The following is a 288,358-nucleotide window of genomic DNA, read 5'->3' on the forward strand; positions in this document are numbered from 1 at the left end:
TATATTACATTAAAAACATGGGGATACAGGTGGTGTGCCACAATTTGTTCTGAAATATTCCTCCACCTATACTGCAATGTAATAAAAATCTAAAAAGGAAAACCATCAGGACAGAGAATTATCAAACTGACCTTAACACCAGGCACTGGAAGGGATGTCTAGTGTCCTTCTTACATTTCCAATTCTTTGAATGCTGGTCAAGGTACAGTCTACCTTCTGGAAATGAGGCCTGAAGACCGTTAATAGAAAACTGCACGGGTAACACTGCAGGAGTAAAAAAAAATAATAATAACTGTAAAATTATGACAGGCAAGAATCTCAGGACCACCTATGACAAACACCCAATCTCCCAAAACCAAGTAAAAACAAAGACATCTTGTTACTACAGGCCCCATTAAATCTTGGGAGTTCCCATCTATCGTACAGCCAGCAAAAATGACCCAGGAGAAGCTCAGCTGCCGTGACCCTCGTGCCGCTTGAAGAGGTCGGAGTTGAAGTAAACGACTGTAACGGTGATGTCGTCCCTGTACATTCTGGCCAGGTCTTCGGGCAGGCTCAGAATGGTTGCTAGCCGCTCCTGGTCCATTTCCCCGTACTCATTGGTGCCGATGGCATGGCGGATGAGGCGTGTGGCACCGTTGAGATCGAGCGAGGGGACGGCCTTGGCCCTACGTTTCAGCAGCAGGCTCTGCATCTGCCCCAGGTTTATCTGCCGGTCACCGACTGCCACCCGCTCCTGGAACTGGACCCCCGTTAAGTGCTCAGCCACCAGCTTCACCGCTTCATCGCTACTCATCATGTCCCACAGGCCGTCGGAGGCCAAGATGAGAAATTTGTCTTTGGGCCTCAATCGGTGGTACAGGACCTCTGGTGTCACTTCTAAGTACGGAGGTGTGAGATAATTAGGCGGTGTGTAATGGTAGATATTGAGGGATTCCAGATCATAGCCATTTTCCAAGATGCTCTCCTGAAGATCTTTACTCCATTTGAAGCGGACGTCCCCAAAAGCCCTAAAAGGCATCAGGAGACCTAGTAGCCTGTCATCCATCACCACAGAGTTCTCTTCTGACTTGGGGTGCTGCGATCTCACCCGTGCTAGCTCAGCTTCGTTGAGGGCGTTGTGATCGTAGGAAAGCGGGAGGGAAGACCAGCTTCCATCTTCCTCTTGGACCCCCAGGACGGCCCGACTGTCCCCTGCATTGGCCACATGTATGCCTTCAGTGTCCACGTGAGCCACACAGGCGGTGGAGCCAGCAAACGCCACCTGGATGGCGGTGTTCTTCATCAGGTCATTGTCCAGTGGCACCTGCGCTTCCAGGGAAATATCCGAGTCCAGCCTCTTGAAGGCATACTCCAAGGCATCTTTTGTGCCAAGGCCCTCACCATGATCATTACTTAGAAGCTCCTGCCAGAAGACCCTGAGGTGGTCTACGTAGAGAGAAGCAGAATCCCTGTAATTATGATCATTGGGGTGCTTGTACCACTGTAGAATGGGCAGTACTGGCTTCAGGTTCTCCATAGCGCTCTCAATCTCCTGGAGGTCCTTCTCCGACATGAGAGCCACAGCAATGTAGTACAGGAGCCGCTCGCTTACTGCTTGCGCGCAGGAGTAACCGCCGTGGCCGTCAAAGACCCCAAACATCATTCCCTTGGTCTGCAGGCAGGTGGCGGCACTACGGCGGTCTTCAATGGGAGAGTTGGCAGGAAGCTGGTTACTTTCAAATCTGAGCACTGAGCTGACACCCTTCCCATCAAATTCGGGGATTCGGGCAGACTGTTCGTTGGCTCGGAGGACATTGTTAATCTGCACTGGAGAGAGCTGGAACTGAAGCACCTCCTGGGTGGACGAGTTCCGGACAGCATGGCGCGAGTTGAAGATGCCATGTTTGGCGTCTTTCTGCGAGAAGCAGTTCAGCAGGCTTCTTCTTCTCCATCTGCCTGCAGTGTGGTCTGGGCAGCAACATGTGGAACACAGTCTGCGCTGACCACGGAGGTAGACGGCACGACTCTTCACACACTGCAGGATCCAGCAGGACACACTATTTGACATCTCTGTCCCTGTGACGGGGTGCAGCAGGCCAAGAATTTTTCTTAATGTATCCTTTCTCACAGCTACGTTTATACCTATACCCCAACCAACCTAAGAAGAAGAAGAAAAAAAATCTCTAAAATAATTTACACAAATCTCTTTGTCACAAATGTCTAACCCAGACACATTAACAGATGTATACAAGATTTCTGTTTCGTTTGCATGCAGTATTTGAGCCATGTCTATCAGATTAAAAGGACAGCAGCTGGATACTCTCTAGGTTGTCTGGTATTAAAGCTTCTGTTTGCTACCAAGGGCTCTAATGCTTTTGCTTGACCCTGGATTGTGTACCCGTAATACTTTCTGATGTATGATTTTTCCTCCACATATTAACAACTTGATTTAAAATGTGTTTGTTGGAAATGCCACCTATAGTCAATGTTTTAAATTGCACTTTCAAGTAATTCATTTGGATGTAGTACTTTAACGCAGCCAGACAGTTTTAAAAACTAGAATCCCTACACAAAAAAAGAAAAACAATACTGTGATAGCATGCAGGCCTTTCAACAGAGATCTCAAAACACATTCAAGAACATTGGAGTCCTACATAACAAGCAAAACAGTGCAAAACAGCAGTAGCAATGGTTAAATGTACAAACAAGATTATATAATTAATCGTAACCTTTATGTAACGATTACAGTTGTTGGGTTGCTTAGTTTACGGAAGCAATTTATTTCGACTAAGCGCGGTTCTTTCATTTACTAACGGCAAAGTAGAAAAAGAAAACATTATTCAGCTGTTGCACTGAAGGCTTCTTATAATAACGAAAAAAAATGGTTGCATCTAAACACACGAAAAAAAACAAACATAAGAAACAACTTGGCACACTGCGCTCCAAATACCAAACTACAATTTAATATTGCTGTCTTAAATAAGATGCATTTTGCAAATGTAATATTTGTATGAAAAGCCAGCGAAACACAGCGTATTTAATTACCCTTACCTGTCACAGACCGCCGAAAAGCAACTCCATCCCCAGCCTATTCTCCCACTTCCTCTCTACTGCACGCCACTATATTGAAAAGGACCACCCCTTGGCCTTTTCCTGTGATTGGGCGACACCATACTCGTCTTTCTGAGATTGTCATCTGTGATTGGTGTGCTCCGATTGTCAGACGGAGCCTTTCTAATTCATTGCTTGGACCCATCCTGTCCGAAATCACCCCACACGTGACTTTTGCAAGACGCCACTGGTTGCCACCGACCGGTGCAACTGGTTCTCGGTTTTTGCTGGGTGCTGTGGAGGACAAATACCATTTTGTGTTGTTTGCATTGTTTGAGCTCTTTGTCCGTAGGAAAGCAAGATTAAATACTCTTGCAGCGAGCGAAAAACCCTCGAGTAGCCCTGTAAAAGTGGCAATACTACTGTATATCCCAGGCTCGAAGACATTAGGAGTCTCATATTTAAGTTAGTCATTACGTTTAAAAATATTTTTTCTCTCTAGAACATACTACTTGAAGAATATTGAATACTGAACCTCGCTTAGGGCTATTGAGTTGTAGTCTGTCCAAACATAATTATTGGTTGCAGCTTTACAGCTCGTGAAATGTATTTAAAGATGCGAGGTGAAGTCTTTGAAAGCAATGTGTTCTACATATATACCGTTCCCATATCATAACACACTGTTTATTTGTAAATGCCATGTAAATAAGTCTCCAAAACGACGAGTGTGCAGTATACGTGTAAATCTGTCAGAAATCGGAAATAACCAATAATTACAATAATTGTCTCTTACAGCGTCTTCCACAACTTTAATATTCTTTGTGGAATACTGTGTGAACAGATTCTCGCTTTTCCTTTCCTTTCCCTTACTCTACACATACATTTACTTTTCTTAAATAGTGCATGATATTAAATAAGCCCCCACTTTCTGAGCTGTAGGATTTGTTACTGAACCGAACCCAGTACAGAAGGTATTCCCCTTGCTTCAACATAGAGATTTTTTCAGCTTTTGAGAAGTAGTATTAAGTATAAAGTAGTATTTTCAGTATTAAGTAGTTCATATTAATCCACTCAGCCACATACCAGATATTAACAGTGTGAATTTGTTTGTGAATATATATATATACACAGAAATCCTCTGTATTAAAAACCCACAATTATCTCCTTTACAGCTTCCATCTCTTTCCAACCCAAGCATAGTCAAAGCTCTCATCAATTTTCACAGTTCCTCCAATGAGCTACGAGACAGGCGTTAAAGACAAAGCCCTTGAAGTGTCTGTTTGCATTGACGGGGAGTTTTCCTCCCACGGCCCCCACGGGAGCCCAACTCATCCCTCGGAATATCCGTCCCATGAGGACCTCCTGCACCCGCATGTCTTTCCACTCCATCCTTTGTATTCCAAGGACAACTCACTGCCTCTGTGTTACAAGATGAACCTTCACCCACCAGACCCACCAGCCATTTCAGACCTGCCAGGTGGACAAACATGAATCTATACAGCCTTCTTGTCCGCCTTGCTCGTTACTAACCACAGAACTCTCTTTTTACTATGACGGAAGCTGCTGTCTCACCAACCAACACATACAGTATCACAGAGGCAGCTGTATCACAACAGCACACATATACAAGGCACCTCTAACAATGTCAAGATCACCCAGAGAGCATCATGTTTGTCCAGAGGTATCATTTATTGCGCCCTGGATGTCCAAACTTTTCTTTGTTCTTTATTTTTCTGCTGATTACATCTTCTCTCGAAGGTATTGGATGTCTCCGTGAATCATTGCTGAAATATCTTGAGCGGACTTTAGCCATGAATTATATCAGTCTGATTCAGCCCTTAAAACTGTGATCCACCTAGAATTTCAGCACCAATGATGTTAGCGAAGAGAGTGCCATTAAATGATTGAGTTTACAGAATATTGTTATTTCTGACTGCCTGCAGAAAAACAATATAGCTGCCAACTACATCATCATTATCCATGAACTACTGAAGCATCACCTTTTTTTCGAAAACACGCTTAACATTAATTAAATTATGTGCTAGGACCGTGTGTATTTTTAAGGCAGCTGAGTGGACTGAGTACATTCACTGTTGTTGTGCAACTCTTGTTATGGTGATAATGGGGTCATGTGAACAGTTGTAAATCTTTCAAAGAGAGAGAGAGAGTACACAAAGTCCCATGGGCTACTGTCTGAGGGACATCTTTACAGGTAGATTTTTGTTAGCAGGGAAACCAATGAGCCTTGGATTAATGGCTGAATGGAACTTTCCAGTTAGGAATATTCACAACACAATACATGCATGGTAAGCAATTTGAGATTGATGCCTGTTGTTTCCAGGAAACAAGGCAGATAAACAATATTTCAAATTTCCTAATTTTGTACATAGTTCATTCCTGATACAGCTTCCTTCTCTGGAACTTCTGTGGTTCCAAAGTTGTTTTATTTATTGTAGTAATTAAAAAAAAGATAGTACTTGGATTACTTACATTTCAAAAGCTCCACTTATTGATAATTCCAGCACCTTCAAATACAGAACAGGCCCATGTTATTGGTGCGTAACAAAAATGTTGTGTAACGATTAATGTTATTTTAATGTTGTGTTTTTCACCACATAAGAATCGTTATAGCCATGAGTCACATGAAATGTTTTGCATAAATCCTAAATACAGCATTTCTAAATACAGCGTACATCCTAAATACAGCATTTCTAAATACAGCATACATCCTAAATACAGCATTTAAATATTGAGCACACTTGGTACTAGAAGGAAACGGTGTCACTGCAAATAAATGAAAGGAAGAACATTCCCATGCTCTTCATTTGAAGCTATATCTTTACAAGGGGAGAACATACAGTACAAACACTTCATAGGTAGCACCCCACTCCAGAATCAAACCCAGGACTCCAGCCCCACGGCAGTAATGCTAACCATTGCACCACCATGCCACCCATAACATTTATCTAGGAAGTTAATTAATAAATATGTTCACTTCTTGTGAAGTGCAATCTAATTTTATTATTTACAAATTTGATCTAAAAGAACATGCATCTGATGTAACGTTCAAACTGGTTGTTTAAAAGATGGGATGCTTTGTGCAATAGATGCTGCAAAAAGTAAATTATTTGTACATATTATCCCACAACATACATATTGAAGCAGTCAGTTGTGGTTTAAAGCAAGTGAGATACTAGAGAAATACATTTTCATACAACCAACTTTCACATAGTGAAATGTCATATCTGTTTTCTCGCCAAAGGCAAAACTGTATGTAACAACAATTTCTTGGACAGACTTCACTATATAGTAGGGGTTTCTAAAATTTCATGTGTATGGTTTTGTGTGAGATAAGTAATTTTTTTAACATAAGTGCATTGTTATGTAATAACTATGAAAACACTGTTTAAATATGCTTAGTAATTGCAATGACTTCCTCTTGCTTCCAAAATGTAATACTGAATATCCAAAGCATTATTTCAACTTGAATTACTGCTGCCAAGGTGCACAAACGGAGAACCCACTTTTCAAAAGTGATTTTGGATTCATCAGAAATCTGTCCTCTTGCATATTTGTAATTTGATTGTACTAGACACGGTAGTTTTCAGAAGTTTTATTTTTCTGTCAAAACTTTAATGGAGGTTGAATGACAGAAAGAAACACTCTACTGATATAGTTCAGGTGGGTAGCTGAGTCAGCATGCGTAGGCTGCAAAGGAACAAGTAATAGATTTATTCCATGCTGAAAACACCTGAAGAAGGCTCCACAGCCAATACATTGTGTTTTCTTTCTTCTTTTTTCAGCATGGAATAAACCTATTACTTGTTACTCTACTGATATTGTTTGTCTCTAGGTCTACTCCTCTGTTTTTGGATAATTCTGTATAATTGGATAATGGATAATTTCTGTAACCAGAAATTTAAAAGTTGTACCATGTATAAAATAAAATTACACATAATTATACTGTTATGGTAATGACTAAGGAAGTATACTGTAGCTCTGGGTTAAAGAGGGAGACTCACTGCATTTTAAATTTCATTTGTTCTTAAAGGATCACATAATTCTAATTTCTGTTTTTTTCCTTTATACTTTCATTCTCATATTTAGAACTACACTTTTCTTTTAAAAATCATGTTGTGCTGTTAATAAAATTATTATTTCTCATTTAAACAACTTTGTACACATTATGTAATACCCAGACCTATGCCTTAGGTTCTTTCTTTAAGAGATCAAAAGACACCCAGCACTACAATCAATAGACCTGTCAGGTAATCAATAGAATGAGAGCAGATAAGACTTCAGTTGATTGTTGATACCTTTCCACTACCTAGTGTATACATCAACCTTTGCTGTCGCTCCCTAAAACCCCTACATGTGAAATGATTATTCTTTTTTACTCTCCATAGTTTCAAAACAACATTATAAGGCTAATATTTTGAATTAATGAACAACATGTTATAAAGGCAGGCTTCATGAATTTTATTATTTTAGGGTTTACATTTATGGATGACCTTTTATTTAGAGAAATAGGAAGTTTCTTTAATGCAAATATGCAATCAAAATAACAGTAATGCAATGTGGGACTGTATTTGAAATTTTAAAACCTTGTGCTTGAAATTGTGCTTGAAAACTGAAAATCGTCCTTATTATGACAGTGTTCATGGACACATAGAGGATCTCTAACACTTTTTATCTTTTTAAATACAGCATCATGTTCAATCAGACATTATGTTACTATGTACCTTACATAGAGTATACCTTTAAGTATTCTTTAATATAGCTTTAATATATATAAATAATATAAAGGACCTTTTCCTGGTATTTGTTTGGTAAAGAACTTGCCACGTATATCTATAGCTTTCCCCCTTTGAACACTGAAGAAAAAGAAATACCTTATGAATTGAGTTTCAACCCATAAACTTCAGACTGAATGAAAAATTCTCACAGACAGGCCAGATCAATGTAATATTTAGTACATAGGTAAGTGACTGGAGTCAATGTGAGTCTCATCTCACATCAACTGGCTCTCTTTATATTCCTGCCAATTTAATACAATCCATACAATTTTCACTCATTTTGCAAGTATTTTCACATTGTAATTAATGGGAAACAAAAAGACTTTAACTAGTAGCCATAATTAATAATTAATTAGAATAGTAGAACTAATTAATAAAGAAAAAATACAATGTTCATTACAGATACTTCAAATTATTAGATAAGAAATCATTTGAGCACAAGTACAAACAGTAGTTGGAGTTTATGTAGTAAGGGTTTAAAAAATCAATTCCTACAGTAGTAAATGATCACCTAAAATTGATTGTATTTCTGTTTGTAACTGACTAAATTAAAATCTAACTTGAGCAAGTAGTAAATTTGTAGCTGTTGTTCCTCATTCCCCAGCCCAGTTCAACTGAGTTGGGGTCAAAGTCTAAAGCAGCCGGGCATGAGCTTGCATCACTCACAGAAACAAACACAGAGCCAGACTATGTTCTTCCCTCTCAGAGCTCTGTTTTTGTCATGTTTCTGTGACAGAACAGGACATACAGCACAGGCAGCACATCCCATACACCACAGGACTGATTCAGTCAAAAAAATATGAGAGAGTGCCAGGCCTTTTTTCACTAGGCCCAAGTGTCTGTGGGAAAAATTGAGTTTTCCTTTGTGGCCTGGGGTTATTCTCTGATTTTGGTGAGGAAAGTTACCAGACACATTTACAAACAAAATACTGTTGTACGTATATATACATATTGTACTGTTGCAAACATACAATAGGTAAGGTAAGGTTGACATTAACGCACACTGGGCACACATATAATGTTATTTATATTATAAACAGTGAGAATACAGGATTTTCAATTGTTTGAGTAGCATTTTTCCATGGGATAACCAAATACTGAGCTAAGTCTGGTGATTTCAGAAACATACCAGGTTCACTATTGTATTTAAGTTGTGTTAAAATTGCCAAAACAAACTGATTAAGAATATTTTTAAACAACCATTCAAAATAAATTATTTTAATGAAGGCAAGAACAGAAAAATATATGATTATTCCCCAATGCAGTAACAAAGTTGATACAGGCGTAATTGAATTGTGTTTGAGAACTGGACCCAGAGATTGAGATGTTCTGCTTCAACAATTAGCAAACTAGTCCAGGGAAAGAGTAGTCATATCAGCCCAGGACTGTGACATCTGTCTGATCCAACTTCATATTAATTTTCAGACTGTAATGGCTACAGCTCATGAAGTTTTATGCTGTCTGCAAGAAAATGAATCTGAATTCTAAGGCAAAATAGGGATGGCAGAAAGATGAAATTGTCATCTTTTATGGGCCTGAGGAGGTGGTGGAGAGTTTTGGTGTGTTTTCTTTACCAGTGAAAGCCCCTGACAGAACTGATGAATGATGAGAATGGGTGTGGAGACTTCATGGCGAGTGTCAGGCCAAAGAGCAGTGGACGTGTGATGTGTGATGATGTGGAGGGGAATGTCCTTTAACATGGGCACGCCTTTGGTGCAGATTGACGAAAACCTTACTGCCTTGCAAGAACACTTTGATGAAGGCCTTAAAACAACAGCTCTCCCATTTCTGCAAGCCGGAAATGGCTGATCCAGCAGGACAACTACCCTGTTCTGCGTTTACAGTGGCGAGAATTTGAGAATTTGAGAGTCCAATAATGCCGTGGTTCTTGACTGTGGTCTTGAAAGACCCTTTTATCTGCTGGTTTTCATTCTAACTGGGCCCTTAGGCACTAGTGCTAACAGAGGCAAGTGATCTGCTTTCTTGTTTAGAATTCCTCCTCCACTTAGTCCTTGACTTCAAAAAAGAAAAAGTATAATATTTGCAACATTATACTATCACCTCTCAACTTGCTAAGAATTTGCTCCCTTTTTGCAAAGCTCTTAATAGACAACTGGTGTATGATGAACAGACACAGCTGGAAATGATGTACATCAAGTAATCAAACACTCCAACAATGAATATTTATTTCCTTCTGCTTAAGCCCACTTGGGTACATAACAGCTAACACCCCTGGATGAGGGGAGATGTGGAAGGAGAAACAGATGACATAGAATAAATAAAGCAGAAAATCACCCATGAGACCACCTTACTAACGCCATCAGACAGCTTTGACTGCTTAAGTTAGATACAGCTGCACAAGAAGAGCGCTGGATCATCCTACAGCAGACTACCTTGGAGCAGATCAAGTCTATATGTATGCAAAGTCAGGGCTGTGTTAATGCTCAGTGAGGTTATACCAATATGACTTGGATGTTTTGTACCCTCGCAAGGTGTTTACCAGGTAGTATATGAGTGGAATGATATTGTAATGCAACGGGGGCTCAGGCGGGCGCCCTTGCCGCATTAGGTCGGCCCCATCCCGACTGAGGCTCAAACCCGGGATTTCCGCGTCTCTCTGCAGCGACCTAGCCCCGTGAGCTAAAGAGAGATCTCTTTACAGCCCAGTAGCTGTAGTCCTGCTATCACAGGGAAGGGCGGTGACGTCACCTGCTCTGGTACGCCGGCTCTTACACAGTACCTGTCGGCCGTAAGCGTTACAATATACAACAGGCAAGCACAGTGGTGTAGTGGTGTAGTGGTTAACATTACTGCCTCTCCGTACTGGGGCTGGGTTCAATTCCCAACCTGAGGCAAAAGCTGTGTGGAGTTTGTGGGTTCTTTGCTTTGTTCTTGTGGCTTTCCTCCCCCAGTTCAAAGACATACTGGTAGGTGAATTGGCCTGTGTGTGTCTGTTTCTGTGTGTGCTCTGTGGCATGTACAGGGTGCAGGGTGCAGCAGCTAGAAAATGGATGGATTGATATACAATATGTTTAAAATATTTGCTAAGGTCCAATGGACCTTCTTGTTGTATATCAGTATACAACCCACGTGTAACAACAGTGGGAAGCTTAGAAGTTGGCAGTTTATTAAATATTCACTTTTTGTTTTTTCATGATATTTTAAGATGTTGTATGGCGTATTCTGGACATTTTTGGCCATCTCTGATTAAACTGGCAATTACAGTGTTTCTTATCCTGCATGGTTGTCAATTATTGTTTATCGTTTTACCCCCGGTTTAGTTTAGAAAACCACGAACTGAATGACTGTATCAAGGCGTTTAAAACGTCAATCCTAAATTTCGTAACCTTTGTCCTCAGTCCACCACAAGATGGCGCCATCAACATTTAACCGACATCCACCTATTTGCAATAAGGGTTTAGTGCAAAGTCCGATACAGTATCAAGGAGAGTCCTTGCTCTGTGGCAGGGAAGCGGAGCACCCGCACAACCGGACAGAGAACATGAAAATTTGCCCAGGAGCTTGAATCGAAGCCAGGACCCATATACTGTGAGGCTGCGCGCTTACCTTCACAACCCTATACTTACCATTCAGCGCGCATACACTTTTCATTTTCTGCCTCAAAGTACTGTACCTTTGAATTTTCTACCCTGCCTTTCAGCAGGTGAAATGCAACAAAAGTACCACACAGCAGAATTTTTATTCTTCTGTGTTTACCCAAATCAGCAGTCTTAAATCCCATAGGGTTTCAGTTCAGCTCCTTATAAGATAAAATGAAATTACCTGCAAACGGATTTTCCCCTCGTCTTCTTGAATGCTTAACATCTGAGTACTTTAAAACAAGAGAAGCAAGAAAACATCGCTGACACATTTCCTCCTTATATTGGTTGAGCCTTTTCCGGATTAAGTGTTTTTTGGTTAACAGCCAAAACTATGCGTTTCTCCTTCCTATTTTGTCGGAGTGGAATTAACCTTTATTTGATCCTTTGCAGCCAACGCACGATGACGCAGCTCCAGTATTTGATATGTTTGATTCATCTGACCCTAGGAAGGCTGAGATGGAAACTGAATCATAACAACTAGATTCAAATGCACCTGAAAAGAAGACTCTGAGGGCTCTGTTGTATACAGTATGTTGTTCAGTAAATGGCACACTTACATAAGTAACTGGAATGCCATAATGATAAGTTATTGCATATTCTGGTGTGCAGTCAAGCTAAGATCATATAATCACAATCTTGGGTTGTTTTATCCTAGATAGACTAATATTATTTTCAACCATCCAGGTTCACATCAGCACCACCCAACAAATATCCTGCCGAGAATTCTGCAAAATCTTTTGTGACACAAGGCAAAATGAGAATTAAGTAATCTTTAACATCATAAAAATTAAGAGTGGTCATAGAATGAACCATCCCTCCACGTAGAACTGCACACATTGTACTTTCTGATTCATACATTATTTAAATAAAAGTATAGTTTGTGAAGCATAAGTGCATTGATACCAATAGGAATGTGCTGAGTTTATATCCGTTTCTTTTAAATCCTTATTTGACATGCCTAATACTTTATACTTTATGTTTAAGGTATCAATTACTGTAAAATCACCCAGAACAAAGCAACCACTTTGTCAGTAAAACTATTAAACTGCTTCATTTAAAATTAATGGCTGCAAGGGGTTCACAAAGCACACTTAATACAATATGAATGTCCATGGCAAGTTGAAATATGACATGCAAATCTGTTATTCTTATTAGTCACTAATAGTTACACATATTAAATTCCATGTTTAAGGTTTGTCAGAAGCAACTGTGAATTCCATGATACACTGAGAAACAGAAAAAGTTTAATTCAATAAATATTTATTATAATTATTGCAAAAACAAAATAATTCCTAATATATTCTATAGAATTGATCAAATTGAGTTTTAAATATTTTTTTTCCATCTCGATCCCAACATGAGAAACTAAAATAAAAATATCTTCTCTTTCAGCAGCTAGTGCCCGTGGTGAGAGGGCAGCTCTGCCTAATAACTCCACAGCATTTCTTATAGAACATAATTTAAAATGAAATGCCAAAATGTCCATTACGTGATACAGTATAAAGAATTAAGAAATATTTCTGTCTGAGCTCTTGCGAAATTGCAACACATTTATCATGTTGACCTTCATCTTAACAATGGCCTTCAGTTACTGAGTAACTGCAGCTTTCTGAGTACAATGATGAGCTCTTTCAAGTTACAGCATAACTGCACAATTATAACTATGCATTGTGATGATGTCTGCAAACATTGTATGTCAAGGCAATGGAGGATAGTGACACAGTGGCTCCACTCCAGCTCCTTGCCATCAGACTAATAACAAATGATAAGCTGCATACGCTAAAGTCATGCTAAGACCACATTTTAAATGTGACTTTAAGTGATTACAACAAACCATGCTGCCTTGTATAAAGAAATCAAGTTTTAGTAGCTTTGTTCTTCATTACCCGTTTAACAGAAAATACCTAATCTGCTCCTTAACCGTAGCTATAATAAGTCTTTTCCCATTGTGTTTTATGCTTTACTAATCAATATAATCAATAATATCTCTGACTTGTTATTTTGAAGACATTTTTATCACCCAAATCTAAAGGTAAGGAATGCTCAGCATGTTCTTCATGTGTGCTTTGAATTTGAATGTATGGCTTTGCTTAGCAATTTTCAAGAGCATAAACCACAATGCAATAAAGAAGGACAATTCAGGATGAATGGGAATAAGCTGGGTCTGTCAGTATATTAGTGTAGTCTCAATGTCAATGAGTAGCAAAGGTTAAGGAGTTAATAAAACCTGATCTTGTTAGGCAACATAAGATAAAAAGATAAGGTTGTGTTACAAATGGATGGCGCAAATATTCAAAGACATCCCTTAAATAAAATCAGACTAATGATTAGGGATATAGCACTTAGTACTTTACATGATAAGACCTGTATTTTACACCTTACTATTGCAATGCTTATCTTTAAAGTGAAATATGCATAGTAGTAAAAAGAAAAGAAAAAATAGCTATTGTTTTCCAGACTTTAAATTTGTAGCTTCGGAATATAAACCTCAAGGATAATAACGGGCTTGGACCAAACCAAACGATCTACAATCTGCGTTGTGAAGCATTATTTGAAGCAGACAAGCAGGGTTTAGAGAACGGCCATCAAAGTTCAGGCATGAGTCTCAGTTAAGTTTCATGTACAGAGTGGCCATTAAGTGACTACATGTATGTCATTTCTCCTTAAGTCCCACACCTTAGGCCATACTAAACACATTGAACACACCACTAGAGTCTGCAGATGTTTTTCACTATGGGGTGCAGCTTTGTTCTCCTAGAACTGAGATCACAGAGATATCAGGCTTGTCAGATGACCTGAGAAAATGTCCCCGAACAGACATTCTGTCCAGGATTACATCATATGCATGTAGTTCTACAGCAATTATTGTATTACAGGAGCAGCTTTATATGGCTTCCTTCATGACAAGGTGTCTCAAGGAATTTCTAGGATTCATGTCACCCAGTGACCTTTCTTAATAACCATCCATAAGACCAAGTCTACCATATATTACAGTGCTTGGAAGCTATTATTAACAATGCCAACTGATAATATAAACATACTACAATGAGTAAACCTCAGCAAAACGTTAGTGTACTTTTTCAGTGCTTAAGTAACACTAAACATTTTATCATTCTCTTGTTAGGGAAACGGTTCTGCTTGACGTTCAGAAGAAAGCTATTTTAAGAACTGTTATGTTTGCCAGACTTCACATACACCATGTTAATGCAGGCTTCCTCAGTGTATGGATGCAGGAAATATATTTGTCATCAGCGCACGTGTGAGCACTGAGACTTATTATGGTTGGCGCATTCAGGTCAGAAAGGATGAGAGAACATTTTAATCCCTCAGTATTTAAGAATGATACTGAAGCCATGTGGAGTAAATTACTCTCCCTCCGGAACAGAACTTCCAAAACAAACGTCCCACCATTGCTTTCCTTTAGATGAGGACTTAATCACACTGCGGATATTTCAAATCACACAAGAACACATGTTCACAAATAGAAGGTTTTACCCCATGGGGTAGGCCAAATAAAAAAAAACAAGATATAGTACCTGACTTGTCTCAGTAACCCTTACATTAATATGGCTGTTTCAAGCTGATCATATGGCGAGCAGGAGTGTGACCCGCTGGTAAGAGAACAGCTGCCAAATTCAGTTCCACATGTGGGTGAACTGCAGGGCACATTAGGCGGAGCTGTGATGTCATTGTGACTCACGTTGGAGGTCACGAATATGATGAAAGATGTAAGACTGTAGGCCTCAATCACAAAAGACAGTGTGCACCATAGCCAGTAATATGCCTGTGGATATGATGCACTTTACCACATGAAGACATTATGTGAATTTTGTTTTTGTTGCCGTTGCGAAGCTACTGTATGAAGGGCTGTTCTTTTTCACAATGGAAGGCTCCAGACCGGAATGCATGACCCAGAGAGCGATCAATGTTTCTACAGATCTGGAATTGATGCTGAATGTTCTGATGTGGAATGGAAGAACAAGGTGGAGCCTGAAGGCCCGGGCTTTGGCTGTCCGCTATTTAAAGGAGGCATAGACTTTTCTGCCATTGAGAGGCTGAGGGGGCCTGAAGTTATCTACCATGCGCTGCCTCTCCTCTTCTTCAGATGTGAACAGCAGCATTCTGAACTTTTCCATCTGTGGAGAGAAAGACACAGCTAAAGGCAGACATACTGGTCTTTGCACTTTTGTTGGCAAGACACTTGATCTTTCTCAGTCAGAAGATGGATGTCCCACCATCTCAAATAAATTTGATCAAAGAGACTACCATTTCTTCATGTCTGGAAATAATAAAATGTCCAATGAGATTTATACAGTGTGGCAGCTTGTCCTTTTTGATTACTATCAGCACTCCAGTCTACAGTCAGCTGTCTATATGATTTTTTTTTTCCTCATTTCTCTTTATGCAGTGTAGATCCTACTATGATATGGGTAATCCATAAGTCCATTATTAGAAGCCATTATAAAGCACTTTTCTTGTCCTCAAATAGAAAAGCACTGTATAATAAATGTCAACAGGTTGTTGACAACTATCAACAGCACTTGAGTTCAAGACTATTCTGCTTCACAAAACAACCCAAGCCAAATTCTAAATGCAAATACCACGGATGATTAATCATTAACATGTAAGGAGCACAGATCTCAGAAAATGAGGAATCAGAATCGTCTTGTACTATTTCATCTTTGAACATCAAAACAGTCATAAAAGTGCTTGTGCAATCTGATTCCTGGAAAACATTTTTGCTTAAATACCAAGAAATCAGAAGATTGGAGCAGGGAGGTTTGAGGCATGGAACCTGTCCAAGCCTTACGAGAAACAAATCCACACAGCTAATTTTGAGTCAGGCAACAGAAAACTTTACCTATCACACAAAGTAATGTATATCAAGCAAACATGTATATTGAAATCCTGATAGATTTTTGCCAACCCAAGGTGAAGAGCTGTAGAGAAGAGCAGGTATTAAACAAACTTCTTATAGATACCACGGTACAAGGGTAATATTCACTAATAATAATACAAATCTTTGCAGAAGGATATGGCACTTCTAAAATTCACCGCCTCTGACATAAATTGTTGATATAGGACTGTAACTACATAATTCATGTAGTTTTAATACTCCATTAAACAGCATTACTGAAAAGGACTTCATAGACTATAGTGATTCTGGAGTCCCTGTAACAGTCATAGGAATATATAAACCTCAAGATGTGTATTAGATTAATGTTCCTTTTACAGAACATCCACAAGTCCATTAGTCACAATTACATTTTAAAAAAGAAAGCACTCTGAACCTGCAGCTCTCAGAATCTAATTTGCGAGGGTAGCATTTTACTGTGCTCTCCATGAACTGTAAACAGACATCTCAGAGAGAATTCTGCTTTCCCCCCATATAATAAGAATCTTGAAAAGAACATCTCTGTGGGTTGCAAACAGGTTTCAATGAAAATTAACTGTCTTGGCAGATTTTGAGTTTTTACCAAGGGCATTTCGCATTCTAAGTTAAACAAGTCCCCATTTGATTTCAAGAAAATATAAATTTGAAATGACCTTTTTAATTAAAACGTATAGACATTCTAATTAAACTACAGATCAATAATTGTACAAGAATACACAAAATATATGAAAAACGTATTTTTCATTAAAGTTAATGTCCCTGTTCACATAATGTGCATTTTGTCAGTGCAGTAGCCTCTACCTTGTGTGCAAGATTGCAGAGCCTAGTTGCTGTGTGTGTAAAATCCAGGTTGGTGTTCCTTAAAATTATCGAGGTGCCCACCTGTTTCTCAGAAACGTGGATGGGCTCTTTGAGGACAATCCAGGTGACACTCTCATACAGTGGAGGTGTGGTGAGTGAGCCAGGGTATGTCCAGAAGTTAAGACTGTTTGGCAGAAGGCACTTAGGATTAAAGCCCTTGAAACCTGCAGCTGTTCCCTGAGAAACATAGAAATCCAATCAGATTTTTTGTCTCTGAGTAACAGAATAATGCATTTAGCAGCAGAAAGGAATTCAGAAGGACTAGAAGAAAAAAGAGAAGGTATAAACCTTATTTACATGTAAGAGAAAGCACCTACCTTAAACCTGACCATATATAAAGCATCAGTTAGCTTGTTTAAACTTCTGTGTTCATTCCCAGTCTGAAAAAAACAGTAATAAAACCATTAATTCGGAAGGCTCTTTCGCTGTCTCAGTATACATGCAACACAAAGCTCCACCTGCTACAGTACATCCAGAACAGCTCATCCGGCTCATGCAAAGAGAATAAATTAGGGCACTTCCCAGCAACCTCTCCCCCCACCCACCTCCCTGTCAGTGAAGACAATGTGCTTCTCACCTCTAAGAAAATGCCAAGGACAGCCAAACCATCAGGGGCTGATGCTGCCTCCCCGAACGACTTATATTTGGCAGCATTCCAGTGAACTAGATGAAGCTGTGGAGCGAAATGCCACAAATGGGTTAGGAAGGAAGCGTTTTAGGAAAAAATAGGTTCAGTCCATTTTAATTGTGTGTAATAAATGAGAAGAAAAACCATATTGCAAGCTGTGAGAATTCTGTAAGATGATGCTTTATTAATACAGTAGGATAATTTTGGGGGATAGGAAAGTGCATCTCTGAAATTGTTTTTTATGCTGTAGATCCCATGTAAAAGCAGAACAGTTGTTCTGCTGTAGTTTATTTCCAGGTCCATTCGTTGCTCTCACCTCAGAGACGTAGGACTTGCCGTTGACAGTGTGCTCGGAGCCATGACTGCCCTTTCCCCCCCAATGGAAGTGGAACTGCTTCAGTCTGTAGGGGGCATCCAGGGGACCTCCTTTGATCACTGCCAAGACAAATCACAAAGCTGTCCTGTCATTCTTTCTCTCAGCGACAGATAGCACAATAACAATTCAGGGAATCATCAGCAGGAAGCAGAGTGGCTCAATGTTTAGCATTGCTCCCTCACTGTCCTGGGGCCCCGAGTTCAATTCCTGGGTGGAATTTATCTGAGTGGATTTTGTTCTCCCTCTGTTTGCATGGGTTTCCTCCAGGTGCTCCGCTTTCGTCCCACAATCCCAAGACATGCTGGTAGGTTGATTGGCTTCTGGGAAAATGGGTCCTGGTGTGAGTGTGTGTGTCTGTGCCTGCCCTGTGATGGCCTCGCCCAGGCAGTATCCTATCTTGTGCCCATTGCTTACTGGGATAGGCTCTGGCTCCCCCGCCACCCTGAACTGGAAGAAGCGGTCAGGATATCAATGGATGGAATTATTATCGTGCAGGGGAGTTTTTCTATGGGTTCATTTCAAAGATTCATCACGGTACTCATCGTGTGCAAATAATTATACAAAAGGTCTCCTTGGAGTCCTCCTAGTCATCATTTGCGAAGTTTATCTAACAAAATATCTAAGTATCAACTTACCTTAGTATTTGCACCCTGAAATTTTTTTTCAAGCTCATTGGAAGTATCTTTATAGTTCGGCACAATGATCAACAGCAGTCAAGACAATAACAGAATGGCAAACGGTCAAAGATCCAAGTACAAGACTGAACATCTTAGACACCTGATCTAAATTCCACTCAAACACAATGGTTGGCCCTAATGGATACTGGGTTCTCAAGACACACAGCAATCGAAAGGGAATCAAATTAGATTATTCTTTATTGCCACACAACAATAGCTGGTGGAATTTGCTATCGGTACAGCAAGAGCGCAGATGAGACATACATACAACATATACAGTACAGTACAAATTGAAATAAGACAGAAGACAGACAAACATCACATACATCACATCGCCACATACATATGTAAACAATCACTTCTATTAGACAAAAAAAGCCATGACAAGTATCACTTAGTCCATCGATAGCTCATATAAAAAAGTATTATAAAAACTAATATGGACACAGTCAGTTGTATTCTACAGTATAGTTTATAAGTCCTTGTGGATGTGCATTGTTTTACTTCATTTAAAAAATATAGCTAATAGTTTTATTACTAGATCTTTTCAGTTGATGTTTTAACAGAATATAATTTTTAGGACTGAGTTATTTTAAACAGGTAATACAGAAAGCATGAAGCAGCAAGCTGACACTGAAATCAAGGCCTGCATGGTTGCCAGCTATTCAACTGCATTTCAGGACTTTTGAGGACATATATGTGGAATCAGACCAAACCCTCCTGTAAAATACGCCAACACTCTAACATAAGAAAAACCTAAAGTAATCTGCACGCTGGAAGAAAGGTAATAAATAAGATGAGGCCCATCTATCCCATCTGATAGTTAATTGATCCAAGGTTTTCATCCATCTGTCTCTTAAAAGAAGCCAGAGTATCGACTTCAACAACATGGCTCAGTAGCTTTTTCCTAACTCCCAACATGCAAAACACTGCTGTTGCTGAAATAAACAAACTGTAGAAGCCAGTATTACCTTATTTGAGGTATAAAAATGATTTGGAAGTATAAAAATACTTCTATACCAAATCAAGACTTTTCAGTGATACATCTGAACATTTTTTTTATACAGCAGCAACTTAACCATGTCAAGACCAGCACTGGTAGCAAGCTTGATCATTCAATTTATCAAAATGTATTACTTTGATATCAAAGCTTACATTAGAAATTTTGAAGCTCTTAGCTCAGTTTCAGCTAAAACCATCTTGTGTTTTAAGTCTGCTCTTCCAGGGACAGGGATTATAAGGTCCAGTTTCACATACATATGTCAGAAGACACAGTCATAGAGCACAGGAAGGCATCATAGACAGCCACTGAGGGGACAGTGTCTATTGGAGACCCATAACCTTCTCCAGCTCCAGACCCTACGTAATCTTTGCTCCATGAAATTGACGCATGCAAAAAATATAAATGGTTTTAAATCTTTTCCAGAAACAAGCAGGTCTTTTGATTCCTTGTAAACATAATCTTGTTTAAAATAATATGTATTACAATAATTGATCTTAAAATAGAGTGTTTTATTGTGCAACATGCAAAATTTCCAGCCATGTAATTTGAATCTAGTATTAAGAGTGGTTTTGCTAGTTCCTGTTCAAGGCTTAGAATTTGCCTGAACATGCAAATTGTCTGTCTTCTGAACCTGATAATGAAGATTACTGAAATGTTGTGTATATTCACTGCAATGTAGCTGCAAAGACATTTGTTTTTTTAAGAAGCCATTAATATAAATAAATAAATTAATTAACTAATAAGAAAATAAATAAATTGGGTTGAATCACTTAGGTAATTGATTTTCCTTTTTTAATCAGAAGTTTGGTGTGGTAGATAAACAGGTAAACAAGGGGACGTGTTACTTCAATTATTGTTGATGTGATGTAACACTCTTTCAGAAAATGCTGTAGTAATTAATATACACTATCAATACAACTTTCTAGCCCAATCACGTCAGATCTAATTAATGAAGCAAGGCTGCACTGGTTATTACTGGGATGAGGGAACTCCAGGTAAAGCCAGCTTGCTGCTGTACTGGTGTAGATGCTAAACCAAGCTCCTGATTTCTTGATCAGTGAAGATCCCCTGGCACTGTTTGTAAGGGTGGAGGTGTTAACACCAGTGACTTGACTATATTCCACTTTGCGCAGTATGGCCTCCCTTTTAATTCAGTTGCTGAAGCAATTTCTCATTTCTCCATCTGATCTGCTGTGTAGTGAGGCCACTGATACAGGATGGTGCCCAATCATGTGGGTCCTGCAGTTCAGTGCTGACAGGTCCCCTCGTTTGGAAAAAACACTTTGGCATCCTTTGGAATGAAGCTATACAAATGTAATGAATTATTATTAATAAGTTATCATATTTTCAGGTACATAATTAGTGAAACAAACAATAAATTCAGTATATATGATGTATTATATTCTGAAAAGTGAATATAACATTTCATCCAATTAATAAAAAATCATCAAAGCATGGCCATTAGGATGGGGCATATCTGTGTCTTTGACTAGCTAGTCCCCTTTTCCTTTTCTGAGTCTACCCCCACTCATAGTGCACCAATGTGGTCATGGTCCTATGGTTCTGCTGAAAAAGGGTTATGCAAAGTCATGCACTCACTAAGCAAATATAGTTCCTTGTACGCAAAAATTGGCGAACCATGCTTACCATGTGTGAAGACTTTCTTTACGTATACAGAAGACGGTATCGGTATAAGGAGAAGTGTTCTTGCACTAAATTCAAAATTGTAAAATGAACACTCTTTTTATTCATTTGATATGATATTGAGATAGATATAATCATTCAGTGAATTTGTATTTCAGAAGCACAGCTTTTGAGATAGTCTAAAAAATTCCGTAAAAAAGAATTTGAAGTTTTTAAACTATAGCTCTTTTGTACTTTTCTTTCAGCTCAACAATAGTTATACAATTTATAGGCTTTGGATATTTACAAAAGCACCTGTAGGAGTAAAGTTGACATCCACGGTCTTATGCTACTATGGTAACAGTTTTAATCATTATTTCCATGATACACAATGTCCTGGACACTGGACTCAAAATTAGTATTATCATAAGGTTACCTTATGTGGGTTGCATGTGGGATGGATGTGAGTTGAATTTGGATTCTGTTCTGTTTTATGTTGAGCAGATGTTCAATAGGTGCTTCTACCTTCTATCATTCTTTATGGCACAGTCTGACACGTAAAACTCACCAGTTTTGTCATCCACATCCTCAAACTCCACCACTACAGAGTGCCCATTGTTTGAGATGTTGAGGGACGTACAACTGTCATAGGACACAGTCAGAGAGGAGAGCCTTGCATCATAGACAGCCTCTGAGGAGATGATGTCGATTGGAGACTGCCGTTTCCCCATGGCAATAGGATAGTCCCTGTGCCATTCAGAGGGACCTAAATGAGAAACTAATGTATCATTCTGTTGCTTTTACATCAAGAGGATCAATAAAGAACAGAAAAATGTTAACAATAAGATTGAGGACAGTGCACCATTCACTCCTGTTCTTAGACATTATTGAAGTTTCATCTATCTTTAAGCTGTTTTATAGTTTTAATGATCCCCTTTTTGACTGTTGGATCATGGTGTTGTTCTTAACAGCCTACTGTGTAATTATTGTGAAGCTTCTATTATATATCATGATCAGGATTGGATAAATGTCCAACTGAGAAATGGATATGTATTTAACTTATTTAGGCAACATCCTCTTGGAAGGTCACATTGAAACTGCCTGTGTTGTTAAAATGGATCACCTTCCTCACTTAAATCTATTTTTGCCGCTATCATTGGGATTTCTTAGTCTGTGCATTTTAATAACAGCAAAAGGAAACATTGACTTGTCCATCCATAGTTGTGAAAGGTATTTATGGAGCATAGCAAAAAATAGATAAAAGTATATGTTAATGGCCAGATATACTAGAAATGCAACTGCTAGTTTCTTCATAACACTAGAAGACAATGCAGGATAGAAGAAGTGTTTAGTTAGCTTTTAAACGGACATAAACTGCTGCCACCTTCTCATTGAATTGTTACAATATATTTTTAATTGAGACAATGAGAAGCGTTTACTTGCATTAGCGATCGCATCAAGAACATACATTATAGGGACTTATCAAACTTCTTGTTATTAGTTGTTATTATTTAGTGTCCAATTTTTTTTACAGCTATCATTTTAAATATTGAACCACGTGTTAGAACAAATATTGCCTCGGCACACTTATGCAATGTTAAGAGTCTTTCGGTCTGATTCGTTTGTCTTCAGCGCGGTCTGCTTTGACGTTTTAATTTTAGCATAAAAGTATCCCTACCCCCACAGAGGTTCTCCTGAGATTTTCAAGCTTGATAGGACATCATTGAGTTATCCCTTGAGAAGAACTGGGCTAATCTAGCATTAACTGTTACCTTAAGAAAAAAATAGATGAAATGTCACCTCAAGGTTTCAGTTGTAAGCTAATTTTAAAACGGATTTACTTGTCAGGCTACCGTTTTGTATTAGGGATTGCAGTTACACAGCATTCAGTTCAGGTATTTGCGGTTTGCAGCGACTATAGGTACAATCAAAACGCCAAGGCTTGAAAATGTTTTTTTAATAAGAATAGTATCGAATAGAAAAGCGTGTGTCATTGCATTTTGTGATGAATCGTATTGTCAAGAACGCGTGAAAGCCTAAGCTAATTAATCCGATAATAAGAATTCCTATTGAGTGGATGGAGGGATGCAACATGCCGATATTGTCGCTGATGTTACTCACCGTTTTCCTCTCCATATCCCCAGTGATGGCCAGTCATTTTGGTAATCCCTCTAGATTTCCCAAATCAGAGGCGACGTTCACATATAACTAAAGGCTTTTACAACGTTACGTCTGTGGGATAAGGCTGTGGGATAAGGCTGGAGATAAATGAGGTGTCCCTGTTTTGAGCAGGTTTTTAAAGGCACGGTGTTGATGAAGTTTCAGAGGTGTGGAGTCAGGCTCAGCGAATGAGGACTGTAAAGATCCTTCACTCCGCCCCTCGTAGATACCCTCACAGCTAAGAAGCGATGCTCCTTTTCTCAATTTTTTGTTCATTATCGTGATGCTCTGGTTCGAAAATGTAAAGACTGACCTCCGCGCGTCCTCTTCAGCGCCATACGAGCAATATCTGAAGATTTCAAACCACAGCTTGGTTAAATTTACTGCTGCACAAGCGCATTGTGTCAGCTTTATCAAAAACGCGACATAGGACATAAAGTTGCTCAGACCCTTCTAGACAAATCTATTTAATTTACCGTAGCTACTTCGCTGTGTATAGCTGTATTTTACAGAGATAGTGTTCAACATCGGAACTGCTGTAGATTCTTGCAGTTTCTGGTCATTCAAAACCCTCCATATACAATGTAAGTGTAACAGCTCGGTCAAAATCAATGTCAAATGTCACACGATATCTTCATTCATAACTTGGAAGACTGTATTCTCAACCTTATCTTACCACATCTACTGTGCCATACTGATAAAAATATATTGTACTCTAAATCAACGTTCTTATCAAGCACAATATAAATCAAGCAAATTACAGATTACACTATTACGCTTTTTTTAGTTCTTTTACTGCTGTTGTTGCAAGATAACTGTAGTAACTGTATAACTGTAACCTAACTATGGTTACTAAAACTTTTTATTGTCTTTCTCAGAAAATGGGTATAAATGATTACTGGCACATGATTTAGTTTGTCTGTAGGATACATGGCAAATCCTAGCTTGTTTTTAGGAGGCACAGTTGAGTTAGTGCAGGTTTTACACAGTTCTTGGGTGCTGAGTTTAAGAGTAGGACAATGTCTGTGTGGAGTTCTCATGTTCTCTTTGTGTGGGGAAGTGCTTTGGTTTTAGAATCAGTATTTCCTTTACAGTAACAGAATATATATATACTTTACTTGCATCATAATGGCACTTTTTATGTCAATCATTGGGAAACTAAGCAAATGGAGACTCAAAACAGATTCTACAGGCTGCCTTATAACTGATTCCTATTTACAAAACTTGCTGTTGATCAATTGAATGTATATGTAGTGAACCGTTGATGCCTATACAGCGATTCTCTGTTCATTTTTGCAATGAATGGGTAAACTGGGACTAATTGAAGAGGGGCCAGCAGGGGGCGCTCACCCTGTGGTCCATGTGGATCCTAATGCCCCAGTATAGTGACGGGGACACTATACTGTAAACAGGCGCCGTCCTTCGGATGAGACGTAAAACCGAGGTCCTGACTCTCTGTGGTCATTAAAAATCCCAGGGCATTTCTCGAAAAGTGTAGGGGTGTAACCCTGGCGTCCTGGCCAAATTTCCCATTGGCCCTTACCAATCATGGCCTCCTAATAATCCCCCTCTATGAATTGGCTACATTACTCTGCTCTCCTCCCCACTGATAGCTGATGTGTGGTGAGTGTTCTGGCGCACTATGGCTGCCGTCGCATCATCCAGGTGGGGCTGCACATTGGTGGTGGTGGAGGGGAGTCCCCATTACCTGTAAAGTGCTTTGAGTGGAGTGTCCAGAAAAGCGCTATATAAGTGTAAGCAATTATTATTATTATTATTAATTCTTTCAATTTTGTACTTTTTGGATAAGTGCTCATTTTCAAGCAATCAGACATCCTTCTTAATTAGCTTTGACTAACTGGACAGCAGTTAGTCATTTTGAAAACCACTTACTCTAACCATCCAGCGTTCTTAAACTTACTCTGTGTTGAAAATAATTGGAATAGCACAACTTGGCCATGTACAAAATAAGGGATTTCCTATTGTTAATTATTATTAACTTAGAAGTCAATTATTAGAGGTCTTATTGATGTTTTTTGTTAAAAAAAGACCCTGATATTTTTTATCTAGCTATTGCTACAACTTGAATGCTCTTCCAGACCCAGTGAGCTGAACTGAATTTCTCTGCTCTAATTCCTTCTCTCTCATAACTTATATGACCTCTTTATATTATGGATACATGACTAACTTTAGATTAATTTCTGATTTTATTTTGTGACCCAGTTTATTGCTTCATGTTTTCGGCTTTTTAAATGATTTTCTGCTTATGCTCCTTGCCTTCCTGTCACCAAGCTCCATGTTTTCTTCTCTTTAATGCTTCTCTATCACTGATTTATCCTAAAGGATTTGTAGAGCAGGAATTCAGTAAGAAAACATTACATTGTAGTTCAGAAGCAAAGCTCAGATGTGCAATTATTTAGCTTACATGTTATCTTTCTATTTGTACATTCTCAGGTGAATATGTACCTCATTACCTCTGAAACAGTTTTGAGTAGAATTATTTCCATGTGCATTTTAGAGGTAAAGTCAAATGATTTTTCTCCAATACAATTTATATAGCAATACTGATTTGTTGAAAAAGAGGAAGGGAAATTTATGACTCATAAAACACTTATTTTATGCAATGAACATGGAGCTGTGTGTTTCCCATTCGATATACTATGTACTGTGTGCAGATAACATTTATAAATTATGTTAACAAACACATTTTCTTTCTAGAGCAATATAGTTTAGTGTGTTCAGAGAATTACCTGAGGTGATGGATGGCTGCAATCAAGTGGTAACTATCCTCTTTACTTAGTAATAAATGGCTATCAGTAAGCAAAATTCTTCTCTACTGGTACTGCTTTTTACTTTTCCCACAGTTTTCCTGAGACATTTAGTATCACAGTGTTATTACGTTTTGGTACTATACAAAAGTTATGATAATATATATTTAAAAATAGAAATACATTGTAACATACTTTAACGTTAGCCATTTCAATTACAATTGTAGAAGATCTCCCCCTGGCGGTACAATTTATAACGAAACTGCAACAAACGAATACTTTTGTTATTTACCTTAAGCTTGGGTTACGGGGTGTCGAATCTGCTATTTTGTACTTACGCTCAGGAAACGTGAGTTGTGCAAGCGATAATTATGGCTGAAGTCTCTAAAGGAAAAGCAACGAAGGAGCAGAAATACGACAGACAGCTCAGGTAAGGTACCGAAGGCGTGACAAGCAATGTTTTTTTTTCTTATCGAACAGGACTTTGAAAGCTTCTTAATCAGCATCGTGTCATGAGGCATTTTTCTTTGAATACAAATATAGAAAATGATGCCGGTAGGCCCTTAGCACTGTAGACGTTAGAATCGTTATTGAACGGTGAAAGTCAAGTTCATACTAATGATTAAAATAATACGCAAAGTGTAATCACTTCGATATAAATGCGTTTAAGGGATGATACGTTTTCTAGCGAAACGCAACTCTCTGATGGTCTAATCGCTTATAATTAGTTATGCATTTATGGTTGTCTCAGGTCTAAGCGCCAAATAGTTTTTATTCACTTTGAAATACACTCAACCTTCTTTTTTTTGTCACATTTTACTTCTAAAAGGGACAAGTGAGATGTCGTTTGAGTTTGTTCGTGGCACATTCTTCTGTCCAGTAGCGCACCAGTTTATTTAATAGTCTGGTAGAATTGCGGAAAACACCTGCAGCGAAGTGCTGGTATTCTCGTGAAAGCAGGAATGCATTTATGTATTTGGACAATATAAATCGGTAGGCATGATATTGTTCAAACTAATCAAAACCTTGTAGCAAAGATTGCATTCGTATCATGTATTAATCAAAATAAGAGCAGCGCTCTTATCGTCATGTAAAGTGTGAAGCTGTAGAGCCAGGTTAGGTACGTGCTGAAAGATGATGGTGGAGGTTCCCTACAGGAATGCAGTCTGACAGGCAACACTCTGCCGTCAAGTTGTAAATTGATGATAAAATGATGTAGATATGAAATTTCCGTTGTCGCTGTTATTAGGTTCACTAGTTAATAACTAGCCTAAATGTTTTTGACTGCAGCCCTTCCAGTTTAAGAATTAAGATCTGGTTAGAGCAGGGTTTTTCGGTCTTCTCCTGACTTCAATGGGTACTCTTTTTTTATTTTATCATATGGATTCTTGGCTGCCTAATTGAACCAGTAATGTGTTTTGATCAGACCTTTTTATTATCTTAAGTTGAAAAATTGCAGGTTTCAGGTTACTTAAGGATATCTCCAGATGAATAAAAAATACGGTGTATTGGGGTTACAGGGACCTAGACTGGGGAGACCCTGGTTTGATCTGCTTTGCATCCTTAAGTAAGGTGCTTTACTCGACTAGAATAGTTGTTACTGTACATTATTTTATAGCAAATATTCAAATTCCTCCAAAAATCTATCTGACCTTTTGAAAGTCTCCATTGAGCTGTGTTTTGTTAGAAAAACGCCAGGGGGTTGCAGGGGATGCTGTTTAATTGTGCTCACTCTTTCTGTCGAAGACTGTGGGGAGATCATGGTCAGGAAGCACTGGAAAACGCACATGTGTGTCTGATCAATGCCACTGCATCAGGGACAGAAATACTGAAGAATCTGGTGCTGCCGGGTAAGTGAGGAATGGATGGGTGTTTTACTTGCAAAGAAGAAAATACTGCTTTATTTTTCTGTTATAGAAAATTGTCAAATAGAATAGACTGTTGTGTGCTCAGTTACAAAACGTGATCTGTATTTTCTTGGAAGTGAATAGAACTTACAGAAAAACTTCATGCATTAGGAATTACAATACAAATAATGTAGTCTTTCCTATGGCTTAGAATGCAGGTTAAGGTAGCCCTTAAATCTTGATCCTCTGTTATTTGATCAAGAAAAGGTTTGTTTTAAAACCTCATTTGTCATTTAGGGAACCAGTACAAAGGCATTGAAGCACATGTATGTTGCTGCAGAGCTTGTAATATGTCAAAACATGAATGCCTTAATGGGTGGGGTCTGTCTGCTTTATCTCCTTGTGTGATTACAGAGTCATAAAGACCCAGCTGCCAATCCCAAATTGTGTGGTATCTACAGTAATAAAATATAGTTTGTCAATCTAAATAAAGCTGTGCATTGTACTGGTGAAATGCCGTGAACTTGTTATAGCAAAAAATAAAGTATTCTCTTCACTTATATTTGATCAATGCACTCATTGATTGATCTTTGATTTGTTTGAAGGAATACTACTTTAGAATGAATTACTTAAGAGAAACCACTTTTTGTATTATGGAGATGGTGGCTGTAATAATCCAGTGTGAATGTTTTTTCTTTTCTTTTTCCAAGGCATCGGAGCATTTACCATTGTAGATGGCCACAAAGTCACAGGTGAAGATGTTGGAAACAAGTGAGCTATGACAGCATTTTTCTTGACTCTGTTTTTTTAAAAAAAATGATAAATCTTTGATAGCTTTGATGTAATTAACTGAAAGAGTTGTCTCTTGATGATAGATGAGAGATGATACATTGGGCAACATGATTTATATTTTGTGTGTTAAGGTCATACATTTGTTGCTGTAAGCGTATTAAGTGAGAATGAAAGGTGAATGCTGGAACATGCAACAAAACGAACATATGTTGCCTCTCTACTTTCAGTTCAGTCAAGGTTTCTGTCTTCAAATTCTTGCCATCATCGTTCTAAAAGCGTTTCTGCTTTTTTGCCATTTCATGCAAGGGCATTTCAAATCAGAAGGTAAAAAATGTACGTGTGCTATTGCTTTGAAGTTTAGAGTTGGGGCATTTCTGACCTATAATGATTAACAGAATAAATCTGCAATTGAAATGTTAATCAGCCTTTGCTAATAATGCTCGAGAGTCTAATATTTGTATATTTGTATCTCCAGCTTCTTTCTGAATAAGAGCAGCATTGGCAAGGTAAGTACTGTTAAATTATGGACAGTCTGCATCAATATTTTATCATTCACTGCATGCAACAGTTTAAAAATTAATTCTGGTTGTTTGTTTTAGAATCGGGCCCAGGCATCCACAGAGCTATTGCAGGAGCTGAACAGTGACGTTTCTGGGAATTTTGTGGAGGAGGTCAGTGAATTATGGCAGGATGTGTCACCCAGCATGAATGTCACTTGGATGAAGGCATGCATTACTGCATCATAGTATCCTTAACACTTCAGGATTAAGACAGGCTGTAGACTGGGGGAACTTGGCATTTTACCTTCAAGTATCCCTTCATATCCTGGAAAATACCCAAATTAAGTTCCAGGCAATGAGAGTAAAGGAAAATGGGGAAAAACATTCTAGTCAAATCGTATAAATCAATAATAGAAAAGATACTTCATCCAATGAATGAAGTGTGTAAATAGTTAATATGTACAGTGAGACTGAAGTTAATGTACAGTGAACACTTACTTTTGTTAAATGATTAAGGATGTAAATATCTTTGATAAGTAGTAGAGATCATTTGGTGGTATGGATTAATAACAAAGTTGTATAATGTCACTGAAAGTGTCACTGGAAAGGGGTGTTTAGAAAACATGTTAGAGTGTTATAACAGATATAGCAATGTTTAGACAGAAATGTGTATAAAGTTTTTGTGGGTTGCTGAGCTAGGGGGCACCTAAGAGGTACAGGCTTACAGCTTCCCATAATTTGTTTTGTCCTTTCCATCAATAGCAGTGTTTCAGCTTTGCTCCCAGTATTTGCTGATGTGACTTGTTGTGTTTTGTGTTTTTACTTCTAGTCTCCAGAACAACTCCTAGACAACAATCCTGAGTTTTTCCATAGATTTAGCTTGGTAATTGGTGTCCAGTTACAAGAAAGGTATGCAGTGTTATGAGGTGATCACTCTGTTTCTTTTCCATCTAAATCAAATGAAATATTGTTAAGCTTTAAAGAGGCACAGATTCTGAGTTAAGAGAACATCATTCACATTCTTAGGATTAAGTATTGCCTATCTTTGTTTCCCCAGTACGACTTTAAGATTAGGGGCTGTTCTGTGGAATGCTGGAGTTCCTTTTCTGGTCTGCAGGACCTATGGGTTCATTGGGTACATGAGGCTTGTGGTGAAAGAACATTCAGGTACGATACACTATACAGTCTATTTTAATGTAAAGTCCAAAGTGTTTTTTTACTTGCTAATTTTTTTAAGTTTCATACTAAGCCTTTTTTGCAAAGGTGGTGTGCATAATTTTTGCACAGAGCATTTTGTCGGAGAAAGCTTTTGAGATAAATCTCAACATTATTTTAGTGCACAATACGAGTTTATTTGTTAAAAAATTAGAAATGCATGAATGTACATTTGTATCTTTAGATACACTATGTTACTTTAAGACGGGCGTTTACGAACAAGTAAAGGTTTATTCCATGCTGAAAAGAGAAGAAAAGAAACAACCTTTTGGCTGTGGAGCCTTCTTCAGGTGTGAAGGCTAAAGAAGAAGGATCCACAGAATATTGTATTTGTTTTCACTAGGGCTGGTCAAACAACAGTTCTGTTAAGGCCTGTCTTCCCATTTGTTCAGTTGTAGAATCTCATCCGGATAACACTCTAGAGGACTTAAGGTTGGACTGTCCATTTCCTGAACTCAAAAAGCATATTGAGTGCCATGACCTGGATAACATGGACAGAAAGGTTGGTGTATGTATTTTTTTATTTCAGAATGTCCTTTGCATCTGTGTGCATATTTACATTTCTCTCACAACTCGTATTTGACTAGAGTCACATTTGTGGTTTTTGAGTGTCCTATAGATTCTGCAGTATTTTGATAAATGCCGTGCACCATGTGTATACTTCGTTTAATTCATTCAGGAGATAAGGACAAGTAATATGTGTCTTGAATGAACATTTGGAATGTTTTGCCCTTAATGTATTTGGCTTCAGGGTTTAGACTCTGGTCATGTGGGTGAGGTAGTCAGAACCACCTTTAAAATGAGCTATAGGGTTGCTCCACTGGTAGTGGGGCCGGAGGAGGGGTGTTGGAGCTTAGAATCTTGGGAAAGAAAGTGTGATGTCCCTAGAGAGCAGGTGTTTGGTGGGAATTCATCTTTTTCAGAAATATTTGTTATGAATGCTGTTAATACAAATAGAATTGCAGGGTTTATGCTCATTTTGTTTGGAGTATTGTATTTTTCTTCAGTTTAAATTAACATTCAAAGAACAATAATACGCTTTTAAACAAAGCTTGCAGCATAATGAAGTTCACAAAGGCGGATGTGAAAATGATAAGTACTTGATTGAGGTGAAAAGACAATATACATAATGTTCACAACAAGTTGTGTAAATACATTTACAGGCTCACTATACTTGTTAAGCTTTTATAATTCAGCAAAACGATAAGAGCAGAATTTCAGATTGAGAGTAGTCAGATGAACATGAAGGAAGACACCATTACGGACTTAAATGCTGGCAAGGATTTTCAACAGTTTCAGCTCAGTAACAGTAGTCCTGGTAGGTGTATGTGAAATTTAATTTTGCTGTATGGTTTAATGCCTGTTGTTTTACTGTATTATGTAGTATTTATGAAGGAGTTATGATGATGTTTTTATTCCTCATTCAAATAAAGCATTACAAAGAAAATGCCCATTCGCCAAAGTCGACAAAAATGACTAACTGTGTGGAGCAAAATGCGTTAAAATAACATTCCTGAGATGATTAGTTTCACAGCTGCTGGTGCTTGAAGAATGCTTTTTATGTCATCTGATACAAGTCTATACATTTTTCTAAAATCCATTTCTTGACAGGACCATAGTCATACTCCTTGGATCATTGTGGTTGCCAAGTATCTGGAAAATTGGTGCAGTGAGGTAAAAACAGTTTACCTTAATAATGATAAACTGTACAAGGCATTTAGGAACTCAGATTAAGTTTGGTTTTGTGTTCGTCAGCCTAAAATCTATCAAAGCAGTATCACCTAAGTGTATCAAGATTGTGATTTGGAATTAATGAGTTGTATTTTTTGTCCAGCAATAACATAAATAGATAATTAATTATAATTATTATATATTAGTATACTACAACTGTACTGATGTATGAATATGTTTTATGTACTCAGCACAATTCCCAGCCACCCAAGAATTACAAGGAAAAGGAAGCATTCCGAGAACTCATCCGCCAAGGTTAGATTGCTTTAAATTTGGCTTTGCTTTTTCAGAGAAGTTATATTTTAAGTCTTAATACATTTTAATTAGCCAATGTCTGAGGTGGACATTTTGTAAATTAACTTTCTTTTTCTCTCCCTATTTAAAAAAAACAGGGATCCGCAAGAAAGAGAACGGGTCTCCTGAGGACGAAGAGAACTTTGATGAAGCAATTAAAAATGTCAATACAGCCCTGAACGCGACAAAGGTGGAGTATTTTCCCTCCTTTACTGGTTACACCGGAAGCAGAGCAGTGGAGCATGTACATGGTAAAGGGTGTTTCTGTAACTGCTTATTTCTATTTTTTGTAGATCTCGAGTACAGTAGAGGATATCTTTAATGATGAGCAGTGCAAGAACATTACATCACAGGTGAGGACCAAATGTATACTAGGAAACCATTTGATAAGAATATAAAATATAAAAGAATATAAAATATTAAAAGCATCGGTTTTTGTAGCTTTGGCTATATCCATGACTTTCATTTCTCTATTTTCACATTTTTAGCCACTTTTTTTCTTAGTAGATTTTATGTGGCATCCTGCATCCTTCCAATGAGAATTTTTTCAGACTCTCTGAAGCCCTGGTTAATGTCTGCCTTTGCCTTCCAGAGTCCTTCGTTCTGGGTGATGGCGCGGGCTGTCAAGGAGTTTGTGGAGAAGGAAGGTGGAGGAAGCCTTCCGGTCCGTGGCACCATCCCTGACATGATTGCCGATTCTGACAAGTTCATCAGCCTTCAGAACGTGTATGCAGAAAACTCCTTGCCTTTTTCTACAAAACATTCGCTTTAAGACAAAAAATAGATCAGCGTTCCTTCTTGTTCTGGGTTTGATGGCTCTGTGTTGTTCTTTGATGTGTGTGGTTTTCAGCTACCGAGAGAAGGCAAAACAGGATGCTGCTGCAGTCTCGAAACATGTAGCCTTTCTGCTGCAGTCAGTTGGAAAGGTATGTATTATGCATGGAAAACGTCTGTACAGCTGTATTTCCAAATTAAATGAACAATCAGTTTGTTAAATTTGTTTGTGTTGGACCATCTGCCTATTTCTGCTAAGTAATCCAGTAATGTTCAGGTAGAATTTCAACGGTTTAAAGTAGAGAGACATAATGAGATATGCAATGGAAATTCTGGGGTGGATTTAACCAGGTTAAAAAGAAGAGGCTGCTGAAGAACCTATTGATATATGTAAACCTGTATTACCATTTTTCTTTTCTCATTTATAGTGCTCTGAAAGCATTTCTGAGCAGGACATCAGACTTTTCTGTAAGTTCTTTTTAACACAAGAAATATAATATTATTGAGGTGATGTTCGGTCTTGAATTGTGAAGTTCAAAACATAAAGCAGGAAAAAGTGTTATCTACAAAAAAGTAACACGTTTATTCTGTTGTTTCTGAATTAGCAACATGTCTTTGTTTTGAAAGTGTGGAATTGAAGGATTTCTGAGTAGTAACCATTGTGTGCAATTACACAGATACATCACCATGACCACTAAAACATTTTTGTTTTCAGGTAAAAATGCAGCATTCCTAAGAATTGTACGGTGCAGGTCACTGGCTGAGGAATACAATGTTGAATCTTTTAATAAAGATGAAATCAGTAAGTGAAACTTCCTGCATTACAGTACTGTATTGTTTCAAAGCAAATACTTGGTCTCAGCTCAGGGAAAAGTGTGATTAAATGTGGAAACTTTTACAAATTTCAGCATCTTGTATGGACAATCCAGACAGCGAAATGGTGCTGTACCTTATGCTACGTGCTGTTGATCGCTTTTATCAGCAACACTCCCGATACCCAGGTATGAGTTTTTCACCTAAAATGTGTTTAAGACCATTGTAATAATTATTTATTATGTATATATGAAAGGGAAATAGTAAAAGTAAAGTGACTAAATGCATATGCTACAAATAGGTTACCACATGTTGCAAGGTTTGACATTTATTTTTAAAAGTCTGTTCAGATACTAATTTTTCAGAGTCTGCTTACTCACATACTGTATAGTGTTGGATATCATCACATTGATTCTTAAGTTTCTATTGTTGGATTAACTGCTGTTTTTATTTTTTCTACTTAGAAAGGGATTTGGTGGGAGTTTCATAATTAAAAAAAAAAAATGCTACCCAACCATTTCAAGGTAACATATGTAATGGATGTTAATTAATCTTGTTTGTTTGCTCCCCAACAACAAGGTGTTTATAATTACCAAGTTGAAGAAGATATTGGCAAGTTGAAGTCTTGTGTCAACAGCCTTCTTCAAGAATATGGCCTGAATGTAAATGTGAAAGATGATTACATTCATGAATTGTAAGTCTCTTTTGTCTTTTTAGATACTGGTTATTGAAAATCATCTCTTGTTTAAAAACATTAAATAATCCGATGGGAAATATTGTAAGTGATTTGCAGTCAAAGCTTAGCAGAAAATCCCCATCATACATTAATTAAGGGGTGAGACCCTTTTCTTTCAGAGTAAATATTTTAAGAGTACATTCTTGTTAGATGGACTAAGATGTAAGCCACAAGGAACACTTCTAGATGTATGCATCGTAATATATTTGTGTTTTTCAGCTGTCGCTGTGGTGCTGCAGAACCACACACAGTTGCTTCATTCCTGGGAGGTAAGATTAGAAAGAGTTCGAGTTAATTTCGGATACCAGTGCTTTTGATAAAGCAGCTGAAGCACAGTGTTTTATAGAAAATGCAGCAATTTCAAGATGTCAGTTTTTGTTTTCAATTCTTTTGTAATTGTCATGAAATAGTTAAAACGTGTGGTCTCCTTTCACACATCGTATTGAACATATTCTGTAATCATTGCCCTTAAATGTACATTACATGTTTTAGCTGTACAGAAACCCCTTGATCAAATTCTGCATGCCATATTGAGATAAGAGTCTTGTAAAATGTTACGACTGTAAAATGTTAGATTTTCAGTTATTGAACATTCACTTTTGTTTTAGTATATTGGAGCATACCTAAAGATTTTTATTGCATCTTCTTGTTGCTTTTGGCTATAAAATGCTTTAGACGTGTCAGATTTGCATTTTTTTATATTTTCTTTATAGGATGTGCTGCTCAGGAGGCTATCAAAACAATAACACACCAGTTCGTACCTTTCAACAACACCTTTATCTACAATGCAATGTCACAGACGTCTGCCACTTTCCAGCTATAAAGGAAAACTACATTTCAGTGTTGTATATGTTATTTAACCCATTGTAAAATATTAGAATGTGTTATCTGTTTCTAAAAAAGGAAAATAAATTATCATTGATGATTGGCTGGTTTGCTGTTCGGTTGTTGTTTTTTTTTGCCTTGTTGACGAACGATTTTTTATATTTTTGAAAATCGGCAGTTGGGCAGCTAATGGATTTCTATACGGAGGAGGAAAACTTGCAATGATGATATATGGATGGTGTATTTTCAAGAGGTAAAGTACAGTACATAGACCAATCATAAGGAGTACAATGCATTCTGTCAGCTGTAAATAAACGAAACGGATTGAACCAACCTTTGTGTTTTATTTTAGAACGAACTGTAAACTGTACCTTTATGTTTTGGACTATTTTAATAGGCAAACGTTTTAGGGTACTCGTTATGGGAAAGTTAAAAAAAAAAACTAGTTTGGCGAAGTCCTTTAAATACACAAAGAAATTCTTCCGTTCGTGTTCATCGACAAAGCTAATATGATTTAGATCTACAGTAGGATGACGTTACAGAAACGCCACTGGCGGGAAACAGACCTGCGCCGTGATGGGTGAGGTTGCGGTTGTGGTCGAAATGGGTTAAGTATTCGAATATTAGATTAATTTAAAAAAACGGGACCTAAATGTTTGAATAAAATACTGTTAATATGCAGCTGATAGCTTTTCGAACTGATTTAAAGAAAAGATAACAGAAGTGATCAGATGTCGAACTTTTTAACCTTACCAATAACTTAATTATTTTATTTGTTTTCGGAAATTTCAAGACATTTAAAAGAAGGCCTCGATTTACATAATCACGGTGTGCCGTTTTACATCTCAGAGGCTTTCGGTTTATGAAACCTAAATTTAGGGAGGGTGAAGGTGTCGTGTTGCTTCTTTGTAACGTTTAAAGTAAGGCAGAAAATGCATTGCGAGTTATCGGACGAACGGTAAAAAAAGTTCAAAACAATACGTTTCTGTTTAACTCACGTTATACCTTTAACATACACTTCTCCGAAGATAAGACTGAGCTGAGTGTATGCGTGTTTCTTAAGTTGTTGAGTGTTTTTATTGTGTACGTTACTTGTAAATAAGCGAGTACTTCGGCTCTAATAACTAATGAAGAGTCTAAACTAGCCAACGCCCGAGGCCATAAGGAAGTGTTAGAAGGGAGACCCTTGGCCCCGTTGAGCTCTTATGGGTGCAAGTAGCCAGTTGGTCCGGGATCTTGACAGTTTTCTCTGGGAAGAATACAGGGTACCGGCCCACTTGGCAGACTACAGTAGCTTGTCCCGTACTCCCACAACCCTGTACTTTTAAGTGCCACCTCCTCTCGCGTCCATTTGGTTTCCTCTAATGTCCTGTGGTTTGAGGTTCTCTGTTAATTCTGAACAAATCAGTAGGCTTGAGTTTTGAACATCTCTGTTCAATTCTACAAACATTTAAATTCTTCTGGATTGTTAAAAATTTGACATTCCTTTGTTCTGGGGGAGGTGTATCAGCTGAGTGGCTCATCATTTTTGTAAGGTAGTGACCAAAATTAAAATTGGGTAAGGAATCCTAAATTGTAGAATAACATGCATTGATTTAAAAAGCTACACCAGTTGGATTTTAGATCTAAACTTTACGGAGAGACCAAAAGGTTACAGAAATCAATTTTATGTTCCAAATTGTAGTTAAATCTTAGTCTAATATCTTAACCTTTGGCTCTTTTGAAATATTTTTCTAATACTTCTGATCTTAATCCAAAAACACGATTCATTTGGTATTAGACCATTATAAGGTATATCTGTAATTTTGAAAATGTGACTATGACTGCATTGTATTTTTAAACATTAAAAATGATCTGGTATGTTAAAAGGCTGGATTATTTATGCATTTATAAAATGAAGTTCAAGCAAAACATCTGTATATTCTAGTACTGTAAAGTAAGGGCTTCAGCCTGAAGAGGTAAGGAAGATGGATGTTTCAGACAAAGAGGTGGAAATCAAACTCTGTGGTAAGATCCTGTATTATCTAAATGTTATATTACTAAAAATATCAATATTCTGTTACTGCATATTAAAATAAGTAATTGGAGTGTTATCTGTATCAGTTTGAAGTGATACATGTTTCCATATCTTGTCATCGCTGACAGAGGCAGATGTCCGTGTTCTTGGTGATTGGATTGTGTTTTCATTTGGTGCTGAGATTAAATCAATAGACTGGCATATGTGTCCATTATATTAAATTGGTTCTTTCACCTCAATTTGTTCAAAAGCCTCCCTAAGCAGGAAGCATCGTGTGATTTGTGAAATAATGTAAGTTATGAAGGTGTCTGTGATATAAATTGTTCTGGCAGTGCCACAAGAAAACAGCGACAGCTGAAAGCACCCGACAATAATAGTTAAAGTCCAGCTATGGGTTTTACTTAGAGCTGCAGTTATAACAGCTTTTAGTAGACAACATTTAATTCTTGGAAAGGATGTACATTCTTAGTTCTGTTATTCAGATATGTAAGGCCATTTTGTATACTGGTCTTTTTTGGGATGCTTCAGTGTATGAACTTCCTTCCAGAAGATATATTAAAGAAAATTTTAAACCAAAAAGGTACACATATTTATTTCTTGTAGTGTATTTGTGAATTGCAGGGTTGAAGACAGACATTAATTTGCTGATTGAGTGTCTAAAATATCAGATGGATGACCCACATTCTCAAAAGCAAGTTCTAGTTACCATTCATTCCATCTGCCAACAGAACGGTTAGTTTTTTTCTGTTTTTGCTATTTTGCTTTAGTCCTGCATTTTTTAAATCTGCTGTGTTGAAATCTTTTATTATGAACCTTACAGTGTTATAAAAGGACAGCGCAATAAATTTTAATGCAAAGTGTATTATTAAATCTGTTTCGTTTAAAATTTCAGAAGGTACAGGACTTTTTCACTCATTCTTCATTGTCTTCATGTTTGGTGTGGAGATGGAAATGATATTGGAATTGTGAAAGCTTGTGAAAATCTTGTCAAAAATAGGAGTATTTGACATTTGTATGTGGATTAGGGACAAAAAAGATTCGGGGTGCAAAACACACTTTACTGCATCTTAAATTGTCTTTTAGGCGGGATTGTAGATTATGTCCGCGAGATTGGAGGTGTGATGTTTGTGTACAAGCTTTTCAAGTCTGTCCAGAATTCGGAGGTAAAGGAGGCAGCTCTGTTTGCTTTAGGAGCATTTGCGGAGAAGAATGGTATGTGACATGTTCAGTTTGTAAATAGTCTGCTTTACTTTTTAGTCCTTTGTAATGCCTGTTGAGTAATTTTGTAATGTTACTTTTTTGGTTCTTTCTATATTTTTATTTCTATTTTTGACATTTAGTCAAGGAGACAAATTAAGCTTAAATGCATATTAAACTTATTTGAATAGATCCATCCATTTTTTTTACTCCTGTATCCAGTACAGGGTTGTGGAGCCTGTTCTGGCAAGCAGCAGCTGCAAGGCAGGATACACCCTGAACTGGATGCCAGTCCATCACAGGGCACACAGACACAGACACGCACGCTCACACCAAGGCCAGTTTTCCTAGAAGCCAGTTAACTTACCAGTATGTTTTAGGACTGTAGGAGGAAACAGATGCACACAGAGTAAAATCCACACGAACCTGGGGAGAACATGCAAACTCCACACAGATATTACCCCCAGAATTGAACCTGTGGCCCCAGCATTGAGAGGGAGCAATGCAAACCACTATGGCACCTTGCCACCCTATTTGAATAGATATTTCAGTTAATTATGCTGAGCATCAAAATAACGTCATAACTCATAAAAACCTGTTATTCACATTATCAGGAAAATTACAAAAACTTTTTGTAGCAAGTGCAGAAGCTTTTTATTGAGCAGACATAGGCAAATTAAATTAGACTTATTAACAGTTTCTATAAAAATCACATACTAGCACATTTAGCCCCTGTTGGACACAAAACAAGCTGTACATCTACGATGCTGTTTGGTGGACTTCTGTCTTATTTCTCTCTTAGAGCCTATTCGCTGGTCTATTAGCCATAGGTGCCACATGTCATCTCAGCTTATCCCACAAATTTTCAGTAGTGCTTGTGTCTAGTGCATCGGCATTATTAACATAACTTGCTTGCTAGTCTCCCAAGAAAGCCGTAGTTACATGAGCAGTGTGAGGAATGTGCTGGACTGTTGTCATGTCAAGCAGAACCCACAGGAAGAGCTACAAGTTTTCAGTCTTTTGTAGTCAGGTTGCCATCTACTACAATGAGGTCTGTAGAAACCTGGCACTCTTGCCCAGAACATCACATGAGGACTGCCCTGTCCATCTTGATGAGATGTCTCTGAGGTCTCCCTGGTCTCCCAGTGGCCTTTCATTAATTGGCTTTGTTTAACCACAGCGTCTTGTCAGGTTATAAATTTGATAAGTCGGGCATATTGATTCTTTTCTGTATTTTTCTTTCTCACATTTCAGGCTTAGACAGTGAAAAAACATACATCGTGATAAGTTGATTTTGATCATCAGTATACGTAAATCATAATCAAGGTCTAGTTGCATTTGTTTCTAAGGAAATTAGATAGATGACACTGTTTCCCATATTAGATAACTAAAACGTATTTATTAAAATAGTAAGTTTTCGGTTTTTCAACACTAGAAATGGAAACTCCTGGGAATTTTGCAATGGTTTTTTATTAACCTTTACTTAAATTAATCTTTATGTACCTGGTACTACATATTTATCAAAATTAAAATATATGAACACATATGACCTGAACTGGCTCCCTGTGGAATTTAAAATAAAAGTAAAAAAACGTGCTTCTCGTGTTTAAGTGGTTGAATGGTTGGCTCCTCACTACAATAGTAAATTGTTAATTCCATTAACACCTGTACAGCATCTGCACTCTTTGATTCCTGCCTTCTTACAGTTACTCAAACAAGGCTTTGAGCACTGGGAAACTGTTCTATTGCTTGAAGGCTGTGGAATGATCTCCCAGCACAGATTAGATGTTGACAGACAACATTTTTAAATGCTGTCTTAAAACGCATTTTGTCCTTTTTTACATGTAATTCTGTTTGGTTTATTATATTAATTTGTGTATACTGTCTTTAATGTTTTGTTGACCACCTTGTGATAATTATAAGTGTTGTTCTGTAATAAGTGTTGGAAATATTTTAGTAGTTGAAACTTGTCATTCAAGTGATAACATTGCATTAGTATTATGCCTTAATATTATCAACAAGGACTACTGGGTACTGTAAATTGAAATAAGAATGATCTGTTATTGTAATTACCTTTATTGAAAATCCAAGTTTTGTGATTCTAAATATAAGATTAATCTCATTGGCAGATGGATCTGTTTGCCTTTTTGCTTTTTGCAGTATTTTGCCAGCAGGCATTGTGCAACTCAGAATTTCTTGCAGAATTAGCACAATCACTCTCACAGGACTCTTCTCTGAACCTCAGAAGGGTAGCAGTCTACATGATTTCAGTGCTGGTCTCCAATAACAGTAAGCCACCCTTAAACTGGTGTGTTTCAATTGTTTTTTCAGTAAGAATGATTTCTTTTGAACATCCATATGCATGGTTTATGTTTAACTTAAAGTAAAAATGTTATGTTAAAAAAATAACAAATGGCAAACAAGCTTTTTTGTGGAAAATAACTCCCTGACCTCTCAATTAATGGGTGTTTGTTTATGTCCCTCATTTTGTTATCCTATCCTAAACTCATCAGTATTAAATATGAGTTGAAAGGGATTCTGCTCAGATTCAATTCTGGGATTCTGGTCAGTATTAAAAAGGATTCTGTTCAGTTTTATGTAATTATTTTATGTTAATGCTAAAGAGAAGAATAAATATCTTGATCTATACTTCATGAACTGTTAAGCCTTTCACTTTTATTTACAGAATCTGGACAGTCTCTTGTTAAAACTACTGGCTGCATTGATATCCTGTTGAACTTATTCAGGTAATATTGTGATAATACTGGATCATACTCTGATCACATCTCTTTTCAGATGGACTTTTTCTGTTAGTGTAAAGAAAAATGATTACATACAATCCATATTTTATCAATCTTTTTTTCTGCTTCTTAGAACATGCTTTCCAATCTCAGAAAAGAACATAAAACAAGCAACCTTCAGCCAGTACTTCTGCCTATGGACTTCTGTGTCCAGCGCTCTGTGCAGCTGTGTCAATAACCCGCAGAATGGTATGTTAATTTAAAAAGCTTGTTATCCATGAAATGTAGAGAACACTTTTTGAAAAATAATGTTTGACATGTCATTAATACAAGTGACTGTTGTCATTTTTAAATAGAAAATTGAGGAAATGTGCTGTTTTCTGAGTATCGATCTTGTAAAATTATTCTTAGAAACAGAAATTTGATCGTTTATTTAGAGCTGGCGTGTCTGTAGGTCTTCTAGTTTTCTTTAAAAAGCAGCACTTTAAAGAACCAGTTGTTAAATTGGTCCAATTAAGCTGATATTAGACACCTTGGACACCTCTTGTTGAGTACATTAACTTTTTTCATTTTTGCTTTTGGCAAGATGGTTGCATGGACCTTAACGCTTTATAGCTCTTAAATCCTGCATTTGATTTGAAGTGGGGTGCCTGTTGTGTGGAGTTTGCATGTTTGTGTGGATGCTTCAGTTTCTTCCCATTCCTGTCCAGGGCGTAGTCCCAACTTGCACCCGTTGTTTCCTCTTAGACTTTGGGTTGTCGTGACCCTTAATCAGGAATAAACAGCTTTCTGAGAATGACTGGATTGATGTTTATTATTTTTCACCTATATTTATTACATTGTTTCCATTTAATTTTATTTATTTATTTATATGCCTGTTTTTACTTCAAAAGTAATCAGAATAACATTCCTCTGTGATGACAGAGTTTTCAAGTAATGATACTGCTATTCATTTGATTTTGCTTTTGTTAAAAATATTAAGAGTTGAAGAGAAAATATTTTAAAATACTGTATAGTCCCTTGTTCATGTCCATTTTATCCCTTTTGCTGCACCAGCGTCACAGTTGATACTGTGAGATTTTAAATTCATGTTGACAGCTCTAGTTGAGGTGAATCACAATGTTGTCAATACAGACATTTCATGCTGCATCTTTCCACATGAATATTTTTTGCTCTGGACATCGAAGGTCAAATATGATACATTTTAAGTAGACTGCAGACAAAGCTGCCATGAAGGGTCCCCTTGTGTTTAAGTAAATTATATTTGGTTGCTGCAGTCTTTTAAATTTTTTAACACTTGTAGCCATCATGTGCTAGCTGGCTGTTCCTGCTGTCACATTTTCCCTTTTAGTTTCTGATTGATTTATAATGCATATGACTTCCCTTACAGGAAGGGCACAGAAAATATTACTCTTTTTTAACTTTTTATCCTAAATGCCTGTTTGTCCTGCTGACTTCCCAATAGAAGAGAACCAGCAAATATGCACAGTTGCCTTTCCAGTTTCCAATGAGTGGCTGCAGAAGCATACTAGAAGAGATATATTACAGCCCATTTGTTCATTTATCGGCTTGACTGTTGCAAATAATTGTAAGTATCTCATATACAGATAGTCAGAAGAAATATTTTGTAATGAAACTAAATTCTGAAAAAAAAAATAGAAGTAGCTAAAGACACAAATATTCTATAAAACAGATCAGTGCAAAATTTTGTATTAACTTGTACTGCTAGCTGATGCTTCTGTATGTATGGAAAGCATGCTTTCTGACCCAAGAACAAAAATGCTAGTGTTACTTTTGATTTTAGAGCTGCGCTGGGGTACCACTGTCTTATTTTCCATTTTGTGTTCCATTCAGGTTTTATCAAGAATACATTAGCTGTAGAGCTACTTTATCTGACAGCACTGATGTGGGCAAAATTTGATGTTTTTATGTTTGTGTGCTGAACCTGCTAATGCAAAATCAATTTTTAAGTTAGGAACACTCAGTCTGCAGAAGGTTCAGGAAGGATAATATTTTATTGGCATTCATTAAAGATACTGTTGAAAGAATGACTGTTTCTGCTCATTTCTAGTGTAGATTTTGGGAGACTTTCCAATGCTAAAAGAAACATAATGTTTGTAAAAATTTCACATTTTTCTATTGTACTGGGCTGAACATCTGAAAGAAGGCTGACAAAATAAGTCTGGGAACTTCCCAGCTGTCCACTGTTGGGATTTTACATAACATTATTACAGTTCTGTTTGAAAACAGAACCTCTTTTATCTCTTTTTGGAGAGATGTTAGATTGAAATTGATTTTGTTTCTGCTAGTGTAAGGTTCAGAAACTTGCAAAGCAGATACGGTTAATCGTTGCCATTCCTCTCTCACCCCTGTAGCCTGTGCTCAGAGGTGCTTTGCCACATCTGGAGGATTGGTCACTCTGGTACAGGCCCTAGTGCAACAGGCCAGCGAGTCAAACAGGAGCCCCTCTGCCTGTGATCTTGCCATCATGATGACAAAGACCCTGTGCGCTTGCATAGCAGATAATGGTGAGCGGGGAAATAAAATAGCTCAGTAATTTGCACAATATCTTTTTGTGACAGCCAGAGACATTATTAAAATAATCTTTTTCAAGTTGTACTTGGGTTTGGATAAATAGTAAAATCAGGAATTTTAGAATTTCTGGATTAAAAAGAAGAAATCCATTGCCTCTTGTTTTGCATTACAAGTTGTGATTAATTCTGTACTGCACTTTTCAACTATGATCAAAGTATCTCTGCATTTTCAGCACTCTGTCTTTAGCTTCACATCTTCAAATACACTATAGACAAAAGCAGCAGAGATAGTTTCCTGTTAATTTTTGTTTTAAAATCTTCAGTTTTTAATATTCGTTTTTTTTGCCATTTGCCATCAGCTCCCCTTGGTTCAGGCCTGTCTCAGTATCGGCTAGTTCCCAGGCTTCTGTCCCTGCTTTCATGTACAACGTTGGATCCACAAGACCTGTTGTGCATTGTGCTCACTCTTGGTTATTGTGCTGAAGCCTGTGGTAAGTGTGACAGAAAAACTTTCAATTTAGAAGCTTCGAGGAATGAGATTGAACAGGCACATACAGTATGGTGTCACCTAAAGAGTATCATGGTAAGCATACCATCTCATGTGTTTTGCATATGTGTTAGAGGCATACCTTTTTGTGAAAAATACTTTATTTGAACTGTGGACCTAATTCTTGGTTGAAATAAAGAGACTACTGTTATTTGCATTTAATATTGAAAATGTAAACTTGTGCTTCACTGGTTATTGTATATCATTGTCATTTTGGTAAATGAAAAAGTGTGACTAAGGCTCAGCTTTGCTTTCAGATATCCAGTTGGGTTTTATTAATGTCCATCTTTTTGTCTTCTCAAATTCCCTTTAATGAAATGAGTTCTTCTCTTCTGAAGAGGAGCACCAGGTCCAGCTGTTGCAGAGTGGTGGCCTGCCCAAGATGATTCAGTTACTGACTGAACCTCAGGAAGAGGAAGTGAAAAAGGCTGCTACTTTTGTGCTTCAGACCTGCAAACAAATCAGTAAGCAGAGGGCAAGCAGAATTTGTATAACTTTTTTAAATTGAAACATTGCCTGTGTACCTTAATGTAATAATTTATAGTATACATTTTTAAAACAATATTAATAGAAATATTAACTTTTAGCTTAGTTGAAATTGATCCAATACAAAAGATCTGTTTTTTGGACTTTACAGGCATTTCTTGGTATAATATTTTGTAACACTTTTTAAACTGTACAGTATTTGCAGTAGAGCATAATTTCCTCATATGGAGACATTTATTATTTTTTCCTTGAAGCTGAAAAACTAGCAGTGGGCCTGAATAGTCAATCCTGGGACAGCAGAAATGAACTGGATAGCTATAAGACGTCAGCAGAAGAAATGTTAAGGAGGTTTGATGCAATAAAAAAGCAGTACTCTGAGGTGAGCCAGCATCTTTTCACCAGTCTATTCAGATGTTTTCAAATGTTTGGTATTCCATATGTATATGACATAGTCAACAAGTTACAGTATGTTTTCAGTAAATAGCTAACATTTTGATAGAAATGTGATCATCCAAAATAATATTGAATCAAATAATATGCCCTACTGATAACTTTGGTCATTTTCTTTCCTTTATTGCTCTGTTTTTGGAAAGGGTTAAAAGGATTTTCAGTTTAGATAAAATAAAATGGGTGAAATCCTTGCATCAGTTAGCTACTAATAAAAAGTGTTAAAGTGTTAATAAATACACTGCTGTCACATCTTATTTTTGAAGATTAATAAGACTAAAATATATTGTTATTAATATAGTCTATAATTATTCATTATATAAGCTTAATTTATTTTAATAAGATTAAAAGATGTATTGCCTTTTATTCCTTTGAGTAGGGCCTGCACAGGAATGATGAGTCTGTTGAGAGTTTAGGTGATGAGTTTTGTAGCTCTAGACACCAAAAAACTTCAAGCTGTGGAATAATGGCAGAGGTGAGGCAGAACTCTGCCTTGCAGCTGCCTATGGAGGCCCCATACAGGACTGCGAAAGGGAGCGATGAGGCGAGGGACAGGCTCTTCCAGTGGTATAAAACCATGAAGGCGAATAGAGAACGTGCTTCAGATTATACTGCACCAAAAGGCACAGGGAAAGAAACAAATGGAATAATTGGAAGTCATACAAGGGACCAAAAGGTTCATATGGTAAGGGACCTACAGGATCATATAGTCATATAAGTTTTCTATGTGGTACATTGCAGAGAAATTGACATTCTTTCCTGTCATGAAGGTTCATATCCTTTGGTTGTAACTTTTTTACACTGTGTTCTTTATCTTGGCCATGTTCAGATAACTAGAGCTGTTAAAATAAGCATGTACTTGGCAGTTGTTCTGGTTAGCAGCACAAGATCTCTGTGACAAATGAATTGAGTACTCTAATAGATTGTTACCGAGAGTGGACTTTTAGTTCCAACTAAGGAACTTTTCCAGCATAATACTCACCTGCAATCAAAATTGATTTTTTTTTCTTAAACACAATAAATGCAGTTATTCCATAATGTTGTGTAACCAGGACCAAGGCCAAATAATCTGGGCTAACAAAGAACAACAAGGTGCTGCAAGCAACCCTGCAGCACAGCACTATTCTGTGAACAGAGAGGAGGTGGGCAGGAGCAGTGGAACATCAGAGCCACAGGGTGGAGCTGTCTGCTCTGGAGACTGTAAGAAACACCACATCAGTTGTGGTACATTGAAGAGGAAGAGCAGTCTGCCCACCTCACTGCCTGTTTTGGGACAGCCAGAGACATTAAGAGAGCCGGACAGAGATCACAGATACCCTGCTAGGGACTCGCAAAGGTATTCTCACTATAGAAACATAAGCAGCAGCTTGATTATTATTTATGCGGGTACACAGAAGTGCTTATAGATTCATTGCAGTTCTGGGTAGAGTACTAGTACTGATGTACTAAAATACTGTATAAAGTTAATATGTTAAAATTATTTAGTCTTTTATATATATATTACTTTACCAATATATCTTGCATAACATGAATCATCCCAATTAAACCATGAAGAATTCATATTGTGATGTTCATTGCAGATGACTAGTTATATTCCATTGTAGTTGAGCAGTAGTATAATCTGTATTTAAAATCAGTCAGCATAAATTTATTGAACATGAATGCAGAACAAATCTAACGACCTCAGCTGAATATAGACAGACTGATTGTCTCTGTGAATTATGAAAAACAAGTGTATATATATGTTGTCAACAAGGAGCTATATTCTGCAATAACTTTATTCAGTAATTATCAATAAATGAATGGGAGTTTAATACCTTTCGAATATAAGGTATTATATTCCAATCATAATCGGAGCTCCGCACATCTGACATGTTGGGTTGGTCATTCTTTTTAATAATGTGGCCTTCTTAAATAAATGAATCCTCACTAAGGATTTGTCTCAACATTTAACATCTATTTATAGATTAAAGATGTTGTCTGAGCTAGAATATTCTGCTTCTGTTTGGTAGAATTGTATGAAGTGTCATGGTTGTTTTTGAAGGCGCAGCACCTGGTAACGCAGAGTGACCTAAATGTTTTGACAGTTTTGCATTTGAACATTACCTTAAAATTTGGGTTGTGTCTCCAGCTGAGTAATGTCTGTCTTACCTGACATAACCTGTCGTTACTTTTGCATGGCTTGATGTGAACAAGATTCTGTAAGTGGCATGTTAAGAACAATTATTTAATGCATCTATCACTGCAGTTGTATAGTTGTGTAGCTGAATATGCACAGATCATTGGGAGGGACTGAAGTTGCAGCCTCAGCTTACAGCGAAAATGCTGCTCAACTGCTTGTCCTTCTTTGCAAGCTCTGTGTGCAGTGCAACTGGAGAGAGAGAGTGGCCTGGCCAATGCAAACAAGTGTCCAAATATTCCATTTATACTATTGGATGATGATTTCAAAATTTAAAATGTTAATACAGTAGTTGTATCTTTTTTTGTTAATATTTGTGAAATATGGGCCACCTTTTGTTAGATCTGCTTAAGAGATTTTAATAGACATGAACAACAAGAGTATTTTAAGGAAATTTACACCTTTGTTCCACTGTGTTTTAGGCAAGTTGTTTTCAAACACCCAGCTCCACTCCTGAATATTGATAAAAAACAGAAGAAAATTGTGTCTGTCAAAGGTAATATTTGTTCCCTATGTCAACAATTGTAATTGTGTTTAGTTAAATTAATATTTAATAAATTATTAAATGAAATGTGGTGTATGAACTTGATACTCATCAGTTACTTTCATAACTGACGACATGTAATTTCTGAACACCTGAAGTACCTAGGACAAGCATTGACACAGATTTTTGGTTGCAGATCCCATTGTCATATGTTCAGAAATTCTTGACAATGAAATAAGCAATATCCTGAAAACACCAGCATCTGTGAATAAATATAAAAACTTTCGATGCTCAGGTAAGTCTTATAAATATGAGAAAATAAGAACAATAATAAGAAGAACAGTGTACCGTTAGTCTTCTGTTGGGGTTCTTTACTTCTCAAAAATATGTATTTTTTCCTAAAATATTTTAGAAAGCTTGTGAAAGTTTGTAACTTTATTTTATTTCTGTAAATACATTTTGTACATTTATTTTATTTCTGGAAGTTTCACGGACCTCAGAAAATACAATCATAGACTTCAGTGTTATAATACACACCATGGCATTAGAATCCTTTTGTCCAGGTTAAAAAATAACAAATTATCAGCAATAGTTGTCAGCCTTTTTTAACATAAACAGTATCCTAAGAGTATTGGATAAGTCTCTAGATTCACAACAGGCAAGTAATGGGTCCCAGTCTCCTCTAGACACTGCTATTATACTGTACGTTTGAGCAGGGTAATTTAACCCATATTCTCCAGTGCACCCAGCTATTCAAGTGGGGACCAGCATCTCTGGGGGCAACCCTTACATGCATGCCACCCAAGGGACAGTCACTCTGCTGGTTACTCATACTGTAACCAGAATGAACTCTGGCCTAGCTGCTGTGGCACAGTCTAAGGTTAGGATATTGTTTTCAGATACAGTTAAGGAAAACGGCCCACTGTTTGTTACACATATGCCATAACGCTGTAGTGTTTACATAACACAGCATGTGGTTGATTTTCGTCTTTCTGCAGCAGACTCATTGAAGTTAAATCCCTAAAGACAGCAGGCTGCGGGAAATAATCCTATTGCCTGTCAGCAAGGGTGCCCGTTGAACACAATTATGTTCATATAAGAAGGTTGTTCTAATATGGGAATGCCTTGTGGTCAGATAGGACTTTCCAGGAAAATACAGCAATATGGGCTAGTAAAATATGTGACTTCATACCATCTGCACCGCAACAACAAAACTAAGAGTTATGTGATAAAATGCAATTTTAAAAGGGGGAGGGATTTTCAAATGCCTTTAAAGTTATAATTTTTTTAAAGATTAAAAGTGTAAGACTTATATTATGCATAAAGTTGAAATGCAATCGATGTGTAACGTGACTAGTGAGATATTTTTCTAAGCTACAAAACAGTGGCAAGATCTTTGTTTGTTTTTCCCATCAGGCTGTGTGACAGGTGTCCGTGCTCTGAACAGTAGGAATTTCAGCCAGATCCTCCGATCGTGCCAGTACAAATGTGAGAGGCATATGGTACTTTTGGAAGCGGAGGATAGATACAAAAAGGGAATCAGAAAGTTATTAGAAAAGAAAAGAAACAAATTGGATTCCTATAGACGTAAGGAATGTATATGCTTGTAGGAGTTTTGAAGTTCCTGTTGTGTTTTAATTGTTCTTTGGTTTCACTTTAGCCTGAGATACAGCTTTGTAAAATGACACATGAGCTGTTTCGCCTCAGCATGGTTCCTAAAGGCAAACATGGGGACTGGTTATTGGTAACAGTGCACTTTAAACAACACTAACCTTTGTGAACATAATATCTACAGGGAACTTAAAACAAGAGCTGTTGAGGTCATTACACTATAAGGCTGTCAGCTTTTACGGAATGGCTGTACTTTTGAATATATTAGTTTCAGTATAGCTAGTAATATTTCTGCAGGAGATTTACATCGGTCACTTGTATATCACTTCAAAGAATGTAAGAGGTGGTGGGTTTTATTTTAAAACTGTAGGGTGGGTGCTTACAAAGTGCTTTTGAGCCCTGACTAAACAATGTTGCTGACTCCAAGTAGAAAGTAGGTTTGCTGTAGTGGATTTGCAATATCAAGTGGAGGATTTCATGCACACTGACATACAAAACTTCAAGGACTTGTATGCTGTGGGTTAACCTAATTGAATGCTGTTCAATAAAATAGAAGCTTGTCTAGAATATGTTCCCATAATTCTATGTATAAAGTGTTTCTTTCAGAAAATAACTTTTTAGCATTCTATAATGCATTTTCATCATGTTTCTCTTATTTTTCTCATGTGTATTGTTGAAAGTTATGGGTAAGGATTTAGTACACAGTATACTTAAAAAAATATTCCTGTTGGAACTAAAAGACCGCACTGAATTTTAATAAAGTTTTTCTTAAAATCTGCACTGCAACATTGATTCAGCTTTGTAAGTATACATTATTAAATGTAATTCACTTATAGTTACTTAAAATGCTACTCACATTCAAGATGGCTAGTGAAAAATTACTTCCTGCAGGCTATTTAAAGACAGCTTGTAGTTCAGTTCTGTGGTGGTCTGGTTATTATGCTTCACTGAGAGGATTTGTCATGAAATGACTGGGCTAAAAACATGAAGAGCAGAAGGTCTTTAATTGATTACGAAGAAAAATAAATGTATCTTAAAAGCATTTAACACTCTTTTGAAACTCAGTGTGATTTGCTTATAATAATGCAATCCAATTTGCGTTTCATCTTTTTCTCCCTAGAAATCTCACTGACACCATTGGGAAAACAGACATCTTTCAAGAAATATCCTAAAAACCTATGTGATAAGGCAGAGGGAGAGTGTAAGAGAGGTCTTTTCTCTTTGAATATATGTATATATTAATATAACATGTAAGTTTTTAGTTTTATTGTTTTACATTTACCATTTGTTTCTTTTTTTCTCCAGGGATTACTTTGACTCCTGTAAAAAAGTCTTTTATTTCCAAAGGTAAAACTCGTTATGTAAGAGCATATACTATTTGTGTATATCAATTTATTTAAAAAATATTATCTAAGAGAACGAATGTTACACCCACACCAAAAGAAAGTTATTGTGTAATCACACTAGTGATGTAGCAAGACTGGAAACATAAAAAACTTTTTTATAACACATCATTTTCAGTGTGTCCTGACCGACTTTCACACTAAAACCAGAACTTCAATGTTGTATGACATTTAGATAAGCATTTTATTTAAATTTTTTTTAGTCTGTGCTGTGTCTGTTTTCATTAATTTCATTCAGACATGAATATAAGTTTGGAACTTTTATGTCTGTGAATCCTGTGTTTTTTATACTGAATGTATTCAGCAGCATACCTGTGGAAATGTTCCAGACATCCGTAGCTCAGACAGTAGCACGAGAGGCTGAGACAGATTGTAATGCAAAGCCTTCTGAAGCAGACGATCCACATAGCAACACAGGAGCAATCATACTGGGGCTCTTAATTTATAAATTATTCACAATGACAGTTTCAATTTTAAGTAACCAGGATTGTGATTTAGCAGTTTCAATAGTGCCTTGAAAACCAAGGTCATGGTACAATATTTAGAGTATATTTAGCGTTTTACTTATTGTCAATGGTTTTATTTATGTTTCCTATTGATTTCTAATCACTCGTTCTCAGCTCTGATTGATCTACAATTTTAATGACATTAAAAAGAAAAAAAATACATTTAGTTAATTAAAATAAATAGCTGTTTCCATGATTCATTTTGATATGACAAAAGGCCAGGACAAACACTGGGTTACAGTGCATTAGGGATGTAACTAATGTAATTAGATAGTAAATGCTTTATATTAATTTTTCAAAAAACTGTAAAACTATTAAATCTAAAATTGAAAGCAATTATGATAATACTGTTGTTTTAGCATGAAATCTATAATTATTTGAATTCTCATAGTTTTCTAATTCTGTCCTGACCTTAAGAAATTTCTCCTTTACGGAAGTACACGATTAAATATATTTACTGTACAACAGCACTAATCTGTAACTCTTGGAGCTTTTGAAGGGCACAACTCAAAGTCTTTCCACCAGATATCACAAGTCTGCACATGATCAACTTTATTGGCTCAAGGTGACCTAGGAATACTGGTTTAATCTTTGGCAGTCAATATACAGTATATACAGCGTATGTTATTTACACACATTGGTCATTGCTTTTGCAGCATGTGCTGATAGCAGGCAGATCAGATGATGTAATGTTTTCAGGAAGGGTTTCAAGTAAATTAGTAGTGGATTTTCAATACGAGTTCCTCTCAAATTGTGTGGGGAGCAGGTGGTCCAAGGGGCCCAGCTGTGATGATGAAAGGATCTTGAATGCCTGCTCTTGGAGAAAGTGCACCCTATTGCATTAAAAAAATCTGTCCATTCTCTTTAATTTTGTTTTGTGCTGTTTTGTATTGTGAGGCACTTAGAAACTATGACTTCTGAAGGTGTTATATAAATGTTTTATTTTATACCTTTACTAATGAATGGATTGCTATGTCTCAATACAATTTGGTTCAGTTTCATTGTTTCAGCTTATATACATTCATATATCATTTGTAATCTTATATTCCTCCCTGGGGATAGATAAAGTATTTTGAACTGAATTGAATCAGACTTAAAATTCAAAGTACAATTTTGGTAAAAAAAAATTTCAATGGTTTATTTTACTCCCAGTGAATTTCAACTCAAAACAAATATATTTCAGGAATAATTTTATTTGTGACTATATTGATAGATTTTTTATTATTTGCATAATTAAGTCCAGTGGATTTTTTAATGGAAGGATATAATTTGGGACTGTTCTGAAAACAGGATGCCAGAGTAACACTTCCTTTTTGGCTCCTTCAGGTTTCAGTGTATAGCCAAGAAAATTATTTTCTGCACTTTTTTGTCTTCTTTACAGACTATGTTGAGGCCATCATTAAGAACACATAAAGCTTTGGAGCCTTAAACATCAATGAGGTTTTAAGAAAAAAAATTAAGGTTGCCCGATTTGCACTCAGTCTAAAGAAGAAGGTTTTGAAATAAAATGCATTATGCAGTTAAGATGTGATTGCTTCAAAACATCAGTACAGCCCTTAACCAACAATACAGTTTCTATAAGTTTTTTTTTAAACCAAAATGCTTTTAGAAGTAGAAAATTGCCGAAATTGAACATAAAGAATTTTACTATAACACGTTTTGAGAATGCGACGTACTGTACAGTTTGGTATAGAATATTCTAGAATTTGAAATTGGTCTATATATGTTAGAAAATGTTTATTTTTGTTACTTAAAGTTACTTTAAAACCATGGTTGGTTTAAAATATTTTCCTAAAAATGGTTAAAATGGGGCGGCATGGTGGGGCAGTGGTTGGCATTGTTGCCTTGCGGCACTGGGGACCTGGGTCAATTCTGGACCCAGGGTGCTGTCTGTGTGGAGTCTGTATGTCCCCCGTGTTCACATGGGTTTCCTCTGGGGCTCCACACTTTAAGGACATACTGGTATGTTAATTGGCATGTGGAAAACACTGGCCCTCATGTGAGCGTGTGCACTTGTTGCTTTTCGGGATAGGGTCTGGTTCCCCCACGACCCTCTATGGATAAAGTTGTCAGAAAATGAATGGATGGGTAAAACAGGTTTTGCTTTTCAATGGCCTCTTCCACCAGGCTCCTTCCCCATTCCTTTCTTTCTGTTTTTTCTAGTTTAATGTGACTGATGCAAAATTGTCAATGTTTTGGTTAAGAATTTACTAAACTTTAAATAGCAAAATAAAATTAATCTTTAGTAAGCTGAATACAATTCCAGGCTTCATTTCCATTCTCTGCCATACGCATTTCCTTCCTTATAGATGAAGACAAAATTCTCAAAGCTGCATTCTATTAGTTAATATTTTCATTTATTCTTTATTAACTTAATGTGATTAGCACACTAAAACAATGTTATTCTAAAATAACACATAATGCATAATATGGCAGTTTGTGCCAAAAAGATGATGTCGGTCATGGTGCTGTCTTCATTTCGCGTTCTGTACCTCCAAATTTCAATAAGAATACAGTTATCGCACTATAGCAGAAATTACTATCTGTGATTACACTGTAAACTTAAAATGAAGTTGACAGCTGGGTGTAGAGTTGAAAACAGAAACAAAATTTGTTAAAGTGTTAAATTCAACATGACATCTGTCAAAGATTTGGATCATTTCTGAGAAAAAACTGAAATGTGATCATCTCAAAAATGTAATATACATTTGGTGTGTTTTAAACTTCTTGGTTTACTTTTATAAAATTACTTTTTAAAATGATTTATCCAGTCCTCACCTAATGTGTCATCAACTTGCCTTGAAGCCACTAGATAAGCATTTACTTCACTCAGTATCCAATGGAAATGCACATACTGTAGTTGGTCATCAGGGTATATCTATCATTTATACTTGACTTGTTTCTGTACATGTATTTTTTATTTTGGAATCCTTGTTTTTTTGTATTTTTTTAAATACAGGCTTGAACTGGATACAAAATGGGAGAAGGCCAATTGCTGCTGATTGCCAGGAGAAAGAGAATGGAAACATCTATTCATCTGATGTAATTAATTTAAATAATTTTAGTATTACTTTTCTTTGTGGCTTGAGAGAGTATTCCAAATTTCATTAGTTTTTTTAGGGAGTGATTTATGAATGTTTTATAAGCTTTCCAGTCAGCTGGCTTTTCACATTGATATTTAAACACTGAAAGATAAGAGAATTTGGCCTGTTTTTTCTTTGCAAATATTAACACATCTTAAAAGAACTTGCAATAAACTGAAGTACAAAAATCTGAATCTTGAAATGTAAACCAGCATTACAAAAATTCCTAAGAAGTTCTGTTTTGCTTTTTAGAGGTAAGACATATCCAGAACAACAATGACGCAAGCATGTTAAAGTTTAATACGCCCCCTTTTTGTTAAAAGTATGGCAAAGGAAACTCTAAGGAGAGTTATTTTTGTTAGGAATCGATAGAGCCTTATTTCAGTGAGTCAGCCAGGACACAGGTAGCTACAAGAAGGCAAAGAAAGAACTTCACTGAGAAGGAAGTGCAGTATTTGTTGGATGGAGTGAAGAAACTGGGTCCTCGCTGGAATTCAATACTTTGGTCCTATCCTTTTCAGAGTGGACGGACAAATGTAGACTTGGCAAAGAAATACAGCAAATTACAAGTAAGTCCACATTATTCCTGTAACAGTCATGTTTGTACATTTTAGAAATTTTGTTCAAGGTTTGTGCTAAATATTCAATATTTACATAAATAGCTTTGCTTTTTTGGTACTTTTTCTACCTGTGCAGTATTCAGAAACAAATGATTTTTTAATTAACAGAAAAAATACACATTAAACAGAAATGGTTCATTGACTGGTGGTACTTTAGGGTTTTACAAGAAGAATAAAAACACTGCAGTGCTCAATGATAATGCTTAACAGACTGGAAAAGTCTGTGGTAAATTTAGTTGTGATGTTGTTTTTGTCTTTTGCAGAAGGAAAAACAAGACTGAAGTCACTTGAAAACATCAGAGAATACTACACTGTAAAGGATATTGCACACTATTTAAAATGGTATGCTTAACCTTGTGAAGTATGTCTAGCTTTTAATTGTTTTATATACTTTTAATGGAGGTAAAAATATTCCATTGTTTGAAAGACAACTTCTGTTATCTGATGGTATATAAGATTTGTTTATGAAGTAGGAAAAACTTTTTTTTAAATAACTAAAGGGGGGATTCATATTTTAATTAAAAGGTAAGACAGTTGTGGCCAACTCTTTGGATGCCTTTTTCTAGAACAAAGAACATGTGACCTTCCTCTATTCCAGTGTGGCATTGCTATGATGTGATATTTTAACAGCCAGTGTGCTATGATGTTGTATTTTACTAAATTCAGTGCAGTGATTTTAGTCATTTTTACTGGTCAGACTAATGTCTTGTGTGAAAAACGTTTGTTGAAGGTCTTTGTGTAGAATTACATAATTTTCTTCTCCCCAGTGATTTAATTGAAATTCAGTTCATGGTTCCCTAAATAAATTTTCAAGATGTAAATGAAAGGAAAATATTTAAAATCTTATTTTTTCCCAATTCATATTTAAGAGCAGACCATAGCACACTTTGTGTTCCTTTATGCCAACATGATGCTCTTGAATATTAATTTTCTGTGGTGCACTTAACATAGAAGCTACGATACAAATACTCATTTACTTCCCTTAGGATTATGGGAGTAGAACTGAAGGGCAAAGTGGCAAGTTTTGAGTAATCTATTTTAAATGAGCTATATGGTATGAGTGTAAAACTACAAGGTCTTTGTGGCATAAAACCAGGAGAGCCAATGCTCTAGCTTCTGGAGGACAGTATTAGAAGTCTGTATCCTTCCCCTTGAATATTTCTTCTCAGTAACTACTGTCCCAATTCACTCAATTTGTAGGAGCTCTCTAAACACCTAACAGTATTTCCATGACTTTTTTTCCATCTGTTTCCAGTATTCGGTCAAGATAACTCTCCAAATGGCTGCTTTCAGTGTCATTAGTAAAGATTAGACACTCAAGCAGATTACACACAAACTAAGGGCAATGAATGTTTCCTTTAAAGAATCTATAAAAATCACAAGAGAAGCTTTGTTTAATAGTCTTTTATTATTTCAAAAGCCACACTTGAAGTTAAAATACACATTCCTAAACAGTTTTGATTCCACTATGAAAACGTGAAAAAGTTGCTTCCTTTTTATTGAATTAACTGAAGGATATGCAAATGTCTAAATTCTATTAGATCCTATTTAAATACCATACCAATTAATTGTTTTAATAATTACGTAGAAGTTGCTTCACAAATACTAGTAAATCCATTCCTCATTCACATTTTTAAATCAACTCTCACTCTTGAAAACATTCCGTCAGCTTCATTCACGCCACAAACATCTATTCTGCTGAATAAAACCAGGTAAGGAACAGTCTTATTTTATTCTTAGTTTCTTGCCATTGAGTTCAATGGTTTAGTTTTTTTGGTTACCCAGAACATCCAAGAGCTTATGATATACTTTATTATTAAGCTCAAGGTGTCTGTACATTATTTGTTTCACGTTATCTGTTGAGTAACTGTTTTACCTTAAGCCAATTCAATCTCATTTCCAGCAGCTGTACTTAAGGCGTCTGGTATTTCGCTGCTGGGTTCAGAAGCTTCCTCATCATCGGTTAGATTCAAGTTCTTTTTTAGTTCACCACCATTCCGAGGGTTCGGCTCTTTGGGGGATTCTTCTTCCTTGTTGATGCTGTTCACACATTCCTCATGTTGGGGCTTGGCAGACATTTCAGCGGCCTGCTCTGCAGGTGGAATCTCAGGAGGACCATTCTGTTGTTGATTCTGTTGCACCTGCTCAGGAAGTTCAGCAGACTCCACTAGCTTTTCTTTGGGCTGCTCTGCAGACTCTGTCGAGATATCTTTTTTGCCTTCTTCATTCTGAACCTCCGTGTCCACTGCCTCAACACTTTTGTTGCTGTTAGCACAAGCGTCCTTTGCATTGACCTCTTGATTAGCTGTGGTTAGTCCAATTTCAGTTTCTGAGGTCATCTCTTTGACTGCCTCACTCTCAGCAGGGGAGGGAGTACTAGATTCTTTTTCATGCATTTCAGAGACCCCATCTGCATGGCTATTGACAGCCTTCTCAGACTCGATGGCATACTCTAAGGTTTCATCTTCAGGGAATTCGTTATTGGAATGAGACTCTGAAATAATTATTTCTGGTATAGTTTCAGTTTTCAGAGCTGGGGTTGTGTTTTCTTTTGGCTGTTCATTTAAAATGGCACAAACAGTATCTTGGTTTTGTGATTCAGCTTGGGCAAAAGCAGTATCTTTTCCTGCATGTAAACTGGAATTTAACTCATTGTTCTCAACTTCTTGGGACTCACACATGGATTTTTTGTGCACGGCATCTGGTACTTCAGATTTACATGTTTCGGACTTTTTTTCTGCCCCTGTTTGAGCCTCTGTGGAATCAATATGGGTAAAGTGGGCACTGTTGGTGACCTCAGGAGATGCATCTTGGGCATTTTCAGTAATGCTTTCATTTTTTGTAGCAGATGATTCTTTATCGTCTGTGCTTTCTGACTGTTGCTGGAAAATTTCTTCTGAAATTTCTTTAACAAAAGGGTTTTCATTGAGAGATGAAAGAGCTTCTACTTCAGTTGGTTCTCCATCTTCGGTTTTGTTTTCATCTTCAGCTGTTGGGACAGGTTCTTGTACTGGATCCGAAATAGGCACAGACGTGTGGCTGGGCACAGAATGTGATTCCTCATTTGTAGCCTCTGATTTACTAGACATTTCCTCAAGGATAACATCCTCTGATTTCACCACAGTTTCCTGTGACTGGGTTTTAATCTCCTTTTGCATGTTTGGAAGTTCAGATTCAGCTTTGGGATATGAACTGCGATCTGCAGTTTTTGGTGCAGCTGGCAGTATGTTCTTTTCCTCTTCTGCTGAGGCCTTGGTGATGGGCTCAGTTTTGTGGATGTCAGTATTTTCCAAACTGGTTTTGGCATTTGTAGTTTCTTCAGATGCTACAGAGGAGCTTTCTGGTGTCACTCCAGTAAGAGGGGAAGCACTTTCTGTTTTTTCAGTCTCCTCCCCTGAACATTTTCCTACTTCCTGGGAGGCTTCTTTATTTTCTAACTTAGCATCTAAAACTGGGACAACAGTCTCTTGTAGTTTTGGAGTGATTTTCTCCTCTTCTTTTACAGGCATGTTTTTTGACTTTTCCTTAGGAGAAATTTCAGTACACTGGGAGTCCAACACTGGATTTGGTGAAAGTGGATCTCTTTCTTCTACAGGGGCCTGCTGTTCTATTTTCATGCCATTTGCATCTGGGCTTTCCTGTGCTTCTTGGTTGATGGTTTCATCAGATTCCTTTTCCTGCTCTGAGTTTTCTTCTTTCTTAGCAGATTCAGGCACAGTCTCTTTTGATTCGGAAGCAGTTTCCTCTGTAGGTTGAGCTGCCCTATTTTCAGTCTCCTTAGTGTTGTCTGCCTGGCCCATTTCCTGTGTTTGATCAGTTTTGGTCTCCTCGATTATAGGCTCTTTTTCCTTTTCTTCTGTCATTGTGACTTGTGCCACTGTGTCTTGTAGTTCTGCAGCAGCAGCTTCCTTTGCAGGTTCAGTACATCCATTTTCTGTCTTGGCTTCACCTTCTTGACCCATTTCCTGTCTTTGAACAGCTTGTTCCTCTTCAACTTTAGGTTCCATCTTTGATTTCTCCTCCAGGGTTTCTTTGGAAACATCTAATGTGCTGGTGTCAGCTGGCTGTTCAGCAGAAGCTGCCTGTCCTTCAGTTTCAGTTTTGCTCTCGGGGGCCTCATCTTGTTCCACTTGGCCTTCTGCAGTCTCGCTTTTTTTGTTACTTTTTGGGTCACTGACATCGTACCCCTTCTTCTTCTTACTCAGCTTACCTCCCATGTTTCCTAGAAGCATTAAAGCAGAATTATTTCAAAGAGTGAGTTTGTGATTTTGACTGCAGTCCACTGGCCCAAAAGAAACTAGATGTAGTATCTACCTCAATTTCCTTTATCAAATGTGGGACGGATTGCATTAAAAATGAACTCTTCATCTGTTAAACACAATGTGCATCTACACAAGCCTGTTTTTGAAGACAAGCCATTCAGGACCTGAACTGGTACTTCTTTTTGCTCACCATTGACTGTTTTAGAATATCATAATAAAGGGAGCTGTATTTGCCTTATTCTGGAGGATAACTGTCACGCACTGGATATTGACGCAAGTGTATCAATTGACTTGTGAACTAGGTATAGTTTTAGATAACGTTCTCTACAGAAGAAGCCCTTAAGGGTGTAGAACCAACCCTAGTCCTGGCATGTCCCAATACATTTTTTAATTAGTAGTGTTTAATTACTGGCTAAAGATTATCTTCTGGTATTAATTTGTCCCATTCAGTACCTACTGTATACTTTCAGTTAAAGAAAAAAATCAGAAGAGCTTGCAGCCCCCTAGGACCAGTGCTGGTGACCCTATTATCAGGTAGTGTACCCTGCTGCTGGGACAGTATTATGTATAAAAGGAAAAAAAAACAAACATGTTTTTCTGGTACTTTTCCTCATTGTAAACCATGAGAGGAAGTGTGGTCAAGTGGAACGAAAGCCTGCTCATGCAGCAAAAAGAAAAAAACTGAAACAAGTGGATGTGAAACAGCATGAGGAGCTAGACATCACGTGTTAAGACTCAGGGGTTAGCTTTTCGGTGCCAGTCTCCTGTAAGAGCAGAGCTTATCAATGCCACCTTGTCATTTTTCTACATGCACTTTGACACACTGTTCTAGCATACCTTAGTGCAGTAGAGAAGCCACTTTTCCCTATATCCATACTGTATATACGTTACATTTTATAGATTTTTTAAAATATGTATTTTATCCGTCTAATTTATAGAATAACACGGTTTGGGAACAATTAACAGAAAATTCAAATGTATATATAACCAAAGATGACTATTAAGCTATTGCATTATCTAGATTTTACGTCACGTAAATAGTTTTATTAGCTAATTGGCTTACTACTGCTTTTTCAATCGTAGAAACTGAGAAATAGCGAAAATTAAAGTAGGGCAAATTGGGAATATAAACCAGAGGAGAAAAAACGCCTTCACAACCCGTCTTGTTTTATGCCCTCAACGCGGAGGAGATAGTGGTGTGCATTTGCTTAATTCCGAACTAAAAACAGCTAGGATTGGTGGAATAAACGTGCCCGTATCCCAAGCATCCCAAAATCGACATTCAGTAACGTATAGGTATCACGATAGCATGTTTATATTTGAGTTTTACTAAATCAAACACTGTCGTTCAACTCAGTATGTTATTTCACCATGCGAAGATGCATCGACTTCTGGCTGCGGCAGGAATTGGGCTGTGCCGTGTGTAATGGGAGCTGTCCCTAGTGCTGCATCGGGACAGTCAAGCTGAGCTACCGAGTATTGAGTGAGCTGTGTGGAAATCCAGATCCTGATATAGCTTAATTACTGCTACAAGTTCCCTATTGTATCCCCAAGAGTTGTTATATGCGTAGCTTCTCTATTCAAGTGGGACGGCGCTAAAGAGTGCCAATTAATTTAATTGGCTGGTTCATTTCCCTGGATTGGACATATTGAGTTCAATCGGTTTAGTTAGAATTCTTAGAAATTGCAGCCTTAAAACGACATTTTTCGCTCCTAAAGCATTAATGGGCTTTATGAACCCAACAGCTAGAGGAGAATGAAATGTCAGCTGCACAAAAGCGCCGGAGTTGAATGCAGAATCAGCTTCCACATTACCAACTCCGCGTCTGCAAGCTGGGAGACAGATACGTGACGAAATAAACATTTTTTAAATGCATTCACTTTAGTAACGCACACCGCGCTGTCCTGCAAGGTCTGTCCTCCGTAATATGCTTGTTCTTAAGTGGACGACAAAACAAAATCTGATACCGCATTAAAGAAATACTTCTGGCCAACCCTTAAGAGCGTGCGCATTCGTAAGCCAGTACAATATCTTTAACTTTTTGGTCAGGTTTAAGATGTTGTTCTGCCAATCCATTTTAATTCAAGTTAACTCCTCCAGGTTAAAGACTGATCAGACTTCGCGAAACCAGCCCAGTTACCGGCGAGTTGTAATGGTAAATTATGAACTTGGTGCTCACGTTAAAACACTATTCTACATAAAAAGGGGCAAACGACACGCCCTAAATCCCCAAGACGCCCCCCCCCCCTCCGGAATGAGAAACAAAAACCAAAATCGGCAGTTGTACCAACTGAAACGATAAGCTACTTCAATGCCCCCTCCCCCTCCCGGTTCGCGTTCAACATCCCAGAAGCAAACGACCAGCGGAAGCTCTAAGTAATGCTGGTATGCGCATATAAAAGGTGTGAAGTTTGAAAGGCATCTTAACACTTAAATCCACAGTTATTCATAACCCACCAAGGCAGTAGAAACATATCCGCTTTTAAAGACAACGGATAATCCAAATTCGGTTTGAACAAGTGGCTTGTTCCATTGATTGGATGGTGTGCATTTGATTAGCTAATCCGCTGACCTAAACGATTAGCGAAATGCATACTGATGTATAAGAGAACCAGGAACGGTCGAGGTTAACATTTTTCCTAATGCCTCAGAATAACGCTTTGTAAAACTGGTAAAAACGGTCAAATTCATCAGCTGTGAAAACAACATCTAGCCGTATAGATATAAATTACGTCTCTAAAATTGCCTTCATCGATACCGGATGCCCTCTTCTAATAAATCATGCAGCAGCTGAAATCAATGTTTCTGTGTTACACAAACATTCGCATGTATTACAGTGTTCCACGGAGTTATAAATGTACTGAGCGTCTTAAGAAACCCCTTTTCGGCGCTCAGAGGCAGAATACGCCAAGGTATAGCCGGTGGTCACAAAATGCTGAACTGGTAAATCTGCTCATCTGTAAGAAGCGAACACGCATGGCTGGAGAACAAAGGGGCGCTAGTCTGACTCCCCCAGTTCAGTGCCATTATCTGCTACCCCCCAGCCCGCTACCCCTTCCCCAACTCGCCAAAATGGTATAAAACACAGCCTGTTTCAAGTCAGGTTTTCGCCGAAGAAGAGCTCTGAAACCCCACCTGGTTTGTTGGCTAGGACGAAACGCCGAGGAGAGACCCGAGGCTTTGACGCGCTCCCCTGCGAAGCCGAGCACCGACTGCGAGCGGAGCGAAGCCGAGACTGACAGCTGCACCCGGTCACGCTCCCTCCCTGAGGTACAATCCAGGACTGCGCGGCTTCTCGCAAACTTCCCCTCCTCTTTACTCACTATTTGCTAGACATCTGTCGCTAACAAAATCTCTCCTGCCTTCCCCCGTTGCACCCCTCCCATTCACTACATTCCCACCCCCCTCTCTCTCTCGGTGCATATTTCTCTAGATTAAATGGGGTTTTACTCGTTTTGAGAATAATACCCTCATTTTTTCCCTAAGCAATTGCTATAGCAACAGTCTTTTGTACATCAAAGTTACCGATTTAGTTTTTTTCCACTCCCCCCGTAAGCGTTTGCATAATTTGTCAAACGTACTGCAGCGACCACCCCCCCCTTTGCCGAGAAAAAAAAAAGAGGAGAAAACAATTGTGCTCTGGAGGACCATGAATAGGTTCGCTGCCATCAAGACTAAAATGAATTTCCTAGGACTTTGTGAGCTATTACAATGTTAAAGAACTTCATTCTTGTGGAATTAAAAACGTACATGTACTGCTTTACGTAAAATGAATAATTGTATTTCCATCAAGTCATTTAATTCAGATCCCTTGACGAATTATTTCAAATCCCCCCTCTAAAACTGCTATTAACCACGCTTTAATAAATTAGAACTTTATTATTATGAGCCCTTTTATACTTACCTTTACTCTGTCAATATGGGACTCTGGTTAAGTAAACAAATCCCTATGTCATTAACCTTCAAAGTTTCTTACTTATGCACTGTTCAAAATCACTTTCTTCCAATCTTTTGACGTGTTCCAAAAAAAGGCTGGTCTGTAGGCTAACAGTTCAGATTTTTTTTTTGCTGGACGTTCTGGGGGCTTGTTCATCAAAGCAATGCACAACTATAAAAACATGAAACGTGAGCATGTCTGAGAATTGTTCCTACAAGAAAAGGCCAAATGTAAAATAAAGATTTAAGTAATAGGAGTGAATCCATCAGCTGGATTTCAAAAGCCTATAAATTAACAGCAATTTATAGGAAGCTCCAGTTAAGCTTAATTTTAAGTTGGAGTGGAGTGTCCAGAAAAGCACTATAGACATGTAAGCAATTATTATTATCATGTAATTATTGCACTGTCTGTGACATATTTCAAGGAGAGCTGTTTTCCAGAACAGCTCCAATTGTAAATAATTGTTTTTGTCTTCAGGCAAAACTGATTTTTGAAAGTGATGTAGTTCTGTTGCGCAGCATTGACTTTTTATAATGGTGATCCATTCTTACAGAGGGCTGGGCTCATCCCCACACCATAATATTGAACCACCTTTCACTCTCACTTATTTTCCTGGTGGAAAGGAATGAAAGGTTGCTCATTTTTGTTATGGCTTTGTGTCTCCAGTATGTCATTTGTTAAAGACGACTTAGTCTGGACCCTGCTTATGAGGGTCTACAGATCTAAAACGTTTCTAAAACCTGGAATGCAATATAAATGGCTGTAGTTTAAAGTCTGGAAATGTTTTATGCTGGTGCTGGATATTTCCAACAATGTTTTTAACTGGTCGACAGGAGGCTTGTCACCTTCAAGCCTGATCTTGTCACGTCTCCGAAGTTACGGAAAGCTTTGCCTGGTGAGTATTAGGGTGGGAGACCATCCATCTATATCCTTTATCTAAGAGCCAAAGGGAAGCCGGAGCCTATCCCAGCAAGCAGCAGGTGCTAGGCAGGATACACCCTGGACTGGACGGGCAAGCACGTGCGCACACACACTCACACCAGGGCCAGATTTTCCCAGAAGCTAACTGAGCTACCAGCATGCCGGGCTGGAGCAGTGGCTCTGTGGCTCAGGTACTGTGCCTGTGGCTGGAAGGTTGCCGGTTCGTATCCCGCGGCCGGCAGAGGAATTCTATTCCGTTCGGCCCCTGAGCCCTTAACCCCAACTGCTCCAGGGGCGCCGTATAAATGGCTGAACCTGCTCTCTGACCCCAAGCCTGTGCCTGTGTGTCTCATGGAGAGCAAGCTGGGGTATGCGAAAAGACAAATTCCTAATGCACGAAATTGTATATGACTAATGAAGTGATCTTAAGGTGGGAGGAAAATGGAGCACTTGGATGTAACCCATGCAAACTCAGGGAGAACATACAAGTTTCACACAGATAGCAGCCAAGGAATTGAACCCAAGGCCCCCGAGCTGCGAGGCACCAAAACTCACCACTGTGCCACCGTGCCAAGGACAGGAGACCTCAGAGGAGAACTTTTTTTTTTAAACAACATAAATAATTTATTATCTGGTATTATCTGATAACAGATTGTAACAACTCAAACATCTCTAATTTTCCTGGTCTTCTTCACTGTGGTGAAAAAGAAAAAACAAATCCATCCAAAAAAGATGAACAAGGCCCAAAAGGAAATTCATGGTTTCAATGGTTGCATAGTACACCAAACTGCACTAAACCTGCCCCATCTTTATATTTCTCATTAGAGAACTGACTAAACCTATTATATGTAGAAAATGTTACTCTTGTCATTAACATAGTAACATTCTCAAGATGACAGTAGAATATTTATAATATAACATTCAATAAAATCCTGAATATGCCAAAGTGAATAAAATGTTATAACTCAGAGAACTCGGTTGCTGCTGTAAGTCTAGACCAGAAATTTCTACCTCGTGTCTCAGTATACTGACCTACAGTACAGTAGGAAGACTTGGAGAAAATACTTTCTTTTGAGATGAAACCTACTGTAAATGCACAAAATTATTGTTGGCAATTGTTTATGTGTTTCAGGGCAACAAACCACTATAGATCCTAGATCCTCAAAAAAATGCATAATTATTTTTGTCAGAATACTTGAAAACCAAATACTTCGTCCTACATGTTTGGTTATTATACAGCTCCAAACTTCAACCTTTTTTGAAATGAGAATGTCCTTCCCATGGGAGTTTTCAGTCAATGAGTTTATAAAAAAAAACTAGGCACTAGGCATTCAATAATGTATTCATTAGCTTTCCAGGGAGGGGAAATGTATGCTTAAAAAATAACATAATTCCCACCATTACCTAGAACAAGACAGGCACATCACCTGAGAAGTGATTTACAGGGGAATATAACAATGTATCACTATTTGATTTTTGAACAGATTTATTCATTTATAGCTTCTTGTTAAGTATGTTAATCAGCAGTTATGCACTTTACAGTTTTATTCATTTATAGCTTGGTAAGTACTAGGGTTAATTAGTGCAACCAGAAGCTACACTAAGCTAAGTTCATCTTTATTCACTTACCTTTGGACAAAATTAAAATGTATGCTGTAGTGTGTCAGGGAAAAGTGGTTGAAAATGAAATAATAATAATAATAATTGTATTCATGGGATTCCAAAGAACCCTAAAGGACATTGTGTAGGTGGACACCCTAATTCCTCAGTTAACCGTTATGCTCCAGCAGTTCCACTACACAGCAGATTAGGCAAAGAAGTTAAATTAACCAATTAAATAAAGAGGCAGACTGGGGGAAACTGGAGTCAACATCCCTTCTCTTCCAAACATGGAAACTTTAAAGACCAAGTAGTCAGGACCACTATTTCCTACAGCAGATCCCCTGGTCAGGGCACTGGGGCATTAGTTGGAAATTCAGGTTCAGTGGAGAGAGACCACCTAATGGACCAATAACAGTTAAAGTGGCTTTTCATGTAAGTCTCCATTCCCAGTACTGACCAGACCCAGCTTTGCTTAGCCTCTCACAAGTCTATCTTACAAGATAAAGACACAAGGATATTGGCAAAATGTCTCTTTTGTCTGCGTTTTATGTAGGTTTCTATTTTAAGATTTCTTGAAAGTAGCAAATTTTTGGAAGAAAACCTGTTAATATGATGATAATTTAATATCAACATACTGGCTAGCTAACATTAACAAAAGATGTCCTCCACTCATTCGTTTCATTCTGATTCTTATTTTGGAGACACTGCTTTCTGGTGGTTTGTTTGCGTAGTTACACTGAAACGTGAGCTAACATGAGCAACTAAAACATTTTATTGTACCTTATAAAAGATGTAGTATTTGTGCAGAAACAGTTGTGAGGTCCTGCATTAAACTAGAAAAGAAGGAAAGAGTATGTTGGACTGGCCTGGACCATTTTAAGGATGAAATTTCAATTGCATTTTCATTTGGATACCCTAATCCTGGCACATGGCTGCCTTGTTTTTCTTCTTCAGGCAGGATTCTGTTGTGAGGAAGTGTGTGGGATGGTCAAGTTTCAGGAACATGTGCATGACTCCGAGTTCTTGGCATACTAACACTCCCCAGAGAGAATCAGCCATCCACCTTTAGTCGGTAGCCGTGGCAACACAAGGCCATAAGGAAGGCCCTTTGGGAATTGTAATAATGGGGTACCACAGCTGTCTGCCACTTTCGGCGCAGACAACAGCCTGTGAGGCAGGTGTGTTCAAGTGTCTTTCAGTAATCACAGCATTAATTCTAAGGGTGAGATAATGCGTTCTATTCTCTGAGTTGTTTTCTTTTCAGTGTTGGGTTTTTATCAGTTTTTCTTTGTTGGATATACATGCCAATGTGGACCAAGCACATACCAGAAACAGTGTTAATGAGAGCGGGGTACACGTGTGGGGTTCATTATGCTTCACAGCTGACTGTACATCAGTGAAGAGAAGACAATATTCCCGATTTATTGCTCAAAAAGAATCCCAACTATTTTATTTTTTCTATTCCATATCATAATTTCATACCATAGTATCATAATAGTGTTACATTTCTGTTTTTTACGATTAAAAGGATTTAACAATATGGACTTTTTACAGAATCAATACTGGCATCTCTCAAAAAAATTGAACTAGTTATCTCTTCATGTTGAGTAACCTACAGTAAAGCTATTTATCTGGATGTTTAAAGACCATTAAAATCTTACTATGACAAAAGTATCTGACTTTTAATATTTTGTGTATAAAGTTTTTTTTTTGCTCCATATAAAACACTCTTTTCCCTCATCTACTATCATTACATATATAGTTAAATGTTTATTTTTTTGTTACCATGCCCAGTATACCTATGAAGAATTGACGAAAGGATACCTTTAATTAACTGAAAAGAAAAAAAACACTAAAATGGAAAACTAGAAATCTCATTCTTATAATAGGTTGGATGCGTGATTGATTTGCATATAATTCTTGCTTTTACAATAATTTGAATAATTCAGTTTATTACTTTTTTAAAATAATAATATAGTTGACGAACATTTTGCACAGAGTACTGTGCATATTTATTGGAGAGTCATTCCGCACAACACGTAATTATTCGTACCACAAGATGGCGGTATTGTGTCCCAATGTACACTCTTAAGGAAAGCAGGAACCAAAGGCACAGCAGTTTTATTAGATATTCCATTAGTGGGCACGTTATAGCCTGCCATTATCCTTACTCTTTAGTTACTGGAATAAATGCGATAAAAGAGACAGGAATACTTAAATTACCAAGAAACTAGACGGACCTGGTTGGGAGAGCACCTTTACTCTGAAGTTAATAACGTTTCACTTTAATGCAAGTCCGCCTTACGAATAGTAATTACATAAACTTTATAGTTAGCTCCCCCACTCGTCTTCATCACAACAAAGCAATCTTTTCTTTGTGATACTATTAAAGCAGTATATTCATTTATATTTCGTATATGTCGATACAGCGATACGACATTCGATTTGCACACACTAATGTGCCATTTCATAGAAGCCTTCTATGACACTTAAACCCTAGATCCACATTTTAAGAACATAAACAGCACAGAAAACCTTAAGTCAGTATTTTTCTGTTTAAAGCCATGCTTAGTAAGGTCGATCTTTATCGCGTTAGCCCCCCTGTTACCAGGATTTGTTGTTGCTTCCCCAGCCACGTTGAGCAATAACACTCCATAGCTATACGACCGTTTAAAAATGGTATTCCACATGAATGCCAATCAAATTTCGTTTATCATTTAATCTGTTGGATCTGCTAAATACTGCACTTGCAAAAATAGGATTTCAACGTTTTAGAAGGCAGAATAAAAGGCTTAAGATCACCTGAATTCCAGTTTATAGAGAAATTACATGTCTATGAGCGACATCGCTTACAAAGACCAACTCCCAACCAACGTGTCTGAGCATAGATACTGCAGATGCACAGTCAGAAATGCAATCGGAATAGTTGTTGAATATGATCAAGACTGTGATTTCCAATGCAACCTGGAGCAAAACGTTGTTTACATTTCCAGTTTCGCCTCTTAAAAAAAAAAGAAAATCCAGACAGGCACAGTGCGACACACCCATCTGATTCTGCGATCACTGCTTTGCAGAACATTATTTATGGACGGTACTGTACTTGCATAAATGCTCTATTTACGCAGCAGATGGCCTCAGCGCTCCCCTCAGACAAGGGTGGCTCCTCGGGAGGATGACATCATTCTCAGAGAGCAGACGCGTCTTGAACCCTTAGGGCTGTCTACTCTATTGCCTGATAACTAAAAAAATGAAATGGTATTTTTTTAAAAAAAATATTCTAAATGTATTTTAAAACTAGCGATTCCCTCTTACTTCTGGCTAATGTAATCTTGAGTTTAGGGAGGAGTCCGTTTGAAGTGCTAAAGCGAATTTCGCCGGGGTCCTGAGGTGCCCAGGTGATGCCTCTCTTTGTGGTTGCAGAAACAAGATGGCTCCCGTGCTGGAGAAGAAGCTCCTGGGCGCCGCCGGTGCTGCCGACACCCTGGAAATTAATAACGAGGATGAAGAAGGACAGAACCTATGGCAAGTCAAGTCTCACCTTTCAGTAACTGCTTATTTCTTTCGCTGAGAACGGCGTCTGTTTAGTAACCTCTTTCTGCTTTGTCACTCCCGGGTGCATTCAATTTCAAAAGTACCGGCCGGGGGTGTTTCCGAATTGTCAAGCAAGCAGACGAAGGTTTGTTTCCCAGCTGCATACGTCAAGATGAATGCTTAGTATTTCGGGTGTTTGACAGATCCCCCGCTGAAAGAGACAAGGGAAATATTATTGGAGTGTCTGTGGTGTCAAATGTCTTGGTTATGTTTTCTCCTTTTCTGTAGGTGTTGGTCTCTGCCAACGAAGCAGGGGCGTTTTAGCATCACATTTCACAATAAAAATAAACAATACACCTAGATGATAAGAGTTTAAGTACAGAAATCGGAAGGGAGTGGAGGGACGAGAATGCAGGCCGTTTTATAGATAATCGTTTTCCTTTCTGTCTGTGATTTTCACCAGCTCCTCGGTTTATTTGTTATTGTTTTGTCAATAATTAGGCTGCCAAACCCATTGAACTCGGCTGCCTAGTTTCTTTTGCTGCAGACGGGTAAGCGTCAGTAAGACCTGTTCTGTGCTAGACAGTTACTAGATTCACTTGAAATCACAGTTAGTAACATGAGCTCTGGTCCCTTCACAAAGAGTGAGGGGCAGGCCCTTTCCTGGATGGTTTTGTAAGGAATCGTGTGAAACGATCATTGTTAATTCCGCTGTGATGTCTCTTCAGGTCCTCTATTTTAAGCGAAGTTTCCACCCGGTCCCGGTCCAAGTTACCGTCAGGAAAAAATATTTTGGTTTTCGGTAAGTGGAAAGTCAGTGTATGACGGTGCATCATGTTTCTGATGTTTAATCTAAGAAACACGTGAATTGAGGCCAGCTGTCAGCTGCTCAAGATTTGACTGAACACGAGCCTTGTTTTTTTCTAAAGGTATTTTAGGTTTGAAATGCGACAAATGGTAGGTGAAATACGGTTTTAACTTGTGAGGAGATCACAACTGATGACTGTGATGTTTCTCTAAAGGGTTTCATACCTATGACTGCATTTGGACTGTTCATATGTGGTAGGCCTTGCACACTTCAGCAAATATTATTTTTGCTATAGTCATTATATTTGTACAAAACTGTTGTGAGTTATATTTTTGTATTTTTTAGTCTTTGTAATTAAAATACCATAAGTATCTGTATAGACAATTATGGCTTTTGAATTGATAGGTTTTTGTGTGTAAGTCGTAAACTGTATATGCTTAACCTGATTCCATACAGTAGGTAAATACTCCTGAAAAATACATCCCATGAAGCACCACTGGAAGTGGAAGAAGAATGCAAATGTAGGCCATCATTGAAATAATGTGGTGATTGTGGAGTGGGAATACAATAAAATTAGTTTTAGGTGATTTTCTAGAACCTCGAAGATAATTTCTTATTATCTCATTTAGGCATGGCTATCAGGAAGCAGTGCTAGTTCATGCGTGTACATGTCAATATCCAGTGCTGCCTTGGGTGCAGTGGTTCCTCATTGGTTTCAATCAGTCTTGTGAAAATTGTGAATGTTTCTGTTATTAAAATGGTAAATCTGTAATCAGAAGTGCTGTATGTCTTTATATAATATTGGAAATAGTGTATATACATTTCAAGTATAGAAACAAAAGAATTATATTAAGTGTATGCAGCACCCTGTCAGTTTATGCTGGTCTTTAGCATGTTTTTGAAATACAGTATTACTGCTTACATGGAATGATGACAGAATAGACTCATAACTAATAACTATCATTTGGCTCTTATTTTGCAGGAGAAGATGGCTCAGGAAAGACAACGATTATGGCAAAACTCCAGGGAGCCGAGCACAATAAAAAAGGGAGAGGACTTGAGTATTTGTACTTGAATGTCCATGATGAAGACAGAGATGGTGAATTAAACCTTTTCACATTTTCTTCAGTACTTTATGAATGTGGCCCTCTTTGAATAGATATCTAAAGAATGAAGCATTTTTGATCCTTTGAAAAGGGGCAATGTATTTGTTATAAGAATAATAACACAAGAGGTCTTATTTTTCATTTTCCCACTTTAAAACAAACATGTTTTGTTATAAACACCCAATTGGGTATAGCCAGCTGTGTGTTTTTTCATGTTTCAGTTCTGTAAATCCTATAACCACACACATGGGAGGATGTCTAGGTACACCCGCACTCCTCTGACCTGCCCCACCTTCAAGCTTCTTATCTTTGATCATGTCACAGACAGCACTGCTGTGTGCCGACTGGAGAGGCAGTGTCACCACATGCCTGCAAGCACCTAGGTGGCCACAGGGGTTGCTGTGTCACTGAGAGCCCATAGAACCCTGGGCTGCTGTCCCATCCTTAGCCTTGTTGGCCCTCAGCCAATTATGCTCCACCAGTTGGGGAATAGTCAGTCGGCTAGTGACCAGCTGCAACCCGATGCAGAGCTTAGCCCGCGCTTGAGGAAGCACTGTCACCGGTTGAGCTATTCAGGATGCCGAATTTCTCTTAAAAAGCTGAATACCACACAGTGTTTCAAAGCATAAACTAAAATGTTTTGCTATATGGTACAAGCCTTGCACTCTGTACCTTAGTTCATAAATCTTACAGATACAAAATTATCTTGATTTGTAAGTATGTTCAAAATCATCTAGATATGCTTTTTTTTTATTAAAGCCTTTAAATATTATTGGAAAGGAGATAAAAGCTTAATTTGTGAAACTGATATAAAAACTTTGCCCTCATATCTCTATTGTAATTATACAAATTATATTGTCCTCCACACAAAATGACTAAAGTGTTCCTCAATTTAAATAAAATCACATACTTTCAGTGGTAATTCACAAGGCTTTGGTTAAGATCTTCCTAGTTCTGAATGTAAAGAGCTAGGGCTATTTAAAAGTGTCCATTAATGCCTTGTTTCTGAGCAAAAACTATTTTTCAGGTAGCTTATTTGACATACCTAGAAAGATTAAATGTACTATGCCTTTAGTTGCGAAATATTAATGCATATTACTTTCTTTTATTGATTAATGTTGTGGTGCTTCAGGGTTTGTAATCGCTTGTAAATGTTTTCTCTACAACAATACAGTAATTTATATCGTAGTGCTATAATACAAAGTCCATTTTGCTTTACAGCTGCTGACAAGTTCTGCAGAATTTCAATTCTGCAATCTGTTGTTAGTTTAAAATTAAACTATTTAACATTATTGACTATAAGTTTAATAGTGAATATAGTTTAATGTAGATCAGCAATATGTTCTGTATTGATCATAGAGAGCCACATCATCTTTTTACTTCATTGTATATATATTTCATTGTAGCTTTTCATGACTCAGTTTAATCAATAATTGAGTCTAAATTACATTTAATTTAATTTATCTGTTGCATCTGTTTTTGTTAAAACAGAAATAATGAAGTTCCTAGTAAATAAGTTGGTGTTCTCAAAGGGCACATGATAACTTGCATAATGTTCTGTCCTGCACAGACAGACATTCTCCAAGGCAAACACAAAATGTTGTGACTGTAGAGCAGTGGTTATTTAGTCACTTGATTTAGTTGACGTTCTTTGTGAAACACATTTATTACATAATTGTTTTGGAGTTGTAGTTCTTTTCATGTAGTAAAGCTTTTATCTTATTATCCCTCCCCTTGACACAGACCAGACCAGATGCAATGTGTGGATTTTGGATGGAGACCTGTACCACAAGGGGCTTCTGAAGTTTGCAGTGTCAGCAGAGTCATTAAAGGATACCTTGGCAGTGTTTGTGGCGGACATGTCTAGGCCGTGGACCATCATGGAGTCAATACAGAAGTGGGCCAGCGTCCTGCGTGAACACATTGACAAACTGAAGATCCCTCCAGAACAGATGAGGGAGCTTGAACAGAAAAGTGAGTGCATTGCAGTTTTATAGCATAGGCAAATGGATACTATTCTCTTACCAGCACTCTGTACCAGAAAGGTTCAAATGCAAAACAAGGAAATGTTATCCTGTTGTCAGATGTCTCTTCCCTATTATGGTACCTGTACGGAGGAGCCAAAAAACTATTCACCACAATAGTTTTCATAGTGAACAAAAGCCCTTGCGGTAGAGACCTGTGAGCAAGCTTTTATAGAGATTTCAATTCCTGTTGTATCAAATTGGCACTCCTAAGTTCCAGTTTTAAACAGTAATAGTTTTTAAATGTCGCATTGTTGGCCATCAGTAGGGATTTTGCTACATGTTACTGAAGTACAAGATTCAAGGCAATTTAAGATTCTTAATTTAATTTCTACAGGTGATTCACATTTTCTAGTTTGTTGCAATTTAGATCTCTCTGCTCCTCGGCTTAATTTTAAAAGTACCTGTACTCTTTAGTTTTTGTTCTTGATTTGCATCTCTTTGAAATTTCATCCCAAGTGCCAAGGTTTGTAATAATTTAGCCAGTGTTTGAGGGGCTTTTAATAAAGGGCAAATAACAGTGTTGGTTGATAAGGCTTTAAATTGTAACATGACACCAGAAGAAGATTATACTTCTATCTATAGTTTGAATAGTCTGAATTAATTCAAAGGAATTTAGCTTAATATTTAAAGAAACTGTTGTGCAATATGCATTATGTTCCGTTTTACTATTGAAATAAATCCAGTAGTTTAATTTGGTGGTAATTTTGTTTTGGCTTTTATTAGTGGCAGTCACAGACCAACCGAAGCAATTTACTTGAAATTTGAGCTTAATTGTTGTGCTATCCAAGGAAAACTTGTTGCGTCTAAATTTCAAAATATCTCTAAATGTGTTGATTATATTATTTTTTTCTATTACGTGAAGATATATCAGGCATAGAAGTTACTTTCTGAGGAATTGTGCAATTTCTCTGTCAGGTCAGATATTTAATACACAGTAACCGAAAACTTAGTATATTCTTAGTATTGTTTGCTGATGCTAGAGAGAAGCATCTGTGAGATTTGAAACAAACGAGGAACTGGAAGTCCTGTAAATGACATGTTTCAGCACAGTAAATCTTTGTAGACTCTTATTTCTCTGATTCAGGAGATGCAAACTCGTTTGCTGTGATGAGCCCGATTTGATTTAGATGTAATTGAAGCGGGTCATACCTACCATAAAAGTATCAAAATACTGGTCACAGCCATGAAATATAGTAGCATTTATTTGCAGTAGTGTTCTTATTTTAGTATCTTAAAGTGGTTTTCTAGACTTTGGGAATGAGTTTGAAACGTTTACATATGCAGTAATAGAAATGCAATTTTTTCATACGAAACTTCGCATTTCAAACAGAGCTGCAGGACTGAGATGCACGTTATATGGGCTCTGGAATTAGTGGTCAGCATCAGTTATAAAGTCTGCTTGAGAAACTAAGAGAAACATGCCTGTGGTAAGTGAAAAGCAGCTCACCTTCTTTTATGATTAGTAGGATTGTTTTTAACTGGAAAATGGAATCAGTAAATGGGAAAGTTAAAAGGAAGTTGCATGATGATAAATAAAGTGAAGCTGTATGTGCTACTTATGTTTCATATGGCTGATGACTTTGGTGTTACAGGACTTGCTGTGGCTATGTTTGATAAGTACTACTTGTCCAATCCAAATATCAGATTCACACTCACTTCTATGTAAAAATATTTTTGCTTCCTTGAGCCACACTTTATTTCTCTTTTTTATAACAAATACTTACAGACTCTTTATTGCTGTATTTAAATATCCTTTTGAGATCAGAAACCCCATAGTACAGTTTCAGTGAGGCCTTTGGTGGTACACTCCCTGATGTTGATTTAAAATTTGGAGGCGTTTAGAGAAAGTGTCACTACAGGTCTTGCAGTGTCAAGTTTTCCCCCTCCACTTAAGTCCAAAGATGTGCTTTAACCAACAGGGCACCATGGTTGTATAGAGTTCGAGACTCTAAGGCTGGCATAAAGCTTGCATAAGGTCATCCTTTTATTATAGTTCATCATGACGATTCTAAATGACAGAACACAGTACACAGAACACAGCATTGTGTGTTTGCTTAGTCTTTCCTTCATTTTTATGTGAACATAATTAGATCATTGCATATGGGTTTCTGAAGGTTTTGCAACAATGTATATTGTGATACCACATTTAGTGAAAATACCCTTTGTATCAGTTTAGCAATATGGTGATAAATTAAATACTAAGTATGTTTTTGATTGTGCAATGGATATGCTTCAAACTAAGGACATGCCAGTCTTTATTCAGTGCAAAAACATTTGGTACCACCTATATTTGTTTTGCATTTAACTACATATAGATAAAAGTGTTAGAGAAATTTAAGAGTATACCTTTTCTTATGAGCTAATCGTAAACTGAAATTGCTGTAAAGTAATTTAAGGGAAAAGGGAGGATCATATGTTACTGTAATTATTTTTTCTTTGATTTGATTTGCTGTACTTTGAGTCTTCATGACTGCTTTGCATACAATGAAATCGCCGGATAACGTCTGCCTCTGTTGGATAAAGTTAGCATTTCTCCCTGTAAGAAATGAGTATGATCCCATCATCTGATGGCTTTTGAATAAGAGGAAGAGAGCTGTGTTACCTTGTGTCTGCAGTTTAAAAAGAGACCTGCAACTGTGGGAACCTTCCCAATCACAGCAGATTTCTTGAAGCATTAGAGGAAACATGTCTATCCAGAGTTCTTCTGAACTCTACAATATAATTAATCTCTTGTATAACTACAACCTTTCTGTTGTTCTGAAACAACACCACTCCCCAGGAATGTTAGCTGACATTTGTTTTAAGGTGAATAGAATGTTTGTAGCACTTCAGGTTGTTTGAATTCAAATTAAAAATAAATCCATCTGTAAGAGCTCACCAGCCTTGCACTCTATTCACAGTGTACTTGCTGAAGCTGATATCATTCTCCAAATATAGTCCATGCTAGAAGCACATTACAAAAATGTCTGAATAGCAGAGTGGAACTGACTTGGCTTGAATTTTTTTAACTTGGTTGTTATTTCATTCAGTCTTTTCTTGTCCTCTATGAGTCTTTTTGGAGATAATTTTTTAAAGATGTATTCCTTTAAAACCTCAGCTTTTGACATGCATATTATGTTCAGATATCAAGTTGAGACTTGGACTGGATTTTGTAGCAGGGATCATCAGAACTGCACACTGAATTTTTTAGTTTCCCTGGAGCACTGCAGCAGAGCTCCACAGAAGCTGTTGTCAGATCTGCTTACATCAAATCAAAGCAGTTTCCAAACGAGAGCTGCCAGTTTTATTTGCGTGCAGCGTGATTGGATTGGACAATGTGTATTTAGGTGCTGTGGACACCAAACAGTTCTTAAAATATTTTTTTCTCCCAAGAAAGTATACATGCATTTTGTGCAGTTAGTATTGTATTGATCATCTCTGCACACATTTATTTGCATTTAAGCTTTCACAGGGTGTGGTAAACTTGAAACAAGCGTGTTCAGTTATATAACCTGATTGAAGTTTAATCCTCAGAATTGTCTGACTCTATTATCTGCCTAATGAGTAGTCAGGCTCCCACTTAAATAATAAAACCATGCTAACTTTTCACTGTTAATATCTGAATTATCCATGTTTAAAATTCTGTAAGATTGAAGATGAATGTAGTTTGCAAATACTTGTTCTTTTTCATTGGTGCTTTCAAAGTAATTTTGAAACTGACGTTTTGAAAGTTTTAAACTTAATCTAAAGAAAGCACATTTCCTTTAAATTTTTAAAAACATCTATGTTCAAGGCTGGAATGGTGGTGTACTATGGCACTTTCTAAGGCTTAACATATCATGAATCTGTAAAGTACTTAATATTGTTGATGGTTACATTTAATCCAATGATTTTTTCTTGCCTGTACGTGCCTGTGATCATACACTACACCCTCTTATTATTCAAACCACATTCTTTGATCTGAAAAGCCTGAGCAGTGTACCTTAATTATTTGGTTATGCACAACCAGTCCTTTGATCTAACACCCTTTTCAGACCACGCCGTTTTCTCCCTGTTGTTAGAAAGTCTTGACTTGCAGTACATTGAGGAGGGGGCTGAAAAGACTTTTACTTTTTTCAAATAATGTTTCCTCCCAGTTAGATGCTGTTTATAGGCTTCTCTAGGCAGACATTTATAGCCATGAATTAACTGAGTTCTTCATGCACAGTATTTTCTGTGATTTAGTTTTTGTTGTGCAACTTCCCTTTACGTTTGTCTTCAGTTGATTCCGTTTCCCAGCTAAAAATGTGATAATTATGAAATAAAGTGAGCTGCTTTTTATTTAATATTGTCCTACTGCTGATCCCTACTTATATGTGGGTTTGACAAAAGTGAATTTAAAAGTATTATGTGGTTTATTGTTTTACACTTTACTGCATTAGTTGTGAACAATATTACAGTAGTTTAATTGTTTGGGGGACAACACCACTCTCCCTACAGTTCTGATGGGTACGGGAGCTTTTTTTTCCGAATTAATTTGCACCGCCTGAGTGCCTGAGGGTGTGATTTATTCAACAGCCATCATTTCTTATACATTTTATCTGATAGATGACATTATTATTGTTTTATGTACCTATTTTATTCTAACTGAAGGCTCTGGTGAAATTTAAGCCATTTTATATTTTTTTTGCAGGAACTGCATTTTTTCTTGAATGCAATGCTTATGAGGAGGAACACATTTCAGATTCTGCATGATGTGTACCTCATTATTTTTAAAAGGAAATAACATTAATTTAGAGTCTGATTCACTATTTGAAGTTGTTGCTGGAACGGAGAGGTTGATAGGGTGTACTGAAAAGTGGTATAGCGGCATTTTCCTCTTATTTGTTGTTGTAGCTCTCTTTTCACTTCTGTTGAGGCGTCTGTGGTGTTAAAAAGAATTTTGTAGCTTTTTTTCTGTGGCTATTTTCAGTGCTGCTCTCCGCAGAAGGCAATACTGGAGACAGTCCGAGGTACGGAATGCATTCTGTGACACTTGGCTTTCCTTTCGCTTTCTCCCAGTGGTGAAGGACTTTCAGGAGTACACAGAGCCAGAGGAGGCAACCCAGGGCTCTCCACAGAGACGTGGGCCTACAGCGTCTGGGACCGATGACGAGGGGGTCCTACTGCCTCTTGGAGATAATGTTCTCACACACAATCTGGGCATTCCAGTGCTAGTAGTTTGCACAAAGGTAAATAACCGGAATAGTTGTGTGCATATGTGTGGAAGGCTTTGAACCAGAAGTATGCAAATATCTTGCTCAGATGCGCTGGAGGAAATAAACAGGCCAGGTTCTACAACATTATCGAGTGAAAGTTTTAAATGTAGATTTCATTATAGACTGTTGATGACTATCAATTTTAATGTTATTAAAATGAATAGAAAATGCCCTTTATACAGATTTGAAAACTTGGGTCTTCCATATCAGCTTTTTCAAATCATGCCTAAACCTAGTTCTTATTTTGAGAAACATTATATTAATTCATATATAAACATAGTTAGCCTATGTACAAAATGAAAGAAGTAAAAGCAATTTCAGTAGAATTTTCTGTGAACTGTGGTTTTGTGGTTTAGCATGTGATATGGAAGACATCTCGGATCTTGCAGCTGATTGGTGCACATCTCAGGCTTTCAAGCTCTTTTTACCAAATTGTCTTGGGTTATGTCAGTCTGATTTCTGCCTGCAAGGCAGCTCTGAAGGCAGTGAATGCTGCTTATTATTAAGTGTCCTTGTTCTTATCAAAAACAGCTGCAAGACCAAAATAAAAAGTTTCTTTTGGGGTCTCACATGTGATGCAGTAATAATCAGTTCCCTTTTTTAAAACTTGTTTTTTTCCACTGGCTGCTTGAGTGGAATTTGGCATAATATTGCACGGACTGTCCTATTTTAGTTACTGAATTTCAGCACATCGAATTTGAAATTGTTTTAACAAGGCCTTAAAGGTTTGTGTAGGAATTGCTTGCTATTTCTGTCCCCTGTACAGACCAGTATTTTTCCTACAGTTTTTGCTCAGTGTTAATTTGAACTAGTTAGGCTAATAAGTTCATTTACATTAATAAAAGCTTAGCTAGAATGGAAACGAATACACTATGACTCTCTAGACCCAAGGTCGAAAACTGTAGATTACAGTAGAGTGCAACAGATAAAATGAGAAGGAGCTGACCACTCTTTCTTGCCTGCTGCAAGGATATAGGATACAGCATTGTAAAAAAGTAGATTTATAACTTATTCTTAATTGTTTTCAAGCTGAGAAATATTTAAATGTTTCTGTATTTACCTGAAAAAGGGAAGTATGAATTGAACTACTGACTCTTCTCTTGTGATGTTTATTTCCTTGTGACTGTTTCATGTTTAATTCCTCCTCCTGTGCTCTTGCCTCGTCAGTTCCAGGAAGTGTCCTTGCATTCTCTGAGTCATGCAGGGCCCTTTGTGAGACATACTCTCCTGTTGAGGTTTCCATCTTGTGGTCTGTGCGGAGTACTGCAACTCCATGTAACTGGGTGGTGCCTCTTGCATTTTGAGTAGATTGTTTGCCATTTCCCTTTTTGTTAAGATGCATTAATAAGATTATAAGCTAATAAAGTGTTTTTCCTCCATTCTCTCTCTTGATAGTGTGACGCAGTGAGTGTGCTGGAGAAGGAGCATGACTACAGAGAGGAGCACTTTGATTTCATTCAGTCCCACATTCGACGGTTCTGCTTACAGTGTATCCTTCCTGTTTCACAAAAAACTGGGACAAAGACTTTGATGCTGCATTAACTCTTGCCCCTATTTATTTTTCTAGAGACATTTTAATACTTTTGTCATAATACATTCATATATTAAGTGTAGAGATGAGTTTGTTCCTTAAGAAGAATCGCAGATGGAGCTGCTTTGATTTACACTTCAGTCAAAGAAGAAAAGAACTTGGACCTTCTTTATAAATACATTGTACACAAAATGTATGACTTCCAATTTACCACACCTGCCTTAGTGGTGGAAAAAGATGCTGTTTTCATGTAAGTCATTTTTTGCTGATGTCCCTATTCTCTGCTGTGTGAACAGCAAAGGTTTCATTCTGTCAGAAAAGGGGAACTGTATTTTGTCTACAAACTATATGTATATTCTAAGCATCAATAGAAACTTTCAACTGTAGCAGACTCAAAAGGTTTTAAAAAAATGAGAATCTTTTCTGGCGCAGGTGCAATTATATTGATTTTACTGTGCTGACACAATTTAACAACAAAGTTAACAATTCAACTGTGCTGAAATGTAAATGCTAGAAATAGTGTTGGACCAATAGGGTGTCCACTGTGAAAATTGCAGGATATTGCCATTTGTAGTCACTATTCGGAACAGTTGAACTGTACATCTGAGATGCATATGTTGTACACACAAGCTTGTCTGTTCACTGGACTCTGATCAATAGGTGTCACACTTCATCCCAGCTGATCCTTAAAAAAATATTTTGATGGGACTCGGGTCTGGCAAGCTTAAAAGCTGAACATTTTTTTACAGTTCTCATTATTATCTGAGCAACATGAGAACGTGTGTTGTCCTGCTGTGAGGCTGTCCTGTCAGGATGAACCTGCAGCAGGAAGTGAAATCCCAGGACAGCCAACACTGTGTAACACTGTGAAGTTAGGCTGCCATCAAACACTTAAGTAACTCCTACCCACTAACTCCTACCTATCACACTTGGACATCCCCATCAATTGATCTGTTGTCATTCTGCATGTCTGTGTCACACACTCAGATGTGTACACCTCCCAGATGAGAAAACCTTGAGTTATCTAGGGGTTAGCATCACCACTGGTGAGTCCGCCTAAGGTGAATTAGTTTAGCCAGCAACATGATGGATCCACCAAGGACATTAATGGGTTCAATTTCTTTTGGTAAGGGGGGCATATTTGTTCATCTTTTTTTTAAAAAATTTGGTTTGACATTCAGCACTGCTGAATCTCCTTGTCTCCTGTGCCTAGTAACCTATCTCTCTAATGAATTGGTTTGAATTGTGCAACATCACCTATCTCTCTAATGAAGTGATTTGACAAGTCAACATTGGGTGCATCTCTGTCATGAATGAATAGTCAGTCATGCGAGAAATATTTAATCAATATCCAAAAGCTTTGTTTTTGTCTAAAAATGTACAAGTGTAATTTCTTTTGATGCTTGGTATGCATTATTTCAAACTGTTCTTTACTTAGAATGCAGTTGTCAGTTTTTTTGGAGAAAAGTCAAGTACATTTTTAATCTTTCTTAGTCCATCTGGTTGGGACAATGAGAAGAAAATTGCCATCTTGCATGAAAATTTCACAACCGTGAAACCTGAAGATCCCTTTGAAGACTTTATCATGAAACCACCTGTAAGAAAGGTAATATTTCAATATCAAGAATTAGAAAGGTATATTGGTAGTAAACTTTTGTATCCAATTTACTCAATCTCCTCTAATTTATATTATAATGTATATACTTTTATAATTGACACCCTTTTAATTGGTCTTTATACAGCTAGTACATGACAAAGAAGTTGCTGCTGAAGATGAGCAGGTTTTCCTAATGAAACAGCAGGTGAGAGGTTTTACAAAGTTTTTAAGAAAGGTTAGATTAGACTGATACAATTTTGTACTTCAGTAGGGAACTACTGTTTCAGAAGGGATGCCACATAAATTTCATTACACAGCTAATACACATCTGCTCCACAAAGAAGTACACCTAATGGGCACTTTCCATGCCATTTTTGTTCTTGATTTGGAAGATTGAATGAGGCTCAGAGGAGGAGCCAATTATGTTTTTATTAGGTTTTCAAAGCACATTTTCAAAGACTGTCACATAAGCCGAAGCAAGAAATTGATCCATTGAAACTCATTTGGATTTTAATTGCTGAAAGACTAGTGGGGAATATCGCGTTTTACGAGTTAGGTATCAGGGTGCAATGCACATGTATGTCCAGTGCAATTTTAGTAACTCCTAATAAAATGACCTGCACGGTCTGCTTTTTAAAAGGCAGAGAATATACAGGTGGTGGATGAAAAATGGAAACGCCAATATAAGGTTGCTTAACAGGGTGATGGGCCACTATGGCCTGTATGCAAGTGTGGAATTCTGGAGGGAACATTTATTTAAATAATTATTAGTTTAGTTTTTGTATGTAAAGGCTTGCCTTAGTGTTTTCTTGATGATCTTTGAGTTTATGCCTCTGTTTTTCAAAAGAAGTATCTTCTGCTCTTTTCCTAGTCCTTGTTAGCCAAGCAGCCTGCTACGCCTACAAGAGCAACGGTAAGTTTCGTTACTCGACGTCACTGGTACAGTCAGCTGTACAGCAGTTGGTGATGGGCAGACTATCTCGGCTGCAGCTTGTGTCTGTGTAGAGAGGACATTTTTATCTGGGCTTTAATTGCTGTCTGTCTTGAAGGAATCTCCAGCACGGGCTCCATCTGGCTCCCCTCGGCCCACAGGCCGCACCGGGCCTGCCAACGTGGCCAGCGTCTCGCCTATGACCGCTGTCAAGAAACCCGATCCCAACATGAAAGGTAGCTGAGATGGCAAAGAGGCACTTCAAAAAGTGTTTTGTTTTTTTTACAGGGACAAGATCATATAGGTTTGAATGTGAGATATTTCTCTGTAATGGTATATGGCTTTGCACTCCATGGAGACCACTTTTCCTCCAGTTCATAAACATTGTTTTGTGTGAAATAGGTCTAAGGTTAGCTGTTTTTTAGCTTGGATCAAGTTTTAGGTCTAAGGTCAGGTTAGTGACCTGAGGAGTTCACAAGGGAAGAGTTCTTGACCTCTGAAGGATAAGGCAGTTCCCAGATGGTTGATTTAGAATCAAATTAAGTGTTAAAGTATAGTGTATGTAATATATATTTTTAAAGATTATTAATGTACACAGTACTACATGTGATCCCTTTGAATATAAGCAACATTTTCAGCAGTGATTACCCTTATACTAAAAAAATGAAGTCTTTTTTTATATGAGAAAGAAAAGGCTACACTTTATTTAAGTAAAGTATTAGTGTGAATTATACAGTTGGGGGCAATTACAGTTTGTTGAAATGTGTGTGTGGACTGCCTCAAGGACTTTGTTTTGTATTAGCATCATTTTGGACATAGAATTATATAAACCTTTAGGTAGTCTCAAGCTTCAACCGAACAAATATAACATTACTTATATTTATATTGAGACTAACACCTTCATAGTCTTAATGCATATTAACTATAAGCAAAATTATATCTCTAAACAGATTTAACAGTAAACCTTATTGCATCTGCAAACCTACATGTTTCCTGTTTGTCATTTATTAATTTGTGGTCATCTTATGTATTCCTGATAGTGGTGCACTCACAAGCAAATAAGAGCAGTAAGAGAAGATGTTCTTCAAGTAGGCTGCGATTTCTTTAAAGTGGATGATCTTGAATTGTACAGGTGCTGCAGCAAATGAGGGGGTCCTGGCTAACTTCTTTAACAGCCTATTGAGTAAAAAGACGGGCTCCCCAGGGAGCCCAGGAGCTGGGGGAGTGCAGAGCACGGCCAAGAAAGCAGGTATGATCTTAAGCTGGCTCTTGCACAGCTCACACTGCTAATAGCTTCCTGTTGTTTCCTTTGGATGTGGCCGCTGTCTGAAGATTTATTCATTGAGCCTGTCAAGAAAGAGCTTGCTTCACTCCAAGTTAGAAAAGAGATCCAACCCTGACACAGAAGGAATTTGTAAAAATGATCTGCATGGACCAGCTGGTGGAATATTTCACTTAGCAAAATGCTGGGTGCTGGTTTATGTGGCGTGCTTCTTGTGACTGGCACGGGACATAAAACTTTATTCAGCCTCCTTAAATGTAACAGCTTCTTAAAATATTTTAGATAATTTCCAGCTTGAGGCAATAACTGAAATACGTTTGTTTTAATGTCTTATTTGTGGGTTGTATATAAGCATTTACTCCATTTTATAAAATGGTAAATCTTATAAATAGACAGATACTTTCCTGTCTTTTTGCATGCAAGTATCTGTAGCCTGATTACAATACAATAACTGCTGGCGCATGGACTTGCATTCGCTGCATATGATGCCTGACATTAAGACAGGCTAATGTTTTTGTGGTAGTCCTCAGAAGCTACATCAAATTACTGTTTGTGTGCCATATGTTTTTTTTGAAGGGCAGAAGCCGGTTTTGACTGATGTTCAGGCGGAGCTGGACAGAATGACTCGCAAGCCAGACTCCATGGTAACAGCCAACAACACATCACCAACGGAGAATGAAGCCTGAATATGCTTACAGCATTGTCCATAAAAATACCTATAAAAAAATTCAAAAAATGACCAAATTTCAACTGTGTATATCAGTCAAAAAAACAGACCATGATTTTGTCTAATGTGGCGAGATGCTATCAGGTTTATTTTTGTTATTGGTTCTTTTTTGTTTTGTTGTGGGAAGGGGTAAGTGGGGGGGGAAGCTGGGAGATGCAAACGAGGGCCTAACTTAATTTGTAAAGGCATGTCGGGTCATGTATCATGCACTTCCTGAGAAGCAGCAGAGCAGCCCCCCACATCTAAGAGCTGTGTTATAGTTTTGGAAAGGCCTCTTTACCCTGCCTGATCATCTTATGGACCAGAAAAGCGGTGTAGCTTTTTGTCTTGACAGGTTGTGTGGAAGGAAAGCAAATACCAGAATATCACAAACTAAACCTGAATATTTCAGTCAAATTTAAAAATACATGAAAGTCTGTAGTATGTAAAAAGTAGATATCCTATGATACTGTTGTATTTATATATAAATCCAAACTTTTCTTTTTTCACTAAAATGTTTTAAAGGAATAAAACAATGTAGCTACTTATTATTAAACTCCATTAACTTCATGACACTAATGTGGCAAATAAACAGATTGGCTGATAGCATATAAAAATATGCTGTATTTAAAAAAAACAGACCAGAGCAGTGAAGGCATATTTCTAAGGTTTCTGTAAATATAAGCAAAATATTGGCAAATGAGCTTCTGTTGCTTATGTATAGAATAATACTAAAAAATCATGAAGAAATACTTCAGATGAGAAAAAAGTGTTGTCAGGTTTCTGTTGTTTAGATTGCTTTACAAGTTATCCTTTTGGCTACAGAGGGGGGATGTTATCTGCTATAACAAGTGCCTGGCACAATTTGCTGTAAGTGTCATTGTAGAGGTGCTTGACTAAAAAAAAAAGATGTGCACTGTAGTACAAATGGTCAGTTATTTTTGGTTTTAAAATTATTTATTGTTTTTTTTTGTACTACAATTCTGTGGTCTTAGCATATTTTACTTCTTAAATCAGCTTATGTTATGGCCTCGCTGAAAACTTCATTAGGCAGCATGCCTTTCTTTTTTTTTTAAGTGTAGTAAAGTCACCTGTAAAGTATTTACTGCAACATTTTAGCATTCATAAATTAAAAAAAAAGTTGTTGCTTAGTGATGGTTAACTGCTACATACTGTACCAATTGGGTTTTTACAGCTGTGGGATGTGATCACACTCCGCGTGTAAGTTAGCACTAAAAACAGTGTTGTGAAGCCAAATTGATCTCGAAGGTGATGATAATGGCATACTTGGAGAGATATAGGCTGCTTTGTTTTGAAGGTCCATAACAGCAATTCCTTTTATGATTAAGAACTGCTCAACATAAGGTTTGTAATATGAAACATATAGTAAAGCATAGGTTAAACATTCCCCTTTTTATATTGTACAGTAACCACAAAACCTGTCACATTTTAGCAAGTGGTTTCATCTGCTGACTGATAGAGAAGACTAAATTAAGAGAACTGATTTTTCTCTGCCTTCGAGTAAAGGCCTCACCTTTTGACACTCCTTTTAGACTCCCTTCTTCTCCTCCTCCAGTTGATGTTCTTGTCGGTTTGCTGGAACCTGCAGTAAGTGAGGAAACGATATCAGTCTTTAAATGGGGAAAAATACTTAATGACTAATAACTATATCAATATTAATACTGTGCAATATCAAATTCTTGATTTGTTAAGGTTTACAGAAAGACGAACCACCTGTATGATATTTTTTCAGATCTTGTGGAGGATTGGAAAATCATCTGAGGAAGTTTTATCGGAAATTAAATCACTGTAAAATCCTCCTTTTATGTTAATCTACATTGATATGGTTTAGACATTTAAATGAGCTAATGGCATTCATCCACCTGTTCCTCAAGCTAGGTTCTTAGCAGTGCTATCCATAAACATGCCAGAAGATCAGGTGAGTACTGTATAAGTATAGGAAGATGATGAAAATTGGAATTTGGAACCAAAGACTTGAATTTGGTGTGTTCTACCAACCTTCTCACACCTATTTAGCAGATGAAAAATTCACTGGTCAAACCGTGAACTACCCATCACTCTAAAATAGATTCTGTGGTTATGAAAATGGCACATGTACTTAGTTTTTAAACACACAGTGTTTAAGTTTGTGTAATATTGCTGTTTTAAGGGAAAACCACAAGTCATGTTGTGCGGAGTCTTCTTTCTGTTGCATGAACTAATGTACAAAAAATCGGTCTGGATCAATAATATTGCAAATGGTAGGCAGTAATGTTTACTACTGGTGCAGGGCATATCGTAGCATCTGACATATGAAGGTTATTGCTTGTATTCAAAAGCACAATACTCAGAAATATAAGAGTATGTACTTGCATTTTTAAAGGAACAATCTTATCAGGCAAGCACTTGTAATAACATACCCCTAAAGACATTTTAAAGCATTTCTTTACATTAAGTGTATATGCAGTGAATATTTTTTAGCAAATTCCTCCTGCTCTTAATGTTTACCTACTGAATAACCTGGTGTTATATGCATAATTAATCAAATTGATAATGGGTTATTTTTTTTAATTAACCTAGTGTGTTGCAGCCTAGATAACTGGAGTTTAGTGAATTAGCGGTGTGCTCCTTTAAAATTTCCTGTTGAAGATGTTCAGAATTTCATGAAGTTGGAAGGGATCATATGTCTGTTTTGAGGAAATGTAAAATTGTTTTTGTTTTTTAAAAAAAGTCCTGCCGTCCCAGCATTGTTTTAGTGTTATTTCAAAAGAGTGGATGCTCCTAGTTCTTCAAAGTTTAAATTAAAACTCCAGTTCATTACAATGCATCACCATTGCCTGATCAGCTCTGGCACGGCACACAGTTTGGTTACTGGTGTTGCAAGCATTGGAAACCAAAAAAAAAACTAAGTAATTGTAAGAGATTATCTCCTAGTAGTTGCATTTGCAGACTGATTAGCCCTAAAGTATCTAGATCTGTTAAGCGGGATTCTCTTGTTCTTTAAACAACAGCAGATTCTTTCCCAGTGAAACATAGTATTAGATAAAGATCTGGCTACAATAAAGAAAGATGTCCATTTGGTTGAAACGGCAAATAATTTCCTGCTGCTTGAAATAAAATTTGCACTTCATTTTTTTCAGATTGGCTTTGTAAAAAAAAGGTGTGATGAACAACAGACATTGTAAAGAACATTAATTTTGCCTAAGTTAATAGTGACTGCTCTGTACATTATAACCCTAACAATATGCTTACATTCTTGTTAAAAATTAAAAAAGGAAAAAAAGCTTTGGCTTATAGTCCTTTTATACAGGATTTCAATTTTTTAAAAAAAATTACATTTAGGACTGCGTATGTACCGTGAACATATTAAATTTAGTCTGATTGTATGGCTTTACCCAGATGCAGTATGCTGTCATTTGGAATCTCGCTTTTAGTGCCGGCAAAGATGAGAACGTGTCTTTAACAAGTACTGGCTTCAATAAATATGAATCCAGACTACATGCTCTTTTGTCTGTCTTTATTTACATGAAGCTTTTCAAAATTTACATTAAGCTTTTCATAATGTAGTTCCTTGTACTTCACATATCCTGGTAAATGTTCAGTATCGACTAGGTGTACTAACAGTACAGCACACTAAAATTTGTTTCGGCATAAATTTTGTTTCTGGGAAGCAGGTTGACTTTTTTGCTTCCAACACTACAGCAAGGGAATGCAGCTTTGATCCTGGAGTGGTCTGATGCATTCGATGAGTTTTGTAGGTTACCTTTTCTAAAGTGTGTGAATACGTTAAGCTGCTGAATTACACATGTAATATGTTCAATGTGAGAACCCTGGCCATGAAAGCTGAAGAACACTTGGATTTCAGCCACAAATGATCTCTAAATTATGAGATCACCTACTTAATCAGAACAAAATAGTTTTTAGAAATGTGACTTAAGGGTAAGAGCTGGCAGAACCAGTAGGTAACGCCTGCTGTAGTGATTGTTTTCTGAGCCACCTTTTCCACGATACATAAGAGCGCAGAGTATACTGAGCATTAAAAAATAACATCACAATGGCAATAAGTTTTGCAGCAGGTGCATTTACTTAACTGAACAGACATGAAACGGGTAAATTCGTTATACTGATTTGTCAAGAGGGGATCAATTGTGAACATCACAGGCTGTAAGTATGTACTGTAGGAAGCACAATTTGTTTATTGCCAGCAGCCATATCACCCTGCAACCCACAGCTGGCAACCCATTGAAGCTAAGCAGGTGTGAGCCTGGTCAGAACCTGGATTGGAAAAACCTGGGAAAAATGAAGGAACGAAGGTTGCAGCTGGAAGAGGTGTTAGTGGGGTCAGTAGGGGGTACTCTCCCTGCAGTCTATGTGGGTCCTTAATGCCCCAGTATAGTGATGGGGACACTACTATAAAAAGGTGCCGTCCTTCGGATGAGACGTTAAACCAAGGTCCTGACTCTCTGTGGTCATTAAAAATTCCACAGCGTTTCTCGAAAAGAGTAGGGGTGTAACCCTGGTGTCCTGGCCAGATTTCCCATTGGCCCTTACCAATCATGTAATAATTCCTCCTAATAATTCCCATCTATAAATTGGCTTCATTACTCTGTTCTCCCCACTGACAGTTGTGACAATATGCTGCACACGTGGGTCGAATGTTAAGCCAGAATCAAATATCACCCCAAGGTTTTTTTAATTTAGACTGAGGCTCAAGTACAGAACCACCTACAGACAGGGCAGGGTTACAGGATTGGCTTTACAAAGTTGATGGGAGGTGTCAATAAGCCTGCCTTCAGTCTTGTCACAGTTAAGATAAAGGAAATTTTAAGTCATCCAAGTTTTTATGTCAGAGATGCAATTGGATGGAATAGAGACAACCACATCAGTGTCAGGTTTGGTATGGATGTATATTGGAGTATCATCAGCATAGAAATGATAGCTGAGGCCATGTGATCTTAAAAGCTGACCAAGTGGAAACATGTAAATGATGAAAAGCAAGGGGCCCAGTATTGAGCCCCGAGGAACACCAGACTTAACAAGACCAATTTCAGACCTATACCCATTAAGAGAGACAAAGTGACAGCGATCAGTGGGGTAAGACTTGAACCATTTGAGAGCAGTTTCAGAAGCTCCAAACACAGTCTCAAGATGAAAAAGTAAGATTTCATGTTCAACAGTGACAAAAGCAGCACTAAGGTCAAGAAGAATGGGTATCAAAAGAGAACCAGAATCAGAAGCTATTAGAAGATCGTTAGTGACTTTGACCAGGGCAGTTTCCGTGCTGTGAAGTTGATGGAAGCCAGATTGGAGGGGTTCGAAAAGGTTGTTTGTCATGAGGTGGTTATGTAACTGAAATGAGACAGGACGTTCTAGAATTTTTGCAAGAAAGGGTAAGTTGGAGATGGGGCGAAAATTGTTTAGATTGTCCAGAGCCATGTTAGGCTTTTTTGGCACGGGGGTAATGGCAGCAGTTTTGAGGACCGTTGGTATGCAGGTGCTCAAGGATTCATTTATAATATTGAGGACAATGGGACAGAGAGAAGAGAAACAGGACTGAAATAAAGTGGTGGGAATGGAATCTAAAATAGATGTGGTGGGTTTCATGCATGTAACTAGCTTATTGAGGGATGCTGAGTCAAGAAGAGAGAAGCTGGAGAGAAGGGAACCAGAAAAGTTGGATAAGGAGGGAGGAGGTAAGGAAATTATATGTGTAGTGGAGAGAATGCGGTGCCGGATGTTGTTGATCTTGGAGCTAAAGAAATCTAAGAATGTGTTGCAAAGTTGCGATGAGGCAGGTAATGTGGTGGGGCAGTTTGGCTTTAGCAAACTGTTATTGGTGGAGAAAAGATGTCTGGGGATGTTATGGTGTTAGAGAAATTATGTGAGAGAAATAGGTGGATCTAGCGGACTCTATTGTAACCTTATATTCAGACAAGTAATCTCTCCAAGCCTGATAATGTACATTTAGGCCACAAAGACGGCACCGATGCTCAAGTTTGCGGGAGACTGCCTTCATAGATTTCAGATGGTCGTTGTACCAGGGGGCAGGGCGAGAGAAGGAGATGGTTTGAGTTTTTAATGGAGAAAAGGTGTCAAGGGTGGATAAAATAGCGCTATTAAGTAACTGTATTTTGTCCTCTAGAGGGTCAGAGGAAGAGAAACAAGATAAGGAGGAAAGGACAGAATTTGCCAACCTTGACTGATAAACTTATCGCCAGTTGCAGAAGTTTACAGAGCGTGAGAGGGAAGTGTTAAAAACAGGTAATTCCAGATTTAAGAGAATAGCTAAGTGGTCAGAGAGGCCTAGTTTAGGGGAAGAACGTTGGGAGACAAAAGCCATTTGCAATGATTAAATCTAGGGTGTGTCCTTTGTTATGTGTAGGGGTACAAACTGAGTAAAATCAAAGCATCCCAGTAGAGAAAGGAAGTCTTTAGCCAGACTGGAAGACCTTTAGTCAATGTGTATATTAAAGTCCCCTAGAGTAAGCATAGCCTAGTAGCGTACATTAATATAAGCAATGCTTTTTTGCAGGGGTTGTTTAATCCTTATTGTTTATGAAAAGTGGGTTCCACACAAGGTCTGCCATGAAGTGAAAAATACTTAATTTTACTGGGTTTAACAGATCCTACGACACTGTGCATCATTTACAGCTCACTGTGTAATACCTTAGAATTCAAGGCACCTCTGCCCTCTCCATTTTTACTTGATTACCACGTACTTATTGTTCTTTGTTTATTGTTCCGTATTACCCGTTGTTAATTGTTGGTGGGCTGGGACTGTCATTACTTGCTGTTTTTTAACGTACTGTGCTCAGTGTGTGTTGTGTTGTCTGTTGTGTCGTGGATTAAAAGACCTAGTGTTCATGTACATATGGCAAATGAACCCAACTCTCTCTAGTTTTACGCAAACGTTTTCCATAGTTCACCTCTGCTAACTGGCCAATAAAACACTCTAAAGGAGCGTCTTATAAACTCTAAGCGTTTTGCCAACTAAATACATATCATGGTACACCTTGTGTGGAACCCACTTTTCATAAATAGTAAGGATTAACCATTATGTTCCGGCGAATGAGTGTCTGAAGTGTCCTGCGGTAAACGATGCCAGCCTGCAGATAGAGGGTGCTCCGAGAACACGGACTCCCTTTGCTAGATAGTCCCCGTTGTTAGACAAAGACCACAGTAAATTCTTAAAAATCCGGCTTGTAAATATGAACACTATTTTAAATAACCATTAATATCTAAGAAAGCGAAGAAACGCACCAGGTGAAAACAAATGTAAAATTCCAATCAAAGTGAATTATTCTTCATGGTGAGTTCATCTGCAATACATGTGGTCACCATAAAGGCATCAAACTTTTAGATTTTGTTTTTTAGTATAGGCTACCGTAAGGACGGAAATCTACATATTTCTACGCTAAACTGAAATGTACCAACGTGAATAGTTAAGAAGTAAGGTAAAGTGATTTTAAAATGTATGCAATTGTCCTACGTGAAAAGGGGTGATTTCCCAATGGGGTGCACATTCAGCTTAAAGGGAGGATACCTGCCTAAGCGTCACTAGTGCACACCTGTGTAGCACGTCACTGAGCCTGTTAACACTGACTGCGCCCGCCGCTGGGCTCAGAGCTAGGCTTGAAAGAAGAAAGGGTTGAGTAGATGGTTATTCTTTCACTATTTAATGACCAACTAGTAAAGAAATATTCCTTTTTAAATCTGAAAACAAAAGGAAAAGTGCAAAGACCGCCTCCCGAATCCCTTTAATTTTCGGGGAAGAGAAAACGAGACTGCAGGCTGGGGACTTTGCTGGAATTTTCGCTGTTTTTTGGAAGCAATTTTTCAGGACTTTGTTTAAATATTCCTTTCACTGGGAAGAAAACGCGTAGTTCGCAGGGCGGAGTGTGGACAGGCTGACATCTGGGTTAACAACATTGCGATTTGCAGTTAAATTTCTAACTGGAGTACAGTCCCCCTTCAAAAAACGAGACATCAGCGAAAACGACGTCTCATCCACATGAAGGAATATAACAAGTAAAAAAACTCGCTTTTCGGCAACTTGCATAAGAATGAATAGGTGAAGCAGCGATCCACTGTATCTGTACTGGAGAACAAGCTTTCTAACTAGCTAAAATACTTCGATTCTACAAGTGTGATTCGTTTAATGGTCAGTTTTAAGTCTTTGTGTTTTTGTTTGACAAAAAAGGCAACTGAAGGACATTTGTGATGGGGATTCTTTAACACTATTCTGGATGTGTTGATGCACAAAATCTGTCTGCCGTGGAGCCTTTGCAAAATACCTATACTTCTTATTTTCGCTCTGTACGGTACTGGAACACTTAGGAATTGTTGAAACGCTGCAGATACTGCATATTCTCCGAAGACTTCCTTTAAAGCGATACCGCACTAACAAACCTGCCATCTCGACCGCAGAAGACTTGAAAACATGCGGATTAGCGAGGAGGCGGATGGGTTTGATGGCGAGGCCTCCAACACATCAATGATTTCGGGGGCTAGTAGCCCATATCAGCCGACCACTGAGCCCGTCCATCCAAGACACGGTCTTGGGGGATTGAGATGTGACATAGACTATCTGAAAACAAATTTTGGCATTTTAAAACTCATAGAAGTGGTAAGTGCCGAACGTGCATACACGGAGACGGAAAGGCTGAGGTGGATTTGCATTGGATTCCTGATCATAATTTAAATTAAATCGTTTTGTGGCAGTCCCAGATGAGCACTGAAATACTTTAAAGCCTGCTGGGTTCTCAGTTGCTTGCTTTAATTATTCAGGCTGTTTAGAATTATGCCCATGGAAGACATCTCTGTGCCTTGATTATGAGCTGTTTTCCTTCCATTCTCGTATGAATCCGGAATTCATAAGCAATCTAGGAGTGTAGTGAAAGCCACTCAAATATGTTTCAGGTAGAAAATGGGTTGTGCAATCTTAAAATATAACGATAGTTCTTGTTTAATGCAGTATAACCTAAGGCAGATGTAAGTGGACACGAGTTCTTTGTCCTAATGTAATATCTTGTCTATTATTCTGTTCCTTCTCAAATTTATCACTTTTCAAATATGTTGTTAAACAGGGTTTATAGTTCACCAAACCGGGGGGGGGGGGGGGAGCAAAGAAAGTAATTTGGATAGCAGATTGCCTAAAATGTTCAATGAGCGTCTAAACTTCTTTCTGCTCATCGTGAATCAAAGCGCTTCTTTGGAGCAACAGGCTTCGAAGAGGAGGATCTAACGTGACAAGTGCACATGACTCATCTATCTTCAGGTTGAACATCAAAACTACTACAAGGATATCGGTATTAATACAGCTGACGCTTCTGTCAATACATATGAAAATAATACAGAATTCTGTACATATTAACATACAGTTCAGAAACCGAGTGCAAGTCGTCTTTGATAAAGGCTGCTGCATTTTCATCTCGTGTAAATCATACACCTGAAGAAGGCTCTGCGGGCGAAGCGTTGATTTTTTTTTACTTTGTGGTGTGTAATTAACCATGTTCCTTTTCAACACACTGACGTAGCTGCCCCTATCAAACCTCATGATAAATTATTATTTAACTCATTTCAGTGGAAAAATAACAGCAAAAATCTCCCCCTTACTGGTCCTTACATTTGGCACTGTTCGAAGCCTTACGTACCAGCAGCAAACAGCTGTATGCTTAATGTTTTTCTGCTAATTTTTTGCCATGAACGTTTTTAAAGCACGGTTGTACTTCTTGATTCTCTTACGTGCTCGTACATTTTTGCTTTACGGTGCCAATGTAAACTGAGGCACTTGTTATCTCTTCTCACAGACTGCATCAACAATGAAATATATTCATAGCTCCTAATTGGGCATTTTAACCCACAAAACTTTAAACATCTGACCCAGGACAACAAAAGTGCCCAAAAGTAGAAGGAATCATGTGTCGGTTTAGAAGGGTTTTGAAAAGCACACTTGGTAATACAACTGTATTCAGCACCATAATACCTGCCTTGAAAATTCCAGGTTGCTGTACGTTGTTTTTGTCTCTTTTCAGCTCACTAGAGCTGCAGAGATGATGTTCGTTTCTGGGAACATTTGTGAAGGAGAGCATTTTCCTCTGCTTAGCAGATATAATCTGAAGTTCGTTTACCATTTCCCATTGGCCACAGCTGGAAGTGCAGTAATCCCAGGAATGCAACAGGCACAGTGAAATAACGGGGTGTGCCTGCTCTGTTTTCCATTTGTATTTTGGCAGAATGGAGTTCAGTGGCTGAAGAGAATGTTTTTTGTTACATCACCAAACCGTTTACAGTTTGCACATTTTAACATGGGTCAGGTGCCTTTCCGATTGGATTTGGGGGTGTTTTGGCCAGTTCTCGTTACTACAGTGTTATCAAGGCCCCGGCACTTATCAGTATCTGGTCCATAGGGTGAGATTATGTGGAGTATAAGTGGTGGACAGATCTGAATGGCTAATGCTTCAGGATGCCATTGGTGGTCAAATAAATGGCATCCAGTGTCTGTCTGGATAAGTAAGTGAAGAGCTCCTTTTGATCTTTTCTCAAATGAGGTTAACAATGCCTAGAGTTTCATGAAAAAAGTAATGCTTTATTTTGCATGAGATAAAATTAATTTGGCGTGCACGCCGACTAGACAGTGGTTACATTGTCATGTGGTCTTATGCTATCATAATTAAGCTGAGCGATGCCTTATTACTTTATCTTTTGCCAAATGACATATTTTACTGGATGACAAATTATATTATTATTAATAACTTAGATTACATTGTTATACTTGAAGGCAGTTTTATACTTGAAACTTTATTGACAGAAATATTTCAGCATCCGTTTCAGGACAGGACTGCGGAGGAGCCAGAGCCAATCCTGGCAGGCAGCTGGCACCAGGCAGGATACACTCTGGATGTGGTGCCAGGCAATCACAGGGCACACACAGACACAAATACGCACTCACACCATGGCCAGTTTTCCCCATTAGCCAGTTAACCTACTAGTTGTTTTTGCACCTTGGGAGGAAGGCGGATACAGCAAGAAATACAAACTCCCTGCAGACAGCAGCTCAGGGAACTGAACTCAGGGCCCCAGCACTGCAGGACAGCAATGCTTACAACTGTGCCACCATCTCATTCTTTATTTCACTCTATAAAAATGAATATATAAAGATAAATTAAGTGCAAGATGGACAGCCATTTCATGTTATTTACATTCCCTTATTGAAAACGTTTTAACTACAGTAAATACTATTCATAGTAATAATGAATATTTTTTTGTGAAATTAGCCAAATTTAAATGTAGGGGGACTTTCATACATGCATGCCTCTCTTTAGGGGCTTAAATGTCTTTGCAAAAAATAGAAGTTTGCAAGAATGCCTCAGTTCAGAAAACATTTGTGTGTTCAAGTGCTTAAATGATAGAAGGCAGGATTTGAATACTATGAAGTATGCTGGCATTAGTAAATAGATGTTTTTTGGCTGAGAAAATAGTTCATTTGATTTTTTCCTGCAAGGTCCTTTATTTTTATCTTTTCAGTTTTGTTAGAGGCATATAAATGTTATTTTGTCATATGAACAAGCCATTTGCTTGTCATTGACGGTTAGAGGGTTTTATTTAAGTACACAAAGCTGTCTTTACTGTGAACCCAAGTGTGTTTTGTGTTCCATGCTTGGTGGTTTTGTATACAAAAAAATCCCAAAGAGATGTTTGGATGTGGGTTTAGGGCGGTACACCTAAAACAGATGTCTAAGAGGATGAAAACAAAGGAAAATACCAGTTTGCACTGAGGCGGCTCTGCCAGGTTTACTCAGAAAGGAAATAGCTTTGACAAAATCTTTGTGTCTCATGAAAGAACTGTCTGAACTCCACACTCTGGCTCACACTCTGTTTTAAACAAGAAGAAACAGTGTGGAGTGGGAAAAGCAAGAAAATAGACTAAGGAAAACTAAGCAAGGGGCTAAATAAAACTAAAATGCTAAAGTGCAAGTAGGTTCCAAAGTAAAATAATTAGTGACTTGGATGTCGGGCTCGGGGATGCACTGTTTAAATGTATCCATGTAGAAAATGAAACAACTTATTGCCTTTAATAGGAATTGACCTTATACAGTTAATTTAATATTAGGGTATTTACAAGATATCTCTCCCTCTTTCACGTATCGCCTGTAAAGCAGTAATATTTTTTTTCCCATTATACAGAAAATAGTGTTGCTTATCTGAGGACAATTGCTGTACAACAAGTGGAAACCTAGCAATCAAGTGTGTAGTCTAATTTCTATGGTTTAACTGTCAGAATGGCATATTCCTTTTGTTTAAATGTATTGTGGCTGCACATGACCAGGACAGCTGCACTACAGGTATGCACCTGTGTACAAAGCAGAAGGTCAAAGATTGTTGTCTGCTACCGAGTCTCTGGATAAGCCAGATTCTTTTTTTAATCAGAAAGCTCGTAAATCTTTGTTTTTATCCAAAGGTTGATATGATGTTGGGCTTCTCGGAGATCGCCACGGACAACAGGCAACCACTGCCTGGAAACCATACACCACGGTTCAGCTGAATTCAGAGAATTCTCCTTGCATGTTTGGGACAGGTTATCGACTAGAGATGTTCATGATTCTAGTGAAGGACCCTGTTGTGACCCCTGATGTAGGGACAGACATGCCAACCACACAGTGGTTACATTGTCATGTGTTCTGATGTCATTGTTAAACACATGGTAAATGGCTGCTTTGTATAACTTGTAATAAACACAAACATGTTTTGAGAAAGGCTTTAATTTAGGCTCCTTTTCATGGTTTTGTAATTCTAATTTTGTTTTTCTGCACTTAAGAATGGCTGTTGCCTCTGATAGAGCAGTTACTCATTAGTAGGATGTTATCTGCAAAAGGAGAAACTAGAAAGGGCTCTGCAGGTTGCCAAATCTTTTAAAAACAATTACAGGGAAGCTAGAAATCTGAAAAATTGTTACAATTTAAGTTTTTTTTTTCAATTACTGATGTGACCAAGAGATTTTGGATGGCGGTGTAGACAGGACTCAACCTTTAATTTAATTGTCCTACAGTGCTTTAAGATTTTGCTCATTTTGACTTCCTTACTCTTTCTCGTTAGGATTCTGTGGCTGTTATTTAGTTAGACTTTGAAAGTAATTTTTTTCAACAAGCCTGAAAGGTCTAAAATGCATGTTAGACATTTGTCCAAAATTTTTCTGATGTTCTTATATGTTAAATAACTGTGTTATCGAAAAGGTTTCTTTCTCTGCAATACAATTAGTAGAATTATTCAAATCAACCAAAAAATTAATATTCTGACATAGTTAATCGATATATTGCATATAAATGTTTGATGTTTGTAACTGATTTTATTTAGATTCACTAGTACTGTGTGGAAAAGGGGGAGTATGAAGCAGAGACACACCATCTTAGATTGCTAACATTTATTTATTTTTCCATTTGAATCTAGGTCATTTAGAGGCAGTGCTTGTTCTCTTTGTCTGATAAAGTAGGGATATTTCAGCCAGTGTTTTGAATTAGTGCTTCCAGTTAATTCTTCTGAGCAGGGAACATCTGAAGAAACAGCATTATACATCAAATTAGGTTTTATTTTATGGTGAAAAGTTGATAGGTCCCTCTTGGTATTAGAATTGGTCTATATTTTGTGTTTAATAAAACATTCCAGAACTCCCCCCATTGAAAAATAAGTTTGGATTTAACTGAATATGTTTCAGCATTAATCTTAATTGGATAATCTCCAAATAAAAAATAGTCTATATATTTGTTTTTGTGAAAAACAAAAGCAGATGCAGAGGAAACACAATACAGAGGTTTTGATAATATTTCTTCTTACTTGCTATCCTCTGAAAGTGATAACTCAGCATTTTCCATGTCTTTTCTGAACTCCCTCCTATTTTAATTCTTAGAGTAGCTCCGTATGTGCTGAGTGGAAATAATTCGTAATTCAGACTGATAAAACAGTTTGTTTGTATCTGTTCTCTGAGGTTTAGAGCAATGGTTTATATGCTTTTTGAGTGTGTGTCCACCTTTTCAGTTTCTAAACATATATTTCCCAGACCACCACATACTGCTAGTTGTTTTTTACACTTTGTTATATGTGGAAAACTAACACCATAACAAAGTATAAAGTATATCGCACTGCACTCCGTTAACATTGTAATGTACACTCCTTACATTCTTGTAACTATTGAAATATATTTGGAAGTGACTTCCCATGTGCAACTACTATAGTTGCAGTACACCAAACCTAATTTAATAAAGCTAAGTGTGTAATAAAGCTTACAGAAAGACAATGTATCTGACTGTTCAATACATTTTAACCCGTCAGATAAATCTGTATTCAGCCGTCCCAATTATTATAATGAAGAGGTTTAAAAGAGGGTGGCACAGTGGAGCACTGGTTAGCATTACTGCCTCACAGCACTGGGGACCTGGGGTGCTATTTGTGTGGAGTTTGAATATTCTTCCTGATTTCATGTGGTTTTCTCCCGGTGCTCTGGTTTCTATCCACAGACCAAAGACATAGTGGTAACTTGATTGGCTTCTTGGAGAACTGGCCCTGGTGCGAGTGTGTGTGTCTGTGTGTGCCCTGCCGTGGGCTGGTGTCCCATCCAGGGTGTATCCCCTAGCTCCCATTAGACCTTGAATGGTATGAAGTGGATAGAAATTGGATGGATGGAGGTTTAAAAGAATACATGTTGCTGGAGCAGGAAATAAAATGCTTTAAGTGCTGCTGACTTCTTAAGTAATATTGCAGATGTTTTTTCTTTAGCGTTTATTACTCTGCAGATTTATGCCAACTGGAAGTTATGAATGGCTTTCTACTCCTTAAATGTAGAAACTGCTTCTCTTTCATTGATCCAGACAAACAGAACACAATTATGCAGTTAAAGTGGTTTATTCTTAGAGAAGTGTGCTCAGTTTTGTCTGCTTATTCCCAATAACCAATAACCAAGTGATTGGTTATTACAGGAATGGAGAAAATCTGAAGGTGCAAACACCTTCTGTATTGGGCATGTTTGAATTAGTCACAAACATTTCAAAAGCCCTATTTTGAAATGCACTGTTGGGGGAAATGGGATATTTAGCATTAATCGTTTAACTGGGGTATGTAGCTTTAATATATTTCCTTGTGTACTACAAGAGAAATAGGAAGGAGTCAAAACTTCATTATCAAATTTCACTTGGAATTCTGTCTTTTACTCTATACAGTATACATACTGTTCGGCCATGGTGTAATATAGGGAATTAGCCTTCAATGTAGATTTGCACAACAGGATCTCCTTTTATTTCTAAAGCCTTTTATTTCTGAACTTGTCTAACTAGTTTATCTACCATGTTACTTCTCAACGTCTCCAAAATCTGTAATTTTACCTCTCACTTCAAGCTCCAAAGACACTTTGCTTTGGTTAGTAAAGCAAAGTGTGATGCACTGGTTACAGTTTCTTTCCCCCTCCTTGTTTTGGAAAGTAACTGTTGTCAATAGATTTATGCTTTGGGACACTATTCAATAGGAGGAAACTTACTGAAAATTAATTTATGCATGCAGGACAGCAATGCATGATATGCAGTCACGTAAGACCTCAATAAGAATCTGGTTTGAAGAAGAATTTGAGTCTTCATGGCCTTTTTTTAAATAAATAGAATTCAAAAGGTACTATTTCATGCTTTGTGGGTTTTTCTAAAAAATAATGTAGAAAATATATAATTGATTATTCATTTAAGATCAAATGAAAAAATGGCCATTACTTTTGCTATCAGGTCAGTCTCTGCTTCTTGTTTGACATTTGTATGTGTATTTAAATGCACATCATTTTTTTAAAATGACATTTTAATCACGTATTGCACAAGAAAGTCATTCAAATCTGAAATTTGGGTTGATCCAGCACAAATTAACGCTGTAAATATACTAATTGTCAGGAGATAGAGAAATAAACGTTCAGCTCTAGTTTTTGGGAGGAAGTCTGGAAAATCTGCTACATTTTTGGTTAACCCTAAAAATCCCAAGATAGGGATCTTCTACACTGTGCAGTAAATGTGTCCTTCGATTCTGTGAGTACCACTTGCAGAAGTTTTATTTTTTAAAGCAATCCTGGAACACTGCTAAAAATTGCTATATATATCTAATAAATTGCAATATAATATATTATTATTGCAGGATTTGCAGTCTTTTGTGATTTTGCTAATTAAGATATGCAAGACTTATAATGTAATAGGTTCTTATATCTTCTCAGAAGAGTAACACGTACATGAAATTAAGCTTTTTTCACTACTAAAGTGCTCTTTGTTCTGTATACTGTAGGTTACATTTCAATGAAAAAATGTACATTTGCTTACTTGGGTAGTGTTACAAAGGGGAATATCCTCATTACAATCTAAGCACCTCATAAGAATTTTTTAAAAGCCTCTTTGTTATAATACAATAACTCCAATTTGCATTGCTAAACACTGTAGTAGAACAAAGTGGTCTAACCGGTCTGTAGTTTCAGTTCAAAGCAGTAAAGTCTTGTGACTCTTTTGCACATGAAAGCACATTTTCGCTCTATGTAATTAGTTTTGTAAGTTCATAATTGCTTATGTAAATAATAGTAGTGAGCCACTATCAATCAGTAGTGTACTAGGCAGCTTATATAGGACATGAATCTATTAAAAAAGCATGTCAGTGTGCAGTTGAAACAGTTGTCTGGCAGTGTCACCTTTGAGTGGGCGGTCTCCTGACTGTTAAGAAGTCAGTTGACCTTGTGCTCATGTCAGAGCTGTGAACAGGAGCATCTGGTATAGATATCTATCAAGCAAAAAAAGCAAATTAAACATGTTGTGGAGAAATAGGAAGGAGAATTCAGTGTGTCTTGCGGCTCCTTGCCAGTGTTGGTGACAAGTCCTGCCAATTCATTTGCTCTCCCCCGGTCTTCCTCAGCCAACGTGGCATTCAGACAGTCGTGTTTGTGTTAGGATGGTTTACATTTGCACAGAACAGAAATGCTAAAGCTGTCAGCAAAACCCATTAGCAAAAAAGCTTTACAAGATTTTAATATGAGCCATTAATTCAGTGATTACATTAGTAGTTCTGCTCATAACTAAATTCATTTTTTTGTTTTAATGTTAGTGAACATTAACATTGCCTTGCCGAGATGTCTTGGAATCTTGCAATTCTTAAGAGGCACGGATCATGCATGGAAACCTTCAATCTTATCAATGGCCATGGCAAGAGAGATTTGGTGCCAGAGTGTTATTTACGTAGTATCCCCAATTATCCTACTGCAGAATTATACATTTCAAAAAGTAAATTTTCCAGCTTCTATTAAGATGATTATTTTATTGATATGACCTTTTTGGAACCCATGTGTATGCAGGAAGGACTGGTCAGTGCAGGTTTTGAACACTGTGAATGGAGTTTACAGAAGATGAAATCAAGTCTCTGAAGTAATTTCATTGTATACAGTGTGCTTTCTTAAGCAGTTGATCATACCAGCACTGTTCTATGAGTTAAAGTGTGAAGAAAGTTTAACAATAGTTATATTTTTAACTCTTCCTCTTTCTTCTTCCTCTAGATTTTGGCACTGATTGGATTTATCTGCATAGAAACCATCATGATGTGCTTGCCATGTGGTGGGGTGTACTTCTTTGAGTTTGTCAGCTGTAGTGCCTTTGTGGTCACGGGAGTCCTGCTCCTGATCTTCAGCCTCAACCTCCACACTAAAGTACCCCACATCAACTGGAACCTCACAGTAAGACATTCTTTCATATCTGTGGTTTGATAAAGAAGTAAAACTTGTATATGAGAGGTGCTGAGCTGTGATTAACATTGTTTTTAAGTCAGGCATGGCGAAAGAGTTAAATATTTTACTATGCATTTCCTGAAATTTATATTTTATAATTTATATTGGTAAATATCTTCATAAAAAGAAACAATCATGTAATATCAATTTTAATAACAGAGAACAACAGAAGACCAATGATAGTATGCCTTGGTTTGGATACCAAACCAGTTTTAATTAGTAATGCAATTTCAAATCAACTGTGAGTCTCATGAATTTTCTAGTTTTTCTACAGAACATGGCAATTCCAATTTACTAGATGTATGTGGAAATATCTTATTTTAAATATAAAAATAATGTATTGTTAATTATTATTTATTAATATATATTTAATATTATGTCTGTGTAACTTGAACAAAGAACTTTTTTGCAACTTGCTGTTAATCTAAGAAAAGCCTTACAATGCTAAGTCCAGCGAAAGTTTTTTCTTTGTGGTCTGAACGTTTTTTTCACTAACCCATTTTATTTTTATCCTGAAGATCTGCGCTGTGAAGGCTCCCAAGTAAACGTTCTCATTAATATCCTGTATATTTTTTTTGCTTTGTAGGGAAAATTGAAAATATTGCTGCCACGGTTCGTTACAGAAGTTAAAAGTTATAGCCTGTGGTTGGGCTGAAGTTTAGATAAATAATGGCTTTTAAGCTTTTTAACAAATAGATACTGCTGCTGCTTGGCAAAGTTCTGTTCCAGGGCCAGAGAATGCTAAGTATAACTTTTCATTTGTTCTGGAAAGGAACTCTCTTTTTTCTGTCTGGATAACTCATTTGAAGACTTTCTGATTGTGTTTATGTCTTTAGGCTTTAAACTTGCTGGGTTGAGCACAGAAGCCTGTCTCTGCATTATTTATACAGAATTTATACATGACGCTGCACTTTCAGTGAAAACCAAGAGGGGCTCTTCATTTCAAGTTGTCTTGAAGTACTTTTCTGGTGCGGTAATTGCAAGTTGGTGAAGTGTTTTGTAATTCCAGTAACTCCTCTAGTGGGGTTGTAGTAGGGATGCTTGTCAAGGGGTCCCCGAGTGCCTGAACCAATTGAGGCACTTGCCCTACTGCAGTTGAGTTTTGGCAATCCGATGTTGTGCGTTTGAGCCCAGATAATGTCATCAGAATTCCCCAAGTGGTGGCACACATTTGGCCAAGTGCCCTTAAGGATGGGGTGGGATTAGTCAGCCAGGGTTCTCTTGGCTCACACGAAGCACAATATAGGGACCCCTGTTGCTTCCTGAGCTTTGAAGGTCCTGTAATTGAGGCACATTACTCTTCTCCATTTGGCACTGAGTCTCCTTCGCAGTAGTGTGCTGTATTAAGATGAGCGGCTTGAAGGCAGCAGTTCAGGGAGTCTCCCTGCCCCTCCTCATTCCCCCCGTGTGCGCTTGCAGCTTTTATAGTCGAAGTGTTGTGATCCAGTGCGTCAACATCACACAGCTGGCATTTCTAGATCAGCTAGGGCTTTAACAAAAAAAAAAACAGCCATTCTAAATTAAAAAAAAAGCAAAAGCGTATGTCATATCGTATCATGTGAATGAGTATTTCTATTATTTTTGGCAGAAAAAATAAATTCCCTTCTTCAGCATGAAAAGTTTTTATTTTGGTTTGATTAGAAAGAAACATTTATACGTGTTACATGGATTTAATTAAGAATAAAAATTGGGCTAGAAGACATTTCATCCTTCTAAAGGTTTTTGAATAACATCATATTTTAATGGCATTACTTATTTTATTTCTGTCTGTGCAAATGGAGTTGTTGCTAAAAGTACCCTCTTTAGCACATTCAGAGGTAGTTAATTGTCCTACATCAGGGTACCCCAGTCCTCGTCCTTCTAGAGGACCCTGTGTATCTGCAGATTTTCCAGATCTGCTTTTAGCACCAGTATCTGAAGAGCTGTGAGAAGCTATTAAACTGGACCTACTAAGCCAATAATGAGCTGGTCCAGGTTATTAAGAGCTCATCTGGAGTGAAAATCTGTAGACACTCCAGCCTTGTCCCAAAGATCCCTGTCTTGCAGGATCATGGTGCTCAGATGCTATAGTAAGTAGCAGTTAACATTTCTGCATGTCTTTGTCCACACAAATGAATGGTCCTGTTTTTATTTCAGTGGTAAGTGATCTTGAAGAAGTCAGTGTCTACTGCATGAACATCAAAGGTTAGCACCTAATAACTATTATGGAGGATATTGTTTGTATGGAGCCTTGCACATAATAATATTTTGCACAAAATAATTGGGTGTCTTTTGTGTCCTTATTAGATGTTGATTTTTATGTCTTCTCAAGTACGTGTGGTAGATATGGAAATAATGTACCAAGACTATAATGAAAGAAAACATGAAAGATTCCCAAGAGTTCCAGTTCTAACTTACTCAGTCATGTGATGAGATGTGTTTCAACCCACATGCTCCAGTTACTGGACAAGATGTTTATCTTGTCAAGCACGCTCGCTAACAGCACTGATGGGTTCTAGTGACATGCAAGCTTCTCTGATTGATCAAAAAATATAGAATGAAGTCTAACATTTTAAAGGGCATGGAGCAGTTTTTGGAGGTGCGTTTATAAAATGTTCCGTGTTAAAGGTTGACAAGGATTTTCTAGTTCTCAGAATTTCTAGATCTGGAGACTAGCTTGCATGCCAAGTGTGTCCTAATGGCTGTAACAGATGTGGAGTTTAGCAAAACACACTGGACCAGCTTGCTTTTGCGGCATCGCATAAGCTATGGTGTTTTTGCCATGTGCTTGGGGTTCCTTGTAATTCATCATAAACCCCTGCAGATTTGTGTTGTTGAGTAAATCCCTCTTCCTATTGCTTATTATATCCTCAAGGGGAAATTAGAGTTAGTCATTGTAATTAAATGGTAGGGAGCACTAGCATTAAATGATCTTCCATCCAATAAACTACATCAGACGAAATCAAGGCACAGTGTTAAGCTTTCATTTACACGTGCTTCAACACAGAATTAGGAAAGTATCAAATATTCATGTTCCAGTGTTTTTTCTTCAGATAAATTCCATGGAGATGAGAATTAATAGCAGTGTGGTTGTGTAAATATTTTGACCTTCCCACGAAGTTCTCCATTGCCATTTAAAGTTTTTTTGCAGAAGCTGGGGGTTTCCTGTTCCCAGTCGTCTTGTGAAACAAAATATGTAGATAAAAAAAAAATGACGGTGAAACATTTCAGTGATCCCTTAAAAAGGCATTTTCAAAGGGTTCTGCAAGTTTGCTCTTGGATGTTTATATTTACATTTTCTGGTTGTGACTGACTCGTTGCATTACTCAAATTAAATTTTGCGTTTTACCATCCTTCTTTTTGATTTTTTTGGGAGAAGCCAAAGAATTCTGTAATACCCAACAAGCCAACCACAGGGCCTGCAGGTTCTATTCCAGACTGCAGCTGAACCGTTTCATTCATAGTGCAGGGACGTTGAAGTGATTCCGTTACTTTATGGCAAGGTAGTTAGGATCTCCAGCATGCACAAATGGCTAATCTTAAGACACGCACTATAAGAGTGGCATTTTGATACATATTTGTTATATACATATATCTTAATTTATTACATATTTATGACTATACAGTACAGTCAAAAGCTAGCATAAGTAAGATGTGGAATACAAGATAAAAACTGACATATATGCAGTATTGTTTCTACTTCATAGACGTAGTGGAAAATCTGAGGCATCCTTAAAAAGACCTGTAATAATACCATTTTATTACTTTTTATTATTCTCTTTAAACAGTTACATACCCTGTATGCACTTGGGTTGCATTGATGATTGAATGGCTTTTCAGAATATTGAGCTGCATACCGAGTGTATAGTACAGATGTGTTGCAGGAATACCTAGTTTTGGAAGGAGAGCTCCCTGGAGCTTTTACACCAGCAGGTAATTTCATAAATCAGATGTTCATCTTCCTTCTGTTAGGGGTAACCAAAACAAAAGTGAATATTAATGACGAACAATACTGTAAATCCTGTGAGAGCTGTATTGACTTTTTAATTGGCATATATGGCCTTTTCATTTCCGACTGGCATACTTCTCTAAATGAATTAAAGCCTGAATAAACAACAGATATCTTGGGGAGCATTGTGCATTTGAGGTTTTACTGGTTTTGCATGATGGATGTGCAGTTTTTTTCCTTTGCTTTGTAAAATCACACACACACACAAAGGAATGTTCAAATACCTGAGAGTTACGAGCTACGCTATTGTAGGTCTCCCTTGGATGTCTTTTCAACAATTCTGTATAGCTTTTCTGCAGCCACGGCATAAGGTAACTGATCTGAAAAGCCCTGTGTTGGGGGGAATATTAGCAAAGTGGGGTGGGGTGTCATGTGAGACAGTATAAGCAATGACTTGCATTATGGCTCCAATCACATGATGATTACCCAAGTCATGCATTAATCCTTATTGCCTAGTTAGTTTTGTATTTAATCAGAAGGTTTCTTCAATGCTTAGTCCCAAAGGTCTTTAAAGGTCTTTTTGTAACATATTGTTTATAATTGCAGTGAATGTCATGATTTCATTTTCTTGTAAAAACTGTAGAATTAAGGGGTTTTTAAATACAAGTGTTAAGCAGGGTTGGGTTATGTTGCTTTATGGCTTCTTTTATTTTTTTTCCCTCCCCCTCAGATGAAAGTCCAGACATAATTAAATTAAAAGGCGCTTAGTAAAGGGAGAGAAAGAAGGCACTGCCATTGCAGAGATTATGGCAGCAGAACTGTAAATAACCTGTTGGGAAATGCGCTGTTGTAGCCAAGATTGCCCGTGTGTTAACAAGACAGTCTCACCTGCTGCTTATTTGCTTTACACAGGCTTAGCTGAGCACGCTTGGCATTGGTGTCGTTTTTCTTCTTGGACAGAGGATTGACTTTTTTTTTTTTTGCTGGTACAGTATTTGCTGAAGCAGAACTTTACTCTAAGCTCTTCCCTCGCACTAGGTGGAGACTACAGCTCAATGCAGTGCCACGCCTGCCCCCTGTCCTTACACCACATTCACCAGTCCCTCTTATGAGAGAAGGAAAAGATGTCAAATGCAAAGCTAACATGGTTGTCAGCTGGACTTTTTTAGTCTTATGGAATAAAAAGTATCCTCCTGTAGGAGTGAACGTGTAAGGGCCTTGAAAAGGTCACTTATCTGCAGTCATATGAATTGAGCAGTGAATCAATTAATATTTTTCCTGAAATGCTGATACCATATTAAGGTACTGATAAAGATTGAATGATATCTACTTTAAAAGAAAATTTGTTACTGGACAAAAACAAGAACAAATAGGTGATTTGGAGAATACTGGCGATACCAATTTTTAAAAATGTTTGTAGAATGGACAAGCTATTTCTGAATAGCCAGTCATTTTTTTATTATATCCTACTCCTAGCTGTCAATCAGTGGGCATTTACCAATATACAGTAACCCTCATATGATGATGGGAAGGACGAGGGCTTTGTATGCATTCCTCCAAACCAGTCACTGTGAGAGCCATCTGATATTTTTCAAACAGACCTCATCATCTGGAAGAGAGGTTGACCTCTTATTTACAACACTGCAGGCTAGTAGGCAGACCGCAGGTCACAGCAGGGCACGGTTACTGACTTTGGTCACCCAGCCCTGGTTGGGCTTGAAGCATTGTGCACCTCTGCTTTAGAAATCCGAGAGATAGTTGGGTCATGGCGTTATCTGCAGTATAGAGCACAACCTTCACTCCAAACAAGAGCCTTTCAAATCATGAGCCACCTGATGTGTTTAGATAATGCTAAAAAAAAGTAAGTAGGTATTTTTTAGGAAAGAATAAAGAAACTTTATTACCCTTGTGTATAATGTAGGATGATCAGCAAATGTTAACTTATGTGTTTCTTTGCAGGACCTGGTGAACACTGGAGCCAGTACATTTTTCTTCTTCCTGGCATCAATAGTCCTTGCGGCATTGAATCACAAGACCGGTGCCGAGATCGCAGCAGTGGTAAGAAGGAATTCATTCTTTTATCTTCCTGTAAAGACCCTGTCGCCAGAACAACAAGGTCCTGGAATTCTGAACTTGCTGACCTTTTAGAACAATCAAGTATTAACCTATGCAGTAGCTTTGGAGTTAAACAGCTGTCTGTTAAAAGCTCTGTTACTAATTCACAGGAATTAGTCCACCGGTACACAGGAATAAAGAAAACCTCTTGCTGGTGTTTCATATAGCAGTTTGCAGTCAAAGGGTATCTCTTCTCAAAAGGAAGTATGTTGTATCTCCTAAAGGCGGAACAAAACTCTATGCACATTTACAAAATATATCATAGGTACCATGGCAGATTTTTTTCTTTTTTGCAGGTTTTGAATAGATTTGTCATAAGAAAAAGCAAGTGCTGAGGTAAAGGTTTATTTCCAATAATTACTTTAAAACTCCTTCATACTAATAAGGTACCCTTTATTAGCATTAAATAGAAACATAATGAAAAATAACTAAGAATCAAATCAAACAGCAACATTCGTGGAACTAAACTCTTCATAAATCTTAGTAACTCCTAAAACTGAAATGCAGAACATAGTAGTGTAATACAAAATCATGTTCAAGTGTAAATACTGCCCTCTTGTGTGTAAGAAGCTGTATTACTAACAGCTGTACAGTATGTGATTGGAATAAAACGTCAGTTGAGCTCCTTCCAAATTTTTTTAGTGTTGAAATATGCCTAAATTAAGCATTCATGAAAACAAAGTATTTTAAAGACACTAGGAACTGATGACTACTGAAGTTGCCCGTGTAGAATAAAATCTGTAAACAAATACAGATCTGTATAATCTGCTGATGTAATTTTTTATCAAGCTATAAATTATCCAATTACTTTATTGCTGCTGTTGTTATTTTTTTCTTTTTCTCAGAGTTAGCAGAAGCTTTATTTGTTTGATACTGGGTGTTCTTTAGTTTTGCCAGAATTTGTGCTGAGTTGTTTATTATACAGATGTTCTCAGCAGGACACTGAAGTGTAACAGACTGGAATTTTTGTGCTTGAAAGCTCCCATTAACTTGGAGAACTTTAAAGCATTCCTCCTGCTGTGTCTAGTTCTAATGCAGTTTTTATCAGATATGCAGGTTTTGGTAGGGGAATGGAACTACAAGGTTTATTTCTTTTTTAAGTAATATTTTCCATTCAGATCTGCCGCAAGGAATCAACACACATCATTTAGTTAGGAGTAACAAAATTAGTGGACTCTGTATTAGAAAATGATTTTTTCTAAACACAAGTTTTCTAATTGATCACTGTGCTTACAAATATTCCATTTTAGTTACAATTTTAAGTAACCTGCAAGTAACCTATATTATACACTTCTAGGGAAGTGCATTGCTGCTATCAAGAAAAAATGTGTTTCATGTGCTATCTCATAATTATGAGAAATTGTTATTAAGAGATATTACATTCTCAAATACTTTATGTGATAATCGCACCATAGCAGAATCATCACAATAATTTTGTGGAATTATCATTAGATGGCGTTCAAATTAAAGCAGTGGAATCGATTCCATTGTTAATCGGGTTGACACCCATTATGTTTGAGAATAAGTGCAACTGTCCTCATGGTTATGATTGTGTTCACATTGGGTACAAACTGCAACATTTCATTATGCCTGAGCCCTAGTGGAAAGTCTGTCTGTGTACATTCTGCAGCACTGGACACAGTCACAAAAACTAAACCCTCAGTTCCAGCCAAGCTATCATTGCTGTCATTGCACAATGTAATATAGGTTGTCCATGCACTCAAATAATCATTGCTATCTCGTAACTACGAGATCATTTTCTCATAACCAGATAGTGCATGAAATATGTTTTTCCTTGATGGCAGCAAATCTCTTCCATACATATTGTAAAGCCCACATTTGATATGTGTAAAACCTGCAAGTGAAACTGTAGAAGCTTTAAAAAAACACGCTTTAATGTGTCTGTTGGTTATACATTTAAAATTATCCTTTAATGAGAAAATAATAAAACAGACTATAAGCACACCTTTCATGTGAATTTCTCTTGTAAAAAATCCTGTCATAGCATGAATTTGTCTTTGTAAGGATGTCTTTGATCATCTGTGTTTTCTTAACTTCAGTCCTTTCAAGATGTATGCACTCAGATGCAGTGCTTGGATTACTAAGTAGTCTGGACATCCAGCCAACAGCAATATCACCCTGCAGCTCACAACTGGCAATTCACTGAAGCTCAGCGGGTGTGAGCCTGGCCAGTACCTGGATGGGAAAGTTGAGGATGCTGCTGGAAGAGGCGTTAGTGGGACCAGTTGGGTGTGCTCACCCTGCGGTCTATGTGGGTCCTAATGCCCCAGTACAGTGACCACTGTACTGTAAAAAAAAGTGCTGTCCTTCAGATGAGACATTAAACCGAGGTGCTCTGTGGTCTTTAAAAATCCTAGGGCTTTTCACGAAAAGTGTTACCTGGCCAAGTTTCTTCCTGGTCTTTACCAATCATGGCCTCCTAATATTTTCCATTCTATGAATTGGCTTCATTACTCTGTTCTCCTCCCCACTGATAGCTGGTGTGCGGTGAGTGTACTGGCGCAATTTGTTTGCTGTCGCATCATCCAGGTGGGGGCTACACACTGGTGGTGGAAGGGAGTCCCCATTACCTGTAAAGTGCTTTGAGTGGAGTGTCCTACAAAGCACTATTTAAATGTAAGGATTTACTATTATGAGAGCTTACTTGCCAGTGGAATATCGTCCTTGTCTTTTACCTCCGTGGCTCCTATTTATCATTCCTGGCAAAATCTAAAGAATAAAACTGCAGAGATGAAACAATTCTGTAATTACTGTGCTGCTTTCCCTAGATATTTGGGTTCCTTGCAACAGCTGTCTACGCCTACAACACCTTCCTTGCTGTAATGCGATGGCGCCTCAGGGATGTTCGGGCCGGCGCCGTGCAGACCAGTGAGTACACACGTGCTCGGACAGCGTCCCGCGGGGAGATGGAGACCCAGCCTGAGATCCAGTAATGTGACTTCCGAACCCGAGGTGGGCCCGGGGGAGTGAACAGAGAGAGTCTAGCTTTGCCATCACTCCGCGGGCCTCTCTCTGTCTGGAAAGGAGACCTGTCTGAGATCATCAATGTGTTTGAAAGAAAAGAAGAAAAAAAATCTCTTGAGGAACTATATTGTTTTGCCGTTTTGGTAAAAAAAAAACATCTTTATGAAGGAAATCTTGGGAATGCATCAGTTTAATTATACATATTTGGATGTTGCTGTTTTTTCAGTGCCACTTTAATGTATCTTGCTTCGTTTCTGTTCGAAGGCATTGCTGCCTGGGCCAGATTCTTTTTATACATTATTCTCCTTCACATGTTTGAAGAAGAGCACGTACACACATGTACAGTGTGCTGTAATGAATATGTATTTTATAGCTGAACTGAATCTCCCTGTCCAATTTTTAAAATGGATCTACACAAGTTTCTTTTTATAAATATGCTTTTATTGCAGTTGATTTGACAGTTTAAAAATTATGCCTTAAGATACTTTTAGTAACAACAGCAGAATGTTTCTCTTGAATAGATATTCTCAAAATGTGGTCTTAATCAGTTTCCCAAGAGAAGAAGACTTATCGCGTAGAAAAAGAACTGTGATGTTAAAGAAATTTGATTGAGTCTCTCAGTACCTTATTGTGATGCAAGAGCAAAATGGTACTATGAAAATGTATGCCATACATACCAGTCTTTAAAAACATGGCACTGATCCAGTGTCTCAGGATGCTCCAGCAGGAGCTTGTAAACTATTTTCTGCTTGGTGAAAAAGAATTTAAGGAGAAAGGTATGACAGATGCCTTATATTAGATGAAACTGCAAGACCATGCCATTAATTATACGATGTCCATTGGTCCAATCAGGTGCCTTTTCCAAACAAGACAAAATGTCTACTTCACAGCACAAACATTCCCCATTCAGTTCTTATAATTATAATTTTCGCTCTAAAAATACACTCACAGTGACCTATAACATGTATTTTATAGTAGACCATTACACATTGTAGTTGTGATTGAATGGGGAACTACTGCTATTCTTAGATGTGGTTCCCAGCCCTGGTCCTGGTTGAACACTAGCTCTGCTTGTACTCATTCCAGTTGAGCTCTAAATCTCCTTTGCTAATTTGTTTCTTGTTTTCTTTGGTCAGTCCTGATTGTGACAGATACCCTACTTCAAGGGTGTTGTTTCCAGCAACTTCAGCAAACAGTACTTGACACAGTCTGTCCTCAATTTGCCTGCTATTATTTCTGCTCATATTGTTTTTTACTAGATGATCAATTATTGATTCACAGACTCAGGTGAGAATGACACTGTTAAGCTACAATAAACGTTGTTTCTAAATGCAGAGCTACACATTGGTTACACGTCCGGCAGCACACCTAAATGAGGGTAGTTCTGAAACTTAGAAATTGGTACAGGCTTGTAGCTGTAGGCACTTTCACAAATATTCCCCAAATAGAAATTAATTAGTTTATAATTAAGAACTTGACTAGTACAAAAGGCAGAAAAGAAAGTGTTCCTCTAGGATGAGATTTGGAAACCATTGTTAGGTGGTGGCTATTAATGAATCAATCCCAGATAGCTTTTTAGAATATTGTGGAATATGGATGTTTTGGGGGTTTATTAAAGAACAATACTTATTTTCTACTTGGTGATTGGGTATTTTGTATTTGGGTGTTCAAAGCAAATTATTGATGTAAAATTTACATCCAAAGTCTTTCATATATCCAAGCACAATTTAAAATGTAAAATTGTATTAATAGTTTAGTAGGTGATTTGACAGTGCATTCATTAAAATAATTAAATGGAATTTTATGTAGTACACACATCATATTCCTTCTTTGATTTGTACTAAGCCAGTATGCATTAGGATTGAGCTGGAATCTACAATTCCAAAGCCTTGTCCCTAGAAAATGATGCTGTTAGCTCCAAATTTGATGGTAAAGAATAAATTTGTGTTCTTTTAGTACCATTGTTATAAGCATTCACTCAAATGAAATGTCAATACTCAATTCCTTTTCTTGACAAATTTAGGAAACACTTGTAATAATAAGTTGTGCGCTCTTGTTTGTACTGATATTTTTTTTAAATTGTATTGATTTTTTTTTCTTTTCAATATCCAGTGATACCAGCTTTATGGTAAGATTTTTGGTAAGTTTTTTTTTATTATTTTGATTATTTGTATATCTGGAATGTAATAAGGGAGAAGAGTCCCCAATTAGCTCTAGCTGATGTGTATTTATTGCTCTCTGTATAACACAAATATGAAGTCTTTTTATCATACTTTTTTATGGAAGGATTCCAGAGACGTCTCTTGCTTCACCTTAGGTGCCTTAAAAACTACAGGCTATAGCACTAGGGGAGTTGGTACCAAATTGAACTGACAACTAAAAATACAGCATGTTATTAACACTATTTAAATTCAGTATCTTGTTATAAAAATGTATTTATTTTATTAAATTATATTGCTTTAGGAATACAGCAGACCAAATCTGAAGTTCTATTACCTCTGAAGGCAGTAAATTGTCTACTATGGTTCTAAGCAGCACAGGGTTCTCTATATTTAAATCAAAACTAAATTTCTCTTCTGTTATAATGTTTCATGTTCAGTACAAAATGCTGTCTAATAGAACAAATGGCACTGTAAATTAGCATACATTCTTGGAATGGTTACAGTGTTAACTTTGTACGAAACAATAGTGAAGTGAGCCTTGCTTAGTTAAACTCCACATTCTCATACATGTCATACAGAAAATCATGTGGAAGGACTCTTTGCTGAAAACAGGAAGAGAAATTCTGAAGCCAGCTAATAAACTGCATGGCTGTTGAAGTCAATTTAGGATCAGTTTTGAAGGAGACATTTCATGAGCAGTGTTTTAACAGACAGATGAGGTACTTCATGTTTGTATATAAATACTATTAATCAATGAAGGATTTGTTTGCTGCATACAACTGTATCAATTATTTTACATATGTTTTAAATCTGCTTTAAGGCTTAACATTAATTATCCTGAAATACATCAGGATATGATTTTTCATAACTAAGGGCAGCCTTGCATCTATTCATTTATTGTTTTACAGTAATTGCAGTGCTTTCTAAGACGATGCCAAGATTTGAGGCAAAACAATTCCGATTGCTTTTGAAGGTTCAGATAACTTAAAAATGCATGTATTACTTTCACATACAGGATTTGATTTCTGCCTCCTAATTAAGGAACCTCTTTACCAGCATTTATTGCAGAAAAACTAATTGGTGCTTTAGGATTCATGCTGAAATGTCTGTAGTAGAATCAGTTAAAATATAAACCATGAAGAAAATGTATAGATACAATTTTTATTTAAATATTTGGGTTTAGGATTTTAGATTACATCTTGCACATCATACATAATCTTCCCTCAATTTAACATGGGATGTAATTTTTTATGTTAAGCATTAAACTGGTACTGATTTCTTTTTCTCTGTCTGACAAATCTGTATTTTTGTATTTATAGAATCGTGTACTTCTATTGACATTAATCACTGGTTATTAAATTGTGATAAAACATTCTCTTTCAATAAACTGATCTGCCATTGTATTTTCTTTTTGCACTGCTTATTTAATGCTTAATTTCTGTGTACTTTACAAGAGCTCACTTTTCTCACATACAGATCAGCTGTGGTATTGATGCATAATTCAAAATTAAGAGAATATGTCTTTGAAAACTGGAGGTCTGTTTTGCTGCTGGAGTAAAACTGCAAATCCTGAAAAATAACCAGGAGTGAAGAAAGACACAGACAATGATTGTCATAAAAATTATAAGTAATGTTTACTTATTTTTTGGCATTGTGAACAAAGTTTCATTAGTTTTTTGAGTGGCTCTCTAAAACTACTCTACAGGCAGGTCACAAAATAATTCACCGTGACAGTCAGCAAGATGTGGCTCTTGAACCAAAACCACAACATGCAACTTTTTACCAGATTACAGTAGATGAATTGCATGAGAAAAACTTTGATATTCTTGAAACTGGGGGCTTTCAACCATGTGTCTGTGACCCCCATGGGGATTCTGGGAACAAAGATGTTTTGCATTTCAAGTCAATTAGTGTGTCAAATCATTCTTGCCTTCTTAGTCATGGTGGATACATTGAGCTGCAGTTGTGCAATTGATATGACTAGTTAAAAAAATGTAACTTCTTTTTAAATTTGGGTCTTTACTGAGGAGAAACATGTGAAAAGAGTTTTAAAAAAAGGCTGAAAACCCCAGTTCTAGATCACAGGTGCAGATAGGTGAATAAAATGCAGTTATATGATAATTCTGAAATTTTCTGACCAATCTAATATCTAAATCTAATATTAACTGCATTTTTTGGAAGCGGCATTTCTTTGCAAACGTTAGTGGTACTTTTCCCACAGAGAAAAAATAGTCTCTTACAAACATTCAAAACTACATAAAACAACATTTACAAAACCCTGAAAGTGCTTCATATAGTATAAAATGCAGATTAAGGCACAAAGTGGAAGGCAGCAGTTTCTTTAAAAAAAACTAAGTATTAAGTACTGAATAACTGGAGAAACGATTAATCACAAAAGACAAGCTTGAAAGCATGACCGTTACTTTCATGAGTTATAAAATGCAAATATATTGTCATAAAAATCATGCCTACCAAGTCTGACAAACACTGAGTCCTGGATTCAATTCCAGTCTTTCTATACAGCAGATGGTGAAGCCAGCAAACCAACTGCAAAACATTTTTTTCCTCAAAGTTGACTTTAGTAAGTCAGTTAATAATCAGAATAACACTACATAGCTTATTGGCTTGATCAAACAAAGTCTTATCCCTAATTATAGACTGAATTTTATGTTGGGTACTATAGTTTAACAAGTACTATAATCACTATACAATGCTGGTGGTTTATCAATATGTTTGAAACCTATTACACATCTTACACAAATATAAGAAGGATATATTTAATTGTAAACACATTAGTTAACAAAAGAGTTTGGTTTATATATCTGGGCAACAATGTTTTTGAACACTTTTCACTGTGGTAAATGTATTTTATATACAGTACAATCTATCATACATGTGCCGAGAAACATAATTGGATAACCATGATTGCCTAACGTTCATAAGTAAAGGTTATTTAATTAACTTAGTAAATTAGTTCTACCAAGGCTTGATTTTATGAAACATTCAGTCCTGGTGAAATATCTCCCAAATATGTAACTGTAGACTATTACTAATCAAGTAGAATTACCTTTGGATTAAGGCAAATATCTAAAAATATGTAAACTAGTGTCATCCAACTTTATTCCACCCCCCCAAAAAAAACACCTTGACAGTACTGATTACATACTGGAATAGATTCACAGTTTCAAAGCAGGGTGGTTGGCATACAATCAATTTTTCTTCTTCGTCCATGATCCTATTTAACTGGAAAAGCAAACTATTCTTTGACTAGTGCACTGGGTCAAAGTTGCATATTAAAAATACAGTAAAAGGTGTTTGATCAGGTGTTTTTTTTTTACACAGGCTACCAATCAAGAACTGACAAAAAACAAAAATGTATTATTATATCCCATCTTTAACTACCCATCACAAGAGAAATGGTGCTCTATACCATATGTATTAATGTGCCCTGTTGTAAAATGTACCAGTGGCGGGGACTGAATATAGATTTCATAAGCCCCTGTGGCACTCGTAGGATGAAACTTGTTTGGACAAGCTTACTGATTTCCTCGTGGATCTGTCTCTGGATCACGACTTTGCCAGGATCGTTCTAATTGAGCTGCGTCTTGGGGATTTTATTGGAAAGCAGGAGGTGGGGGGGGGGCAGTAATAGCTGGAGTTTAATCAGAATCGGAATCCGAATCTTCATCTGCAACCAAAAAAAAAAAGAAAATGTTCCAAAAGTGAAACCACAAAAAAAGTGTGACACTTCTTCCATCCTAATTACTGTGCATCTGCTTTTTGTGGAAATCAAGGAAGTTGCACATACAATAACTTGTACTACACAGCTGCAGTTTAAAAACACTCCAGACGTTACTGCAAAAAAGCCAAACTTAATAAACATGTTTTTACAGGAACTTGTGATACCACCACTTTTTTTAGACTGCATTATGCTAAATTATTTTTTAAAAAAGGTTATTTTAGAAAGTTATGTGCTGACATAGACTGCATGTGTCTGTGGATTAAATGAGAAGTGTGACCAAACGTGCATTTACAGCACGTGTATTATTAAAATCATCAGCTATTCAATTTTTGTGTTGCTTATCCCATTGAAACAATTTTTGCATATTGTTTTGTTGTTCATTAACTACAAAGGAGTACAGGACTGGTTATATTTAACCACATTAACGCCACAAAGACTTCCTTTTACATTTGCTGTAGAATAATCACTACACATTTGCTTTTGTGGTTTTTACGTATGACAGAAGAAGGTTACATGGAGGTTTCCTGAGATAATTAGTTTCAGTTTGAGGTAATATGTTGGCATTACCATCTGATTGTTATTCTGAGTTTGTCTATACTCCAGATGTAATTTATCCCATACAGTGTTTTAGTGGGGAAATGGAAGCAAATCTTCAATGGTTGTGAAAAAAATGTTTCTTCCCTCATTTTCATACCCCTGTATGTATTTCTACTCTTTTTTAAAAAAAAGTTAAATGCTTCCTACCTGCACGGGGCTGCTCTGAGGAATCACCTTGCTTCAGAAAATTAGCCAGCTCATTAAAGATAACATAGAAATGTAAGGCAAAAACTATGGTGGCTATGAATCCAAATACCTGCAAAGAGAGCACGCAAGTGAGTTGTTACATCATTGAGAGAAAGTAAAGGGTCAAAGATGCAAAAAAGAAGCACCTTTTATATACAGTCATGCTTGTACAGTCATGTATGCTGGCCCACATCACATATTTCCACACAGAAAAATGTATATTTTGATTTGTATACTTAGCACAAAAATCTGTATTGTATATCATATAAGAAAAAAAATCAATGTGTAAAACAAGGATATTTGTATTAAATTCATTTGTAACTATCAGGCATACTCACCCCACCTGCCTTAGAAGCCCCGTCTTTATACTTGGAGACTGCGATTATGGAAATAACAAAATATATAATTGAAGCACTGACACAACGTAGAAAATCCTACAGAGAAAAAAATAAAAATAAAAAATAATGCGCCCATTGTAAAAACACCAGATACTAGGTTAGCCATGTCGACTGCAGATAAGCCCCTTTGTCTCTCTGCTTTAAATGTAGTAGGCTATCATCTAACCTGAAACATATAGCACTACTGCAGTCACTTGAGGCCTGTTTGCGACCAGGTATATGTATAGAGCAGTCACTTGAGGCCTGTATGTACCCAGGTACAGTAAATGTATAGAGCAGTAACCTGAGGCCTGTATGTACCCAAGTAAATGTATAGAGCAGTCACCTGAGGCCTGTATGTACCCAAGTACAGTAAATGTATAGTGTTGTAACCTGAGGCCTGTATGTGACCAGATATATGTATAGAGCAGTCACTTGAGGCCTGTATGTACCAAGGTACAGTAAATGTATAGAGCAGTCACTTGAGGCCTGTATGTACCAAGGTACAGTAAATGTATAGAGCAGTCACTTGAGGCCTGTATGTGACCAGATATATGTATAGAGCAGTCACTTGAGGCCTGTATGTACCAAGGTACAGTAAATGTATAGAGCAGTCACTTGAGGCCTGTATGTGACCAGATAAATGTATAGAGCAGTCACCTGAGGCCTGTATGTACCACGGTACAGTAAATGTATAGAGCAGTCACTTGGGGCCTGTATGTGACCAGGTAAATGTATAGAGCAGTCACTTGAGGCCTGTATGTACCCAGGTACAGTAAATGTATAGAGCAGTCACTTGAGGCCTGTATGTGACCAGATAAATGTATACAGTCACCTGAGGCCTGTATGTACCAAGGTACAGTAAATGTATAGAGCAGTCACCTGAGGCCTGTATGTACCAAGGTACAGTAAATGTATAGAACAGTCACCTGAGGCCTGTATGTACCCAGGTACAGTAAATGTATAGAGCAGTCACTTGAGGCCTGTATGTGACCAGATAAACGTATAGAGCACTCACTCGAGGCCTGTATGTTACCAGGTAAATGTATAGAACCAGCCAAGCATACAGAGTTGTCATTTTGACCGTGTACTGTATGTTGCAGTATAAACAGAAAGACTCACCATCAGAGGCCAGTGGAAGCTCTTGAAGCGTTCATTAAACTTGGTGGAGTAGGCGAAGAGCAGAAAAAGGGCCAGGAGGAACTCGATCAGCGGGGCTGTCACAAAGGCCGCGGCTGTTGATGCCACGAAGCAGATGAAGATGATGAAGGACAGAGCCTGAGACAGGAAGAGTCAGTGAACCCATGGTAATGTAAGCTGTAGCTGGGGTGACTGGCAAGAGCAAAAGTCACACAGATGCAACCGGATAAATTAGCACTTCCTTTGTGATTACTGTGCATAAATACTGTTAATATATACTGTTTGGATATGTTTAATTAATTCTTTCTGATGACTCTATTGTTACACTGGACAGGTATTATTGTAGAGCTGTATTTTTCAGCATGTGCAGTATTTTCTAAAATAATTCTTGGCATTCTAGGTGAAACATCATGACTTTGTCTTCATGGTACATTGAGGATCTGGTGTTTTAAAGCTAATGCCAGAAAACTAAAAAGGTGACCTTAAGATGAATAAAAAAATAGAAAATATCAAAAATAGGTCTTTGTGTATCAGGATAATGTCAGAATCCCTCCAAAGGGCAAACCTCAGCCATGAAATCTGCACAGCCTCAAACAATGACAGTTGTAATCCGCAAGCTGGTTGATGGTAAACAGTGTACATGTACTGTATGTTGACAACTCTGCAGTTTAAAGCTATGCTTGTGTTTCACCTTGGTGTCACACAATCACTGAACAAATACAAGGCTTATTAAAGCTTAACAAACACTGAACAGATGTTAATCGGCAATGCTGTGTAGTGTAACTGCAAAACTACTTCCTCAGTACAAATGTTAAAATTGTTACTTTGCAAACAGTATGGAGAATCAGGTAGCAGTAATTAAAGTGTGACACCTGAAATTCAATCCAGTTTTGGAACAACAACAAAGGAGAAATATTTTCTGTCACCTTGAAGAAATTCTTCTTATAGTGTTCCCGGCAGAATTCTATCCCTAGAGATATTTAGCTCCTTGAACATAATTTAAATGAATTATTGCACCCAAAGACAAAGCAAGCAAAGTGCTTAAGATTTATATATTTTATATACTAAGATATATTAAGAAAATTAACTATTAAGTAAAAGCTGAACTACATAATTTACAGAATATCCCATCCATTCAAGTTTGTACTACAGTGAAATGCATATATATATTATTTACTGTGTTTACTTCTTGATTGGGTCTAACTCACATGCAGGACTGTTCAGTTTATTACAGCTTTCCTGGTCCTGGTTTTTTCATACAAACCCACCACTACAGATCACTCAATAATCTGTAGAACAGAAGCAGTGCAACAAAGAAACACAAACAGCAATTTGAAGTGTATCAACGAATTCTATATTTTGTTATAAACATATTAAATATTTGCCAAAACAATTTCAAAGTGTTCAAACAAGATACTTGGACTAAAGCAAGGACTTTATCCTGTATCCTTGAATAATTCCACAGTCTGTTTCAGATTTGGAGCTATAAGCAACAGAATGCATAAACTATATTTATAATTAAGAATTATCAATCTTTTTAAAAATGCCTGTTGATATTTAACTATACATAATAAACTCAATATGTCATCTCCATCAACACTCGTAGGAATTAATCTTTTTCCTATTGATATTTGTGTCTTTTCCTGTATTGTACTTAGTGCTTTGCAGCTTTACTATAGGACTTTTTTCCAGTAAAGCCCAGAAGTCATATACTGTAAATCTCTGCTTTGAATGCTCAAATTATTAATGAGAATCTGACTCTGTTGAGGTAACTGGTCAACTTAAGATCTATGCACAAGCAACAGAAGAATAGTGTAGAACACATTGGAGTCGAAAAGAAAAATGATATGAAAGAGCAATGCTGAGGATTTAAACTATTACTTTCACGTGTATTTTTAAAAATCAAAAGCTACATATCTTATGGGACCTTTTGGGCCGACAACATATATGTGATAAGACATTTAGAAGACTTCCTTTTCTCTCCTGTCCTCGCTTAATTTTTACATACTATACAAAGAGTACGGTACACAGTATATTTTTGCAGGTGAAGTGAGATTTTCCTACAGTAAGACATGCAGACCAACACCTAGTATTCACAGATCTTAAGAAAGCATCGTAAACTTTCTTGGTTACACTTTATTCATATATACTGTGACCACTAACACAGACCATGTGATCTCTAAATACCCCCCGCCCCCACCAGTTACATTTAAATGTAGCGAATAGTGATCACTGGAATGGCGTTGTTCAGTGAAAAAGGATTGTAGAACAAGGTAAGATAAAGGCACCTCTTGAGGGTTTAATTGCAGTTATATGGACATTTAAACATCGAGCAAGTGGTACTAAATTCACTGCAACTGCAACATTGTCGCTTCACGTTTTTTTTGTTTCCTAAAACGTGAACGAGATTGTCAAAAACACCATTGAATATACAACAGACATTAGAGCTTTAACAGTGAGGAATAATGTATTTTATAGAAGCAGTAATAAGATAACAATGCAGGATTTAACACAGTTTTCACAGAATGTAAAAGAGATACCCGAGCGCTTTAAGTTTACAAATTGTAAACTGTAATACAATTGTTCTCACATTTACATGTATTTGTTTCATAGGAAGAGATAATAAATCTGTTCTGCATGTACACTTGGCAATCTTTCTAGAGATCATTAATGATAAGGCGCCACTCCCGATGCTCCAATGGAAAAAAAAATGCAAAGAATAAACTGACAGAAGAGAAGAAAATTAAAGTGTACCGTGTTTCCAATTAATTTCAGTGTTTTAATTCATGTACTAAAGTTAGAAAACTAACTTTACTGGTTGTAATATTGATTAGAATTTATTACTAACAGCTATTAGTAGCAACAGTTTAGAAAAGAAAACAAGAAAGGTGACAGAAAACAAGAACTGCTGACAGTATTTTTAAGAAGATTTAAATAAATAAATAAGTTGTACCACTTCAGCTGTAAGGAGTAATCCTCTTCTTGAGGTGACGAAAGCTTTGTCTGGGAGGAGAGCTGATATGCCAGCCTGGCGAGAACTGGTCGAATCGGGAGACTCTATGTCTCCCATAACGGCAATTCAAAAAAGCAAAACAAAAGTTAAATATTCAAGCGAAGTTGCCTGATATATAGCAGAGTCGTCTGCAAAGCAACAAATGAATCACTTTCTTCTGAATTTAAGGTGGAAACGGAAATCATGACACTGCGGAAACGTAAAAAAGCGCAACATCTGCATTCTTCAAATCTGGAGACAGGGCTGTTAAGGATGCCTCATGGCTTGATGGGTAACTGGTCTCTTTGTTTTTAACTTAACTGCCTGTGGTTGAACTGAAATACAATTATGAAAAAAATATTACTCTGCTTTGTCACGGACTTCGTGTTAGGGTTCTGCAATCAAATGCAGGTTAAGAAGGCAATGGTGTGGCCTCGACACAGAACAGCAGTTTAAAAGCGATTATTTTGTTCCTGTGAGAAATTTAGTTTAGGTAGTTGTGAAAAGCGTCTTATAATTAGAAAGTCGTCATTACTATTGATTATTGTTGCAGTTATCCTCATTTTTGTTGTATAAAATGTATACTTGTAACAGGCATAAACAGGGTAAAATGTTGTCTCTATATGTATCACTTCCATATTTCTAAGGGAACTGCGATCTGTTATTGTGTCATTGAATCACCTCCGTTTGAGTATTTACCCTCGTCCATAGTCCTGAACACTTATACATTCATTGAAATATAGCTGCCTTATAGCTTTTCTGTTCTTTTAAAGCATTTACATGTTGAAAATGATATAAGTATGTATATATAACTTATATATAAGTTAAAGTTAACAAATTAAAAGAATTAGGTTTAAAATAAATATTAAAGATTTTTTTAAAAATATTTTGGAAAGTTTAAGTCACAACAATGAAGTGTTGCTATCATATACTGAATTATTCATGGTCAGTATTAGGCACAGAATGTACTGTTAAAGACACATAATGTAGCCATTGTGTAGTATGCATTTATTTATGAAGTTGATAATTTGTGCATTTACATTATTATGAAAGAAATAAAACTTATTCACATTCAAAAGACATACAAAGCACCAAGAATATGCACTCCTTCCATTCAAAACATTACAATGCACCACGTTAATGCATTGCACAATTCCAGGGTTATACAGTAAGTGGATAGTCTTTTATGTTATTATTGACTTAAGTTTACACTGGTTTTGGTGTATTTTAAGATTACCTGCAAAGTTTGATTTCAGGGGAGTTTTCTACATTTGGATGGGGATAATGAAGCCTAATACAAAATTAAAATAATGGTTCCTCAAATATACTTAACAGATATCATAGATAGTTGACAACTCATGACATAAACACAGGTCTTCCAGACGCTTAGTGCCGATTATTTCACTCCAGAGACTTCAGTAGTTCTTGGCTGGTTGAAAGTTATTCTCTTGAAGAACAGATACGCATCCACTGACCAGAGAGCTGCTGCTATTAGTCCCACAATCTGCAAAAGGACAATAAATGTCTACTGAACAGGAAACAAAAAGTTTTTTTTTTACTGTACAAACCAAAATACAATAAAATGCACCTGGCAGATCAGAAAACCAAAGGTTCCTAACCTTTAAAATGTGCATTCAGGTTAGTAAGAGATACTTAAAAAAAAGTTTCCATTCACACTTACCCCACCACCCAGGGTTCCTTCCACTGAGTACGTAGTAAGAGCAATGAGACTCAGAATAAACACAAACAGTGCTGCAAAGGCTGAGTTAAAAATATCCTGTAAAAGCACAAGAAATCATGTGTTATTGCTTATTTGCACTGGGGGCAGAAAACTGGACATGACTGCTTTGTAATACAGATATGATTCTTACAATAAGAGGCCAGAAGATAAAAGTGATCTTCTTGTTGAGTTTCAGCAGGAAAAGGAGGAAGAGTGCGAGAGTTATTATGAACTCCATGCATGTGGCTGCGATGTAGGAAGCTCCATGTGCTGTTGCAAAACACACAAAGGCTACGAAGACAGTCACCTGGCACAAAGAGAACCGACAGTTAGAAGATGCATTTTTACTCCTCTTTTATACTCTATGCTGTAACCCTAAACAGAAGACATAACAACAAATATTTTACATCAAATTTAATTCAAGAGTGTTATGTTAAAATGTCTAATGGCCTAGCAAGGCCTCATTTAGAATATTATGTACAATTTCCACATTATATAACGCATATTGCTGCTTTGAGAACCCATCCAGAGAAGAGCAACCAGATAGATTCAGGGACTTAAAGGAATGTCCTACATTGACAGGTCGATGAAACTGAACTGTTTTAGTTTTGAAAACAGAAGATTACTAGGGGATCTGCTGTAATTCTTCAGGATCAATAGTGAATCCCAAACTAGTGGGAATTGTGTAGAAGTGTATTTAAAACTGAGAACAGGATGTACTTCTATATCTGGAAGGTCATGGGAGTAACGGAACAAGTTATCCAGTCATGCTGTCAAAGCCAGTAATGTGGTTCCTTTAAAGAAACAGCTGGATAAGTTCCTTGGATAAACCAGCTGCTAACTACAAAACAAGCTGAATGATCTCTCGATTGTAACCTTTCTTATGTTATTAAATAATGATCTATATATATATAAAATGACAAAGCAAGTTTATCCAAATTAGCCTAATAAAATATGGCTTTTCTTTCAGCTAATGAATGTGTACAGTATTATATATAATTCAGCTTATTGTAGGTAACTAATGTATAACACTCATGAAATGTGCTTGAGCTCTCTTTCTTCACAATATGAAATGCCAAGAGCTCCACTAGAGGGCAATATTCTCTGTCACATTTAATTATTAGAAAAATATTATTTTATAACAATACAGTCATTATTAAAATATGGGGAATATTTCGTTGCTGATGTATTTATCAGGCTTTGCCATTTTTATATAATATTAGCTCAGCAAAGCTGCATTGTAGAGAGAGGGAAAATAACAATAACTGTGATCAGAGTGCTTTATCTGATCACAAAACACAGATAATTACTGGCTCCTAGAATAAAGACATATGTACTTTCATCTTCTTGCATTCTAAAAAAGTAAAAAGAAACACTGGAATTAAAAAAATAATGAAGAAGATCAAGTTTAAGTATCAGAACATTTTCAGTAGTCTTGTTAGTGTTTACCCTTTTAAATGTCCTGTGAGACCAAGTTAGTAAACCGAATTTTAATGTCTACAGCTTTGTTTTGTGTAGAACAACATAGACATTAATAACGGAATATAATACAAACTGGTAGGGTTGATAAGAAGTTATTTGGAGGCAGAATAAAATATATTTTATAACCCATATGCTTGACAGAGAACAGAAGATTTGTTATACTTGATCTCAAATCACCAAACCTCACTTCACACTTCTATAATCCAGAACATTTTAAACACTTCTTTGTTTAAAGTTAATTTTATTAGTCTTTTAGATGTCAAGAATTACTTACAAAATAACATAATACTTAAGTGCTCCTGTAACAAAAGCTCTCAGATAAAAGATACACAATGACCCTAACAACTATAATTGTAAACTAGATGACAGCTTGTTTACTTACTGAAAGCAATGCGGATGCCGTTAACTCATCTTTACCTGCACAGATAAATAATTATAGCTGGGGTAGTTCAAATACTTAGATAATGAAATGCATAATACTTAACTAAAATCTAAAGCGAGAAACGAAATCGTATTACTTTTATTATTTCTTACCATCTCTGAAACTTTAAGAATACCTCTACGAGATTTAAGAAAGGTAAAATCAATTTCCATGGCGAATAATTTTACTGTAGCACAATAAACTCTTCTCAGAAATATCTGCCTGTCTTAAACCTATTTCCTGATTGTACAATTTCCTTTATCGCTGCAGTAACAGGAACTTGTGAGCACTATTTTTATTTTTTGTTTCTACAGAGCACGTATCGTATTTAGTATTTGTGATCTAGTTGTAGGTGTCACATCTTTTACACTTTAGAGCACTGTCGAGGTCTTAGAAAGGAAGACTGTTAACTCGGTTTAGTGGGTGTGGTTGAGCCAGGGAACTTTATAAACTGTTTCCCTTAAGCATTTTTTTACGTTCTTAATTAAATTCTAAATATAACCATATTAACTGGTGATCTTAAGTATGAACAGATTTACCCTCCTTATTATTATTGTGTCAAGCATGAAGAATCTTGAGAAGATTTTAATTATTTGCAAAAACAAGTTCATCTTTGAATGTCAAAATCTCACGTCTTCAATTTGTTGAGTATTAAATATCAACTTATTTTATTTTTGCAAGACAGAACCACCCTTAATTTATTTATCCTAATGGAAAAAAAGACCGTCTTAATACCCGTATGTACAACACGTTCGTATGGATGTAGAAAACGTTTACAGTGCTTGTTGTGACATTACAGAACATAAATCTTCATTTTACGTCGCTTCAAGGTGCTTATTTCAAACAGCTTCTGTCCTGCCGTTTGGGTATACTTGCATCTCTCTCCATGGAGCAAAAAATAAATATATAAACCAAATTTCCATGATCTGTAAAACCATTTTTTCTAAGCAGCCAGTTACATCCTTTTTCTCGTTGAATTCAGCTTTACACAAAGCTGCCTGATTACGTTATGAATTCTCTTAGATGAAACGCTACAACACCTTGATAAAAAGCCCTTTCACAGCGCTGTCTCTTTAAGGACATTGCTAGCTTGTGGCGTATGTTCAGTAGGAAGCATTTCTTTGACATGCGGAAGTAAAATGCAATGCGTGGCCTTTTAAACCGTGTTGTGAAGAAGGGACTCTAGGGTATTATGGATTTCTAAGAATGTGATAATGTATTTTCTTACAGTATTCACCAGAGTTTGGTCTGACCTTGCCTTGACATATTCTGAACATCTTATTTATGCAAACAGCCGGAGAATTCACTGTCAGGGCGCTGCACACAGAAAATACACAGGTCTTTTGAAACATGTGGTGAATCAAGCTACACCGTACTGTACTACTGTCAATGGTGGATCAACACGTAATACAAGTAAGTACGCATCTGGTTTACACGTGACACGACTTCCCATTTCTTTACATAATAAAACTAAAAGGATTGTGCTGATCTATATTTGGTCAAGCTACAAATTAGGCAATTCATAAGTTGTTATATTTTTATCGTTAACAGTTTTTATTGCAGAGAATAGCGGTTGTATTTTGTTGAAGGTTTTTAATAGTGCTTTCAGGCGTCTACAGCATCACCTGCAAAATTCATGCGAGTCTGAACGCTCGGGTCTGGATTAGAAATACAAGATTTTGCGGTCTGCTTCAACGAATTTGATACCACAGACCTGGCTGGAGTTCAGAGCCATCTGGATTATGTGCTGTGCTTGTCGTTATTGACGGTTACCCTGGGCAGTTAGCATTTTATTATGTTTCTACTTTGATTGTATTAATTTATTTAACTCAACATACCGAGTGAAGCAGTACCAAAACCTAACTACCATGTTTTCTTTTCCCGAAGACAATCTGCTGCGGAACAGAGGGGAGAGAAAGCCTGTAGTAAGTTAATTAGAAAGTAACTAATCTTTATATTTTTGTGTGTGGAGATAATCAGATTTAACATAATATTATATTATTAGTGTTTACACATATTAGAGAAAAGCAGTATTTTTATTGAAGAATACTTATATTTTTCTTTCAGATTTGCATTGAAGGGAATATTGCAAGTGGAAAGACAACTTGCTTGGAATACTTTAGCAAAACCAGTAACATTGAGGTAAAAGCAATATACCTTTGTAGTTTGATTCATTTCTGTCAAATATGAAGATTTGTAAGTCCGTGTTCATTTCAGTAATAAAACTGAATTTATCAGTTTTCAGAATTATCCACACATTTTATTACAGTATATTTGCTTTTAAAGAAATCCACTTTTAGTTTGCTGTGCTCTTTGATAACACCTTGACTGGCTATGGTTCTCTCTTGGGTTCTTCAAATTATTATCTCATCGATGGACACGCAAGTCTGCAGTAAATGTATTTGCACAACTTGTCTTTTAGGCATTGACAGAACCGGTTTCCAAATGGAGGAATGTTAGAGGGCACAATCCACTGGTAAGATGTTTGGATATTATTCTAAAATAAAACCTCAAAATCTCAAACACAGCATTACATCTCCCTTCAAAAAATATATATATATAAGAAAAACTTATAAAAATGCAATATTTTTGTATCTGTATTCATTGAGAAGTCACTATTGCTTTGGGTGGTTCCCATTTTTTTCTTCAGGGTGAAAACACAAAACCAGTAATTCTTAATTTGTTATCAGTATTTATTTATCTGTTGGTAAATCTGTCAGTTCACAGAGCCTTATCGACTGTTGCGAGGTATAACTTGCTGCAACATTTGGCAGCAGTGTACATAAACTACAATAATTCCAATATATTAAACTTTAAAACACCCATTTCATCTACTAATTGAAATAAAGTGCAAAAATTCTCCTTGAGAGCTGTTTTGGTTCATTGTTCACTGTGCCTTTGGTTTAAATCCCTGGCAGGGATTGATGTATCAGGATCCTACACGCTGGGGGATCACTCTGCAGACCTATGTGCAGCTCACGATGTTAGACCACCACGTCTCGCCAACGGTAGGGGCTACTGATTATCTTACATGGATATTGCTTAGCTTTTTAAAAAAAATAAAAATTCGAATTACATACCAACCAAATTTGGAATCGCCAGTTGTGTCATTACAGTTTGGCTTGCTGCTGCGACACTTATACTTGATAATGTGTCTCTAGACTCCTCTGATCCCCCACTTTAAGACAGGCACTTTAAGACTTTTCTTTTCGTGCTACAAACTTGCAGCTGTTGTTGTTTCATCGGGAGCTGTGAGATCTCAGGCTGACTAATCGCAACCCTATCTCAACAAAACTGAGCCTGTTGTGTGTTGCGGCTTGTGTAATAACTCAATAACATTCAACCAGTGACCTGACTTGCAACACCAGGATCGGTAAACTCACCTAGCACTCTGGGAGAGTGCTTTTAGTTGTTGAGTCAATTGGAAGTCCACATTTATGTACCTTTTGTGCTTATCTTGAATGAAGAATTCTTAAAATCCAGTTGAAACAGCCTTCTGCATTCCTTGTTTTGTATTGTGTCACCATTCATTCCTAAAAAGTTAAGTGTGTTAAATGAACTTCAAGAATGAGCTGAAGTGCCCTCAGCACTTGATAATGCCCATTCTTTTGTACTTGCATAGTATAGAAACAAGAGTCTTGGGAGACAATTGGTACAATATCTCCATACTGTACTCCTGTGCTGTTATATATGTAAGTTTATGTATGTTCTTAAAATTCAGTTCACTTTGAGGTATAGATATGTTTATAGACTGGCATCCTCTCTAGGGTGTAGTCTTGCCTTGTAACCTATACTTCTGAGATAGGCTCTTGGTTACCACTGCCCTTTACAGGAATACGTATCTTTCTGCTAATGGATGGAAATAGTTTAAAACTGGATGACCAAAATAATGTGCAAGAAGGTAAAAATTGTTGATATATTGAATGATTGTGGTCATCCAATAGGATAAACACTGTTTGGATCATAGGATGATGCTTCTGTTGAGCCTGAATAAAAATTACACTTAAAATAGTGTAATATGAATATTTTTAGCAAAACTGGTAATATTTAATCAAAGCAAGTTAATATTTAAGGAATATGTTAATTATATTAGGTCGCTGAAGCCCATATTCTCAAATAACAATTTTCCCCTTTTAAAACCTGTATTTTAAAAATGAATGATGAAAATGGAATATAGTTATAGAACGGAAAATAATGTATTAGTGAATATTGCAATATCTGAAAGATATCTGATTTATTAATAAAAAACATGTTTTCATAACGCTTTGTTAAAGATAAGTGAAGAATGATCAGATTTATTGTAAACTATTTTCTGTTCCCCAGATGTCTGAGATAAAAATGATGGAAAGGTCTATATACAGTGCTAAATACATATTCGTGGAAAATCTCTTCAGAAGGTATGTTTTTAACTGAAGCTAAAATATTAGAATCATCTAGAAATTAAAAATCTTAAAATGATACTCTGGGATGGTTTTGAGTGCTGGCATAATTAAACATAATTGTTTTCTATATTCACTTCAATTTCTTTATTTCTTTGTAGATCTAATTACTGTTTGCTGATGCACTTTCTTTTGGGTTAATTTTTTTAATAGAAGCTTGATACAGAAAACTACAGAAATCTGAAAGGTTCCCCTAACATTTTTGGAATTTAAAATACACAAACATTGCATGTTACCACTGTGTGGCGCTCTTTCTCCAGTGCTCATGTGTTCCTGAGTACTTGAAAATAAAATGGAGAATAAAAAGTGAGCAATCTTTTTTTAAACAGTATTAACCGTGTGCAGCTGATCTTAACTGATCTTTATTCTATTTTGTATATGCAGAATAGAATTTATGTGTTCTGCACTCCAGATCTAAAACTGAATATTTTCATTCAAATGTTGAAGTGCAGTAATTTTTAAGATTAGTCAGAGTTTTCGACCATGGTAAGTTTAAAAGGCACAGAAAACTTTAAAATGCAAGTACCAATGCCATATTATTGTAACTTGTATTTGTTTTGATAAAGCATAGTGTAGCACCTCTGAACTGTGAGATTTATGGTGTGTTATATTTCTATAGACATCTGTTTCAATATCAGTCTCTAAAATGAGTGAATCATAAATTCATGTGTTCATGTGTACACAATATGTTAAGGAAGAAACCTGCTACTTTATTCGGAGCTTCATTTTTAGAAGGAGGTCAGAAATAGAAATTCTTTTAAGCAGTCACATTTTAAAAATATTACAGCTTTATTGTGGATCAAGGGACTTCACATGTACAGAACACCTTGTGTGCATCGGTGATGCTTGGCTGCATTTCCTGTTCTAACTGTCAGCACTGCAGTGTGTTTGCAGACAGGATAGAGTGTGCTAGTAAAAATGCATATGTATCTTCTTGCATGTGTTATAGTGGGAAGATGCCTGAGGTGGATTTTGCTGTTTTGACTGAATGGTTTAATTGGATTGTGCAGAAAATTGACATTCCTCTGGATCTTATTGGTGAGTTGCTTTGAGTCACAGTACATTATGCTGTTTACAATGAAGTGCAGTTTCTGTAGTTTTGTAGATGACAAAAGAGAAATACTTGCTTCTTTTGCATCATGCATCTTATTATAGCATTATTGATGCTTTGCACCGTAAGTGTTTAAACAGCATTATACTGTCTAAAACATGCTTGTGTAGTATGGGATTTAAACATTGCTGCCTGTTCGAAGATTTTGGCAAGCTGCACAATGTGGTGCAGGGTTGACCACATAGGTTTAGTATTTTGGTAAATCTAACCATATTAACTGATCTTAACATGCAGCCTGTCATGCTGGTCTGGAGTTGTCTGTGTGTTGTGTAAATGATTTGTCATTCTTTTGTAGGTGAAAGTTCATGAAAGTGCAGGTTATTATCATGCAAAGTGGCAGAGTAGCTTGTAGATCATTGTAAAAAAACATATTGGAAGACATTTTGCCATTAGTATGTTTTCAGCAGCGAAGGACAAGAGAATATAATTATTTTTTGTTTGTTGGGTAGTTTACCTGCAGACCTCTCCACAGACCTGCTATGAGAGACTGAAGAAGAGGTGTAGGGAAGAGGAGAAAGTGATACCTTTGGTAAATATACTGAGAAGGATTTAAATGTTGCATTCACTTTATCTAGCTCGTGATCAGGAGACTGTTGAACTGGCATTTGGTTTCTTCTTTTTTAAAAGGAATATTTGGAAGCTATCCACCAACTGTATGAAGACTGGCTCATTAAAAAGACATCGTTTGCTGTCCCTGCTCCTGTTCTTGTGAGTTGTTCGGCAAATCCTACTGATGGTGTTGGTTTGGAGCATGATTTAGTGTTATGCTACACACCTAAACAATACAGGCTAAAATGTGTTTTCGTGTGTTTTTAGTCTATCATAATGGAGGACCTAAAAGAAAAGTATATTTATGCAAAATTCATATTTAATTAAATACAAAATTCAATATTTCACAAAGTTGTATGTTGTATGTTGAATGTGTTATATTTAATGTACATGTTTTACTTTAGGTTATTTCTGCAGATCATGACCTCCAAAAGATGCTGAACCAGTATGAAGAGAACAGGGAAAAGATACTGTCTACAAACCACATTTAATCGCACTTGGAATCGGAGTGGAGATTTTACTGTCTGAACTGGATCTAAAACTGTGTTTGTATAGCGTCGTGAGTCTTTGCCTTGTTCTGAACTGTATCTGGATTTTTTTATGTTGTCATGAGTCTTTGCCTTGTTCTGCTGTCTCTCAATTTTCATAACGTTTGCATGATTGGCTTTCTGGCTGTCTCACGTGCTATTTCTATTTCTGTGACCAAAAAACTGAGTAATTGTTAAGTATAGCACGTAAGATTCATAAAAGCTAAGCGCACGCAATACATTTAATAGTCTTTCATGTTCATTGGCACTGCTGAACTTGTGTACAGTTGTACTTCGAATAGTGTATCTACATTGTTTTCTGTACTTTAGATTTGTGATAGAACTGGTGCTAGCAGTTGTTTAATGTGAAGAAAAGAGATGACTGGTCAGATGTAACCTTGGATAAAACAAATGCTGTTAGCTGCAGTAGTATTTTTGATCTGGATAGAGGAATCCAGGTGAAGACCAACCTGGTTACAATTCTGATACCGAACTGTAATTCCTTAATGTATATTACACTTTGTGGCATTCATTTTTTGCATCTTTTTGGTTAGCGTCTACAAGACAAAGTAGACAGATCATAGGCTCTAGTGTCACCTCCTGCATGAATGGGACCAGATCAAATCAGTTGTAAGAAACTCTGGCATGTGATGCAGAAGAAAAAATATTTTTTAGCAGGTAACCTATGTTGTGTTATCTGCTGAAAAAAAATGGAGCCACTCCAATCTCTGTTCAATTTTTGGATCAAAACATGAGGAATGAATTGGGTGTGTATTAATTGATACAGCTTTGGGTTAACTGACAAGTCCAATTAGGTAATGAACATTTTTACAACTTCTAAGCACAGTTTTGAACTACTCGTGATTTTCAGGTGGAAGAGTATAAGTTTATATTTTAAACTGAAGTAGTTTTAATGTATCCAAACTGAGTTGAAAAATGTATAGGAGGCAACATTCAACTTATAGTAAGAATGTTTCTGTTACATTCCAGTTACAGGTTTTTGGTTATTCAGGACCTTTTAGTATTAAAAGTATTAAAAAAGTATTGAGATGTAAAATTAAAATAATACAGTGCTGGCTGAATCTAAACTTTTGGAGATAACTGTTGGGGGAGGGTGGGAGTTGTGCGGACATGTACACCTTTCATTTTTTCCTTTCTTGCTGTATTCAAAGAAATAAAATGAAAGCATTTTTTATTAGTTCTGTTTCTGTTTTTACAATTTTTGGGGATAGGTGCAGAAAGTTCCTCTCATCTGTTCATCTATACGGCTTCTCTCTGTTATACTACTGTATGTCATGAGCTTCATGATAGGTAATAATTAACACAATGTGGAAATCCTTGCTTTCACTATACTATGTTCTTCTCCTTTACCTTGGCATTTCCATTTTTGTCCACTTCTTGTATTGTCTTATAGAATTTGCTGTCCAGTGAGAAATAGCTGTTACCTTTGTGAATGTTTGGTTGGATTCTGTATCCTCTTACTCAAGACTAACTGTAAAATGATTTTCATCAGTCTTATATTTTACAGTTTCTATGCTTTGTCATTTCATTATCTACACTTTGCACTGTGGTAGAATTACGCTGCAGTTGTCACTGTTAATTTGTCATAGAGAAAGAGCAACATAGTGCCTTAAAAGTAGAATATATAAAACAGGAAATAATGGAAGACCACCTCAGTATTATTCTAAATACAATACCAAATTATGTCTTGCACAAGCTAGAATTTAAATCCCAAGTACTAGCCATCATCTTGTTTGAGAAGGGATGTATCCATAATGTGAATGAACCCCTAATAACTGATAGTTTTAGAATTAACCTACTCAATAGTACATCATGCACAGCTGAATCTATTTTTTACCCCCAAACATTTGTCAGGTGGAAGAATGAATCATTCTGCATATATTTATATATTATATATTCTATATTAAATCTGGGAACATCAGTTATTTTCTATTTGTATTGGTGCCAATCATTTAGCCACATAGCTTGGTACTGCACCCCCTTCTGCAGCACAAAAACAGTGAGGACCTGTGCACATACTCCTGTGATGTCTGTCTACTGTGGTGCACACATACTTTAGAGCGAATTATAGGAGAATTAGGACTGACTAGGAATAGCTCCTCTCACTAATATCTGACCCAGGAGCTGCTGTTGTGTAGAAGCCCACGAAACTCCAGTGCAATTAGCCCATTATAAAACCCAGTATGTTTTTGACAATCAAAATAAACCTATTAGTCCTTATTACTGATCACTTATGGACACATATCTAACGATAAAAAAAGCTTTTAATTTAGCTTTAAACATGTTCAACAACAGCTTTGAAACTGTTACCTGTACATTCACAACTTTAACGTTATTCTCAATTTTCACAAATAGATTTACATAAAGTCAGTTATATAATGGAATCGCGTTATTTCTATCAGTTAAATCTACACTTTTAACTGTACTTTACAGGTTACTATAACGGGTAACTAGTACTGGAAAGCTGGCAGTGTATGGCGGTGAACAAAACTGGTCATATGACAAACATGAAGAGCAAAAAGGTTTTAAAAGAAAGGAGTTACTGGGTCTATCTAGCTCATTTGGTTAAGCAAAGTAACAAGTTGCCAAGTTTGCAATGCTTATCTAAAAGTCATAACCTTATTCTTTCGAATTTATTTACACTTTGTTAAAAATGTCATCTTACACATGACATCAATTGTTAGTACAAATGGTAATAATCCTTTGGCATTAATAATATAAGCTTCACAAATGAAACACCTCATTTTACATTATTGTGTTTTTTTTAAATGTACATCACCAGTTATTTTTAGGATGCATGCACTCCTTTTATAAATGTTAAAATTTAAACATTTGGTCTTGTAGCTAAAATACCTGTTATATTAAAGTTCCACTTCTGAGGTTAATACGGAAATGCTCACATTTATCTTATAATGTCCTGTGAGCTTAGATCAGTTCCTTAAAGGAGTGTTACATCTCTCTGTGACATCACTGCAAATCTGTAAGCGCCCAATAGGCCACAGAAGTTGCCAGTCTACTTAAAGCCCTGGCTGACTAATGTCCATTCTATCTCAATAGCACTCTTCCAATTTCCAATTTAAAGGAGGGAAAGAATATGACACAGTCCACTACCAAGACTAGTGTCACCAGACCTAAAGTACTCTTGCTTCAATCAACACATTTGGGCTTAATTTGGACTCTTCCATCTCCTTTTTCTCAAAGTTCAGTACCTCCTCAAAGTTCAGACCATTTAAATTTTTACCAGCAGTTACTGTTAGGTTGGGCTCCTACATTTACCCCAGTGACATTTTTGATAATGATTTCAAGTCTTAAACCTTTTTAAAGGTTTTGCAATGCATTCTTTTGGTGCCACAGAAACATTGAACAAATATTGAAAACTGAATTAGTAGGAGGTCAGAATCCTAATTTTTTCCCACTTCTGCACTCCTGTTCATGAACATCACCTCTCAAGTGTATCCTGTCATGCACTGGCATTTACACCCCTACCTCCACCCTTTCAGGATCTCCTCAATTCCACTGAGATTCCCGATACATCTCAGTAGCATACATTACACAATTAGTATTCTCAGATATTTGCTACTTGTCTTATACTCTGTCCTGTTAGTGACTGCTGCATAGCTATTCTTTGTATTTATATTTTCTTGTGTTAAACCAAAACATAGCCTTTCAACAGGTCATCCTCTGTTGCCAATGTGTCTTTCCTACTTGGTGGTTGGCAAGTCTCATTACAGTTGTTTGGGCAGCTGATACTTTCTGCATTTAGTTCCTCAATGGGAATCTGGTTGTCAATGCTTCTGGGTGGGATGTAAAAAGACTGGGGTGGCTCTTTGATGGCATTAGGTGTCAAATTGTCATCAGAGAAGGGTGTAGTAGGAACATCAGCCTTTGTGAAGGATTTTCTCCAGCCTTGGTCTGCTGAGACACTGCAGTTGCAGTCAGGTATGTTGCTGACTAAAACTGCAGATGGGTGGCCAACAACGGGCTGTTTTTTATCTTCTGGTAAATAAGGAGGCTTGTGTTTGCCAAGGTCATGGCAAATGCCACCCATCTGAGATGTCTCTTCAATGGGGTATTTCAGACTTTCCTCTGGAACACTATCTTTAAACCCCAGGTTGTTAAACTTCATAGTTATCTCAGACAAAATGTTATCAGTTGATGCAGACTGCCCTTCGAGAACCTGTTTGCTTTCAATATGTCCTGTATTGTGCACGGCAGCTGGAGGACTGAATGATTCCGATGCTGCTGAACTTCTGCTATGTTTGTTCGGAGGTGGATGCTTGACGATGTCTTCTTTTGCTAACTGTGCCGCTTGTAGTTCATTAGGAAGTGCAGAAACTGTGAACATGGCAATAGATTGGGGACCACTCAGATCATGTATTTCAGGCATTCTTTTATCTCCTAAATTGTTACGCTGTGCTGCAGAATGTTCCTGAGTATAACTGAAGATACGTTTCTGCCGAAAAGTAAGGTCAGGGTAATTGGCACGCATCTCTGAGATTGAGCTGTCTTCACTTAGTATGCTCCTGCTAGGTCCCAAATCGGGTGTTTCTGCTTCCTCTGAAATTCTGATCTCTGCATTTAGAGGCTCTTCTTCCAACCTTTGTCCTGGCTCAAATGCCATTTGACTTTGTTCTGTCATGGCTCTTCCTGGGCCTAACAGAGAACTGCCGCTTTCCAGCTTCTCCTCTATGAAGTCTTCCCCAACCAAGGCTTCAGCAATTTCTTTGTGACCACGTACAGGTAGTGCTGGAAATCTCTCCTTAATGATTTGTAAACACTCTGCTTCTTCCTTTTGACCCATGACTTCTAGCAAGTACTCACATTCCTGCCTGGCCAGAAACAGTTCAAAGCCCACTGTCTTTACTTTTGTAAAGTCTATGTTTTTGCTCAGTCTGTACTCTGTGTCAGTTTCTAGGTAATATCCTATAGTTTCCAGGATGCTCCTGACAGTGTCTGGTGGCAGCACAGGCTGAATTATGTAGACAAAGGGCCCTGTGAAAGTCTGTTAAAAAACAAACAGTTACTGTATTTCAGAATCTATATGATTCAGTTACAATACAAATTGACACTTGTGTAACAATTTAATGCCAACATCTGTATCTAGTTTCACTTCTGGTGCTTTATGAAAAGTTTGAAGTTGTTTATGATTTTTAAATGTCTTATTTTTCATGCATGATTCCTACTTGCTTAGCAGTATGAAATGTATTTAAAACTGCGGCATTTTGTGGGAATTTGCTCATTTAAACCTATGTTCCCACTCTTAAGCATTTACTAGACTTAACAAGGCTAAAGTCTTAAGCAGTAAAATGTAAAGAAGCATGTACAGTATGCCAAGTACTGTATTTGTAGAGATACTCTTTTCCAAACATGTCAGAATGTTTTTTTTTGCATGCAAGACCATGACAGAAAATAGGTGTTGTTACTACTAAATTATCCATTTGAGAATCAAGAGTAAGTGCCTTAATATTTTTAATTCCCTTCTTTATCTCAAGAAGTCGTTATGGCTGGGAACTGCAGCTGTGACAGTACCAGGAAGTGGTTTAACTTTTGTTTCAACTGCTTGGGTGTTTTTTGGTTTCATCTGGTTGGGTATTTTTCCATATGAAAGCCCCTGCTCTTTACTAATGAGAAAGCAAATCTCATGATTTTGTAAGCACAGAAATGGCTGCCAAGTGAGTGTTTTAGCATACATTAACTAATACCACACTAAGTATTTTTCTGGTGTAAGCAGAAAGTCTTGTATCTCTCAATAGTATATTAAGGTTTAAATAAACTTTTACTTGCATCTATAGCACAGAATATTCTATCTCCATATTCATATTATGAATTGTAATTTAAGGTAACTAGGAGGGGTTAAATTTATAATGTATACTATAACCAAATGCCAAGGCTAAAACAGCCTAGTGTTTTATTAATTTATGTCAGATCAATCTGCGAATTATATAGGTATTTGTCCTTTTATCATAACTGAGAAAATGTATATAACTTTGTAGAATAATTTTGATTGCTGATTATTACCTTTAGTGATCTGATTTCCTTCTTCCACGGAAAAAGAAACAGGTTGACACAAAACATTTCTAAGACTTCGGTGGCTTTTATCAGACCCTCGAACACATCCCGACATTGGTTTTGACGCACTCGTAGGCATTCTGATACAGCCCAGTAAAAGTCAAAAACTTCAAACCTTTCTCCTGGATTACTTTCTGAAAACAGGAAGCGTTTCGCCTTTTCTGTCACTTCAGTCTCCGTGCAGAGTTTGAGATTACCGTCAAGACAGACCTTTTCGTAGTAGTTCAAATAATCCTGACGAAGGTCTGGAAGTATGCTTAATGATTCTTCACTGCTGGCACTCTTCATGGCTGTCAAATCTGATTTAGGGGGTCAACTTTGCCTGTAGAGCTTTCCTGTAAGAAAGTCAATAACAAGGAAGCTGCAATGAATGCAGATGGCGTAATAGTCTTTTTAGAAGTTCAGCAATATTGTTCGGGCAGGCGGGGGTTATAGATACCAATATATTATATAGTGTCGATTATATCAACGAAGCCTCAGTTAAGGACGGCAACGGATTCTCTTTGTAGAAGGACATGCTGCGAAAGACGAAACGCAGGTTGCCCTAAAAAAGCGAAAGTGAAAGAATCATGACATTTTTGCAACAAGGAAATGGACTGCTCGGCAAACCATGCGTGTAGGTTTATATACAGTATACGTAGTTTAGGTTTATCGAAGGTGTGTACAATTAAGACCTAAGATGCATGGTTATACCGCCATCACTTGCAACAATTCAAATATTTTTGTCAATTTCTGTTGAATTTTCGCAGTATTGAAAAAGATCACTTCATTCCATTATAAATGGGCATTTAAAAAAATATCCTAAATTAACTATCTTTATTTGTAAATATTTATTTGTAAAATGTATGAGTTACAGATTTAAAAACCCTTTTACATAGGCCTCAACTCGTGGTTACGGAACTGAAATTGCAGAAGCTACTGCACATTAAACATGACATGGGCTATACCTTTCATGCATGGGGTTCAGGAAAATGAAATTCTTCTAGTAATATTTTTGTGAATGGAATACTATATTTTATTCACTAATTTTCATTCATATACTGTACAGGGGTCTCAAACTTTTTATAGGGGCAGAGTTGGTCTGATAATATAAATAACTGTGTTAATCTAATTCCACTAACAGCCTGATTAGAAATAACTGTACTTTCTAATGAATTAAGGCTTTGAGTAATCAACTGTAAAAGTCTTAAGAAAAATCACATTAAATTCTAAGAAAATAATGAGGTTTCTTTTTTTGACTTCTTGGATGGTGGCACGGTGGCTAGCAGTGCTGCCTCACAGCGCTGGGGTCCCGAGTTCGGGTCTGGACCTGAGGTGCTGTCTGTGTAGATTTTGTATGTTATCCCAGTGTTTGTGTGGGTTTTCTCCTGGTCCTCCCGTTTCCTCCCTCAGTCCAAAATAAACTGGTAAGTTAATAATTGCCTTGTGATGGACTGGCGTCCCACCCAGGGTGTGCCCCACCTTGTGCCCATTGCTTGCTGGGACAGTCACCTGCTCCCCCGCGATCCTGAATAGGAAGAAGCGGTCAGGAAATGAATGGATGGGACCAAAAACCAGGAGACATTAGGCCTAACATGAACTAATTCCTGACCTACACTTTATATCCAGACTTTCAAAAAGAAATGCCTTCTTCTCTATTTTAAACTTAAATTACTGTGATTTTGCAAATTTGAGGTTCAAAGCATTATCAATAAAACTCCCATTTTTGCCACTGTGCAGTACATTTCAAAGAAAAGCACTCAACCTATTACAGACCTGGATTGAGGCCTAGACTACTGACGTTATTAAACAACAAAATATGAATATTCAGGGAAATGGCAATGCATAAATAAGGAATCAGTTTAGTTTCAATTACAGTAAGTAATAATATACTGGTAATATATACCTGTAGTACTGGTGCAGTGTACTTTTAAGATTTATAAGCAACATAAAAGTTACCACAATTCACAGTTTTATACATGTATTATGTTAACTGCTCTTTTTGTTGATGCAGTTTTAGTCGACTAGAATGTACCACAACAAAACAAATGACAAAGGAATGAACACACCTGCTAATTTTGACTTGAGCAGCTTTCCATACTGGTGTACTGTTGTAGGCAACAGAGGGCACTACAGTGCAGCATCAGGACCGATCCTTGCAAAGAAAATAAACACTATGGTATTTCACTGTTACAATATCTTTTTCAGCTTTATGTTTGTGTTTGTGCAGAATCTTTACCCTACATTTTATAATAAAACATTATAAATGTACTATTATAGAAAATTGTTTAGATACTACAAAAAAATCACACAGTTTTCTGCTTGATGTTCAGGAATGTCTAGTAAGTCTTTTACAGAATGACAAAATAAAAAAATTCAATTTTATGTACTGTCCACAGATATTTCTTTTTCCTGAAACCAGTGGGTGTTGGTTAGGACATTGCTACAGTATGAACCATTATAAAAAAAGTGTTTATTTCAGTGCTTTCTTTTGCCCTGCATAGAGGAGTTCATTTATGCAAACAGAACACTGAACCACAAAATATTTCCTACCTTTTGGCTTAAAGAGGCCAACCAAAATCCCACCTGATTGCATGATCTTCCTTCAACAAAAACAGCATTTTCTGTCTGATCTGACTAAGCGATTGCTCAGAAATGCAAGTTGCTATACTCAATTCTTTGTATTCCTCAAAAACTTCTTTGTCTGTGGTATTCTCAGGCTACAACTGCCTCCTTCTCTTAGGCTGTAGAAGCTTGATTAGTTACAAGTCAACATCAATTTCATTATGCTGAGGGAAAATCTATACTGGGACTCTACAATAAAATAAAAATGTGTGTAAAAAATAGGTATATTTTCAGTGAGGCAAATTAGTTAAATACATACACATTACACTGAATCAGAATAGTTTGTTATGAATATTAACTTTTAATGATGCAATTTTCATCATGCAACCAGTGACATTAAATATTCAATGGATTTTTTCTAAACACCCATTACCACTAGTCAATTTGTATTTCCACAGACTTTCTGCCTTAAAAAGGGTTTCAGACCCATTTCAGCTTCAGCCAATATATTGTATTTTGAGATCTGCAACATCTTCAAAATTCACCAGACAAAAAAAAAATTATTTGAATATACACGTAACACAATATACAGTATCTCTACACAGAATATGCTGCTGGCATTGACTCCTGATTAAAAGTTTCATAGTTCTTTCATAGACTTTGGCATTAGTGTATTTGAGTATATCTCTGCTCTGCTGGACTCTGAAAACATTAAAGGAGAATCAAATTTGTTCTTCCTAATATTTTTCTAAGGAATGCCAGTTTACTAGTATTAGTGCTACTATACATTCTGTCTAGGAAAGTGCACTTTTAAAATAACAAAACATATTACTTTTGTTGCTTGATAGTATGTTTCAGAATACCTTGCAAAGCCAATTGCTCTAGTGCATTTGTATCACTGGGAATAATTTAGCATTGATCTTTCATCCTTAAAAGAATTAATGTTCCAAATGTTGTCCATGGGTCTTGTTAACTTAAATTGATTGAGCTAATAAGTTTTTCTCATAACCCTGACCTACTTTCTGTCTGTAACATTTCATGATGATGTTTCAGCAATGATAATGTGAACACTTTTGCCAGTCTGTACTGTCTCAAAATCAGAGTATTAATCCTAAAGGTTAATGCTACACTTACATAGTGTAAAACATAAAAAAGGCATAACATCTACCAAGGGGCTTCAGGAGAATATATATTTTCCAAAGAGTTTAAAAAAGCTATGCACAAGAGGTATTTTCAGAGCAACAAATTAGAGATTACATTCATATTCACCCCAATTCAGAGCCCCAATTTAATATTATGAGCAAGTAGGAACCTCCTAGTATACCCACAATATTTCTTTATCCATGGTATAATTATAAGTCTTTTAAAACCCCTTGTGTATGAGGTACTGCATGATGTACAAGGCATAAACACCAGATACAACTGTTTGCATTTGACCCAATATGGGGACTTCTCTTCTGCTGGAAAAGGAGTATGAAATATAAAACCAAGCTCACAATGACTTAATCATTAAAGGTCATTGAAGATCACATGGCTCTGTTCATGAACATATGGAGATTAACCCCTGGTGTCCCAGGTTAAATCCCACCCTGGGCCTGTTCAGTGTAACCTACCTTAAGTCCCCCTGTTAATTCAGTTGGTGAAGCAGCTTCTCATTTCTTTATCAGATCTGCCTTGTAGAGGAACTGCCTGGCTTTCAAATGGTTGTTTCGCGTCACTCATGCAGGTGATGTCCTTCAGTGCTAGATGAAATACTGTAAGTCACTTCTAGTATTTAAAGTGCTTTGGAGTCCTTTGGGATAGATGGAAGGAATTATTATAATCTATATATCATTGTTGTTCTGTAGTTACTGTATATGTTATGGCAATATCATAAGTTGAGCAATACACACTACAAACACCTATCTAACCAGTCAGTGAATTAAGATCCAGCATTATGTTTTTAAATCTTGTAGTTTTTCTCATTTATGAATTTGCTTGACTAAATGATGAGCACATGGGAACTGCTAATCCATGGAATAGTTGAATTCCAAAACAGCTCTGGTTTCAAAAGGGGTTTTTGAACTCAGTAAAGGCCCCAGTGGATATTAACCTATGTCTCAGAACCTCAGCATAGTTTGAAATTCAATGATGTGCCCGTGGTATTTACCTAGTTGTGAATGGATGCTTACCGTGACCCAGGAGAAGGACTGCCATGCTCTACTATATGCTTGCGTTGTTCCCATCAAGGACCAGCATCACTGCCTGTCTAATTACAGTATGTGCATCACATGCAAGTGAAAAGAAAATCAGTCCTGGAGTTCTTAAGTAGGTCAGTAGTTATAAATTGGCATCTATTGCCAATACAAAATGGGATATAATCTTATGTGCTGCAACTTTATCTTGCAACAATTGCCTATACTGACCAATTTGAAATGTTAATGCACACACTGTACTAATAAGGTCTTACAGTGTCCAAGCTTATCATTTACACGCAATGGGATTCAATTAAAAAAAGTGCCTTTCTGGTACTCAGCAGAACAGTTTCATTAATCGTTTTCTGGCATTCAAAATGATTGATTAACTCCACAGAAAGAAATGTGCACTTCCTTCAGTTAGTACCTGGTTGGCTTTTTTCAATATTCGCATACAGGCTAATTCACAACAAAGCTGTCTTTCATGGCAGCTAATTAATCAGGATCCCCTTCCTCATAAACTGATATCTTTCTGATGTATTGCCATGTCCCTGTTTTTTTGCTGTCTGCTGAAATGATAGATGTGACCAGTCTAAGCGTACGGTTCATTTTCTGTGAAATTTCCTGAATGAGGTAAAAAAATAACTCTTTGGATCTTGTGTTTTCTTCTTCTCAGCAGAGGACATAAGCTATCCTTGAAAATATAAATAAGGAAAATACTGTATCTGGATTACATTTTGACTGTTATAAACCAACACTTTAAATGCAATAGTTTAATTTACACAATATAAGGCATTTGTTAGTTATATACAGTATGATGGGGTTGTCCCTGATATTTAAAGTGCTAGTATGACTGTTTAAATGTGTTAGGTACTAATGACCTTTTCTTGGTAATAATTGACCATTAACATATTAACATTATGTTATGTAATGTTATGGCATTATTTCAGTAGTCAATACATTACCAATTTATTAATACATTATATACTGTAAGTATTAATAAAGCATGAATTAGGCATCAATTAGCTCTCATAAAGTTGTGTTTCAGTAACATAGTAGCAATACCTACTTTGAAATTTTACCACTACCTTTCACAAGTCAGCAGTTGTGGTACTGAGTTGAAGTCTTGAAGACTTTCTGCTGTTTATGGAGTAAAGGTTAAAAAGACATTCATTAGATTCAGAGCTAATCTGTGTCACGGGGATGATACCAGGCCCAGCCAAATGAAAGGAAAAAAAATACCATAGGGAAAACCTGCCCAGTAACAGAGGGAAAATGTTGTAAAGTTAGTCCAATTAGAAGTATAAAAGGAACTAAGCTTTTGAGATTAGCTCATTACCGCTGGTTTTAATGGATTTAGCAATTAAAGCGATAAAAATAATACAGTATGAATGTTCTTGCTAGAAAACTAGTCATTTGCTTGACAGGGAGTGCAGGAGGCTCAGAATACAATTCTTTTTCCAAGCTGAATGTAGTGGGACAAGGTATAAAGGTGCGTGTCATTAATTTCATAGACAATGGATACCTGTGCTATGAAGAGCACTTCAGTTAACTCAAAGATGGCAGTTCACTTGTTTAGCATACAGCACTACATCATATAAAAAAAATCTGTTCAAGGGGGCCAATGCTATGGGGAATTACATTGGGAAAAATATAGTTCTGTGAATTGAATTTATATTTAGTAAACCATTAGCTTAGTATTCCAATGATCACTGCACACCTAATTTACTGAAGGCAGTGGCACTAGATGCAATTAGGTTTCTCCTGCCACGCTCTAATAGAAGTCAGACACTGGGCAAAGAGGGCAATTAGGAGAACTGTCGTAGCAGCTACCATCTGTTCTAGCTTATTAACAATGAGCTCTTCAGAAAATCAGAAGATAGCTGTCAACAATGCTAGCTTGAATACTGTATATCCTTAAACTCCACACTTTACTTCAGGTATTTTAAGGATTGCATGGGGGTCTGATATGAACTGTCCATGCTGGCTATTGTCGGTTATTCCTCGGGATAAGCGGCCAGATAAGATCTTTGGATCATTAAGTTAATCAGGTGAGAAAAGACATAGTAAATGGCTACCTGACAATGGTAATCCAATTTATGTTCTGGACAATAGGAAAGAAGAGTTACCCATTTTCAATTTTTGTTTACCTTTACCTCACAATAATATTTTTAACTTTATTTTAAACCTGCATTAATATAGTCCACATAAATACTATATTTTATGTGCAATGAAAAAAGGGTGTGAAATGGATGCTCAGAAGCTAGGTTAAGTTATTTGATGTTATTTCAAGTAGAGTACTTACAAACTATTTAGCGGCATCATGCTTGTAAATTGAAATTGTTCACTAATTGGAGATACCAAGAAGATGGACAGTACTCTTTGCATGTTTTCTGTGTGAATTCGAACTTGTAGTTCAACCAGAGCAAAAGCTGAACAAAGCAGTCTTAAATATTTATTTATAAGAAAGAATTAAAGCTCTAATACAAAACATGTAAATACAATTGCAATGGGTAGTAACAAGACTCATTATTACTAAAAACAATCATAGACAACAGGAACAAAGATACATTACATGAGGTGTACATCTTTCTCTTAAGTCTCACAGTTTAATAGGATATGCACAAAAGCAATAACAATGGCAACAAAACTGCATAAAGACATTTAGAACTATACTGCAGTTTTAATTATGGTGTACTGCAAATTCAAAACAAAGCACTATAACTACAATAACAATGCAGTTCTAGTGCTATTTAAAGGCAGCTACATTTGCAGTAGGATTCTAGACCTTCACATTCTGTAATGCACATGTATTAAACTGTTTTGTAATCCACATTCACTGCACTATATAAGTATATAGACTGCAGTTATTTTTTAATGTTTTTAACTCTGGTAATTTAATTAAGAATGTGCTCCTTCTTGATGAAAAGGCAGTGAACTGGTCTAAAAGGTGCAATATGTAAGCAGGGCTTGAGATTAAAGAAAAAAGAAATATTATGGATAATTACAAAAAATGCTTTGGAAATGTGCAGGGTTCAATATATTCCTCAGCAGGCACTGTATAAATTGCCAAATGTCATATATTTAAAAAAATAGCTAAGATATAATTAAGACATTAGGAGGAACATTATTTAGTAGCATAATTGTAATGATTAGACCTGCTGAACTTTACACTATGAGACCTTTTTTCCTGGAGGGCACTCAGAGCTATTAATATTGGAATACTATGTTCCAACAAGTGAAAGATCCAGAAAAACCCTTTAATGAGTTTTTTTAAAGCTTTTTCAGTTTTGTTCAGCAAATGCCAAGTTCATTTTGATTCTGGTGCAAAAGCAAGTAAATATGAAATGTATTTGGGTTTCAGGTCTTGCTTACTCTTTTTGACACTCTGAATATATGCATTAAAATGTAAACATGTTCATACTGTAGATCAATATTCTAATCAGATTACTGCTTTTTATATATCACTTCAGTTTACCTCTGGGAACTTATCAGAAGAGCAGAAAAAGTGCAGAACAGGGTTTCCGCAGCCTTGAGAAGGTCTGAATTGGATGTTGTTTTTCTGGACATCAAACGTCATTCTACACTAATCAAAAATGTAAATCCTGAAGCTTCACTCAGTTACTGCTTGACTTTAATGGAACACAATATTCTTCATTGTTTCATTGCATTCTTAATGAAAATACAACAAAACCGATAAAGATTTTGACCATGTCTATCATAAAAACATGTTTGTTTGCAATGAAATGCAGATTAACATTTAGATCCATATTGTACTAATCAGAGGTATTTTTGTTTTTCAGAGAAAAAATTCCATTTTTATTTTAAAAGAATGCTGCCTGATTAACAGTAAAAATGTTGTAAAACTACTGACAATGTAGTTTTATTAACTTTTTTATAATATCAACAGGTATAAATACATAAAAGCAATATTACATTTAGAAACTTAGAAAAATATTAAGTAAAAGCATACTGGGCACTCAGTTGCTTTAGTCTTACCCAGCTATTCTCAAAACAGGACAAATAGAATACTTTATGTGTACGTATGTTCTGAATTAAATATTTTTTTTATGTATGTGCAAGTATTCACAGTTAACTGTGTGACAGGAAAAACTGGATATAGTGATGCTCATTTTAAGGTTGAGGGCAGGTGATTCATCTTTCAGTGGCATCTGTTGATATACTGTATGTACAGTGTATGACTGTGTTGAACACTGTTTGAATGAAAATTACTTCTTATCATATCATATTGTGCATTAATTTTGAACACTAAACAAATAATTGGGGATTTTGCAGTCTTTCTTCTGCGGTGAAAAAAAGTGGTTATGCTATTTATTGCTCAGTGAGATTAATTTATAATTCATAGAACTGTCCACGTCCTTTAAATACACAACAATCTATCTGTGACCAGGATGGGCAGGTCAGTGCAATCAGTCTTCAGTCAGATCACTTGTCCTAGTCATTGTGCCTCAGTCTGTTCTATCTCATTCTGCAATTCTTGTTCAGAGGCCAGTGATGACACTTTTGGGTATGAAGACAGGGGACCCTGATGTATTTTGGGGTTAGGGTCCAGTAAGAGCTAAATTATAGCAAAACTACATATATACTGTAGAGGAATAAGTAGCGATAATAAAGTTTTCGTTAATAAAGGGAGGCTTATACAATAAGAATCAATGAAGTAGGCTTAGAGACCAAAAATCATAATAAGTGTGTGTTTCACTTGTAGCTACCCAAAAATATGGTATTGTACATTATTATACCTGTACATGTAACATTTTTACTCTAAAAATGTTTTATTGTGACTTACCAACCATTTTAACATTACATAATTTAAAGCATTTTAATCACTTTTGTAATTGTTAATTGATTTTTTAATTGATTTAAACCAAACACTCTTTAATATCAACTTACCTTGAGACGTGGACGAGGTTTGCTTGATTGTTAATGCTACTGCACTTCTTACATCCAGCACCAGCATTGTGCCATTTCACTACGCTTAGAACTTATCATTGTGGGTGCAAAGTTAAAAAATGAACAAGATATGAAAATGTCGTCCCTTACATCCTCCATCAGGTATGTGAAATCTGAGATACAAGACTTTTTCCTAAATAAAAGTCACCAAGTCAAAAACAATGTGAGGGAAATTTGTGTTGCATACCCCAAATGGTATGAGAATCGTTTACATTGTGTCTCCAATATCTCAATGACAATACTGCCGAAAAATGTGTATTTAGGCAACTTATAAAGGGGAACCCCTCTATATTTAAATTAGTATTATTTAATTGGGCAGATTTAATCATCATTTGATCAAATTAAACAATACTGTATATCCATTTTTTTAACATACACTACATATTTTCAGAATCACAGCAGAGACTAGGGTCACCTTTTTCAATGTTTGTGGCCTCAATAAGTAAATTACAATTGTAAATTAAGTTTGTTTAGGATTATTTGGTAGCGTACAGTTTAATCACAGCCTTTACCTTATTCTTTTGTATATAACCTCTAAACTACAGCACTTCCACATATTTTTCTATTACTAAAAGGTTTGCACATCACAACACATGTTGGCTGTCTCACCATAATGAGTTTTCTTGTTTGGATATACTTGAGCATACTGACGTCTAGAAGCCAACTAAGGGTGGGATCTTTTACATTGTTTTAAGCTGTACATTTTAGATAGGCTACATATTTTATAAAAAATCACAAGATTGAATGCTACATTTTTCTGTGAGTAAATGTATGATATGTATAAACTATGGCTACATATTATAGTGTAAGTAGAATATCTGTATGTCTATAAAAGCACAGTTAAAAGTGAAAAACAAAAGAATGCTTTTGGCAGTGCAAGTATGGATGCTAATTGTGGCACCACTGTAATATAGCTGGTATCACAACATTATAAGGTTTTCAGGTCAGCTAGTCTAAACACAGAAAATTTTGCTTACAAAACCGTATTGAAATTGTGACACCCAGTATAATTTGCAGGTTAAACCTCAATTAAACAAAATGAAAAAACAATAGGCCTGGAGATTACTTTAACATAAGCCCATTTGGTAGTTATTAGCTAATTAATCTAAGGATCTCATCCAGTCATTTCTTTAAAAAAGCATATTGTCTCTCATAAAACAGCAGGGTAGCCTGATACACAAACATTTCTGTAAAGAAATGCCTGCTCTTCTCACTTTTAAATGCACTCCCATATTTTTTTTAGCTTGAAAACAAAGTGGAAAATCTTAAAATTAGGCCTTGGGTTTATAAGCAATATGATCATGGAGTTGAAAAAACAGACTAAACATACAAATCTTCAAAATGAAAATGTAAAGGTAATTTAAACGAACTATATTTAGTGTGGTGATCCTCCGCTGTTTCTGCTTAAATCATTATTTGCTAAATAATTTAATATCTCAACAAAGACTTCTCAGAGTTGAAAAGGAAATAAATATTATATGTAAACAGAGAAACGTGTCCACTCAATTTTAAGGATGATGCAATCCTATTTTCCTTTCAGTGCAAACGTCTTGGCTTTGAGAAACTTAAGAAGAAACAAAGATTCACTTCACAATTCATTACTTAGATAAGACCAGCATGAACTAAAATAAAAGAAAAAACAATGATTTTTCCACATTCATTCTCGGAATTGTATTGAAACTCCAGTAAATATTACCCTCCTTTGGAAACTGTCAAGAGATTTGCTGAAACACTCGACAAAACGACAGGAACAATGTCAGATTTGATCTTTTTTTTGCATACTGCATAGCTGGTACATGTCCGAGACCAAAAAATAAACAAACAGAGGAAAGCTAACATTCTTCAAAGCAATTGTTGAAAGCGCTGTAGATCTGCTTTGTTTCTGTGGCAGTTACTTTCCTCACTGGCAATGATAACTGAGGGAGCAGTGCATTATGGTTCATGTGGTGTGTACACTATAAAGAAACAATGGCAGTTGATGTGATAGAAGGAAGGGAGGGAGGGTGTGCTGGACACGCTGCTGGAGGTTTCACAGATAAATCCCAGAGATAGAGGGGGTTTACAGCTTAAGCTTTCAAGTGTATTCCAGTCAGTTGCACCATTTCATTTGGCTCTCTGTGAGACATGGTGGGAGTAATAACAACAAAAACCAAGAACCAAAAAACCATCTGAATAAAATTCTTAAAATTAAAAAAAAGGGAGAACGAACTGCTTCACCTTGTCTCACAGCTGCTGAAAAGGTTCCAGTCTTTGCACAGCGCTTACAGGATTCTATGGCAGATGGGCTGGTGTTGACTGCTCTCCGTGGCTGTGTGCTTAAGGAGGTCCAGCAGTATCAGGGGGATGGGGAGGCTCTGTTCACGGACGACAGTCTCGTATGGGGGGGCTTCTTCCAGGGTGGGAGCTGACAGGGAGATAGAAGAGACTGGCTGCTGCCTAAGCTCCTGCAGGGCGATTTGATACCTGGAAGCACTTCCCATTGCCCAGGACGCTCCGCCCGTCAGCTCCTCCATTTCCAGGCTTGTGTGTGGAAGCGGGAGATCTCCGGCCTGGCAGGGGTCAGTGAGAGAGTAAGGTGGAGGGTCGTCTGTTGGGATGTATATTTGCGTCGCACCAGGCCCCACGCATTCTTCATAGCTACAAAAAGAGACACGGTGTATTTTAGTCCATTCACATAAAATGTTTCATTAAACACCAAGATCCATCCATTTGCTGACTGCTTTATCCAATGCAGGGTCATGAGGGAACCAGAGCCTATCCCGGTGAGGTTACACCCTAGAAGGGACACCAGTCCATCACAGGGCACACACACTCACAACAGGGACAATTTTCCCAGAAGCCACTTAACCTGCCAGTATGAAGAATAGACTCCATACAGACATACAAACCTACAAACATCATGCAGATATCACCCCAGGTCTGGGATTGAATCCAGGGCCCCAGTGCTGCAAAGCAGCAAAGCTAAGCCAACTGTGCCACTCAAAAATATCAAAAAGCTGTTCTAAAGCTCTAGAATACAACCCTCCACATGTAAAAGCTTTGAAAAGTCACCATTTAGAAATCAATGTACCAGGATTTTTTTTGCATTTTTGTACCATTTATAGAAATGTCTCTGTGACAAATCACTGCAAGGAACTCTTCATTCTGATTCTGGTACACAATGACAAATAAAAAAGCACTCTTGATACAGAAAAGTAAGACAAACTCTCCTGAAAGGCAGGTTTCATTTTTTTTGTAGGTTTACAACACATGAATTATTCACTATAATAAATAAAGCTGAGACATGTACCCATTTAACATTAAAATGCAAACTTCAGAAAAGAATTCTCAATCAAATATTGAAATAGAACAATATGTCAAATGTATACACTTTGTCATAAATACAGAATTTTTTTTTTGTATTTGCTGCTCTTGCAAATTGTCTGTAGTGGAAAGCTGGTATCTTGCTGCAGGGAAGGAAGTATGCCAGGTGCCAGTGATTGCCAACTGAGAACAGTGATCACTACATTTGCACAGAACTATAGCACGAATCTGACTACCACACGAGTGCTGTACTTCTGCTTTCTAAATCTGATCTGCTGAAAATTCAGGAGAATGGCTTATGAGTGCAGAGTGTTTGCAGCGCTGCGGCAGGTGAAAGAATCTGTGTAGCTGGCTCAGAGTTCTGATAAAAAGACAGGGGGTTTGCAAGACCTGTGTCACTGTCTACTTAGGGGATGACACAAAGAAAATACCAAAGGATAATCTGATGCATACAGATGCTAAAAAGATCATCCTGTTTGATTCAACTACAAGACTTTCAAACGTAATGAACAAAGTCAGCCTTACTTTGGCTTGGGTCACCAGCAGGACAATGCAGAGAAAAGTTAATGATGGAAAGGGTTTCAGTGGGAAATATGGAATTTGTTCTTGTCCTAGAATTAATGACATGGCCTGTTTATTCTTGTGTTTTGTGTTTTATGGAACACACAAACAGTTTCTGTGTTGAAATGGATATATTGAATGGATATTTCAACAATCAAGGATGTTGAAAGACATCAGAAAACTAGAAAGTTAGTAAATGAATACTTTTTAACTTTACAGATGATTTCAGAAAAAATAAGCAAAGTCATGCTCAGAAGGGCCCTCAAATGGCCCACTCCTCTATACTTTAAAAACAGGATCCTCCTCCTCCTCCTCTTTTAGTAATTTTGTTCCCAAGTTTGTGATATCTATTCTACATCTTACTCACATTCAGCAAACCTCTGAATTAAATATAAAATTTACTGCTCTAAATTAAAGTTGAAAACTTTTTATTAGAATCTTTCCTAATACAAGTTCATCAGAAGTGCAAGGCCTTTATAAGAACAGTCTGAGTGAAGAACCTTGCTAAAAGGCACAACAGTAACACCCTACTTGGGATTTGAATCTATTACCCTTTAGACAAGAGTCCATAGCCCTAGCCAATACTTCAGGCTGCTGACCCAAACATATTAAAATATTCTAAACATTACATTTGTAAGTACTAGTATCTTGTCATAGATTATACCTTTCAAAATGTACCCCATACTAAAGTATTGCTTGTAAACTGCAGTGGAAAGAAATTAAATAGCTGTTATTTTTCAAGCACAATGTTGTGACGTTGAGTATTTTACCTTCGGGTACAATAACTTCATGTGATTCATACCACCTACAAAAAGACGGTATGTTATCTCTAATTTGCCTTTCAAAAAACTTTTCTCTGAGGCAATCTAACTGGCTGCTGAATAATTTAAGAACCAAATGATTTTAGTAAAATAAGCCTATGGCACTATGAGAAGTATCTTGATCCTTTTATAACATGCTTTTAGTTTGAATTAAAATACATTTTCCTTACTGAGTGGATGGAGTAGATGGAAGAAGGATAATTGCTGGCACTAACCTTTGGCATCAAAGTATTTTATGTGAAGCTCTCTGGGATCCTATGGGATAAAAAGTGCTCTACAAATGCAAGCATTTATTAACTAATATTAATGTAATTTGAGGAATTATCACTTGTCCATGGCTCAATTTTGCCCTCAAGAGACCCAGAACTATTTTAGCTGAAGAAACATATTGTGCACATTCTAGTATTTTCAATTTTAATTTTGAGTGTTCACTACAGTGAGTTTTTCATAATTCTAACAGAGGCACGAATTGCGTGCTTACAAATATTTCAGTCCACTTTAAGTGTTGAGACAAAACATGTTTTTGTTCAGAATGTGTATTGTACATTCATTGAATCAAAACACATTGACAACAGTGAAAAATAGATTGTCCATGTCGTTTTTAGAAGTGGAATTATTTAAAGGTGATTTACAATGCATTACATTATTTCTGTGGAAGTTGTTTAGGCTGTATGTTTGTTTTCTCTTAGAACCCAGAAATTGCCAAGTTTTAAGTTTCTTAATATTTACAATACTTTTATACAACAGTATAATGTTTTGCTAAAGAAAATGATGGGAAAGTAAAATGTATTTTGAGGTGACTTGCAGAGCTCCAATTTAAAACCACAACATTTAAAAGAAATTTGTGTTGGTGTCTGTAGAACAAAATAATTGAGTAAAAGTCTCAACCACACATTCTCTAGTTGTCTTGGCACTTTTAAAAACTTTACGGAATTTCAACATCACAACATCATAAAGGTCATGGGGACAGAATATAGCATATTATTTTGCAAAGTTATAGCACTGCTGTAAGAAATAAAGGGATCAAGAAAGAGTCCATGTACCGGCTTTGAATGTGTGCAGTCCCCAGTGGCCAAAATCAATTATTTTGAAAGCAGTTCACTTAGTATTCTTTCTCTAGATTGATAATTTTAACTTTGCATAACAGTTTTCATGCTAAGTTTAATCAAGTGAGACAAATATTACAGACTGCTCATACAACTGTGTGTTGCATTAGCTTATTCTACATGTTTTTGTTACAGAAGCTGAACAGTTCTGTATTATTTTGTCATTTCTCATTGGAATGAAAAATATGATAGCTTTGTTGCCCTGGAAACCTCAAGGAGCATGTTTCCCTTAATGTCACTCATAAATTATAACCACCTTTGTAGAGGAAAGTGGGTGGAACCTAACATTTTATAGAATTCTACCTCTTATAAGGATTCTATAGTAGAACCCACTTTTACTTTTTGTTCATTTGATTTTTTTTCATTTGGTGAGGAGTATACATTATAAAATGTACATAAATTACTGTGGAACTACATTATATGCAAGTATAACATTTTAAGACAACAGTTTAATTAAGCCTTTTGGCCAGATCGTCATTGTAAATGACAATTTTTCCTCATCTGAGCCATCTACTTAAATAAAGGATCATTATTATTATAAACATAAAAACTCCAGATCTGCTTTTCACTACTGTTGTTCTTCAGGTGTCTGAAAAGATAAAGTAAATAAAAGTAATAAATGTGCCTAATGATCAACTTGTGTGGAGACCTTTAAAAATATTTCTTTTGTTTGAGTTTTATAATAAGTTGCAGTGCTCCACTGAGAGATAGTTTATTGTTGTTTGTTCAGGATAATGCTGTGTTAGAGAGTAAGTGTGCCTCAGGAAAGCCATTCTTAAAGAGTGGATTTGCTTCTTTCTCTACCTCTAGGCAGTAATTTAAATACTCCCTGAAATGTAATATTACAGTTTTACAGTTTATTAACTTGTGTTTTTAAGAGACCTCCCTTTTAGTGTTCAGTGTCTCCACCACTGTATCTTCCCAATGAAGAATAAGGTTTTAGTCATTGCAGTTTCATCTGCACTCGCTTTGAAATGAAGAGAAATGAAAGGAAGAAGACATGTTGTAGCATCTGTCACGGGAAAGGAAAACAACCTACAGGTATCTATAGGCAATTTTTTCTATTTTTAAGCTTGTATATCCCACCACTTATTTCATGTCATTGTGTGAAATAATAGTAGAGAAATCTCTTTTAATTATAAAAATTAAAAACAATATAGCTCTCCTCATTATGTAAGAGTAGAACAGCAATGTTTAACAGTACCTTTGCAATGTCTAAGGTGGCAATGGCACTGTTACATAGTAACTGGCAACACATATTGGTCAAACTGGGGGAGAAGGTACAGCTGGAAGTGGGGGTTGCAGTAATAGTTCAGTGTATGTAGAGCAAAGTTTATATTGCTAGCACACACATCCCTATTATGAACCACTCTTGAGTCACACTGAAGGGACTGTGCAGCAGAATGTCGAACAGGCTGTCGCTTTTCTTCCGAGATGCCCAGTCCTCCTTCATTCAGAATTCAGCTGGTGTGCGAGGAGCAGCGAGCCGGCGCTTGGCGGAAGGAAGCCTCCGCGAGGGCTCCACAGGTGATTGCTGATTTGCGTGTGATAAGCTAGGAGCCTCCGCCACCATCTGTGACTGCGACAGCCCGTGCGCTGTCACACTGTCATCTCTTGTGTACCACGGCTCTCCATCTGCCTCAGCACAATAACCTGCTTTCTCACCACAAAGCCCTGTACCTGAAACCAATCCACTGCTTTTTCAGGGATCACTCATTATGAGCTACATCCTACAATAAAGATCTGATCATTCTGGGACATTACACAGGGGCAAAAGCTAACAAGTTCAATGACTGATTAATGCAGAACAAGGTCCCTTTTTTCCTATATAAAGGGCATCACAGTGTTTTAAGTGTTGCATATCAAAATTACATTCCTTTGAGAACCATACTTTTAGTTATGCAAGTAATTACCTCAATATTTTTTTGAAATGGCTGAGGATTGCATTAGGTATAACATAATAAAGCACTGCAAAATACACTTGTGGGCACATAATGAATGCATGTTATGATGTGATTTAATGTAAGTCTCGCCAACTCTGTTATGAGGAATCACTTTCTATTCCCCCAACTAAGGAGAAGAGATGGATGAAGGCTTGAAAATGCAGGAGCAGTGATGAAGTGCTCTGTTAAACACCCACAGCTCAGCCATAGCAACCTATGTCCTGGAATGCTTTCCATCTCTTTAATAGCTTTGCACAATACATCTGAATAAAATACTGTTCTTTTCAAGCTAAATATAGACGCTATTTATATGGAACCTTTATTATAATAATCATTATAATTATATGCAGTATCATGTACAATCTCAATGTTTCTTTTGCAAAATTTGATTGCTTAGGTAAACTAGGTTTGAAAAGGAAGGTTCATTTGTAGCTCCGGCATTTGTAATGAACTGTAACAAACCACCACAGAAAACAAACAAATGCACAGTACTTGAATATTTGTCATTGAAAAAAAGAACAAATTAGCTGTTAATTTAAGAGCTTTGCTACAATAAAACCAGACTACCACATCATCAAGAAGGATTCTCTAAAGAAAAATAAAGTTGAAGACAAAGCTGCAAACTAAGAGAAACATAGCTCTTTGAAGGACCAAGACCTCGATTAAACTGGAAATATTTAACACAAGAAGAAAAAGTACTACAGACTTTGAGATTCAGTATCTGTGTGGGTGTGTGAAAATGGTTAATATATCTAAAGGCAAAAGTGTTTCTATATTTTTTCTTCATCATCTGTAGTTTAATGGCAATAATCTGGTTTAAATACTGATGATATAATTATTGCAGAATTTATAAGGGCCTTAAATTGAAAGAGGGTGGCAGCTGTTTCATATTTTGTCATAAGTTCCCTTTCTATTAAACCTATAAAAGCTACAGATAAAGCTTATGCTGAAAAAAGTACGAAAATGAAAATGGGATGGCTAGATATCTCTCACAACTGAATTACAAACTATTCAGTGACACTTAATAGCCTATGACTCTGGAGTAATATTCCATATTCTTCAAAATTTGCTGTTAAACATGACAAGGCCCGGTTTTTCAGATGTGGTCTGGGTGCTAGGAAAAGTAATTTCACTCTCTTTAAAAGCTCTCTTACAGGGCTCTGAGGAAAGGTTCTGGTGTCATAATGGAACTGTCATATAAATGTAAATAATATTGTGACTCAGTGAAACAAGGCATGAAGGGCAAGCAAGCGCCGTTCTGTCTCAGTTCAGTTCATACTTGTCAATATTCTCTGGCCCTCCATGTAAAATAAAACAGACAGAAACTGGAGCACATTTCAGCTTCATTACATTGCCATTAATATTTCTGGAGGGGCATATTATGGCAGTGTGATGATGCACTTTTAAGGCAACTCTGGGACAAGCTGACCATATTTTGGCTGTAACTCATTCTGTTCATGTAAGGAATCGAGATCACAGAGACATGCACTGGTCAAATCAAATCTGAGGTCCTTTACTGCTTATGTTTTTAGAGATGCTGTAGAATTACTCCTCTGACTTGAATTCTGAGTTCTGCTTTGTACCCATATTTCTAAGAGCTAGTATGAAAAAGGAAATGGTATCAATGCAATGAAGTATGTGAACTTTTTCACTGACTTAGAGATTTACTAAATTTCTAAATATGAAATGAATAAAACATATTTTGCTTGAGCAAATTGACTAGGTGCATCTGAGTTAGATTATGTTCATACAGTGCAAAACTGAAGTTGAGAATGGTGACCTGTTCTTACTATTAAATCTTCCAGCATAATGGTTTTGTGGGTTAAAAAAAATCTATTTTCTGAGGTTTGGTGGAGACCAAGGTACACTTAAATAGAACGTGATGTTATTCATTTGCAGAAATTGTTCCTATGGACATTAATTTAGACACTGTGAAATGACATTTTCCTAGTACAAAAACAGTGACAGCAAGATCACATACCTTTTCTTATGTTAAAACCCTGTATAATGTGCTCCCTATAGCTTTTTTACCATGTGTGAGGTTTCACTGTTTGCATATGTTCCTTTCTACATTTATTAGATTTGGAAAAAAAAAGTTCAAATATATACAGTAATTTGTTTCAGCATGTTATATTCTGAAGTATTATTATTCCAGTTTATAAACCATTGGACAGTACACATCAAAGTGCTTGTTAACTGCTTCTTATGCCCTTAAAATCGATATGCTTATTGCATTTTCTGCATATTTGGCAGTATAGAATTTTTCTGAAATGATCTGCTCTTAATGAATCTATTCATCAATGTCTTTAGCATCCCCAGTGCTGCAATCTTAAGTGCTCTCCAATTTTGTTTATGAAACTGCAAAGCCTGCACTATATGACTTGAAACAGCAGTGTAGCCAAGGGCACTTTGGAATGAATCATGAATACAGTCCAGCGGCAACATGTGCTGCCACTGCTGCAAGCTGGACCAGCTGGAGAAAGACCTTCACCACCCGCAGTTAAGTTGTGGTTAATCAAGTGATTGAGGGTATATAACTTGGAAAAAGAGATACAAACATTCATTTTGCAACAGTCCTGTTACTCGCCATATTATTTATCCTGTGATTTACTGTGCTTTCTTAAAAAAAGGGTTTCATCTTTATTAAGAGTCTGTATTACAAGGGATACCATATGTATGTTTTTGTTAAATTACTCTCCAGCTCTGAAATGCTACATCAGTATTGAGGCATGCCAAGTCCAAGAATGGTTATAAATGTCTGGGCTTCTATTTTTGAAAAGTCCATGTCCATTGTGGCCACTTTCAAAATTAAATAGGCAATGTTCCTCTACTTTTTATAGTCCTTTGTTGATAAAACTAATAGCATTAACAGCTTTTATATCACCATCTTACTTCGGCTTTGAATCAAATTTAGAATCACTAACCACGTTTGTTTTACTCACTCATTTTAGAATAGTAAATTGTTTTTTTATCACGTCAGCTAGCATCTACTAACCCTGCAATTAGACACAGGAGTGAATGAGTATTTCTAGGCAGACTCCTCTGATCAGCCCAACTTTGAGGCACCCGTATTTTATCACAGCACAGGCAACATAGCGTCATATCAGAGTGTTCTCTGCAGACTGCAGGAGAGGCCCCACATGCATGCAAGTGCCTTTAGACTGCAGGGGTCAGTGTGGCACAGTGAACCGAGACAGCCCTGGCCAGCTAATCACACCCAAGCCTTTGCTGCATTCTGCCAAATGTGGACTGCTGCCTGGCAAATCCCACTCGCAGCTGGGCAACATGACCCAGGCTTGATCCCCACCATCACAGAGCCCACCCAGCATTTGAAACAGCACTTGTACTGGTTGAGCCATTTCATTCTTGTGTTTCTGTCTGAATGACAGACAAAATGGCAGGGAAGTCTTTATATTAAGCATCCAAAAGACATCAGTTAAACCCAGTGCTATTTGCATTAATTTGCTCTTTATCAATATCGGTGGGCTGTTAAGGGACTGCTTGTTTAATGCCAACTGAAAAAGCCTCTGATCAAGAGATTCTGTGTAGCTCATGCCCTCTAGAATAAAAGCTGCCTTATGGCAGTGTAATTACTTGTACTGTATAATTCAGTGCTCACTTTTTAACTCAAACAGATGAATAACAGGCTGGGAAAGATGAGGCTCAAGACTCTCTGAAGGGTTGCATATAGAGAAAGTTATTGAAATTATTCCTAAATCTTTATTTTAAGCTTCATTATGTCACACATCTAAAAAACAAATTTGTAGATGAAATTATATGCACGTAAACATTCTGTTTTAGCTTTTGAAAGCAGAAGTCAGATTTGTGCTGACAGCTCACCATCTTAAGGGTTAAAGATGGAATTAACAAGGGGAAATTACTTCCTTAATGCTAACTTTGAAGACAGTGCTCACTGTCATTAGGGGCATATATATGATTTATGGATGAGAATATACTGTAAAGTACCTTGCAAGGCTTTCTTTATTGACCAGCCCTGCTGAAGCATTCTATTTCATAAAAGGAAAAAACTTAAATACTTCAAAAATGTACAATTCTTTTACCTAATTTGTGAAGCCATAATCAATCTTCTGAACATATTCAGTATCAAACAATTGTTAGTCTTATTTTGCTCAAGAAAATCTTCTACTGATTAGCCATGGACTCATGCATAAATTGCATTACTTTGTCACTGCCAGAAATACTACCCATGTGCATATTAGAGACAGCAGAACACAATATATTCCATACATTTGTCTATTCCCAGTTCCCTATCCATTTTACAAAGTACTAGTTTCATTATCAGGGAAAGATAGATTCGTGTAATGTTGAGAAGAGGACATTTCACGTCAAAACATTAGCTTGTCCGTTCTTGTCACAGTTTTGTGTTCTAGTCCCAACTGTAATATATTTTTATAAGCAGCCTTCTGTGTATGAAGGGCAGAACTTCACACATACAGTACCAATGTGTGAGCCTGGAGAAAACACATTACACAGAAACTGGGAAAACAGGAGGGCCTTTAAGAACTCACATTTAACAGGAACATACTGTAAGAAAGGGATTTCTAGTCTTTAAAAGAAAAACAATTATAGCTCTTTGATTATCTTTATTCATTTATGCATTGGTATCAGCAGTAATGCATACCTTGTAAAAAATATTGGAACCATTATTGTTTTTATCTGAATGCACAGTACATGCTATGCATATACAATTTGGGTTTCTCTACAAGACAGGTATTACAATATAAAAATAGCCTTACAAAGTTTAAAAACCACATTTTCCAACCACAAAAAAGCGATTATTTGTTAATCGTATTTAATAACTAACAGGGTAGAGGTCATATTAGAATATTTTACTAGAAATTCAAATTTTATATGGGAAACGGAACATTCTTTTTCTGCTCTGAAAGACAGGTCCCAAAGTCACTCTACTGATAGGCAAGTAATGAATTGGGAAACCCAGCTGCTTCCTCATGCAGATAAACACCAGGGAAACATCAGAAGACCTAACAAGAGAGAGGGCTATTCAATATTGGCTTTATATATTTAGGGACAAAGTACTAAATGAAGTGGGAATAAATGCCTCACAAATGAAACCATTGTTTGGAGGAGACAAACATAATGTGCATGTCTTTGGGAGCTAGAAGGCAATTGGTGTACTCATGCAAACATGGAGATAACATGCAGTCTCCACAAAGATAGATTCCCCAGCCTGGAATTGAAACTACAGTAGTATATCTGGAGCTGTGAGGCAGTAGTGCTCACCACTATGCCTTACTCGGTGAATCTATCAGTAACAATGAAAGTTACTTACTGAGGGGGCGAGTCAGGATACATCACGTTGACTTGAGAGACTGTCTCCACATACGAGTCAAAATCGAAAGCTGGTGGGAATTCCTCAATACACCTTGACCTCAGATCCCCAACAGACCCACTATAGGAGAAGCCATCAGTAGCTGAAAAAAAGATGATTGCAAGATTACAGCCAGGCAAACAAAAGATATCAACCACAACTTAGACAACTATTTTTTGATTGAAGCCCCTTCCTTGTTTTAGCAAGAAAGGGCTTAAGATGTCAGAAGTCGTATGACAGAAAGCTGCTTTTAGCTGACTTTTTTTTTTACTATATATTGATTATTTTTGATGGCAATTTTATTTTATTACCCCAGAAACATTTTAATTCCTTATATTTACATATTGTAGTGCTTTTCAAACCAGAGAATCCCAGAGAACTTCATATATTAGAGGGGATCCACTTAATCCTATGTATACAGCTCTTTGTATAAAACTGGCAAAGGATAACTCTCACCTGGGTTAGAGCATGTCAACAATTATGCCAGCACCTTCACTACAGAGCAGAGAACCTTCTCTGTCAATTGAATTAAGGCACGGCTTTAGGTAGGTCTGATAGTGCAAGCCCAGAGTGCATTTGAACCACAACACCCCTAGTCTCATGAACAACGCAACGGGATCATTAGCAGTCAGGACCTCAGTTTAGCATCTCAGTCAGGACAGTGTGTCCTTTTGACAGTATCCTCAGACACGAGACTCATGGATTGACTTGGAAATTCTGGTCCAGGGAAAAGGGGTCACCTTCTGTCCCAAAGACACAGTTTAGAGCAGTAATCTAATTTTTCTTAGAGGTCTTCCATCCTAGTACTGAGCAGGCCCATCTTTTAAGATCTAATGAGATCAAGTGAGGAGGTGGTAACACCTTCTATGTTCTGTGACAATAGAACAGCCAAAAAACGTCAATGTTTGAAATTCTGTAGGGTTCAAAGAATTATTCTTGGCACATCCTATTTATGTATGTGGTAATGAGATATGTAATTTCTCTACATAAAACAATTTCCTTTCTCAAACACAGTGACATTTTAATGCACCTGCATACATCTCATTTAACTGTGAACATATATTTTTTAATACTGAAAGATCAAATACTCAATAAAAAACACATTCTGTAAATTCAGCACTGGTGCTACAACATCTTACCTCCTTGAGAAACAATAGCAGGAACAACAACTCTAAGCATTTTTTATCTTCAGAGTATGCCTTGTGAAAAGGTGGTGCAATTCTGATCATGTGTGTAAGAATAATTTTTTTCTTCAAATGAAAATTGGTATTTTTCACACGGCTTCAGAGAAGAGCCTTGCTTTCAGGTACACTGGGGTCACCCCTGTTTAACTGAGTGAGCAAAATGTTGTTTTTTTCTTGCTATCCTTTCAAGAACCAGGGAAATCAATAGTGATGCTGCTCCCAACAAAGACTGATATTTGACTGCGTGAAAGACCTTTTACATTATGTCAGCTGGAAGAAAGCTAAATCCACCAGCAAGCACTACCTTTAAGGTAAAGGTCCCTAAATACTTTGACCAAAGCAGTTTCATCTCACTTTTAATATACTCAATCTGGCAGCAGGTCACAGACTGCAGATTTCTAAGATGAGTCAACAACAGGTCATGGATGATTTTAATGCCTTGTGCTTGTCAGTGTTTAGAAGCACTGCACTATCGATACAGGCCAGCTTTTTATATTATGTCCAAGCCAGCAAGTTTACAAGTTTTAATAATGGAAGAAGCTGCTGTGTATTTTTATTTTTGCTGTATATTAATAGTGAAGTTATGTAAAAAAAACAACAACTGTAGCATCCTGTGTTATGGTGAAAAAATGTATTAGTAGACTAAATTTTGCTCACTACATTCACTTACAGCAAGGCCAGCCTGCCCTATTCTGACAGTTTGAAAGTTAACAAATTAATACTGTCTCTATTCACAAAGACTGGCTGTCTCAAATACCATGGAATGTATTTCTTTTGTCTTGAGTAGCACTGTGTAGCTATAGCTTTTATTGTTTAAAAGCTGCTTTTCTTCAGATTCATTGAAGCATGGAAGATGTTTTTACTTATGGTAGCTGTCACTGTTTGCCTAACCTAAAGTGTTTCAGGTGAGTAACCTTGAGAGGCTTCCACTGCCTTTGGCTGATAACCTGTCTGAAATCCTGTGTTAATGCAGGGAAGCAGTACTGTGGTGCAGTGCTTTTATTATGCCTGCTCTTGTAAGGTAATTTTTGTGGCTTAACCATTAAGGAGAATTGGGGAGGGTTGCTTTATGTTAATTTTGTGGACAGTGCACAAAAATGAATTATGTAGAGTGTTTGAATTTAAAAATGTATAATGTGACTCCTCAAATGAACCATATTTGGGCTTTTAATCCCCGTATCTCCAGTGTTTCAGATGTGAAAAGTTGTCTGTAATTTTTTTCCGGGTTGAGAAGTCTTTCTAGTATACCTTATTATTTTTATTAAAGGTGAGACCAATGCCTATTTTTTGCAATTCTCTTGACTGCATTTTTTGGAATTCTTTGAATATATTTTCTTAATATATGGATAGCATTTTTCCATGTAAAGGTTAAGCCTTGATTTTTTCATGCACAACAGTTGGTTGGTAAAAGTATAATTTTGTTTTTAAACCACCACTGTGCTAAACTGGTATTTGTGGGAAAATGCGTCTCCACTGGGGAAACAGGGGCATTTTATTGTCCCTCATCATCATCTTTGAAGGACTGCTTCATCACACAATAATCTGGCAAGCGTTTGTAATTTCCCTTAAAATAGTAATTGTAATAGGAAAGGGTTTTCCTCTAATGTATGTAAATATAACAATCACATTGTTTGGGTTATTTCTGTTTCACTTGTGCTGACTGAATATTTCAAGGAAAGAACTGAAGGTAAACAAAAAGTGATTTAACTGCTGAATTGAGGAGCTTTTATTCTGAACATACAGACTTTATTTATCACTCACATTTATCACCCTTTAAAGTTATCAATGAAAAGCTGATGGATTATACTAGAAAGTATGTCACTCCATCATTATAAACAAATGATTTTTCTACCTTGCATGCCAACATAAACACAACATCTGTCTAGTGTCTTTTTTTGTAGTTACTGCCACCTTTTGTAGTTACTGCCACCTTGTTAACACTGCTGTTGCTTGGTTTACTGTAGCTGGACTCAGGGTGAAGATGTTCTTATTCTGTAACATGGTGAAATTTGTGTGTAGAAGTGTTTGGGCTATTTTGGTCACACTTCTGCTGATTGATCATTTCAATGAAAGAACTGAAAGTAAAATTTAACTGCTGAATTGGGGAGCTTTTATTCTGAACATCATGACTTTCTTTACAAATGTAGCACTTTTTAAAGTTATCAAAGTAATGGTGATGACTTCTGACAGTGTGTGAGGATATTTCTACTTTTCTAGATCAGCATAAACGCAGTGTCTGTCCAGTGTTTTTTGAATTACTGCCCCCTTGTCCGCATTACATGTGCTTGGCTTACCGTAGCTGGACTCAGGGCGGAGATGTGGGTTCCGGAGGCGTCCGTCCTTGCGCAGGCTGCCAACAATGATGGTGACGCAGGACAGGAATAGAACCAGACCGATGACGATGCCTGCCACCACCAGGGGAGACACCAGCAGGCTGGCCTCGCTGCCACCCTCCCTGCAGTCAGGAAACTCATTGACTGGACTGCTCTGGTTCGAGCTCACTTCTTATCCACAGGGTGGGGGGTTGGGGGGGAGAGACAACATATTAAGTTTAATTTTTGGATTTATGTATCAACACATAAGACTAAATGCACTATATTTCTGTTGAAGTACGTTCATACCCAAGCCTTGATGTTATGTCACATGGTCTTGTGAAAAGTTAAAGTAGCAGCACTTTGTGCTCTGGGGAAATTTACCAAGTAATTTGGAGTCTGGTATGACCGCAACTCGCAAAAATCCTCTCTTCAAAGAGGTGGACATATAATGTTATTTTGCAAACAAAGATGTAAATTCACTGTTCATTTCTGTGGCTTTGTGTAGGTGCTTCAGCTATAGAAATAAATCTGCAATTATGTACCGTGCTGTCAGATTTCTGTTTCAGTGACTGGCTTTATAGATTGTGATAGACAAAAAACAGTCCAAAGTTTTTAATCAGAGACAATAGATTATGAATTATAAATGGAACGCAAGATGTTTCGTACTGCATCTTGTTCTCACATCTGCAGTGTTTAATATTTAATCTTGCCCTGTTTAAATTTTTAATAGAAAAGAATATTTTCATAATGTTAGCCTTGAAAGCAGTAATTGGAACTATAACTACCACTCTGTGTTTCTCTCTTGTTCTAAAAATATGTTAGCGTATACATGCAAATATTCAAGACGCGTGAGAAATGCTCACGATATAAGATTGTAATGAAAAGATTTAGAAAATTACAAGAACCCAAAGATAATTATGTTATATATCACAATTTTCCTTAGAAAACAAATGAGAACAAAAATTTACAATCAATATATACAGACAACACAAGATCAAATTCTGCATACTGTCTAAAAAATATTACTGTAAAACTTAAGACTGTAGTGTCTCAAGGCATTTCATTTTCCAATTACTATGCTACACTATGTTATGGATTACAACATGCTGTAAAAGCCCAAACTGGTCTTGATTAGGAATGAAAAAACAGGTGATAAAAAGATGTTAATATGTGGGGAATCACAGTTTTGAAAAACAAATGTGCACATTTACGTTAATATTTATTATTATACAATCTCTGGAATGAACCAATAGGTACAAAGAAAATATAATCAAGTTTGAGGACAAGTTGTGTTTCTTACACTGAGATAATTTTCAATATATGTGAGCAAGTTTGAGATTAAAATCTATTATAAACAAACAAAAACCCAATCAATAGATTCTGAAAGCAATCATGGTTAAAATGCAAATGATATTCTGCAGTCATTCTTTCTCAAATGAGGAAACACTAACATAATAAAGTTAATACGATATTCTTGTTGATTATAATTGCTGATAATCTTTTAATCCTAAATGAATATTCGGCTGTCCTCTAGGGCCAGTCTTTCCAAATGCAACTCACGGAAGAAAGTGTTTTAATGTCCTTACTTTATTATTTTCAGGAAACACTTTCAATGGGGGTGTTCTATTCAGAAGCAGCACTACTAATGTTCTAAACAGATTTTAACACTTTGGCTTATTGTTTTTAAAGGTGTAATACTCGGCACAAAGCTTTTTGCCCTACATGGTCATTAGGGCAAAAAAAAGCATCACAATTCTTTTACCATTAAAATAATTGAGTTTCTTTACGTTTGCAGAAAGTCTGATAAAAAAACATAACAGGAACATTAATCTAGCATTATTAAGGTGGCTTGTTAAGGTTAACAGAGATAATCTAATAAAGAAGTCACCTGTGAGAGAAGGAAACAGACCAAATTAAGACGAGGAAGAGACTGCTGTGAATTATGCCCATCCTGTGCCAAGGATGATTAAAAACAGCGATCGGGAAACAAATTCACTGCATCAAGTTTCTAGCACGAAGCACAAAGCATTTTGAGTGCACTCATAAAAAAAAAAATCATTATTGAGTTAACACAAAAATAAATTTTGATAAGTCCTCTAGACTTTTGGAGTGTTTTCCAAAATGTACAGTGCAGTCTACGTATTTGGACAGTGAAACAAGTTGTGCTGTTTTGGCTCTGTACTCCAGCACTTTGGATTTGAAATGAAACAATGACTATGGGGTTAAAGTGCAGAATGTCAGCTTTAATTTGAGGGTATTTATGTTTATATTGAGTGAACCATATAAGAATCACAAAACTTTTCATATGTAGTCCTCCCATTTTAGGGGACCAAATGTAATTGGACAATTGGCTGCTCAGTTGTTTCTTGGCCAGCTATGTCTCATTGCATTGTTAGTTCATGCACAAGAGAGCTAACAAAAGGTCTAGAGATGATTCTGGATGTGGCATTTGCATCTGGAGTCTGTTGCTGTTGTCTCTCAACATGAGGACCAAAGAAGTGTTAATGCCATTAAAGGGGGCCATCATGAGGCGGTAAAATCAGAATAAATCAATCAGAGACATAGCCAAAACAATAGGTATGTCAAAATCAACTGTCTGGTACATTGTTAAGAAGCAAGAACGCACTGGTGAGATTAGCAATAGCAAACGACTTGGTAGACCACGGAAGACCACAGTAGTGGATGACCGAAGAATACTTTGAATCGTGAAGAAAAACCCCTTTTCGACTGTTCAACAGATCAGGAACACTCTCCAGGATGTAGGCATAGGTGTGTCAAAGACTACCATAAACAGAAGAATACACCAGCATAATCTTAGAGGGTTCACCACAAGATGCAAACCACTGGTAAGAAAGGCCAGGTTACAGTTTGCTAAAAAGTACATAAAAAAGCCTCTAGAGTTCTGGGACAAAGCTTTATGGACAGGTAAGATGAAGATTAACCTGTAGTAAAAATGGAACTGCTCATAATCCAAAGCATAGCACTTCATCTGTGAAACATGGAGAAGGTAGTGTCATGGCTTGGGCATGTATGGCTGCCAGTGGACCTGGCTCACTTGCCTTTATTGGTGATGTAACTGCAGACAGCAGCAGCAGGATAAATTCTGAAGTGTACATAAACAACTTATCTGCTCAGATCCAACCAAATGCTTCAAAACTCATTGGATGGTGCTTCACCTTGCAGCAGGACAGTGACCCCAAACATACTGCTAAAGCAACTATGGAGTTTTTCAGGGCCAAAAAGTGGAATGTTCTTGACTGGCCAAGTCAATGACCCGACCTGAATCCCATTGAGCATGCATTTCACTTACTGAAGACAAGACTGAAAGCAAAAAGCTCCCGAAACAAGCAGGAACTAAAAATGGCTGAATTACAGGCCTGGCAGAGCATGACCAGGAAAGATACCCAACGTCTGGTGATGTCAATGGGTCACACACTTCAGGCAGTCATCAATTGCAAAGGATTTGCAATCATGCCAAATTTTATTTAGGATTATGTTAATGTGTCCAATTACTTTTAGCCCCATGAAATGGAGGGACTATGTATAAAAAGGGCTGTGATTCCTATACGGTTCATCCAATATAGACGTAAATACCCTCGAATTAAAGCTGTCCAAATACTTATGGACTGCACTGTGTAGCCTACTGTATATTCAGACTTCACATTTACACATGATGGCTGTTATACCTAAACAAGTCCATCAGAATTGTTCCACTGCACCATTTTTTAAATTAATTTAATAAATATGAAAGATGAAGTAATAAAACCTCCTAAGAATCTTTATAAAGCTCCTCTTTGTTGTCATTTTCTTTATAATTACCCTCCCTCAAAAGTCAGGCATTAACTTTGCATTAACTAAGCCACAATAACATTAAGCCACAGCGACGAAGCCCCGTTATCTTTACCAGATTTGGATGAGAATCCAGCCAAGCATTCACCGAGGACTTCAAATCCAGTAAAAAATACAGAAGACTGGGATGGTGAAGGAGTGCCATGAGATCAAAATTAAATCCCTGCCAGTCTAGAAGCCCTCTTAACATGATAAGCTTTCCTTTTCTCCTGCTGAAAATGGAAACACTTTGTGAAACACTGCCTTTGCAAGAGTGAGATGTGACTTCTGCCACTATAGGAATAGCGGATATTGCTTCCTAGATTGATTCTTTTTTCTCTGGACACTGTGGCGCATCTCATAATCCCTGATTTATCAGCAGCCAATTATTGAAATACTGTTTAAAACGGACCTCCAAAAGTGCAGCCATTTACAGGGCTTGACAGTTCAGCAAACACATAAGCCAGTAAATGTGTGAAAATTTATCAGTAAGATGACAAAACAGTTTAGTGAAACAAGAGCCAAGATAGAATATAAATACTTTCCGTCATTTATGCTTAACTAATACATTTTACTACAATTCAAATATGACAAAATTATATTTACATATGATTTTTGAAGACTGCTAAGATTTCCTCTGACATTCATGTATAAGAATATATCAGATTACAGATGTCCATCCTGTGCCAAGGAGGACTGAAAACAGCATTTAGGAAACAAATTAATTGCATCAAGTTTCTAGCATGAAGCACTAAAGATGACATTGTGCTACAGTTTATATGTGCTATAAAATTTGTGCTATATTTTTATACATCTTAAATTATTGTCACAATGTTTCTGGTAGCTCTGTATTCTTAAGAATTCTTCCTTGACGTGCTGTTTTTGTTAAAATGTGTAGATTTTTTTACAGACCCACAAGGGATTATCATGGATGGAAACCCTTATTATAATGTGATATTCTTTAATAAACAAGTTTCTGTAGAAATTAATTTAGTGAAATTCTGAGTAACTTCATTATCATCATAAACAACTGAAAGATCATAAAAGAACAAGACAGAACATGCTGAACTCAACACAATTTAAAAAAAATAAACGATTGCTTAATTTGCTTAATTTCAAGACTTCAAAACATGTTATGATAAGTTATCTTGCATGTTTGTTGTTGTCTTGTGTTGGAAAATGCAGATTTGAAATGAAGATTTCAATGCGTGTCTGAGTTTTGATCATAAATTTGTACTTCTCCCCCAAACAAGCAATCACATTTCATAACTATAAAAATATAAAGGTATATAGATACCATTGATGATACATGGAATATATGGAAATATGGAAAGGGTCAATACACTTTTACTAGAAGGAATTATGTACAGTATATGGGACAGATACTGTATGTTTAACCAAGAAGCCTTAAAATTGCAGCAACTGTTTTTTTAAGGATACCATTACATTAGATTCAGTTAAACTACTTTAGAATCAGACCAATTAATTAACTGTGTATTAGTTGATATTCTGATATTCTGCTGAGTGATACCAGTTTTAAATAAATATCTGTAGGGGTCAACCTTATTTACTCCTTTCACTTTTTTTGTGGACCTCAAGTCTCCCCCTGCAGCAACTGCTTGCTGGGGCTGAATAAATTTATTGCTTTCTATCTGTCAGCACAGCTTTTGCTCTTCTGCCCAGCAATAAGTCTAGGTGCCCTTCTCTGAACCTTATCTGAAGAATCTGTGTCCTTTCTATAACACTGCAACACAGTAGTATTGTAGATAAGGACATACCAGGATATGGGTGCTATTTCTTTATAACATTCCTGGACATTCTACATGGATATTTGCACAATAACTATTTGCCATTTTAACCAATGTGATTTTTTCAGAGAACCTTCTCATAGTGAGAACCACCTTAATGCAATTCAAGCTATAAACCACTTGTTTCCAATATGCAACACTGTAAATTTACATTTGCCATGTAGCAATTTCTTATCATACCTAGACAGACAATTCAAACATGTGCACCGATTCAGTGTTTATTATGTAAGTATACTGTATACCATTTTATATGCTCAAAACATAGCAACCTGAGACGTGCAGAACCCTACTTCTAACATTGACCACACCAGGTCATTCTCCGTCTAATATCACATGCTTTGGACAGCTCAGGAACCTCAGTCCAAGAACACCAGCAATTCATTATGTTTTAAGAAATTAGAACTAGAGATCTCAGTATGAACTAATTTATTGAATGTCTTCTGAAAATCACAACTCAGATTAGGGTTTTTCAAACTTGTAATTGTTCAGTCCCAGTAGATACTTTTCTTTTGAAAGCCCACATTTTATTAGAATGTAATTTGTTGTGTAGACGGATTTCCAGTATACCTTATTAATTACTATTATGATTCTACAGGGACATTAAATGGAATTAATAATTCAATAAATACTAAAGTATACAGGAATAAATCAGGAACACTAAAATAGTATTTTAGTATTTGCAGCATTCAATCTTAAATAAGTCAGATTTTATTCTTCATAGTTGTACACTTACTATGCACTGAAACGTCTTACTCACAGGCAGCTTGTAATTGTATTTTACATTAATATGTTTCTTTTCTGATACATCTGATTACTTCATAATGATCTTGCCTGCCTCAAGCTTACATACTAACGTACTAACCTACTACTGGAACATATACTTCTCATTTTGAAGGTCCTCAAACATATAAAATGAGAAAGGCAGTTAAATAGCCTCTTCTCTTCCCCTGGAAAACCTAGAGAAAAACTGCTCATATCACAGCTGCAGTGGTGCAACCTTAATGGCACAGTATCTCAGCACATCAAGCTGGTGTGATAATAGATGGACAGCATGATTTTCACCGGAGAGAAAACAACAACTGCACTGCAACATGGCTATTAATGGCATGTGTTTCAAAAGGAGCAAATTAAATTGGCTCACAGCCACTGTTCCCTTGTATGTAAAGAAAAAAGCCAAAGATCTTTTCGGTCAAAAACTCAATTCCAGCTGCACCCCTATTTTGTGTAGTTTTTCAAAACTACTGCTGAGAGTGTAAGCTAAACCTCTTATCAAATTATCCTTCAGCTGAAGAAAAAAAAATGCCACACACACAGAAATGCCACACGGAAAAAAAGCAGGACGCTTCAGTACACTAAGATTTAACACACAATAGATTCTAGACTAGAGTGTACAATAAAAACAATTTGAATATGACAATTTCACAACTAGAGTGGCTAAGTGGTCAGGGCTGCTGCTCTACTTTTTGAATTACTAGGGAATAAGTGGTTTTCTGATAATAGATTTGACAACTATTAATTAAGAATGAAGAACACTACTCTTTATAAGTAGCAAGACAGGTGTGGCACAGTAATATTGTTGCTATAACTAACCCTCGTTTCCAAACAACTATTTATTTTATGTAAAGACAGTTTTCCTAAATCAGTTTTAGTGTTTCACAAAGATTTAGAGAACTGTCTATAACTACAAAATTAATAATTTGAGGAATGTTGGGTAGAGTTGGGGATTCTATTGTAAGAATATTCCTTTTTAAAGGAAATGTTACACATTTCAGTGGCTGCAACCAGCACACATCTTTTTCCTGTCCATGAAGATAATACTGAGGTCTAGAGTAAAAATGATTCCAGTACAATGCTAATATTTGGAAATGGATGTCATTTTTTTTCCTTCTTTTTAAAATACAGTACCCAGAGTTCCACTTTGACATACATTTTTATCAAGGGTTTCTGTTAAATTTATGCTAATGTTTGCAAGATGGGAGCACTCATTTAAATGCATTTCATTTCCAGTAAGTAAGCACTGCTACTTAGCTTTAAAATCTTCTGACAATTCTCCCCTTTCAACTTCATGATGATCAAGAATGTTCTGCTAACCAGAAGATACAGTATGTGAAAATTCCCACTGAACGCTCAGAGCACGGGCTGCTATTTTGTCAAACTTCTTTACCCTCTTTGATGAATGAAAATTAAAGATATATATATATACACCTGTATATTATAAAGTGAGTAGGTGTATTTCTAAAAAATATGTTACAACACAGTTTTTTACCTGTCTGTGTGATAGACATGGCAGGGTTGCCACAAAGTCATAATAGCAAAGACATCGTTAATCCCAGTTATTCATATTTTTAGAGGTTAAATTTAAAGAGGATATTGAGCATCTGTTATCTTAAAACACTTTCTCTCCATGAGTACTGTGTCTCACTTTAGATTAGGGGTTGCAAATGCCTTTTCTAAGTGTTTCCTAAATGGAATATGTAAATAAAGTGAGATAAATGTCATTACAACCAATCTCTATTACAGGTTAACTGCATATTAGTAAGAAAAGCCTAATCCTGACCATATTATGAATCAGAGCCATATGTTTATTCCTCAAAAACATATTTTTAATATAGACCCATATATAAATACCTTTTTATTAGTTAGAAATTTCACAAACTAGTAGAAGTGTCACCTCTTTCAATGTTTGAAACAGAACAAACGCTTAGGTTTAATGAGCAGCATATTCTCATGTCAGCTGTGAAAATATCTCTAGTGCTTTTCTTCTCTTTTTTGTCTTCTAAATGTAAAGTAAAAAGGCACTGTCAAAGGCAAATTTACCTTATGGGTAGAAGAGTTTAATTACTTTGCAAACTTTGAGATATTAAAGAGATGTAACCATCACGCAAGTATTCTAATTTATTTGTCCTGCTTGCTTTAAATTAAGTAGCCCGCTCTCTCCCTCATAGAAACATTTTGGTTTTTGACCGTTAAGTAATCTTCACCTAAAAATTCTATAGGATGAAATGTTAGCTATCACACTTAGCTGGTGAATATTATGCTTCTTACTCTTCCATATCAGCTATAACCAAGGCTTGATATGACATTTAAGCACAACATTTAATGTACAGTTTACATCATATGACCTTGAGTATATGAGTAAGTCATCTAGTGAGAAGAACTGTGCTAAGGGAACCCGACATTGTCTAAAATGTTTCTTCTCGTTGCTTCCAGAAAAAGGCAGCTCATGCCTTTGTTTTTTTTAACCTTGTATCATTAAGTGGTACACTTGAAAAGTGTGCTGTGTTGGAAAATTAAGAATTTGTCTATGTCGTACTGTCATTTGGTGAAAATGTAGGAAATGGTGAATTACCTATTAGATTTTTGTTTTGCCCACTCAAGTTATGGAATTACCCATTGAGTTTTTTCATGTCACAGCTACGAGCCCTGTGACCGCACACAGGAGAGAATGACAAAGAGTGGGCAGACTACCCTGACCCACCCACCTTCAAGCCACTTGCCTTTTAACACATCACAGGCAGCACAGACCCGTAGATTCAGAGCTGACTGGAGGAGTGGCACATCTCTCACCACCAGCACCGCAAAAGAACAGGACTGCAATACCTGAGTCATACTACTCAACCCTGATTAACCCTGTAACCCAGTGAAATACAGTCACTTACAGTAGTGGATGTAGACTTTAGTACCAAGGTCAACAAGTATAAATATAGATAGGCAGAAAGTAATTTTTAAAAATGTCTAGGGTGTTCCCCAATAAAGAAATTTGAACAGTGTGCTCTCAAACATGTAGGCAGCAACATTGTCATACCTACCGTGGTTCTTCAACTAGTATCAAAACCTATTCATCTTGAAGATGAAGTAAATTAAACATCCTGCTTGCCCTGTGGCTTTTGGAGACTACAGTCTATTTTGGTAGACCTTCAGTAAACACAAGCTGTTCCTGTTGACTACATATCTAGGTGTGAATGACAGTCAGGACCAGCATCTGGATATCCTCAGAACTGCTTTTATCCACTCTTAAAGAACAGATTTAGCCACTTTAGTACAACCTTAATACTATCCTTGCTTTCATTATGTCAGATTGTTTAGTATTAGACATGCTGACAGATTCTTTTTCAAAGTAATTATTTACTCACCATGGAACACTATTTCCCTTGCTGGTGGTGTATGAAAGATCCTTAGTGAAGGAAAGCAACACCACCATAGTCAACCTGTAATTTCATGATACAAAAATCAAATAATTTCTTTTATATCTTAAAGTAGAATAACTTCTGATCCTTGTAATGAGAATTCAAAGAAGCAATTATTTTAAGTTTAGGTCTCCCCACAACACTATGCTTACATCTTTAAAGTTATTCAAATTAAAATATTGCAGCTATCCCTGCTGAGTTTGCCTATGTCATCTTTTGAGTTGGTGCAAGATCTTTATGCTACTTCAAGAAACAAAACATTACATCTATAATACCTATCTAAACATAGATTTTCTATAAATAATATTTTGTGAAATACAGTGCAATGTTTCAAAATGAAGACCATTAACCTCTTTAATTTCCATATATTTCCAAAATCCATGTGTCATGAGACCAAATTACATTAAAAATACTTCAGCACTGAACGATTCTTAAGTACATGATGTAATCATTCTCATGATCTGAGGAATCTACTGTACTTTATTGTGTTTTCAATGCTATATTTTGTTGGAATAAGTACTTTGTTCATACTGTATAAACACAAATCTTATATATATTTCTGTCATGTTCCAAAAAAACTGATTTTACCTATGAATACCAAAATAAAAGTAATGAAAGCATTTTGCATATTGTAATAGTACTGCAGAAAATAAAGTTTCAATATTATAGACATGACTCTTCCAAACTTCACCAAGAATAAAAATGCTGTGTCCATTTTAAAACCAGTCTGAAGAAGTACTGTTTTATACACTTACTGCATTTACTTGATGTCTGTTTTTATATGAGTATATTCTGGGCTGCACAGTACAGCTTGCTTTTTTGTGTAGTTATTTTCCCGTGGTCACATAAAATGCACTGTGGCAGCTTGTTGTGAAGGGTGCAATTTTAAATAAAAGTTGACCATACTATAGATATGCATCTTGAAATGGAACTGTAGCACACAGTGCAGACCTGGATAAAAACACCAGGAGGGCTACAAGCACACAATAACAAGAACTGACAGCAGCTACCATAACCTTTACCACAAGGCTGTGCACACACCGTGGAATAAAAAAAAAACTAATCTGGGTCTCAGTGCATTGTCTCCTCCTTTGAGGAATTTTCAGTTTCCTACAAGTAGAACATGCCTCAAGAGAAACACTTCTTTTATAGAGTGTGTTTTGTTGCTGGGATTATAAATGATCACCATTCTCCACTTACTCTTTCTGTAATGTACCGAGCCATTTTAAATAAATTACTTATCTTGTATATTTATCACTTTTGAGCTTATGTCTGTTTTTGTATTTCAGTATTCTTTAATTACCCTCCCTTTCTCACGTTCCTCTTGATTTTGCTTTGAGTTCAGCTACTGGTTGAAAGGCTGAACCTGACTATGCGAGTTTCTGTTCTATAGAGAATGGATAGACCACCTTGAGAGTGGAGGTCACAGACTGGAATTTCCTCTAATGCTTCTTTGGAAACAAAAATAGGGGAACTCAGTTTGGGATTACAGTATACATGCACACTACATTGTATAAATTGTGAATACAATATAAATTCAGTGACTACAATCATTTTTATGGCTATAAATCACATCTCTACATTCTGTCTCACAATGTATGTAAAAAAAAATTTGTGTTTTTAAATGCTGCATTCATATCCAGGAAGCACAGGGAACAAGATGGAAATTCACTTCGGATGGAAGAATAATCCTTTGCAGGCACACACACTTACATGCACAATTTAACCTAGCCAGCATGTCAATGGCAGGAAACCAGAGTAACCATACACCATGCACCAAACCCAGTCCCAAAGGTTGCAGTGCTAATCTGGACACTACCATGCTACCCATTTAGAATTCTTTTGAAGAAACATACAGTATACATGTATGTACCAGTAAGGCCTTCTATCCAGTTCCATAAGTATCCATAAAAAGAGATTATATTGTTTAGTGCAACTTCTTCTGCTGTTCATGTCTGTTCTCCTACTATTCATCACCATTACCATCACTTTCAATAACAATTCCAATTGTTTATTGGAATATTGAAACTTTCTAATAACAATTCCAATTGTTATCGGAATTGGTTAATCCAATTCAGGGACACAATGGCCCAGAGCCTGTTTCGGGAAGCACTGGTCTTAAGGTGGGATACACCCTGGACGGGACGCCAGTCGACACTTACTACTCATTGACACTTACCAGCTATATAGAAGCCAATTAACCCCCCAACATTTGGACTGTGAAAGGAAACCAGAGCACCTGGAGCAAATCCGTGTGAACATGGGGAAAACATACACACTCCCCGCAGATAGCACCCCAGGGCCTAGCACTGCCTGGCTAACCATTTTGCCTCTGTGCCTCATTGTGTACTGTATACAGTATATAATATGTATATGTTTTATGTAAGAAAAATAAAACTATTCCAAAGTAATATCAATAACAATTACAGAAAGCACAAATAGAACACAGATTATCCATATGCTCTTTTCACATCAATTTATTTCTAATGAAATTATTTATTGCAAGCTGGGAATAAGTAACTCTGGTACAGCGATGCTTTGTCCTGCTACTGCTAAAAAATGTGTAAGGAATACAGTCTAACTGAGCCTCATCCTTTGTTCCATTTTTTACTGAATGTTTTGTATGCAGTTAGTGGGCAACATTAACTTGACAGCACAGCTGTGCACAGCAAGGAGAAAAAGGAAAACTAGCTACAGGCTTGCACTAGGGAGAACCTGAAAAGATTATTTCCCTCAGTGTGTCCTGACAGCTTTTCTCTTCTCATCAAAAACATGTTCATTCAGTGCCACTGAGAGATGTACAGTCCAGATAAGGAAAGACAGTAGACTTTTTTATTCAGGAAATAGTTGTTAAAAATAAAAAAATAACTATGACAAGAAGGCACAATGATGGACAGTATGTCAGACACCATAGCTGCATATCAAAGCATAGAACAAAGCCTATTCAGTGTCTATTTATATATATAAAAATGATGCTAGACAGGATAAGTATTGATCAGAATCTTACTACAACCTACATTAAGTTCTTGCCCAGATGAACTTTACTGACAATGTGCGATATGAACAATGCTTTATGACAATTCCTATAGCACTTCCCCAATAAGCTGTGCTTTGGACATGCAGAATATTCAGTTGAGTTTGTGGCTAATCATATCAATACCTTAACCAGAATAATCATGGTTGTATAGAGCTGATTAGTATTTCCACATTTAAATAGTCCCAGTTGGTCTGTTTAACATTGATGAGATGAGAAATACTTTGCAGACTTACTGGTGCAGCTGAATATATCATATCCACTGCCTATAGATTCGTTCATTCGGCAGTGTTGGTCCATTGCTGTTATTAATGTGAAATTCACTTTTAAATGATTTATCTGTTGTTACCTGCACCGGGTTTTTAAACTCACTAGTAAAATAAAAAGCATGCATACAAAAGTTAAGTACTAAGGGAACCACATAATAATACAAATTTAAAATCATTTCTTTATGCTACTGTAATTCAATGTGAAGTAGCTCTCTCTGAAAAAAAATCATTCAAATGGAGGGTGCTTCTGTGTGTACAGTACCTTTGTGAAAGTAATTAGCAATGAAATCCTTTAATGGAGTAAAGTCTCTTAACATCCAAGTGACTCACTGGTAGGTATAAGATCTCATAACTCTAGATGTGTAAAATCACTGCTGGAAAATGTATAAGTGAAATATCACACTCCAAACAGAGTACCGGTCTGAAACCTGTGCTGACACAGTTGTCTAATGTAATGTTTACATTCATCCCTATTGAATTTCTCTTCCTACAAATTAATTAAATCTGTGTTTAATACCAATTGGATTGCTTTGGTAAAAAAAAGGAATTTTGGTCATGTGGCATCTGCTACAAATTTATTTTTTACACTTCACTGGGGCTGATGAAATGAGCTCTGTCTAATTTAGCGCCCAAATCCCATCTGAGACCTGTGATTTTTCTTCGTTTTATCCTTGTATTCAGAAGAAGTATATAATCTGGCTTGCCTAATGGGCAGAGACATTCCCATTTGTGAGTGAAGGTGTACAATGTGACTGGCACTCTGCAGCTCCAGAATTAACCTCCAAAATCAATTTTACATTGAGATGATTCAGCATCCCAAGGTCATCTCAAAGCACCATCTGATCTCTGCTATCAAGCGGCACAAGACCTGCCAGGACTGACAGCAGACTGCTCATCTGAGTATAGCATCAAATAACCTTTTAGAGAAAGATTTTTCCTCACTTAGGTGTGTAAACATGCACATGACACAGATAAATGATAACACTGTCTGACATTTTACTTCTGCATAATTTTTTTATTTCAATGAAGGCTTTTAGCATTCTAATTGACTGATTTTTTACTTTTTTACCCAAAGGAGTCAACAGTTTAACATGAGATGAAAAAGGAATGGGACTGCAGATAAAGTATTGTCACATAATCAATAATTATGCTGTGACTGAACATTATTTTGAAAGGAAGAGAACATTAGTCATTATTTATAGATCTTAAATTTATGTGGATTATATTACAATCAAATTTATGAATGCTAAATGCATTTTCCGGAAAGGGGTTAGTTTTGCTTTTTTGTTTGAATTTGGGTGTATGAATATCAGAAAAGCATTGCTAAAAACATGGAAGCTTATATAAATACCATTTATGTACTGTATAGTTTCTTTGATTTGAATTTAGATAGCATTAAAAATGCCATTCCTATGTATTCTATTAATTTTAAAAAGGTGTAGCTCAAAGTACACAAATGAAGTATCTAGATTCCAACACATCACCCAGCACAAGGGTTAAGAAGGTGCACTTTCAGGGTATTATTGCAACTCTTCCAATATGCACGCTGCAATTACTTCAAATTCTAATTTCTTGTAATCCCACTGCTTTGATGTTCAAAGCCCATGGGTGAAGCAGAGATACAACCGAGTGGTGTACAAGTTTTTATATTAATTTAGAAGATGATTTTGATTTGTCACGCAAAAAATAAGCAAACACACTATTTTGAAATCACCAGTAAACAACTCTGAACACTACATCTAAGATAATAACCAAGAGCAATTTGTTATGATGCATAATTCCAAATATTCAATAACCCTGCTTTGAGATTAGCGACATTTTTAAATAGACCAATATTGGATTCAATGCAATAGAATCTCCTTTATTCTTAAAAAAAATCAAGTACAGATAAGTGTGATTTATTTTCAATTTGCACTTAATATTTGCATCAATATTTCAGACTATATTCTTAATAATTCTAGAAACAGGTTATTGTTTTTTCTACCATCTGCTGTCACAGAGATTAGTCAGGAGCCCCCCAGCTTCCACACAAGGTTAAATACCTAGGGAAAATGGCTTTTTGACAAAAACAACTAACCCCACTACCAGGGAGGGAAAATCCCTTTTATCACATGCATTTCCACTGAGAAAATTCCCACAACTAGGTTTTATTGGAAGCAAATCAAAAAGACTAAGAGCCTAATTTTGTCATGAGTCATCAGCACAAATGCTGACCGTGAAAAAATGAAGTACATGATCCTTCTCTGTCGGATAGAAAAAAGAAATAAAATTAAATGCGATTAACTTTATTCCAGTAGGTGATATGCACAACTGTGATACCATTGCGATTAGTTTAACACCAATTACATTTACACAAAAAAGATGTCAGTTACACTAATATACAGATGAGTTTGTCTGCCGAAGGGCAAAGCACACCTGTTCTATGTTGTTCTATGACAAACATATAACACTGATGTGAATTTAATGAATCAGTTTTTGTATTACATTACATTATTACGTTCAGTACAGGCAGTGTTTGTACTCAGATCAGTATAAGTTCCACAGAATTCCAACTCTAAGTATGTCCTTAAAGTCCACTGAAAGAACTTCTGTGCTGTTTGGTTTAATGGTTTCATATGGCTTTATGCTTTCATGTGGTTCCACCAGTCTGCAATAATTAAATGTTTATCCATCAACCATTTTGTAAAACCTTAAAATGCTTCTTTCCAATCTTCTCCTCAGTACTGGCACTGAGCTGTTAAGAAAATTCAGAATTGAAAAAAGTGCCTGTCAAAAGATATATGATCTGCCCTAATTAAGCACAACTTTGAGGTTGCTAAAAATGTAGACTTAATCTCTTATCTTTGCCTTGCAAGGGGCAAAATGTAGAAAATGTTTTAAGGAGCTCTGCAAAGATGCAAATTAGTTTCCGCACACAGAAAAGGCCTAAATAATTGGACCATTCTGACATCACATTAAACTAGTCTATACAGTGTAGGTGTGCAGACCATACAATACTCTTTTTTACCAAGTTTAGAGGAATTTACAAGTGGGGTAGGAGTAGCTTTGGCATGTGTAGTGACATAATTTGGAGTATAAGATTTTATACAAACATAGTATTTAACTGAAATATTATTCTATTGCACTACTGAAACCAGCATTAGGTAATTACCCTGGTGTGACCTTAAGTGGCAGTTTCAAGGACAAATTGCAATTAGGTCTTGCTAGAGTGGTGAAGCTTTTCCTCTTCATTAATATTAATTGCTTTAACTGTTTTCTGACTGCATGCACTGTAGTAGACATTGTGACAATATACATTGAACATAAATTCAAAACCTCCAATATAATGCATGATAATTAAGTACTTTGAATGGCATGTATAGGATTTCAGTAGCCAGCCCCAGTACCTCTTAATAAAGTCTTATTCTTGTTAATTAAAAAAAAATCCAGACTTTTGCCCCAGTAAGGATTCTGCCCTCGAAATAAAAACATTATGAGATTAAGATCACACTTATATAAACAAAATGTATGGTTTCAGTGGGGTATGAAAAGCAATACAATGCCCTGTTTTCATGGGACTAACAGGTTTTGATCCAGTACTAAGTGTCATCACTTGCACAGTGCACTGCAAGATAAAATACTTGAGGCTGCACTCCCTTGAGGTTGAACCTTTATAAGACCATTCTGATAAACCTCTCATGACTAACCTGCCTAGTGGGGTTCAGCGTCCTGTGCCACAGACAACTGCTGTAACAGCAAATTTAAAAGAAAATAAATAAAAAGAATCCAAGAATTCCATAATCACATTTGGATACAAATATGAAAAGGTAAGATGTTAATGTAAACCTGGGTGTAGAATCTTCTCAGCAGTAGAATGAAAGTGCATAACTATAAAAATATGTATTTGGACAATGTAAGGCAAATTATAATTACAGTGACAGGATATCATGTCCATGGCTCTAAGAGCTCATGTACTGGGGAAAAAGGTTAAAATATTCTTCTGAGCACCTTGTGGGCCCTAAGGGGCCTGTTTTATTGCGATATTATTATACAAAAACGATTTTTTTTTGTAAAAGCGGAACCCTACTCTGCAGTTAGAACTCTCGTCAGAACAGCCAGGACCCACCCACTTTTTTAACTTTCTAAACACAGTCATGTATGTAAATATTTAAAAGCTATTCACACAGAGGAGTGAATTTCAATAATCTCACTGAAGGAGAGATTGTTCCTTTCCCTCCTCTCCCCCCTGCTGCATGCCATAGCAATTAATAGATTCCTATTAGGAAAGCACTGATACTAATTACAAAGAAAATAGCTTTCTTCTAAGAGGCACAGAGAGAATTCACCTGACATCTGCTATCTCAGTTCTGCCACCTGCAATGCCTGTAATTGTTTTTAGTGACAAGCAAACAGACATAATGGGAAATATATACAAAGCATTACTGTGAATTAAAAATGGTCATATTAACAAATGAGATGAAAATACTTGAATTTTTGCTTTTTAGACATTGTTGTATTGAAACATTCATGCTGTGACCATCACAGAGTTGGACTTCATTTACATTATTTACTCTTTAAGTCAGGAAAGAAACACAAAGACAATAGTGCTGAAGAGTTAAAAGTATTGATTCCAATCTTTGAAACATATTTTACGCTGTGCTTCCTTTTAAACAAAGTCAGGTTACTGCTTGAAAAATATATTGCTTTGTTCAGAAGAATGAAGATTTTAAAACATTAACCTTCTCTTATGGAGGCTGAATACATAAGGCATTATCCTTGATAAGGTTTAGGCTGTATACCTTTTCTATGACGTTTGAAAATATGATTTATTATTCTGATAACACTACTATGTATGGTTTATGGAAAAGCTGCCATGAGTTAATATTTATATTGTTTTTATATTCTTAAGAAACCTGTGTTGTTTTTGTTCTTTTTTGCATTTAGACAAACTGCAAATTGTGAATTTGCGCTTCAGGGTCTTTGTCCTTTTCGTTCACTCCAGAATTTATTCAAATACACATAATGCTGCTTTCTTATTATAATTAAATGAAAACATTTTAAAATAACTGAAACTCAAGGTCATAACAGGAGCACAATTGTATTCATTTTACATGACAGATACATCAGCACAATGAATAAAACAGTTTCTCAGCTGTCGGAAGCACAATGCCTCCTGTTGTTCATTTAATTTAAGGCTTTTATGCAGCAACTTGATTAAAAATGCTAATATATGAATTCAAGGACAAATATAAAGCCATCTCTCCTTTAACTTAAAGGTTATTAATGAACTTGCATTGATTTATATTAGAAAGGCTGCAAAACTAGTACTGGTTCTTTCATTCTCATAGTAGCTGCAGAGATTTGACCTGCGGCATATTAATATTCACTTAAATGTACTGCTATGTAATGCTATTAAGTCATAAAATTACCTCAAAGACATTTCCTTGCAGTCCAGCAATATTTTCAAAATGTGAATTGTGTTATTATATGGGTGCAATAAAGATTGGGATCATATATTTATAAGAATGACAAAAATACTTCTTTAAAGTAGCTGCAATTCATTTCATGCATTTGTGAAGTAAAACATATTCTTAGACTGAATTTGGAATTATCAATATTTCATGGTAATTATTGATAAAGTATATTTATTTAAAAGAATACATATATAATAACCAGGTATTTCACAGTAAATTAATGATGTAGAAAAATTCTATAAATGTATGTCAACTTTGGCAATGCTATGCTTTTAATGTTACAAAATGTGCCACCATTTGTTAAACACATCTAGAAATAATATTGTTCTATCTTTGCTTCATCATAGGAGCAGTGTTAACTGCTTGCTGCAATATTTTCTTCATCATTAGTTAAAAATAACACTGTTTTGTCTTGCTCTTGAAGATGTACAGTAATTAGAAATTGGACAAACATTCTCTTTACAGCCTGCATACAATCATGTAATACACATAATATGCACGTGCAGTATACATGTAATAATAAGTCATCTGTACCTGAGAAACAGATGTTGGTGTTGATTATATATATTAAATAGCTCCTGCTGCTGTTGGCAGTGTTGAAGGCTGGAGAAATTTCACCTTCAAAGTGTCAAAAAGGACAAAAATAATCTGTACAGTATATAACTATATCTCCTTAGTGCTTAATCTTGATTTTAACTTTAACTGTAATGTTCTTTTGAATATTAGTGAAATGTAGCTATTATCAATTTGAAGATATTTCTTTTAACAAAGGATTTTTGTTTGTAGTTTGAAGATAAACAAATCTCTCCACTACTTTATATGGCTACTTTATAATGAGTAAGTGAGGACCAATAAAATGGAAGTCTGAAGGGTCCATCCAATGCCAGTAATGGAAACTGAAATTCTACATGAATTTATATAGATTTAAGAGGACCACCCAAGATAATAAATCTTTACAGTCCTCCCCAGCATATCACTTGTTTTATATGACCATTACTTTATTATATGCTATACTACTGCACCAGAAAATTACACATTCCTCCAAGAAAAAGACAGTGGTACACACAGTCTCTTTCTCTCCATACACAGAGACAGGCAGACACAACAGACAAGCATACTCTGTTCAAGACAGTGATGAAATCTGATCCCTAGAGTTCAAACAGTTGCATTTAGAAGAAAGGCTCTGATGGGATTCAGTCTCAGCACCACTGGAGTGTATCTCACACAAATGAGTTCCACACTGGCAGTGGCTCAGCAGGTATGCCTCTGGGAGGCCAGGACAAGATTCAGAAGACTATGACTAATAGAAAGGTCTCACTAGCTGATGCCTCTGTCAGGCAAGACACACTGCACCTTGAAGGGCAACTGGGGAAAGGTCACCACTAACCTGGAGTGCTATTCATGCACAAGCCAATTAATAAACTGTCAGCATCTGCTGCATGTGAGCTTTAAAATTGTTTCGAATTGTGTTGAATGGCTTTAAAAACACAAAATATGTGTGTAAGCATCTGAATCAATGGTATCTGTTGCTTTTTAGTACATAGAAAAACAGTTATAGTGCACTGAATTATAACGCCCTGGATCTTATTCAACCCTTAATTACCCTGTTTGAATGCAGCTCCAATGTTATGTGCTCAAGGAATCAAAGCAATTACACAAAACTGTGGATTATTTTTTAGTCACGGACCTGGTTCAATTATTGTTACACTTTGGAACACTGGGCTATGTGCTGCATCTCAGTGCTGATGTGCTGTCCAGTTCAATACTGAAGCAAAGTTAAAACCAGATTTACAGTACATTGATATCAGTAAGCAAGGAATTGCATATGGTGAACAAGGTCGATTTGAGATATTTTAAAATCTTTTTCGAATTCAATCAATTCTTTGCCTACAGTACAAATACCAAGAACACCACAGTAAGAAGCTGCAATAAAAAGTGGAAAATAAACAGGAGAAAGGTCTTTTTTTCCAACCGATGTGTCCTTAAACAATGTAAACTCCTGCTGGAATACTGTGAGTAGAATACAAATTAGACTTCTCCCACAAAGTATTCTCTATATTATTCTGTTAAAATGTTAAGATGGCAAAACCTTTTTTGTAGTAGCTTGGTCATGCCTGCCATCTTGTATAGTACTAAGGTCTGTTGTACATTTGGAAATGACAAGAATACTGTAGCTCCAGCAGTGATGAATTGTGACACATGCTATTTGCTAGGAGTAAACACCCTGGAATTGACAATGATCCTGTCCTTTTCTTTTCTTCCCCCAAACAAGGGAAACTGAAATCAAATGTCCAGTCAAACCAGCCACAGCCTGGGGTTACAGTGACATTTGGAAAATGAGTTAGATGAGTTATGAATTATAGATTAGAGCGGAGGCAGAGATTCAGATAAACAAGTTTCCGAAATACCTCTGACAAGCATAGTGAATTAGAAGCACCAGGCACTGTGCTCAGTACTCCTAATGGAGGCTTGTCTTATCATTATTCCCTTGCTTATATTTGCTTCCGTGTTATTACGTTGCATTTGGTTTGACTGTATTAAAGCCATTGTCATCTGCTTTTCAACATCAGCTAGAAAACACATTCGAATTTCAAGACACCAGAATCAAAACAGACACATTTCCAAGTGATCAATCAAATGACAGATATGCTGTAAAAGGCATCTCTGTGAATGGGTTTCCTGCTTCAATTAAAACAACTTTATTATTGATGATTTGGACTGATAAGATTATATTTCCCCATAAAGGAATCATCTGCTCTGCCACCAGAGCTAAGAGCTGCATATTAAACCCACTGAGAAATATTTTCATTTTTATATTATAGTTCTTTTTCCCAAAGGGACAGAAACAGGTCACAATCCACAAATACAATATATAACCATCTTCTTAAGTACAGTGGGAGACTTCCAGAAAAGACTATATAAGACACCTTCTTTGCTTCTTAAAAAGAGGAACATTACTATATTTCAACAGAAACTGTAACTTTCACTTCACTTTACAGTGTCTAATGATACAGTGAGATTTAATGTTAAATACAGTAGCATTAGCAATGTACACTTAGATGCACATAACCGTCCTTAATTTTTTTTCCATATACAGAAAATGTTTTAATTTTTTTCTTTGCTAACTGTAAACTTCTCTCAACAACATACAAGTGAGTACAGATTTAGAGCTACTGTAGGTCAATCTGACGTTTTCAAATCTGTCACTCAAAGATACAACAGTGCTGACTTGTCTCCTACTGCTAACAATTGACTGAAAGGTCAGGATAAATCAGCAGTAGGCACATAAACACTGTAGCCTGAGGAAAGGTTAATCTCAGTGAGGTGTTTGAAAGAGCTACAATCACTGAGCAAATGAAACAGATTTTAATGATGGAAGTGTTGCATAAGTAAATCTTTGTGTCTTCTTCATAGACTTAAATGAAAATACATGTCAGCTGCAATCTATCAATATACTGACATTAAAAAGTTTTTAAATTAACTAGTCACTGATTGAACAAGTGGCAAAACTCACTGTAGGCTAAATCACAGAAATGACAAGTGTGGGTGAATCATTCTTACAGCTGTTGATGAAAACTCTTTGACGTCTTTCCATTAATTGTATAACTATTCATTTTATTCAACTATATTCATACTCACCCTTGAATGTGTCACATTCCTCATAAAAGACTAACTTGTATTAAATCATTCATGTTATTAAAAATATGTTCAATGACAGGGAACCAAACATATACAGTAGCCAACTGTCAATTGATCAACAATGCAATTCAAGTTCAAAATCGTAAGAAACAAGTTACCTATCAAAAACTGGCCTTTAAATGTCATTCTTCACTTATCAAAGGAAGCAATGCAAACTTGCTACACAACCATTTTATTGCCTACAATAACAGTGAAATGTCACTAAAGACTACGGTTTCAATCAGATTCTATGATGATTAACTATTATTTAATTTGCTTAATGCATTTAAAAAAGAAAAGTTTTAAAAATGTGCATATTTTTTCCTACACATTATAAATCAAAGATCCATTCTTAAAGCAAAATGAACAAAAATTAGATATCACACATCTCCTATCCTTTTTGTCATAATATCAAAAAAAATTAATAAGATGTGAATTGTATTTGAATTTTATACATTATTTTCTGACATACTATAATACTCAATTTCCTTGGTTAGATTACTATTTAATTGTTTAAACAACACATAAATGAACAAGAGTGTCTCCATTTTGTTTTATCCTGTGAAATTGTTTAAAGGAACCTGATAAGAACATAGGATAACCTCGATATAATTTCATACCCCTAAAATCTCTCGGCACCCAACCTGACAGGTAAAATATTTACAAGAATTAATTCTGCTTCTACTGTGGCTGGAGTTTTTTTTATATCTGACGGAGAATGTAACAGGGACCTGCCAAGTGAGAATATCACCATTAAATACATGGCAGACAAAAAACTATGAAACATCAATGAACATTATCACTTCATTAAGTTCACACACAGAAAGACTTAGCAATGTTTTTTAAAGAGTTAACACCAGTGTGCCTCTGCTGTAGTTCTACAGAAAGTCTATAATGTGAGACTTTTCCAAGAAAACTACAGTAAATCAGAAAAACATTAGAAATCACAGGTAAATAATTAAAGCTCTAAAAAACCAGCAAAACTTACAAAAACAACATACAGTACAGTGCAAAGCTTGTGCCACTGTCTTTATGTATAATGCCTATTTAAAATCCCTTTAAAAAGTTTTAGTGAAAAATATATTTCATTTATATTTTCCACACATATTCTCTGTTCATTCAGTGGAGCTTTATACATTTGTAACAACTTTCAGCAATAGAAATAAATTCTGCTCTGAAGCAAAAAAACCTCCCTTGCTAATGTTTAGATGAAGGAGGACCTTGTATTCCTGGATTCTAAGTAACTGAGGTGCACCAGTCATTTTATGTTAACAAGGGTAGTACTGTCACAGCAGATTAGTCAGAAAGTTTTCATAATGCTGAAAAGCAAAAGTAGAGGTGAATGAAAGCTGATCAGATAAAACGCTAATTTTGAGTGATTACATTTTATTAGGTGACTAGAGTTGTATTGAAATTCCTCTTACCTGAGCAGATCAATTTCATCAACATGTACTCCCTGCCACAGTCCTTCTTATAGTAACATCTCAGCCAGTTAACAAGGCAGTTTCCAAACCTGAGCTCCTCCTTTTGGCAGAGAAGAGTGATTTCCTCATCTGAGAGAAAAGGAAAGGATCAAAATGACAGCAGCCCCGTTGTTCCCAGACCCAAGAACAGTTTGTAGCACATCAGCTACCCATACAGTTCTGTATCCATGTGCTTTTACAGTATTTGGCTATAGGCTCTGAGAAATATTACAGATGAATGCTGTGTGCTTTGAACGTCATGCTTTATGGCATGTAGAATTAAAGGTGGTACTTGTAGGCATGTAATTCACTATTTTTGATTGTGTTAAAATGATCATACAGATGTGTTTAATATTATTATATATAATAAATATATATTAATAATAAATATTAAAATAGATTTTAATATTAAAAGACCATGTGGGTAACAAGAATTTGCAGTCAATCTGATTGGTCTCTTTTTTTTTTCTTTGCAGACACCAATGGCTGCAGCCCCAGCTGCTTACAACAATTTAAGCGTGACTCTTCCTGCTCTTGAATTTCTTTAATTTGGTCTAAAATAAGAAAGACAAGAGCTAACAGAGATGCAGCAGGATCCCTTGCATTTTCAAAGCAGTGGTGCATTAACTCCCGTTAGGCATCACGGAAACCACAAGGATTACTTACAGGCTTTAGAGTAGTTCCTGCCAACTTCAATTCCACTTGAGCTTCCAGCGACTAAGGGGACATGGAGAAGGAGAGCTGAAAAAAAAGCAAACATTAAAAAAAACCCCAGTAATCACATTTTGTGCTCCTGCCAGCTTTATTTTACTGTAACCAGAGTGTTTCCAGTTCTACCTCTGACAGCTCTGGAGTTCATGTGACATTTCATTTCAAGCACAATGGGGAAAACACATATATCAGCTGAATTCTGGATTTGTGTAGCATTCATTAACATGTTCTTGGGTAGTTTTCAGCATGTTGTTTAGTTGATCATCATTTCAGCTTGTTGCATGTTTGGCTGAAAATCACATCGGACAGTACAATGCAGGGGTGCAGAAATACCCCTTTAGAAATTATGAACTTTTTCAGATTTAGGATTTGTTTAACTAACTACATTTTCATCTAACTTATGTAGGTGTGAGCTGTAATTTCATTGCACATTAGTTGTGTAAAATACTAAATAGCAGCTTCTATTTCCCATGTTTCTCTTTCTGTTTACTTGACAGTATTTGTGGACATGAGTTTGGAACCACAGCTGGTTATAAAGTATACAAGTCCGTCTCTTCATTTCTCAGGGTGCACAGTGGTTATATCTCAGAATGCCAGAGCTCTACAGCCATTTGGAAGTATAATTTTTCGTGAAGTTGGAGGAACCTGCCATAGCAGAGGAATATAAAGTGCTTTCTTGTTCTCCCTTGAGTTCAAGTTCTGATTGTAAAGTAATTTTGCAAGAATATCTATTAAAGGCACTAGAAATCATTTAGGAGCACTCTCCTTTTTTCAATAGATTCAGAAAAAAATGTCAACAGCTGTGCTTTCCCATCAATCTAATACAGGAATAGTGCTGCTGTTCATTTTGGGCCTACCCTTCCCCAGTATATGCAGTTTAAATGTATATATGTATATTATTTTGCATATAATTATTGTACATTATCCTTAATACAGTATGCTATATAGCCACAGGAATGCAATATTAAACAAGGAGGAAACAATCTCATCTGAATAAACAGCACTAACAACAATAAAACAAAAATGAATGAACTAAAACTTAACATTACATGTGTATGCAAACAAATATGTATGCGAATCATTTCAGTCTTCGCATAACTGAAAGTGAAATACATCGAAAACCTCCAATGAATTCGAAATACAAATTAGCTAGGTTAAATACGCAATTCGTAGAAACCCTTCGTCAGGTGAACTTCACATTCGAAATCTAGAGACATCCACTGCTTTTCATATGTATCGGGCTAAAGTAAAACACATTTCAAATTCAAAGAGCTTTATTGGCATGACCGAGGAATTACATTGTTGCCACAGCAGAAACAACTAACAGAACATTTACAGTAAAGATAAACAAAGCTGAAGTGCTTCTCAAGGTGTATAAGGTAGCAAACAGCACGATCTAAAGCCGTGATATTTTAAATATCAACCAAACATTAAAACTTACTCACTGTAACATTCTCAAACAGCAGAATTTTACGTGTAAACTACACTAGAGTATACTGTATAAATACACACATACCTGAGGAAAGGTAGAATATCCCCATGCGGTTCAGATGCGTTTATGTCCCTCAGTTTGACATCACAAACTCGCTAAAGAAAGCTTTTCTTCAAATTCTCAGTTCCGGTGCGGGTCATGGTTAAGAAACCAGATAAAACAAATAGCAATGGTTTGATCTGTTGCGGCTAAACCTAAATACACCTCTTGAAATCTCGTTTCCTTTGGAGACCAATTGCCATCGGTCAGTAAACTGCAAATTAAGGGATTCAGCCCTTTGAATGAAAAATCGTGTTTTTTTTTCACATCCCCGCAGCGAAGCGCTTTAAAGATAATCTTACATTTCAGCATCTAGAGTTATCTCTTCGCTGTTCTCCTATTTCAGTCTTCAGGCTTCTTTGAAGTAAAAAACATACATTGATCTGAGGCGCCGCACAGAGTGGTTGCTCTATCTCCGTGTGTTTCAGTGGATCGCTCACGGCAATCTTCTGTTCTCTAAATTACAAAAGCGTGATCCGTAATACTGTTGAAAGGTGGTCATGTGCCGTCACGGCCGTGTTTATAGACGTATAGGGATAGCATAATTCATGCAACAAAAAATATCACAGGTGAAATCTACAGTACATTTCGAGACGAGATGCGCACAGAAATGTCACCTGTTATGTCTGCTCAGACAAGACGCCCAAATAATAAATGACTATCTTTTTTTTATGGAGCAGGTAACAAAGTGACAAAGCACTCGTTGAATCGAAAGTTTCTCCAGCATTAATTTTTTTTACCAGGCAATAGATTAGAAACGAATTGTTAACCTACCTACTAAAACACCTGAGCTCTAGTTACAGGAGACATGCTATTATTGTTAAATAACATGATTTATATTTAAAAATTAGGGCTAGAATAGACATTATTCACTTAAACCCCTAGTGTAAGAATCATAGGAAAAAGTATTTTCAGCAATAATTGAAGCTGCAAATTAAACAGTGTAAACAAATACACTATATATTGTATGTTGTGGGCAGGTACCAACTGATGCTGTATAAAACTCTGTTACAAGTCATTTCATTTTAATCCAGAGTGTCAAAACCAAAAAATTCTGATGGTTTAGCATCACTGAATAAAGGGACTTGCAGGTGTACAGGTTTGTATGTCCTAAATAGCAAACCTGCAGCTGTGTCATTTGCTGTCAGAAAGACAAAATACAGGGTGAAAAAATAAGTTCAGAATCCATCCCAATACAATCCAGCTTCTGTTTGCCTATATGCACACACAATGTGGAAATGGGTAAGTGTTGATTAAACTTCAAATGTTAATGTTCTTTAATATTCAGGGTGTGGCTGCACAGCTCCAGGAGAAGAGATGCACTTAAACAGTAGACCGCGAGCAAACGAACACCTGAATAATATTTATTACTCTGTGAAAGATTAAGATGTATTTATTCAGAGCTCTATTTTAAATAATCCAAAAAGGTAAAAAGAAGAAAGGAATACCGAAGCCAAAGGAGTAATGCAACATGACGCAGTAAATAAAACATTGCACATGGAGAAATTGAGCAGCTAACCTCTGTTTCCTGAGGGACATAAGGTCTCTTATGTAACCTAAAGTCACTGCAATCTAGTAAAGTTGTACAACAAATATTTCAGTACAAAAGAAATGTAGGTTGGGAAATGGCTTTTCTTTTCCAGTGTGACATTTATTTTACTTGACAGTAAAAGGAAACAATAAAGTCTGTTAATTAAGATTAACACTTTTGAGTGCCTGTACCTTGTATGTGTTTGCTCTTATAAAACATAGGCTTATATCATTTTCATTTTAGGTTGTATCACTTTTCTTGTTATGTTGTTCTATTAAAATAAATAGGTATATTATAAAGGAACTACTGTAGGTGGCACAGTGGCTAATATTGCTTAGCATTGCTGCTTTGCAGCACTGGGACCCTGGGCTCAGTTGCAGAACTGGGGTACAAACTATATAGAGTTTGTTGTCATGTTCTCCATGTGTTTATGTGGGTTTCCTCTGGGTGCTCTAGTTCATACTGGTAGGTTAATTAGCTTCTGGGAAACTTGGCCATGGTATGAGTGTGTGCCTGCAGTGGACTGGTGTCCTGTCTAGAGTGTATCCCGCCCTATGCCTGTTGCTTGCTGAGTAAGCTCTGGCTCCACTGCGAGCCTGAACTGGAAGAAGTGATTAGAAAATGGGTAGATGGATTAAATTAATGAAGTAGGTTTTAGGTATGAGAGAATTGTTGGATACCAGTAGAATTGCAGTATTATAGGTTATATGATCTATATAAAATGTATTCTCCCCTACTTAAAATATAAATGTACTGTAGACTGTATTAACAATAAATGGATTGGAATTGTTCATTTGTTTTTATTTGATTGCCAGACATCTTTCAGTTTCCTTTTTACTCCTTTATAATCTTTGATTCTGTGCAATAGTTCAGTGATAGCAATGCAGACACTATATTTTTCCAATTTCATAGTGTAAAAAATAGTATAATTGCAGTTTTAATTTAATCCAATTGAACTGACACAGGAAGGAACAAGCACAATCAATAGTTTGTAACAACTTTCCAAGGCTAAGGTTAATCTATTCTATTAGGATCAATAATTTTGTTCAACATGCTTAATTGACTGATCCTGCAGCGCAAAAGGAAGAGAGACAAAATCATCTATAGTCAGTGCTCTACTCTGCAATGTTGCTTTGATATGACAAGAAATGCAAAAAAAGTGTTAAAAGGGACAGCTGTGAATCATATGTTATTAATCGACTAGTTGTTAATGGCTGATTGATAAATGTTTAGGTTGTGTGTTATCAAAGACAAGAATAATTATTTATTTTGCAAGTCAAATTTCACCGTTCAATTTTAAATTGCATGTGAGCAGTGCTGGAAAGATGACACTGTCAATCAAACACCTTTAGACCAGAACATTTTGACTGTTTTGTATTGCCACATTAGGAATGTGAAGCACTTTTAATCTGTTGTATTTGTTGATTTAAACTATACATCTCTATGTATTTCACCTATTCAGAATGCAGAATGCAAAATGTATTTTTAAGACCTTCCATTTTTCAAATCTAAAATATGCAGTCTGCACAATATATCCGAGCAATGACACCACCATTTATATTAGAAATTTCATTTATTTCCAATCAGAAAGCTTCTGGCCCACCCTAAACTTTGTTCTGCAATTGCAAATGGTTATTTTCCATTATCTGCTCTATGGGTATCCCTACACCAGTTTATGTGAAATTAAAACCAACCACCTGAAGAAAAAAGAAACCTGAAGGTGACAGGAGCATTGTATTGTATGTAGGCATGGTGTCTGTCAAAATGACAGGATGCTTTAATTAATACAAGTGAATTCAAAGCAGAAAGATAAGCCTTTAAAAGAAATCACCACCATGATCATTTTTAAAAAGTCTGTTTTGCTTATTGACCTTCTCTTAGTTTTATCTTTCTGTTTAAAGAGCTCTTTTGTTAAATTTCCATTTCTGATAAACAGATTTCTGCTGTGTGTTCAGCTTGACACCCTGGGTAGCTGGCGTCTTGATCTGCAGGGCACAGCATGATTCATCAATAAATATTTTATACTGCTAAATGTTGTGAACATCAGTAGATTCCCTCTTTTCCTTGCCCTCTGCCTTCATAAAATTAAAGGGCACTAGGGAGTAAATGGAGATACTATAGCAAAGGTAAAATGACAGAAATATATTTAGCCACATTTTTCTATTTTGCTTATGTGTAGTTTTAGTAAAAATACATGAAATGCAATATTCAATAAAATAATTAAAAGTTATAATATGGAGTTTGTAACAAGTTTGTGAGGAGTGAAGACAACCAAATGATACCCTTCATCTCTGCTACTCTTAATTGTCATCCTCCATGATGCCACTTATCAAAATACTATAAAAATCACAGCAAGCTCCTCTCTTCCTCTCATTTTCTTTCTTTTGCTTACCTCCCCCGACCCCATCTTTACCTCTACAGCTTTATCGTTATTTTGGGAAATTTCACTCTGTGTCGAGTCCTGAAAGCCCAGTGGTTGGCCAGCAAGTAGGTTAAGCCATAACTTTTTCTGCTTAACTTTCTCAATCAACATTCAGAACACATGTTCTGACTGGGTGTCGTTATTCCTCGTAAAGTCAGTTTCATGGTTACAGCAGGGGGCTCTACGCCGTTTTATGTTTCCCTTGATAAAATATGAGTTTTCTTTTTGTCAGTCTCCACCTAAATTACATCTGGAAGTGTGTGCGTTACGTTCTTTGCATAGTAATGATACTTTTGTATGACTATAATTTGTATTGTCTGCAGTATTTTCTTTTGTTTGTGTATGTTTTTTTTTCATTTTAAAGTAAAACAAGGACTAGATCTTGTGTGGGTGTCAGCTGGAGGGAAAGCAGGGAAGGACTGAAGAAGAATATACTCCTTATAGATTTATTGTATATACAGTACAGTACATGTATATGCATTGCTGTTTTCAAATTGATTGTGTTTTGTTCCAAATGAGAGGAAATACAATTTATACTAGATGTGTGGGATACAACTTCACTAAACATTTTGAACAATAAGAGCATCTGATTTCTTTTGGCTCATTACTGATTTATTTATACATTTGCTAATAGTTGGTGCAGAAGCTGGCCAGTTAAAGGGTCCCATCTGTGCTGTGGGTAATGGAGATGGATTGGACTGGTTGCTGGGGAGCCCTGAGGACACAGGAAGAGGCTATGGCTCATCACTTAGCAACCACAGTTTTATCTTATCTTGGGAATTTGGAATCTGGACATACTGTCCTTTCCTCTCACCTCCTTCTTTGTTCACTGGCTGTACTGTATGTATAATATAAAGGGTTTTCTGTTTTCAGTTTAGAACATTTTATAAAGCAAAAATAATTTTTGCAAACATCAGCAACCAGCAACTGTGAGTTTTTCATTCATTCATTGGGGACTTTACTGGAGGTTATTCTTAGTGGAAAAGATGTTTTAATGGATATTCTGTAATGATTCAAATAATGAATCTAAACATTCTAGGGAGAATTCTGGTTGTGCCTTATGATGACAAAGACATAAAAATGTTACTGTTATTTTTTGTAGTAGCAACAGCTATGACAATAACAGTAGCAGTCTTGTTAAATTGTAAGAAGCAAATAACACATTTTTACAATTAGTTTTTCTCATTTCCGTATTTTCTGGCTACAGTTAAAAAATATTCTTTAATAATAATAACAAATTTATTATTAAACATACAGATAAATGTTTCTTTTGGTAGGAAAGTACAGTAAATACAAAAGTAAAAACATTCTTAATAAAGAACTTAGGAAACTTTTTGATCAGGGTTTGAGAGATAAGAAATAAGGCAAGGCATTCAACTGATTTCTCAGAAATTCAAATGGTTTCTCAGCAAAGAAACTATGTTTTCCCACACAGAAACTTACAAAACATACAAACAGTTCAGGTACATATTCTATTAAAAATAAATAACATTACATAACAGGCATCAATCCATATATATATATTAATTTCATACCGCTCGTACAGGAATCAGTACAGAACCTTGTAAATTTACTCACTCACAATTTCATTAAGTCCATATAATTACCCCTTCACATTTGCGCATAAACCACTGATTGAACTTGCCCAAAAACTTTTAAAACATTTGTTTGAATGCATGTGTTGATATTCTTTTTGCAGAATATGTGAAGAATCAAAGGAGATGCTAACAGTTAGACAATTTGGAAGTTCTGCTTACCCTAAGAATATCTTAGAACACATCCTCAAGAGTCTGGACATTTGAGCTTTTCATTACACAGAAAGACTTTTATAACTGATGGTTATTCGATAGTGCATTACACTTTGTATCACAGAACCAAAAAACACGAACAGAATCTGACTACTATTACCATTAACCCATAACTGAGAAAGAAAGTAAATTTGCTCTTCTACTGTATACCAATAAACTCAATTTGTGTCTTCCAAGACAGATTGGCATCTTTGTTTATTCCCAGGACATTCTTCATGTTCAAGACCAAAGACAATTTCTTCAATTTCTCTAGTATTTTTAGTATATAGAAATGGTATCAGAGATTAAAATCAAGGAATTCTCTTTCTGCTCACACCATGCAACCAAACCACTATTCCGATAAGGAACTAGGTTTATTCCATGCTGAAAAGAGAAGAAAGAAAACACAACATTTTGGACGTGGAGCCTTCTTCGGGTGTGATATACAATAGTTTTGGGTCATCATTATCATTCATCAGAGAAAGTAAAGTGCAATTATCAGAAACTTTGATTAGGAATTGGTTTGTACGTGGCTACACAATTTATTTGAAAAGATAGTAAAGATCAGTGGTGAACTCACACATCTCTGGGTGCTCCACAGTTAGTTACATAGGAATAAAGGATATTATTAACTTTAACTTGCTGAAATCTTCTTGTAAGGATTGAACTGTGCCAAATATCACATATGGATTGATCTGTAACTGGACCATTTGTGATAATAAAATTCATGGCTGGATTATGTTAAAGGCTTATGAAATGTGAAGGGATAGTACCCTAGCATGTTTTACTTTTGTTCAAATGCTATGAAATAAGGTCAGTCAGGGTAAATACATCATCTTCTATACAGCACCTCTGTTTATGAGAAAACGGAAATTGATCAGGTTTACCATTTACTGACTGAGATTGTGAACCAAAATCCTTTCCAACATTTTGGTCAAAACTGACATAAGTGCAACTGGCCTAAAACCATTGTGTTGTCTTGGAATTATGTTAATGTTCATTCTGTTGAAAGTATATCTTTATTCCTGATTTTGACCTAATAAATAACAAAGAACTGTCATGAACTGCCCTGCATGCAGAGGACTTCTTGAGGACACACTGAAACTAAGGGTCTTAAGCATTTAGGATGATAACAGAACACATTTTTTTTACACAACTACTGTAATTGTGGAGTTTTAGAAGAACTGCCTGAGTTTTCTAATCTTGAAGACATGCTATTATGAAATCCTTACATCGATAAATTACTAAAAGTCTAATCAAAATTTTCACTGTTGCTCTAACTACAGTAGTTACAGGATATGTTCACATATCGTGAAAGATTCTTGCCCAGGAAGCATGAAAACACAGAGAGGCAAGAGTAGCGAAGCAGCAAAGCACTTACCTCTGATAGTCGTTTGGTTTCCACTCCATAAGTCAAGCAACTGAAGCAGTGAAGTGGAAATCACTAGCCACTTAAGAAAAAAAACAAAGGGGTGGTGATAATGTTTGCATGGGGTTGTTTGAAAGTAATTTTATTTCCTTTATTGTTTTGTCTTTTTAAGCTAAAAAGTTGTGCTTAAACACAGTACAGTAGGTCTTACTGCATCATTTAACTGTTGTGGCTGGGCAGTGTACATAGCATATGTACTGTATCAATACTTAATAATGACAGAATGGGCCAAGATGTATGAACGTATTTAGAATTTTAATTTTTCATGTTAGTTCACTTATTACTTCTATCACTGTTTAAACGATAGTCTAAGAAAGGGACAGAGAAACATAATGTTTACCGCCCCCCCCCAGTACAGAGTGAATTACAAAATTTTACATGGCTGATAATTTGCTCATTTATATGGATTACAGAGCAACTTCAAGGTCCAAAACCTTTTACCAATTTGTTTCTTTATGAGATCTGAAACATAAGACAGAACAAGCAGACTCTTCATGTCTAAATAAGTAATCAATTTCTGATTTTAATAATTTATCTTACTATTATCATTTTTGTTATTGTTCTTAAAAGGGGTGAGAAGAATTCAGTTTGATGAAACTGTGCTGGGAGGGATTAAAAGTAGCAATATCAGTAGAAGGCCCCTCTGCTGCTTGGATAACCTTCATTTGTCATTTGCTCCTGTCAGTGCCTTAGAGAGATTAAATCAAATCAATTCTTGGTCAAAAGCCATTTGCAAGCATGTAACATCCTGTAAGAAACTGAAGAATGTAGGCTTGAAAAAAGATTATTCAATTACAGAGGGCCATATGGTATGTGTCCGCGTAAATAGGTTTGTGTATGCAAAGTTGCTCAAATTACGTCGATATGTACCTCATCTGGATTAACATTTTGATGCTTAAACTAAAATAACAGTGATTACAATATTATTATTTATTAATATTAATGTCATCATTGCTACTGCAGTAGGGCCTTTTGTAAATTAATTCCACGGTTAACTCTTACTAGGAATAAGAAGCCTTCTGTGATGGATAGTTTCTAACATAATCAAGTACACAAATTTAGCTTTAATTCAACATGAATACTGAAATTATCCTAATGTTTCTAATGGAGGCATTCTTTATATGTCTACAGTATAACTTCACAAATTTGAATATTTACAATGATAGAAATTTCAAATAACAAAGAAAAGAGAACCACAAGGGTTTTTAAAATAAATGTCAGAGTTTGATGAATGAGCGATCCTTCTCACAGATGAAAACAAGCAAAACTCTCAGCTCTGCAAACACAGGAAAGTGTTTGCTCTGCATTCATTTTTGTCCTATGAAAACACGGATACTGTAGCATTTCACCCATTCATTTTTACTGTGTTACTTTGTCAAGTAAACCAGCATTTTGCCCCTTTTAACTTTAAAAATGTTCCTTAGGAATCAGTTTATATTTTAAAAGTAACAAACACAGTTATGAAAAATTCTTACACTTGTTGATAATCTGAAAGGCAACAGCTTTAAGGAAAACTTCCTCTTTTTTCATTCTTTCATGTAAGAATATGCTTTATATCAATGTTTAGTCAAGTAAATGACAAGAACAATGTACCAAACATGGAAGAAGCTCAAGTAGGTGGGTGCGTCGGCATGCGTAGGCTGCAAAGAAACAAGTAGAGGTTTATTCCATGCTGTGTCACACCTGAGGTAGGCTCCACAACTGAAACCCTGTTTCTTTTCTTCTCTTTTCAGAATGGAATAAACCTTTACTTGTTCCTTTGTACCAGACATATTTTGCAATTGCAGTTTTTATCCCTCAGATTTATCACTTTTTAAATGATAGAATTCTGGATCATTGCCCTAAAATATTTATATTATGTAAAAGTAGATCTGTATATATACTAAAGAAATACTAAAACACTTAATCATCTTATTTTCTGTTCATTTTATGAAAAATGTCTTTGGTGGAACTTAAAACCGTTACCTTGTTTGGTGCTGTTTGAATTTGCATACTTTTACAAGTGGAAGACAATCATCTTGGTCACAGTTCAATATTACACTCTCTTCACTCTGTAGTACCGAAGTTGCATCTATTTCACAGGCATGATTTGTCAGATTTTCTGGAGGGGGAGGCTTGGATGTCTTGATACATTACATATTTTCAGAGCCAAAGTTAAACAGTAAGGAGGATCATGTTTCTTATTATCTATACCAGCTTGACGTCAAAGACTTAAAAGAAGCTACTGTACTATATATGAATCACTATTTTGCTACATTAATATACCTCTGCCAGCATATCAATAATAATTTTCATTTTGCAATCCATATATAAATAATTATTTTTATTGGGATAAACTATCATCACAGATGTGCATATATTTTTGAAGCATTATGTAATCATTCTCTAGCATCTCCAATCTTTTAAAATAACCTTTAATGTTACTTTTATAGAATCATAAAATAATTTGAATTTCAGGAGGTTTCTTAGAAACAATATCCGTTCATAATGTCGAGTTGTTACAGGAATAACTTCAGATTTAAGGCAAAATAATACAATAAAGCAAATATTTGGATGTTCGGAAAATGCACAACAACTAATACAGTACATTGTGGATTAATGTTCAGATTCCTTTTTTTGGATATTAAACAGAAAAATACCAGATGCATTGTGTAAACTAGAGCATCACATGGAGAATAGTTATTGGTATTAAATGTGAAATGCTATTATAGGAAAGACATCCATAGGATACCAGACTGACAATAAAATGATACTAGCTGGGGCTGAACATTCCCAATAACTCTATTTGTATGATAATGGTCATTGAACAGTCAGAAAAAAGGTGGAAGCTATGGCTAGAAACACATCATTAAACCCTTTTTTAAACATATCATTTAGTAAAAGTTTATGGGGCATTTCTAGGTACACAGAATTAGTGCCAAAAGCAATAAGCACTGGACTTTGCTTAAGGAAACATCTGCTGCTAAAACAATAATCTGTCCAATATAACAAACCTTTTTCTCTTTTTTTTGGAAATTTCATAGATCATAGAGATCATATTTATTTCAGGGACCAATGATGTGAATTGCTAAAAGTTCTGAAAACCTCTAGAGGATTGATCTTTGAAAGCCCATGGTTTAAAGAGCAGTTACAAAGTTACCATATTTCTTGAACTTATACAGCACATATTCAGAGAACCCTTTGAATCTCTTTTTGGATGAAAAGTAAATCCTATTCTGTCATGATATTTATGAAAGGTCAGCGGGAATTTTTGGGTCTTATGGAACAGACAAACAGAACAATGTCTTTGTCTCTCTGTACTTTCATGTGATTGGAGAAACAGTACTCTCCTAAGTGTATAACAAACCTGTAATAGCCCAGTACAGAGATTAAAACGGCACAATAACCACCACCATTAATTTCACCATTAGCTCTGAGTTGTTTGTGTTTGTGTTATTCATTCTCAGTCTGAGAGAGCATGGGTACCAATCTAAGGGTCCAGAAAATGGTAAGTTCAGATCACTCATTCAGCTGAATAAATATTATTTTAATAATTAATTTAACAATTCTTATGCTTCGGCAGAACCATGAAACTAAAACTGTAAATCTATGAGTTTGAAGAATATAACACTACCACTGTTTTGTGTTGCAATACTTTCTCTCTTGTTATTTTAAGTTTTATGCTCTGCATTTTAGACACAATAGTGATGTAGTCCCCAGATGTACTGTACAGATGTTTCCTGTTAATAACTTAAGGAAGCAGTAATATTGTAGCATGGCAATTCAACAGCACTCCAGATGTGTTTTTTACTGCACATATGTTTGTTTATAAAGACAGGCACATGCAAGGAAATTCAAATATTTAATGTTTCGAACTGAACTGAAAATTCTAGTTTTTTAATTAATTTTCTCAAGGCAAACAAGGACATAAATTTGAGGGTAGGAGTCTTTTGAAGCAACATCTTAATTTGTTGGAATGGACATAAATTGTGCATATGGGTACTTTGAAATTAATAAAGATGCATTGTCTCAGAGTAAGTTTTTAAAATTCATTTATAACAACCGATTTCTTTAAATTGCTGATGAATGTACATTTTTCTAGTCAGAAGGTGAACATAAACAATAAATTTGGAAGACTGATTCTGAAATATGCCCTCATCTGCTTGGTCCCAAGGTATGACCTCTCAAGAGAGTGACAAGTCATCTCATATTTTTTAATCTGTAATGTCACACTTAATAAAACAAGTCAGGATGAAACTTCAACATAGCAGTTGTGGCATGAACAATTCCCTATGTGAGGATACTTGGGCTCTGAATAGTCCTGTTTCAGCTCAGGCACTAGGCCTTCCTTTGTTCCGGTGTCAAACCCAGCCTGCATACAGGTTTACTGATGATACAGTCCACAGGGCAATGGTACATATTGGTTTAGGGAATTGCTAGCATGCTAAATACATTTAAGAAATACTTCTGCCATGGTTTAATTAATTAAAGCCATATAATAAATTATATCCTTTTTTCAGTTGTTTTATTGAAACAAGAAAATGTAAGCCACACTGAAGTTAATTGTTTTTCCCCATATACTGTAAATGTGTTTAAATGCATAAAATCAGTATTGTTCTCTATTTTGTTATATAAGATCATATAACAGTTTACTTGCAATACTTGCAAATCAAATGTGCAGTCTTTGTAGTCCATTAATTGATCTCTGCCCATGCATGTAAAAAGGATGCTTTAAAAGGGAAGGTAGTGGGGACATGGGCTAAGCCCAACAATCCAGTCATTGACAGCTGCAGTCAGTGTTTTGCCCTTAGCCGAGTGTGACTGGGCAGCATATACTTGGACAGGCATCACAAGCTGATCTTCCAAGCGTGTACTTGGCCTGCTGCCATTCGCACTATGGAATATGGTGCAAAGCTATGACAAAAACAAGGGAGAGAGTATGAACTGTCCTGATTTCTACATATCAATGTGACGAGTTAAAGTGGTGAACTGATTGGTAATCTGTTTGCTGTATATACAGTGCTGCTTGAATATATGTGAACCCTTATTCTGTCATGTGACTTAGACAAATGATCTTTAAAAAACTATCTGAATTCCAAAATGTAATGAAGGTAACAGGACAAACATAATGGACATGCATAAAATACAGAATATATATTGTTTCAATATTTATTAAATAAAACATATTTATGTGTGCAAAAGTAAGTTTTAAAACTTTTTAATTTAATAAGCAGTGGCACATCCTTTAGCAGTAATATCAGAAGCCAAACATTTCCTATAGTAACTAATCAGTCTCTCACATCTACTTTGAGGAATTTTTGCATATTCTTCCAAAACGTCATGTGCTCCAAATTTGTTGATGTGCCCACTTTAGGTCTTGCCACAACATTTCTGTTGGGTTGAGATCTGGACTTAGATTTGGCCATCCCAAAACACAATTTATTTTTTTCCCCTTATAATCCATTCCTTTGTAGATTTACTGGAATATTAAAGGTCATTGTTATGTTGGAGAGCACATTTGCGGCTCAACTCTAACACATGGACAGAGTGTCTTATGTTCTTCTCCAGAATATTTTGGTATGACTGAATTAATAGTTCTCTCTGAAATTGGCTAGTCAATTTTAGACTCATCTGTCCAGATAACATTATTCCAAACATCTACAGGATCATCCACATAGTCTTTTGCAAACCAAGATGAACAACAATGTTCATTTTTCAGAGCAAAAGCTTTCTCCTGGCTACCATCCCATGAATGCCATTCCTATTCAGCTTACATTGTATTGTTGAGATATGAACACGGACATGAGCTGCAGCAGGAGAGGCCTGGATCCTTGGATATGGACCTAGGGTTCTTTACAACATCCAGTATGTGTTTACCTGCTGCTCAGTGGGAAAATTTTGAAAGACGTCCACATCTAGGTAAAGTCACTGTGGTCTTACATTTTCTCCATTTGTATACTATTTGTCTTACAGTAGACTTATGAATTCCAAAACATTCTGCTATGGTTTTATAAAACTCTCCAGACTGAGAGCACTTACAATACTCTTTCTAAGGACGTCTAATGTCCCTGTAGATTGTGGCATGTCATATTACACTAACCTGTATGGGTGTGACCAAATTTACTAGGTTTCCTTAATTTATATGGTAGAGGACCACCCAGACTTTGTCCTGGTGATTGGCTCTTTGATTGGTTAACTTGGTAGCCAATTATTTTAGCAGCTGGTTATATGTAACTTGTTGACTGTGCTAATGAAACTTTTGGTGCATGTCCTTTTGCACTTTTGTACATTTTTATTTACCTATTTCTTTTCCTATTCCATGCATCAGTTCCTCTAAACAATACATAGCATCTGCGGATATCAACCCTTCGTTTAGCAAAGTAAAGACTAGTTTTGATTAAACAAGGATTTCATAATAAAAATGGAACATTTAAAGAACTATGATAGGGATTCAGAAACTTTCAAGCAGCTGCATATATAAACAATCAATTTATTTTCAATTCTAAATTTTAAAATAAAATTGTTCACCTCCCACAGTGTTCATGTATCATGCTTGTCCTGCTCTGCTACGTTTTTCTATAAGACACCAGTTTTAGAGACTCTTACCCTGCTGAATTACAATGTGGAAGCTTGGAAAAGGGAAGGATTTTTTTTTGTTTTCTGAACACTAATCATGTTGTTGGAATTTCAAAGCAAAGGAAATCCAAGAAAATTAAATGGTATAAACCTGTCCTGCTCTATAGGACAAGTGTGTGACCTAGTTTTATCCTAGTACAGTATAAATTACATAACTTGGTCATGGGTTGTTGCAGTGATGCATGCTCACCTGTGTTTCCATTCCAGGAGGTAGTTCTCTGGAAAAGATCAATTGTTAATGTGATATTGATATTCATTGTTTGAGCACCAAGCCTCTTAAAAGGTCACAGGAGGGGGGGGAGATTTTGGTGGAAGCAAGATAGTGTCAGTGTGAAAAAAACATTCATAGTTGAAATAAGGGTTTCATTTTGTGGGGTTTTGAAGTGTAAGGACCATAAAAAACTGAACATCTAAATAATACAAGTAAAATATGACTCTAGCTGCACAAAATAAGGTCAAGCAGTTTGTGACTATCATGTACTGATTGTCATATGTGTTTCACATAAGCGTGTGTGGAATTTTCTTGCAAGGAATTTGAAACATTTGGAGCTACGAGCTGCATTGTAGGGTATGGTAATATATCTCTGTTCCATTTATTTGATGAAAAAGATGGCATAGTATAGACATTAATATACACTGTAGATGTTGTATACTTTCAAGCACAGCTTAATACTATCAGTAAGCTACTGCAAATAATCATATTGTAGTGTTGTTCTCTTTTATGGCATTTTAAAAAAACTAAGAAGCTGAAAAAAGCAGAATTACATGCAGATATGAAATATGCTGAATATATTGCAGTCTTTAGCTTCACTTTAAAATGAATGTGATCTAATGGCTAATACTGTTCTATTTTATAATAAGTGAGTGTCTCCCAGTGTTCATTTATGCTCATTGCACCTGTGCAAAAAATATCCATCAGTGTTCATCACTGAAATTTATTTGTAGACATTTGAACTTTGAGTGTCCTGTTTCTATGTTCTACAAATTAGATTGTTAAGAGGTTTGAAATTATGGGGTTACAAGTATTCTTACTGTTTCATTCATATGAATCGTAGTTCAAAAGTTTTATTGAAGTGGAAGTTTTAAATGATGTAAAGGCGGGCCCTGTATTGTATAAAGCGGTTACAAAACATATGTATGAATGGATATATTATTAAAATTTATTCTTCGAAAATGCTGATGACAAAAAAAACTTTATTTAAAAACATCTCTTGGATGTAAGGTGACCTTGATGTCCATTTATATGCACATCTCATGGCCATTAATTAGATCATTTTCATATATATAATATATTTAATAATATATTAAACCACTCTTTCTTACTCAATCAAGGGAAATAGCTGTTGAACACAAATTCAAACAGAACTGAACAAAAAGAACTGCAAAAAGACTGAAATAATTTGTATTTCTCAGTGTCAATCATTCTATATTGAATATTCTATGTCTAACTGAATCTAGATATTTTCATCCTCACAATGATTTAAACATGTATATTTTAATGTTTAACCAATTTTGTGTTGTTTAAGTGTTGTTTGAAGCTGATACAAATTATGCAAGGATAAAGTTCCACAGAGGGGGACACAAAACACGATAGTGGGAGTCACATGCCTAGGGTCACATGTGAAGAAACTAATAAACAGAATTTAAGATAGTAGAGCTGAAACTGTACTTGAATCTTTGGCAACTGAAAGAGCTATATGAAGAAATAATACCCTGCTGAAAGTTCATAACCGATATTGCAACCGATATTGCAAGGCCTCTTGGAATCTCTGTAACTACATTAGAAATTCATATACCAAGAATAGTGGGGAATGTGTTGTGATCTGAGAAAGCTGTGAAGGCTACAGTATATACCCAATAGCAGCCCGGTAAATGAACTAATTATATTTAACAAGAAAACGATGTAAAGAACTTCATACAGGCAATATCCAAAGCTTATAAACGTCTTGTTGAAAAAAAGTTTAAAAAGATAGCATTCACTTAAAATCAGGCCAATTTAAGCGACACCCCTTCTGAAATTTACAGAGATTTTTACAGGGCAGCTGTTTCTTCTTTTAATCCTTTTTTACACTTTGTTTCTTCACTTTGCGATTGCTTGGGTAATGCAAATGATGCCTTGTGAGCTTGTAAGGAAGTCCCTGCAGGGTGTTTATCAGTAAGCTTTCTCTGGGATTTTGATTGTTCTGGGATTTCCTCTGGTTCAAGACAAGTATGTCTCTTATCTCTCCAGTGCTGTGTTTTGGGGTGTATCTCATCAACATCATCATCTGCAAACTTCAAAAATACTCTTTCATCAGTTTAATAAATTCAGACCTGATAGATTAGAATGGCTTTCCACCAGCTGTTATAAGGAAATAAGACACTATTATAAGAATATCAGCTACATTTATCTCTAAAAGCTTATTTTCTCAATTAGTGTTATTCTGTGCCACCCTCCCTAATCTGAAGGGCATCACTAGGAGGCCATGAATGCATTTAAAAGTGGTTTTCAGAGTAACCAGAAGCACAATACAGGTGCAGATTGGTTCTGTTCTATGTGAAGAACTAAATATATTACTACTGGAAAAACAACATACTGTAAGAACACAAATAGGTACCGTAGTTTTACCTAACATAATGTAGTTCTGTGAAGAAAAAAATATTTCAAAGCTAAAACCAAAAGGATTTTAAGAGACAAACTTCCAAAGGTATCTCATTAAGTTCAATATGCTCAAATGATATTGCCATTTTTCTTCCTCTGAAAAAAAAATATTTCTCATGAACAGGATCACAACCAGTCATGCACTTAGTGTGAGGTTTATTGAAAAAAAAGTATATAAAATCCACAGCTGAATTGGGAAAAAGGTTATTTTACATGTTACTAATAGTTTAAAAAATACATGTCATTTGTGATACAAATGAAGGCACAAATTACTAATCCCTTCAGAATTTTTATTACAATATGGCCTAATCCAAACGTTGCTCACATATTTTACACACTCACCAATCTAAGCCTGACACCTTGTGGATTGTAGACAGACCATATTTTCGCATGGATACAAGTACATTTTCTTTACCTTGTTGATACTTCCTACAACAATTGTGACATCTAAAACAAAAGTCACAATGATCTGAATCATTGACCTTCAACACAAGGAATATGTCATGAATTAAAATGTAGGCACACTCTTTATAATGTATTACATTAATGTCTTTCATCATTCATTAATCAGTGCTTAGATGTTATAAAGTTAGTAAAAATCACAGATTGTTATTATATATTCATTTCTGTATTTGAAACATAAAACATTGAAATTAAAACTATGATCCTTCTAATCCATGTTAGAAAACAAACTTAAAACTTGGTACTTCTTCCATTTCACTGAAATTTCAGTTTTACTGTAGGTATATGGGATGATATTTCAAATTATAAAATGTGTGGATGGATAAGCATTTCATTTTTGAATAATCTTTAGTGTTAAATTTGATTCACATCTTTTGTTCATTACTGAGCTGTTGCTGGACACTGTGAGCAAGTCATCTTATGTTATAAAATTCACAATGCCTTCTTGTTTACCATATAATTAAATTAGGATGAATTGTGAAGCAAAAATGAAACTAAAATTACACAATTTAAAATGTGGCATTTAGTATTTATCTGTAAAATATATAACAGCCTGTGTATGATTAGTACTATCGTTATGGCTCATTATATACTGTATCTATGTTTATGAATTTGACTTATGAAATGCATATACAGTATACAGTATATATAGACCATTGGCTTTACAAACATTGAACCAAAGGCACATGAATAACTGCCACATGATTTTGTTAGTCACATTTGTAGGGAAACAGTGGACCTCTGTTGCTCTATATGCAAAATATGTCAAATATTTGAACTAAAGGCATTATCGTCCATGTTCTTAATTAGCAGATCAATAATCTGTACAGTATGTATCCATGTAATATAGAAAAGCACAATTCTGTCCATAATAATGTAATAATATTTACAAAATTGTTACACAGGTCCAAAAAAAATGTTCGATCACATTGTTCAAAGAAACCTGAAGTTCGATACAGGATTATACTAAACTGCAGAATCCCCTCTGAACTACCTTGCTACTGTAGAATATTATTCTGTACTGTAGCACACAATTTTATTGGCTCCTACAATAAATGTTTAACTACTGTAGGCACTTCACGGAGGCAAGGTGAGTAATTGCAGACCTAAGGCTTTGAGAGTATCTGATTGAGACTAGTAATGGCACAGAGTAATTCAGGGTTTCCATAAGCAGAGAGGTGGCTCTGTGGCTAAGGATCTGTGCCTGTGGCTGGAAGGTTGCCAGTTCAAATCCTGTGGCTGGCAGAGGAATCCTACTCTGTTGGGCCCCTGAGCAAGGCCCTTAACCCCAACTACTCCAGGGGTGCTGTACAATGGCTGACCCTGCCCTCTGACCCCAAGCTTCTCTCCCTGCCTGTGTGTCTCATGGAGAGCAAGCTGGGGTATGCAAAAAAGACAATTCCTAATGAAAGAAATTGTATATGGCTAATAAAGCAATCTTATCTTATAAAGTTGCCTTGATGAAACCATGATGAAAGCATCATCTTGCCTCAGATGTCATGCATTGTCCCTTATACTGTAACTAACCAGATTCTCAATGCGAGACTGTCATTTTTATCAGCTGTTCATTCATTACTACCCCTGATAAGCTATTTTCTTGAGCCACCACCATTGATCAGCCTCCTCTTTTAAAATTATTCCCTATTGAGGTGTAGGGCTGCCATGAAAATGCATGATAGTTAATTTTATGCGTTAAAACATTTGTTTCTTATTAGCAAATTTTTTCTCAGCCTTCAAAACAGGAAAGTAACAACAATGTGCTGTTAAACTTTTGCGATAACAGCGCAGGAAATATGTTTCCTTTTAAACATATGTGCAGGAAGCAGATCTCAGATTTTTTGTTGTTTTTGATAAAGGTGGTGGGGGTGGGAGGGGGTGGAGAAGACTTGGAGCTTAAATTTAAGCTCTAGATTCATATAAGCTCAACAGGAAAGCGACAAATAAGCTTCCACTAATTGTATCCATACTTTACAGGACTCATTATTCAAGCAGATCATACTACCGTTTAGAAGAAAAATAATAAATTAAAATGATTTTGTCTTAAAACCTTCAAGAATGAGAGTTTAAATTAAAAAATAGCGTAGAGGAGGTCTGATCAAGGAAAGCTTTAAGTGTGTAGGAAATACTGTATGTTCTGTTAAATGCTGGTATTAAAACAGGGGAAAAAATAAAGGTAGATGAGTTAATTAACAGTGTGTTTCTAACTCCAAAAATGGAAGATTAAAGGTTAAACTTATTCAGACAGAATTTTTGATACATATGGGATTATACTGCTCATATGTGGCTTTTGAATATTTCCGGAGTTAATTGTATTACTTTTGTTATGACTACCCTTAGGGACAGTCACTTTGTCTTTCTACATTTTATGTGCCAAAGAAATCTGTCAAACAAAAGTGGGAATTGACTCAAAGTCTTTCAAACTTCTTCTGCCTATGTTTCCGGCAAAGATCCTTTGGTAATTGTGTATTTTTCCTGATTTTTTGACTGTGCATAGCAGCTGCACTTAGTTTCAGACATTATGGTTATCCACAGCCATAACTAAATATAAACATATAAACAAGCCTGATGTACTACTTACTGTTTTCATAAAATAAAATGGAACATGTTATTTCTCTTTCCCCAATTCGCTTTACTATTATAAACGGTAATTGGTAATTTGTATTATCCTGAAAAGAGAATGGCTTTGTACTGTCTGTATGAGCCAAGATTGCCTACTTAGAATAATTCAGAAAAGCTACTGATTTTAACCAGAAAAATTACAGAAATAAAAAAAAATATTATGGAATGTAACCAAAGTAGTGTAATATAGTCATTCTCTAAATATTCTCAACCAGACCAATGATCAGCAAGGTACGCTCTTCAAAAGTTAACCTTAAGTTTCAAATCACTTTAAATCGCTTTTCACTTAAGTACAGTATTTTGTAAAAATAAGCTCCAAAGTATGTTCTAGAAAAATGAATCACAATAAAAAAGCAAGTCAAACCATGTGTAGAAAACAAGCAAAAAGTATAATAAAAAGTTTTAAAAAGTCAACAAATCAATGAATGATTGTATAATTTGAATCTGAAAAAAGAAAAAAAAAAGCACGAGTTGGTACAGTATATGTCAGAAATGGCCCTTCTCAAAAAAACCTCATGATTACAGCTACTTTTTGAGGAAGTGAAAAGGTTTTGCCCTAAATTGAATACACTTAAAAAATTCCAGCATATTGGCATTGGATTTAACATTCAAAGTCATCTTCGGACCCATCTACTCCGTAGAGTTCAGCTAAAGTTTTGAAACGGGGACCCCAGTCATTAAGGAAGTCATAATCCAGGTTGGAGTCTGAGGAAGAGGTTTCCAGAGAGCTGAGACTCCCTGCCAGTGACTCAGGACCCTCATAACCATATATATGAAGGGTATCATAGGGAATCCCATCTTTGTCATGATCTGCTTCATCCTTCTTGACTTCAATCATGATAGCCATATCTGCCTTTCCAGCGGGTTTTTGCACTTTTGCGTACAAGGATGGCTCTGGCCTCACGTTGTTGTGACGGGCCGAATTCAAAACAGAAACATCATAGCCGTTGGTGTCCATTTCCCCACCCCCTTCTTCATCGTAGCTTACCAACTGCTCGTGAATTTCTCCACTGCCTTTGCTCAGGTTGATCAATGTGTCTTTTCTATACCTTTTTCGCAGTACAAACAATAACACAATCACTGAAAAGGAAAAAACAACAAACACAATAGTTACATACAGTTTAAAGAAAATATATCAGTAACATAAATGTATGAGTAGGCATCTGAAGTATCATTACTAGTTTATGAGAGACACTGCAGGTGAAGCATTCATGTGCAGAATGGTAAGAAACAGCACATTGTTTTCTATTCCAGAATATCAGTTTAGCAGACGCAGCCTGGGCTCCGGTACAGCAGCACAGTAATGGGTTAAGTCGTTAAGACATTTGTACCCATTGTTATTTTGAAACAGCCATTTGATAAGGGGAGACACACTTGGTCTAATTGCATAATTAGCACCCAACTAAGTAAAAGTGCAGGCATTTTATTGAAACAATATGAGCAAAGCATCATTGTTCAAGGTACAACAGTAGAGAATCCGTTCCTCACATAGGAGTCGAACACACAAGTTCAGGACTTCTACTGATGAATACCCAATATGGAGTTACCAGGGTAAAACTAATTTCTAAATAACTCAAGGTTCTGCTAATATCATGATAACAGTCATTTTATATTAATCTCTTAATATAAAATGATTATATAAAATATATTTTAATTCTACAGGAACTCTTACAGCTACTGTACTTTTAAACCTAGAATGCAGTGTATGTGATGCATTGAATGAAAAAATATGCATAAAACATTGCAGTAATGAAAAATGTAACATAGCACTCTAAAATTCAATTGTTTCACACATGAGCAACTCTAATTTAGGTTTAAATTGTAGTATACTGTAGCATTAGGTCAGAAATTGAACTGTTTTGGAAGTCTCCAGCACTCTTAATTTTCCACTGCCTAGCTGAAGCATTGCACTTCACTGCTGGTTCACATTTCACCCTAACTCTTTACCACCAGTGTGTCACGTTTCTTCTTCCAGGTTGTTCTTCACTAGGTTCTACTCAAAGTAGAATCACACTTTGTCTTTATTAGTCACTACGCTCTGGACATGCTCATCACATTGATTAGATCTTGTCATCAATCCTTCACACTTCAACCCCATTGAGGCCCCTCAGTAGAGCCTGAACCATATTTTTGCAGGTATTTCTTAATCGTTAAAACCCACCGACTTGTGCTGCCCTTTATTAAAGAAAATTAAAATATAAAAACAATTCCAGTGGTACTGTAAATGTAATACAATTTAAACTCTTTAAGGAGCTGTTTCACTTCTGGAAATGCTGCATCACAAAAAATAATATTATTTGAATATCATTTACTAATACTTTCGAATTGCAGTTCTTTCAGATTCGAGACATGATTAAAATGAGAGAGACATTAAGGATTTAGTTTTGAGAAACTCACCTATGATAGTAATAATGCAGAGGAGAATAGCAATAATGGCGGGGACACTGACTCCTGTCCCTTTGTAATGACTCCTGCAGTAATGATTTTCTCTGTTGACATCGCACTTGCAGACTGTGATTGTCAGGGTGGTCGTGCTGCTTTGTGGAGGGATGCCATTATCTCTGACCACAACAGACAGGATATACTTTTCAGTTTCTTTATCTGTAAAGCCTCCCTGCTTTACAGTAATATTGGCTGTGCCATCTGGTAGAAGAAAACAAAACCAAATGAAATTTAAAAAATTACATTTATTAACACTAAATAACGATTCTAGAAACAGTAATGATGACAAAACAATCAATCCCTCTGTGAGTTTGTAATCGCAGCTTTCCAATTTAAAACCTTTTAGAGTTTTTACAATTTTTGTGCTTTGTTCCCCCCTTATCTCTAGATGTCTCTTGTCATGATTTAGGATATGTGCATTTTTAAAACTTTAATGTTCAGAATTCAGAATTTAAAAATGCATATACTGTAGGACCTACAGTATATGCTTCATGAACAGATGTAGGGCTGGGAAGGATTTGTTGTTGTTTTTTCAAATAAAAATGTGTTCTTTGAAAGCATGGTATGGATTTTTAAATCTTGTAGCAATAGTAGGTGATCAAATTATGACTGTTTCCTAAGGCAGATACAAGTACATTGTCATATTTATGGCTTTCTGGTTACATACATTTAATTTTAATAATCCCCTGATTTAAGGTTGACATGAGCTTACCTCAATAATTCCAAAACAGTTTAAGAATTGGTGTTTCTAATATATGTTGCTTCAAGGTCTCATGTGGTAACATTCATCCTTGGTAGCATTATTATATTTTTGAACACTTTAACATTTAATCACTGTCACCTCTGAACATGGATTTTAGAAAGATGTACATGTAAGTGGGATGAGTGTGTGAACAGTGCTAGAAAAGCTCTAAACAAACAGGAAAAAAACTGTAAGAGGCAGCTTTAGTTTGCCTTGGATATATGTGGACAACTACAAAGTGTAATTAGGGTATGAGGGTCAATTTGTTATGTCTTATTTGTAGCCTGCTGATTAATACTGTAAAGACTGTGGGTTTTGGTACGGAATGGAGCAGGCATGGGATTGTACAACACATTTATTAACTTGAACCAGGGAAAGGTATACACACAGGGACAGGTTACAGCGCTGCACCTACACTAACACACACACAAGAAGGGAAGAGGCTGTCTTCCAACCTCCGTCCCACTCTATACAGTCCCCTAGTCTGGCCCCCAGGCGCTGTTCTCAGCCCGTCTTGCGTGCACATGGCTAAAGCGCCCTGCGTGGCGCTACAATACACAGAAAGTGTTAATATTTTTATTTGGAAAATAATTACAGAGGCAAGATATTCAGAAGAAAAAGTGCTTTCCAGCCCTGGTCCCAGGGCATCCCTGTCTCTGTTTTTTTCTAGTGGAGTTTTAAATTGTAATTAATTAATTTTCAGCTTTCTATTGAGGCATATTATTAAATTTGTTTTCAGCTCTTAACATGTTGAATGGGATTTGTAATGGCTATCATCCCTGCACCAATTTCTAAGCTTCAAAACGTCCCTCAGATGTAGCTGCTGAAAGATAACCAAGGAAAACAACACTCATTGTGGAAATGTAATGTTTCTTACAATGTCATTCCCAAATGTGTCAGTTGAGACCTGAAGTAGAAAATAAGGAATCCAACTCTTAAGAAGCTGAGGAGGGACTACGTAATTTTCTGTATGCTGACGGTGTTACAGTACATTCAATGTTTTTGAAGTGGGTTATTTGGTTATTGTGTTACTGTATGACACCAAGAACTGAGTGCAGAATCAATAAGCCTGAACAAGCAAGAAGATCAATTATCATTTGGCACCAGCTGTAATGAAATCCCCAAAACCCACTGGCATAGACAAGACCACATGGTATGACTGATTACTGTATTATTGAGCATAACTTTCACCTACATAATGCATCTTAAATTCTAATTGCTTTAAAAGGTTGTGTGCACAATCATTATTTTGGATTTTTTCTTCTTCAGCCTGTAGGTTTGTTTTCCACCTTTTTGTTGACTTTCCAGGAATGGTTAGAGCATGGGTGCCCACCTCTGGTCCTCAAGGGCTGTGATAGAGCTGTTTTTATAGGCATCTTAAAATATTCGGCTTCTTAAGACCAAGGACAGGCTTTAACTTGTTCAATTAAACAAATAATGATCTAGTTAAGGGCTCAGCTTGCCTCATAGAAGTTGCTACAGATGTACCAGTATACACAGTATTAAGCAGTATCTTCTGCTGCAGGTGAAATACATGTGAAATTAATTAAATGATTGCAGCTAATTTGGCATCATTAGCTTCACACACATTCTCTTCTTTACCCCATTATATTAATTCTAAATGGAAGTGCAAATATTGAACCATAATATTAAAGTACTACTAAGATACTGTTTATGGCATGTTTAAGGCTAGAAGATTCTGTTACTGTATGAAAACAGGAATGGTAAGGAATGAGTTAGTGTACTGTTTTGATTTTTAGTTATATTTTAAAAAATACTTCTAAATAAATTTAACTTACCATGATTGTCAGTGAGTGAAAAGTTTGCACTTGGCTCCGCCAAAGAAAAACTGATTTTTGCATCAGGTGTCTGTTCATCTTTGTCCGTTGCTCTGATTCTCTGTATTAGCTTCAATAGGGTTGAATAAATTGTTAAATTTGCAAGTGAATACATCAATCTAAGTAACTGCATACAATATTTTGTGTCTCGTTAACAAATCTTTTTTCTTTCAAAATGAGAAATTGAAGAAATAATGTCTAATGCTTTGTTTCTGTGTTTTTTTTCGCATTAATAAAAAGTAAAACAGCCCATGATGAAACAAATTATAATTTCAGTAGGTCATTACAATTATATCATTTCAAATTCTGAATTGCTGAAGAAAGAGGTATAAAAGGAAGAAAGAAATTAAAACAAATAAAGTACCATGCCAGGTCCATCATTTTCACACACAATGAGATTATGAGGCATATCCAATTCTGGAGGATTGTCATTAACATCAAGAACATTCAATGTCACAGTAACATGGGATTTTAGACCTAGAAAAAAATCAATTATTATTATTTGTAGTAATAGCACAGTATAATCACAGAATGAAAATAAATTTCACATCAATGTCATATAATATTGGTATGCTCTTCAGTTTAATCATTCTTACAGTTAATTTAACAAGCAGCCCTTTCTTCTTGGTTTTGCAAAATTATACAGTATTTTAAGCCTGCCAATATGTGTATGATAGATCATCCCCAGAGAGGAGCATGATCTTTGCTAGCTCTAAAGATACACTGTACCTCTTTCACAAATCCATCTTTTAATCAAGCTGCTGAGCTTAAACCTCACAGGCAAATCTCCCAGAGACATATGCTTTCTATCGCATTAGTCAGTAAAGGGGAATAGCTGTATGAAAACATTTCTTCTGCAAGTGCAAAGATAACACTCATTTATTTTTGCATTTGACTTTTTAACAATGCCCTAAAAATAGCAGGTGTGTTTCTTTTGTTTATAGAAGGAAAGATAGAGAATTATATTTTTCAGGATTTATAGCCTTCTCATATACTTTTTGACATATATTTATCATGGCAATAGTTCTTAAAATAAAAACAATGGACATCCAGCTTTGATGAATTAGGACTTTTTGGTATTGTGCACAAATATGTAAAGCCTGTGAATGAAGAAAATATTAGAGTTCTTGTGAGAAAAATGATCAGCCTGTATTTGACAAATGCTGCAAATAATATAAGGACAGGTATTTGTAAAGATTTTTAAAAAACTAAAATGTAGTTAGGTGAAACATTCCATGAATCCACAGATAATTGTTTCTTTGTGTAAAATCACAATTTCAGAGTAGTCTCCTAAAATAAATAAAATTTCAGAAAAGTTTCCTAAATATGTCTTCTAAATTTCATTAGCTGAAAATTAAGATGGACTTATGCACTATCATAAATTATGCACTATAATAAAAGTATGGAGGTATTTACGCTATAATAAGAGACCTACTGTCTTACAACACAGATCAATGCTATGATGAAACCAAGTCTTGCAAGTATTTCATGTTGAAGAATATTATTACCTTCAGGAAAATATTCAACTGCTGTTACAATAAGCTGATGTAAAGCGTTAAGTTCTCGGTCCAATTCTTTAGCTGTCAACAACTCTCCAGTATCTTCGTTAATTCTTACTGGGAATCCTTTATTTATCTCATACCTATATAAGAAATAGTGTTATTGAATAATTAAAATGTATGTTAAAACCCACAGCATATAATTAAAATTGATTGTTTAATTCTACAGAAAAATATTAAAGCAGAGACTTTCACCTCTTAAACAAGGAAATACTAAAAGCTCCCATCAAGCAACTCTCGATAAAAAATAAATTTTGTCTTCAGTGTTTACAACCCACAACAATAGTGTAATGGATAAATAGATTTCAAAGAAATAAGGAAGAATAGTATAGTAAAAATAAGAAGTGACAACTATACCTAATAGTTTTATTTGCTTTATCAGGATCCCATGCTGAGACTCTTCCAATTATAGTGTTAACTGGGACATTTTCTTTGACATGGAATCTGTAGGTTGCATTTGTAAAAACTGGAGGTTCATCAACATCCAATACGTTGATTGTGACTCGTGCCTTGTCGTTCTTGTGTTGTCTGACTTGAGCAGAAGGAACTGTTTCTTCACTCACCGCAACCTCAAAAGTATAATGCTGTTTATTTTCATAATCCAGAGGCTGAAAAAAGTAAATGCATGCATTAGATGAAACTAAAGACAAAATATGAATTCTTAAATCTACACACATACAGTATGGTTTCTAGTGGAACATTTTCCCAGTTGCATCATTTTTAATAGTACATGTACATTAAGGAAGAACAATGACACCCAAGATGCAGTTGAGGATGGTTATTGAGTATTTAGGTGTTGCTTGGCTGAGGGCCAGCCTCTTGGCCATAGGATAAAGAGGCTACGACCCCCTTGCAGAGTGAGGAGTTAAAGAGGGGCAGCTGCAGAGGAGATGGATTTGGAAGGAAGTGTGAAGTGAGGGATTTGCAGATTATATATCTGGTACAGTATATTTAGCTTTGAGAAAAGAGATTGAGAAAAATTATGGTTAACAGCTGATGGGGCAAAAGACTTGGTTGTCATTAGCCCCCCTAAACATCAGTTAAAAACGTCCCCATAATTGTATGCCCTTGTACAACACCCCATTATCGTGGGGGTACACATATAATTCATTTATGCTTCATTATTTATGATTTTGTTAAACTCATGGACCTGTATGTGCACTTGTATTTGCTGAATAGGCTGTCTATGACATTAGTTCAGCTTCATATTTATACTGTATATCACAAACTTGTCTTAATGTTATTCACTACTGCATACGGTATTGATTGCTGTTGACAATACCACATCAGACAGCAGTCAAAAGTCAAGGATTGTGTTACATTGTTTGTTACATTATATGCTGGTCCAATTTATTGGACAGTATAAAGCAATACATTGGAAATTTATGAAACAAAAACAATAATAAAAATAAAACATTAGAGGCACTTTATTGTTTCTTCTCTGCAACATTGTACATTACCTTGTCTATTCTGAAATTCCTAATGCAATTCATTTTAAAGTATGCCCTTTTGTGCTGTATGTCTATCTATGATCAGAAAGAACAAGTATACCTGCAGGAGAAAGATAGCTCCATCTTTCTGGAGATCTGTCTTAATATCAAATATTTTTCTGCATTCAGAATCTTCAATATTAAAAACTGGATTTTTGTTCTGTGGTTCATCTTTGTCTTCAATTTGCATTTTCCCAACAGTAAACCTAGCGGGTTCATCTTCTTTTATTTCAAACTCATATTGTGCTGTGAAGAAATGTTATAACAGAGTAAAGACACAACTTAGTTTCAGAGGTCCTATGTTGAATACTACAAAATCAAATTGCTTTGGATGCAACATTAGACATAGCCTATTTCTTTGGGATTTATTTTTTTCTTGAAGTGCAGCAGAATTTATGATCATACTGTACATCTTTTAACATGTATTGTACAGAATCTAAATCATGATCCCCTATATTTAAGCATTCATAGTCATAATGTTACTCTGCATTTTTTCAGAGTAATGCTTTCAGTTAGAATAGTTAATATTGTTTGAATTACAGGAGACCATAATCAACAGTTGCATATTACGTAGTTCTAAAACAGATAAGTCTACCATTTTACACCTCAGATGTTACTTTTTTAATGCTTACGGTATTTGAATGTTGCCTTGTTGTCATTTTCATCTTCCAGTGTGATTGCCACAGTGGTGGTGGTGCTACCTCCAGTGCTGAAGTTTGGCATATCCTTTGCTCTCACGGTCAGCTTATAGCTGCTCTTTTTCTCGCGGTCTAAGGAGCTAACTTTTGTTTTAATCGTTCCTGAAAGGAATTTCCAGAACAAATATAAAAATCATTCACTGATACTTTCAGAGAGACGCACTTTGTCCTGTCGTCATTCCCTTCCATTGTGGTTTTTTCTACTTCATTTACTTTGTACACCTGGAAAACGGACGGTATAGGCCACAAAACAAAAGTATAATCCTTTTTGTTACCTAAGTATAATAGGTGTTTTGGTGGAAAAAAAACAAGATATAAACTGCTGATCTAAAATGAAGCAACTCCAAACTGCAAAGACAATAAAATACCATGTGGTTTTAAGATGACTCTTGTGGAACAGTGGCAGACAAGTGGGCGTGAGCAGTGAAAGCTCTGGATATTAGCATGATCAGTGCTCAAAAGATACCAAGAAGAGATTCAGCACTGGAGCATAAGCACCCTTTGCTCCTACTGTCAAGTTCTCAGTGAGCATCCAAAGTAAAATGCTCTTAAATCATTTTGTCAGTGTGCCTGTGAGAGAAAGTTGCATTTTGTTCAACAATAATCAAGTAGACAATAGCTGACTGTGATCAGGATTTGTTAAAGTGTTGATGCTCACTTTTTCGGAGCTCTGTCAGGGGTGCAGTGAGATTAGTTAGCCAGGGCTCTCTTAATTGCATATACCCCTGCAGCCTCCCTAGGATTCATTCTCAAGATTATTATTTTTTTATTTTGGCAATATACTGTGACAATATCCTAACTTTAAAAACCATTTTGTCAAAAGTAATAACTGTCAAAAGTAATAACTTTGAAACCCTTAAAAGTTATTACAAGTATGGCAAAGGGATAAATAGACTCTTGAGAGCAAATCCCAAAGAGCTTGCGATAGGAAGATCAGATTACATTCATTATGTTTTGTAGTTATTCTTTTCACAGCTGTATACTCCACTAGTGCATTGCTAAATCTATCTTTTATATATTTCATTACGTTTAAATCTTTGCTGAAGTCTTTCATCACCCCTGTATCTATAGTATAATCCTCAACAACAAACCATTTACTATGGTAACTTCATTTAAATATCTTTTTCTCAGTATCAGTCCTCATCTCACCTACAAAAAACATATCAACAGACTAGTCAACAAACTGAAAAATTGTATGTTTACTGTAAAAAGCCATGATGGTAAAAATAATATACATTTAAGATAATGTATTATAATGAATAGGACTGGTATTGATTAAGATTGATTTTCTTGACTAACTACTGAAGAAAGACTAACAACAGTCATTAAATTAAATCAAATACAAAATCATCTAGAAGCATTTCCTCAAATTCAGCATCTTCAAGACCTTCCCAGTTCTTTCTTTTGACAGTCTGAGAACACACATAAAAATAATATGCAACATGACCTTCTCCCTTTTCACTTATTTATAACCAGTTACTCATACAGTATATACACTTGACCTTCCTACACAACCAGATCCATCTCACTAGACCAGAACATTGTTTGTAGACAAAGATTCATATAGCCAAAGACTCACTATACACCCAATACACTTACTGCACAATACATACATTTTAAAGGGCTCATAAGAAATACATTTAGTCAAAAACTCATTTATATAGTGACAGACGATAATGTGGACCTCCTTTTTGTCTCTAGTGTCGGTTCATATTTTGTTATTTCCTTTTGAATTTGAATTTGAATTGTTTATTGGACAGATCCCTGTTGTAAATCTTTCATTTTGTGACAGGCTAGAGGGTATTTGTTAAATATTAACATTAATCCCATTTCTCTGTGTAAAGAAATGTGTAAATACCTGTGATTCTATCAATATAGAATGCATCTGTTCCTTCTATGAGCTCATAAACAACTTTGCCATTTTCAGTTGTTGCATCATCTGGATCCAGGGCTTTTACTGTCAACACACTAGTTCCTGCAAAAAAGAAATGGTGAGCAAATGTTTCATTGAGTCTTTCCTGAATTGTGTAATAGTTTAGTTTAGAATGGGGTTTCATTTCTCTATTGCTTCCTAATGTCATGCATACAGTATGTGTTTATTTGAAATATTTTGGACATACAGTATTTGGAAATTTCAATATACTGAACATTATAAAGAACATTTTCCATGCTGCACTAATATTAAGCCAGACTGGAACATCACTCCTTTGAAAGTCATTCGAGATAGTACTAAAGACGAAAATGTGCCTCATAAAATAAATATGGACTAAATGCAAACCTTGATTGCACTTTTAAACAGTGAACCATCTCTTTAGCTGCCTAATTAAAATCTTTGGTTGGTGCTGAAATGTGTGAGATGAATTCTAAGGCAGAACATCATTTGACAATTTGAGACGTGGACTTCTAGAACACTGAAAGGATTTTGTGATTGATGTGGACAATAAAAGTCAGAAAACAAGTCAGTTCGGGGTTTATTGCAATTAAATGTTTTCATGGAAAATTTATTTTTGCTTTAGTGAAAGCTACTGCAAAAGACTTATTTTTAATTTGTTGTTTTTATTGAATGAAATATATATATATTTATGGATATATAAATATCAATAGCAAGGGACAAAGGGTGTAGGTAGAATCTATTTAGTGAAGAAATTGCCTTAATCCCTAAAACTCCTGTTCAAAACTATTTAGTGTAAATATTTGAAAGTAATATGTGGAAATTTAGGGGATTAACTTAAAAAAAACTTTTCATAACACCAAATCAACTATTACCAGTTCCTCAAAACATCAATTCCACACCTACATTGAGCTTTACTAGTTTTTCACTATTAATCTTTTACTGATACTTTAATCTTTGAACATCATCCTGTCTATTGTCAATATTTCCTCAGAGCCATTGATAAAAACCTTTGGCAAACCCATCTGATTTTAAAGAATAGACTAATCACATTCTGAATAACGTTCTAAGTGGCAGGTTTGATCTAAAGATTTGTTTTGTAAGAGTGTTATTGTACATGCTTCGCTCACTTTGCTTTTTCAAGAAATGTGTGAAGTACCTACCTTCTGGAGACCCCTCTTTAACAGAGCCTTTGTACTGACTTTGCTCAAACTTTGGAGCATTGTCATTTATGTCAAGGACTTTTATATAAAAATGGTCTGCTTCTTCCAGCACAACCCCAGTTAAATTTTCACGAATTTCAGCTTGCAGCTTATATATTTCTTTTTCTTCACGATCCAAAGGCTGGTTGACAAAAAGATCACCTTGAGCATCAACTTTAAAAATGGTGTTTGCCCCCTCTCCTTGGATGATGAACATTGCGTTTTTGTTGAACCTGGTACTTTTCAGCTGAAAATAAACAGATACAACAGGTTACCTACTTCATTCTACTTTCTTAAAGAAGAATAAGATAAAGAAAAACTTTAGATAAAAAAACTTAGGTTCTTACATTTCATATTGTTTTCAAGGGACATACAGTATAACTGTTATAAATATGTTATAAATATATGACCCAAATAAGCAATATTTATGATTAATTGAATTTAGTTTAAATCCTTGATGAAAATAGATGGATAAATAGATTTGAAAATCTATAAAAAGATAGATTTTGATTTTTTTTTCAAAAGCTATATACTAGTCATACTATTCATTAATAATTCTTATGCAGTGTGATATACTGTATGAAGTGTCATTTTGTTACTGAGGTCAACTAGAAATGTTGAATCTTGAGGGATTTTCAGGTTGTTAATGTTATTTTCATATATCCTTAAAAGTATTATCTTGTTTTGCGATGTTAAATACAAATAAATGCATTTTAAATTGCATTGGTATGATACACAGTACATATATAAATACATATACTTTATACATTATATATAAACAACATTGTATCAAAATGGCAGAATCCCACTTCTTAGGGTTAATGTTCAGGCCAATATTTGATTAGAAAAATTTAAACTTTCTTCATCAAATGTATTAAAATGGTGTATAATATACAATAATCTTCAGAATGTTGATTTTTTCCAGATTCGTTGCCATTGCTAGCACAAAGCAGCTTGGGATGTGCTGTGTATACTTATATGTACTGTATGTAGTGTAAAATGATCCTCGCACAGTTGTGATACTGTTTCATTTTGTTGGACTTTTTTTTAGAAATTTGAATTTCATCAGGGAAATCATTTAAGACTGAATTAGAAATATTATTTCTCAACAATATTACATAAACACAAGAAAATCATTTTGTGTAATCTGCTCCCAATCAAGCTGAAGTAACATAGTATTATGGGATACTAAATAGAATAAACTATAACTACTGTACATTACCTTTCCGATTTTATGCGGGAATGGTGGAGTTTGTTCTTCTTGAACAAATATTGAATTCCACTGCCATTCTCGTTTATGTCTGTGATGAGCAAAACTGTTCTCAAGTGAAGTGCCCATCCTCAGCTGTTCAGGGCTGGATGAGGCAAGGATTAGGAAAAAGGAAGACACCGCCACCCATTGTAAAAAATCCATTGCCAGCTTCACCGATGAGCGGCCTGAACTCTGAAATAAAACTACAATGAATATCCTAGGATCGCTGTTTATCCATTCTTTATCCCCTTTATCCTATGGAGTCTCTAGGAACACCATGGCCTTGCACAGCAGAAACAAGGCACATGACCCTCTCTGGGATTCTGGTCCAAACCAGGGAACACAAAAGTACTGTACACATAGAGAGACAAATTCAGATACAAGGATTTACCTAGTAAACGTGTGTTTGGAAGGTTAGAGGAAACAGCAGCTTGTAAAGAACACCCACATACAGTAGACATACTATACTATAGAAAGAACTTAGGAAGCTTTTCTCAACTCTGCTTTTCTCAGAGTAGATTGTGGACTGATCTCAGTTTAATTGGACTATTCTAATTGTCTCTACAAAAAAGAACTGTGATTCATGTCTGTATCAAGCCGTGCTCCTAAAATGTGAGCCATAGCATAATGGTGACTGATTAATCTGCGAAACAGGATATGTAAATATAAACCTTGAGGAAATAACATGCATGTTTCTAATGTGTGTGCTTAAAAGTCATCATTAGCGTAATTTTGTTGTTTTTCACTCCCTTCCTGCTATTCAAATTCCAGCTTTTTTCTCAACGCCTCCAAGTATATTGTAAGTCAGTGAGACTAGTTGCTGTAAAAATGTTTAACACATGACCCCAGATCTGGAATATCCATTTTCATCTACTTTTGTTCTTATTCAGTCAGTTTTACAAAAATACAGATTTCACAGGCAATTATCTCTATTTTTTATTTACATAAAAAAGAAAAATAATACTGTAATAAAAAGGGTTACAGTGGACCATATTTTTACAATGAATAGTATGTTCTTAATTGTGGCATACAGCAATATGCATGACAGTATAATTGATATAACAGTCTTCCGAATATTAAGAATGAATTATAGAAATTCCTCTTTCCTCATGTTATTTCAAGAATCTCATTTCCAATTAATATGAAACATTAAAAAGCAGACGCTGTATTAAAATAACAGAACACATTCTGTTTTCAGAACAGAACAAAAATAATACCAAAAAATAAAAACAATTGCTGTACCTTAACACACACACACCCATTTAGCTTTGGAACAAAATGGGGTTTAATTACCATATATGGTCTGACAAAAATTATTTCTAAATCAGTGGTAATTTCTATCACTAACAGTCTCTTATTTGAGCAGAGCCCTCTGGCCACTGGAATTTTATTTTCTAGTCCCCCATCCAACCCACTACAACATGTTGTAGCCAAGAATAATACTCAGAAATTGTTGAAAACAATAGAGTATTTTATTACTGCTAAGCTTGTACAACAGATGTTATTTAAACATTTTGGGCTAGTCACAGAGGATCAGTCCACTGTTGTTTTGAAAGCTTACTAGGTGGTTGGAATTTTATGATTAATATATTTTTTAGCAAGACTAAAAAGATTTGAGAAGACTAATGAGAACACTTTATTCCTGGCCTAAATAAAGTGATGTCGAGCTCTTGACTGGCTTTGGATATGCTGAACAAAATGCACTTATAATACACAAACTCTCATTTCAAAAATCTCATTCAGCCTATGAAGTTACAAGCTATTGATGAGTCTAGAGCTGCCAGACAAGTCATGCTTAAAATTTAAATAACATGTAATGTCCGCTGTATTGTATATTATTGACCTACTGAACCATATACACACCGAATGGTATCAAGCGTTTTGGTAAATGACATGACATAACATGAACCATATACATTGAAATCAAGCCACCCAAATGGTATATTTTAAACTAATCTTCACGCTAAGGTCTTTGTTACTAACAAAACAAATCAATTTAATTTGGCCTATGTTTACCAGGGTATTTCACACAGAAAACAGTGTGCAGTCACATAATGACTAAAATTTCCTTAGAGTTAAGTAATCAGGTGACTGATTCATGATATACAGGTAGCTAAAAATTAGATGATTTTGTTATCATGGATACTATATAAAGACACAAAGTAACAGTTCTACTGTATATTTACAGTATATCTTTAAAGCCAAGTAGAAGAGAAAAATAAATGTCATTATTATACTCTGAAATACCTAAATTTTAATTATTTTTAATTAAAATCTTAGTTGTCTTAGTCAAGAGTTCCTTGTTTTGGCAAGAGTGCTGATGTAGTCTGTTTCCAGTAAATTTTAGGAAGACAATTTTTATTAGTTAATGCCTAGAAAACACTAAGAGTTTCCGTAAGAGTGAAGAATGGTTTACATAAGAAGAATGGTTACACATGGAATTTTAGTAACTTTATAGGTTTCTGATTAAAAAAATATGTATAATTAAGCAGCCAATGTACATTTTACATTCATGATAATACCACAAAAATTAAAAATCTTACACTTTTTTAAATTCTTCTGCATTTCATTGAATTAACACTGATAGGATGTTCTAAATACATATGTGCATTACTTTCTTTAAGTTCTTTATATTCAGTTATGGTACAAATTTGAACAAAAGAAATGTTTTTCAGCTTAATATTTCCTTTCCTTTCTTAGAATTTAAACAAACACAGTGGATGTCAGTTCTGTACAGTCTGAAAACACAATAAAGACTTGAACCTCCGGTCTGATCAATCCACTTTTTTCCATCAAGCAACAATATCAGCATTAGGAGTAAAGTCCACTAAAATTAGTCTTGAAGGTATTGTATATTACACAGTTGCTGAGGAGAAGTTCAGAAATAAAAATGAATCTATGAAAAGAATCATGCTTTTTATACAAATTAAACCATTTTCTTGAAATTCAGAAATGCACCATGAATTAAACATTGTAATGAACATTCCTCCAATAAAAACCCAGGCACATCCATGATAACAGCATAGCCTAATTGTGCTGTTTTATTTCCAGCTTTAACTTATTTTTAAAGTCTAGTTTAACATTACTGGATACAACTGTAAATATCAGGGGAAAAGTGAGTCCCAGCTGCTAAATCAATCGACATCTAACTCCACGGAGTGGAGTTCTTTGAGTTTGTTTCAGACCGAACTAAACCACCTGCCACAACTGCATAAGAAATGACGAGTTATTAACATGTCCTTTTCATTTCTTCCTTTTTCTATTTTCTTCACATAATCAAAAAAATAGAAACACTAACAGAACAGGAAAAAACAAATGGTAACATTTTAACACTTGTTTCAGCTTTACATATTGTTCAGGATCAGGGCAGTGTTATGACCACCTCTGACTGTTAAGAGTCTCCTCATATCTCAATTATAGCACTTAATCCAAATTCTAGTAACAAACAAACTTATTTTTAAAGAAAACAATTTTTAAAATAATGCCTTAATACTCAAGCACTTGCAACTTGATATCCATACTTACGGAATTACATTATTCTCAGAGCGCTATTTCAGTATTCAGTTATTAAAGACAGTACTAAAAAAAAGCGCTTTCAATCAGAAATAAATGACTATTGTAAAATTTGTCTTGTTTTCTTACCTGATGTTGATTTCTTCTTTTTGCTTTATTGCTTATTGTTCCTCAGAAAACTGTATTCCTTAAAATCAAATTAATAAAAGGAAATAGTGATATATCCTTTGATTTTGTCTTTCATAAACAGGGGCAAAAATGTACAGTAGCCACACTTAGCAGATATAAACCTGTCTGAGCTGTAACACTTGGGTTCGGCATTCCCAGCTGACCATGTTTCCCAAACTAGTGACCTGCCTATTTCCTATTGGCAGGCTTCCTGTAATTGTCCTTCTCTTCTATAGGATCCAAAAGTGGAAACCAGATAAATTCAGCCTAATTATCAGTAAAACAGCATGTCCATCAGGGAACAGTTGAAAGATGCTGGAAAATACCCTGTCTATTGCATCCAAAGAAGCTAGAAAGCTGAAGCATGTTAAGCATTTGCTTTGTAGCAGAAAACTGAGAGTGTGGCAGACATCACATTTCTGTGCTGAGTTCCGTGATGAAAACAAAGAGAAGGAAAGTAAAGCAGAGATTCATTATTCATACCTAAGAGATAAAGATTATGATAAATAGGTTATCGAAGTTAATCCCGTGAGATTTCCACATAGTGGTATTACATTTTTCAGGAAACAAGAGAGTATTTGATAAAGAAATCTTGTATAAGCTGGTAAGTGAGATGAATGCGTTTTCCCGGCTACTGAGTGTTTCCCTTGAGTACCATCTGTAATTTAGGGAATTGGTTTTCCAGCTTGATGTGTGTACTATCAAAGCCCTTCTCCATCTCAGTGCATTTACCTACTCCAGTTAGTCAGATCAGTCCTGAGAGCACTGCAAGTTTATTTAACTGAGATCCCTGCGAAATATACCATGGCAGATAGAGACAGTGTGGTTAGTGTGTATGTAAGAGTGAAAAAAAAATCTTTACCAAATGCTAGAAAGACTAGATGTTTAGAATGTACAGTTATTTCATGATTTTTTTCCCTTGTAATACTGACATGCACTATTGCATTGTGCCAAAATATAATAAATTGTACTCATGTCTGCAAGATATAATGACTTTATTCCAGACTTTTTTGGTATCTGTACATTTTCTGTTCCAGAGCAACACTTAAGATTTTAAAACATTAAGGTAATTGTTTGATTTTCAAGCTTGAAATATGAGGTTATGTCTAAAACTAAAACTGTATACTATACTGTATACTAAAACTGTAGGTAAAGTCAAATATCAAATGGTTTTAACAGAATGAGATACTCTTCTGTGTTATTTTATGTTTTATGGATGCATTAGGGTATTCTGTTACAATTTAAGTTAAATTGTGTCCTGTGTCCATAGGTGTCAATATCTTATACTGAAAAAAAATTGTTGACACTCCATTTAAACCCTTTCATGACTTCTGAATTTAATCAATTTTAAAAGGTTTAGTTTTGAAAATGTTTAGGCTGAAAAGATTTTTAAAACTTTGGATTTTGTAACATTCTGACATCTTAATAATGTACTTAAAGTATTTCAGTGACATTGCAAAAACTTTTCTGAAAGTCTAAATTAACCCAACCTTATCTTTACAGCTGTTGAGAAAAGTTGTTGTTTTGTATTAGCTACAAGGCCACCAGTTGTGTTTTTCAAAGATGTTCATTTTACGCAGCCCTTGTCACTTTCATAGATAGTAAACTATACAATACTGAGCAGATAACCCCAAACAAAATACATAAAAAGGTAGATATTCATCCATCTTTTTCCTAACCATTTCATCCAATTCAGGGCAGCAGGTGAGCTGCAGCCTATCCTAGCAAGCAACTGGCGCAATTCAGGATACACCCTAGACAGGATGCCACTGCATCGCAGGGCACACAGACACAAAAGCACAAACTCATGCCAGGGCTAAGTTTCCCAGAAGCCAATTAACCTACCGGTATGTCTTTGGACTGTGGGAAGAAACCCACTGAATGTGGGGAGAACATACAAATGCCACACAGATAGCACCTCAGGTCCAGAATTGAACCCAGGGCTCCAGAACTGCCAGGCAGTAATACTAACCACAGTGCCCACTAATACATAATATTCTATGTGCAAGTTGATGAGGAGCTAGCAGTAATATCTACAGATATCTACAATAAGTGTTCAGCTTGCTGTTTCATATCACTTCCCGTGGATATCTGTTTCAGAGATGGCCCTCCAACTCAGGGCCTCATACAATGTAGGGTACTTGTTAACTACAGTATTTGGATCCTTGTACTAAATATTGCATCAACATTCTTCATGTCATTAAAATTATATACCACAGTCTGAATTTTGCAGTGCTTTCAACAGTTCATTGGCTTTAATTGCTTGGGGCTTCTATGGTGTAAATAAACCAGAACTTACTTATACACTGTGTTTTTATTAGAAATAAAGTTGTTTACATTATTAAAATTACATATTTAAGACCTTTTGGGGGTAATTTTAAAAATGAGCACACATGCATTTCTTTTACAGCACAATGACTGAGAGCAATTACATGAATTGGTAGAGATAAAAGCAGAACTTATTTGCAATGAAATAACACCAGGGTGCTTTATATCTATTCATTACATTTTATTTTTCTTTTGGAGCATACATTAACCTGTCATTTTAATGAGAAGATAGGTCATTCATTTTCCTTTACATTTTTTTCCATTCAATTTCTATTCCATTTCCAGGTTTACATATTTATTTTAAGTGTGCACACTGCAATCCCATTTAATGCATTTTTGATATTCTTCTGAAATGTTAAAACTCTATCTCTGCATCCTTGCTCATCCTTTATTCACACTGGAATTATTCCTTTATATTTTGGTATTTGTTTTCTTTGGCCATAAAAATACTAACAAGCATGGTAGGAAAATTAGATTTAACCTGGTCAGGAATTGTCTGCAGAATACAGTGAGTGAACATTTAAAATTCCTTTTAGTGATCTACTGTATATTGTCAAATGGTGGAGAGTTTTTTTTTTGCTTGTCCTTGGTAGCCTTGACAAAAAGTTATTGCATCAAATGTCACATTTATATGACGTTTCCTACAGGGATCAAAATGAAAAACAAAGATTTTCTAATAGCAAAGCAAAGCAGCTACATTCAAGGAAGGGGGAAGCTCAGTACTGCTTTTTCCACTCTCCTGGTTACATCCTGTTATGATACAAATGAATGCTGACATTTATACACCTAATCCAGGGCAGGAATGAGCTGAGCTTATGTTGATCGAAACAACCAACAAAATGTAACATTTAATTCTATGCATAGTTACAGTAAATTAACCATGAACATTAATTTAGTAAAAACATGAAAACAAAGTCACCTCCACTGTTCAGATAAAAAAAGCTTCAAGCCTTGAATGTAAAACAGGAGGATTTCAGCCAAATATCAGCACAACTTTAATTTTAAACTTTAAGAATTTCATTTTTTTTTATTAATCTAACATTTTTTAGTTTTTAATTTGAAAAGAAATGCTCTCAATTAATAAATATGAAGTTAAAATTCACAGGATATGAAGATTCAGTTGTCCTTTCTATATTGTAACTGCTTCAGACTGCTTTGAAAAGTATATTTTAAAGTTCTGGTCCTGTGAGTCGTGGTCATATTTTATGACATCACTGTTAGAGACTGCTTTGTGTATGCACTGATTCATTTATGGAATTTCCTAAATCACCTACTGTGCAACATGCAGCATGTTTATTTTATGTGTAAAATGTCAGAGCCACTGGTATTCTTATGTGACCAGTCTTTATCAAATACATCCAGTCCTTTGAGTCATTTCCATCTGTCCACACATCCTTTTAAACCACAAGTAATCTCAACTAATCTCACATTCACTTCCTGTGGTTGTATTTCAAAGGGATGAGAGAGAAAGGGTTGTGAACCAGAATCAGAAACCTTACATCTTCCAGAAAAAAAAATCTTGTTCCTACCTTATCTATGAACTATACAGATGTATTCTTTAAAGGCATATGCATTTCATACCAGATCATTTGCATTGCCATTTTGGATTGGCCACCTGTTTTCTGGTTGTGGTGATGAAACAGTCAATTGTCAGCAAAAGTGTTGCACATACAGTAAGTAATATGATAATAATAATAATAATAATAATAATAATAATAATAATAATAATAATAATAATAATAATAACAACTTATACTTATACAGCGCTTTTCTGGACACTCCACTCAAAGCTCTTTACAGGTAATGGGGACTCCCCTCCACCACCACCAATGTGCAGCCCCACCTGGATGATTTTACTTTATGACTACATAAAGTACAATTACCTGGGGCCAAATTTAAATTCTCAAAGGGGAGTAAGGACTTGGATAACTCCAATTTTTAGACATGTTAAGAAGTCTAATAAAACCTGTTCTAATCTGTGCACCTTATGGATTTATAGTAAACGTGACTTTTAGCACATGCATAGGTCTAAAATTAGCAACACAGACGTCAGAAGATACATCCTAGTTCATAGGAGAGGTATGAACATCTGAGTCACTGAAATCCTAAGTGTTTCCTCTAAAATCTCAAGGCATATTAGGGCATGTTTTTTTTTTATCAGAAAAGACTTCCATATGAGCTGCACGAACAAGAACTAAAAGAAGGCAATTTTGGGCATATACAGTATTAAATGGATCTACTATCTCATGCAGACATTTTTAAACCAGTACCAGTACCAGTACAGAAAATCATCAGGTGTTTCTGTCTTAACAGAAACATGTGATAATGCAAATGTCTCCTTGTGTTTGAGTGCATCAGAGATCTCAGAAGCTATAGAAAACCATTGATATAAAAAATGAGATGAGTGCATGATGCTTCTATGAAACAATGAAAGACAATTAGCTATGACTGAAACGTTTCAATACTCTGTGAATATTGTTCAGAACATGTGACTGAGAATTAAATAACCCTCTATCAATGTCAAAAGTTCAAATATTCTATTTGCATACATTTGCTTAGATGGAGGGTAGGCTGAAGTCTCTAAAAACAATTTCATTTTGGAAGACTACATCCTGTTGTGTGGTGGAGTTCATACATATGTGTTGTTAATTATTTCACTTTGCTTGCACACGTAGAGACCTTGACTTACAAGGCACTGTAGAATATTTAGTACTCAGAATATTTAGTGCTAAGTAAACACTAAATATACTCAGAACTCCACTTTGTGGAGTGGTGTGGGGAGAACCACTTGGAACTGAATGTTACAAAGACAAAGGAGCTGGTGGTAGATTTCAGGAGGAAAAAGGTCAAACCTACTCCTGTCTACATCCATGGGAGTGGCGTGGAGATGGTGGACTCGTACAAGTACCTGGGAGTCCACATCGACGATAGACTGGAATGGTCTAAGAACATCGAGGCCATCTATAAGAAGGGACAGAGCCGACTTTACTTCTTGAGGAGGCTCAGGTCCTTCAATGTGTGTAGTAAGATGCTACACATGTTCTATCAGTCGGTGGTAGCGAGCGCCATTTTCTACGCAGTGGTATGCTGGGGCCCTGGGATTAGAGCAGTGGATTCAAAAAGGCTGAACAAGCTCATCAGGAGAGCAAGCTCTGTCATTGGGTCTGACCTGGACCCCTTGGAGGTTGTGGCTGAGAGGAGAATGGTGTCCAAACTAGAGGCCATCATGGACAACATCTCCCATCCCCTCTATGACAGGCTTGTAGAAATGAAGAGCACGTTCAGCAATAGACTGATTCATCCACGGTGTGACAGGGAGCGCTACAGGAGGTCATTCTTGCCTTCTGCCATAAGACTGTACAACGCATCCACCTTGCGTCTGAGCAGAGGCAACATTGACAGTGACCTGTTTCTGGACTAAACACATCTACACATCTACTGCTACATCTGCTCTCTTTCTTTTCACATTCACAACCGTTTTTTGTGCAATATATGCCAGGGACCCGTGCAATACATTTATATTTATATTTATATATATTTATATCTATTTATATCTATATTACATCTATATTTATATTCATATGTGTTATACGATTTTTCTGCATACTGTTCTGTTCTAGTTTGTTCTTTGTGTGTCCGGACTATGAGTAACTCTTTTAGTGCACCCCTCACTGTACTGATTGTATTGTACAGTATGTATTGTACAATTATTATTATTGTATCATTCGTTACACTGTGGCTGTGTTGTCTTTGTAAAGCTGCTGTTGCACTGCAATTTCCCTCACGGGATCAATAAAGTATCTATCTATCTAATATTTAGTGCTTTGACTCATCATCAATAGATAGGGACACATGGTAAAATTTCAGAGCTTGGTTGTCAATCTTTAGTAAACTAAGGAGTAAAAAAGAAAAAAAAATGATAGAAACATCCACAGTCAAAGCAAAAGTAGGAAAATAATTAATATCAACTGGTTTTGTCTTTTTCTGTTGGCCTCACATGGGGCAGTATAGGATGGTGAGTAATTCTCTGGACTCATACTGTACAGTATGTAAGGTGTTGTGGATTTCAAGTCCTTGCTGCAGATATTGCTGTTGTACCTTAAGTGACTGTGTATTGTACCCCAATTGCTCCATTCCACATAGCTGAAATAACAGGGACTAACATTTGCTGGGTTAAGGCTGCGCAATACACTGGTGTCCTATTCAGGGCTGAAATTATGTGCTCGCTGTTAACTTAACACCATGGAAAACAGGATAAGCCCTGCCTTTATGAGACATTGTGAATTGAGTATGATACAAAGGTAACAGCATGTGATACTGTACATTCAGTTTGCCTCTAAACACCATTAATCAATCAGAGGCTGCATTGAAACAGTTGATTACCGACATCTTTTTGCCAAACATTTGTAAAATGAACTGACATGAAACCTAGTAAATAATTGGTTAAGAAAATGTAATTTCTTGTAGGACAATTCAGATATATGTGATCCTCATTTATTGTTAGCCTTCCATGCACCATTAAGCTCTTCAAATACTGAGATTTTTTTTAATCTTTCTTTCAATAGAAAGGCTACTGTTCTTCAGGTATTTGGTTTAGGTATTTTATTTGTTATAACAGGCCTCATTTGCTGTGTGAACTGCATGTGGTGATCCCTGCCACACAGAGGAATTCATTATTCAAAAGGAACTGTGCTGCTGGGAGACAACTATCGGTTTCTGGCCTAGATTGAGTACATCACTTGAAAGAAAGTAGGGAATTTTGAATAACAAAACCTTCTTAAATATGATCCCATTTGTTAAACATAGATGTATTACTCAGTAACACTATGAACTAAATAAACCTGTAAAAATAATGTCAAAGAATTTGTGGAGGGTAGATGTGGTTTTTATCTATTACTGAGAACAGAAGAGGTTCTGATGAGCTACAAGGTGCCTGTTTCGACATTCAAAATTGGAGTATTTTAGTAAAACAAATCTCTCATTTATTTTATACTTAGTTGAAGGTTAATAGACATTAATGGTTGCTACAGTATCTTTCCAACAAATTCTTCTTTTTACCAACACAAGAGCTCTAGATCATATGTCAAGGTAGATGAAGGAAGATCCCATTACAGATTGGTTTGATATTTATACATATAAAAAACAGAATGAAGTTGAAACATCCATATTCTGTACTGGGGCAAACTGTCCACTTCTTCATTAATCAGACCTGCAGTTTTTCCACAATGAAGCACATCTTTGGAAGGTGAACGAAAGACTCGTATTTGTCCCATACAGCAAATCCCTATCTCCCTACCACAAACTTAGTCGCCTTCATTTCTTCAGGAGTATGTTCACATGGCTGGCCAGCTGCACAAGCATTCAAGAGATTTCCTCAGCAGGAAACACATTGCAATTAAAGGTTTTGTTGAGGATGCTGCTACTGTTTAGCTTACAGGAACTGTGTTATTTACTTCACAATATATGTGTGGTTTATAGGGATAGTGCAAAAAGTAAAGTGCAAAACACAAAGGGAGCTTTTAAGAAATTTTCAGATTAAAACTTGCAGTATGCACTGTAGTGTTTCAGATTTGCAGGTTATCAGCATTTTGTTTCATTTGTTTGCTTTCTGTTTCAGCTCTTCATTTTAGGATGCCAGATAATAAGCGGTTGAGATATGAAACTCCGTAACACCAGTCTTGCCCCGATGCAAAGTCATGAAAAATTCTACACCTTTTAAAAGTCTATCTTGTTATTTGTAATAAGAATATAGATGGCATTTGTTAACGGGAAATAATTAAGAAAATTTGGAAATGCAAAAATTAAATCTAAAGTGAATGAAACACTTCCGCTGCAGTACAAATAACATTGCAAAATGTAACACATTCTGAAATTTAATTTTTAGTGTATTAAAAATGTATTATTCTGCTTATATGAATTGCTATAACTAAATGAAAATGTTAGGGTTCATTTGAGCCGAAAGTGTTCTTGTTCTAGTTGAGCTATTTTCACCGTTAAATTAATATTATAACTATTCCTGCTGAACAGTGCACCACAAGAAGGGATTACCAGACTATTAAAAAAGATTGAATCAAGATTGAAAGACTTACTCTTGCTTTTATCCCAGCATGTTACTGCTGTTATCTGTTAGGCCATCATGGGTGGGTTTGGAATAATCTTCAAGTTTAAAACCCAATTAAGAGGACCAGTTGAATAAAATACACAGGCACAGGCTTCAATTTGAATACAGAGAAGCATGTTGAAAGATTGCTGCCACTGTAAAATGTAAATCTGTATCAAATTCTGAGAAAAACTTGAATACATGTTTCATTAACAATACTTTGGAAAATTAAGTATAGAAATGTTAGTTCAAACATGCATGTTGGTAAGTTTTCATTGTTATCAGGGACATTTATAATAACGTAACGCTCTTGGGTTCACATGGGTACATGCACTCACCGCTGCCGCCTCAGGTCAGCCCCCCACCACTAGGGACCCGAACCCAGGCCTCCGGCATCACTCAACAGGGACCCAGACAGTTGAGCTAAAGGGAGATCTCCCTTCAGCCTGACGGCTGCGGTCCCTGCTATTCACAGGGAACTGTCGCCACGCTGGTAAGCTGTCTCACACAACCTGTAATGACGGCCGTATGCATTACAATAATATATATATATATTTATTTTTACATGTTTCATTTCAATATAGAACACTCACAAGCTGAAAATCAAACTACCTCATGCATTCAAGGCCCAGTGGATTCCATTAACTCAATTAAGGATAACAAAAAAAGCTTTCATTGTTTATACTTATTCTTTATGTTGACTTAAAAAATTGAGCTGCTTCTTTAGCTACAATAGTTCTCAAGAAAGCTGAAATTTGATAAAGCCCTAGAGACATGAGGTTGAACAAATTTAGGTAATTGATTGAAAAGAACGGTGATTATTTTCTTTAGTTTATGCACTATCCTGTAAATCCAAAACATTTACAAATGCAAATTTAGTGGTGTGGCCTAGATGAAAACAGATATGCAATGAATATTATTGTCATTCATTCTATTGTTCATTTTTGTATTTCTTATTCTTGGGCTACACCATTGATAGGTGTAACCAATAACAGATGGTTCTAGTCCTAGTACTACATTATACAGTATACAGCTAAAAATGTACTGTACAAAGCATGAAAAGGTTGGTAAATGCAATGGAGGAAACATCTGGAATTCCTTTTACTAGACAGCAGCTGGTGATTCTAAGAAAGGGTGTAATTTTGTTACAGAAGGTTCTGATGTAGCATTAAGAGGGATGGGATCAAACACATTATCCATCAGAAAATACTTTCTAAGCCAGTTATTAGCAGAGAAATCCGAAGGTGAATATCTTAAAAATTATTGTATTCAGGATTTTATTGTCCCCTACAGCTATGTACTGTATATTGCACCCCGATATCATTAGAAGAATTTAATTTTCTAGGGATTTCAGCTTACATACCACGACTAAAGTAGATACAGCATACAAGCGCATTTCAAACACATTAAATTAAATGTACTGACCATCAGCAAACAGAACACAGAACAGATTCCATATTTGACTTGAGTAATGTGTAACATTCTTACGATCGGTTTAATTTATTTCTAAAAACGTTTAAAATTAAATCTTTTAATTAAAAAAAAAAATTTAGATGAACAAAATGGCCTGCATCTGTTTCGTAATATTCTTAAAAAAGAAATGTTCTTGTGTTATTACTTTTTTCAACACTAGAGATGGTACTTAACAAGAAAAGTCATCTCAGAAAAAAACAGATCAGGTTACCTTTGAGCATTGAGAAATATTCAAACTTCTGTTAAAAACTGTACATGAAATAATACTGTATAGGTCCAAATGATTATGGACTGACTATAGAAATTTCTTTCTAGGCTTTTATTAAAAAGACATACAGAACACAGACTTATAGTATTTATAGGCACTGCCATTAACCTCTGGAAATTCTGGAATGGTTCATCCAGAAAGTGCCTCAGCACAAAGAGCAGAGTAAGCCTAAAGCCTAGGGTTTCTTGGTCCTAGTCCGGGCTGTAGCACTGGTTGGCTGGTTAGGACCAGGTCTAGTGTAAATGATCACATTACTCCTATCCTGGAGTCCTTGCACTGGCTTCCGGTCAAATTCCATGTAGACTTTAAAATCCTCATGCTCACCTATAAGGCTCTGCATGGCTTTGCACCTCAGTACCTGACTGAACTATTATCACCCTACTCCCCACCTCGCAGCCTTCGCTCTTCTAATTCTGCTCTCCTTACTGTCCCCCAAGCCCGTCTACATTGTATGGGTGACAGGGCCTTCTCCTGTTATGCCCCCAAGCTCTGGAACTCTCTCCCCAAGGATATCAGAGAGTCACCTTCTCTAAACTCTTTCAAACCCAGACTCAAAACCCTCTTTAGAAAAGCCTTTACTTAACTGGTTCCATTCTTCACCCCTCTGCTTTTCTTAGTACCACCATCCACGGTCTCCTCTGTATATTATAATTGTGTTTTATCTTGTGTATTCTTTTTATTTATTGTTGTTGTCATTCTGTAAAGCGCTTTGAGAAGCCACCTTTAAAGGCGCTATATAAAATAAAGTTTATTATTATTATTATTATTATTATAGGAACACTAAGAAGGGGACAAGGAACCAACATTATCGGCTGAGACCCCCCATTCCCGCTCTTGTCCCTTGTTTGGCTGCCTACAAGCCACACAGACATCAGTGAGGTGTGTATGAGTTCCCCATACACACACAAATACCTTTTTGTTCTTTTTCAATGGTGTGAAAACAAGCAGGTAGCATTGATCGTTAAGCATGTGCATTTTTAAGGTACCATAAACATGCCAGATGATAAACTGAAAACAAAATTTTTTAATTAGTATTGTCAAATACCATGATCATACTGTATGCCATTAGTTGTGTCATGTTGCGTAGGGTACAAGGGAACAGGTAATGGTTCATTCCATTCTTCAGATTTACGGCTCCACAGCCAAAACATTGTGTTTCTTTTCTTTACCTTTCAGCATGGAATAAACCTTTGCCTGCTCCTCTTTATGCTGTTAGGCCTGCTTTTTTTAAACTATTTTATTTCCACTCTGATGGACTTTTTGAATTTTTGTCCATAGGGTTTCAGAATCTGACTCTCTACTCCCATTAGCTTATACCCAATATATAACAGACCATAGTGCACTAAACATGTTACAAAAGTCATATCACCTCCTTGAAACTCAGAGAGTGTTAAATTTTGCTGTGTACAGTGGTGCTGTGTGGCTCTGAACCCACCAGTGACTGTGATTAAGTCCTGGCAGAGGCAGGGCTGAGCTGTGCTCATTATATATAAAGCCCATAGGCAACCATATCGATAAAAAACATATAATTTTGTTTAGGGATACTGTTCTTATTTTTCATTCTTTTAATAAAATAATGTTTTAATCACATATTTGGTTAAAAAGTCTTTTTTTACGGTACTTAGTCAACAACTAAGGATTTTTAGTGGAACTCTAATCAAGTCAACAAAAACCAGAGACCATCTTCTCTTAAAAATGTATATTTTATTATGTAATCATGCAAATGAAAGATTTCATGTCAGGTTCACATGCTGTACTTAAAGGTCCTGGTGTGTACAGTAGATAGTGTAGAGTCTCACATTGAGTGGTGGCAGAGCTGAGCTCCAGTGAATCCTGGCACAAATTAAGCACACATCATTTCTAATTAGGCTGTTTACAAATTGTCTGCAAATTGGTACAAATTGTCTGCTTGTATTTATTGAATTATATATGCAAACTGTGAAACACAGGTTTTTCGTGGTGAGAAGTGGATCTTAATCCGCTTTATTTTAGGCAATTAACTTGATCCATACCACCTCACATATTGGGCAAATAAACTGCTATCTTTATAAGGATTTAGCTTACTTAAAATTCATGAAGATTTATATTTCATATTTTCAAAAAATGCATTTCACAGTATCAGTGAGTAGCCTACTGACTGAAATCAATGCATGTAGTGAAATGAAGGAAAATGTGATAAATCATGTCTTACAATTAACATATTAGCAACACATATCCTTGTACATATGTGTTTAAAAGTTGTTTAAAGGGTCCAAGTGGCAATATCTTGATGCTGTAACTGCACGCTACAGATAAAGGCTGATACTAAATCACAATAAATAAACACAAACCCTCCATCAGTTTTCTAATGCTGTTACATCTCTCAGTAGGTTTCAATTACATTTTTAAGTAATGTGTGTAGAAATGAATCGGAAATTTCGGGCTCCTTACTAAGGTGCCTTGGAAAAATAAACAAAGCCATAATGAATTGTCACAAAATTACATATGTTACATGTAATGTCTCAATGGTTTTGTTTTTGATCCTTTTTAATTTTGAAACAAGCAATTAAAAACTGTTTGATACATATTTTATGTATAGTATACACTGTACTGTATATAATGTCTATTTAAATGAGGTCAAAGAGTTGAGCTTCAAAGGCACAGATGATTAAGACAACCTGCTCACGTATTCAAAGAATAACAAGGTTCACAAACTAAGCACACAAACGTGAAACGTCACGTACTATACAGGCATACTTCAATGAAGGAATCACATTATTTACTGTCAATCATACTAATGGCTATGTTCACAAACTGAACATTATGAGTACAACATCTTAACTCAATTATGCTCACATTTTACCTGAACATACAATCTTAATATGAGCATTTAAATATCAGAAGGCTTGTTTGAACCTTTAGAAGTTTTTAAAACGTTCTGAAGATGGCATCAGCTCATTTCCGAGACTGGGATTTGACTTACTAATCTTTTCTTAAACAATACAACATTAAATGATTATAGGCAATTTATAAATCCCTTTTTATCAACATCCCAAAAAAGCTATACTGGTATACTGTAGTTCAGAAAACAAAAAACTTGCTAATCCATGAAATAAAGATTCGACAGTAACAATAAGCATAATGCATCATTTTTGTTTTGTTCTGATGAGTCATAACTATAGCACGATTAAGACTGAAGTGGCACTTAAGTCCAATTTATTCAGTCACCATGAACAAATGCAAAACACACACAGATTCATAATGAATACAAACACGGGAATACATTTAAACTCACTTTCTGAAAAAACCCCATTGTTTTTTCACTTCTGAAATATGCAATGCATATGTGCCTGCACTAGAATGATGAGTAAAGTTAGAAACTAACCACATCAATAAAATAAATGCAAAGACATTTATGCAAAGAAAAAAGGAAGGTAATAATAAATGAACATTTACCAACTGCATATCCCAAGATTGCATTCCTTGCTGTGTGTCTTCCTTTGCCCGTTTCCAAAATGACCTTTCTTAATGCCTCTTTGTAAGAAGGTCTTCCTCCTTAGCAAGTGCTTGGTCAGGATTCTCTGTTAGTTACTAATGCCTATTTTGGTATAACTTAGCTATTCCATTGCAAGTTTCATTTTACACAGCATTCTCAACTTTTAAGTAGTTTTTGAGCTGTTGTTCATCCTGATAAATTAGATCAATCAATAAGTTAAACCCTGCATCTTTGAATCATATGTACTAAGAGCCTGAATGCTCCAAGTTTCTCCATTACTGAACACTTTTTAATGAAATACTGTACAATTAAGGCCAATAAGTATTAACCTACTCATAGAAGTACAAAACAACCCAAGATATATTGACATTCTAATACTCCATAGATCAAATAAAATAAACACATATGCATTCTCAATGTTAATGTAATTCATATAGTTCATCTTTTTGTGTACTGTTTTAGAAATGCTTTTTTGATAAGATGCAATATCAACATTATATTAGGACCAGTTAGCACATATTGACAATATTGTGTAAATAAAATTAAGTCCCATGGCACAGTAGAAAGCAGAGTTAACAGTGATGAGTTCAGTTGCACATCTGGTAAGATGCCAAAATCAAATACATTTAAAATAAGATATTTTTTTGTACAACACAAAATGTTAAAATGTTACAGTTACTGTATAACACTAAATGACCTAAAGAGGTCAAAAGGGATCATGGGGAGTTCAAAAACAGGAAATGAAAGAAGCCAAATTGCACATTAATAAAAAAAAAATCAACTATGTACAAAAGCCAAAAGCAAACTATGTACAAAATGTCATATAAGGGATTTCAAAATGATGTCCCATTGTTATACAAGAATGAATATAGTGCTCTTTTTTTTTAAGATAACTAAAGCTTAAATAAAATATATGACTGAACTTTGATAACAAAAAAGTTTGGTGGTCATTTGCTATCTATGGAATAACGGTCTACTCAGTTAACTGGCATTAACTACAGTAAATCCGTTCTTTAGCAATACATCTTTCCAACTTCCTCCAGTCTGTATCTGAGCTGAGAGATGACCTTTGATAAATACCACTGCAAGCATTTAGTTATTTTATTGCTGAAAGGTTTTTAAATGTCATCCTGCCTTACAGTATATGTTGAGCCTGGAATATTTCTTGATCACATGACCTTCAGGACTCCTAACCTGCAGTTCAATTGCTAACCTCTAGGTGTCTCTGTAGGAACAATCATTAGGAACAATCATCTGAACAATCATTAGGTAAGCGGCACAGAAAATGCTATTAAGTAGAGTATACAATTGGAAACTAATTATGATTAGCTTATTAGAGAAAATAAATAAATTGGAGCTATTAAACAAATGTTTAAAAGAAACTTACATGGGTGGATGGATGACATCTAAAAGCATCTTGTGCACGAGTACAACAATATTTGCCTGCAGTGCACACCAGTGGAAGTAATTTATTCAGAACAATCCACAATTTACCATTTAATTAATTAACTTTTATCAATTAACACTCTCAAAGTATAGCAAAAGAAGGACACACACAAAACAAAAGGCTAATATTGACACTGGTCAGAGGGAGTTCACTTGGAAAAAGTGTACCATTCCAAGATACAGGCGTTTCTCAAAAAGGAGTATTAACAGCAGATTACCGATTGACACAAAACAAAATTAAAGACATTAAAAATGTCTGATGAATCTATGAATGTAAAATAATCTATGCTTATGCACATAAACTGTAGCAATTAAATTATATATTGATATGATTAAGCTAGTGTGGTGGAATGATTATTTAATAAATTGCTTTAAAAGAGGATATATCAACCTTCTTGTACTGGAGAATGTAGATACCAAACAGAAAATCAGTCACTAAAAATTCCAGGCCCTATTTATATCAAATTTAAAATTTTGCTTTGTATGTTGCATCTCATTTTGTCTTATGTCATATTTGCTTAAGCATTTAACTATGCATATAAATGACTGAAATACTGCATATATACAGTATACAGTATGTATATATATATATTGCAGCCATATTTCGGTCTTGAGAGTGACCTACTGTACTACTTTATACAGTAGATGTAATTTAGCAATGCTAGTGTTTTGCGATGTACCTGTAAGTTGTTGTAGTCATAATTCTAAGTCTTTGATTAATTGTATTTATAATCTAATTTAATAACAGTGGACAGTTATTTAACTATATTTTAACAATTACTATTATTCAATTATTGTATATGTATTGCAGGTATAATTTAATGTGGTGACCTAATATGTACACTTTTAACATTCTAAATACTACCTACACTTGACTGATTTGCTGTAATTATTTAGTAGGAATAATGACCCAATTTTTTTCTTTTAATAGTAAGAGCAGCACAGCAGGATTTGAAGCAGCATCTCTTAGCTGCTCTTCAGTGATTCAGTCCCATTCACAGAGGGCAGACATTTCTAGCTCATATAGGTGGAGATTGTCGGTGCTATTGGAGATGTCAGCCAAGCACACTCTAGACATTTTACGGGTAACAGGTTCAGCAACATTGTAAACAGAAATTATCTACTGGTTTAAATACTGTAAGTGGTATTGCTGAAACATTTGTATTTTAAATGACATGATTTTAGTGAACCAAAGAGAAGTTAAATTGCATAATTTCATAACTTTAGAGTCAACATATATTATCATCATTTTAATATTATTTCATATTGTTGTATCATTCAAGAACTCAACATTGTCCATTGTATATAGGTTACAGTTTAATGTGGGGAACAGGTCTGAGGCATGGTGGCAAGTTTCTTCACACTACTGCATTGCAGCTTCTGGGTTGGCTTCCGTTTGGTCATTTTATCAGCATTTATTGGGAGCACTGTGGTGTAATGGCTAGGTCTGTAAAATTATATCTGGAAGATTGTGGGCTCAAATCCTGAGTGAGCCATTACTGCTGTGTCCTTCAGCACCACATTTCACTCAGCCCATAAAATGCCCTGTTGTAATAAAGGGGACTGTCCGGGTTGTCATTATAAATGAGAATTTGTTCTCAATTGACGTATCTGGTAAAATAAAGGTTTATTATTTGATTGTGTTTATAATACCTCTCTTCAAAATGATCGCTTGTTTTTTACACAGCTTAATTTCCTTTCATGAAGACAACAATAATAATAAAAAACAAAGTGAATGTGAAATGCAGGATTAAGTTCTTGTTTTAATCCTTTTATCTTTTCATCTCTTGAATGCTTTATAAAAGCCACTGCTAACACTTAGTGGCATACACACCTTCCGCCCTGTTTATCTGTCGGTATTATTTTAGATTAAGTGCCTCTAATCCCATTGAAGAAATCTGATTAAACCTGTGCATGAAACATGACTGTGAAGCTTAAGTGATTTTCTTTGTTCCATCTGATTGCTTGTATGGATTTACAAGAAAGAAAACCAGTTCTGCTGTATAAAGTACACACATCTTACTCTATTTCATGGAAAATGATGGAAATATTTCAGAATACCTGAAATTTAAATTTAAATTTTAACACAGCTTTCCTCTTTTCTGTAACTTTAACAGATTCATAGTTTAAAGAATTTATGAGCCTTTTCTTTTTTTAAAATTTAATACATGCTGATATAAATTTGCTCATTTAACTCAAGGATTCTAAAAACAAATCTAAATGTATTTGCTCAGCATTGAAGGATAATAATAGGACTTTAAAAGTAAAATGGTTTTATTGGGGTTATCATTCAAGTTATCAAACCATACACATTATTTCCTAAAACCTGGCCTGTATTATTCTGAGTACATTAAAGTCAGCTATATTTACATTCTGTGCACCTAAAATATGACTAAACGTCATCTTGATTTACTTTCTGTGTACATTTTAGCATTTGTAAATCAACCAAGCCCTTATAAATATTTTAGAGTGCAAGGATACCAAACACCAGTAGTCTTCTCTGAAAGTCATTAAAAATGAAATTATGGATTGCTTGTAGCTGCATTCCCCACTTTCAATGATGAAATACTGCTACTTCCATCTAGCGAAGAAATGAAATATTGCTTTGTTTGAAATGTTCAGCACTACGTCAATGATATTAGAGGCCATCTTGTGGTAGGATTTAAGATTACAGCTCTCGTCAGCTCCAGCTGTGTTTTTATGCAGCACAGCATATAAATCAAATTCTGAGAATTCATTTACATTATATATGTGATCATAAAAATGTATCAAATAAGGAAATATGTGATATCACTTGGCTGACACAATGTTACGTAATTTAGATTTTTTCACAGCCACAATAGAAATTTTCCAAATGGCAATCAGTGATTTATTTTTTGAAGAGGCAGTGCATTTGCTAGGGTAAACCCAACAGATATGTTTGTCTGAAGAGTGGCACATGAGACTTAGAAAGATGTAGATAAACAGTTAATACCCCATTTCTGAGAGTCACAAGGTAGCCGAGTCTAAAGACATGACAAAAGCTCTAATATGTGGTAGGTGGTGTTTTAGTTGGGATTGCCACAGCGCTCTGTTAAATCCTTATTGTAACTGTGACTGAGACTGTTCTTTAGAATGAGAGAGGCACTGAAAACTGAACAACTGATTAGTTACAAGATCAAACTAATCTGACTAATTTGTCACACAACTCACAGTTATGTGAGTGAAAACAACTCATTAAATAAGTTAAATATTCATTTAAAAGGAAAAATGCAGTAGGCTGACAGGTTTGAACTTTCATATCTGCCATTTTAATTAATAGAAACAGAAAAGATACTCAGATACTCATTTTTTATAAATTCTGAATAGAATGCCTTATGCAGAGCAAATAAAGAAGCAGATATCTGCTGAAATTACATAAAGGACTTTCAGAGGCACTCCAAAACTGATTTGACCGTTATAAATATATAAAAAGAGATTTAAATGCGCCATTCCAAGCTCTATGAAAATCCACAGTACTGCTGCACCATATGTGACTTTGAAGATTAAAGAATTACAACATCAAGTTAAGCATCTAAAAATGAATTACAGTATATACAGTATGGTTTATACTACAGAAGACTCCAAAGCATCAAGCTTCTTCTCTTCCTGTTCACCCAGCTATGCACCTTCAGTCTCGCTTTTATGTTTCCAACTATTTCTCTTTTAAACACTCTCAGCTAATTCTTCCCTAACACAGGATACATGGACACCCAGTTCAACACAACACTCCCCTCACTTCTTCAGGTCTGGTCAATTACAAAGTCATTGGTTGATATTTAAATCTGAAGCAAGAGGAGTTCTGTAATGACTGATAACACAAAAGATACACACTCTTGGCCAGAATATTACAAATAAGACAAAACATGACTGTTACAATATTTCCTAGTGGTTGGAGATTTGTGCTAGCGTAAAACTGCGTAAAAAATTTTAGTCAGATTTGATTTTGTCTGTTGCTAATAGTGTCCTTCCTCCTTTACCTGCATGTCTTTGTCTACTGGTATGGAATCAATGATGATGTGGGATTTGTGATTCCGGTGAGTTTGTTTTGTCTGTGCCTATCCATGTGCATTTATGGGAAAACTTGTTTGAACAGGGACAATTCATGACTAGTACAGTACATTTCAATAGTCCAATAAGAGATCAAAGAGGTCACTTCTCCCAGCCACCCAACTAAAGGTATCTGTATTGTTCCCTATGTAGGTTTTATAGTCCCTCAATAGAACTATAAGAGTTGGAGGTTGGCATCCTGTCATTCGCTATGCCCACTGGTGCCAAGAAGTGGGATAGTGTAAACTGCTGTTAGGCACATAAGCTCAAAAACAGCTGGGCTGGGTTTCTCTATTGTCCACCAAGATACACATTGTCCATGGCATAACCCTAGGCTTACACGTTTCCCTACACACCCCCAGGCTGGAGTAGGAAAAATACCATCTTTAAATGAGTGTAGGTCAACTTTAGATGTAGAAGAGAACAAACTTGATCTAGCCAGTACTTTTCCACCTCTCCCATCAGCTCCAGTTCCTTCCCAGCCAAAAAAGTGACATCTCCACATATCTGTAGGAGATCTCTTTTGCAAAGGTTGTGCCCATCAAAATTTGTCCCTTCCACAGCCATACTGGTATCACACCTGTCTCTCACCCTTAACTTCACAAGTGGTGAGCAAACTAAACGTGCTCCACATACAGTAGGTTGACTGTGGCCAGATTTCAGGTGTGACTGGGGTGAACACCACTACTGACTTTAGGTGTGAGTCCTTGTATTTCTGTTTCATTAGATGTTCTCTTTGTCATCTGAACCATCATGAAAGTCTTGGGATAAATTATTTTTGTCTTATACCTCTGCTCTTACCTGTTTGCAATGGAGATCTTATCAGGGGCATTAGTTTCCAAACAACATAAAAATGGGGTCCACTGCAGCACACAGGCCCCTCCAGCATTGGAAGATATTGATTCTCAGAGAAGCAAGAGCTTTTGTACTTAATATTGTACTATGTACATTTAAGTACTGTGTTATAATATTCCAAACTTTAGCTATAGATACTACAGATTAAATAAATGTGGGATTCATTCTTTTTGGTTTTACTAAAAACCAGATTAGAATTTTCAAAATACTGTGGTCCTTTTTGATTAGCTTCAAAGATGTAGGACTATGTAATGAAAAATATTCAATGGTATTCTAAATTTATTTATTTTTTCTGAATCTAAAACTCTTGCTATTTTCCATTCTCATACTTAATCCTTTGGGGGAAATAAAAACAAATATTTAGTAGGAAAAGGTGACTAATAGCTAATGTCTTAAACTAACTTGTAAGACTGAAATAATTCATTCTCAGATAGGTTAATAAAAGTGAAAGCGGTAGAAATGCAGCAGAGAAAAAACATCTCACTAGAAGGACTCTATTTTACTATTTGTTTTTCTTTGCTCTTTATTTTTAGGTTATAATAAGTCCTGCTAATGAGTGCAGTATTTAAAAAAGGTTTAATGTTCCAGTCAGTGCTGAATTTCTTCTCGGTTTGTTTTCACAGGTGAATTCCCCATTGTAAAAGAAAAAAAAGAACCATAACATCATGAAGTAATACGAGTGATGTCTTTTAATATGAGAGAGAAAACATGGCTTTCCTCGGGAACACTAGAGGAGACAAAATGGATCTGTCTCCTGGCAAGTTCAGTCTTTGGAGAGATATAGAAGGTCACAGAAATCACTAGTCTCCATATTTTTGTTTTTTATTTTTAAAATGTACACCATATTCAATATTATTTGTTGCAGATGTAGGACACACAGCTTGGCAAAACCATCAATCATAATCAATAAAACATTTAGATAGCTTATTGTTTTTCTGAAAAGAATGACACACCTTATGCTGGATCTGGGTGAATATGTAGCAATGAATAAAACTTTGTGTCATCCCTTTTAATATATGAATGAATTTCAGTAATTTGTTTTGACTATTTGTAGCTTGAGGGAAATAAAAGCTTGTCTTTTGGTATGCAGAGCTATGGGAATTTAAGCTTCATTTACTGTATACACAAAATGTGTTAGTAATTATTTGCTTGTCACCAAGACATTCTTTTTCACAGTCAACATATCAGATTTAGAGAAGTATACATAGTACACATTGTTAGGAACGCATTCCTGTGTATCAGAAAGAATGCATTGCACTTTCATTCCTCCTGTGTTTTTTTTTTTGGACTGTCTTCAGTTGATTTGTTGGTCTCTACAGATGACAAGAACTACCAAGGGCTAAATCCAGTTGAAATTTTCATGAGCATCCTCCATCTGTCAACCTTTTCACATTTGTTTTCTTCAGAAAACCAAGAACAAACTGCATTTTTATCTTCTCTAAACTTGGGCAAGCAGGTGTTGAGTCAACCGTTGTTTATGGTCAGGAATTCTCGTCAAAGATCACAAAAGATTCTCAAAGAAGAATAGAAACTTCTTACAGGATCAAAGGCTGAATGGCAAGCACACAATGTACTCAATTAAAAAAAATGTTGGAAGTGACTAAAACAGATGGCAGAAATCCGAAATTTCATAGAACTGTGCAGGATTCATGGTTGCTAGTCAATGCAAACAGCCTGTTTACCCTCATTGTGATGAAAGACTCCAAATGTGATTCAGGGAAATGTGTGCCACAGCATGTGCTTACATGATGACATTAGATAACACTTGGCAGATAATTCAAGTGACAGAATGTTTTGCATCCTAAGCATTTAAATTTGAATGCACATTAATGCAAGCATCACTGTCATTGTGAGACTACTTGCATGTCAGGTAACAAGACTCAAGACACATTTCATTCCATCACATTCTACAGTATATCCAAGCCTCTTGCCTTAGGTTACCATAGTGCCTATTAATATTGGGCTCCTTAATTTAATCTCTAATATTGCAAAATTAACCCAGCAATTAAAGATTTATCTTGTTCTGTTATGTGATGTGTTGCATTATTATACTGCATACCCACAGTATTAAGAGTTTTTAAATTTTTAAATGTCCACACAGTAGTATCAAGAAAAACTGATTCGTTATAGAAAATGCATAGATTCAAGTCATTTTGAACTGCTGTCAGGGTAAAATCAAGATTAACATGTGTAGTTTGCATCTTGAAAGCATATAAGGTTTTCTTCGACCGACACACGAGTGCTTCGAGCCCATTTTAATTATTTATGCTATTTATCTGGCTGTGCGTGTTTACTTGAAAGATTCCCAAAATAATACTAAACAGCTGTGGTCTATAAAGTATCTTACAAGACAGCTGGTTATTGTCACTAGGTTCAACAGATTTAATTTCATTTGCATTTTCAGAGAGCAAAAGGCAAAATAAAAATGCTGGACCTTATTTGAGAAGTGTAAAAAATCATTTCCTCATGGCAATCAAGCCAGAACTAAAAACCATAGATGTTCAAGGATCCAAATTAATACTCTGACATACATTACTGGAGAAGTCCCAGCATATCTGAAGCTATGGGTTTAAAATGTATTGTACAGTATCTTGATTCAGTGAAGTAAAAGTGCAGCAAAATTCAATAAATTCTCTGATTTATTGATTTTACTCTGTGGTTCACAGATTCATTCAAATTGTAGCTTTTGAACTTTTGTATAAATCATAGAATACTGCACGCCACTGATGTGTATTACTGTGAATCAGGCAAAGTGAAACGTCTATATCCAGTATAAAGAATGGTAGTGAAATTATCACCTGCTCTATTCATTTAAAGAAGCTGATTGATAAACACAAATGCTAATCATATAACTGATGCAACCCATACTTGATCCTGAGCGTAGGGCACAGATGCACCACAGCCACTCTTGATAGGGTTGAGTACTCAGGCAGAGGGTCCTGCTACCTCTCATAGTAGCAGTATCAGGGATCAGACTCGGAAGATTTGAAGCAGCCAATTGAACATACTGTAGCTAGCAGATCTTTGGGATGTGGGACAAAAACAGGGAAAACTGGATTTGAATGCAGGATACCTGGAGTGTGTGAAACAGTAGCACTCGCCCTAGCTATACTAAACTGCTTTAATTTTAAATTGAATCACTGCATTATTAAGTTATACTAACATTCTAATGCACTGTATCATAATTTACAGTGCATTAGTGTTGGAAAATATGTTTCTACAGTAAAATGCTTTAGCCTTGCTACATACAGTACCTTTATTTCTTCTTTTTAAATGAGGAAGGGAAAACACAGTTGATTTCAATCAGTTTTCAAAGCCATACTATCCAGACTCAGAAAAGTAAAGAAGAGCTGTGTGTTGGTGCAACAAAAAATTAGCAACAGTTTATACATTTTTTTGAGAAATCATATGTTAAGATGTCATACAGTATACTAAAATAATGAGATGGTAAAGCAAAATGGAAACTTTGGCTTATGAGTACTACCAAAAATCATAGAAGTACATTGTCCAATGCTAAAATTAATGGTGGGCAGTGAGCTACTGTTCTTACAACGGAAGGTAACATACAAATATCACAACATGAAGTTAAAATAGGATGAGGGAATGTTTTAATGGCATCAAGGCAAGCTGTTCCCAATTAACCACCAGAACATTTAATCCAATCAGCTTTTCCAGCAGAGATCTCTAGGGAATCCTCATGTACAACCACACATACCTCCAAATAAGTTGAGAGGAAAATTAAAAGCTGGAAAATATAATTGCGTATTAACAAGCTTAGACCTCTCATCCCTGTGGGTACTGTTAATTCAGAGTAACCAATTTAGTTTCTGCTGCTGTCTAATAAGCCTAATGAAAGGCTTTTTTCTTGCAGCTTAACAAAACGTGTCTGTGAAAGCTAAAGGTGCAGCATTAGGTAAAAAATAAAATGGGAAAAAGACTGTGGAGGATGTTCTCCACTCTCACGTGACTATGTATCCATCAGTCAAGTCTTAATTAAAAAGTGGAAATTTGCCAAAAAGTTTTCTTCTGAATATTAAGCATGTAGAAATAATTTACATATGAATAGCTGAATAAACCACTTTCCACTGTACTTCTGAGAATTGAGCAAACAATTCAAAAGTCTTTAAATGGGTGCTGTTGTGCCATTATTTCCTTTCAGTATCTGAACTATTCGAGTGATGGCCTGCAATAAATAAAGTCAAATTACAGATCCAATACCTAGGTACTGTAACTGTTAGGTAGACAAAAGCTTCCATTGGCAGACAAAATCCTCATTGTGGATGGGGTTTATAACTTTCCATATGAAAGTGTGCCTGTGATTTCATCATTGCCTGAATCAGGCTCTATTTTTAAAAGCATCAATTTCTAAGCCTTAAAAATGCATATACAGTAATTCAATCTTTTTTTTTCAGACCTCATCCATTTCCTGCTTCAGCATCTCACCGATTTCAAGAACTTTCATAACATTCTCTTGGCAAGCAGTGAAAACCCTCTTCATAAATACTCTGCATTCATAAAGTTTTACGTCACATCATGCTAGTGCTAAAGACATTAAGTAATTCTTTTAATTGATTGCTATCGAATTGGGTGATAACTATCACTTCTCAGAATATCTTCTGGATGTTATTTAATAACGTATTAATTTTGGCTGAAGTTTTTATCCAATGCAATTTTTGTTAAAACACATTTTTACAGCTGGGCATTTTACAGAAGCAGTCTTCCTACATCTAGAGCCATGACTGCTGCCACCTCACTGTTTAGACCAAATACAGTACAAAGTTTCATGCATCAAAAGTAATAAACTTCATATTTTTTATACTCTTTCAAAATTATATGCATGATAGTCATCGCTAACTTTGTTCTGTGATATTGTTAAAATAGTGCTAGAAGAAAAAAATTATGTGCACAGTCTGCCCACAGTTTGCAAGCGTTTAGTGTTTCTTTTAATCATCCAGACAGATACTACAATAAGTCAGCACATGAGAAAGAGTAAAAAATGCCCCACTATTGGAAAGTTTATGGAAAGCTACAATTCTACTTCCTAGGCCAGTGCTTGAGTTAAAGTGAATAAAGAGGAAAAAAAATCAATAAGCTCTAAACCAGGGGATACCATTCTTTTTGAAATGCTTACCTTACTCTTAAGTATTGTTGCTTTTAAGAGCAAAGAAAGGAATTCTCCAGAGACAGGCCTTTTTGTGTGGGGACTGAGACATGAGACATGTCAAAATGAAAAATGAAAACAAAACGATTCGAGTCTGTCACAAGGTGTTTTCAACATTTTTGCCATTGATTTTAGCCTTAAATCATAATTGGAATTTGTAAGTACAGCAGGGGTGTCAAGCAGAAGAAAAGAAGATCGGAACAGACCTTAGCTACAACAGCAGACATTATGTGATGTCACTGTAGTCTATAATAAAACAGATGATGACTCATTAAACAGAATATAATGCAAAAAGGAAATGAAGAGTCTTCAGCTGAAGGCATTTTCAAATTTGAAACAAACTAAATTTGCTAAAAACAAATGTAATAACCCTTGAAATTTACTGTAATAAACTTGCACTGTAGTTTTGTACCTTTGTCATAGTCTTACAAGACTTATGCTATGTATTTGTTTTGCTAGGTGTATTATGTTATACACAGATGCACAAAACAAATGTGACAGTAAGGTGTAATGGATTTATTCAAAACTAATTTAAACACAGATATACTGTACAACAAAACCCAAGAAAAAGTGAATGCAAAAGTGTCATGTTTCACACTTAAACCTCTGGCAAAATGAAATTGTTCCAATGCTGGCGAGAGGTGTGATCTATATTAAGTTTAACACATACCTTTCAAGAGTTTAGTAGATCAAACTGGCCACAGCAAGCTTTGTTGTGTTTCTTATTGTGCTTCACGTTGCTTTCTGGAAGATGTGTCATTGTAATCCTTACACATTGTGTTCTTGAATTGTTCTTGAGGAAAATCAACATTTTCTTATTGGCTAGAGGAATGGATAACTGTTAGTTCAACAATGTTGTCTTATTACCAGGCAGTATTTGCTTTCATTCTACATTTAAGGTGTTCCCATGTTAAAGATTCCTTCCTATCCCATCATCACATCTCCCCCAGGTTAATTGCTTCCTTAAATTTGCAGTTTGATCAGAGTGATGTAACATTCTGGCTGGGACAGAGGCACTATGTTTTCTAGATCTGTCCCTCACAGACACAGTTGGACCAGTCTGTTTCTTATTGAAGCAACATTTCATTCTCTGGACATCTTCTCTCACACACAAGCAGCTTTCAATCACGCTAATAGCAACCTGCTTCATTACTCAAGCGGAATATGGTTGTAACATTTGCTGTTCTTGCATTTATTAAAAACATGTCTGAGCAGTCATGACATTTCTACCGTTTTCTCTGAGAATCTGGTTCTTGTATAAAATCACATACTGTAACTTGAATTACTTGAGCTCAATATTGTTATTCCAAGCAAGTGCCCAACAAGCAATTGATTTTAAACCAAGACCATTGTTTTTGTTTTACTCAGTGTACATTACTATACTTCCATGAGCCTCATACATTTACTATGATTTCACTGTGTTGTGATACATTAGTTTCCATAATATTTTACAGTACACTTCATAGAAGAACAACAGGATTCTATAAGACACAATAAAAATCTACAAATCAATACAATGACCGTAGCACAGCACCTGCATGAAGGTCATTCGAATGCTCAGTGACTATACAGGGTAATATCCTGATAGTTGATGGTTGATATCACCATATTTTGTTGGCAAGGTAGCATCTAGCAGATTCTGTTACTGAATTTTATTTGCTGATGAATGTCATTTTTCTGAATAATAATAATAATATTTAGCTTGATGGCCCTTTAATGCAGCCTAACACAAGTTGAACCATCAACTTAGGTCTTGTTTTTGTGACGCAGAAAGTATGTTTTTTGTTTCTTTGAAAAATTGCAATGAAATAGCTATATATCAGCTTATTTTAAACCTGAGTATGTTAAAAAATATGTGGTATTGACTTTTATTTTTATAGTTCTATGCATCATCTATTCTAATGAAAAATTCGAGACACACCTGATGAATAAACATGTTTCATAATCAAAATGGATAAGCACTAACAGTCTTCCCCCTTTACCCTTTGTTTAATCATAAAAAACTTGGTGTCATTATAGAAAACAGTAGTATATTTTAATCTCAGACTTATTTGCCTTAAAAGAGTTAATTATTTTTAGGTTTTATGTTTTATACTACTTATAAATTTGTGTGTTTTGAGTCCAGTTATTGTTACTAAGTTCAGCTAATGCTTCTGGGAAAGGGGCATTAAAGTGCTTAGTTTTCATTATTGTTATCAGTAAGCGCTGTGAGATAATATATCACAGGCACTTAACGAGTGAATTCATGAAATGAAATGGCATTGGGTTGTGGACAATGGATTCTTAATGGCACTGGGCTTCCTCTTAACACCAAGCTGAGCAGGCATTATGCCATGAGATGAAATCTTTAGAGAGCCATTCATGCAGGCTTAGAAAGTCCTTGATAACCTAGCAACTCTTTGGAAAGTGGAAAAAACACCAAATAATCTCCTCTTTAAAAGTCACAAAAGCCAGTCAATTAATATACTAAGTCATATCAAATGCAATGGTGTGAGATTCACAATTTCTAAAGCCTATAAAAAGATGCTGGTATCAGATCAGCCTTATGTATATATGGATAGATAGATCAAGGAAGCAATATCTATACTGTATACTGCATTTAGTTTACAGGAACTGCTCACATTGAAATTGCCCATAAAATGTCTCATGTTTTTCTATTTTGTTTAAATTTTAAGTGGTGCCTCACTTAACAGTCAAGTACTGTATTATCATGGCAATTCTAGGTTTCCGTCCTGTTAGAGGGGATTTGCAGTATGACCATTAGAAACCCAATCTTGCCTCTTTCATACAGTAAATCTTAATAAATATTTGTTGAAGCTTAGTAAGTCTTCACACAAACTACTCATACAGTGGTGCGTAGTGTGATTCATGCCACTGAGTCATGGGAGCTGCACAGAAACACAGAGATTCACTTCTTTGGACCCATATTTTCAAATTATTGAAAGCTCAAGATCATTCAGTTAACTAAGGTCTTATTATATTAACAACAACAGATGCAGAACTGCTTGATCTGACGCATTAATTGATGTAATAAATTGTGAACAAATATATGATTTCATTTTTGACTCCAACATCTGTAACTCATTGAAGAGTCATTTTAATTTCACAGTTATCAATAATTTATTGTGAATGCTGTGCTTTTCAAAAGTAGGCTTAGTAGAATTAATTACCATTTGTTCTTTGATCAATTTTAATGCAAACCTGGAATATTTTAAAGTCAAATTGCCTGAAAGTAAGAAAGAATTAAAGTTATGCTTGGATGATGTAAGGCATGCAATGAATTATTGTGACTCTGAACCAAGAGATCAATGAATAAACTAGAAAGGTTTCTGCAAGGCATGTTTGCAACTACTGTATTAAAACTAAAAAAAAACAGAGCACTTTTGTTTTAGTCTGTCTTTCTAAGTATAATCACACACAAAGACAAGTTTATAAAGATACAATATATTATGAAATCAAACAGTAAAGATGAAAACATTATAAAGGTGTATTTGCTGTGTGCGAATAGGGTTATTGCTTCCTGCCTTATGCAAATACTGTATCAATTGCAGAAAGTCCTCTGCAAACAAATCTACTCTGCAGAAAGTGGTTTCTCATTGAACACAGATCACAGGTTTGTGACTTGAACTTCAATATTAAGGGCGAGATGGATCCCCCTGCCACTGACTCTTCTTGCATTACTTTGGGTCATCATTTAATCATGATGCAATTACATTTTTTAAAGTATAAAGTTAGATGGTCTTAGCCCGGCATTTAATTCTTCTTACCATTTTGCAAATGCTTTCATATTTGTGTGTTCCTATCAGGACCATAATGTAGGTTATAGTTCAGAATAGGTACTGGAAATGAAATGTGTATTGCCATTTTTATTAGGTGACATTTTTCAAAACACAAGTACAAGACTGAAATAATCCACTCGTGGGTGTTAAGTGACCGTTTATGGCCTTTTGTTAAAAGGCTGTACATTAATATCAATGCATGCTTTCTGTATTGACTGCCTTGATCTTCTTGTTTATCTATATGTCCTGCTGTGGTCTGTCACAGTAGCTAGCACTCTTCTAAGGTTCATTGAGGTGTACTGTACCCTTCCTTGGAAGCTCAGTTGTCATCAAATCCTATTTGTCAGGAGACATCTCCCTGCTGTGATGAAAGAATATTCAAGGAAAACGTCAGAGGATGAATCACGGATATGGTGTCAAACTTGTGAATTTATATTTAGATCAATAATTGAGGGCATGTGGGAAATTTCTATTATGTTTATTCATCATGTCATTTCACTGCAAATGACTGCTGTGGTGATGAGTGAAACAAAAGATGTATTGTGTCACTTACTCTTGGCCTTGTTCTGTTAAACAAATATAGAAATCAATAATCTGAAAAAACATGTAAAGCATGGCCAAAGAACCCCATTCAGTCCACTTTGACAAGCCTCTCTTCTGAACACAACCCCTAGGCGGAGAAATGCTATAAAGTACATTCTGTGAAAAATCTGCTCAAACTTACCACCAAAGAATTTGGATTCCACTTTGATTAAGTATACAGCCCCATGGGGGATTTCCAAAATTTATGATGTTGATGCTTCTATCCTTGTGGCAGGCAGAACTGCTTCATCTAGAATGACTACCACCCACCCAGTATTCCTGTTAGTTGGCATATTTATGTAGACTAGTAACCCTTTTTTATTTATTCAAATTATTGCAGCTTGAGGTACTGCACTACTGTAGGAATGTCTGATATTCAAGAAACTTTTGGTGAATAACTCAAGAAGAAACACTTTTCATATACACATTTTTAAAAATATCTTGATTCAGATGTAGTGATGCATACTATTTCTGACAAACATCCATGAATTTATACATTCAATCATAAACTAATTGATACAAAATGCTATTTTTCTTGCTGAATGCAACATGGGGAAGAATCTACCATAAGTAATATAATTTAATCTCAAATGAGATGAGCTACAAATCAACAATAAAACCTCAGTTTTATATTTTGTCAGATTAATAGACATTGGAACCAGGAATCTCCTAGAAAGAATTATTTTTCCACTAGACACTGGATTTCTTACATGATAGAAGTTGGATACCAAGTGAATTTTAATGTACTGTATTTGTTTAAATTTAAAAATGTATACAGAAAACAGAAAGGGTGTTTTCAATACTAATGTATTGCATCCCATATAACCGTACAGTATGTGCTTTCATTATGTGCTCAGAAGACTATATCCAGTTAAATTTACAACATAGAAAACTTAGCGTAAATAGATGGCAAATCAATGCAGGTAAAACAGGATCAAATTAAATGAAATTATCTAGATTCAAATAGACTCCAGCTCCCCCACAACCCTGTATTGGACAAAAAACTCATAGAAAAAGGATGGATGGGCAGGTGGGTGGATCTACATACAAATAACGCCATGGAGATTGAAAACTGAAATTATCCAGTTTGGAGATCTGTCCTTCAATAGAAGGCAAAATTAGCATCATTTTTTGGGAAATACTGTATAATTATGAAATTGCTTTTTTAAAAATGTGAAATATTTCATAGCCCACAACAACATAATAATCACCTATTCAGTGCCCCCAAAGCTTTTGTCAAAAATGGAAGTCTAAAACAGAATTATTATAAAGACACTTAAATTAAAGTGTTTTATCTTTCAAGACGTTCACATGCAAGCCTAAAAATACATTTAATCCAAAATGACTCATTAGATGGTGACAAAAAAGGATCACAGTGATACATATTTAACTAGACATTAAAAAAAACTGAAAAAACAGATAAAACACCCCTCTTCAAGAACTGCTACTTTAAGGAGCACTAGCCTTCTGCTGCTCAAGGACTCAAACAACAAGTAAAAAACAAGTTGAATCAAGTTCCAGAATGTACTGTAATTCATCTTTTTGGTGAACAAAACACAAAAAAGATGAATTACAGTACATTTTGGAACTTGATTCTGTTTTTCTGGTTGCAAAGAAACATAACCAGTACTTTGGTTTCTCTGTATAACCAAGCCTTGTTATCAGTAAAACACAGTTTCTTGAATATTTGATCTAATATGAAGCTGCAGTGTTTTCTTGAAATATTGACAGCTTTGAAGGGACTACCCACCGTCCATATACTGCTCCTTGGAAAATCTACTTACTGTACCTATTTCCTACTTTGGCTGACACCAAGTTAATATTTTGCCCATCTTGATGAAAGGCCTATCAATAATTTACTAAATTATCTACACAATGCACAAAAATACAACCTTCTGACATGACGCCCATCATATTAATTGTCAGATGTAGCTTTTGATTGCTTGGAACAACACTAGTTTTGCATCCTGTTATACCTACAGTAGCACATCACTACAGGATGTGTTAGGCAAATGAAGAACCTTCAATGACAATTAGGTTTTGTTATGCATACACCTATGTATACAACTAGTCATTGCATTTTCACCTTCAGGCATTTAGGATATCTGTAATTTAGCAATGCTTTTTTAGTGTATACCTGTGAGATTAAGTACGCTGTTATACAGTAATTAATAGATATAAGTAAAATATTTGGAGATGATAACCAATATGGAAACATATAGCTTGGCCTTAAAAATACATTGTGTTTATATCAGAAATTCAATGACAGACTATGCGGGGGTATTGTATGTCTGTGAGAGAACAAATCAACAGAATAACAGATGACTACATCATGGCATGTGTTGTGTTCTTATTTGTGTGCTTGCTGAGAAAGATGTCACCCCGACTGGAATGATCACGTTCCAGAAACTATCCTCTACTGAGATTTGCAGCATATAGACAGTCAATGTAAGCAAAGACAATATCTTCCAGGCTTCTCTTCATAGCAGGAAAAAAACTACGTAAAATGTCACCTGATTTATATAGAATGTGGCACTGACATCCGTAGAGCAGTAGAAGAAAATGAAATAGTCCTTTACTGACGGCCTCATTCACTATCCTGCCTCAGTTCTGAAGTTGGGACTAGCAACAAACTGCATATCAACAGCTTTGGCAGTGAGAATACCACATAGCAAATCACTTTAGAGCCTTTTTATCACCAGAGACTGAAAAAGATAAAACCTTAAAACAAAAGCTAATATCTGGAGAATGTGTGAAGTATGCGAGTATTGCTCATAGTTACAGGAAGTCCATTTAATATACCAAAATAATATACTAATGCATGAGTGCCTGAGCTTCTATTGTAATGTTCTGTGCTTTATACTCATTATTCTGATTGTTATAATTCTATTACTGGGCCACTTTTTAGGGGTATAATATTTTGTATAAGAAATTACCTTGGCCCTCATCACTTACATCATCAAAGGTCAAGACATTTATAATTAAAGTAGTTTAAAATAAGAAATATTCTACTTTATATAGATCCTTAGAAATAGTGTTTCTCATAGAATTTCAAAAACATAGAAAGATGATTAAATCACCTTAAAGACATACTGTAAGAAAGCTGTAACTATGCTTAAAATAACACATTAAATGATTGCTTTCCCTATGAAAAATGTACGTGTGGTATTCCCTACTACCTGTATAGAGCACTGTTAGACAAATTAAAAGCACAGTTTTTTGCAGTTCTAGCACAATGCCAATATCTGTAGATCAACCAAACAGTGTAATCATTAGCAAACCTTAAAATGTATTACTTTCTCTTTTAAAGACCGTTTGCATTGTTAGCATCCACTTCCAACCTTTATTTAAAATATTCAATGATCTTTACTCTGCTACTCCACAATCCCCAAGTTACCAAGCAGCTGTGGCATTTGTTTATTTTTATAAATATGGATTTTACAGGTCTTAGTGCTTTTGCAAGATCTGACATTTAAGAAAAGAGAGAATTGTCAGATGCATTTTCAGGGATTGGGTGGAAAGCCAGCACTGGTATGCAAAATTCAGTAACGAGTAAAATTCAGTAAATTCCCCTGAAGGGGGCAGCACATCTCTACATTTGAACAGAAGGAGTTTCCCTCCTTTGTATTTTCCATTCCGCCTCCCTTTGTCCCAACAAAATTTGGAAAGGTATGACAGGGCAACATTCAGTGATTTATCAATCTGATCAAAAACCTGTTTAACAATTTCACTAAAGCCGTATTGCAGAGCAGCAAGTTTCACAGCCCCCAACCTTCCAGCACACTAATAGACCTTGAATTACAATTAATCCTATCCTGCTCCACTTGCCAATAGTGATTTTATTTTTCAGTGTGAGCAACTTGATCTTGCTTGGTGGAGGAGTGTACAGGGACTGGAGAGGGAATGTGTGAGAGAAATGGAATGATTTAAGATGATGTAGCCTGTCGTTCAAGCAAAATTACGGCCTGGTTATGGCCTCTGTACCAGACTGAGCTGTTAGTTTTGACATGGTTATTTTTCTTCTTCCACTGTTATGGAGAAAGAGTCTTTGTTAGCAATAAAGCCTCCACATCCCTGTAGCATTTTAGATATGAACAAAATCTACAAATGACCATGTTTTTTCACCTTGTACTGTAAATGCATTTTTTTAATACTGCTGAAAGCTGAGAACATTCTGCAAATAAGCAGTTGCATAACACTATAGGTAAACATCATTGAGAAATAAATATTGCTGTAAATGAATTTTTAAATAACTGTAAGCTAATGTGAAATACTGTAGGAGTCACATCTCTCAAAAGTACGTAAGAGGTGCAACTGGCTGGTAGAATTCCAAATCCTGTTGAAATTCTGTAGGTATACAGCAGTGTTTAAATTAGGAGACACGTGGGATTCCATTAGTATAGATCAAGTCTTTAAAAGCATTAGCTGCTTATTAAAAAGCACAGTGGCTTGGAGGTTTACGGGTCGTAGGTTCAGATCTTGGTTTGGAATAGCTGTTCCAGCTGCACAACCATCCCCACCCCCACCCCCTTCCCCTTACTGTCAAAGATGACAAAGATGTAGCCCCAAGCAGATGAGACTCAGTCCATAGGTAAATATAGTAGTAGTGATCTCCAGCTATTCAGAATTGCCACAATTAACAGAGGCGTGCATGGGAACTTTTCAAAAGTACTCCTATTATTTTTCAAATCGATTTCAGTTTCTGTTGTACGTGTGTGCAAGTCTTTTCTTCTTACCCCTTCTGCTGCATGTTAAAAAGGGTCCAGATACACTGTTGTAATTTGGGAATGAACAAGGAAGCTTTGGATACAAAGCACGAAAAATACCTCAACAGATCTGGTAGTAGGCAATTGCAGGAATTTAACTAAATGTGCTGGTGGTGGTGATGAACTGTTAAACTGAGGATGGCTCTTATCCATAGGACTGTGAGGTCAAATGCGCCTTTTCTTTTTTAATAAAAATGAAGTACAGACATATGTACTACGTTTCTTAATTACATACTACCTACCACGGATGTGGGAAGAAGTTATTTGATGTTCCCTTTAAGGAAAGTAATAAAGTTTACTGCCGAGAAGAGATTACTCCTATGAAAAATTAATATATTTTAAAATGTTTTTAACAGTTCAATATATTTAAAAATATATACATCTATATATTTATTTAAATACTATTTTAAATGAGAGAGGGCAGCTGTGTCAGCTTGCCAACGAACAACTAGGGGTTAATTTCACACTGAAAAGAAGAACGAACAAAATATTTCATTTTAATTTGGCAGCTTAAAACTATTTTTCATATATACACAATAGACCAAAACTAAGTTGCTCAAAATTTAATTTTCATAGATATTCACTTTAGTTTTGTTAGAAGTATTCATATAGCAATTCATACAGTATATTCATTTAAAGGATGTTTTAGAATATATGAAAAAATATTTGTATGCATACAGTACTTAGTTTAAATTTATTACAGTAAAATCTATTACTGCTTACTTCAACATACTGTACAGTAGCTCATTTCGTTCTCAGTGGGATCCCAAAGTGCATCAGAGAGATTAAGGTATACATAGCTCAGCCATTTAACAATATTATTGGGGCTTTCACTTACTGTATCATCCAAAGGAAATGATCACAAGAGGGTTATATCACACTAATGACTAAACTAGTTCACTTACAGTAGCAGGAGCCTTTGCATGCCAGACCACTATACTTCCTGAATGTGATTTACATTCACTGCAAATAAAACTAATTCTGGTTAATGTTTCTTTTTAAGAACTGTATAGTACCCTAAATATAAATAAAGCTCACAAACTTCAGAGGTAACAAAAAATATAATATGCAAATATTTTAAAATAGAAAGTTTCAAAAACCCAAACTTCTACAGTATATCAATTTCAATGGTACCTTAAATTCACTTCGAGCCTCAGATTTGGACGAATATTCCACAAATAATGCATCATCAAATGAATACTGTAAATATTGTAATAAGAGTTATTAATAATTAGAGATATGCAATAATAAATTACTGCATAATAATCGCACGGAACAATTGTGCACTTTATTGGACTAAAGTCTGGGAGGGATGACAACAGCCAAGTTCAATCAGACTTGGCTGTCAGTAATTAGCAATCACTCCTGATGTCATTTCCTCTCCTGAAACACTATAAATACTGTGCGTGATCGCCTTTTTCCCCTCAAATCCGTCTTTTTGCATCCCACCTCCACACCATCTCCACCTATGCAGCTGCCACTTGGTCACTCCTCACTCTTCATGGGGATCTGAGCCTCCTTGTCCTCTGGCCAGGAGGTCAGCCCTCAGCCAAGCGGTTTAAGCCAAATTTTGACTAAAACACCGTAATCCTTTCAGTACACTTCATCCTTGGGTGTTGTTATTCCTAACAGCAGCCATATCACCCTGCAGCTCACAATTGGCAACCCACTGAACTGAGCAGATTTGAGCCTGACCAGTACCTGGGTGGGACACTGGCTGGGAAAAACTAAGGTTGCTGCTGGAGGTGTTAGTAGGGTCAGTAGGGGGTCTGTGTGGGTTCTTATGCCCCAGTATAGTGACGGGGATACTATACTGTAAAAAGGCTCCGTCTTTTAGATGAGACGTAAAATCAAGGTCCTGACTCTCTGTGGTCATTGAAACTCCCAGGGTGTTTCTTGAAAAGAGTAGGGGTATTACCTCTGGTCGTCCTGGCCAAATTTCCCCCTGGCCTTTACCAAGCATGGCCTCCTAAAATCTATTAATTCAATCTATGGCTTCATCACTCTGCTATCCTCCCTGCCGATAGCTGATGTGTGGTGAGTGTTCTGGTGCACTATGGCTGCCGTTGCATCATCCAGGTGGATGCTGCACATTGGTTGTGGTTGAGGAGATCCCCATTACCTGTGTTCAGAAAAGTGCTATATAAGTATAAGGAATTTTTTATTATTGAAAAGTATGGTAAAGTCGTATCACATAACTTTAGATCCATCCTGTCCTTCATACAGTATGCTAATAAACAGGAGACAGTATAAGCATAGTATAATATCACAAAAAAGCAAGTCAGAAATCCATGTTTTTTATTTTTATACCCACATACTTCACATGTGTATTTTCTCTGCGGTACTAATTCAATTTGATAACAATCCTTTCATAAATTATCTAGCCATGAAGGACAATCTACCTGATGAAAAAAATTGTGCCAGATGGTTTTTGGCTTTATTTTCCTTTGGACTTGAGGTCTTTATGGAACTTTTGCACCTGAGTTTCAGTGAATTTCACTTATTGTAGATGTTCAGAAAATTTCAGAAGCAGACGTTTTTTGTTACCTGGTGTTTTGGTGATCTTATTTAAAAATAAAAAAGGGTCTCTTTTCTTGTGACAAGGAAGAGGAGAGGAAAATCTTAGGTCTCTCTCTTTTCTTGTTATACAGCAGGTCTTCCAATGCCTGTCTTAAGAGCACAACTGAATGCAGGACTACACTAGGAAATGGCTTGTTCCCAGGGTGACCTGGTAAATGTCAGAAGCCAAACAGAATTTAAAGCCCAGATCCTTTTAGCTGCAAAACCTAAGATCCAATTTCCAAATCATGTTGATTTCAAGGCTGACATCTAGATGCTCATCTCACTATAAAACCTGCTAGTAAAGTTCTTCAAGCCCTGAAACACCCTTTGGCTTTTAAGAAAGGTTCAAATCAAACCAAATCAGGAAGCACCTTCCCTCTTGATGACCTTGCATCCCATGTTTATAGTCCTCAAATATGGAAAAATTGTTCATGTATTTTGAGTGCTACTTAATGTTTCTCTTGAGAGAAACAAAATTATATGGTTTCTTTTTCTGCACAAAGTAAGAACATTGTAGGGGAATAGCCACATAAATAAAGACATTGCCTTTCTACTTAGGTTAAAGACAATAACAAAAATACCAAAAATCTGGAAATAAACCAGAAGAGCCTGGAATGTGGAAATAAGAACATTTTTTTACCACCATTAACCACTAACCAGTGACTCAATCTTGAAACATTACAATGCACTTTGATATTTGAGTTCCAAAAGAAATAATTGCTTACTGCTGTTTTTATAAACCTCCCAGCTTAAGCTGAGATGGTCTAAGATGGTCCTCTGTCATTTACCAGTTGAAGAAGTATAGCCTGCTGTTTGCAGTAAGTGATCTGCAGTGTCTGCTTTAATTCTTGGTGAGGGTGATTGCTATGGTTTTGACAGCGAGGGCTAAAGTTATGTTTTGTGATTTTCATGATCAATGTGGAAAGTGACATAGACCCTACTTCACAACAGGGACCAGTGGGGACAGGATGTGTATTGAGCTCTGTTTGTGGTACAGAGAAATAACTATCCTTTTTCAAGCTTTCCAAAATATTAACATGGTAAGGGAAAAATAAAGAATAATTTTCTGCAATTCTTAGTTCAGAGTCTTTAAACTGAACAATAATAAAATATAATAGTAACTACTACCACTGATTGTTTTATGACTTAGATACATTTAACAAAACATGCAATAAACTTAGAAGACTGTAAATAGTGACAAGTCTACCTCTCCACAGGTGGCTCATAAAGCCCAAGCACATAGAAATCATTATGGACAGCCAAGATACTTGTGCAGCTATTTATTTTTGCCAAAACATCTGTACTGCACACACAAAACCTTGCTCTAAACTAACCTGAAACTACTTCCCACAGTGAGTGCTTTTATAAACCAAACTAATCAAAATTAACTCCATGTGAAAATGTGGTTCTCCAACTTTCGCCAATGAATTAATCAATCAATTAATTGATTTACTGATCAATTAATGTTTTAATGTACCACATGTGGATCTATACACGGACAGCAGAGGCTTTAATGATCTCTAGTGGCTGAAATGATTATCCTCATTATTGCTGGCCTGCTACATAAACTAATAAAAAATAATTAATAATGTGAAATGTATCCTTATGTTAATTAAAACATAGCAACAATTCTGCACATACACATCACCCAAAAGCTCCACCTACATTGCTGAAGCAGGCTGAAACAAGTTTTTTAATATTCTCTTTATTTTAGACGCATCCAGAACTGAAGGGTTAGAACCCTTTTATCTGAAGAGTCTTGTATTATCTTTACCATGCCCAATATAAAGATAACTTCAGTCTGATTTGCCTTTTGAAAGACTTTTTGATGGTCTCTTCTGTCACTGATGATGTCATTTAAAAAGCAGCACCGAAGCTTTGCTTAAGATTCTTTGTATGAGTGCGTAGAGCCAAGTGTGACCGAAACAAAATCTTATAGCTTGGCATGTATATTTATATCTTTCTCTCCAGTTTATAAATTCTCAATGGATTCACAGATTCATTGTTTTTTGATTGATATTGTCCAAAAAACAAAATTCAAGTACAAAATGTTTAATATTATATAGATTCATAGGATGTGTTCTAAAATTTAGTTGTTATATACTTGACAATTTAATTCAATGTTAGAGGCTGAGAATCCTAGAATGTCAAAAGGGTTTCATCAAAATCAGAGATCAGATTGATTAGAAAATAATTACATTTACTGGATCACCATACTCTCATTTAAATAAACAGTTTCTTAGTCAAGAATCTGTTTTGATCTCCAAGCCCCCTGTGGAACTTAAGTGAGCAATTAGTGAAAAAGCTATATTAGTGCTCTGCCTTTAAGTTGGGATAGCTAAAGATAATTGTTTATTGGATTACAAATGTACCATTTTGTCTAACTCCATATCATAAACGTTATGTCTCAAATAATTTAAATATTAAATTGAAATGTATTCCCTGACATTGATCAATCTCTTGTAATCTGTAATTACAATGTCGGTAAAATCCAACAGCTATTAAGTAATTAATTTCTGATTTTAATATGCAGTTAACAGTAATTGTTATTCACATGGGTAGCCAGAAACACTCCAATGATGAGCAAAATCTGATGACTTTTTAGCCTTGATGTCAACAGTGATGACATCTTTAACTTTTAACCTTTCTGACAGTTTCCTTGAAAATGCCAACTGTTCTCTACTTGGTTTAGATACAATTATGGGTATGCATCCTGAATAGGTTAGTACTCTAGATATCTGAATTAAAAGAACACATTTAAGTTATTACCTAATCTGTCATGATGAAAAGCAATAACCAGTAGCAAGGATTTTTAGTACTGGGTAATTGAAGTTATTCTCCATAATCAGTACAGATAGCAGGATAAATACCATATTTAAGCAGCACACAAAATGTACTGTATACAGCAACAAAACAATTTATTTGTATCAAGCTCGTTTGTCTAGTATGAACATAACTATATTTGACATATTGCAAGGTTAAAAAAAAATCTGTGAAATTTATTATGATATTGTCTCAACAGAGACACATACATCCTTTTGTGTACAAACTACAGTAACGTATCTGCACATGCATCCAGTCAGATACACTCATTGGTTTAGTTTTCTTTGCTTCTATACTGTAGATGAATGCATTTCAATTGCGTGTTTAAGATTCCTGTCGAGTGTGTAAACCTCAGAGGATCACTGACATCACAGGTAAACATACGCGGCTATTTCTTACAGAAAATAATAAGATTTTTCATTGCATGAGATAATTCTCCAAGCATGAGTCCTTGAAAGGGATTGAATGCCGCTATAGAGATTCTAGAAGCATGATTGTCTGAAACATGGCCCATTCCTTTACGAAAACAATGGGAAAATGGGCTACTTCAATCTATCACATTTGTTTCTTTGCTTGAAATGGAACATGCGCCTTTCTCATTAAAGAACATTGAATTCATTTTCCCATGGCTAGTGCCTTCAGTTAAAATCAAAACTTAGGAGCAGTATAGGGCTGCTTTTGAAATGACATCATCAATACAGAATGAAAGTCTAGCTCTTACCTGCATGTTAATGACTTGCAATTGTAATTATGAAGGGGAAAATGAAGTTTTATGTTATGAAGTGTAATGATCATTTCTTTTCATTCCACCTGTCCCTGTGTAATGAACAGAAAGGGGGCTGTAAAAACAGTTCATTTCCATAATGGCTTTTCTTCTATAATATTGTAAAATCTTGTTTAGTCTTTCGTGGAGACAAAGAAAAAAGCAGCATTAAAAAGAAATGAGAAATAAACACCTAGAACACTTCATCAAGCACAGCAAAAATGGGACAGGAATATGAAATCCAATGATTAAAGTGTTCCATACAAATAAAAAAGGAACAAATACTTTACACTGAAATGTGAAAGCCACAGACTTATTTTTGGAAAACAAAATACAATATTAAGTTAGAAAACAGTCATATAGTACCAAGAATTTTTCATTTTTAAATGATATAAAAAACTCTCCAGAAGAAGGTTTATTTTTATTACTTTTTTTAAACATGTTGCACCTTTTGTTCTTTATAAATGCACAGGCTGTCACTTTAAAGCTGCTTGGTCTATATCCACATTCTGATCAGGTCAGAGGCACCTAACTCAAATACTTTCAGATGAGAAAGAAATACCCGCAGGGCTTGATTTACAAAAAAGAACACATAATCCCTGTAAGTTTTCTTTCTGTTACCAAGCCCAGTATAACAAAAATTGGGATGGTCCTCTGTGACAGATAAAATACTAAACACAGCTCCCTCCAACCTTTGTGATCTAGTACAAGATACAGCAGTGCACTAACATCCTGCTTTACTCTGAAAGCTACAATTCACTATTGATTTTTTTTTATTGCAGAATGCATATTTTTTGTTGACGGTAGACAGACGTGACTGGTGAATTGTAAAGACATTTTTTCTGGCCAGTATGCGACAGAATTCACACTCTAAAGCCTCCTTGTATCCTTGTAATGAAGCTGCCCTATTTTTTAATCCATTGTGGCTCTACGATCACTTGTAACAATTTAACATCTAAAAATGTATGTCACAGCAAGATTCTTCTGCAGAATTTCAAGTAAAATTATTTTTTTTTATATATCCCATTTATCTGTTTCCCTAGGTCTCTGAATTATTTCAACTATTACAGATGGTTTAAGTGTGCTTGTGAAGTAAATAGCTTTTTATAAGATGGACAGTATAAACTTTGTTGAAAACAATGGCTTTTTAAACCAGAATGTCACCCATTTTCTTGTGGTTAGACAAACCACAATCAATGACAATGCCATTGAAAAATAAAACTGTGTATTGGATTGAATAAAACCAAAATGCCCCTACTATGAACTTGAGGTCTGAGTTTATTTTACAAAAGAAAAAAGATCTTTTTTCACCAATACAACTGACACAGAGGACCTCTAAAACGTTAGGTCAATTGATTCAAGTTATTCCACCTTTGCTTCAATGGACACTAATATATTGCCTTCACTTCCAGCAAAGTCTAATCTGTTAACATGAAGACATGCTTAAACAATGAAGTTGGCATGGGACTGTATTAGAAATGTTGGGAGACAATGGAGTGTCAGGTGAAAATTGAGTCACATTGGGTTTGCAACATATCAAACTGTATTTCATACCCAGTCTGTCACAAATTCAATTCTTGACATGAATAAAAACAGCAGAATTCTCCTTCAAAACAAATCCAATTTACAACCGACTCACAAAACAATAGTTATATTTAGGGTAACACCATCTGATGGATCAAATGTTAAGAAATGCATAAAACATCACCCACCTGTAAGCAATTGCAAGACATCTGTTTTGAAAAAGACATTATTAGCCATGTATTAAAAACAAAGAAAATAACTCTATATACTTATTAATATTTATATCTCTACATATTATTACTATAAACTTTTCTCTATTTTTTTCTATACCGGACATTTTTGTCGTTTTTCAAGGAAGGAAATTCAATAATTTGTAACTGAATCTTTGAACTGAAAGGAATACTCAAAGGTATAAAGGCTTTACAAGCTTTCCCTAAACTGAAAAAATCCAGAAACTCTTATTTTAGCATGAACAAAGCTTGACAAATTCTCCTGCGTATAAAGAGAAACATCTTCATTGAATTTGTAATTTAAAATCTCTTGGAAAAAAAACACCAGTAATGACATTACATCTGTGCCAAAACTCAACAGAATTCAGCTAGCAGCAGCTGAGAAAAATCACTACTACAAGTGAATTAACAAATATAGGAGGTTCACATTCGTTCAGACCACCATAAATAATTGCATCATGAAAAAAAAAGAACAAAACTTTTCAACAACAAAAGTTAGGACATGCTCTATAGGCTTTCATTCTGTATTTTGCTCATCATATCTTAAGAGGATGTTGATGATGGCTTTTATCTGGTCTTCCCCAGGACAATATCTGAATCTCAAATATCACTCATGAAATACAGCAGAATTGGATGATGAAACTAGTCCCATTTGTGCTTGGAAATAGCCCATAAAAGTACAGAGTGGTTCCAAATCCTTTATAGTTTTCAGATCAGATTAAAACACAATACAGAGTGTAACCAGTGCACACCATGACAGCCATTGACAAGTAGCAGACAAGAGCAACTTGTTCCCCTTATGAGTGTAACATTTCCAGTTGATAACATGGTTGACGCATTAAAAAAATACCTTAAAAACAACATTTAAAACTGGACTGGGTGTTAGTGGTGGTCCTTAGTTCGTAAGTGCGCCAGTGATACCAATTAGTTAAAAAAAGTCAATTAAACTATGAAGCAAAAATATACTTTTGTATCAAACAGGCATGATAAATCATTTATTAAGCACTTTCTGTGTGCTCTCCCTTTCTGTCAAACCCTTGAATTGTAAATCTCTTACAGAGTAAAATAAGTGTTGCAAAGTTTTCAACACACATTTGCGTATATAACCTTTAGCCCACTTGCTTTCTCTATCCCATTTTTGTAGTAGAAGAGCAGATGGGACTCATTTAATTGAATTATTTATTAATGAAATCTCAAAGCATATGCCAGACATTAAGAACACCCTGGCCTGTTCCACTAGCCACGCCAGTAGGTCTCAGGCTGCCATCACTGCTCAGCTCTTTCCATATGTATTGCAAAACATAATCAAATCACCTGCTAAGAAATTTTAATAGTATTGCAATATACTATCCTGGGAAATGTCAGGCTGGAGAAGACATGTTGACCCATCAGCCATTTTTAAATAAGTTAGCAAAGATAAAAGGCATGCTATGAACTTTAATGCAAGGGTATTTGAAGCCTATATGAGTGTGAGGATATGAAAATTGAATTTGTGTTACCACTTATTAGTTCCTTTAATTCTAGCAATGTGACATGCATAATTTATTTCTTTTTTGTCATGTTGATACTTGTATATGAGAAACAGAGAGTCTGTGTTTTTTTCAACATGGCAATTTTGTGAAAGCATGTTTTTTAAAAATATTCTACAGCACTGCAGTTCAGGGAAGACTTTGAATTGAAGTAACAAGAGACGTTACTATAACCTGCATGAAGGCATTAGAAACTTCATGCATCCACCCACTTGATTAATGTAGAATGTGAATGTGAGGTGTCTCTTCTACAGAGAAGAAATAGTGTTAATTCTGACACTTGAGAAAGATAGCTCAGGTGGGGAGGTGTGTCAGCATGCATAGGCTGCAAAGGAACAAGTACCTGTAATAGGTTTATTCCATGCTGAAAAGAGAAGAAAGGAAACACAAATGTTTCGGCTGTGGAGCCTTCTTCGGGTGTGACACCCGAAGTAGGCTCCATAGCCAAAACATGTTTCTCTTCTTCTCATTTCAGCATGGAATAAACCCATGACTTGATCCTTGAAATAGATGTTTGGTTTTCCAATAAAGAGATATTTGTATGAAGGAACAATGTACTCAGGACACTCATGTCTCATGTCAGATTATTTAGTTCTTAGAACAGATAGCAATGAAAAACTGTACCTTTTCTAATGAAGGTTTTCATAAACACTAATAAAATATAGCAATACAAATTCTCCTTATCTCATCAGCCAAATCTGGGTCCAGAGTGAGTTTGTATTGTCCTTATATACTTGGTATATACTTATGTACTTTTTTTCTCCATAATCTGAAGAATTTAGATAAAATCCTAGGAAATTATTTTACCATAAGTAAGGAATCTAGACCGGGTTCAAGAACAGCATGTTTTTCAAATGCTTGGGTATTTCATACACTTTATTGCCTTGACAAAGCAATAATGTGGGCCTGTTAATGTTATATTTGCAATAAAAATATATATCATAAATATATAAATCTGTATACAATCCCTTAACATAGTGGGGAAAGAGTAGTGTAAAAAGTCATATTAATTTAAAGCCATACTAAAGGCTGTGGAGAATGTAACCAAGACATGTACACAATGTGGTGTTTGAAAACCATAGCTAAAAGTTTAATATTCATGTGAGAGCACCTGGTCTTAAAAGGATAACATTGGCAAATCTAAATTCTGTTAAATTAATATAACTGACAAAACTCACATCAAATGAAACAGCTGGGAAAGTTGTGGTGGAGAAATTGGCAACTCAGACCTACTGTAAGCTTCAATTCTTCAGCAGCCCTAGGTTCTGGAAAAAGTAAAATATTCACTGTAAAGCAAAGGATGTGCTCTATAATAATCATTATATTATGCATGGCAAAATCCGTGCTCACATCCCAAGTCAAATAAAAAGAGATTGCCTTTGATCTTCTTGAATCAGGGAGCTTGGCTTAATTTCCAGTCAGAAAGAAGATGGCCGTGTTAGTGTATTTGTTAGCCTTTTGTAATTTGTATTTGGAAGGGATTGGCCTGTGTGATTGTTTTATGAACTCGTCACTTTAGCTCTGAGCACTCCCTGCAAATAAAGAGTCGAATTTCCCTGTGGAGGAAGAAGGAGACAAACAAAAAGAAGCAAAATACTTGTCCAAATCAATTAACTAGCCAGGTTCTCTTGAGCCCATCCTTGAAAAACAGAACTGAAGAGACAAACAAACAAAAGGAAAAGAAAAAGAAGAAATAGGCAGTAAATTAATACTAACAAACAAATAAGATAGGAAACCATATACATTTATTTACTTTGATGTCCTTTGATTGTGTATTATTCATCTCTAAAGCTGTAGATGAAAATTAACTGTAAAAGGAAGCTCAAGCTTATTTTAAGAACCCTTGAAGCTCGGCAGTTATAGATATAAAGTTCCTTTTAGAGAACAAAAGATGTCTGTGAATTGGACAGAAAAAAGTAGGAAGTAAACATGACAATTTTATGCAGTTTATTGTTGTTTCATCATGCATCCTTAGCTGTCTTCCTCCCAGAAAAGGGATTGTGGGGCCAATTAAAATAAAACATTACTAGGTTAATATATTCTATAGTTGACGACTTAACTCTAAACCCCTATAGACAATAAAAGATAAAATGAACAGAGGAGAGAACAACATACTTTCAATATTACAAAGAGTGTTATTACACTACTGTGAAGCCAAGAAATGTAACACATTAGCAGTGATTAGGGAGAATAAAAATCATGACTTGCCCCAGAGCTCTCTCCAGAAATATTGTCTTTTCGAATTAGGTCTTCCAGCAGCCATTTATAAACAGTGTCCCTGTCCAACAATGATCTCATTCATGTCTACAGCCATCATGATTTGGATAACGGGAACTGCTTGGCATTCTAAATAACTACACATTTTTAAAAAAATCAATTAATAATTTACTGCTCCAGCTGCAAGTGCAGATTTTATTTATCACATGTATATATCATTCCTGGTTACTGGACCACTGTTCCTGTAAAATACCCTCTTTTTGATTTAAAAAAAGCAACACATACCAAATGAGGATAGAAAGCAATAGGGTCAAAGAAAGGGCAATGTTAAAGGAATTTCAGAAAACCATATTGAAAATGAGAGAATAACAATGATAAAAAACGTTCTGCCTGATTAAAGAAGGACCAACATTCCTGGGCTCCAGCTCACATTTCGCCAATTTTTTTAATGCTTTATTAAGTAACAAGTTTCCATCCATAACACCTCAAAAAAGCAATTGGTATAAACAATGATAGTGCAGTTTCACATAAACCCGTCGTGCTGCTTTTCCGTTAGCAAAAAAATATTAACATCCTTTTCATTTCATATCTAATTAAATTTTGTTGTTTCTAAAGGGCAAGCAAACATGACATGATATTGACATTACTGACATTATCTACTGTAGATGACTCATTTTCCCCTCGTGAGAGCATAGATTGTTAATTGTGGGACAAAGCTTTTACTGTAATAAAGACAATAGGCATTTGGTCCTTAGTATATGCCTATTGTCTGCTCCGAGTAATACACATAAATGTTGTTTTTAAAATATATGTCAGCAATTTCGGTTGTGGAATTCCTAGGAATGTCAGTCACAAATACACACAAAGCAACCAGTCATTTGACTTTAATATTAGGATTTGCTAAATGTATTGAATACTATGAGATGGTACTAGTGGAGAAACCTTAGAGACTTAAAAATGTTCATTTTATACACATTTGATACTACAAAATGATTTCCTAGACCACGCGTATACACACTTTTAGATTGTTAATTTCATTATCTTCAAACATTATCTAAAAAAGGTTTTCAACACTTTTAGATTGTTTCAATAATTATTGGAGTAGGAAGGTACAGCGCTCAATTTGTGTAGAAATTAGAAATGTAATTATAAATTGTCGCGCTGCAGCTTTGTGTAGAAAAACTCATGGATGGTAGAATAAATGAATCAATTTGCGTGACTCAGTGTAAAAGATGGAAAAGAAGGCTGGCCTTGGAGATTAACCAAGCCTAGGGGGTGGAGCCGATGGTCTGGAGGGGAGGGCTAACGGAGAACGCTGAGGGTCTGCAGGCGAGGGCTAACAGAAAAAGCCGAGGTTTTTCAGTTAGGGCTGGAGAACTTCTGGATCCACAGAACTTCCACTGTCCCCATGCGGACAGTCAGCAACAAGGTGGACAGGATAAGGAAATCTAGGAAAAGCCAAGGACAGGAATAGGCTGGGCAGAAATGGGTACTGGCAAATGCAACTTTGTTTTGTACACAAAAGAGGAACTCTTAGTGTTGTGAGCAAGTGGGGGTTTAGCTATCTAGTTGATTGCAAATTAATTGTTGATAGGTGCCTGAGACGGCCCGCTATAATGTGTCCAGGTGACACTGGGTGTTTCCAAGCTCCTCATGTGAATAAGATAGGTTTCCACAAGCTGTGACCTAGTCGGATATGACATACACATTTTAGAATATTTTGCATTACCAGGGTTTCAGAGGAATCTACAGTACTGTATCTCCCAAAGCATTGTCTTGTTTTTTGATGCTGAATAAGCATTTCAGCAGTCTAGGTGTTTGGTGTTTCATTGTCAAGTTTGGTAAGGTTAAAGGTCAATAAAAAAATGAAACTGTAGGACAGGTTCTGATAAGAAATTCTGATTCCTCTACACAAAACATGCACTAATGTCCCTCCATCCAACCATTTCTTCCAATCCAGGGTTACAGGGGAGCTAGAGCCTACACTGGCAAGCCACAGGTACAAGGCCGGGGACACCCTGGATGGGATGCTAGTCCATCACAGGGCAGACAGAAGCACAGACACACATGAACTCACAACTAGGGCCAATTTTCCCAGAAGCCAATTAACCTACCAGTATGTTTTTGGACTGTGGGAGAAAACCCATGCAAACACGAGGAAAACATACAAACTCTATGCAGATAATACCCCACATCAAGAACTGACCCCAGGGCCCCAGTGCTGCGATTCAGCAACGCTTACCACTGTGCCCCATGTTACACACTACACTAATGTGCTTAAGGAAATTCCTTACAATTTTATAATACAGGAGGAACTTCAAACCAAATATATTAAGCACTTATTAAAATTCAACCATTGTATAAAACTCTCCCAGTACACATGTCCCTCAGGCACTGCAGCTCAACATAGTGTGTATCAGATTATATTGCAAGCACACAGTAGAAACTGGCTTTTGGCTGTCAGCCAGTGATATTAGTTGGTTTACTATTTTTTAAAGACAGTTCATAGAGTTGTGCAGGAGTGCCTTGATTTAAGTTGACTTCAGGGAAATGAATTATGAATTAAAAACAACTGGGCAATAACAGACAGACCAGACTACACAAACCGTATCAGCTTTTATTAACCCTTTTCATTAGCATTTCAGCCAATCAGTACCATAAAATTAACAATTCCAGCACTGCCAGTGAACTTTCTTTCTTTCTCATGTTATTCTCAGCATGTGAGTGAGTGAAAATATAGTATAATAAATTCAAGACCCAGAAACATTTTGCTATTTCAAATTCTCAGCTCTTTAAATGTAATGTCAACTGGTAGATGTAAAATCTTAAAACTTGTGTATGTGTATTTTACTGGTCTTTCATACTATGTTTTCATTTATAAAATTATATTTTGGACAAAGACAAATGTATCAGTTAACATTTATACAATTACACATGTTCAAGAGTGTATAGTGTAAATGTAATTTGATTAAAAAAAGTCCAAATACTCCCAGGTCTGTTATCGGACACACTTTTCTTTGAAAGTAAGATAGTAAGGTTTTCAGTGGCCATGCAATAATCTATCGTGGATTAGCAGGAGTTTTGATGTCTTCCCCGTCAGTGGATGTTCATCCCCTGAGTGTTTTGCTTTCCTTAATGAGAATTACAAGGGAGCCATTCCAAGGCTTTTTAAGTTTCTTTTTATCAAAGCATTATCCTCGTCCCTTAAGATTTAGAGACATACAACATGGTTGATTAGTAAAATACCACACAACATACAGTAAAAGCCTCTTTTGACAAGCATAGTTTGCATGATTAAATTGATAATAGGTGGAGAAAGTTTAGAGGTATTTAGTAGTGTTTCAATGGGCAAATCAGGAAAGTGAATCTTGCTCAAATCTGAATTTGAACCAAATCTGAATGTGAACCAGAAACTATTGTGAATTAAAAAAAATAACAGGCAGAATTTGAATATTCAACACTTTGGTTTAATTAAAATAACTAAGGAAAATGAAGAGTGTACTACAAGAAAGAGGATGATTCAATAACAATGTAAATATAAACTGAACATCCTAATCTGATTATTTGATTGTTGTTATCTGATAATTCCTCTGGAACCTTCTGTTTACCTATAGTCAAAATATAATTAGTATTCTCTTTGTGATTTGTGATTTTTAATAAAGTGCACAGAATAATCTACGTATCTCAGGGCAACTGACTGTTAAATGGAACTAAAATTTGCCTAATGCCATTTTTGTTCTTTTGGCACAGATTTCTATTTCAGAAACTATTCCTTTCATCCAAAAATACTTTGTTAAATATTTACAGAAATGCTGAATGAAAAGTTCTAAACAATTAAAAAAAAATTTCCTCTGTGCAATGTTTACCCATTCTATTATATGCAAAGTGATTTTTCCACTAAAATCCAACTTTCTCATAATCCAAGTTCAATAAAACATGCGTAACCAATTAACTAGTGTCATTGACAGAGACTATTGTGACCAGCCACTGCCCGCCAGATACACTGGAAGAGTGATGAAATATCCCACAGCAGTCTATCAAGATTCCGATCAAAAATATATGTCAGCGCTGCTTTGAATAAGTTCATGTTAAGCAAATCCATACCCCACACCCCAAAATAGCTTTGCTATATTTTCTTTTTTACGGTGATTCACATTTTCTTAATTATCTGTGATTTTGTCATCAGTGTTTAAAATATGTTGACTCTATCAGACATGGGTGTTGCAGCTCTTTTGAACGTTAGTATATAAAAATGAGTGGCAGAATATATAGTATAAGTATTTTAAAGGGATAATACATGTTTTAGCAGATGTCACATTTGAAAAGGCTTTGAAAAGAAGACTCTTCACTTCTCTGTGCTGAACTGGCATACAGTTTTTGTGATTTTTTCCATGGTTTAGTGAGTCACAGTTTTATTATAGACTACACTTGTCACAAGTGATCATGAGTTGTAGATTAGATTTCTGCTTCACACAGAATTTATTTTTTAGCCTTGTCCCCAAAATATACTCACAGCTCACTCCCCTATCATGTGAAAAAAAATCATTTTCTGAAGAGACAGAATATACAGCGCGAATTCAAATAGGTTCTGTTAATAAAGAAGATCAACTTCAAATTATTGCAGACATTATCCCAAGAGATATCTGCATTTATCAGATGTGTATTTCTAAATTAGTTAGCACTAATCACCAGTGGTTTATCTGAGGATCTCAGATAATGGGTGTATAGAGTGAACAGACCCCATTGTTCTTACTGTATGTTCAATATTTTTTTGCAAGGAGTGAGACAGAAACTCTTTGCCCCAGAGAACCCCATAGGCGTGCATTACCAAATGAAGACACCAATGAAAAAAGAAAGGTGTAATGATAAAAGATAACTGTCTTCTGTGAAATCTGTCAAAGACTGAATTCCCAGATCAGACCACTGTGGGAAAGCAAAGGGTTGGTTTCTAGATAGATGGGCTGCATGAAAGTAGGCTAATGCAAATAATACTTTAATTCAACTTGATATTAGTGGATTTTTCCATCAAGTGCCATACTGTGATCCGATAAGAAATAATAGGACCAGGCTGTTATTCACATTGTTTTAGTGAAATGCCAGAGTAAACTACATTGTTTAATCATGAGGAAAGACGACATTTTTTGTTCCAAAACAGGAGCATTAGTCGCAAATTAAACAATGTGAATGACCAAAAGTGTTAAAAGTCCATAGGATGTGACAAATGGATGTACTCCTGTTCCTTTCCAGGCTGTCTCCAGGGATGCTCCCCTTCAGCCTAGTCCAATCAGGAGAGCTTCCTCATCACTGGATTGCACCTTGTTCCCCTATCACTTAGGATGGATGTAATTCACAAAAGAAAAAACTTTATTGAGGTCAAATTGGAGTTATTAATACCACTTCCATCACTGCATGAATTATGCCCTTTAGCTAAGCAAAAACTGATCTCCTTTCAAGCTATTTTAGATGTAAATAAAAATGTTTTTGTATGGATGATTTTGGTGTCTGTGCTGGTGGTAAAATAACCTTCTAGGAAACAGAATAAGATTTGAGCTTCTACACAACTTTAAAATGTTGGTGAGGTAAGCCTTGCAAAAAAAATCCTGTCTCATAGCTGGTGACATATGGAAATCATGTAGCATTCATTGTTGTGCCTAAGGTCTGATTCAATGTTTTTTCTTTTAAATCCTTTCTTTTTAATCAGTAACCACTGCTTTTTTGGGCGACACATTGGCACAGTGGTTAGCTTTGCTGTATCACAGTGCACAGGCCTGGGCTTCTGTATGTGAATTTCTTCCAGGAGCTCTGGTTTCCTCCTACAGTCCAAAGACATATTGATTGAAAAAATGGAGCTGCTGTGAGTGTGTGTGTGTTTGTGTCTAGGTATAGCCTGCGATGGACCAATGTCCTGTCCATGGTGTACCTGCCTTGTGTCCGTTGCTTGCAAAGATAAGCTCTGGCTCCCCTGTGACCCCAAACTGGAAGAAGAGGTTAGAAAATGGAAGTTTCAACTACTACTTTTCACACTTCCCCCTGGAAATTGTTTCCCACTGTTTCCCTTTTTATTTCCATTCTCACCTTTTATTTATGTCCTTCCCCACCTTTGGTCATCACGTTTCTGCCCCCTCCCTCTCTCTTTGCAATTCCCAAACTACTGGAGATATCTTCATGTGTGAGCTCCGAGACTAAATTCATAGACTTTGGTGTCATCAGGCTGCCAACCTGAAACTTGAAGATTTGGATGAGTGGAAAAAAAACATATTCTCAAGAGTCAGCTCTAGATCTCTAATTGGTTGCATGTGGGTTCTAATCACAGGTAAAACACTACTATTGTAACCTTTAGCATGGTCCTTCACCCAAATCGTTGCAGGTAAATCCTAAATCCCCAGCTGTATGGGTGCAAATGTTTGGTGCTTTAGATACTGTAAAAGTCTAGTGAAATAATACATTATACAATATAACATTCCAAGCTCTGCACGGTTATTTTTAATTATTTTTCTGAAAATAATAAATTATGATATTGCACGCTTTTGGAAACTACCGCATCTTTTGTTTCATTTTCTTTTTTTGAGACAGATCTCATTTTGTTTTACCACTAAGCACCCCTGCAATACCACTCAGTGTATACTTCCTAGAAGTCATCATCACTCATCTGTGCATTTATCTATCCATTTCTCAGTGTATTTTTAGACATAAATTTCTGTAGAGCAGAGGTTCCTAAAGCCACTGATGCAACTGTATTGATTCTAAAACATACCCATATGCTGTCAGGACACTAGTGACCTTGTTTAATGAGCAAAAGGGATGTAGTTGCAGAGACCAGCTGTGCTGGCAGTCTGGTCCAGCACTTATCCTTGCAGTAGTATTGCCCAACACACCACTGACTGTGTGATGAACACATGCAATAAATATGAAAGACTTGTGCTTCATCCTTTGTTGTTATTGTTGAGGCTGTTACCTGACAGTCAGACTGTGTGATGAATACAGACTTTTTATTGATTTCTCTCCCGATACGATAGAAAATAATATCCACACTCAAGTAAGCAGATGGTGAGTATTTTGTACTAAGGTTGCATATTAGGTGGTGGCAGAACCCATATTGTCTCCAATTTGATGAGAGTAAAAAACCTCACAAAATTAATTCCAAAAACAACTCAGGCGACTGCAAGTTATCTATAAATACTGCATCTACAGTAATACCAGATTCAATTAAAAAAAAACATCTGACCTGCACCATATTATTAAAGATAGATTCACACACAAAACAGATTTATTCCTCAAGTACAGTACAGGAGATCAAAGTAAAGGTAACGCTGGTCCAAAAGTACTTTATAAAATTATTAAATAAATAAGAGGATCCAGTTAAAGAAAAAGAATATGAAGAACTGCAATCACAGGTAAAAAAGGATATCAGACAAATAAAGAAATAGAAATGATAAAGGATTGGTGTTTTTACAGACACAATTAAAAAAACAGATACAGTAATAGTAGGAAAACCTTAGCCAATGAAAGGGAAATGACAATTTTTTTACATATATTCTTCACAGTTTACCAAGGAAGAAGTCAACGACATTCCCCTGACTGAGGAAACCCTAGGTTCTATATGAAACAATAATAAAATTGCTAGAAGAAAAAGCTCAACAGGTTCTTGAAACACTTGCAATAAACAAAGCTCCAATAACTGATGGTATTCTACCAAGTGTTTTGGTCTAGAGCAAACAATAACATATACTGAAACTTCTTAACAAAAAGGGTTGTGGGAGCATCAAAAGAGCTTCCTGACAATGTTGTTAATAAATACAAAGCTTCTTTTAAGAAACAACTGGACATGATTCTGGTCCAGATGGTACCTTCTTATTTCTAACCTCTTTTGTGTATTCTATAACTACTGTATGTACAGAACAGGTCAAAAACGTTTTTTTTTGGTCTTTTCAAAACATTCAAGTTCACTATTGTATATAGTATGTTCCTGTTGTTGAAATTTACTTTAGCATTTCCTAGAGTTTCTTCCCACCCCCCCAACGTCAATGTAACAAAAAAACAAAAGAAACTCCAAGCACCAGAGCTGTCAAATACAGTACAATTGCCTACCATCTCTAGGAACTCCTGAGCTAAAACTATAGTATTATTTTATTTATAAGATTATAATAGCAACCACACCACTTGTAAGAGCTATGCATGTAAAAAGAAATATAGCTTTCTCAGAGGAATGTAACCATAGGAAAATAATCTGCATATGAGTTGTACTGTACATCTATGTGTAATTAAACAACCAGGAAAGCACGTGCATTTATTTTAATCAGGTTTTATAATCACGTTATTAAGTTTTCATTAGGCATACGTTAGATCCCTTTGTGTATGTACATATCCACAAGAATATCATCCTTTCAATTACTGCAATATGCTTTTCAAATAAATTGAGCATTTGTTTTGTTTGTTCCCATGGTAGCCACCTGTCACACTTGCTCTATTATGAAAAGTGTTATGCTGCAATATATGATACATATAAACCTTTAAGTCAATTTACTATGATTTTCTAAGACCAGATTGTTGGAAAGATGTGACAGAATGAATCTCACAAAATAAATAAATTCAAGGAAAGCAATTTTGAAGCAATTCAAATATGTTTGCGACAGACGAAATAGAAAGCAGGATTTAACTCTTTAGTATGCTCACCTCATAAGACATTATTTCATAGGTTTTGTTCAGATGTAAACCTACATCTTCATTTCATCAGAAAGTCACAGTGCACATCTTTGCAGTCTCTTGAAAATCATCTGAGAGAAAAAAAATGCTTAATGGATTAATCAAATGCTGATTGGTATACAAGTATAAGCTAGGTGGAAAGAACTTATCGTGAAAACTTCAACAGAATGTAATGCCAAAATGTAGTCAGGCATATCAGTTATAATGAGAAACATGGCTAGGAAAATATCATGTTAAATGAGCAAATTACATGTTGAAATGTGTTTTCCTCTAGGTTTAGGAAAAAGAACAACAGTGGTAGAAAGCAAAATTAACTCACAATACAAAATAATGACGATAGCCCCTACTGAGAGTTTGAAAGGAATACTATTTGCTAATAATTTCAAATGAGACAATGCTACTTGGGGACTGATGCATACATAATGCAAACAAAGAGTTAAATGCACTTTTAAACCTCAATAAAGTGAAAGTATTATCTTCACTGAAATTTAGAGTAAAGCTCTAGGACATGGTTAGAGAACTGAATTTATTTTATGTGACTAGACATTCATTACAACCTCAAGATCAAGAAAATATGTCTTTGTATTACTGAATAATACTGTTGACTATAAACTTATAATTCATATTTCTCTGGTATGTTTTTTGATAAATTGTGAAGTTTCATAACAGCCTGGATATTTTGAAATTACCTGGAAAATAAAGCAGCAATAATAATGAGACAACTTCTAATAATAATGCAAAGGAACAAGTAATAGGTTTATTCCATGCTGAAAAAAAAAGAAAGAGAACACAACGTTTCGGCCGTGGAGCCTTCTTCAGGTGTGAGAGGTAACTTTACCTTTGCCTACTACCCTGTCTCTCTCACACCTGAAGAAGGCTCCACGGCCGAAACGTTGTGTTCTCTTTCTTTTTTTTTCAGCATGGAATAAACCTATTACTTGTTCCTTTGCAGCCTACGCATGCTGACGCAGCTGCCCACCTGAACTTCTAATGATAATGACTATTTTATATCACTTAATGATATGGTTCCAATGATTTGTTTCCCTGTTGTATATGTATATGGTAATGTGGACAGTTCTGTTGTTTTTACATGCAAATTCAAAATCATCTAACATCTAATCATCTAGAGACTACAGTAATTTGTTTAACATTAATGCAAAGTTTGGATGATGGATGAAGGATTCTCTATGTATTATTAAATATTTTATAACAAAAAAACATAAGAAGTGATAAGAAGTGTTTTTTTCCTGTGGCAATTACAATTCCCTTTTGTCTGAAGATCAAATGTGTAATTTCTCAGTGGTAAAATGATAGGGAATTACTTTAATCTAAGGGGGTGGAAAGGTTACTAGTTCAAAGGTTGAAGTCTATGCTTGATCCATTCCTGAAGTGTACATCTGACTTTCCCAGAACCAGTCAGCAACCCTAAAACTAACCCTGGTCTTTGGAGACCTATCCTTATCTGATTGAGGGGGAGCTGCTAGTGGTGTAGACAGCAGTGTGCTGTAACAACCCTGATTATTTTTGTTTAGTGAAAGAGGATAAGACCAGAACAGAATTAACTCTTAACATTCCTGACACATTACCATTGTCTGTATTTTCAGATTATTCATATAAATGATTTGATTTTCCTTGCCAATTCATTTAAATTAATGTATTTGCATATTGGCTATACAGTAGGTAGGTGCAACATGGATCCTCTGTGTATGTATGCAAACAAAATACGTCTCATTACAATATCTGCTGTAGAGTAGATTAACATTTTTTTTACACAACGTACACACATACAGTATAATAATAAACTATTGCATTTGTGGACAACTGGAACATTATCAATTCATGAGAAGCAAAATTTATTTATTAGAAATATACTACTAAAGGAAACCATGATGAATGGTAAAGTCTCCTGTATTAATGAAATTGTGTTACCTCAGGGTTAAACATTTGCTTAGTACAATCTGCTTCAACAGAACAGGGAAACCCCACAACTATTGTCTGACTGAATTTTTAGAGCAAAACCAAGTCTGATGTTGACCTGTCAGTGATCTAGTGAAACTCCTCAAGAAAAAGAAAGGTCTTTGCAGTATTGAGTATCACCTGTACTTAATGCCCCATAAGTCTCAGAAACATAAACCAAGTGAAAGCCCTCAATCGGTAGCTTCATGGGGAAATGGAAAATGTGTTATGACCTGAAGCAGGCGGGAGATGAATTGTCAAATTATATTAGTGAGGGCTTATCTGTTTATCAGTTATTCTCTGGTGCATCTGTTCAACAGAATCACATCTGTATTAAGGCTGGCACTGAGGAAGGTATGTGTGAGTAATAAAACATGCTATTTTATTACAGCATTACCTTTCAAAAAGTGATATTGACTTCTCACTGTTGTACCTCACAGGAGGGGGGTTCTCTCTTGATGTCCCCAAACAAAAAAGACAGGAAAGAAATTGAAAGAAACTCTTGTAAGAGTGACTGCTTGCTTTGAGGACAGAAAAAAAGAACAGAAGATAAAAAGAAAAAAAACTGATTGCAATATCTTGTTCATTTGGGGAAAGGAAAGGAGTAAAGAAAAAAAAACAGTATAGCAGTTAAGGTGTCCCATGACAAATTCCAAGGCATTCCATTTCATGAAGCTTGCTGCTGGTATAGCAGCTTTGTGACATTTCATATCAAATATGACAGGCTTTATTGTGGTTTGAAATTGAAGTTTAGAGGAGCAGGTTGGTTGTTAGGGAGCGAGAGTAGAAGGTGATTGCTGTAGAGCCTGTCACTTTGAGTTGCAATGAAGGCTGTAAATATTAGTGTCTGTTTTCCTTGACAGTCCCAGCAAACAATGTACTCTCTTATCTGTGAGCTGACTGGTATAGCCCCTAGCCCTGTTGTCAAAGGGCTTTGTCTGGGAAAATGTGGATTTACCAATTGGGTTGATGTATAGGTGCATTCTGCACTATTTTTAACCTAACGTCTATAAAAGTGAATGTTAACATTACATCTATAACAACAGAAAGTAGTGGAGTTTTAGAAGCTATTTTAAATTGAAAATATGTGGTGAGCATTATAAACAATACATGAAGATTCAGTAAAATGATGGTACCCATTTGATATCTGCACTTATTCAAATTAGTGACTTAACTAGATATTTCTAGAATCCGCTTGAAGCATGTCTCAAAAACAATGCATACTTAAGGGCAGTACTAACTACAGTGCTCTTGTTATACAATATTACTTATATACCATATAATCTTAAGTATAATAGCAGGACAATCTAGATTTGGTAGTGTAGCTTTGCCTTATTGTTAATAAAATACTAACTTGGATTGCATTTCAAATAAGAAACAAAATAAACACTACATTTAAAGATGTGTTTCATCAGGACACAGTTCATTAGTTCTTTTTGAAACATCTGTTTGGAGAGTTTTGTAAATAACAGGACTGAAACTTTTACATTCATAGGTTCAGTTAAGATTTTATTTAACCACACTGAAAAAAATACCATTGGATAGGAAACAAAGGGTGTGGCATTCTCTAAATATAAACCAGGCATTTCGCTGGAAAAACTCATAATCCACAAGCCACAGTGGAGACTGATGTGAAACATACCCTGTCAGTTTTATCATGCCACATGTTTCCAAACAAAATCTTCTGTGTAAGCAATCCATAACCTTCCTGACAATTCTCCCAACTTATTTTTTTGGGGGAAAAAAACTCTGGATGAAAAAAAGTTCATTTTTTTTGTTTTAGCAGCTAAACGATTTAAACAGACCCACAAGATAAATCTGAGCCCTGAAGTGTTAAAAGCCAGTCTACAGCAGTAAAGTATTATTCCATATCCTCACACAAGCAAACCTACACCTACATAATGTATTTGATTCTGCTAAGATCTGGGGCTCTAGCACAATTTTCCACAAATCCTTGCAGTTTAATATCCTGAGTGTTTAAAGCACGGCTTTCCCATGTTAGGCTGAGAGTACACAGAAACCTCGTCTATACTCCTGTGAAGATCACACTATGAAAGCAAGTATACAAGAGTTTTAACTGTGGTTACCAGACACATATAACTGCAGTTTTTGTAAAGAAGAGAAAAGTTAAGTGACAGGAGTATATACAAATACTGCAGCTATGTTGTGCAAAAAGCATGACATCATTTAGCAATTAGAAATTTAATGATCAGGTTGATAAAAAAAATACATCTGTTAACAGCCATTTTGGCACACAAAATATATTGCATAATTTACCATTGAGGACAATGTGAACAAACTGTTAAACATGATAAAATTAATCTATTCAAAAAGCTACAGAATAAACATTTTTCTTCATTTATATAGGTATCGTAATGATTTTAAACACATATGCCCAGTTAAATGAACAGTACAAATGAACAAATGCTTTTGATACAAAGCAAATAAGATAATAATCAGGGGTGAAAAAGTCAGTTTATTGGGAAAAGTTAATGTTGTAAAGGGTGAAATGAAAATGCCGTCAGTGGAATTGTTGTTTTTATTCAGTGTAATGTTGAAATGACAACTCTGTGCTGCCAAGCAAAATGATTGTTTTAGTGACGTCTGTCAGCCTTTACAGATGCATTTTACCCACTGCCTGTTGTTCCCACTTGTGTTATACTAGTGCCACATAAAAACCGTAAAGATGTCCATTTTTAACATGAAACCCCACATGCCATAGATTTCTGTTCCAGTTATTGGTCTTCACTACAGAAAGACCAATGCTAAATACAGCAATGTGTCCTTGTTTCTTGACTGTGATCCTGATTCTGCAACATTTACTGCCAAGAAAACTAAAGGAAAAAATACTTTCACTTTAAAAATTTAACAAAAGTTTGTGAACGTATTTTAAATGTATCTGTTCCTCTGAGACCTCAAAGTTACAGTATCACATTCATCTACTGTAATGTTTTTATTTGAATTTGAATATACTGTATGGGTTTCTTTCTTTAGTATTCAGTAAAATCAGATTTGAAATGTCAAAGCTTAAATACTTAATGTATTAAAACTACATTATACTCTAGTAGCAGACAAAATTATTTTATTTGACATCCTTACACCTACAGTATAGTCTACAAAGAGTAGAGTTTAAATACATTGGTATTGGATGATCCAGTTAATTTGAAGATAAAATGTAACATGTGCCCTGGAGTAGGCTCAATTAAGTAAAAGAGAAAGTGGTTTTAAAACCCTTATAATCATGCATTGGTGTATTTCTCCTTCAGAATCTGTGACTGATGCCTTCGTTGACTGAGAAAATAAATCTTGCTTAAAAACCAAAGGCATTTTCCTCACAAATACTCCCATTGCTTGGCTACCAAGTGCTGATGCAGCTGAACATATTGCTGCTAATGCAAAATCATGCAGAAACAAAACAGAGAACAAAAATATGGTATACTTAGAAAATGACACTATTTTTGTCGTCATCAAAAAAAAAAAGATTTAATGAAGAGTATTAAAGTACCATTTAAAGAATGCAGTAATAGTTTTTTTCTCCTGTCTAATGTAATAACAAAACACAGCTGTTCCATTTAAATGGTGATTTTTATACAATCCATATTAAGTTTATCCCCT

The 288,358-nt window shown here is 36.0% G+C and overlaps 13 protein-coding genes across 19 annotated transcripts in view; 5 read left to right on the forward strand and 8 right to left on the reverse strand.

The window, feature by feature from the left end:
- Positions 1–3,080, reverse strand: part of pdp2 (putative pyruvate dehydrogenase phosphatase isoenzyme 2) — a 4,043-nt gene extending 963 nt beyond the window's left edge. Inside the window, exons 1-2 of one of the 2 annotated variants that reach the window (XR_016094615.1) lie at positions 3,034–3,080; positions 132–2,140 (exon numbers count right to left, since the gene is read on the reverse strand). Coding sequence is in view for 1 of the 2 variants with exons in the window: in XM_088938882.1 (XP_088795008.1) it covers positions 452–2,050 (1,599 nt within the window). In the remaining variant the exon portion in view is untranslated. Of the gene's footprint in view, positions 2,141–3,033 lie in introns of both variants that reach the window. The other variant, XM_088938882.1, reaches the window with a different exon arrangement.
- A 9,594-nt stretch (positions 3,081–12,674) lies between these two features.
- Positions 12,675–23,763, reverse strand: ca7 (carbonic anhydrase 7). The gene is made up of 7 exons (XM_088939149.1): positions 23,615–23,763; positions 22,062–22,259; positions 18,131–18,249; positions 17,764–17,859; positions 17,504–17,566; positions 17,208–17,363; positions 12,675–15,567 (listed from the first exon to the last, which is right to left on the reverse strand). Exons 1-7 carry the CDS (start codon positions 23,649–23,651, stop codon positions 15,448–15,450), a joined length of 789 nt encoding a protein of 262 aa, XP_088795275.1. The 5' UTR covers positions 23,652–23,763; the 3' UTR covers positions 12,675–15,447.
- Positions 23,764–26,750: 2,987 nt separating this feature from the next.
- Positions 26,751–36,053, forward strand: nae1 (nedd8 activating enzyme E1 subunit 1). Its single transcript, XM_088938614.1, has 20 exons — positions 26,751–26,851; positions 28,168–28,271; positions 28,979–29,039; positions 29,536–29,566; positions 29,660–29,731; positions 30,390–30,469; positions 30,618–30,727; positions 31,168–31,277; positions 32,387–32,449; positions 32,698–32,761; positions 32,899–32,990; positions 33,094–33,153; positions 33,393–33,526; positions 33,651–33,726; positions 34,003–34,042; positions 34,290–34,376; positions 34,483–34,575; positions 34,967–35,081; positions 35,343–35,392; positions 35,837–36,053. Exons 1-20 carry the CDS (start codon positions 26,793–26,795, stop codon positions 35,944–35,946), a joined length of 1,611 nt encoding a protein of 536 aa, XP_088794740.1. The 5' UTR covers positions 26,751–26,792; the 3' UTR covers positions 35,947–36,053.
- Positions 36,054–37,915: 1,862 nt separating this feature from the next.
- On the forward strand, positions 37,916–56,193 carry terb1 (telomere repeat binding bouquet formation protein 1). Its single transcript, XM_088939162.1, has 18 exons — positions 37,916–37,955; positions 38,578–38,697; positions 39,049–39,177; positions 41,323–41,451; positions 41,849–41,909; positions 42,037–42,152; positions 43,369–43,491; positions 44,279–44,431; positions 44,797–44,928; positions 45,323–45,448; positions 45,725–45,849; positions 46,297–46,602; positions 46,970–47,253; positions 48,519–48,592; positions 49,997–50,167; positions 55,060–55,142; positions 55,546–55,752; positions 56,067–56,193. Exons 1-18 carry the CDS (start codon positions 37,916–37,918, stop codon positions 56,082–56,084), a joined length of 2,397 nt encoding a protein of 798 aa, XP_088795288.1. The 3' UTR covers positions 56,085–56,193.
- Positions 56,194–57,192: 999 nt separating this feature from the next.
- LOC148817172 (uncharacterized) lies at positions 57,193–63,411 on the reverse strand. The gene is made up of 2 exons (XM_088938696.1): positions 63,202–63,411; positions 57,193–60,025 (listed from the first exon to the last, which is right to left on the reverse strand). The coding sequence occupies exon 2, from the start codon at positions 60,018–60,020 to the stop codon at positions 57,681–57,683; it is 2,340 nt and encodes a 779-aa protein (XP_088794822.1). The 5' UTR covers positions 60,021–60,025; positions 63,202–63,411; the 3' UTR covers positions 57,193–57,680.
- A 6,510-nt stretch (positions 63,412–69,921) lies between these two features.
- dync1li2 (dynein, cytoplasmic 1, light intermediate chain 2) lies at positions 69,922–88,759 on the forward strand. 2 transcript variants are annotated; one of them, XM_088938859.1, is made up of 13 exons: positions 69,922–70,048; positions 70,786–70,859; positions 71,848–71,964; positions 73,715–73,945; positions 79,018–79,187; positions 80,610–80,703; positions 80,860–80,995; positions 82,240–82,351; positions 82,488–82,547; positions 83,214–83,255; positions 83,392–83,509; positions 84,406–84,522; positions 85,132–88,759. In XM_088938859.1, the coding sequence occupies exons 1-13, from the start codon at positions 69,954–69,956 to the stop codon at positions 85,239–85,241; spliced, it is 1,476 nt and encodes a 491-aa protein (XP_088794985.1). In that variant the 5' UTR covers positions 69,922–69,953; the 3' UTR covers positions 85,242–88,759. The 2 variants fall into 2 exon arrangements, with proteins under 2 accessions (XP_088794985.1, XP_088794986.1); XM_088938860.1 differs by having other exon boundaries at positions 85,137–88,759.
- A 4,079-nt stretch (positions 88,760–92,838) lies between these two features.
- Positions 92,839–115,630, forward strand: cmtm4 (CKLF like MARVEL transmembrane domain containing 4). The gene is made up of 4 exons (XM_088938861.1): positions 92,839–93,887; positions 102,810–102,986; positions 108,925–109,023; positions 111,870–115,630. The coding sequence occupies exons 1-4, from the start codon at positions 93,702–93,704 to the stop codon at positions 112,032–112,034; spliced, it is 627 nt and encodes a 208-aa protein (XP_088794987.1). The 5' UTR covers positions 92,839–93,701; the 3' UTR covers positions 112,035–115,630.
- Positions 115,631–115,842: 212 nt separating this feature from the next.
- Positions 115,843–123,460, reverse strand: cmtm3 (CKLF like MARVEL transmembrane domain containing 3). The gene is made up of 5 exons (XM_088938862.1): positions 123,223–123,460; positions 120,252–120,407; positions 119,091–119,186; positions 118,714–118,822; positions 115,843–117,915 (listed from the first exon to the last, which is right to left on the reverse strand). Exons 1-5 carry the CDS (start codon positions 123,337–123,339, stop codon positions 117,887–117,889), a joined length of 507 nt encoding a protein of 168 aa, XP_088794988.1. The 5' UTR covers positions 123,340–123,460; the 3' UTR covers positions 115,843–117,886.
- Positions 123,461–124,249: 789 nt separating this feature from the next.
- On the reverse strand, positions 124,250–127,213 carry LOC148817176 (proteolipid protein 2). The gene is made up of 4 exons (XM_088938864.1): positions 126,998–127,213; positions 125,133–125,288; positions 124,943–125,038; positions 124,250–124,765 (listed from the first exon to the last, which is right to left on the reverse strand). Exons 1-4 carry the CDS (start codon positions 127,055–127,057, stop codon positions 124,658–124,660), a joined length of 420 nt encoding a protein of 139 aa, XP_088794990.1. The 5' UTR covers positions 127,058–127,213; the 3' UTR covers positions 124,250–124,657.
- A 793-nt stretch (positions 127,214–128,006) lies between these two features.
- tk2 (thymidine kinase 2) lies at positions 128,007–134,708 on the forward strand. The gene is made up of 10 exons (XM_088938867.1): positions 128,007–128,297; positions 128,772–128,809; positions 128,952–129,026; positions 129,307–129,360; positions 129,803–129,892; positions 131,208–131,281; positions 132,273–132,361; positions 132,884–132,963; positions 133,062–133,142; positions 133,388–134,708. The coding sequence occupies exons 1-10, from the start codon at positions 128,099–128,101 to the stop codon at positions 133,472–133,474; spliced, it is 867 nt and encodes a 288-aa protein (XP_088794993.1). The 5' UTR covers positions 128,007–128,098; the 3' UTR covers positions 133,475–134,708.
- A 1,069-nt stretch (positions 134,709–135,777) lies between these two features.
- Positions 135,778–140,166, reverse strand: LOC148817178 (uncharacterized). 2 transcript variants are annotated; one of them, XM_088938866.1, is made up of 3 exons: positions 140,040–140,146; positions 139,550–139,935; positions 135,778–138,533 (listed from the first exon to the last, which is right to left on the reverse strand). In XM_088938866.1, the coding sequence occupies exons 2-3, from the start codon at positions 139,886–139,888 to the stop codon at positions 137,178–137,180; spliced, it is 1,695 nt and encodes a 564-aa protein (XP_088794992.1). In that variant the 5' UTR covers positions 139,889–139,935; positions 140,040–140,146; the 3' UTR covers positions 135,778–137,177. The 2 variants fall into 2 exon arrangements, with proteins under 2 accessions (XP_088794992.1, XP_088794991.1); XM_088938865.1 differs by having other exon boundaries at positions 139,550–140,166.
- Positions 140,167–151,550: 11,384 nt separating this feature from the next.
- bean1 (brain expressed, associated with NEDD4, 1) lies at positions 151,551–189,676 on the reverse strand. Of its 2 annotated transcripts, none has more exons than XM_088938869.1 (4): positions 189,554–189,676; positions 165,852–166,058; positions 162,335–162,476; positions 151,551–151,926 (listed from the first exon to the last, which is right to left on the reverse strand). In XM_088938869.1, the coding sequence occupies exons 1-4, from the start codon at positions 189,576–189,578 to the stop codon at positions 151,551–151,553; spliced, it is 750 nt and encodes a 249-aa protein (XP_088794995.1). In that variant the 5' UTR covers positions 189,579–189,676. The 2 variants fall into 2 exon arrangements, with proteins under 2 accessions (XP_088794995.1, XP_088794994.1); XM_088938868.1 differs by having other exon boundaries at positions 165,852–166,061; positions 189,554–189,636.
- Positions 189,677–208,398: 18,722 nt separating this feature from the next.
- Positions 208,399–241,811, reverse strand: cdh5 (cadherin 5). Of its 3 annotated transcripts, XM_088938872.1 has the most exons (13): positions 241,740–241,811; positions 228,097–228,154; positions 224,425–224,646; positions 223,164–223,449; positions 221,968–222,084; positions 220,044–220,211; positions 219,473–219,657; positions 218,279–218,529; positions 217,871–218,004; positions 216,727–216,839; positions 216,324–216,432; positions 213,738–213,983; positions 208,399–212,420 (listed from the first exon to the last, which is right to left on the reverse strand). In XM_088938872.1, the coding sequence occupies exons 3-13, from the start codon at positions 224,614–224,616 to the stop codon at positions 211,942–211,944; spliced, it is 2,280 nt and encodes a 759-aa protein (XP_088794998.1). In that variant the 5' UTR covers positions 224,617–224,646; positions 228,097–228,154; positions 241,740–241,811; the 3' UTR covers positions 208,399–211,941. The 3 variants fall into 3 exon arrangements, with proteins under 3 accessions (XP_088794998.1, XP_088794996.1, XP_088794997.1); XM_088938870.1 differs by lacking the exon at positions 228,097–228,154 and having other exon boundaries at positions 241,740–241,780; XM_088938871.1 differs by lacking the exon at positions 241,740–241,811 and having other exon boundaries at positions 228,097–228,294.
- Between the last annotated feature and the right edge of the window lie 46,547 nt (positions 241,812–288,358).

This window comes from Atractosteus spatula, chromosome 21 (genome assembly GCF_055471065.1).
Source record: "Atractosteus spatula isolate fAtrSpa1 chromosome 21, fAtrSpa1.hap1, whole genome shotgun sequence".
NCBI lineage: Eukaryota > Metazoa > Chordata > Actinopteri > Semionotiformes > Lepisosteidae > Atractosteus > Atractosteus spatula.

Excerpts from the sequence above, each read along its gene's own strand:
- ca7 (XM_088939149.1), bottom strand. The coding sequence starts at position 23,651 with ATGACTGGCCATCACTGGGGATATGGAGAGGAAAACG. Across the intron at positions 17,567-17,763 it reads TCCTTGGCATTTTCTTAGAG|ACTGGGAATGAACACAGAAG; the intron begins GTGAGAAGCACA and ends TGTTTTTTTCAG. Across the intron at positions 15,568-17,207 it reads TCCACGTTTCTGAGAAACAG|ATGGAAAAGTTCAGAATGCT; the intron begins GTGGGCACCTCG and ends TTCTCTCCACAG.
- nae1 (XM_088938614.1), top strand. The coding sequence starts at position 26,793 with ATGGCTGAAGTCTCTAAAGGAAAAGCAACGAAGGAGCAGAAATACGAC. Across the intron at positions 33,154-33,392 it reads GCAAGAACATTACATCACAG|AGTCCTTCGTTCTGGGTGAT; the intron begins GTGAGGACCAAA and ends TTTGCCTTCCAG. Across the intron at positions 34,043-34,289 it reads GCAGGACATCAGACTTTTCT|GTAAAAATGCAGCATTCCTA; the intron begins GTAAGTTCTTTT and ends TTTTGTTTTCAG.
- terb1 (XM_088939162.1), top strand. The coding sequence starts at position 37,916 with ATGGATGTTTCAGACAAAGAGGTGGAAATCAAACTCTGTG. Across the intron at positions 44,929-45,322 it reads TTATTGTGCTGAAGCCTGTG|AGGAGCACCAGGTCCAGCTG; the intron begins GTAAGTGTGACA and ends TCTCTTCTGAAG. Across the intron at positions 47,254-48,518 it reads CCTGCTAGGGACTCGCAAAG|GCAAGTTGTTTTCAAACACC; the intron begins GTATTCTCACTA and ends ACTGTGTTTTAG.
- LOC148817172 (XM_088938696.1), bottom strand. The coding sequence starts at position 60,020 with ATGGGAGGTAAGCTGAGTAAGAAGAAGAAGGGGTACGATGTCAGTGAC.
- dync1li2 (XM_088938859.1), top strand. The coding sequence starts at position 69,954 with ATGGCTCCCGTGCTGGAGAAGAAGCTCCTGGGCGCCGCCGGTGCTGCC. Across the intron at positions 82,548-83,213 it reads TTTTCCTAATGAAACAGCAG|TCCTTGTTAGCCAAGCAGCC; the intron begins GTGAGAGGTTTT and ends CTCTTTTCCTAG. Across the intron at positions 84,523-85,131 it reads GAGCACGGCCAAGAAAGCAG|GGCAGAAGCCGGTTTTGACT; the intron begins GTATGATCTTAA and ends TTTTTTTTGAAG.
- cmtm4 (XM_088938861.1), top strand. The coding sequence starts at position 93,702 with ATGCGGATTAGCGAGGAGGCGGATGGGTTTGATGGCGAGGCCTCCAAC. Across the intron at positions 93,888-102,809 it reads TTTTAAAACTCATAGAAGTG|ATTTTGGCACTGATTGGATT; the intron begins GTAAGTGCCGAA and ends TTCTTCCTCTAG. Across the intron at positions 109,024-111,869 it reads GTGCCGAGATCGCAGCAGTG|ATATTTGGGTTCCTTGCAAC; the intron begins GTAAGAAGGAAT and ends TGCTTTCCCTAG.
- cmtm3 (XM_088938862.1), bottom strand. The coding sequence starts at position 123,339 with ATGGGAGACATAGAGTCTCCCGATTCGACCAGTTCTCGCCAGGCTGGC. Across the intron at positions 119,187-120,251 it reads GCTTCCACTGGCCTCTGATG|GATTTTCTACGTTGTGTCAG; the intron begins GTGAGTCTTTCT and ends TTTTCTCTGTAG. Across the intron at positions 117,916-118,713 it reads CTCAGAGCAGCCCCGTGCAG|ATGAAGATTCGGATTCCGAT; the intron begins GTAGGAAGCATT and ends TTTTGGTTGCAG.
- LOC148817176 (XM_088938864.1), bottom strand. The coding sequence starts at position 127,057 with ATGGAAATTGATTTTACCTTTCTTAAATCTCGTAGAGGTATTCTTAAA. Across the intron at positions 125,039-125,132 it reads TTATCTTCTGGCCTCTTATT|GATATTTTTAACTCAGCCTT; the intron begins GTAAGAATCATA and ends GTGCTTTTACAG. Across the intron at positions 124,766-124,942 it reads AAGGAACCCTGGGTGGTGGG|ATTGTGGGACTAATAGCAGC; the intron begins GTAAGTGTGAAT and ends GTCCTTTTGCAG.
- tk2 (XM_088938867.1), top strand. The coding sequence starts at position 128,099 with ATGTATTTTCTTACAGTATTCACCAGAGTTTGGTCTGACCTTGCCTTG. Across the intron at positions 129,893-131,207 it reads ACCACCACGTCTCGCCAACG|ATGTCTGAGATAAAAATGAT; the intron begins GTAGGGGCTACT and ends TCTGTTCCCCAG. Across the intron at positions 132,964-133,061 it reads AGGAGAAAGTGATACCTTTG|GAATATTTGGAAGCTATCCA; the intron begins GTAAATATACTG and ends CTTTTTTAAAAG.
- LOC148817178 (XM_088938865.1), bottom strand. The coding sequence starts at position 139,888 with ATGAAGAGTGCCAGCAGTGAAGAATCATTAAGCATACTTCCAGACCTT. Across the intron at positions 138,534-139,549 it reads AGGAAATCAGATCACTAAAG|ACTTTCACAGGGCCCTTTGT; the intron begins GTAATAATCAGC and ends GTTTTTTAACAG.
- bean1 (XM_088938868.1), bottom strand. The coding sequence starts at position 189,578 with ATGTTGATGAAATTGATCTGCTCAG. Across the intron at positions 166,062-189,553 it reads GATGAAATTGATCTGCTCAG|AAGTGAGCTCGAACCAGAGC; the intron begins GTAAGAGGAATT and ends CCTGTGGATAAG. Across the intron at positions 151,927-162,334 it reads TATCCTGACTCGCCCCCTCA|CTATGAAGAATGCGTGGGGC; the intron begins GTAAGTAACTTT and ends CTCTTTTTGTAG.
- cdh5 (XM_088938870.1), bottom strand. The coding sequence starts at position 241,763 with ATGCAATCTTGGGATATGCAGTTG. Across the intron at positions 219,658-220,043 it reads CAAGGCAACATTCAAATACC|CACAATATGAGTTTGAAATA; the intron begins GTAAGCATTAAA and ends ATTTCTTCACAG. Across the intron at positions 216,433-216,726 it reads AAAATGATGGACCTGGCATG|CTAATACAGAGAATCAGAGC; the intron begins GTACTTTATTTG and ends ACCCTATTGAAG.